Source organism: Ictidomys tridecemlineatus, chromosome 8 (genome assembly GCF_052094955.1).
Source record: "Ictidomys tridecemlineatus isolate mIctTri1 chromosome 8, mIctTri1.hap1, whole genome shotgun sequence".
Lineage (NCBI taxonomy): Eukaryota > Metazoa > Chordata > Mammalia > Rodentia > Sciuridae > Ictidomys > Ictidomys tridecemlineatus.
Window position 1 is genome coordinate 44,927,795 of NC_135484.1, and position 288,358 is coordinate 45,216,152.

General features: G+C 36.2%; 2 protein-coding genes across 5 annotated transcripts; one reads left to right on the forward strand and one right to left on the reverse strand.

Moving 5' to 3' along the window:
• Positions 1 to 39,994: 39,994 nt before the first annotated feature.
• Ros1 (ROS proto-oncogene 1, receptor tyrosine kinase) lies at positions 39,995 to 165,291 on the forward strand. Of its 3 annotated transcripts, none has more exons than XM_078019335.1 (44): positions 39,995 to 40,662; positions 47,579 to 47,623; positions 50,273 to 50,332; positions 52,025 to 52,051; positions 57,556 to 57,616; positions 61,051 to 61,199; positions 62,247 to 62,385; positions 68,983 to 69,184; positions 69,824 to 69,900; positions 71,379 to 71,501; positions 71,951 to 72,135; positions 72,893 to 72,990; positions 76,170 to 76,666; positions 77,955 to 78,167; positions 78,912 to 79,022; positions 79,973 to 80,151; positions 82,105 to 82,296; positions 85,624 to 85,724; positions 98,491 to 98,708; positions 98,986 to 99,146; positions 99,517 to 99,661; positions 101,826 to 102,088; positions 104,284 to 104,347; positions 104,645 to 104,847; positions 106,806 to 107,008; positions 107,874 to 108,160; positions 110,830 to 111,009; positions 122,941 to 123,143; positions 124,476 to 124,620; positions 125,379 to 125,611; positions 125,698 to 125,874; positions 131,847 to 132,015; positions 132,918 to 133,035; positions 135,763 to 135,953; positions 137,605 to 137,688; positions 140,902 to 141,037; positions 142,340 to 142,502; positions 144,131 to 144,195; positions 145,580 to 145,709; positions 151,392 to 151,489; positions 151,734 to 151,937; positions 153,026 to 153,160; positions 158,807 to 158,970; positions 164,437 to 165,291. In XM_078019335.1, exons 1-44 carry the CDS (start codon positions 40,540 to 40,542, stop codon positions 164,745 to 164,747), a joined length of 7,032 nt encoding a protein of 2,343 aa, XP_077875461.1. In that variant the 5' UTR covers positions 39,995 to 40,539; the 3' UTR covers positions 164,748 to 165,291. The 3 variants fall into 3 exon arrangements, with proteins under 3 accessions (XP_077875461.1, XP_077875462.1, XP_077875463.1); XM_078019336.1 differs by having other exon boundaries at positions 98,494 to 98,708; XM_078019337.1 differs by having other exon boundaries at positions 98,494 to 98,708; positions 110,833 to 111,009.
• A 10,769-nt stretch (positions 165,292 to 176,060) lies between these two features.
• On the reverse strand, positions 176,061 to 184,045 carry Vgll2 (vestigial like family member 2). 2 transcript variants are annotated; one of them, XM_005336085.5, is made up of 4 exons: positions 183,771 to 184,045; positions 181,103 to 181,412; positions 178,531 to 179,052; positions 176,061 to 177,166 (listed from the first exon to the last, which is right to left on the reverse strand). In XM_005336085.5, exons 1-4 carry the CDS (start codon positions 183,849 to 183,851, stop codon positions 177,126 to 177,128), a joined length of 954 nt encoding a protein of 317 aa, XP_005336142.2. In that variant the 5' UTR covers positions 183,852 to 184,045; the 3' UTR covers positions 176,061 to 177,125. The 2 variants fall into 2 exon arrangements, with proteins under 2 accessions (XP_005336142.2, XP_005336141.2); XM_005336084.5 differs by lacking the exon at positions 176,061 to 177,166 and having other exon boundaries at positions 177,791 to 179,052.
• Between the last annotated feature and the right edge of the window lie 104,313 nt (positions 184,046 to 288,358).

A 288,358-nucleotide genomic window follows, 5' to 3' on the forward strand; every position in this document is an offset into this window, starting at 1 on the left:
CCGAAGATTCAGACCGAGCAGTGACACGGTTTGATTCACTGGGTTGTGACTGACAAAGGCTTGGGAAGGCATCTTGGAAGAGTGAATTACAAGCCCATTACTGATTAGTTGAATGGGGTAGTAACAGTGTAAATGGACGAGGGGCGATTAAATACTCATTTTAAGGACTCTGATTTCCCTAAACTTCTGGTGGTCTCTCAGCACTTCCCCACTGCGCAAATTCGTAAACTTTGCACCGCCCGGTGGTGTGCTGGGGTGGTTACACCTGGAGCGCAGGGAGCGGGTGTACTGTGGGAGGGAGGAGAGGAAGCAGCAGCCTCTCCAAGGCCAAGTGTTGGTCTATCACGTGATCTGTGGATAACACCGAGGATCTGCTTTCACACGTCCTGTTCTTTTTGCCTGTTTTTATTTTTTAACTTTTAAAATTGAAAATGAGAATTGTCTTTGGGACTTTGCTTTCCCAGGGGCAGCGACCTTAGAGGGGGAAACAAACAACAAAACCTTGTCCTTTAGAAATGAAACCCAATCAAGTGTTGAATCCTGGGTCAGCCACTGACTGGAATTTGATTTTTTGGGCCTCAGTTTTATTGGGGAATCTACTTAACTCTCCTGATGGTTGCAGATGAAATAAGTATGTATTTAAAGTTCTAGCATGTGAAGGAGGTACATTAATAGTAGGCTTAATAATGTTTAAATTGAAAATAAATTTATTTCCTTGAAAATAATGGTCTTTGAATGTCCTTGTGTGCAACATAAATACACCATAAAAAGACACCTTGGGGCATGAAATCCCTTCCTAACTCCAGCTTTTTATTTTCTTATTTCTCTTCATTCTTTTTTTAAGAAAGTGAGTTTGGACAACTGCTGCCAGACTCTAACAGGTTTGGCCCTGTGAGATATGTAGGAAGCAAAGACAATGGGAAGCATTGTTTACTAGGGAGGAATTCATAGAGTGCAGCAGGTGGGCTCCCAGGGATGACCTTTCCCATTTCAGCCAATATCTTGATAGGAACGGCCTTATCTTGCTACACCAAAATCCTGAGTCAGATAAGGGGAGAGATTTAGGATCTGGTAATAATGAGGAAACAAAAAGCCAGCTGGATCCTATTGCATTTCATATACTATTCTTTCCTCGAAATATAAAAGAAAATTTTTAGTTAAGAAAATCATAGTTGGGGCTGGGGATGTGGCTCAAGCGGTAGCGCGCTCGCCTGGCATGCGTGCGGCCCGGGTTCGATCCTTAGCACCACATACCAACAAAAGATGTTGTGTCCGCCAAGAACTAAAAAATAAATATTAAAAAAATTCTCTCTCTCTCTCCTCTCTCTCCTCTCTCACTCTCTCTTAAAAAAAAAAGAAAATCATAGTAAAAGAAAAAACGTGAAGATACAATATATGATCAATTCTATTTCTGTATATAATAAAATAAACAAAGCTTATTAAATTAATATACATAATTCACATAGATTTTTGCTAAGCTTTGTGACTTTTAATCTTGAGAAGATTCCATTTTGAGTTTTTAAAATAATGCATTTGGGAACCTCTAAGCCAAGTTCTAGTAAGAAAAAAATAATTTATTTCAATCTATCCACAAACATCTCACTAAGATGCAAAACTTCCCTAGGGAAAAAATCTTTTATAAAGCTATTTCATATTTAATCCTTTCACCACTTATCATCTATTCTTTATTTTGCATAGCTCTTTACAATTTATGCTTATATTTTTGCTAGCTCTTCTGTAAAGATAAGAACTGGTCAGGGCCTGCCTTATTTTATATATAAAATATGTGCTCTATCTTGCTTAAGATAACAAAGTAAGATATGGTAAGATACAATTCAAGCAGAACTGTAAATGTAGTATGATTCTAAAATAGTTAGAAAGCTTCAAAACAGTTTGTGGTTCAATTTGATGACCTTGTCAATTTTATCCTCAACATTTAGTAACTCTGATTTTGACTCCATGAAAAAGAGATCTGAGATATAAAATTGAAACTCTTACGGTTATCTACTTTCTGAGTACTCTCCTCTTTCCCATTCAATTTAGTGCATATGTTTTAAACATTTTCTATTTGCAAAAAAAAAAAAAAAAACCATGGTGAAGATATAATGAAAAGAAATGCAATTAACATCCCTCTTATTTATGATCTAATAATAGAAATCAAAGAAAATTAATTATATAGGTTGATAAGTCAAATGATAGGAAATGTTCAGGATGCTATGAGATCACAGAGGAAGGGCATATAAATCTGGACTTTTAAAGTATGGGAGGGTCCAGGAGGGAATAAGACAGTAACTAGAAGAAAAATAATGTTTGTCAGATGATTGAACTTGTGAGAAAACTCAGAAATAGAGGTCACAGGGTGTTTATAAAGATTGGAACATTAATTCATCAGTGAGCTTGAGTCTGAACCATTGTGAGAGGCAGGAGTAGGATCTGAGACCGCTGGGAAGAGAGAAAGTGAAGGAACTTATTCAAATGTCCATTTTAAAGAAATCACTCTAGTTGCAGTTTGGGTAATAGATTGGAAAGGGAGGTAGGAGATCAATTAGGAGTCTGTCACAATTCTCCAGACTGAAGATGATAGAACCTAGATCACTTACACTCAAAGGGGGTCCCCAGACCAGCAGTCTCTGCATCCCCTAGGAGCTTGCTAGAAAGGAATACTCATGTCTCCAACCCTACTTGACCTTTGATCACAATCTGTTTTTTTTTTTTTTTTTTGTACCAGGGATTGAAACAGGGGTGCTTAACCACTGAGCCACATCCCCAATCCTTTTTTGTATTTCGTTTAGAGATAAGGTCTTGCTGAGTTAGTTGCTAAGGGCCTTGCTAAGTTTTTCTTTTTTAATATCTTTATTTTTATTTATTTATTTTTATGCGGTGCTGAGGATCAAACCCAGTGCTTCACACTTGCAAGGCAAGTGCTCTACTACTGAGTTACAAACCCAGTCCCCTTGCTAAATTTTGAGTCTGGTCTTGAACTTGCTATCCTCCTGCCTTAGCCTCCCAAGCTGCAGAGATTACAAGTGTACACCACTGTACTCAGCCAGAATCTGCATTTTTTAAAAAATTATTATTTTTTAGTTATAGGTGGATACAATACCTTTATTTTATTTATTTCTATATGGTGCTGAGAATTGAACCCAGTGCTTCACACATGCTAGTTAAGCACTCTACCACTGAGCCCCAGCTCCAACCCTGAGAATCTGCATTTTTAATATGAACACAGATCAGTATAAAGCCATGGTCATATCTGAGAGACAAAGTATAGAGAAATAAGACATGGGCTGGGGATGTGGCTCAAGCGGTAGCGCGCTCGCCTGGCATGTGTGCAGCCCGGATTCGATCCCCAGCACCACATACAAACAAAGATATTGTGTCCGCCGGGAACTAAAAAATAAATATTAGAATTCTCTCTCTCTCTCTCTCTCTCTCTCTCTCCCCCCTCACTCTCTCTTAACAAACAAACAAACAAAACATGTTTAATCTTAGGGTATAGGCAGGGGGAGAGAAGAAGGTTTAAATTCTAAATGCAACACTGAAACTAATTTGAATCATCTACATTATTTCCTCATCTTGAACTTCCTATTGATTTTTAAAAAACTTTTATTGCTGGTGTTCATCAAGTAACTATGTCATCTAAGCTCCAGAAAGGATTCTTCTTAAATGCTGTAGCTCATTGTGTCAAGGTATTATCCTCTAATCCTCTCTTTTGTGGCCCAGAAACTTGATTTATGTCAATGTGTATGATTTGGGCATACTGCTCTGTGATCAATTTACACACACAAGTATATAAACTGGTGTTAATGTCAATTAAGAATTAACAGTGAGAACAGTAAACATTCTCCTTAGCCTGAAAACAACGTTGGAAGCTAGAATCAATCTCAGCATTTATTAGATGAACATGAAAGAAAAGCAAGGCCAATTATTTGAGTGGTTCTGATATTCGAAGGTAAAAAATAAGAGAATCCTTCTCACTGGATCCTTCCCACTCCTCACCTTCGTTAAAGAAAAAATTATTTTGACATTTGTAAACATGGAATCCAGACTTTATGCAGGGCTATTGTAATAGGTGTTAAGGCTAGGGGCACAGGTAAGAGCTCAGTTCTTCAAAAACAGTCAGGAATTTCCAACCAATGGGCAGAGTGAGAGGATCAGGGATGCAAAATTAATTAGATGAGGCAACTACATAACTACATAACATAACATCAATATGTTACTTCGCCACATAGGTTTTCCAGCTTTTAGTGTATTCTATAAATAGCCCAGTGAGAAAATACCTACTCTTGGGAACACGATTTGGAAACAGTTGTCCTAGAGTAGTCATTAAGAACTAACTCAGATTACATACATGAAAGTTCTTCAAATACTATGTTTTGAAATGGCACAAAACTTATTTACTGAACCTATTGTTTTCCAAATGTATTTGAGATTTTGTTTTTGGATGGTGTGGAAAGAAAGTGGGTAAATATATGTCCCCCCCGCCCCCGCAAGTATACTCAGTGAACAGAGATGAATGAGGGTGGGATGGCTTTATCTTTTTGACTTCCCATTACCAACTCCAATGGCTTGTTTCTGCTGTCTCTAACTCTGAGTGAGACTGAGATGGAGGAGAGTTTGGAATGTTTAGTAGAGCAGCTAGAGGAGAGCTCCAGGCTTTGCTGTCTTCAATGTTCCCATTTCTAGTTCTTGAGACTCAGGATTTCACCACGCCCTGGGTCATTGGCCTGGGTGAGGAGGGAGGGAGTAGAACTTGGAAAGGCTTACTTCCCTCTGGCAGGCAGAGCCAGGGTCCTTATAACTCTGAGAAATCTTCCCATAATTATGCATGTTTATTGCAGCACAACTATCATTTGGAACCCCCAAGATAAAGCAGAAGAACCCTTCATTTCACCCACAGGGGCAGCAAATGATTAAGACCAGGGGCCAGGTCTCAGGAGGGTCAGCTAAAAGTTTCAGGTACCGTTCCCTTTTTGCTCTGGCCCCTCCATCTGAACCCAGAAAGAAGTAGGAAGAGGTGGAGAAGCAGCCCGGGAAGCAAGTGGTCAACAGGGAGAGGACAGAAGTAGGAATGCCATATGTGGGGTGAGGGGCTTTAGGGTGCAAAACTGAGTCTCTCAAACACTTGAGGCCAAGCTTGACCTTCAAACCTTTAGGCTGTGACCAGTGAGAGATTAAAACCAATGGTTTTGAGCTGGGGAGGTTGGTTGAGAGGAGGGGATAGAAGAACAAAGCAGCCCACAGTACATCCTTACCCCAGTACCCAACTGGCATAAGCTCATGTAATATATGGCACAGGGAAGGCCCTAGACAAGGAGTCAGAGAACTAGGATCTAGGCCTGGCTCCACGTACTGTTACCTGGTATAAATCCCTCTTCCACTTTGTTCTTCAGTTTATTCACTTATTTTTATATTTTTAAAAATATTTATTTTTTAGTTGTATTTGTATATAATACCTTAATTTTTATTTATTTTTATGTGGTGCTGAGGATTGAACCCAGGGTCTCGCATCTGCTAGGCATGCGCTCTACTGCTGAGCCACAACCTCAGCCCCAGTTTATTCATTTATGCAGAAAAGAGACTGGACTGGAAAATCCACAATACTTCCTGCTTGCCCATTTGAGATGCTATCCTGATGCTCACTTGAACCTCTGGGGAAGAAGAGGCAATCTCTTGGGGTCTCTGGAAAGCATTACTGGAATTTTAAAACATTAAACCAAACAGAAAGAACAACAAAAAAAGCTTCTTGGGATGAAGTGTTCCAGTGCCCTGGCTTCCCACTCTGACAGTCTGATATTCAGATCTAAGGACTGAAGTTACCCCAGAACAGGTATCTGTTGTGGATTGGGTAGGAAAACTCCCAGGGAAATACCCAGGAATGCTTTGCAGTGTTTGCAGTAGGGAAGTTATAGTGCACAGTACAAATGAGTGATTGCCATGCACAAGACTCTCTGGTGGGAGTTTTTGGTAAGGAGGGAGGTCCTGTACATGAAGGACAGGGAGTATGCAGGAACTGTACATTCTCCTCACTGTTGCTGTGAGCCTAAAACTGCTTTAAAAGTAAATTTTACTGATTAAAAAAAAAAAAGAGCAATCATGCATTTTTCTAAAGTCTTTTACCTCCTACTTTCATAAATTGTATCCCAAGAAAGGTCCTTGTTTTGTAAATATGTGAAGAATTGAATCTTGACATGTTTGGAAAAAGACGCTTTTCAAAGAGGATTTCCTCTACCATCTTCTCTGAAAACCTTAATGTTTCTGTCATAGAACTTGAAATGAACATGCCTCTAGGTCAAATTGAGGTAATCATAGGTCAGAAGAAAATTAAGAAAAATCTTGAAATCAAGAAGTTGAATAATTTGGGCTGGGGATGTGGCTCAAGCATTCTCACCTGGCATGCGTGCGGCCTGGGTTCGATCCTCAGCACCACATACAGACAAAGATGTTGTGTCCGCCGAAAACTAAAAAATAAATACTAAAATTCTCTCTCTTTAAAAAAAAATTCTGAAGTGTTTTATCCAGAAAATCCTCTTGGTTAATAGATCTTTTCTTAGAATAGAGAATGTAGGATTAGGAAATCTAGAGTACCTCATCCTTGGTGAGCAGAAGTTCCATCGGAAGCCAGGATATCTATTTCTACCTTCCCTCTCCTTGCCCCCCTTTTTTCTTACCACTCTGTTTTTCTATCTTCTCAAACTTAACCAAATAAGATCTTTAATCCTACAGTTTGACAGACTGTGTTAAAATATGAAATAAATAGTTAATCTTCCACCCTGTTTCTACCTGTCCCTCTTTGCAGTTCTAAAGGATCTTCCATCCTTATTTTATGAACCATGTTACAAAGCTTTTCCCATTTTTTGGGGGGGGTACCAGGAATTGAACCAAAGGGCACTTAACCATTGAATCACATCTCCAGCCCCTTTTTATTTTTTTATTTTGAGACAGGGTCTCACTATGTTGCTTAGGGCCTTGCTAAATTGCTGAGGCTGGCTTCAAACCTGTGATCCTCCTGCCTCAGCCCCCTGAGTTGCTAGGATCTCTGGCATGTGCTACCTACCATGCCTGGAAGCTTTTTCATTTTTATATTCCATAAATCTCTTTGAAATGTTAATGAAACACATCTTAATAGACATTTACTTTTTAAGAAGCTATTGAATAGAAGCAGCATTAATCTAATCTTATTTCCTAAACCAAGGTTTTCTGTTCCACTTGATTGTGAACCCAGTTTGCATTTGTTCCTCAGTCTTCTCTGTGAGGTGGGACACACTTCACTCTCCTCCCAACTAACAATGGGACTTGGAATTATTTACCATTCATCAGATTTGGGTCCTGATGGCTCATCCCATCTCTAAAACCACAATCTCAAGTCTCCTTTTCCCTCAGTTACTAACTATATCTGGGATTCAGAGAGCAAATTTAGGATGTCTGAAATCACTAAACCCTCCCTGGAGGCCAAGCTGATCCTGATTTTCATTGGAAAAGTAAGTCCAGTTGATTTCTAATTAGAGACACAACAGAGCACCATTAAAATAACAAAGCACATTATAAAATGTCACAATGTTGAAAATTGTTGAGACCAAGCTAAAGGTCAAGATAGGCCTTAGGAATAGGATGGGAATCTCCAGAGACAAATAAACAAAACCACCTACTTTGGAAACGGAGTCTACTCACTCATAGAGTATGGTATGTTTTCCTGCTATGCTTTAAATGTCAGTGCTCAAAGAATAAAAGTACAAGAGTGGAAATGATAGGTTGTGGAACTGAAATTTTGTTGGGATCTCAAGTACTCTTACACAGTGTATTAGGCTGCTTCTGCTAGTGGACAAGATTGATGAGATCATCTTAGAACAGCCTTTTCCTTTCTATCTGCCCACCTCTTATGACCTGAAGTTTATTTTCCCCTTTGTTCTTTTGTATGTATTATCACAGAAATTTCATAATCCTCTTAATCCACTCCACAGAAAATTTGCTCTAGAAATTTACTATGTGATCTATGATCAAAATACATTATATAGAAGGAAGCTAGAGGCTGGGATTGTGGCTCAGAGGGAGAGCACTCACCTCCCATGTGTGAGGCACTGGGTTCAATCCTCAGCCCCATATAAAAATAGAAAAAGATAGAAAAAAGCTATTGGATTTCTTTCTGCAAAGATGGAGTAGACATTTTTTTTCTTTTCTTTCCACTAGGTACACTTAAAAAATTCAGAACATTAGAGTGTTGTATAACAAACATAAGAAGACTTTGGAAGAAAAAGAGAGAGCAGACTGCTTAGAGATATTTGGGACCTGAGGAATGACACAGTAGTGACTTCCCTGGGTTTTCTTCTTGCTTTACATATCACAGAAGTAGAGCTGAAAAAGACTGTAACCAGCAAACACCAATGGATACAATCAAACAAGAACAAAACCAAATAACAAGAAAGAACAAAAGCTTATTCTCTCTAGTCAAAGGCCAGAAAAGGGTCAGCAGAGCAAAGCAAAAAGCTTTTAACTAGTAACTAGTCTAATCCAACCAAGGACCAGAGGCAAAGCTGTGGCCCTGTTCTCATTCATATCATCAAAGAACCCTGCCTAGAGAAAGAGAGCTAAAACAGAAGGATTAAATAAAATCCAGAGTCTCATAGCATAATAGAAAAATGTCCAGGTTTCAGTCAGTCATACCAAGAACCCGAAAACCTGAAACTGAATAAAAAAAAAAATCACACAAAGATTATAAGTTAGCTATGATCAAAATACTTCAAGGAACAGATGAAAACACTTGAAACAACAGTAGCAACCAAATAGAAAGCCTTAGCAATAAAATAAAGCGCATAAAGAAGAATCAATTAGAATTTTTAAAACTAAAAAATGCTATAACAGAAATTAAAAACTCAGTGGATAAGCTGAACAGCAGAATGTGAGAGAATAAGAACTGTGAACTGGAATAGAACAATGGAAATTGCCTTATCTGAAAAACAGAGAGAAAAATAAGCAAATATACAAAACTGAACAAAGATCATTAGCACAGCTTCCAGGACCTGTGGGACTATTACAAAAGGTCTGAAACTAGTGCCTTGGGAGTGCTAGGAGAGGAAAGAAAGATCATGGCTGAAAGGATACTTGAAGGAATACTGTCTGGAGCTTCCAAATTTAGTAAGAGACAAAAACAATCAAACCAAACCAAACCACAACAGAAAAACACTACAGTTTGAAATGATGAACAAACCCCAGGCAGGATAAACCCAAAGAAATACATGGCAAGAACATTATAATAAAACCTCTTAAAACTGAAGGAAAAAAAAAAACACCCTGAAAAGCAATCAGAGAAAGACAACACCTGAATACAGGGAGAAAATGATTAAAATGTCACCAGATTTCTCACCAGAAATCATGGAAGCACAAGGAAGTTGCAAGAGTGGTACCTCAAGAAAAGTCAACCTGGAATCCTATACCCAGAGAAAATGCCTTTCAAGAATGAGAGACAACACATTCTTAGAAGAAAGAAAGAGGGATTTTTCTCTAGCAGATTTGTGTAAAAGAAGAGCTAAAGATATTCTCTAATCAGAAAGGAAACAACGACAAAAAAAGAAACTTTGTAATATTAGGAAGGAAAAAAAGGATAGAGTATCCGAAATTATGGGCAAATAAAATAAACTTTCCTTCTTATTTGGGATGTTTTAAATTATGCTTTGGGGCTAGGGTTGTAGCTCAGTGGTAGAGCACTCACCTCGAATGTGTGTGAGACCCTGGGTTCAATCCTCAGTGCCACATAAAAATAAATAAATAAAATACAGATATTGTGTCCATGTAAAACTTAAAAAATATTTTTTAAAAATAAATTATGTTTAATGATTGAAGCAAAAATTATAATACTGTATAATGTGGTTAAAATGTTTGTAGAACTAATGTATAAGAAAATTCTATTGTTAATGGGATAACTAAAGGCTAGTAAGATTTCTATACTTTAATTGAAAGAAAAAATACTGGCAGCAATAAACTATAATTAAGATCTCTATGTCCAATTAGGCAGAGGGACATGAAGGGAGGGGAAGGGATATGGGGGTAGGAAGGACAGTAGAATGAATCAGACATTATTACCCTATGTACATAATGCTTAGGTATAAACTGTCAAAACATGTCCATGGCTTTATGTGACCGGTGTGATTCTACAACATGTACCGTCAGAAGAATGAGAAGTTATATACCATTTACTTATGATGTATCAAAACGCATTCTACTGTCATGTATAAGTAGTTAGAACAAATAAAAAAGATCTATATATCCATATCTATCTCTTCATTACATATCTACCTAAAGGATCTAATAAAAAAGGCTTGTAGCTGGATGTGATGGTGCACACCTATAATATCAGCTACTTGGGAGGCTAGGACAGAGGATCACAAATTCAAAGCCAGCCTGGGAAACTTAGCAAGACCTTGTCTCAAAGTATGAAGTTAAAAGGAATGGGAATGTAACTAAGTGACAGAGGGTCCTTGGGTTCAATCCCCAGTGTTACAAAACAAACAAAATTTTAAAAAATGTAAAACATTATATAAAGAGATATTCAAAAACACTTAGATGAAAGCAAATAGAACTCTAAAATATGTTCAAGAAATGCATAGAAAGTCAAGAAAAAGAAAAAACTATGCAAACCGGAGAAAACAGAAAAACCATAATGGCAGACTTAAATGTATTTCACAAGCTCAGCTTGTTCTGTCAATAAGAAAATTCCTTCAAATATAAAAATTGAGGCAGGTTGAAAGTAAAAGAATGTAAAAAATATACCATGCAAATACCAAAGAGTAATGGGAGTGGCTATATTGTCTGATAAAATGACTTCAAGGCAAAAAAAATTATCAGAGAAGGACATGATAAAGAAATCAGGCCAATCTGTCAGAAAGACATAGCAGTCCTAAATGTATAAATACCAACAACAGAGTTATAAAATTTATGAGAAAAAACTGATAGGAAAAGTAGAAAATACATAATTATGATTAGAGACTTATGTCTCATTAATTGATGGAACATTTAAGCAGGAAATCAGAAATTACACATAACTCAACCAGACCATGTGTACAGCACTTCACCCTAAAAAAGCAGAATATACATTCTTTTCGATCATCTGTAGTACATATACTATATGCCAGGCCATAAAATAAACTTAAACCAACTTAAAATTATTGAATTCATATAGTATGTTCTTTTATTAGAGTGGAATCCGACTAGACATTAATAACAAAAAACTTCAAGGATTTAGGAAAAGAAGAGCAACCTAAAACTTGGTATGATTGTTTGGCACTATATACTAGTGGTAAACATGTAGATATCAAAAGCAAAAGTACCATATCAGTTAAAATCACTCAGAAATAAAATGCTTAGGTATAAAGCTATCAAAACATGTCCAGGGCTTAAATGCTTATAACTAGAACTCTGTAGATAGAAACCAAAGAAGATCTAAATAACTGTTGAGTTATACTTTATCGAGAAATCTCAACCTGGCAAAGGTGTCAAGTATTTTGAAACTGATATATAAGTTTAAAGCAATTCCTATAAAAATCCCAACAATATTTTTATAAATATAGATAGGATTACCTAAAAATTTACATAGAAAGCAAAGGAGCTAGAATAGTTAACACACTTTTTTTAAAAAAGTTGAATTAAGCGGGGAAAATAGTTTTTTCTCACATCAAGACTTAATGAACAGTTATAGTCATCAAGATTGTTTGGTACTACAGGAGAAACAGGTACATAGACCAAGGGACATAACATAAAACCTAGAAATACACCTATACTAATACACCAACTTACTGTTAAAAAACTAAAAAGCAAAAGCATTTCAACAAAGGAAAGATAGACTTTTTGGCAAATGATGCTGAAGCAGCTGGGCATCCACCATCAGAGAAAGAAGTGGGACAAGGAGAAGAAGAAGACAAAAAAGAGAAGAATCCATGTTTCATTTAAAAAATGGTTCAAGTATATTATGGTGTTAAATGTAAAATTTCAATTTATGGAATTTCAGGACAAAAAAGAGCAAACTTCAGAATGTGGGGCTGGATAGAAAGTTTCTAGTTTGTGGATCTCAAAAGGCACAATACAAAGAGGTCACATTGGTAAATTAGAGTAACTTTATTTAAAAACCTTTTACTCTGCCAAGAATCCTGCTAAGAGGATGAAAAGATGTTATAGAAAGGAAAAATATGTGTGAACACATATCTGACAAAGGACTAGTTTCTAGAATGTATAAATAATTTTTTTTATTCAACAGTTAAAAGACAGTCACATTACAGAATAGGCAAAACCCCAAGAAGTAGTTATACAGAAGATGCTATATGGATAATAAATAAGCACATGAGATGTTCAGCTCCATTAACCATTAAGGAAATTCAAGTTAAAATGACAGAGTTAGCAGCCCTAGTTATCACAACAGCTAAAATAAAAATGGCAACAACACCAAATACTGGTAAAGACATGGAGAAACTGGATCACTTATACAATGCTGGTGGGATGATATGATGTATAGCCAATCTGGAAAAGAGTTTGGAGATTTATTGAAATACCAGACTTTCAACTAGTACATAAACTACATAATAGCAATGACATTCATGGGTAATTACTCCGGAAACAGGAATACTTATGTTCATATATAAAAAAAGTACACAAATGTTTATATCAGTTTTATTCACAATGACCAAAATCTAGAAACAACTCAGATGTCTTTCTATGAGTGAATGGTTAAACAAACGGAGCACTATATCCCTATCATGAGATACTCTTCAGCAAAAAATAAAAAATTTAAAAAAAGGCACAAACTACTTATATACACAACATTTTGAATGAAAATCCAGTTTCATTTAAGATTACCCTGAGTGAAAAAAGCCAATGCTGAAAGGCAATGCCTGTATGATTCCATTTCTATGACACTCTCAGAAGGATACAATTATAGAAACAGAGAACACATTAGTGGTTGCCAAGAGTTAAGGAGAGGAGTTGTAGTAGTAAGACGAGGCTATAAAAGAGCAACATACGGGATCCTCATGATCATGTAGATGCTTTTTTTTTAATTTAATTTTTTTATTGGTTGTTCACAACATTACAAAGCTCTTGACATATCATATTTCATACATTAGATTCAAGTGGGTTATGAACTCCCAATTTTTACCCCAAATGCAGACTGCAGAATCACGTCGGTTACACATCCACAATTTTACATAATGCCCTATTAGTAACTGTTGTATTCTGCTACCTTTCCTATCCTTTATATCTTGTCGGTTTTAATGTCCATAACCTGGTTGTGACTTTGCTGCATAGTTTTGATGATGGTACCTGTGGGGGAACTTAGGCCAACAGCACACCAGCTCACTACCCATTATTTCAATGTATGTGAATCCAAAATGATCTTAAATTAAAAAGTTAAAAAAAAAAGCTGCTGAGAATATATACTGCACTGGAAGGACCATAGCAAAGCAAGGCTCTAATGGAAGACCTTGTAACTTCCTTCCGTATTTATCTGCAGATGCTAAATTAGCCTGGGCCTTTGCCCTTTGATTTGGGTTTGGCTTGATTTAAACTTGACTTGATTTGTGAGTTTTTCCGCTCAGGTATGGACAACTCTCTTCTCTCTTCTCATTTTTCTCTCTCTTCTCATTTTTCATTCTACTATCTAGGGCAATTTTATGCATATTCACTGAAGGAGTTAGATGAAGATATTCTTATTCAACTTCCATTCAGTAGTTACCAAGTCTATTTATCCACAAAACCCTGAGACTAAAACAAAACAAACTTTCCTACTGAAAGCAAAGGTATTATTTTTATATAGATAAAATATGTCATATATATCTTTTATTAAGTTTGTAAATAAACTCATCATACAGTTTGATTGTATGGGAAACATAAACCTGCCAGGCATGGTGGCTATAATCCCAATGTCTCAGGAGGCTGAGGCAGGAGGATTGCTAGTTCAAAGCCAGCCTCAGCAACTTAGCGAGGCCGGCAGCAACTTAGTGAGACCCTATTTCAAAATAAAAAAGGCTGAGGTTGAGGCTCAGTAGATCAGCACCCCTGGGTTCAATCCTTGGTACCACTCCAGAACAAAAAACAAACAAACAAACAAACCAAAAAACCCCATGAGTAGCCTGTCCTAAAATATCACCAGAAAAAAAAAATGCAGACTCAATTAGGTGTCAGAAATAACAAAAGTAAAACAACAAGGCAACCTAATTTAAAAATATTTTTTGCAAAAAATTAAGGATTTGTATTTTGCAAAGAACACAATGGACAAAAGGTTTAGATAGATGAAAGATTAGGAAAAGATATTTATAACTACTAAATATACAAAGGACAAATATTGGGAATATGTGCATATCCAAAAATCCCCCCAATACAGAAAATTTTGCAAAAAAAAAAAAAAAAGTGGGCAAAGGATATTATAATCATTCCCAGAACCCCAAATGTCTAGCAAGCATATAAAGAGCTGTCCAAACTTGTAGTAATCAGATAAATGTGAACAAAATGCAATGAAATACCAGCTTCTATCCATGAGAATGGTCAAAATAGAAAGACATACTAAATTGAGCGGGGTTTTGGGGTAACAGGAACTCTCCTGCTCTGCTGGAGGGAATGTAGACTTGTACAGTCATCCTGGATGATGATCTGGCTATCCTTAATCAAACTAGGTAGATATATCGCTATGACCTTGCCATGACTTTAATGGGACACACACAAGAGGTGGAGATATTGGGATATCTGTCATTTACAAAGAGCACAAGAAATGTAAAGGTACATCTTGAGGCAGTATATATTGTTAGAAGCAATGAACTTGTATGTATAACAGCACAGATAGACCTTACCAACACGGTCTAGAGTAAAAAAAAAAGTAAGACCCAGAATGAATCCTGTGTAGGTAAATTTACATTAAGTGTTAAATTATACACTCAAACATCAATGATTTTTTTCCAAGCTGCACGATGCATAAAAATTCAAGAAAACTTATGAATCACATTATAGCTGTTGCCTATAATGGGAAAGGGAACAGGGATGATACATAAATAGTGTGTTAATAATGTAAATAAATAATAGAAGACTTTAAATGGATTCTTGATGATATTATGACATGAAATTGATATAGTTAGCTCAGCCCTGGTGCCTAAGGTAATTAAAAGAAGAAGCGATAAAGTCAGGGAAGGCTGGTTATATGGAATTGAAAGCCAAACAGACTTAATGTAAAAATCAACTAAGAGGTTTTGGTAAATTTGGAAAGATACACAAAGCATGAACAGCTGAGTACCTTCTATTTCTTTGGGGAAAAAGCCTCCACTGTGTGGGATGGCTTAGGTTCAGGGCTCCTAGAATTGGAAGGGCAAATTTTCCCCTATGTAATTTAATTGGTAGGCCCGACTGGGTCCCATATTTCCAATGAGTTATTAGTGGCTTCCATTCTTTATCACTCAATTGCTTACCATTGGATGAATAAAGAAGATGCTGTGTATTGGGAGTAATTCTTGGTATGCAGCTTCCATAGTCTTGCTGATAACTTAAACTGTGTTGTTATAATTTGGCAACTAGTTTCCCTACTGTCTTACCCATCTGGATCAAGTACAGCCTGGACTTGAACAAAATCAGCCTACTGAGGTGAGGAGTGAATGTCTTGTTCTGGCTGCCAGAGAGGAGTGAAGAAGTTGAGCTTCTTATCAGAGCCTGTTGACTAGGGTTTGTGTGTAAAATTACGTTTACAGATCAGACTTGCTTATCAGGCTTTTGCTGGATGCTTTTAATTATTACTATGTAACCAGGGTGTGGGATACTAGAAAAATGAAAAGGGGGTTGTGGGCAGGCTGGGAACACAGGCAGCAAAAGAGATAGCAAGGGAACCAAATAACATTTAAGAAACTTAATAATCATAGAAGTACCTCCTACAATGCAATGGCTGATGTCCCTAACCTCAGGACAAAGGTAATTTTTTATTCAATATATTTTGCTCATTAAGGGAGATAATATCAAGTACATTTTCAATACAGTATAACTTTAAAAAATATCTGAAATGGTTAACTTCAGCTTTTTGAGAAATGAGTAATGTACAACACTTTATTACCTAGTCTTATTAATAAATGAAGTATGACTTGGTATTACTATTTTAAAATAATTATGCTTATATAAAGTCTACTTTTATGTTCATTTAAAAATGTACACCTTATCCTTCTCTGTGGTTATCTAGGTATTAAAGCCATTATTATAGATTCTGTACACTTTCAAGATCTTTTCTAAAACCAGTTAAATGTGTTTTAAACAAGGAAGTGTCTTCAACTGAATAATTATATTGAATGCCCCCTTGCTTTATAGAATGCTGTGAATTTGCATTATGTGTGTTTTATTTTAAGCAATTGTAGACTTTGATCAGAAGAAACATAGTTAAATATTAATCTGTAATAAATTTATATTACATATATATGTTGCAGAATTTCTTTCCAGTCTCAGAATAATAATAATACCTTTTAACTTTTAATTTCTTCAATTCTAGTTGGAGGAAAACCTTGGCTTGCATTAATGTTTCTGATATCATTAAAAGCACATATCTTTCAGTGTGTTAGAAACACAAACCTGATCTCTGCAAATGTCATAGTCACTCATGCTGACTCGGAAGAAATCAATATGAACATGAGTAGACATCATTATAGTACAGAGTAGAAATCTGCTGGGAATTATTTACCTATCCCATAAACTCCAGAAACAGAACATAAAATTTTTAAAAAATTATTATTTTTACTTAAAATGCAATATGTGATTACTGTGAAACAATGAGACATTTCAGAAGTAAAGAACAGAGTCTTGTTTAATTGACTTTCTTTCACTCTACCCAGATAATATTTGTTACATTTCATGTGAACTCCCCCAGAGCTTCCAAAACTGACCTTTAATTTTTGTTACAGGAACACTACTAGTTGAATATAATTATTACATAACCATGACTATCTTGCCCATCACATAGATACAATTTTTAAATGCTGGTAAAATTTGGTTTAATGTATATAAAGTTATAATAAGGACTTTGAGGAATCATTTTGTTAGACAGGACTCACTGCAAAGTCCATTCTTTGGCACAAGAAAAGCTGGTTAGGCCTGTTTTTCTTGGATCCTACAATCTCCCTGGCTCAGTCCAGTTTTACCCAAAATGTTTACATACTCACTTGCTTCTGGACTATTTGTATATATTTTACTTTTAATAAATCTAGGACAAAATTAATTTTCTATCTTTTTTTCTTTGTAGGAAAAACGTCAGCTTGTACTGGAATGCAGTTTAAACTTTTATGAAAACAATAGCTGCCTCTGACCAATCAAGAAATACCTTTTGGATGGTTATGATGAGGTCTTTGGATCTTCAATAGATACAAAAACTGAAAAATTTGTCATTTCATGATTTTAATTACTGTAACCCACTCTTGGCTTATCAGTAGGATTGAATAAGTAGAAGAGTAATTAAATAAGTGGATAAAAGTACTTATTAAGCAAATGGATAAACAAGTGGCTCTAATAAGAATGTTGCAAAATTTTCTTATCAATAACAAAAAACACAAATTAACTCACTCATTTGTTGCTTACTTGTTGTTGTTGTTATTATTATTATTTTGTGTGTGTGTGTGTGTTTGGGTGGGTACTGGGGATTGACAGAGGTGCTTAACCACTGAGCCACATCCCAGCCCTTTTGAATATCTTATTTAGAGACAGGGTCTCACTGAGTTGTTTAGGGCCTGGCTAAGTTGCTGAGGTTGGCTTTGAATTTAAGATCCTCCTACCTCAGACTCCTGAGCCTCTGGGATTACCACTGTACTCGGCTTTGTACTTTCAATCCTCTAATCATCCATCTATTCATCCATTCATCTATCTACCCACCTATCTCTTCAAAAAGTACTTTTTTGAATACCCTTTCTTGGTATGGCCCTATGGAGGATATTAAACAAACAAACAAACATAGAAAAAATATCAGTGACATTACCAAGAAGCTAAACACGCATGCATTAGAATTACAATGAAAAATTGCAATGAAAATTACAGACACAGATGACTAAGCTTCATAACAATGCCAATGAGTCAGAGGATGGTGGGAGGAATATTTGAACTACACTGTGATCCCTCAGATTCAGCTTCAAACTTCAAACTTCTCAGAAAGTCCATAATTCAGTTTCATTATTTTTATCAGTGCTCAGCATTACTCTTAAAACTATCAAATGCATCTGTGATGCTGATTTTTTAGATCTTTCTGCAATGCTTTAAAAATTTCATCTTCTTTGCCTTAAAAATCATTATTATTTTTCTTTTTCCCCATATTTTTATTGATGCACTATAATTGTACATAATGATGTAATTCATTGGTACACATTCATACATGTACACAATATAACAATATAATTTGGCCAAGGTCATTTCCCTAAATCTGCCTGAAAAATTATAAATTTGTAGAAATTTCAAACAGAAATGAATAAAGCAGTAAAGAGCCTTGAAATAGGACAGGTGATGGAAGAATGAGAGTCAAGGATATCTGTAATAAAAATCAATTTTGATAGAGGACAAGTGTTCTGCATCAGTACTTCTAGGGCTGGAGCTTCAGCTCTACAGCTTTCTAACTTTTGAGGTAGGACCAGTGTCACTACCATGCTGTGTCTTGGGGTGGTCTTCCAGGTATTTCCCATGCAGGATGCTGTCCTTTCTACTGTGTTGAGCCCCAGGACTGATGGATGCAGCACTGAATAGGTCTTTGAGCTTTCCAATCTCACCTTCCTCATCTGCATGTGTGCATGAAACCACTTTGCACGTTGCAAGGATTAGGCATCCAGTCCAACAGTAAGGAGTTTGATAAGTGGTCACTATTATGATTGCTTACCATCAGGCAGTTCTAGTTTGAACTTCAGGGCCTCTCTGGCAGCAACCTAGATTCTCAGAGATGAGCACAGCAGGTCCAATAATTGCTCCTGGTGACAAATCATCATATGCTTGGAAAGCCTGTATTGCATTCCAATGCAACAGCAGCAGGAAGTTATCTGAATTCTGTCACAAGGTGAGCAACCATCCCTAAAAGAAACATCAAAGACAGAGTTCTTAGAAGCAATGTGCATATCAGATGAGTGCTCCTACTGCTTATCCTATTAAATAGGAAATCATAGGAGCTATTGAAAAGCTCTAAGTGGAAATTGACTGGCCTCCTGAGGAAGAGAAAGTAATTGTGTCAAATAATTATGGCAGATCACTTTACACCTGTCAGGCAATAGTATTTAGAGAGTGTATTAGTCTATTTAATCCATACTAATAGAGCAACTTTCTCACACCTAAGATATACATTTTGTGCCTCAAAGTTTCTCCGCAGTCCTAGAGGGCACTCATTAATATTAGAAACAAAAACGTCTTAGTCCAATCCAATTAGAATTATTCAGCACTGTTGAGAGAAATGTAGAAGCAGGCATTTTGAATACTAAAATGAAAGTTCATAGAACAGGGTAGAGAATTTAAACACGTGCAACTTTATTTTCTCCTCTTTTAGATTTTTATTGCCTACATGTTTGAATTTCAGCAATGCTATCATAAATGCCTAGTCAACATGGGCAAATGAAACACAGGCAACTAAGATTAAGACTGAAGATTACTGGAAGAAAACAGATCACACATAAAGAGTCCTTAAAGATCAGATTGCTTTTTAATTCATTACATTGTGATCTGACATTACAAAGGAAGAAAATGTGAATATATGCCAGTAGGCTTATAGTCAGTCTGTGTTGGTTTTTCTTTTGCTAATTATCTTTACTCAGCCTTTTAGTCTATAGTGCCTCATTATTAACAGAAGGTGAAAGCTGGTCTGGTGCACAAGTCAGAAACCTTAACAGAAGCTATTTCTTAAAGGTTTCAATGTTGTTTTTCAGTTGTGAAAAGGGACATATACATATATAAAATAAAAATTAGTCTTGCAAATGCTGATATCTGTTAAGAATGTTGTAGAAACAGGTCCAGCATTCAATGAGTGATTGAAGTAGGATATTTTTTAGTTTAAGAACTCTAACATACTCATGTATTGAGACGGGGAGTAAAGCATACTGAAGTAATTTACTCCTAAAAATCAAGTATTGAAGCTAGTGAATGGTTAACTTAAAAACAAAGACTCAAGATTATCCTTATAATGTCCCTGATACTCACCTGAATTTCAATATCCTTTCTTAAATAAAAGGCAAGAGGTGAAGTTACAGTACACGAAATGGCAAATACATGTGTAATACCAGAAAAGGCAACCTGCGTTTTTGTGGGTATTTTTTTTTTTTTGGTGGAAATAAGGCTGAAAATATTAAATTTTGTGATTTCGAAGGCTTCTAGAATTCTATAATTCTGTCAAAGGCAATGAAAAACAAAAGACCATCTATAAAAGGTCTGAATCGATAGCCATTTAACTCTTTGGTCCATTTTATACTTCTTGTGTTGAGCATGTGGTTTGGAGATAACAATAGAGAGTTCTGTGTGTGTTTGTTTACCATCATTGATGTTTACCAACCATTGATCTTGCAGATAGTTGATTGGCTTTATCTGTTTTCCCATAAAATCACACACAGTTCAAGCAAAAGGTGGGATTTATTAATTTTGCACTTCCTTTAATTCTATTTGGGTTTGTGGTATGTTGCACTGCCACCCTGTGGATATGAGGTCTTTCAGCTTTTACCTAGCCCTATCTTTTTTCCCCTTGAAACATTTTTTTTAAAAATCAGTGCCTTATAATTGTACATAATATTGGGATACATAATGCCATATTTGTACATACCCATGAACTATCAATCACATTCCCCAATACTTCTTCTTTCCCTTCCCTTTTCCCTCTCCTGATCCATTTGCTCTACTCTACTGATCTCCCTATTATTATTATTATTACATTATAATCATATATAAAAATGGGATTCACTGTGATGTAATCATACGTGCACACAGCATAATTTGTTGGATTCCATTTCCTAGTATTTATTTCCCTATGTCCTCTCCTCTCTGATCCTCCTCCCCTCCTCCCCTTTGTTTACTCCTTTTATTTCACAACTAGTACCCTGCCTAAAAAGTATGCAAGACAAATAGCTTTAGCTATTATAACTTCAAAATGAGTACATGTGAAAATTCTAGGTATCGTTCATTATGTAAGAATTAAAAGAAGAGTTGTTTTCTCTTAAATGAAAGTGTATCACATGACAGTTACTACATAAGGCAGTTTCTTTAAATAGAAGTTCATCAGAGAACACAAAACTCATCCCAAGAAGTGGATTTTCTAGAATTACCTTCTGAATTCAGTCCCAGTTCAAGAATGATTAACTGTCTTTTTTTTTTTTTTTTTTTTTTGCCTGGGACCAAAAGTGTTCCTAGGACTCAGGATTTGCACAGAGATTTTATCGTTATTTGTTTCTAGTAATTTGTGACGGACTTATGGGAGATCACAGGAATTTTTTTTAGGCTAAAAGGAGAATCTGATGAATCAAAAATAAATGGATGTATTGTTATTGGCAACACTATGTATTATAGCCCCCAAAGTAGAATCAACCCAATTATTTCCCAACTGTTGTGTAGATAAATAAAATATGGCATATTCATACAGTAGAATATTATTAAGCAACAAATTAGAATGAAGTTCCGACATGTACAAACATGTTGATAAACCTTGACAACGTTATACTACGAGAAAAAAAACAGACACAAAAGACCACGTGTTATATGATTTATTGATTTGAAATGTCTAGAATAAGTAAATCCATAGAGACAAACAATAGGTTAATGGTTGCCAGTTTCTGGAGGGAGGGGAATGTGGAGTGATCTTTAATGGATAGGGGTTTCTTTTCAGGTCATGAGAATATTCTGGAATTAGGTAGTGGTGTTGGTTGTACAGTTCTGTAAATATACTAAAATCCACTGAATATCGCACTTTAAATAGGTGAATTGTGTGTGTGTGAATTATATCTTAATAAAGGTATTTAAAAATAATATGTAACAACAAATCTTATCATCATTTACAACTATAATGTACCAATAAAAAATGTGGAAAGGAGAAAATGAGCAGATCCTTGATGTTATGCTCTCACTGTAGCAGAGAAGGTGATGAGTAGGAAGGTAATATATGAAAAGCTAATTTACATGTCAAAGTTTCTATGATTAACTCCTTTCAGTTCTACAAACTATAGAATCAATTGACTTGGAAATGGTTCAAGAGTGTAAGGAAGCCATCCATTTAGGGTGCAACCTTAACTTGTATAGAAATCTAAATTTAATGTCAGATGCATCTGGGTTTTGACTCCTGGCTCAATCACATAATTGCTAAAGCCTCAGTTCCCTCATCTGTAAAATGATTTTGATAGTAGTGTTCACTGATTTGAATTGCTAGAAGAAAGGAGGGGTCTTGCAGAATTTCATGGCTGTTTGTCATTCATATCCTGCTTTTCTTTTATTATTGGGGTTGTTTTGTCTCGTTGCCAGGCACTGACCAAGGGCTGACTCTGGGTGAAGGAGGAAAGGCTTCTCTGCTCAGGCCCTGCTTCAACTTTGTCCTTTGGAAGGTGGCTCTGGTCTGGCTGTGCTGAAAGCTTCTCAGAGCTGCCACCAGAGGAGTCCTGTGGGGTTATAAATGCCTGGGGGAGTTTGGGCATTTCTGGAGAGAAGTTCCTGGGTGAGATGACCAGGTGCAATCCTTACTGGCAGATTGCACCTGGAAGAGCTTTCTGCCTCAGGATCTCTGAGGGTGGGGCTTTATTGCCCAAACCTCAGGCAATTCTCCAGGTAGACAGTAGATAGGGCGTGATGTTCTCAAGAACCTTCTTCCTGAAGGACCCGATTTTTTCTTGTTACATCTTTTATTCTCCCTTCATCTTTGTTTTCTTCTTATCAGTCACTGGATACCATTTTATTTTATTTTATCCTATATTTTCAATGCAGTTTTTTTTAAAATTTTTTTAAAATTTTTTTTTAGTGTTACTTTTAGTACAAAGCATAGGCATTTAGCAAAGGTTTTTACAGATTTCTTGACAAACTGTTTTGGTTGCCTTCTCATTCCTGGTTTTCTTTATATCACCAAATCACCTTTTTAACTTTCCTTGGGCTTCATGAGCCAGGAAGCCAGCACCTCTAAGGCACTGATTATGTGGCCTGACACAGGACGTGCCTGATGAATGCTGGCTTGTGGTGAGTAAATCATTTGATTTATAACAATGACACTTTGAGATATGGAACAGAATTCCATGTACTGTTTGTCACGTCCCCTATCACTGTCTTTTACCATTTACCTAAATATTCCCTTCATTCAAAATCTCTGAGGTGGGGAATCTGCAAAAATACAACTGAATGTCTCAAAAATGCCTTAGCATGGTCTCAACTCAGATACCTGACTCTACTCATCACCACACATTTCGTATGCTGTGCTTGAACCAGAGGAGTCCTGTGGGGTTATAAATGCTAGGGGAGTTTGGGCATTTCTGGAGAGGAGTTCCTGGAAGAAATGACCAAAAAGTTTTACATGGTTAAGTCAGTTCCAGCAGGGGAAATGAAAAAAAGCTCTGGCCACCACTGATCATGCTCATGCTGATGGGGAATGGTGGGGATGGCAGTGCAAAATCAAATATGGTCCTGATTCCCCCCTCCACAGGTCAGAAGGAAATCATGCAGAACCCACCTGCAAGGGGATCAGAGAACTCAAGGGATGAGTGAGCTTATTCTTACAGAAGAAAGAAGAAAATTCAGCAGAATAGAAATTGACCTAAGATCAAAGCAGCCCAGGAAACCTGCTGAACTTGTATTTCCAATAGAACCTGTTGGGAGAATTTGCTATTGTATTTAACTGAAAAATCTCCTTGAAAACAAATTACTATTGTATTTGACTTTAAAAAAAAATCTCTCTGAAACCCAATAAAATAAGAAAATTAGTATAACTCAAGGAAATTCTTTTAATTGTAGTTGACAATAGTAGCTAATCTCCTCTCTTACACACAGTCTAAAACTACAGGGAATGACTTTTAAAATTTAATAAGTATTTATTGAATACATATTAGGATGACTCATGAAATTGACTATTTTTAGGTCAAGATATTTGAATGTCACTGTTTTGTAGTAAATATTTCAGTGATAATTCAGGGCAAATATAAATGCAACTAAGAAAAGCACACCAATAACTAGGGTGGTTGCTTTGTGTCATAACCCACACTACAAAATGTTGCACATTTTGGCCAAAGTAGTCGGAGGAGTAAGCAGTGAAACCTCCCATATTCTCAGGAAATTGGCAGACTATTGTGAAATACACCTTTAAACAGATAATTAAAGAGAGAGCAATCTGAAAATAATCGTAAGGGTTCCAGATATAAGTAAAAGAAACATAGGAGGAGCCATGGGACCATATATTGAAGAAGCCAGGCCTAGTCTTGAGGGTCAGAGAGGGGACCCCTGGAGAAGGTGTGGGAGAGATAGGTAGAAGGAGCCATATGGAGAGGGAGAGGGTGGGGCCTTCTGGTGGTGGAGATTGGTGGGAGCTGGCCTTTCTGGGAGGGAAGGAACCAGAGAGGTCCTAGCTGGTTGGGGTAACACAGGAGGAGAGCAGAGGGGGAGAAGCTGAGCATGTAGCTGGGAAGGATTTTGTGAACTGCATCAACTTTAAGGATTTCAGAGAGTTCTAAGGGAAATAGGAAGGCACCAAGTGTTTTAAGTTAGTGAGCAATTGGTGTATTGGAAAAAAAGATGAAAGTAGAGATTCATTATGGAGAGGGGGTGGTGATAAAGATACCCCGGTTGTCTTGTAACTTGAAGACCAGCTGTTAAGAAATGTTATTTTGCAGAGGGAGTGGTTTGTGAAGTAACGCCATCGAGCCATTAAGTGTGGAGATTCCTTATTGGTTGACTGCTGTATCTAGTTTATGTTAATTAAGATAAGCTGTGTGGAATGTATATATACCCCTCCTGTCCTACAATAAACGGCTCCCACTCCTGCTGTATCAATGTACACAAGTTGCTCGTCACACCCCCCCCCCCCGTTATTTTCCTGCAGCCAGACATCGGCAAAGAAAGCCCCTCAAAAAAAAATTGAGCACTGTTTTGTAGTAAATATTTCAGTGATAATTCAGGGCAAATATAAATGCAACTAAGAAAAGCACACCAATAACTAGGGTGGTTGCTTTGTGTCATAACCCACACTACATAATACTCCAACGTAAAGCCATTGTGGTGGTGGAGAGCGCAGGGAGGCTGAGTAAGACCGTTTAATATCTGGAACAAATCTTACGAGTATATAAAGACACCGTGCTCCTGAGATTTAATTAGGCCTATCCTGCACGTGTTAGTGAAATACATAACCAGGAAAAAATATAGACTTTTTATTTTGATTTTTTGATATTGAAACATTTACCATTTGATATCTATCTAGTCAACATTACAAAACGTTTTTGGAGCACCTTTGGCCTGCAGGGTGCTGGGCTTCATCTGTTGTCATCAACATTTGATATTCTTGCTTTTGTTATAGTGTATCAATTTAGATGTTTCTGACTAAGAATCAGAATAAGAAACGGAAAATGTCTTCAACCATACAAATATTATCTCACTTAAATATGGACGGAAGTAGATAGGCCTGATTTTATTTTTTAATTGATTTTTACATTAAAACATGCATGGAATAAAATGCTAAATTTGCATGAATTTTAAAGCCACATTGGAGACAAGAAGAAACTCAAAGCCCAAGTCCAGAGAGCATCAGCCCCACTTAACTCTTAATTCTCCCCTGCTGTCAGGGTTTTCACAGGGAAAAGACTTAGACACTTAGGGCCCAGTGATCCTGGGAACATAGTGGTCTTCAAGATTAGAGCTCATGACTGAGGTCTAGTTTTTTTTTCATACATGCTAAAGTGATTTAGTAGGATAAATTTTTCAGAATTCTAGAGATCAGGCAATAATAGTGTAATGATTTAAACTACATCCCCAGTCATAGATCTTATCTGTTTGAGAAATATCTAGTGTGATATAAATATTTATTTAAGGAATGTTACAATTACAACCGATAATAATAGGCTTAAAATATTCCCATTACCTCCAATAATTTGATTAAAATTCTAAAACTGAGATATGATTAGTCATAGCATCAACTGTAATAAAATTTACTATGGTACAAGGATTATTTCTCTCCTATACCTGATTATATGTTTGTTTGCTTGTTGGTTTGGGTGGGTAGGTATTTCTAAATTTAAATTGATAAATATAAATAAAACACACTATTTCAGTGATCTATTCCAGACCAGAGAGATGAACGATGTGCTGAAGACCCACTTACAATATTACCTGGATTAAGGCAATTTAATGTTGATGTTAAGGATAAAGTTACAGATTTTGGAATCTGTGTGTTTCAGTCCCATTTTCCTACCTTCTATCTGTATGAGTCTGAGAAACCTTAAAACCTCCTCAGCTTCAATTTTCTCTATTGCAAACTGAATCTGCTAACAACTATTTGAGTCTTAAGAGTAAACCATTTTCCAATAAATACCACATAAGCAGTGCTTGTAGGTGTGAGGTAAGAGAATACACTGCAGGTCTGCTTCAAAACAGCTGTGAACTCTCGGCAGAGGCCATCAGAATCATTCTTAGTTGAGTGTATATTTCAAACAGGGGTTAAACTTTGATGTATTATATAAAAATTAAAACAGCATATCTTCAAAAGTTTTATTGCAGACTCTTTTCTCCATAATGACAATCTTTTAAAATAGGAACCCTGATAGATGCCCCCAAAGCAGTTTACTTCCTATTCATAAAGCAGGTAATGGGCATGTAAGCTCCTGTCCCTGGTGATAGGGCGGCTCATTGCCCTGCACCGCGGACTGTGCCTTCACCCACTAATGCTCTGTTGCCTGTGGTTGAACCAATCAGCTTCTCCAAGGACAGTCTTTGAAATGGCAAAGTAAATATTGCATTGTTCTATCCTAGAGGGTTTCACAATCATTTTGCATGGTGAATTTTTTTTCGGACTAAAGGATACAATTGGAAACTTTGAAATATATGTTGCAATATTTGCAAATGCAGATATTTTCTAAAGTTGAAGCCCTGGTTGCCTAGTTCTTTATCTTCTATGAGTTTAAACAGTACTTTCTAGCATTATAACAACAATACAAACTTCTAAAATAAAAACACTTTGCTCTCATGCAGACCTTTACTTCTAAGTGGTCGAAGTGCTCTCAGTAAAGTTATGTAAGAGAGACTGAGAAATCTTTTTTTTTTTTTTTTTACTAATTTTAATTTTTAAACTTGTTCCTTTTAGATGTACATGACAGTAGAGTATATTTTGATATATCATACATATGCAGAGTATAACATCTTAATTAAGATCCCATTCATGTGGATGTTCCACTGTGGTGTGTGTTCATATATGAACATAGGAAAGTTATGTCAGATTCATTTCACTGTCATTCCCATTCTTCTCCCCACTCCTTTCCCTTTATTCTATCCTTTGTCTAATATGATGAACTTCTATTCTTCCCCTCTTCCCTTGTTGTGTGTTAGCATCCACATATCAGAGAGAACATTTGACCATTGGTCTTTTTGGGATTTTTTTCACTTAGCATGATGGTCTCCAGATTTACCAGCAAAAGTTATAAAGTCATTCTTTTTGGCTGAATAATATTCCATTGTATATAGATATCACATTTTCTTTATCCATTCATCTGTTGAAGGGCACCTAGGTAGGTTCCATAGCTAAGCTGTTGTGAATTGAGCTGCTATAAGCATTGATGTACTGTGTCACTGTAGTATGCTGATTTTAAGTCTATTGGATATATACTGAGGAGTGGGATAACTGGTCAAATGGTGGTCCTATTCTAAGTTTTCTAGGGAATCTCCATACTGCTTTCCAGAATGGTTGTATCAACTTGCTGTCCTATAAGCAATGTATGAGTGAACCTTTTTCTTCACAGCCTCACCAACATTTATTGTTACTTATATTCCTTTTTAAAAAAATATTTTTAGTTGTAGATGGACACAATACTTTTATTTATTTATACGTGTGTGGTGCTGAGGATTGAACCTAATGCCTCACACATGCCAGGCAAGGGCTCTATCACTGAGGTACAACTGAGCCCCTTGTTATTTGTGTTCTTGATAATTGCCATTCTTACTGGAGTGAGATGGAATACCAGTGTAGTTTTAATTTGCATTTCTGTAATTGCTAGAGATGTTGAACGTTTTTTCACATGTTTATTGACCAATTGTATTTTTTGTTCTGTGGAGTGTCTGTTCAGTTCCTTTGCCCTTTTATCGATTAGGTTAATTTTTTTTGGTGTTAAGGTTTTTTTAAAATTTAAATTTAAATATCCTGGAGATTAATGCTCTATCTGAGGTGCAGGTGGCAAAGATTCTTTCCCATTCCCTCTTCATGCTCTTGATTGTTTCCTTTGCTGTGTTTAGTTTGATACCGTCCCATTTACTGATTATTTATTTTACTTCTTGTGCTTTAGGAGTATTTATTTTACTTCCTGTGCTTTAAGAGTCTTGTTGAGGAAGTCAGTTCATAAGCCAACGTGATGGAGTTGGTTCCATTGGTCTTCATGTCTGTTTTTGTGCTAATACCATGCTGGTTTTGTTACTATAGCTCTGTAGTATAATTTAAGTCTGGTATTGTGATGCCTCCTGATTTACTTTTCTTGTTAAGGATTGCATTGGCTATTGTAAGGTTTAGATATGGTGTCCCCAAAAGCTCATGTGTAAGACAATGCAAGAAAGTTCAGAGAAATGGTTAGGTTGTAAGAGTCTTAACCCAATCGGTGAATTAATCCTCTGAGTGGGATTAACTGAATGGTAATTGGAGTGGTAGAGTATGGCTGAAGGAGGTGGAAATTGGGGTATGGCTTTGTTGTATATATTTGTACCTGGCAAGTAGAGATCTCTCTCTCTCTTTGCTTGCTGGTCATCATATAAGCTGCTTCCCTATGCCATATTTTGCCACCATGTTGGTCAGCCTCACCTTGAGTCCTGAGGAATGGAGCCTGCTATCTATGGACTGAGAGCTCTAAATCATGAGCCCCCAAATAAACATTTCCTCCTTTACACTTGTTCTGGTCAGGTACTTTTGTCACAGTGGTGAAAAGTCTGACTAAAATAGCTATTCTGGGCCTCTTATGCCTCCAAATGTATTTCATGACTGCCTTTTCTATTTCTATGAAGAACATCATTGAAATTTTTATGGGAATTGCACTGAATCTGTATAGTGCTTTTGGTAGTATGGCCATATTGACAATATTAATTCTGCTTATCCGAGAATATGGAAGATCTTTCCATCTTCTAAGATATTCGATTTCTTTCTTTAATGTTCTGCAGTTTTCATTATAGAGATCTCTCACCTCTTATTAGATTGATTCCCAGGTTTTTTTTTTCCTCTCTCTTTTTTTTGAGGGTATCATGATTGGGATAGTTTCCCTAATTTCTCTTTGGCAGATTTATCATTGGTGTATAGGGATGAAATTTATTTATGAGTGTTAATCTTATATCCTGCTACTTTGCTGAATTCATTTATGAGTTCTAGAAGTTTGGGGTGGAGTTTTTTTGGGTATTCTAAATATAGGATTGTGTCACTAGAAAGTAGGGATGTTTGAGCTATTTTTTTTCCCTATTTGTATCCCTTTAATTTCTTTCACCTAATGGCTTTGGCTAGAGTTGAATAGAAGTGGTAAAAGAGGTCATCCCTCTATTATTCCAGATTTTAACGAGAATGATTTAAATTTTTCTCCATTTAGAATGATATTGGCCTTCAGTTTAGCTATATAGCTTTTATAATGTTGAGGTTTGTTCCTACCATCCCTAGTTTTTCTCATGTGTTGAACTTGATACTATATTTTGTAAAATGCTTTTTCTGCATCTATTGAGATAGTCATGTGACTCATGTCTTTAAGTATATTGATGTAGTGAATTATATTTATTGATTTTTCGTATGTTGAACAAACCTTGTTTTACTAGGATGAAACCCACTTGATCATGGTGCACTATCTTTATAATATGTTTCTATGTTATTTGCCTGTATTTTATTAAGAACTTTTGCATTTATGTTCATTAGGGATATTTATCTGAAGTTTTCTTTCCTTGAGTATTTTTGGTTTTGGTATCAGGGTGATACTAGAATAAGTTTGGAAGGGTTCCCTCCTTTTCTATTTCATGGAATAATTTGAGGTGTATTGGTGTTTATTCTTTGAAAGTCTGGTAGAACTTGGCTGGGAATCCATCTGGACCTGTGCTTTTCTTTCTTGGTAGGCTTTTGATGGCATCTTCAATTTCATTGCTTGAAACTGATCTGTTTAAATTTTCTGTGTCCTCCTGTTTCAATTTGTGTAGGTCATGTGTCTCTAGAAATTTGTCAATGCCTTTGTGATTTTTTAATTTTATCAGAGTATAGATTTTTAAAGTAGTTTCTGCTTATTTTCAATATTTCAATAGTGTCTGTAGTAATATTTCCTTTTTCATTGTGAATTCTAGTAATTTGAGTTTTCTTTCTTTTTCATTCTTAGATTGGCTCTTAGTTTTATTGATTTTATTTTATTATTTTCAAAAAAACAACTTTTTTCATTTAAAAAAATTTTTTGTTTCAATTTCATTGATTTTGGATCTGATTTTAATTATTTTCTGTCTTCTACTTCTTGTAGTGTTGATTTCTTTTTCTTTTTCTAGGGCTTTGAGATATATTAATAGCTTATTTATTTGGTTACTTTCTATTCTTTTAAATAATGTGTTCAGTGCAATGAACTCTCCTCTCAGAACTGTCTTTGTAGTGTCCCAGATATTTTGATAAGGTGTGTCATGATTCTCATTTACCTCTAAATAATTTTGAATTACATTCCTGACTTCTGCTACTATCCATTAGTCATTCAATAGTGTATTATTTCATTCCCAGGTGTAATAGAGTAGCTTCTATTTTTTAATTTTATCATTGATTTCTAATTTCATTCCATTATGATCTCATAGAATGCAAAGTATTATCTCTATTTTTTTGTTGTTTCCAAGAGTAGCTTTGTGGTGTACGATATGGTCTGTTTTACAAAATGATTCATGTGCTGCTGAGAAATATATTTAGTCACTGATAGATGAAATATTCTATATGTGTCTGTTAAGTCTAAATTATAAATTATATTTCTTACAATTCTATAGCTTCTTTATTTCTATAGCTTATTTACTTAGTTTTTATTTGGAGGGATAAAAACTAAATTAATTTTAGTTATGGTGAAAGAGGTGTTAAAGTCACCCAGTATTATTGTGTTGTGGTCTATTTGATTCTTGAAATTGAGAAGGGTCTGTTTGATGTACATTGATGGTCCATTGTTTGGGACATAAATATTTATGATTGTTATATCTTGTTGATGTATAATTCCCTTAAGCAATATAAAATTACCTTCTTTGTCATCTTTTGATTAACATTGGCTTGAAGTCCACTTTATCTGTTATGAGGATAGAAACCCATGATTGTTTATGAGATTCATGAGAATGATGTTTTTTCCCATCCTGTTATAACCCTTCAGTCTGTTAATATCTTTGTATATAAGATGAGTCCCTTGGAGACAGCACATTGTTTGGTCTTTTTTTTTAATCCAACCTGCCAGTCTATGTCTTTTGATTAATGAGTTTAGGCCATTTACATTCAATGTTCTTATTGAGAAATGATTTTTACTCCCTGAAATCTTGACTTATTTCTGGTTTTTAATTTGAATTAGTTTCTCCTTTGATGTGTCATCTTCTAGTGTAGTTCCTCCCTTTTCTGGTTTTCTCTTTTATTTTTCATTTTTCTGCAGGAAATATTTTATTGAGTATGTTTTGTAGAATAGGCTTTCTATTTGTGAATTCTTTTGACTTTTGTTTATCATGGAAGGTTTTTATTTCATTGTCAATTCTGAAGCTTAATGTTGCTGGGGATAGTATTCTTGACTGACAGTCATTTTCTTTCAGAGCTTGGTATATATTATTCCAAGACCTCATAGTTTTTAGGGTCTGGTTTGCAAAATCAGCTGAGATCAAGATTAATTTCCCTCTAAATGTTACTTCTTGTTTTTCACTGGCAGCCTTTAAAATCCTATCCTTATTTTGTATGTTAGGCATTTTCATAATAAGGTGACTTGGTGTGGGTTTGTTGTAATTTTGTATATTTGGGGTCCTCTAAGCCTTCTGAATTTGATTTTCCATTTCATTCTTAAGATTTGGAAATTTTTCTGATATTATTTCAATGAAAAGGTTGTGCATTTGTTTAGTTTATATGCCTGAGCCTTCATCTACTTCAATAAATCTTATATTTTGTCTTTTCATGCTATCTCATATTTCTTGAAAGTTCTGTTCATGGTCTCTTGACATCTTTTCTCCATGGTCAACTTCATATTCATGATTATATATTTTGTCTTCATTGCCTGAAACTCTGTCTTCTTAGTGTTCTAGTCTAATAGTGATGTTTTCCATTGACTTTTAAAAAAAATATATATATTTTTAGTTGCTGATGGACCTTTATTTTTATTTATTTATATGGGGTGCTGAGAATCGAACCCAGTGTCTCACACATGCCAGGCAAGTGTGCTACAGCCCCAACCCCTCCATTGACTTTCAATTTAGTTTATTGATTCCTTCATTTCAAGGATATTTGTTTGATTTTTTTTTTTAGAATCTCTCTTTACTGAAGTGATTTTTCATTTCCTGTATTTTCTCTCCAATTTCACTCCTTATGTCCACCTTTCTGTCACAGATCTATTTAACTGTACATTCTGAACTCTTTTTCTGACATTTCTTCCACTGTAGTGGTGATGGATTCTGTTATTGAAGTTTGTTTTGTTTGGGTCTATTTTTTCTCTTGCTTTTTTATTTTGTTTGTGGATCTACCAATCTAACAGTATGGATCTGAGGTAGCAGAGTTTTTGCCCTATGGATGTAGAGTGTCCCTGAAGGTTTCCAATACCTCACAGCTGAGGGGGAGACAAATAATAACAACCAATGCAAACAATGTACAACATTAAACCAGATAGATGGTTTCTGCTATGATATCTATGATGTTAGTGGCCAATGGTCACAATATACAGAAATGAAGTGATCAGTTATTACCCATATTAAAAATGATACATTTGCAAAAGGGTTTACAATTTCAAATGATGAATAGGGAAAGAATAAAAGACATGTATTTTATGATGATTTTGAAGGAGGAGGAAAGAAAATAGAAGTAAAAAAATTAAAGGTAGAGTGAAAGAGAGCATAATAGAGATTGGCTGTTAGCAGAAGAAAAGAGAGAAAGAGAATCAAGGGAAGTAGATAAGTGAGAGAAAAAAATACATAAGATTTTTTTAAAAATTAAAATAAAGGTCTGGGGATGTGGCTCAAGTGGTAGTGCACTTGCCTGGCATGCGTGCAGCCCGGGTTTGATCCTTAGCACCATATACAAACAAAGATGTTGTGTCTGCCGAAAACTAAAAAATAAATATTAAAAATTCTCTTTTTCTCTTTTAAAAAAAATTAAAAGTAAAAATATAAATAAAATAAAAGTAAAAGGATACAAAACAATACTAAAATATACTGACTTAACATTCCAGCCCTGAAATACTGAGCCATGAAAATGAAGTGACTGCAACAAATGCTAGAAATGAGGGGAAAAAAAGAGACAAATATGTATATGTATAAATGTCCATGAACCATCAGGTCATATTTGAACAGAAAAAAAGGGGGGAAAAAAAGGTCTCCATGTAAAATTAAAGAATTGTTTCCACTGGAGTTCAAAAAATTCTTGGCCTCCATTCAGCAGGTTAGGTGGGATGGGCTGGAATGTGAAGTGGCTCCACCCTCAGGGTTGATAGAGTGTGAGTAGAGATCCAGTAGGTGGAGTTCCTGGAGGCAAGGTTTAGGCCTAAGGCTCCAGATTCTTTGTTGAATGGCAACTGGTCTGAAGATTTTAATTCAGTACACCTCCAGGGCCCAGGAGTTGCTAGTCCATGCTGGGGTTCCACTCATGTGGTGGAGGAGCCAATCAATCCTTAGTGCCCTCCATTACCCAGAGACCCTGCATTTCCTGGTTCTCAGGTTCAGTCTCCAAATTCAATCACTCCTGCCCTTTTAAATTCCTACTGGATGGGTCTCTCCCATTTAGTCCTGTGAGCCACCAAACTCAAGGGGGAACAGGGGCCTGAGTGAGTTTCCACAACTTGTGTAAATCCCTCTTCACATTTCTCCTGTTCACTTAGGTACTCTCTGTGTCTTGTAGTGAGGGTTTGCAAGGAATTGACTCCCCTAGTTGCAGGCCTCTGCACCATGGCTACAAAATTACTCTTCCTCTGTCTTCTGCAGGTTACCATGAGATATGTAGCTTCTTTTCTGCACAAGGATATTGTGTAGCACATCATTCAGGTTAATTCAGCAGTATCTTTGATCTTTGATCTCTTCATATCCAGACAAACCATAAGACCCTTAAAAATTCAGATTCCTTTAATTCCTTTATCTCTCCACTCTGCTCACGGAGGGACTGCTTTGGTGGATGCCGGTGGCAGTGGCAATGGCGATGGGGATTTCTTCCTTATTTTATTGTATCCAATGTCCTAAGTCCCCAATCTGTTTGAATGTCTAGTATTAATTCCCAGTAAAGACACCCTCCCCTGTTTTTTTCACCCACCCTGCTGAGAAGCTGTCTATCTACTTTCTTGGTTTTATGTCATGGAGAAGCCAGGAAAGTGACATCCTCTATTCTGCCATCTTGAAACCCTATATATCAAGAGATCTTTTTATTAAATATAAATAACTAAAGAAAACACTGTTAAGTTTTTCTTTCTTTTAGCAATTAAAAGAGCAGGGCTGTGAGGGATTTATAGGAATAAAATGCATTGAATCCTTAATGCCACGTTCTACCTCAAAACTCTCCACATATTAAAGTTCTAGAACTTCACTTTACACTCAAATTAGTTTTTAAGCAAAGAAATCTGAAAGATTCCCATTCTTTTCATTCCTAGATGAACTTTGATTTATACTTGGAAGGAAAATTTTTTTAGTCTGAAGTCTATTAAAAATTAATTGGTTTTGTGCTCAGACTAATTAGTCTTAAATGGTAAACGGGCATAAGGGATATAATTAGTAGGGTTTCCTTTTGTATTTTCCTTTTCCCCTTTTATTGTTTTCATGCTGTCTGTAATAAGGTCAATGTTGAAGTTTCCTCCAGCTTAATAATGATAATGATGATTATGAGTTTCTTAAAGTGCATGACTTAATTAAAAGATGAGTTCTAGGGTTTGCTTCTCATGGGTCAATTTCCTCCACACTGACTGCTCCCATCTCTTATTGAGTTCCCTGCCTTTGCAAGTGCCATCATTGTTCTCTCTGTCTCCTTTGCCCATCAGCTAGTTTAGGAAGCTGCCTTCTATTTTCTGTGCATCTGGTTGTGCCTAGAATGAAGATTTGAAACAGTAGCAATTCTGGCCCAAGGAATTGGGGTTGGGTGGATGGGTCTGTAAGATGAAAGTGTGCTGTGGTGGGATACTGTGGGATTCCCTGGCCTCAGTGCCTCAGATTGTTCTAACAGTGTTAGATACAAAGACTGGGCATTCTTGAAGGAAAAGGATAGAAAAAAAAATGGATTTTAGATTCTCATTTCTCTATTCTGGAGGCTAGGAGAGGTAACATCTCAGGAGCCTGCTTTTACTTTTAGAAACCTTTTATTTTTAGTCCTAAAGTAGTTTTTACTTCAGGGCTAACTTTAGGTAAAATGCTTAAGTGGTCATCCAATTTTTGGAAATATCTTCCATTAAGACACAATGTCATATACGACCAGTGGAACTCCATATCATGCACAACTGCAAAAATGGGATTCTAATTAGAATAAGTTATGCTCCATGTATGTATTATAACATGTTACAATACACTCTACTGTCATGTGCATCTAAAAAAAACAAATTAAAAAAACAAAACACAATGTCTTTTAAACATTATTATTTTAGAAGTAAGTATACTTCTTAAAAGAGCAACCACTTAAATACTTTAGGTTTTTAGGACTTTAGGTTTCTGAAAAACCTCTAGACTTGGAAGTGTCATGGAAAAATGCCCTGAATGACAGCAACAACATGATGATAATAGTAACAAAAGTCCTTTAAGAATTCAGAAGTAAATATTTAGAAGAGAGAGAGAGAAAAAAAAAAAGCCAAATTATATCTTGACATTATTATTTTTATTCTCTTATTATAATAAGTAAAAGGCATTTGGTGATATATCCCCTTCCATTTTTAAATCACAGCAAAGTAATGCAAAGAAAAAGAATGTCAAGCACCCTACCTTTGCATTTCAACCACCAAGGTCCTAGCCTAAAATAAAAATTTAATTTGAGACTAATATAGCAGGAACAAATTGCACAGCAGAAACTAAATTTAATTTCTGGTTTTCACTTCTGTTCCTGTTGGCTGGGACCTTTTGAGTTTCAAAAGTCAGTTATCTAATACTTTTGTCTTTTGCATTCTGTAGCATAATCCCTTTCCCAAGGCACGAGGATGAGATGCATTGGGTCAAAGGAACTTAACTGGGGACAGTGCTTCATAGATTGATGTCAAAACATATTTCATCAGAGAAACAATGATAGCCCTGGTGATGCTCAGTGCATCTTGGCTAATTTCAAGGTTCAGCTTATGTACTGTGATACACTCTGACCACACTTGCAGTAAAATTTGATGGCAGAAGTGTATGCTTGAGTAAGAATTTTCTTGCATGGCACATTCATAGGTCCTGAATGTTGACGTGACCCTCCTCTAGCCTAATAGTAAAATGGTAGTGGATCCATGTTTGGGGCTCTTTTTGATGACTCTACAATTTCACTTCCCTCGAATTATATGATATTGTCAAAAGAGCAACTGAGTTTGACTACACAGGTACTGTATATTTTCAATAAATATAACTTCAGAACTGATAAATATATCTGATGATATCAAATTATTTCCATTCGTAACTTAATGTGAAGATCATTCCAATGAAGAAGGATCAGAACATGGAGAACATTTGAACAACTTCTGTCATAATGCTACCTGAGTCCATCTATGAACCCAGGTCATTGTTTCAGAATGTGATCTCTTAATTACAGAGATTATCTTATGGGAAATTTGATTTATTGTAGGGGATTAAACAGCAGTTTCAGTCCTGTTTTGGGGATAAAATTTTATTGTTTGTAGCTAAGATTTTGTTCAAAGATACTTTGGAGGAATTTTCTTGACCTGAGCTTTTTGGGTATTTAGGGTATCCTATTTTAACATGAGATGAATTGGCAGGATTGTGAATTCTCTTTTTTTTTTTAAATGCTAGAATAGACTGTTTTTAAAATTATTGTTTTAAAAATTTTTTTGAGTCTGTAATATGTGTTCAGAGTACAAAATTCAGACATTACAAATGGGTAGTCAGGAAATAATTTTTTTTTCTTTCTCCCTTGAGAAGACAACTGTGGTTGCCTCTGACTATGACCCTCCCATCCATGTGGTTTACTATACAGGCAATCCTCATTTTGCTTGGTAGCGCAGGACCATAAAAATAACTATGTAATCTGAAAACGTGCAAAGTGATCTTAATAATGACTGGGAAAAATTACACTTGTTTCTTACCCTCCTGTTCTCATCCTGCAACTTAATCCAAGGAGATCTTCTTTTTTATGCTTTTACAAATTGTCAAATTTCTTTCTAAGTTAAGATCAATATTAGATATTTTATCTTCTGTGTTTTCAGATATTCCGAAATATCTCCAAGAGATTTATTAATGTGGTTTTTTTTTTTTTTTGCCAGCATGACTTCCTCTGGGATATATTTTTCATCACAATGTCTTTCTTCATTTATGTCTGTAATTTACCCTCACTTATTTCCTTCGGCTGCAGGTCTAAAGTCTCAAATGCAGCAATATCGTTATTCTTATGGTGCTATCATTTGTATCTTAATTTTCCCCAAAGCCCATGGGTTCAAAGTTTGTTCTCCAGAGAAGTGCTGTAGGAGGTGGTGGAGTCTTTAAATGGTTGGGCTTAGTGGAAAGTCATTGGGAGGGTACCCTCAAGAGGAAAAATGGGACCCCAGCCCCTTCCTCTTTTTCATTTACTCCTTGTCTATGAGGTAAGCAGCTTTGCTCCACCACATGCTCCTGCCATGATGTCTGCCACCCCACCAAGAGACTAAAAGCAGTGGTCCACTTGATCATGGACTGGAACCTCCAAGACTGTAGGCCAAAATAAACTTTCCTCTTCATCAGTTGATTATCTCAGGTATTTATTATAATAACAGAAAGTTAACACACATGGTCAATGATTGATAATTCTCTAATTTTGTTTACATTTGATTCAAATTCCATTTTTTTTCACTCTGCTGTATTTAATCTTTTTTTTGAAAATTCATTTTTTTCAATTACCTATTTTTCAAAATTTCATTTTGAAAAATGTCATATGGATTTACCACTGAGGGGCAAAGAGACAACACAACTACATGCCTTGCTGCATGTGCATAAAGGGAATATCAGGTGTGCAATGACCTTTCACTGATAGACGGATATAAGTAATTCTGCAGCTAATGTACTTGAACACATTTCACCCCACACAAATGCAAATTTATGTGCTGGTTAAATCCCCAAAACCAGCACAAATGCAAACCAGCATAAATGAAAAATCTTGAACTTGGAAGGATATTTCTTTTTCCCATCTCACCAATAAAGTTAGAACAAAGAAATGAGATAAAAGAATGCATGTAAGTTTTCAGTGGATCATATTTGGTGCTCCATTTTGTCAATGAAGTAAAAGTTACAAATGTTGCTTGTGCTAAAAGGGCAATAGGCACCAATAATCCAACACAGTGGCACTTGCCTGTAATCCCAGTGGTTTAGGAGGTTGAGGCAAGAGGATTTCAAGTTCAAAGCCAGCCTCAGCAACTTAGTGAAGCCCTAAGCAACTTAGCAAGGCCTTATCTCAAAATAAAAAATGAATGCTGGGGATATAGTTCAGTGGTTAATGCCCCTGAGTTCAATCTCTTGTACCAAAACAAACAAACAAACAAAAAACACACCAAAAGAACATAGTGAAGAAGAAAATAAATTAAAAAATTTTTTAGTTGTTGATGGACATTTATTTTACTCATTTATTTATAAGTGGTGTTGAGAATCGAACCCAGTGTCTCACACATGCTAGGCAAGTGCTCTATCACTGAGCCACAAGCCCAACCCCAAGAAGATAAATTTTATTGGAATGATAAAATTTTTTGTTATGCAAGATACCTTTTCTCTGATTTAAAAGCGTATTTTGTAGAAAGATGGTCAGATTCCTCCAACCAAGATATTGAGTATATATCTTATATATATAAGATATATATATATATATATATATATATATATATATATATAATCTCCTTATATTCCTGAAAATGCAAAAAATGAACAAAGAGTAGGTGAACAATAGAGAATTTTATCAAGAAAATAAGTTTTATGGGGTCAGTTGGGGTTGGTTTCTATTTAGGTTTATGTTGCATACAATCTGTCAGCATTTAGTGAAGATGTTTGGCTCAAAAAAAAAAACCTCATGCATGGGTTACAATGAGAACCTCATACCCCTAAAACAAGGTTAATTATATTTGCTAGAATTTATTTAATAAAACAAAGACATTTATTTGACACTTCAGATTATCATTAAAAAAGAACATTATCACAAAAATATCTGGTCTTGAAGAATTCCCACTCCACAATCTAAAAAAATAGCCATCCAGGATCCCTTCTGCACCTTGTAGATGTCAAATTCTTTGTTTTAGAATTTGACTTAACTTTATCTTGATGCCAGGCTAACTGAAATTCTGCATATTACTTCCTCTTCAGGGCAGCTACACTTGTACATATCTGAGGTCTCTCTGGTGGCTGGTTTCTGTCTCAATAGGCCTGATAAGAGTGTTTTAGTTAATATGTAGTAAAGTTCTGCAAGTGTTCTAACAAACTTCCTTGTCTATAACTCACCCTCAGAGAATTCGTCTATTAATTTCAACTTTGTTTGCTCTTTAATTTTAAAACAAGTATTTGGTTTCGAGGTGTTCTGTTTTCCCTTTCTCTTGCAATACTTGGCTTAGATGCTTCTATTTTTTTAAAAAATAATTATTAAAATAGTGTTACTGTTTGCTAAAGCTGAGGTGGCCAAAACCCAATTTCCTGCATAACTGAACCAACCTCAGAGAAGTAAAGTGGTAGATGATCCATGGGAGCCTTCTACTTTCAGACTGTGCAAGTGTCACAAGCTTGCCAACACGCAATTTACGTTTTCTGCTTTGTTTACTTTCCATGAGAAGCGCTAAGGTCTAACCTTTTAGTTGGTGAGTGACTTTCATTATAGGAGTAAAAGGAAGCTAAGTCATGAAATAACTGTTATGTGATTGTTACAAGCTATCTAGGATTCAAAGGTCTCAACTATAAGGTCGAAATATTATTTCAAAAAGGCAAAGATACTCGATCGTTGTAAAACAACAACAACAAAAAATCCACTAGCCATTCTTTCAATTGAAGTGATGAAGCCTAAAGAATTCATATAGCAAAATGGAGAAAATCAGAAGACCAGCCATCTAAAAATTCTCTACTGGTGAAGTGATGAAGAACATTCACTGGCTTATCCTGAAATTTGTCAATTTTGTGACTCTTGGCTGCATATGGATTTCTGTGGTGCAGTGTACAGTTTTAAACAGCTGCCTGAAGTCGTGTGTATCCAGCCTGGTAAGTTTCAACAATCACAGATTTGTCTTTACAGGGACGGGAATATGAATTCCACTTGTTACAATTGATAGAACAGTTTTCTTTTTATGAGAACTTTTCTCATGAGAAGTGGTAACAAGGAAAGGTAGGGTTTTTTTTTCCCCCCCTCCCTGAACTAAGTCAGGAGTGTTCATGATTGTAGAAGATAAGTCAGGTAATTTTGTTTCTTTGTCTTCTGGTTATAGATTTTAGGGGGGAGTGGTAGTGTGGGGATTGGGAAAAGGAGGCTTAAGTAGATGCTTAATTTTGCATACTTTAAAAATATTTCATTTAATTGATCACAATATGATTCATATTTGTCTTAAATATGAAGGAGTTTGGCCACAGTGTAAATCTTCTAATTCTGCAGTAACAGTAATATTTGTATCATGGGTGGATCACAGTACAGGGAACCGGATGACAGAAGCAGATGCAGATGCCATGTAAAACACTTCACTTCAAAAGAAAAAAATTATTTGTAAATTCTCTTATTTCTGGCTGTGCATAAGTAATTTTTAATTAATGAATTTTTTCATATAGAAATTTGTTTTCTTATTTCTTGTTTTTTACACCTTCTATACTTTCTGCATATGTTGTATCATATTTTTCACTTGCAATTTAGTTGTGCCTTAAACAATCATGGGATCATCTTTAAAAATCAAGTATTTGCTGGCTAAAGAAAAATGTACTTTCCTATCTAAAGACCAAGGAAATAATATGAGAGCTTACATATGACACATTGTCACATATTTAAAAATAATGAAGTACCAAATATGTTCATCACTATTATGCTAACATTAGAGATAGAAATCAGTGGCAGATTAAAAAAGAAACTCGCGTTACACACTTTTAGTTTGATTTAAATTATAGTTTAAAATACTACTTAAGCTTACTATAGATAATAGCATTTTAAAAATAGATTCATGTTTTATAGAAATCTTTGCTGAAGATCTCATTGCCTTTAATGTTGAATATTGACTTCAGTTTTTTATAATGGTAATCCAAACTTAAAAATGGAAGCCTGGCTGGGCTGGGGATGTAGCTCAGTGATACAGCGTTTCACTAGCAGGTACAAGGTCCTAGCTTTGATTCTAGTACTGCAAAACAACAATAAACAACAACAAAAACAAAGAAAACACCAGAAGCATGGAACTATTAATTGTTTTATCTCTAAAATGATTTTCTGGTTATAATAAGATTATGTATATGTTGTAAAATATTTTTAAGGTAAAGAAATGGAGAAGGGGGAAGAACCATATAATCACACTACTATTAACTTCTAATTATATTTTCTTTTAGTGTTTTCTCCCAAATATATCCTCAAATATATATTTACATACAATTCTACACCCAGTTGTGCACCAGGCCTTTTCATTTCACATTGTATTATGAGTTTCTCCCTAAACCCTGAGTATCACTCTAATTTGTTAATTTCCCTGCTATTGGATCGAATTGTGATTCTTTAGCACTGCGGGCTCCATATTTGGTTTGGATTAGTTGTATTTATTCTTGTCTTTCTGTGTGGGCTGCTTGGGTCAGGTTTTGGCTATGAGAGTGGACAGCTTGTTCCTTTATTGAGCTGCCTTCCGCTCCCCACCTACAGGAATGGCACAGCTGATGAGGTGGGGGACAGCAGGAGAGACACAGCCTGCCAATTTGACCAGAGACTGTGATAAGAATAATCTGATCAGGGCCGCCCACCCAGGACTTGGAGGGGTGAATGTGAGCATAGCCCTGGATCAGGGCAGAGGCTGTGTGGCTTATTATGTCCTGGGCCATCCTCTTAACATGGATGTTTGCTGTAAGATCATCCTTGATTTCACTGAGTGATTCTTGATATTGAAGCATTTTTTGATTGAATGAAGAGACAGTCTTGAACAAGAGGATGTTAGAATTGCTGGGCAAGGGGCTGGGGTTGTGGCTCAGCGGTAGAACGCTCACCTAGCATAGGCAAGGCGCCGAGTTCAATCCTCAGCACCACATAAAATGCACAAGTCTGAGTTCTGGTGCTCGAAGATGGGTGTTCACATTATTTAAGGGAGCTATACGTGTTAGTTGAGTATATTAACTGGCAAGTATGCTTGAATTCCATATGCCATCTGCAGCAGAATAAATAAGTAATGTTCTTCAGAAAACCAGTATGGGAGATTCTTGATAAAAAAGAAAATAATAAACAAAATTGATGGTCACATAATTTGAGGAAGTGCATTTTGTTCCACCCTTTTAGTAGATCTGTAGGGCACAGTATAAAGGATTTGTTTAATCACAATTTTCTAACCTTTGGCAATACAATCCTTTTTTTGAGTGATAAATCCCAGCAACTGAGAAACTAATGTTGAGAAGTATTCAGTTGGAAGTATCAGTTCAATCCAATAAAATTTCCTGGGTATCTATGTGTAGTCAGCTCTGTGGTAAGCCCACTTGGGATTATAAAAAGATTGTGCAATTTCTGCCCTATTGGAAGTTACGGCATGTTAAGATATTAAGGCTTCCAACACTAGACAGCTAAAAGCTACTACAAATAGGTTATATTGTAGGTTTTAAAATATTGGAGGATGATGATAATAACTTTTTTTATTTTCTTCTAAAATTCCAAAGGAATCTTCCAAAATCAACTGAGAGATTATTAGGAACCATAGGACACAGAGAGTTGTCTGGTTTAAAAAAATCATGTACAAATATCATTATCTTTCTTGTACATCAAAATGTAAAATTAAAACAGTGTAATGGAACAAAACCACAATCCAAAACTTCTATCAAGTGTCCAGAAATTAGTACAGTTTATATTGATATAAAAATAGACTGGGTCATAAAATGGAATATATTCCAGAAATAAGTCCATTTCTTATAAGGGAGTGTGGAATATGATAAAGATGAGAATTCAAGCCAAGAAGGCACCATCTATTTTTAATAAAAAATAAATACCTACATTACTATCAGATTCAAATAAATTCTAGGAAGTAATTACGCAAAGGATGTGATTGAAATACACACAGACAAATAACAAATAAAAACCTCACTTGTCCCATTAAAATATTAGAAGAAAATAGGGCTGAATGTTTCTATAATTTTGGAATGGGAATGCTTTGAAAAGCCTGATTTAAAAAATCCAGTCTCCCTAAATGATCAATAAAGTTGACTATTTAAATTCAAACTATTAGACAATAAACAGAATACAATACAAACAAAGGCAAAAAGTGAAAAAAAAGAGCCTGACATGGTGGCATTCATCTGTAATCCCAGTGGCTCAGGAGGCTGAGTAAGGCAGAAGGATCACAAGTTCAAGGCCAACCTCAGCAACTTAGCAAGGCCTAAGCAACTTAACAAGACCCTGTCTCAAAATAAAAAATAAAAAGGGCTGAGGATGTGGCTAAGTGGTTAAGTGTCCCTGGGTTCAATCCCTGGCACTGGTATTAAAAAAAAAAAAGGATGAAAAAAATATATTACATAAATTATTACAAATACAGTTTATTTATTATTATTATACATAAAATTTTACCAATCTCAAAATACATAAAAACTGTGTAAAATAAGTTCAGAACTTGAATAACTTCTTCAAAAAGGAAGAGGTATGGATAGTTAAAAATAGATAATCAAAATTCTCAGAATTGCAATGTAAAAATGAATTTTTACTTCCTCTATCTGGTTGGCAAAGATAAAATCATTTACATTTGGCAAAGGTATGAGAAGGCTGGCATTTACATTTACTATTGGTTGGGATGTACATTGATAAATATCTAGAAAATAGTGGTATGGGTTAACTAATACAAAATCGAAAGGGAAAATACACCTTCAACCCTGAATCTCAAGAGATTTATCTAAGGGGATTATTGCATAACTAACCAACGATATGTATGCAAAGGGCTCTTTATAGCAGGTTTGCACATAATATTAATAACAGGATTCTAAGGCCTGCTCTGTACAATAATAATTAACACATTGTTTAATCAAATTTTCACAGAACCTTATGAATAATATATAATCCTATTCGTGTGTCAGATGAGAACACTCAGTTTAAAATTTCATATTGAGAGCAAGTATAATATGTGGGATGAAAAATGCAGATCATTCTGCTCTGTTCTGTTTATTAGGGTAGGAATCAAAGAATGAGATTATTTTCAACTGAGGTGGGCAGAACAGAAATGCTTGTGCCAATAAGTGGATGTTAAGTTAAAAGGGTCTGAGATGTGGGCCTGAGTTTATCTCTTTGAGACAGATAATTGGAGCTATTGGAACTAAGGTAAATTGCTGGGAGATCCTAAGGTCCAAAGAGAGAAATATGAATTTGGTGCTAGGAGGGCTTGTACATTCATGAGAAGCACAGGCTTTGAAGGCGATCTACCAGCCCTTTTCAAATCCTTACTCTGGCAGTTTACTAAACCCCTCTGTGCCACAGCTATAAAATGGGACTAATTCTAGCATCCACCTTATAGGGTTGTTGAAATGGCTGAGTAAGATTTAGTGTAAAACTCCTATAAAACTTTCTGACACTAGAATAATTCAATAAATGTTTGCTATGATGATTATGAGGAGAAGGATGGAAAATGAGTGGAAAATAGGGAAGATGTTGACAAAACATGTTCCTTTGAAAATTCATACACCTAACTCATGAAGATACCTTTTCCAATACTGCCTCCATTCAGCCCATTAAATTTAATCTCCATAAGTACCAGAAAAACTCATTACTGTTACGATGTGACTTTATGTTCGCCAAGAAATATCTCTGTTGTTTTATTGTTTAAAACTCAACTCAAAGACTATTCATCATCTACTTTTTTGCTTTCATGAACTAATGTATATTTTGAAAGGGACTGGAAAAAAATTTAATTAGGAACTCATTGTCTTTCAATTGAGTTTATATAATTGAGATTGATTCATATAAAGGGGTATCAAAACTTTGTTTTGAACAAATTTGTGGAAGCAAGGTATTATTAAACACTTGGTTAAAAAATTAATCATTTAGTCCTTTCTAAAAACAAAATTTTGTTATTATTTAGGTCTTATGAAAATAGAAAGTATATAAGCAAACTGCTTCTTTTCCCCAAAATATAAGTGGTTAGGGAATAGAGTTTAGAGGAATCTTATTCACGTATCAAATGAGAGGGGAAAAAAGACAACCTTTATTTTTTCTGGTTTCTGTGTCTGATTACTTTTGAATTTAACCCACACAATGCTAGGCCATGGAACAATGCTTCCAAGGGCTTTCTGGAGCATTATGAAGTGGGAGACCACCTGAATTCATGGATTTATTCCTTCCTCAGGTATTTATTGACGATCTGTTGTCCCTCGTGCACTGTTCTTGGCATTGGGGATAAAGTGAGAGCAAAATGGATTGAAAGGAGGAGAGTATTCAGTGAATTTAGTGATGGAATGTCTTCTATCGTTCCTTTGAACAACACAGGCTGTTCTGAGGCCTCATCAGATACTTAAGCCACCTCCAGAACCTCCTTGGGGTTTTCTGTCATCTCCTGTGACATATCTTGTTTGTAGTACTGGGTCAGCCAAGGACAGATGCCATGTACCTTGCTGGATTAATCACTTCTCCAATTCAGTGGTTCATATCATCAAAGCTTTAAGAGGAGGCTCTAATAGGTACCAACTAGAATTACTAGAAATATTTACTTAGGTTGCCTCTGTCTCTGATTCTAAGTGAATCAGTGGAGCATATGATTGATTTTATGATTGAAAATTAGTCCGTTTCCATGTGACACTATTCAGGTATTATCTCATTATCATAGGCCCAGTACAGCCATCCTTTGCCAATTTTCTTTTTAAAATTTTCTTTTTAATTTTTTAAAATTTTTTATTATTGGTTGTTCAAAACATTACAAAGCTCTTGACATATCATATTTCATACATTTGATTCAAGTGGGTTATGAACTCTCAATTTTCCCCCATACATAGATTGCAGAATCACATCGGTTACACATCCACGTTTTTACATATTGCCATACTAGTGTCTGTTGTATTCTGCTGCCTTTCCTATCCTCTACTATCCCCCCTCCCCTCCCCTCCCTTCTTCTCTCTCTACCCCATCTACTGTAATTCATTTCTCCCCCTTGTTTTTTTCCCTTTCCCCTCACTTCCTCTTATATGTAATTTTGTATAACCATGAGGGTCTCCTTCCATTTCCATGCAATTTCCCTTCTCTCTCCCTTTCCCTCCCACCTCTCATCCCTGTTTAATATTAATCTTCTTCTCATGCTCTTCCTCCCTGCTCTGTTCTTTGTTGCTCTCCTTATATCAAAGATGACATTTGGCATTTGTTTTTTAGGGATTGGCTAGCTTCACTTAGTATAATCTGCTCTAGTGCCATCCATTTCCCTGCTTTGCCAATTTTCTATTGATGAAGGACTCCATTCAAATAATGACCAGAAAAGGATGAGAAATTTGGAGACCCTCCCCTTTATTGCCTATTCCTTTTATTTTGTCCCATTGAAACTTCTCTTATTAAAAATTAAAAATGGTGAGAAATAAACATAACTTGTATGACATTATGAATTTGTATTTTTTCTGCTTTTTAATGAGTAATTGCAAAAAAGAAAAATCTGAGAATAATTCATCTGACTTGATTTAATGACTAACCCTCCGAATTACTTGAGTCTCTATGAGACTCTCTTCATCATCTTTCACCACTCCTTAGAGTCACACTCACTCCCACCCTGGTAGTTCCTGCAGAACACTTAGGCATTCTATCTATAAATTGTAGAAGCATTTTGTCTAGTTTCATGATGGATTTAATGACTTGGAAACATTTGTTTTCTCTATTTACAGTTAGAAAACAATGAGGAGGCAATACGATTCCAGAATGGTTTTTTTTTTTTTAATAAAAAAAGGTGCAGTTAGTTATGCTGAGCCCAATTGATACTGGTATTTACCACCTCCTTCTCTATTTCAGGCAAGGCAGCTTGACATTGGCACACCATACAACCTGAGTGAACCAGTGAGTAACTGCTTCCCTTGTCAAGAGCTTCACCCTGTTTGTGTTAATATAACAGGAACAACGATCAGGTTTTGTGACAATAAGGATAATTACTAAATAAAATCTCATTTATCTGTCAGTTTTAGTCTGCTTTCTCACTGCTGTGACTAAAAGGATCTGAGCAGCACAGTTATACAGGAGAAAAAGTTTATTTGACGGCTTGGGAGGTCTTAGTCCATAGAAGGCTGCCTCCATTTCTTGAGGCTTAAAGTGAGGCTGAACATCATGGTAGGAGAGTGTGACAGAGGCAAGCAGCTCACATCAGAAAGAAGAGACTCTACTTGCCAGATACAAATATATACCCCAAAGCCACTCCCCAATTCCCACCTCCTCCAGCCACACCATAAAGACTTCAGTTACCACTCACTTAATACCTACCAGGGGATTAACTCACTGATTGGGTTAAGGCTCTCACAACCCAGTCATTTCTTCTTTGAACTTTCTTGCATTGTCTCACACGTGAGCTTTTGGAGGACACCTTGTATCCAAACCATTAACAATATCCCTGCTAAAAAGTGATCAATGGAAATAGTGAGGAGTCTGGATTATGGAGTATTTTTAAAAAAATGAAGTGTGTTAAGATGGAAAAAGCACTGGAGTAACCCAAGATTGTGATTTTTGATTCTGCGTAGCTGCATGGTTTTGGATAATTTGCTTACTATTTCTAAGACTTAGTTTTTCTATGTATTGTTTATGAGGGTTGGGCTAGACAATCTTCAATGTTTCTTCTAAAATTACATTTTATAGGAAAAGGGTGTGTGGGGGGACAGGAATGTGGTGGAGGGAAACAGCTTACATCATGGTGATCAGAAAACAGAGAAAGACTCCACTCACCAGATACAAAAGTATACGCCAAAGCCATGCCCCTTTCCCACCTCCTTCAGCCACACCCTAATACTTTAGTTACCACTCAGTTAATACCTACCAGGGGATTAACTCTCCGATTGTGTTAAGGTACTCACAACCCAATCATTTATCCTCTGAACCTTCTTGCACTGTCTCACACGTGAGCTTTTGGGGGACACCTCATCCAAATCATAACATAAACAAATGTTTAGTGATTCAAAGCACTGGTCTGAAGCAGGCACTGAGTTATGTAGCAGAGATTTACGGAATAAACAGTCTCTTTTTAAGAGGATTCTCAACCTTTTGAGACATATATAAAACCATGGCCAGACAGCATCTGAGAACCAAAATAGTGATGTATTGTATGGGTGTGAGTAGATGGGTGTTAAAGGATTACATACAAGGAAAAATAAAAAAGAAAAAAGAAAAAGTCTCTGTAGTTCCCTGTAAGACCTTTAAACTGAAATTAGAAAGAGGAAGAGATTTTTAGAAGTTGAAGGAAAGGCATATCAGTTAAAGGGCTTTTTTTTTTTTTTTCAAGGAACAAAAGTGCAAAACAGCCTAACTTGTTCAGAACAGTAAAAGTTTTTCAGTTTGTTTGAAAAAATGCAATGTGTATGGAATGGGAGGGATGTGGAAGAGGAAAACTGGCAAGTTAGGTGAGGCCAGGTCATGAAGGGTGCTGTATATCATTCTTGGTAACTTGACCTTAATCCAGAAAATAATGGAGAGACAGAATTCAAGGTAAGCAAAGGTTGTGACCAGGTTTGGTTTTAAAAAGATCACTCGTAACTAGGGAAAAAAGTTCATGAGGCTGTTGGCAAGTGGTGAAGGGCAAAGCAGAAAATCAGGGCAGTGAGTGAGGAACCTGGATGGATTTCAGTTAATGACTAGATGCGTCAGTAGGACTTGGTGATGGCTTGTCTATGAGGATGGGGGATAGTGCATGAGAGGAGAAGGAGCACTGATTCCTGGCTCAAACAACTCATTAAATTGGGGCCATGTTACAAGAAACACAGGAGAAAGAGAAGAGATGAGGGTGGAAAACAAGGAAATTAATGTTTCATATGCTCATTTGAGGTGTTTGCAGGGACTCAAGTAGAAATGTCCAAAGAGCAAGTGGATATGTGGATCTGGAGTTAGAGAAGAGCAGTTATTAATTTGGGGGTTATCCACATGTGACTTGTGGAAGGAATGACCAATATAGTCACAGGCACAGAAAGAGCAAGTAAGAAGAATTGTACCAACTCAGCCCAATAGGAGGTCAGGGCAGCTGTGGGAGGATGTTTGCAGGGCAGCTGTGGAAGACAAGCCAGCAAGTAGGCAGCTGACTTCCCAAATGGTCTACCTACTAAGTTTTAGCATGTCACCTTTTGCTTGTGTCCCTAGTGTTGCGTTTCCCTTGTTAAGTGAGAATGGCCTGTGGACCCAGGATGTATTTGATGCCATGCTTCCCTGGACTCCACCTGTTGCCAGTGGACAGTATGTTCTGGAAAGTTGGGTGCTTCCTGGGTCAGGGCCTGGCCAGGGTTTAACTCCCCTCGGCAACCTGCTGCCCTGCAGGGAACCACATTAAGCCCTAGTCTGTCTATAGATATGACAGCTCTAATTAGAATCCAAAAGGTCCTGATCCTTTGGAGGCCTCAACCTCTTAGTAGCTTTGTTTCCAAAACATGGGAGATACTTTTTGTTACTATGCATTTCCAGATGACAAGAAAAAGTCACATTTCTTCAGTCATTATCATCTGTTATTGTCTCTTGCAGTGCATCCAAGGATGTCATTTTTGGAACTCTGTAGAACAGGAAAACTGTGCTTTAAAGTGTGTAAGTATTAGCTATCTTTTAATTTTGATATTGATGTCTCCCTTTAGAGAAAAGTTGTCTAAGAGGATTCCCATTTGCATTCCCATTTCCAGCTAGTTTTCTTAACCCTAAAGAAAAAGCATGACAGCCTGAGTAATAAGTAGTAATGGGAAAAAAGCTGAGATCAGCATTATAAATGTATCATCCAAGGAAGGTTGATGCAAACCAGGGATGCCCAAATGCTTCACTATAAAGACATTTTGGTAGAATGTTAGGTATTTATTAAATTTTCTATCCCTGTGCTTCTCAAGGTTTAATGTACAAGATTCTAGTATACTGGAATACTAAAAGGTATTTAGTATACAGTATACTAAAAGGCAGATTCTGATTCAGTAGATCAGGGGTGGGGCCTGAGATTCTGCACTTGTATCAAGTTTCTAGGTGATGAGACACTAGTGGTCCCCAAACCACATTTTGGATAGGAAGGCACTAGATCATGTTCAAAATTTCTTTGTAGAAAACATGGTAGCCTAGCAATCTAATCCAGAGGTCACAAACACTCCACTTCATTTAAGAAATTGATCTCAGAGACTTTATTTTTCATTTGACTTGGATTTGTCATTTAGTGTGTAACTTAATTAAGGCACTTAACTCCTTCATTCTTTACTTTTCTCACAGGTAGATTAGGATAAAAATACAATCTTTCTTCTAAGGATGATTACTGACACATTAAAAGTATTCTGATATCATGAATAGGAATTTTGTCATTTGTTTAGGTGTTCATGTCAGAGGTTAAATCAGTATGAATCATAATAATGTTGGGTAATACTAATATTATTTTATATTAATGAGTAGATTATGGCAGCAAAGTTTAAACAAGGACACTAAACTCTTTATATATATATATATATATATATATATATATATATATATATATATATATATATATATTCCTTACAGTTTTTCTTATTTAGTGTGTCCTTGAAGACTTCTGTTACAGGAATTATTTTGCCCATCCCCATATTTGTAGCTGTGGGCCTCTTATAGTGGAAGTGATTAAAAAGAGGAGCATTTTTCCTCTGGACTTGGTAACTGCCATACACTTCTCACAAATTGCAACTTATGTAATTATTTGTCTAGGTGTATGTTTAATATTTTTTCTCCAGTATATAAGCTTGATCAGGGGAGGACAGTTTTCAGACTGTATTCTCTGAACTCACTACTACAAAGTAGCTGTTCCATCATCAATACTTGCCAAATGAATGAATGGGAAGTGCCATTTGTTGCCAGGCAACAATTCAAAAAGCAAAGTTATTGATGGAGCAGTCGGTCTGAGCATAAGAACCTGCTGGCCTTTGCTATCCAGAGCTATGGGTGATGATTTTCATTTCAGTTTATTCCCCTTAGACCTCTGTAGACACTCATTCATTCCCTAATTTGTTCACAGATTCTCTCTTAATTGACTGGGATTTTCTTGCAGACATCATACTCTTCCATTTTTACTAATTATGCAGATAACATGATTTTTAGAGCCATGCATACAATGACCTGCCTGGACAGAAGGTCCAGCTCTGGGATCCTTTTTGGTTTTTGTTGGTTATTAATGGTGGGACAAGAAATTAATTTGAAAGAAATGTTTAGCTAAGCATCATTAAAATTATTTACAACTTTAAGAGTTTTAAGTACTTTTTCTTTCATTTTTTTTCTATGCAGAATGATACCTATGCCACCATTTGTGAGGTGAGTTGACAATAACATATGAAAAAAGATGTCATCAAACCTCATGTTTTTATCTCCAGTCTTTAAACAGCTATTAATCTTATTGGAAATGTTATTACTGTGGGTATAAAAATGAAGGTATAATTCTATTTTGGGGAACAAATATTTGTTGTGTTTTGCGTATACATGTACATATATAATACTGTATATATGCGTGAATATATGTGTATATGTACATTCATATATATGAATATGTATATACACTATTCTATATATTCTATATGTATGCTATGTCAGAGTATATATATAAAATATATAGTACATATATATTATATATACCACAACAAACATTTGTTGTGTTTCATGTATGTACATAATATATGTACATAATATACATAAAACATAATATATAATATACATAAAACACACAATATATATGTATCAGTATCTGAAGGTGATTGAGGCGGTTCTGGGAAACTTTGTAGATTCCAAAATTCTTAGATGCGTAAGTCCAGATGGTATAGTATTTTCACATAACCAGTTTATATACAGTTTAAATCATCTTTAGATTACTTCCAATACCTAATACAATGTGAATGCTGTGTAAATAACTGTTACACTAGATTGCTTAGGGAATAAAGACAAGGAAAAATAGCTATACAAGTTTAGTCAGGATTAAGTTTTTAAGAAAAATATTTGCAGATGTGGAACTTACCAATACAGAGGGCTAACTGTATATTATTGTACTGTGGTTTGAAAATGTATAATTCCTGGAGTCTGGGTAGAGGGCAAGGGTATTGGGACTGGCAGGGGAGGGGAGAATGGAAGGGCACGCCCAGAGGTATCTCTGCCAATGGTGTTTTCTTCCCCTAAACATATGGTGTGCCACCATGAAATTCACCACATTGAAAGAGAACCTTGCAATTGCAGATTTATTATTTAACATAATCCTTTGCCTACACTTTGAAACACAATTTTTCTCTCTGCTGTGATAGTGAGTGACTTCACATTGGCTTGGGCTTCCATGCAGGTCTCTGTTGTCCTCTGGGCTCTTCTCTCCTGCACTTGATTTTCTCCTCTTCTAAGAGACCTTAGGATTTTGATCTCTTTCTACTGAGTCTTCTTCAGCTAAACTTATCTGCCCTGGATTCCATCACCTCAGAATTAGGTTACTTGACAATAGGTGATAAGAAGTAGCAGTATTATTTCTCACTTCAAAACCTTGTTATGTTCTATTTAAATGTCCTGGTAACCAGAGAAGAGGACTGTCATATCCTGCCTGGGGAGGGGGTAGAAATTATCATCTCTATCTAGTAAAGCAGAAAATTCCCTTTTAACAGAGGACAAAACAAGAATAAAAAATATTTAATTGGAACATTTTCTCAAATTGCCCTTGAGAGTGGGTAGAGGTGGCAGCTGGTTAAGAAGAAATAAAATGGGTGGGGAATTTGCCCCATAAATAGACAATTAAAGATCTTTCCTGATTGAGTTTTTAAAAAGCAAGCTTCCTGAGGAACTTTTATGTGATTAAAGAAAAATCATTTGCAAAGAACAGTCCCTAAGGAGATTGTGCCGGGGGGGTGAGGAAAACCAGGGAGAAAGAACATCTCTCAGGCAACAAAGCTGCCCAGGATTGTGTGGCCTGAGTTACCAGTTCCTCGTTAATCATTATACTGCTCAATTGTCTGTACTTACAGATAGTAATCTTTCTATTGGTTTTATGACTAATATAATCTGTTTATACTTTATATTTTACACTTAAAAATATTACAATTTAAATAGAGTAGGACTGAAGAGAAAGGCATACATGTAATATAGATAGATATATTTGAACTCAGTGTTTCATGCTTTGGACAATCATCCTCTTTCATCACTAATGTTTCCACCTAGGAAGCTTGAAATTTTTGCAATTCATGTTTCTTGGAGGAACATCAAGTCTTGGCTTGAAGGTCACTTCACAGTCCTTCCTGATCATCCTCATGGAAGAAGCCTCCTACCTGTCTAACCATGCCCCATATTTTGACTTGCTTTATTTTTTCTTCATAGCATTTTTCATTTTCTTAACTTAAAAAAAAAACTTGTCACTTTTTTTTTTTTTAAATATGTCTTGGTTATTATCTGTCTTTTCCTGAGAATGTAAGTTCCACAAAGGCAGAGGGAACTTACCTATCTTGTGCACTGATATATTTTTAGGCCTAAAACAGAGCACATAAAAGATACTTCACTATATATATATATATAATATACACACACACACACACACATATATATATATATATATGAATATTTATTTTTCTAATTTGTTATACATGATGGCAGAATGCAATTCATTTCATATTACACATGTGGAGCACAATTGTTCAAGTCATTGATTGTACACAAAGTATTTCCACATCATTTGTGTCTTCATACATGTACTTAGGGTAATGATGACTATCTAAAATTTCTCCATTCCTTCCATGCCCTGCCATCACCATTATGAGTCAACATCTTCTATCAAAGAAAACATTTGGCTTTTAGTTTTTTGGGATTGGCTTGATTCACTTAGCATTATATTCTCCAATTTTATCCATTTACCTGCAAATACCATGATTTTATTCTCTTTTAATGCTGAGTAATGTTCTATTGTGTATATATACCAAAATTTCCCTATCCATTCATCTACTGAAAGGCATCTAGATTGGCTCCATATTTTAGCTATTGTGAATAGTGCTGCTATAAACATTGCTATGACTGTGTCCCTGTAGTGTGCTGTTTTTAACTCCTTTGGATATGAACCGAGGAGTGGGATAGCTGGGTCAAATGGTGGTTCCACTCCAAGTTTTCCAAGGAATCTCCATACTGCTTTCCAGATTGCACCAATTTACAGTCCCACCAGCAATGTATGAGTCTGCCTTTTTCCCCACATCCTCACCAACACTTTTAGTTGTTTGTATTCTTAATAGCTGCCATTCTGACTGGAGTGAGATGAAATCTTAGAGTAGTTTTGATTTGCATTTCTCTAATTGCTAGAGATGTTGAACATTTTTTCATATGTTTGTTGATTGATTGTATATCATTTTCTGAGAAGTGTCTGTTCAGGTCCTTGGCCCATTTGTTGATTGGGTTATTTGTTTTTTTGGTGTTAAGGTTTTTGAGTGCTTTATATATCCTAGAGATTAGTGCTCTATCTGATGTGCTTGTGGTAAAGATTTGTTCCTATTCTGTAGTCTATCTATTCACCTCACTGATTGTTTCTTTTGCTGAGAAGAAGCTTTTTAGTTTGAATCCATCCTATTTATTGATTCTTGGTTTTAATTCTTACACTATAAGAGTCTTATTAAGGAAGTTGGGGCCTAATCTGACATGATGGAGATTTGGGCCTACTTTTTCTTTCCATTTGGGGCAACGTCTCTGGTTTTATTCCTAGGTCCTTGATCCACTTTGAGTTGAGTTTTGTGCATGGTGAGAGATAGGAATGCCTTTTTCACCACTTCTGTTTAACATAGTTCTTGAAACTCTAGGCAGAGCAATCAAACAGATGAAAAAAATTAAAGGGATATGGATAGGAAAAGAAGAAATCAAATTATGAATTCAGCAAAGTAACTGGATGCAAAATCAACACCAATACTTAACTCTTCTTAAAGGAATGAATGCTTTAGGGAAACAATGCTACAATTCTTACGGGGAGTGGGGGTGTGTCTTCCTGTGTGACAGAAGTTAGAAAAGGTACCTGGCAGCCTGGGAAACCAAGGGTGGAGCAAAAGGGAAACTCAAATACTATGGAAAAAATGGAAGTGGGAATGGGAATTGAGACAGCAGACTGATATAGCCCCGGGCAGAGTAAACAGTGGGAAGGCAGCTCAAAAACCAGGAGTGTGCTGTATTAATGTTTCATCTGGGGGCCTACAGATCAGATGCTATAAATTGCTTAGATCCAACTCTCTAGATTTTCTCTAGACAACTTGAGTTTAAGAACACTGGATAGTCTCATTTGAAGTCTAATGCTGGATTGCCTCCATGAACTGAGAGGTGGGGGAAGGGAAGGCTAGTTGATAGCTTTGCCTCCTCTTGAGATAACATTTAAACTCTCAGATGGATGAAAAATTTACTATATGTTTCCCCTGTAAAAAATAGGGCCACCATTTTCCCTGATTGTCAGGATTAGCCATATTTCTAAATAATCTATATTTCAATTTCTCTCTTTTTTCTTCCTTGGTTTTCTTTATTAGAAAAGAAAACCTCATGTTATGTAATACTTTTTGTTGTTTCTTTTCTGTAGTTAATGGGTTGTTTTGAATGTGTTTTACTGAAATTTGCAAACAGCATGTGAAAGTACACTAAACTTTTAAGTTAAATTATCCTGAGCCCAAACTAAGGTATTTAAATTAATCCTTAACTAAGCAAACCTGGGCTTATCAGACTCCACTTCCTTTCAGTGCACAAATCAAACATTGAAAAGTTAGTATTTACAAGTTACAGCCCTTCTTTTCAGGGTAAATATAATGTGCCACAGTTTCCACTATCAGCATGAGAAACAATAGCCTGTTGTCCTAGGAATAATTATAAATTCAAGGCAAGCAGGAAGATTGATCATGATTGCATTGTGCTTTTATGATGTGTGCTCTTTCTCCAAGTTCTTTTTCTTTTTTCTGTAGTTAATGTTAATGCATCTGTTAAAAGTTGCAGATTTGGGTTCTTTCATCGGATCCATACTCTGTTTTTGATTAATGAGATAAGGTGTTAATCATCATTATGTAGTAGATCTTAAAATTTAACATTAGTATTAAGCTATCCATTAAAATCTTCAGCAATTATAAAATTTTTATATAGATTTTAGTTTTTAATTTTTCCAAGGAGAACATGGACAACCTGAGAAATAGGCAATCTATAAGCATCATTTTAGGCTAGAATTTTAGGTTTCTAGTTCATACAACTTTGACCAGGGTGGCATACATATAATTGCATTGTCAGGCTTAGTGCTTTTTCAAACTGTAGGGTAGGATCCATTAGAGGGTCATAAAATCAATTCAGCAAATCAAGAGTCACATTAAACACTGAAACAGAATAAAATGGAATAGAATTGAATATATAAGAACACTTACAGGTATAGGGTTTCTTTTGGGGTTGATTTAAATGTTTTAAAATTATGTTGTGTTAGTGATTGCACAACTCTGTAAATAACACTAAAAGCCACTGAAACTATGCTCTTAATGGGTGAGTTTTATGGTATGTGAAATATCTCAATAAAACTGCTAAAATGGGGAAAGCAAGTTAGTTTTAAGAATTCTTTCAGTGTGTATATGTATCCTAGGTTGTTTTGTTAAATGATTTTTTATTTTTAATTTTTTATTATTATTTTTACTGTGGAATATGTTCAAAAACAGTCTGAAAGGACTGATCTAATTTCACTAGCAAGAGGGAACTTTATTACAGTTGAAATAGTTGCTATAAAGATACACAGGTCTTCAGATTTTAAATTCGAAATTTATTAGCAAAACCAGCACAAAGGCTGTACTGAATTGTGTCCTACCTGTCTTCCATAGAGAGAGTTCTGTGAAGTCGGTTGCAGTAGTGCAGAAGGTGCATATGAAGAGGAAGTACTGGGTAAGAAAATGCACTTGACCATTATTTCATATCTATACCAATTAGTGACTTGCTCTTATCAAAGTATAGTGAAAAGCTTCTTAAAATATCAAGACTTCTACATCTCAGTAGCATCAAAAATATATTTATAGAGAAAATTAAATTATTTCAAAAGTTGAGAACATTCTGAGACTTAGCAAGATTCTTCTTCCAGACATAGTGGGAAATGTGGCACATGACTTATGTTTAGGACCAGATTTTGCCCTCATGATCAGTATACATAGTCCCTTCTGTCTTAGTGAGGGAGCAATGTATATTCTGAGCAGATTTGATTTAGAAAATGCCATAGTTTTAGTATCTAAAAGTATAGGATTATTTATTTAATGTGCATTATATTATTCTGCTAACAGTTATTCAGTTGAGTACCCAATATGTGCAGGGCTCCCCTAAAAGCCACTAGGAATTTGTGAAATGTATAGAAGCCATACTTCTCAGTGTTAGATTTTGAGTAAGTAGAAAATTTGGGTGTACATCATCTCTCTCTGCTTGCTGTCAAAGTAGGCTGAGTGTTTGTGAGTGGCTTTGCCGTAATGTGTTAAATCTCCCTTGGTTTCTGAAGGGCTAATGCTTTGATAAGTCATAGCCTGGATGTTAGCAGTTATCTTTTATAAAAATCACTGGGGTCTCCTCCCACTGAGAGACAGTTCCCTCCATTGTGGGGGATGCTTGGCTCTTCCATATGTTGAAGCCCTTGTTTCACTGATTTCTTCCTTACATTTTGGCTGATGGAAATCAAAAGGATGTTGTCACCTTGATGTCCTCATTTAGTGTCCCACCAAACCAAAAAAAAAAAAAAACCCCAAAAAACAAAACACCCCACTTTAATTTTTCTGTGGAGAGACAGTGAATACATTAAAATATGTTTTTCCTTCTGTGTTGTGAAAGTTAGCTGTAGGTCAAATTTATATTTTTGTGGTTTTAAAACTGTATGTTGAAATGCCCCGGGGCATCACAGGGGCCTCTGTGAGGAGCCTTAGGGTATATTCAGACACAGGGGAAATGTAAGGATGGTCTACATCTGTTTGGACACTGATGGATCTGTTGATTAGGGAAAGTTCATGACATAAACAACACATCACACTGAAGTCCTTTCTATGACGTTATCTCTTTGCAATGCTGGGGTTTTTGGTGATTTCTGGAGTAACAAGCAAGTACCACAGGAAACTCAACATGAAACAGGAAATAAGGATGGAGATACCTAATCAGATTATAAGACTAGAGAAGCTGTGTAGTGCCCAAGGGGCACATAGATGTATTATTACGAAGTAGTTTTTATTGAAGGATGAAATAAATATATGATTTTGTCCTTCAATATATGTATTATTTTTAAAGCATCTATTAAGCTGTTAGACATACACATTTATTGTTAATACTACTTAATAAATGGAACTATCAGGTAGTTATTTGATCCAAAGAGTCTAAAAAAACTACTGTGATGCTAAGAATTCCCGACATGAGAAAGCTGGAACCTTTGATTTACACCTTTTTCTTACATTCTAAAATTATATTACCAATTTAATTATCTAATTCCATTAGAATACAAGTATAATCAATGCTTTATTTAATTTCTCATGGGCTGTTGATCAATTTCTATGCGTGACTAACAAAGGAAATGTATCAAATGTAAATAAAAGCATTTAAGATTATAGACTGTGTCATTAGTTTGTTATGATGACCTAAGACTATGCATCTAAGACTCTGTCTCTAGCATATCACAATTTTAGATACTTTCTCATTTGGGGGAAAATAGCTAACAATCCATCAAAATAGCAATAGCTATTTTTTTTAGCTATTTTTTATTAAGTATTTATGAGCCAGGTACTATTGTCATTAATTTATAAATATTAGCTCCTTTAGTCTTCAGATGAATAAATACTATAAATAACCTCATTTAACAGATGAGAAAATCAAAGAGTAATGTTTAAACACGTTCTTGGGGGCCTAACGCTAGTGAGAGACATAGCAGGTATTACAACCCCGTTCTGACTGCAGTCATGCTGTTATGACTTCCACTTGATGAAAGTAGTGTGTAACAGCCCAGCTTTGCTTTTTCATTTGAATCACTCTTGCCTTGGTATTTTAGAATAAACTTTCCTTCCCTCTGATTTTTCGTATGTCTCACAAAACTTTGACACGTTATGTCTCTATTTAGCTGTGAAATTAAATTATACTTACATAACTCTGGTTCCTCTACCCTGTTTGTGATTTCTGATGCTTCCCAGTTTTCCTTCTTTGTCTGCTGATAACTCCATTACTGAAATCCTCTTCAAGATATCTGTAGCACCTGCCAATCCTTGGTATTCAGTGTTTGACCATTACCGGCTTGGGGGTGAGGAGTGTGCTTTGCTTATACAGCTTTCATATCCCCCAAATGAACCACAAGTAGATGAAGCAGGAGAGAAGGGTTATGCTAGACCTTTTTGTGAACTGGCCCCTCAGATGAAAATGTCTTTAAGTTTTTTTGATTGGAGAGTATGGACTTTAATTAGTCTATATCCATTTCCTGTAGGGATAAGAATAATCTTTTCAAAGAAAGATTGTTAGTCTCAGGATTTGTATTTAAGAATTTTAAACTCCTTACCAAACCTACCAGGCTTTCTCAAACAAAGTAGTGATTTTTTTTTTCTATAACAAAGTTGAAGTGGGAAATTCATCACAATTTTGGATAAATTAAAAAAAAAAAGTAAAGTAAAAGAATTTCATCCCCGGACTGGGTTTGTGGCTCAGTGGTAGAGCACTTGCCTGACATGTGTGAGGCCCTGGGTTCGATCCTCAGCACCACATATAAATAAATAAAGTAAAAAGTCCATTGGCAACTAAAAAAAAAAAATATGTGTGTGTATGTATATATATATTGCATCCCAGTGGAACATGCCATGCAGGAATCTAACCCCTGGTACAGTGCCTGGCAAGTTGCATCCAATAAATATGTCCCACATATTGTAATTTGTCTAAATGTTTAGAAATCATGAAATGTTTTATAATGCAAAACAGTGGGATGTAGAGTCCTTTTCCATAAATGCAGTAACTCTGTATACATAAAAATTTTGTTGACAAGATCCATAGTAACAGCAAAATTATAGTATAAAATTTAAAAACTGCCTTGGGGAATATATTCTTGGCAACAGATGGTTCTGCTGTGCCATGACATGCTTTTGGTACCTCCCATTCTTGTTACTAAGAAAGTGGTAAAATAAGAGAAAACTGGACAGTCTCAGAACACTCCAAGTTGCCTTTTAAAAGAAGGGAAGACTGTCTTGAAAATGTATACCACTTATTGTTCAGGTGAGTGACTGGAGCAGGAGAATGCTGATAACACTGGATTAAACATTCCTATATTCTTCTGCTTTGATAGACAGGAATATATGGTGAGTGAAACTTTGTTTTCTCCTCAGAAAATACAGACCTTCCTACAGCACCCTTCGCTTCTTCCATTGGAAACCATAGTGTGACATTACGATGGAAATCTGCTAACATTTCTGGAGTAAAATACATCATTCAGTGGAAATATGAACAACTTCCAGGAAGCTGGACCTACACTGAGGTATGCAAAACTGCCTTTGTATCTAAATAAAAACTCCCAAATTATTCAAGTGCCAACATATTACATCTAATTATAGTAGTTCCCCTTCCATCTGTAAATTTTATTTATGAAGTTTAAGTTATCTGCAGTCAATGATGTTCCAAAAATATTACATGAAAAATTTCAGATATAAAGAATTGTTTGGTTTTAAATTGCACATCATTCTGAGTAGCATGATGAAATTTTATGGATTCCTGTTCTGTTCCCCTGGGAAGTAAGCCATCCCTTTGTTCAGTATATACCCATCTGTTATACCTTTAGTAGTAGCTGCCTAGGTTACCAGATGAACTCTCACAGTGTTTATATTACAGTGTTTGTATATGGGGTTTGGTACTCTCTGAGGTTTTAGGTATATTCTGTGGTCTTGAAATGTAGTCTCCCCATGAATAAGGGGAGATTACATATAGGCGCTAATGCATTCTAGAAAAGATTTAAGCATAAGTGGTTGGAGTAGATGAGCTTCAACTTTGGCTACTCTGTAAACCCTTTATTTTATGAGGAATATATAATGTTGACCACATGTTAAATTCCTTCAGCCCAGAATCACATAAGCAATTATTTCATTGGTCATTATCGGACCATGCCTCCTAAATGACTATATCTAGGATCAGGGCAAGAGAAAGATTTTCACAGGCACTTGTTTCAATTTACAAATGCTGTCTATCATAACCATTCAAAACTGTCTTTTTTTTATAAAAACATGGGAAAGTTCAGAAAAAATAGTTCCATGACACCAAGTATAATAATACATAAATATTTATGTAAATTGTTGAAGAAAGTGCCAAATAATTGAATCTATATTCTCAGAAGAGTATTTCTGTGTGAATTTGCAGATTGGTTCTAAGTTCAGTTCTAAGCTCCAGCCCTCTGTTTCATCCCATCTGGCAGGATCTAGGTGCCCCAATATCCAAAAGACCATCCAACTTCTACAAATTAACCTGTTCTTTTGAGTCACATTGTAGGGTGGTGATATAATAAATGCTGATTATTGATCTCTCATGGATCTAGGCTGTGTCCAAGCTCTCTTATGAGGTGGAGTCCCTGCATCCTTTCACTGAATATATTTTTCGAGTGGTTTGGATCTTCACAGCCCAGCTGCAGTTGTATTCTCCCCCAAGTCCCAGTTACAGGACACATCCTTATGGAGGTATGACACACACACATTGTTTGTGGAATAAGGACATTATTCTGAAGCTTTGGTTTAGTTTGTTTTTATTTTGAGTAATAAAAGAAATCTATTCCTTTGTTAATTCTGTTCAACAATTGAGTTCCTATGTGCCAAGTAATGCTCAAAATGACTTTGGATCAGAACATTGACCCCTGATCTGATAGGACTAACAGTTTGGTATAAGACCAATATTTTCTGTAATATACAATAAATAAGATGAAGATATTATAAAACAGCATGGTACTGTGTGCTATCATAAAATAAACATTTGACCAGAGTTTATGCTTTAGAAGATTAGAAACGTGGGATTGGGAGATGGGAGGCTGTTCCAGTATTAAATAAGGTAGTAAGAAGAAGGCTCATTGAGTTGGGGGTGGGAGGGTTAAATTTGGACAAAGGAGTCCAGGGAGTCAGTCAGGAAGACACGTTAGATACACAGAAATCCAGGCAGGAAATGGCCATACAGAGGCTTTAGGACAAGGGCATCCCTGGCTATTTCAAAGGACAGCCAAGCACCCAGCATGGCTGGATGAAAGTGAAGAAGGTGCAGGAATAACAGATAAGGTCACAGAGTTGGAGGGGTAGAATATCAGCTTCAGAGACCTTTGTAAAGACTGTGGAAGAAGATTGCTGTTGGTTTTTGAACAGAGGAGTGATATGATCTGAAGTGACCTCTCTTACATTTTGAAAGGCAGTATGGAGAATGGACAGTTGGGGTAGGTAGAAGCAGGCAGACCTGGTAGGTGGCTGTTACAGTGGCCCATGGGGTGTTAAGAAGTGTTTGGTTTTATATTCATGTCTTGAGATATGTTTTAGTCTTTCTGTTACTTAGATTATAGTATTTTGGGGGGCTATGTAGCAATTATATCTGCAAAGATTAAGCTCCTTGCTTGTTTTTTTTCCCCCATCAGAAGCTGGTCATTTGGGTACTATAATTTTAATGTCATCAGAGGAAGATCAGGTATTCTTTTCATTCATTCTACACATTTTCTTCAAACACCTATTACATATCAGCTATTGTTCTAGGAACCAAAGAAGCTGAAGTCCAAATACTTGAAGGATTTACAATCCAGCTACTGGAGAAGGCAGAGAAGTAATTAAGCAAACGTATTTACTGACTTTGTGAGAGAATTCAATAAGTAGCATCCTTTTTCCTGATTTCTGAACTAATGAAAGATAATGCATATATGTCTGTGGGTGGGTGCAGGAATATCATCATTATTTCTGATAAAGTCTAAGTTGGATGATGTAGCTTAGCATAAAAAAAGTGGGATGAATTGCTAACAACCTGCTTAGACCCAGCTTAGACTTAAGAAGGGAAAGTTTGACTGTGCAAAGCTGACTAATTGCTGCCTCTTGTTGATTTTGTTAGACAGGAAAGGATAAAGAAACTAAAATACTTTTTCAAGATCTCTGAACTTGCTGGGTGTAGTGGTGCATGCCTGTAATCCCAGCAGCTCAGGAGGCTGATGCAGGAGGATCACAGGTTCAAAGCCAGCTTCAGCAAAAGTGAGGCACTAAGCAACTCAGTTAGACCCTGTCTCTAAATAAATACAAAATAGGGCTGGAGATGTGGCTCAGTGGTGGAGTGCCCCTGAGTTCAATCCCTGGTATCAAAAAGAAAAAAAAATCTCTGAATTATTGCCTCTACCTGACAGAAAATTATGGTGCAATGGCTGTTACCAATGAATAGGAACTCGTGTTTCTCTGTAAGGAGAACTAGTGTGGGTAAGAGACAGGAGTATTTACACAAGATTCAAATAGGTATGGCAGGAGGAATAAGGAAATATCTCAATAACCAATACAGTATAATTTTGCATAGGAATAAGGGCTAAAAAGAAAAATAATATAGGATAAGTGATAAAGAATGTCTGAGGAGGAGACCTAGTTTGGATGAAAAGCTAGTCAGGGAAGGCCTCTCTGGGAATGACATTTATTCAGGCTTTACAAGAGGCAAGAAGCTATGCAGATACCCAGGAACGAGTTTCCCAGCAAGAAGGAAGAGCAAGGACCAAGGAGCAGTGTTGGCAATGAGCTGAGTTTATTTGAGAAATGACTGACGAGGCCCGAAGGCAGTGGATAAGATGGAGGGAAGGAGATGAGATACAACAGGGTAGTCAGAGGCCTGGTCACATGGGGCCGCATAGTCTGTCATAAAGAATGTAGCTTTTATTCTAAATGTGACAGCAAGTCTTTGGAGAGTGTTAAACTAGGGGATTAGGATTGATTCAAGTTTTAAAATTTTCATTCTGGCAGTTGCATGGAGACTGGTAGGTGGAGATAGGCCAAGGGAAGGAGGGAACAGTCCAAGCAAATCATGATGATGGCTCTGACTAGGGTGGTCATGATGGAGGTGGTGGAAAAATTTGCCATATATTTTGAAGATAGAGCTGATGGAGTTGAAGAAGGGATTTGGCGAGGAGGATGGAGGATCAATCTCCATAACTTAGAGTTTTTCTGAACACCTGGGTGTTGCCATTTACTGATGAAACTTTGAAACTACTGATGAAGTTTTGAGATGTAACTTAATTCCCTGCTTCTCCCAGCAGGTGAGACTGGAGTTTCTCTCTTCTGCTCCAAGGTGGGGTCTGAGTAAGGTGCAGGCCTCTGTGGCTGAGAAGTGTTGCAGCTCTTAATGGTGGGCTATTCTCTCCAGGGTTGCAGCAGACCCCAGGAGCTCATCATCAAATCCTTCTTTCAGGGTTGTTGTGTTGTGAATTCCAAGAATGAAATCCACAGACCAGGATGAGTTAGTGTAAGAGTAGAATTTGTTGAAGAATAGAAACAGGAAGAGAACTCAAGAGCAGTTTTTTCCCCCTTGAGTGTGCTAGTCTAGGGGTTTATATAGCACTTGAGCCACTGCTATGGGTCCCAACTTAAGCTAATTTGGGTTTGGAAAATTATTAATGCTATTGGTCAATTCTTGAATCCCAACTTTCATTCAGGTCTGCCCCACTTCCATTTTTTACACTCAGGAAGGGGGAGGTTGAGGTCCTGGTGATCTGTTTGCAGGCCCTGGCTATAGAGGTGCAAGGAGTGGGCTTTTCCAGGAGAGGTACCATGCCCAGGCCTAGTCACCGAAGGGTGACAAGTCAGTGTACCTTGGTTCCCAGTGCCTCAGGATCAGCATACCTGCCTGGCAGGTTCCACATGAGCACAAGTGGTGCTTGCTGCCTGTGTTCCAACCCACCAAGGTTGCCACTCTGCTGCTTCATGACTCTGGGGCCGCTTCCTAGCTTGGATCAGAAGGCCGGATGCATGCTTAGCAGCCTGAGAGCCATGTGGCTTAGATGGAGGGAAGACTGGTGCGGGGGCAGCTTTTCTAGGGAAAATCAAATGCCTGTTTTGACCAAGTAAAATTTGAGACGCCTACCAGACATTCAAATGGAGTTGCCAAAGATGCAATTAAATGTATGAACTTGGAACTCAGCGGGTAGGTTAGAGATATCCAAAATACCAATGTATCCTTCATGCACATATAGATGTGATTTCAAACCATGGGCCTGGAGGTTATAGGCTAAGAATAAATATATGTTGAAAAGAGGAGAGGGCCAATTGTTAATCCTGGAGCATCCCCATATTTGGCAACAAAGTAAAGAAGAGGAAGACCAAAGCCAGTAAGGAGGAAGAAACTCTGGAGCTCATGGTCTCATAGCTAAGTGATGAAGTGTTTCAGAAATGAGGGTTATTAATGACACAGTTTCATTATCTCTGGAAAGTAACCAAACTTATCTTTTCTGCCTGATTACAGCTTCACTATTTTTCCCAACTTTCTTTAGAATATTGCTCTGTCAAAATGTAGTTTAACTAAACTGTTCTCTTTGGAGTGCTCCTATGTTCTTAAAGCAACACTAGTTCTTTTTTTTAAATTTCTTTTTTTAGTTGTACATAACACAATACCTTGATTTATTTATTTATGTGTTGCTGAGGGTGGAACCCAGTGCCTCACACATGCAAGGCAAGCACTCTACCGTTGAGCCACAACCCCAGCCCCAACTAGTTCTAAATAAATGCTGCTGTTGTCACATTTAAAATATATTTATGGGGTATCTATATGTGCATAGATCTGATCTGTCTTTAAGTAGCTTACTCTCTTACAGGGGAGATCAAGCACATGCTTAAATGACCCTGAAATAAAATAACTCTTAATAAAAATAATTTTAATCAGAAGCACTGACAAATTCCTGTGGAAGTTCAGAGGAGGGAGATATTTCTAGAACAAAATATCAAAGAAATTTTTCTGGAAGAGGTTTTCATTTGTTGATTTGAACATTAGGTGATACCCAGCTGACTATATGAGTAGAGTTATAGAGATTGAATTCTAAGGCATCAGGGGGAAAAGTGAGTATTCCATCTGCTTGAACCATAGGATACAGGAAGAGAAACAGAGTAACAGTGGGAAAGAGACTAAGTCCAGATTAGAAAACATTGAATGGAAAGCTTTATTTAGAAAGCAGCTGGGGGTTATGGAAGGCTTTAAAGCAGAGGAGTAATTGCTTTATATGGTCTTTAAAAAAGAATTTTGGCAACTATATAGAATGAATTGAGGGGATAAGGGGGATTGGAAAGTTAGACAACTGGGAGACTATTCTAATATTTTTAACATTTCATCAAAGACAAGTTTAAAGAAACAGTATGTATATGGGTGTATTTTTTTACTTCTGTTTTTGAAGATCTGACTTCTCTACCAGGGAAGGGATTCCAGCCTTGAAGCCCTGCAGTGAGCAATGCTAGGGCACACACTTAGGGAGACTTGTTTGATACATTAGAGTTAGCTGAGGCAGCTCAGGAAGACTTGTTTCAGGATGCATGGGCACCCTGCCTCTCAGTCCCAGAAATATGACTGTGTCCAGAGAGCCTCAAGTGGAGCTTGGTCTTGGATTTCCGCAGAGCTGGGCAGCTGATGAAATTGGTTGAGGCATCCCTGCCTTCCTTGATGAGAGCCCTGTTCTTGCTACTAAGTCTCAGGGTTTGTGTGGCTGCTGTGCTGATTATTCTCTGACCATCTCTGCTTAGAACATTAGACATTGGTCTAGGGCCATGTTTGTAAAGTTCCAGATCAGAATGTAATACGTGGATTCTTCCCTGCTCCAAGCAATGCCTCATGTACTCCAACATTGCTGAAACATTTTCTAGAGTTGGAGAGTTACCATGGTTCAGGACTCATGGCTGGTCAAGCTAAAGTAATGAAGAAGACCAATTTCGCTTTCCATTTCTCGGCCTTTCTTTTGGAAACGATAACCCATGTTCCCTCCAAGTCTTCCACACCTGGTGTGGATCTTTTCCATGCAGAGCATCTCATGTTTAAGATTCTCCCTCACTTTTCTCACCACATCAAAACTTAGAAACTTATCTGTTCTGAGTTCTTTGTCTTCTAGACCTATTCTCTTACAGCTATGAGAATTGTGTGATTTTTAGATTGTGTTTGCCTTTAACTGGGGCATTTTAGGAGACAATTCCTTAACTAAGAGGATGGTGGTTAGACAAGGAATGCCACCCTTTTTGGGGGGATTTGTTGTGGAGGCATTTGAACTATTACACATCATGCCATGTTGGTGGCATTTAATTTGCCTGAAGTGGAGCAGATCATATCTGGGCATAATGACCCTAATGGGGTTCTTTTTGACAGTTTGATTCTAATTCAGTGGGAGATGATTCCTTCTTTCCTGTTCACAAATGTGAATGAATACATAGAGTCACAGAGTGTTATGAAGATATTTGTGAATGAATGTTTAATCATCTAATTCGTGCTTTTATTCTTGGCAAGGGTGGGGGCACTGTGTGGCCAAGTCACCTGGTTTCTCAGGGACTTTGAGGGGATAAAGAAGATATTGTCTGGATCACCAGAGCTGATGGCCACAAGAGTGAAGTAGACTGGTCCAGTTCTGGCCTATCTGAATCCACATCTTCAGCTGAAACCAGTGTGACTACAGCAACAGGAGTGAAAGATCCCAGGACCTTTTTTTTTTTTTTTTTTTTCCAATTCACGTTAATCATTGACTCTAGTTTGTTCAGGTTCTCTTCTCCTTCTTAACTTGGTTCCATCCTGGATTCAATACATTTAGGTCTCTAGAGAGTTTTGACAACCCTTTTGCTAGAATATTTATTCTATTTGTATACTTTAAAATTTAATTTTATGTCATACATTAGAAGTGAAGAAAATAACATTTGAAGGAGTCTTTTGGTAAACATTAATATTTAATTGGTGTGATTTAGTGATCCAGAGTTGCAGATCATGGTTTCTTACCATATTCTATCACATATTTTGAGTATTTGCCAAAATATTTTATTTCTGGCTGGGCCTTCTGGTGCATGCCTGTAATTCCAGTGACTCAGGAGGCTGAAGTGGGAGGATTGCAAGTTCAAGGCCAGCCGGGGTGATTCAGTGAGACACTATTTTAGAAGAAAGAGTAAAAAGGGCTTGTACCACATTGGTAGAGAGCTCCTGGGTTCTATCTTCAGTACCATAAAAAAAATTCTGTTAACTTTTCAAAAACTGAGATTTTTTTCCTGTACTATTTTAAGATCATAAACCCTGTACATTTCCATTTTTCATTATGTCATTATTTCTTCTAGTTCCTGAAACTGCTCCATTCATTAAGAATATTGAAAGTTCAAGTCCGGATACTGTGGAAGTCAGCTGGGCTCCACCCCAATTCCCAGGTGGACCTATTTTGGGTTATAACTTAAGGTTGATCAGCAAAAACCAAAAACTAGATTCAGGAACACAGAGAACCAGTTTCCAGTTTTACTCTACTTTACCAAATACCACCTACAGGTAAGATTTCAGTGGACTGATGCAAGGGAAAATGTAGGCAACATGGCTGCAAGCATAATTATTTTTTTAAAATAACTAACATAGTTTAAATATATTTTGAGAAGTGTCACTAACTCCATGCTGTTGGGTTCCAGTCTTGGGAACTTCTATGCTTATACGATCACATAATCCTCAGCAAAAATATTTTCAAGTGCTTCTATTTTATTTAGAGGATCCATATAAGTTTAAGCTAATAAAAACATCATAAATACCACAAATGACATTTCTTCATTAGATCCAACATGAACAAAGTAAGGAGGAAAAATTCTGGTAATTGTATTTTTATTTACCATTGGGGATTATTTTGTCATTGTTAGCTTCTGTGGCATTTACTAAGGGATCTTTAAATTAGAGGAAGAATGGGGGTTATGCAGATAGTAGAGTTCAGCTTTGACCTCAATGACCCTGAACTCTTCTGTGGGAAATGCAAACAAGGATGTGATTGATGGTCATTTTAGTGCTGAGCAGTGACACTAAGTAACTAGATATATGCATTGCCACACAGTCCTTTAAATAGAAATGTTATTGCTTCTTCTATTTTTATCTCATGTTCACACCATGCCATGTGAAACACATCTCTCCAAATTGTTTTTGGAATAGGTTTTCTATTGCAGCAGTAAATGAAGTTGGTGAAGGGCCAGAAGCAGAATCTAGTATTACCACATCATCCCTAGCAGGTATGGCCCAGGGTCGCACTTTTGTTACATAGAAGTGAAAGGTGACAAAGGTAGGTTCAGAATTCAGTGGTATTGAGTCCTCTGGTATACCTCAAGATGCCTCCTCTTCTGCCCAAATGTATGTCAATTTTGGGTACTTTAAACTTTTGATTTTAAGTGGTTAAGTACTTGACAAATAGAATTAAGTGGTTAAATTGGAAGTTTTCATGTTAGAAGTTAAGAACTTAAAAAACAGAATTTAAAATTTTAAGAATAAAAAAAAGTCTCAAATGCTTAGTTTCAATTGAAATCACAAGGATTGTGAGTTATTTTTACACACCTAAGGGATGCATATAGCCTTATTTCCTTACTCCCTACATTATGTGCTGTTATTGGAGTCCTATCAGACATCTTATTTCTGCAGTCTTCATAAGTTTTTAATTATATCTGGAGTTTGATAATTTATATTTTGCCATTTTGAATATTTAATCTACCAAATCATCTTTTCTATTGTTTTGCAGCAACAAAATAAAAGGATAGCTTTTTGGCTTTAATATTTTAATCATGGCCCTGAGTGGTTAAATTCTTACTGTATTATGCCTATATGAGCAAAATAATAAATGAAAATGCTTTCTAAGAAGCATTAGACATTTGGGGCCAGTATTAGTAAAAGGGTTTGGAACAACAGTCTAGGACTTATAATTCTAGGAGTCTGCTGTTTTCACCAGAACTCCATTTGTTCACTTGACCGCCCCTTACCCTCATCTGCACATGCCTATGCCAGAGCGTATTGAATGTCATCTATCACCAGCCTTTAGTTTTTTTTGGCTGTTCCTAGACTCTAGGAAAGGAGAGGTATTTTTGTTATGCAAGAAGCATGTCCAAAGGGCATGTTAAATATAGATCTGTGTTAAGGTTGTTATGTGATTATTGCAATACATCATTAATTGGCCTAAAAGTGTTCATCAGCCATGGACGGCGCGTTGGTCTTTCTTGCCTCAAAGGGAGGGATATTGAAGACAACATAGATACAACCAATGTCTGTCTATGTGTGTGTGTGTGTGTGTGTGTGTGTGTGTGTGTGTGTGTGTGTGTTATGCACCAACCTGTTTTGGCTGTGAATGGACTACTTCTGCCAACCAATGCTCCTGTCTGGGGCCAGTGAGTGGAGCTCCTATTGGGGCAAGGATGTTGGGAATGGTAACACCTCATGTGATATAATTTTGGGGGTACTTCAGGGCACACACACACAAGACCTGCTTGGCTGCCACAGTGCTTCTTACCTCTAACCATGGAATAATGTGGATTATACCATAGATGAAATGCCCCAGTGCCTTCAGAGAATATTGGGGCTCTTTTAAGCATGATTTCCCTTTGCTTTGAATGGTAGTGTTGATATATATATATATATATATATATATATATATATATATATATATATATATATATTAGTGTGCATTTATTTGGTTTGTTTACCTAAAAATTATATTGCTTTTCAGTTCAAGAAGAGGAACAGTGGCTCTTTTTATCCAGAAAAACTTCTCTAAGAAAGAGATCTTTAAAGCACTTAGTAGATGAAGCACATTGCCTTTGGTCAGATGCTATACACCATAATATTACAGGTCAGTATCAGGAAGAAATGTTTCCTTAAGGTGAAAAGAAAGACTTGAAATTTCTAGAGGAAATGCTTCTAGAATGGAGGAATATTAAAAATATATTTTTGGGTCTGGAGGAGCACTCAGTGATAGAACATGTGCTTAGCATGAAGGAGCCCGGGCTTCTTTCTCCAGTACCCAAACCAAAAACAACACCACAAACAAACATAATAAAAAACAAAATACAAAAAATAAAATAAAACAAAAAAACCCCATTTTTAATTTTTTTTAGTATATACTCTTCTAAGTTCTTATAATCTATTCTATACACATAAGAATAATTTACAATAACATTTTCTTCTAAAATAGAATCTGATTACTTTATTAAACATTAAAGAAATAAATATCATGTAAACTCTTTTTTTTTGTCCTGGTTGTTATGTAATAATGGGCATGTATTTGTGTGGCTCTTTTAGGAATATCAGTTAATGTCCACCAGCAAGTTGTTTATTTCTCGGAAGGAGCTCTTATTTGGGTGAAGGAAGCTGCCAACATGTCTGATGTGTCTGACCTGAGAATTTTTTATAGAGGTTCAGGATTAATTTCTTCCATCTCTATAGACTGGCTCTACCAGAGAATATATTTCATCATGGATGGACTGGTAAGTCTCAGAATTTAAAGTGAATAACGTAGATATATACTGATACACATATCTTGGTATATTTAAAAGTAAACACAATTCCCTCATCCAATGCATACTTATTTGGTACTTACTTAGGACATTAAAGTAGCAATCAATCCTAAATCTGGTCTGAAAGAGTATCTAGCCTTTACCTAGTACTAGTCATGCCATACTAATAGAACATTTTAATTTATGATTTTCCAGAGTTGTGAGTTAATACTAATGATAATTTATCCATGATAAGATAGTGGCAGTACTGGTAATTATCATTAGATAAAACTATCCATCAGGATCAAAGTCAGTTGGAGGCATTTTTAATTATATTATAACCCAGGGCAACTTTAGTAGGCCTCTGAAAATAAGTAGTACTAAAGCATTAGAGAAGATATAATCTTGATGTGTTTCAAGTTATATTTCTTTGGAAGGTACAGGCTTGTCACAACAAGCCAAGAATATCACTATGCTTGGAAGCACATAAGCTTGGATATGGTTTACACCTTAAAAATAGTTTGGTGTCTCACAAGCCTGGAAAATAGGTACTTGTATTTCACTGTTACCAATAGAATATGAACTCATTAGGATATAGGATATAGAACTGGATTTTAAGGGCTTCTTTTATTTTGTAAAGTGTTTAGTGAGTAGCACAATTCCAAGCGTAGAACAGGGACTCAGAAAATACTTGTTGGCCAGATTGAGGACAGACATTAATCCTACTGATATATTTTTGGTTCTATAGGTATGTGTCTGTGATTTAGAAAACTGCTCAAACTTTGAGGAAATTACCCCACCATCTATTATTGCACCTCAAAAAATTGTGGCTGACTCTTACAATGGGTAAGGTTTAGTATATGATTTCTTATCCATTGGCAAAAATCTTCATGGATCTTACTTGGTAATGGAATACTGCTGCTCTATGGCACTGGGTGAGCCAGTCTACACATCTTATTTTAGATAAGTTTGATTACATTTCCAGGTAAATTTTTCATTTATAGATCCAGGAGAACATTTCTTTCAAACTTTATTGACTCCTTTTCTACTTCTGAAATATGGGTATATGTAAAGACCTTTGGTCTGGGGCTCAGAGTCCTGGATTGTAATTCTTGATTTCTGTTTTAGTCACCTATTTTTTTTTTCTGATGCTGTGACTAAAAGATCTGATCAGAACAATTTTAGAGGAGGAAAGTTTTATTTGGGGCCTCACAGTTTCAGAGGTCTCAATCTATAGACAATAGGCTCCATTCCTCGGGGCTCAAGGTGAAGCTGAACATCATGGCTGAGAAGTGTAACAGAGGGAACCAGCTCACATGATGATCAGGAAGCAGAGAGAGAGGTCTTCACTTGGCAGTTACAGATACCCCCAAACCACACCCCAATTCCCACCTCTCCAGCCAATTACCACTCAGTTAATCCCTATTAGGGGATTAATTCACTGATCGGGTTAAGACTCTTACAACCCCATCCTCTAAACTTTCTTGCATTGTCTCACACGTGAGCTTTTGGGGAATATCTCATCCAAACCATAACAATTTGTCTATGATGGGACTCAGTATCTCATTGTATTCACTGTGAATGTATTTTGTGAACTCCAAATGAACACAAGTGTGAAAAATGAAAACACAGATTGTTATTTTGGGGTTATTTTTTCTTAAGTATATCCAGATAACCAGATTAGTAACTAATAAGCCAGGTAAATGTGGATATGATTAAACATTATTTTTTTTCTGTGGGAATAAAATTGTTTTCATTTTGAATGAAAAAATATAGCCCATAACATATATTTTACACAAACTAAAATTTTTTGAAAAAGATTGTTTGGGCTGGGAATATAGCTCAGTTGGCAGAGTGCTTGCCTTGCATACACAAGGCCCTGGGTTCAATACCCAGCACCACAATAAAAAAAGGATTGATTTTTATTGCTTTAACATCAAACTTTTCTATTCATATTCTCTTAAGATTTATTAAAGATTCATTTTTGACTTTAGGTTTGAATGAATCACTGAATTTTAAAGAGTATTTTAAAAAACACTCTGATATAGGGCAAGTTCTTTGAATTCTCTAGATCTTATTTTTCTCATTTGTAAAAGTTTAAAAACCTATGAAATCTAACATTGTTGGCAGTTACACAAAATGTTTCATTCTGAGGATAATGAATTTCACTAAGTCAATTCTTAAATGCAATATATATTGGTAGCTCTTTTTTTCCAATTAGGATAGAATTGATTTATGCTTAGATTTTGAAATGTGACTATAAATGATCATGATAACTGCAATTTATACAAATTTGTTTATACTTGTGTTTCTAAGTATACTACTTCCAATAATTCTGTTTATCCTTGTTCAACCCTATGAGATAGGTACTTTTATGAAATAAAGGAATTGAAGTACAAGTTGATTTAGTAATTGTCCAAGGTCACACAGCTATTTTGTGATGGAACCAATTTGGGGCCTTGTCTTCTCATCTCTTTATACCATATGAGAGAATTTCTGTAAAAATCAGCATGTAACTTTTAGCCATAATTTGCATTGAATCTTCTATAGGACACCTGATGTATGAAGCAGTTTTCTCTCCTGGTATTAACAATATTTTTTTATGCTGTTATTTCTGTACCATTGAATTATTCCCTAGTTGAGTTATAAACCTTTGCCCATCTCCCCTCCCTGGTTCCCTTTGCCTCCTGCCTCTGCTTTTTCTCCTCCTACCTCTGTCCTATTTCTCCCACTCCCCAGCTCTTCTCCTTCCTTCCTTCTCTTTTCCTTCTGAAGTTGAGATCAGAGTTCAAGATCCACACTCTTTCCTGCTTCAATACAGGAATTGTTCATTTGGGGGGGGCAGGTATTCAGGGATTGAACTCAGGACACTCAACCACTGAGCCACATCCCCAGCCCTATTTTGTATTTTATTTATTCAGGGTCTCACTGAGTTGCTTAGTGTCTCACTGTTGCAGTAGCTGGCTTTGAATTTGTGATCCTCTAGCCTCAGCCTCCAGAGCCGCTAGGAGCTGGGATTATAGGTGTGCACCACTGTTCCCAGTGGAATTGTTTTGTCTTTATTCCACAGATCTTTTCCCTTACCTACTCTGGAATTCCTCTAAATTTTTTTTTTTTTTTTTTGGGAAAAAAAGCAGAAAGTTAAGAGCCATGCATTTGGCCTGCTATGAGGCTTCCCTTGAGAAAAAGAATGATCTCAAAAGGCAGTTTATATCTCAGGGTGTTACTCTATCATATCAATAAAGAATAGGAACAGGGGAATAAGAGCGAACTGAGCAATGACAAGGAAAATGGTCTTGACAGTTGTGATGGAGGTTGGAATGCTGCCAGTGCACGGGGCTGTGATAAGAAGAAGTTACCAACCACAAGTGCACTTTCATTAGCCTCTGTCTTCATGGTCACAAATTCAAAATAAGTTATTTAGTGATTTAGTGCCAATTTAGTGCCAATCAGTGATTTTACATTTTAGTTAAAATTTCACTTACACATTTGATGATCAGTGAAATATTTTGGTGGTGTGTTTTCTTTTTCATTATTGAAAGATGACCTGCCTGCTACCATGACGTCTGTCTCCAAATTGTGTGTTTTCTTTAAAGTTTTGCTTTCTTCCATTTATCATTTACAATGTATAAAAAATTAACTGATAATTACACTTAATTCACACAAAAATTTTGTGTATTTTGGAGGAAAATGTTTTATAGTAAGTAACATATTTATCCATGTAATTTTTATATAACATGCTCTCCTTTGAAGGATCTTTTCTGTTCTTCAATTTCATGATACCTTAAAAAACACTTATAACAATTAAAAGATGAAGTATTACAAGTAATGCTGAAATTTTGCAAACTTAAATGAATAGAGCATATCTTTAGAAATGACCTTTACCCTTTTGTACCTCTGGGGCTCTGTACTTAGTGATTCCAGAGATACATGATTCTGATTATACAAAAGGTTAAAGCAATTAGCTGAGGAGGTTGCTTGTCACCTTGCACTGAATCACACCAGCCTCTTTGTTCCCATGTCAGGTATGTCTTTTATCTCCTGAGAGATGGCCTTTACAGAGTTGACCTCCCTGAGCCACCTGGCAGGGATGCTAAAGCTGTGCACATCGTGGCGAGTAGTACCTTGAAAGACTTTGCCGTCAAGCCACAGTCCAAGAGAATCATTTACTTCAACGACACTGCCCAAGTCTTCATGTCAACATTTCTGGATGGCTCGGCTTCCCATCTTGTCCTACCTCAGGTCCCCTTTGATGATGTGAAGAGCTTTGCTTGTGAAAACAATGACTTCCTTGTCACTGATGGCAAGGCCATTTTCCAACAGGACACACTCTCTTTTAATGAGTTCATTGTGGGATGTGACCTAAGTCATATAGAAGAATTTGGGTTTGGTAACTTGGTTATCTTTGGCTCTTCTGCGCAGCCGCACCCTCTACCAGGCCGTCCGCAGGAGATCTCTGTGCTATTTGGCTCTCACCAAGCCCTTGTTCAATGGAAGCCTCCTGCCCTCGCCATAGGAGCCAGTGAGTACACTGTCCACTGGGTGGCTACTGGCCTTATTGGAAGGAGAGGAGGCTTGAATTGCTTGGGATTCAATTTTGAGAGCCCACATATTGTTTGTCACTGCTACTTAGCTAAGAAAAGGTGATTGTACGTTTGTTCTGCATTTATTACTTTTCCAATAGGATGATCTCTATAATTCCCAGGTGGATCCTAACAGAACAATTTGGTCATTTATTGACCGTCTACTAGGAGCTACACTCTGATACCCTGGTCAGAGTGAATTTACTAGCCAAGAGGATAGAAGACTGGGGTTGAGATCTTGCATAAATTTGAGCAAGTCTCTGAAACTCTTTGAACTTGTAGCATGTGGGTAAACAGGAAAGCTCTTGAGCCAGTCTGATTCAAATCCTGATCTTGCTAGCAGAATGACTCTGGGCAATTACTTAACCACTTTGTGACTTAGTTTCTATAACTAGAAAATGAGACTTTTAATGATATCTTTTAATGGGACTGCCAGACAGATTAAATTAAGAGACAGAAGGAGAACACTTAGAACTGTATCTAGCACAGAGTTCAGCAAACTTTTTACTAAAGGAAGAGCCAGATGGTAAGTAATTTGAGTTTTGTGGGTCAAGTGGTCTCTGTCACAGTTACTCAGCTATTCCTGTGATGTGAAAACAGTCATAGATATTATGTAAAGAAATAACCGAGGCTATGTTTTAGTACAATTTTATTTACAGAAATGGGTAATGGGTTTGATTTGACCTATGGGCTATATAGTTTGCCAACCCTGGTCCACTAAGCAGTAAAACTTAGCAAACATTGGCTATGTTTTTACTTTAAGACAAAGTTAATTATTACTGTGTGCTGCATATCTCCAAAATGGTTGAGAATCAATGAGTAATTTCCCCCCATATTGATTGAGCTTCTTGGAGGTACTATGCAAACATAGAAATTATATTGAAGACTCATCAATAGACATTTTTATTAACAGCCTGATTACATCCGGTAGTGTTATAGAGAATGCTTCTGCAATCCTACGAGGCCAACAATATAGCTCTGACTGAGGGACAGTTTTACTAATGGGAATGATGGCCCCGTCTGTAGAGCAAAGTGAGTGGCTTGGAAGGAATGAGCACTGTCCCAGTCTTTTTGTCATATTGATGTTGATGTTTAGATGAGTAATGGGCATTACTGCCTAATTATTCCTCATTCGAGATGAAGCTGTTGAGGAACTTACTGACAATTCTTGGTTTGCCCTTATTGTTGTCATCCTGGTCAATGACATTGTTGAACTCTTTTTATTAGGCCCTTCTGCATGGCAGAACTGGACGTATGAGGTGAAAGTATCATCACAAGACCTTCATGAGGTCACTCACATTTTCTCAAACATAAGTGGGACCATGCTCAATGTGCCCAGGCTGCAGAGTGCTACAAAATACAAGGTTTATGTGAGAGCAAGTTCTCCCAAGGGACCAGGCCCCTGGTCAGAACCCTCGGTGGGTACTACCCTGGTGCCAGGTGAGAGTCTGTTTTGGATACAGGAAGTGATTCTGACAAAAAGAGTCTTAGCCCAAGAGTCCTTTAAAATTCTGTGCCCCTAATATGTTGAAATAAATTAGAATGAAGATGGGTCAACTCTTGAGGATTCACACACACTCACATACATACCTGAGATCAGGAAAGAAAGCAAAACAGAGTGAAATTTGTGCTTCTAGCTTGCTGTTTTAAACTTTACAAGATATATTTGAGGAAACAGAATAATTTTCTTTTTTCATGAGTTTCCTCTTTCTCATGGCTTACTAAGCCATAGCGTCTCTGAACTCTGCAGGTCTTTAAGGGAGAAGTTTAGGGGATGTCAATTATGTCAAATTCTATCTTCTTAGCTGAAAGAAATGGAAGGCTAACTGTATCACTTTTATTGCTGTTGTTATCACAATTACTTCTGGGCACTTGGAATGGAACCATTTAGATAGTAGCCACAGTCCAAAACTCTGCCATGACCATGACACTATCATAGAGGCAACATTGCCACACAAATTTATTCACATTCAATTTCAAATCTTTATGTAAAAATCAGAAGGTATGTTTAATATGATAGATAAATAACTCTATAAAGAATATAGAATTACTGATGTTCCTCCATAGTATTTTTAAAAATACTGATCATTCTTTTACTTTATAAAAGAAATATTATAAGATATTTACCTTAGAAAACATGGTTTCTGTGATATTTCTTTCTTTTCTTTTTATTTCATCAAATAGCTACTGAACCACCATTCATCATGGCTGTGAAAGAAGATAGGCTTTGGAGTAAACCTTTAAATAATTTTGGCCCAGGAGAGTTCTTATCCTCTGACATAGGAAATGTGTCAGGTAAATACCCTTGTTTATGTAGATGACAAGTTTATCCTCACATGGCTTCCTAAGTGATTCAATGAGTGAAAAGAATTGTGGTTTTGCTACTAGGTCAATAGTGAAAAGAAAAAAATATTGACGGGGTGATACTGCCAGGGATATTGTGTTCACAAAATGTGAGGTTATTTATTGATGTATAACCAGTTCAGGAAGTCTTTGATATATTGCTCTTGTATTTTAATCAATAAATGTCACCTCATAGGAACAGCCTATTTCCACTCCGACAGCTATTCTTAAATTAATATGCTATGTGCATCCTGTAGGACTGCAGCAAGGAACTGCTGGGTAGAGTTCTCAATAAGGTTTAAGAAAGAATTTGTGGACAAAGATGATTATTAAGTAAAGAATGGGGAGTTTTGACTAGGAGAAAAATAACTCATCATCCTAAGGTGATATAACATTTATTTTGCCTTCTATAATTACCTAATTATTTAATCAAATGGCTTGGCTATTAAAAGCACAACAATGTTTCTTACTAACATGGGATCTGGATTTAGGAGGTAGAGTGGTGCTAATGGAAAGGATGATACTTTGGAGTTGGTTGGAATCTGGGCTTCCTTTCTTTTTAGCTGTGAGGATTCAGACAGAAGAGTTAATCTCGCCGTATCTCATATTTGCCATCTTAAACATGGGAGTCATTCCTACTTCATAGCTTTGTTTTAGGACATGTAAAATTCCTGGGACAATATATGGCATAAAGGGGATGCTCAATGAATATTAGCTCCTCTGCCCAGTTCTAGGGGTTGAGATTCTTAGTTTACATTATTGAAATATTCTTGACAGATCTCTGACATTCTAGTGCTTTAAAATTATACTGCAGTGTCTGTGTGATTTGTTGACTCACCTGATTTTTTTTTTTTGGTATAGATGAGAAATAACTGCTAATGATTTTTTGTCTTTGTTTGGAGACATGGATTGGTATAACAACAGCCTTTACTACAGTGATGTGAAAGGTGACGTTTATGTGCGGCTGCTGAATGGGACGGTTATCTCTGAGAATTATCACATACCCAACATTGCAGGAGCAGGTGCTTTAGCTTTTGAGTGGCTGGGTCACTTTCTCTACTGGGCTGGAAAGACATACGTGGTACGTTAAAACCTGGCATCCTTGGTGCTCTAATAAATGCCTACCCACTTTAGTGACTAGCATTTTTTTTTAAACTCTTTTTCCTTCTCAGGTACCACCTCTGCTACCATTTATGTGATATTTGTCTCTATACCTGCTCAATCTTAAAGTGCATTTATGTGTAAAGTGCATTCAGGCAAGCTGAAAGGAGTTGAGAGGGGTTTTTCAGAGAATGCTTTCTAAAACAGTTTAGTTTAAAAATAATTTTGAAGAAAGTGGAAGAGTAGAGATAAGAACAGATATTGGTGTACTAGTTATATATTTTTATTAGTATCTTAAAATATATACAATAAAATGCTTACTTGAGGATCAGTATCTTGGCAGTAACATAGCAGACTCCAAAGACTGATTAAAGGAAACTAGTGAAAAGACTATTCTTAAAAGTGTAGATGAGGATAGATAAAGTGAATAAGGATTAGCAAATCATCCCCTGGGCTAATTGTGGGGAGATATAACCCCAGGTGTGAAGAAGGGGAAGAACTTGGAGAGGTCTATAGCTGTAGGAAAGTTGCTGACATGAACTATGTCTTTAGACATAGAAAACCAGCCACTATCAAGCTGCATAGTCTGGCAAGGAGTGAGCTGGGGGCATTAGTGTCCAACTGTCTTTCCTCCTGCCTGCTGATCTGCTATTTCCATTGGCCAAACCTCACTAGAATCCAGAGAATAAGATATAGCAGATTACATAGTCCATTGATGTCAGCCCCTGGGGACACAGAGGAGGGTGGAGAGGTATGGAGAATAGACCTGCAGTAAAATGAAAATATTCAGCACATGTTTGCAGTTACTTTAGAAAAAGGATGATGCCCAATGAGGAGAACACTGGCCTGACAGATCAAAAATATGGGACTGAAATTGTTTTCTAATTATGAGGGTTCTTATTGTCCATTCATTAATTTGTTCAACAATCATTTATATATTACCATTGTGTTGATAGTCTTGGGAGTAGGCACAGTAGGAAATATAAATTCAATAGTAGAAATGTCCCTGCTCTTAAAAAAGAAAAACAGCTTGAAGAGCTACCATTCACATACCATAAAATTCATCCTTTTATTGAGTAAAATTCAGGGGTTTTTACTATGTTTGGCATTGTGTGACCATTGCCACTTGTCCTAGCTCTTTTGAAGAGATGATATATATATAAAATAATAAAAGAAACATAAAAAGTGTATATTTAGAGGGAAATTCACAGGTGCCAGACATAAGCAAGCTGGATAGAGTTGAGAGGGGTTATTCACAGAATGCTTTCCAAAACAATTGAGTTTAAAAATAGTTTTGAAGGAGTGGAAGAGTAGATATAAAAACTGTTTTCTAGTATTTGCTCTATCTCTTTTGAAATGGCTTAACTCCAGGGAAGATGATTGCTCAACTTTGTTTAACTCAGTTTACTTGCAAGGAAAAAATATATATATGAAAAAAATTCTCATATACTTAATGTGAAGATTACAGGAGAAAATTTCTTAAAGATAAAAGTGAATCTACAGTGCCTGTCATATAATAGTTACTCATGAACAGTAGTAATTAATATCAGGAAGAGAGGAGTAAGGAAAGAGGTCATTTATCAGGATGTACACATCTTTTTCAGGGATCCAATCAAATCTGTTCTTATACCTAAGTGTTTTGATTGGATGTGTAATTGGGAATACAGAATATTTTGATTCAAAATAAATTTATTTCCCTTAACTTTAGAGACACGAAAGGAAATAAGATCCATGAAGGCAGGATTTGTGTGTGTTTTTTATTATGTTTCCAAGGCTTAACACATAACCCAGCATGCAGTGTTGATAAATATTTGTGGTTGAATAAATAAAGGGATGGATGAATGGGACAATTTGACAATGATTACAATAAGTTATTAAAAAATATTGAAGTCACTTAAAAATCATTAACTGACTATACTATTATGTTTTGTAGATACAAAGACAGTCAATGTTGACTGGTCACACAGACATTGTGACTCATGTGAAACTACTGGTGAATGACATGGTGGTGGATTCGGTTGGTGGCTATCTCTATTGGACCACGCTATACTCTGTTGAAAGCACCAGACTAAATGGGGAAAGTTCCCTTATATTACAGGCACAGCCTTGGTTTTCTGGGAAAAAGGTAACAAGTTAAAAATAAGATCTGATCATTTAATATTAATGGTAGTGTTCTATAGTTATAACACTGTTTCTGCTTATTGTGAGTAGCTGAGGTACAATCCTAAAGGAAATACTACCATAGTAAGATTTTGGTGTAAACAAAAATTTCATTGGTGTTATTTGATGTCACAATTGATTATACAAATTCAAATATAGTATGGAGAGTTTTGTAGTTTTTTTTTTTTTATCTTGAATGGACCCATGTTCAATATCTTCTTAACTTTTTGGTGTTTTTATCATCTTAATGACTTTGAGTATTTTAGAGCTTCTTAGTGGTGATTAGGTATTTTGTTGTTTTTAATCAATTTTGAGTAGTAACAGTGTGACTCCAAGGCAAATTATTTGATTTCTCTATATATGTTTCTTAATGTGAAAAATGGAACTATTATTATTTTATCTCTTAGAATTATTTTAAAGATTAAATAAGATAATCCATGTGTTGTAGTGGGATAGTCTCAGGCACATAGTAAATGCCCAATGTGAAGCTCTTAATATTGTAATGCAACCTGAAAAATACACCAGATAAAGGAATATTTCAAAAATAGATGTTACTTTTATATCCTAAACTTCTAGAAGTAAAACTTACTTTTTAAAAAATCTATTTTGCTAACCCCTAGGTATCTATTTAAATTTCTGAATCTCATTTTTTTTTAATCAAGAAAGTAGTATATGTCCACTATAGAAAATTTGGAAATTACAAAAAAAAATTAAGAACTAAAACATTTGTACCATTTTTATTTAATACGATCCCTTAAATTTTTCTTATTTTTGACTTTTTTGTAGAGACTTATAAGAAGATATATAAGATCATTAAAAATATACATATATATGAGCAGACTATTGAGTCAAATGATCCCCAATTCCATAGGATAGATAAGCTACAATTCCTAGAATATTTAAAGATATCTAATTTGTATATACAGATTATAGCAGATATTTTAAAGAGACAGAAATGTATACACCATATCTGAAGATTGATCAATCTAGTCAACTAATTGAAAGGTCCCTTAATTCTGTTTTTGAGACACTTGAGTCTGAATGCAAAAATACACACACACACACACACACACACACACACACACATTCATGTTTTATGTAATTGCGAAGGAAAAGCACTTTTGTTTTTGCAAAATCCTATTTAGGATAATATTTTAAGAGTATCTTGTCTCCTCTCCCAGGTCCGGAGTGACCGTGGGGATGTTTCCATAAATGAAATTAAATTTCTTAACATATTGGGAAAATGCATCTTTAAATTCCCACTCCGACCCCCTCCCTCTAGGCTGGTGCGCATTGTGACTGCTTTATAAATCTGTGTTCTGCTTCTATGGTTTGATGTCTGACCATCTGCTCCATGAATGCTAGAGGATATTTTGAAGCAACACCTTTTGCACCCAGCAAAGCTTTCCATCTCTCTGCCCTTCCTTTGTGTCACTCAGATTTATCACTTGGACACAAGATACTTTCTTCCAGCAAATATAAGGAAATAGAGTCAGCCAATTATTAATAGAAAAACTATTATCTGTATGATGAAAAAGGAAAATGAAATAAGAGATTCATCTAAAGTGAAAAAGATACTTCTTACTACATCCGATGAGTTCAACTTTTAGTGTAGAATACATTTTACCATGGGGTTAAATTTCAGCATAAAGGTTTTAGTTTAGATCAAAGAGTTTGTTTTCAAGGTATGGATGTCACTAGACATAATGATGGCTACCAAAGATTTATGGAATAGCTCTGACTCTGTTTAAATATGGGGCTGCTGATGGATACAGAGGAATGGCAATGGCCCAACACCTGAATTTATTTATGGTTTGAATACTTTGCAAGTCCCTAACAAACGGACTTATAGAACTTTTTTTTTTTTTGAGATGGAGAGTTAATTTGTAATTTAGAAAACTCTGCATGTCATAAATAACTAAACAAGATTAGCTTGACTTCACTTTAACTGAGAAAAATAAATCCATAAATCACTTTTAGAATGAAGCAAGGACATGATTCAACTCCCTAAAGGCTGGTAACTGCCAGAATAGACTTTTACCTTTTGGGTAGGCTTAATTCATTTGAAGATAGAATGCTGTGATTTATATGACAATTGAAGGGTTGTTGTAGTCAAGTGCCTTATGACTTTCTTTGTAGCATGGTAACCTGACGAGAGTATTTTTAGTTATTGAATTCCTTATTGTATTTATTTTTCACTGATTCATTATTTTTGTTTAAAGGCTGTTGTTAACTTTCTGAAGATGCAATCATCCGTTTTAATTCCTTCTGCTACCTCTCAGTCTCTGGGTCTTTTATAGGGGCCTTCACTACCCTGAGGTCAGGCTCCTGGTAATCTCAGTTTATTTGAAAAATATCTGTGAAGCCAAAGAACAACAACAGCAATGGAAAAGGAGGCCATTTTGATAGTAACTTTTATTGTCTGTACCCTATTTCACAGGGGAAGTAATCTTTCCTCTGGTCTCATCTAGGCAACTGACATAAGATTAAGATACAGATTATAACAAGAAGAATATAGTAGTAAGAAGTGGTTTTCAGATGTCTTCTAGAAGTGGCACTTCACATGCACATGATCATCTAATTATAACACATAAACACCCTTAGTGTATTATTCTTGCCAAGTACATCAGGATGTTTTTGGTTGTAATTAATAGAAAAATACAACTTAAAATGGTTTAAACCTTTGGTTGTCACCCTTGGTTGCACATTGGAATTACCTGAGGAGTTTTAAAGCATAATGGAAACTGGATTTCATCCCCAGGAATCATAATTTAATAGGATTCAGCCTGAGAATAGGTTTTAAAAATATTCCACGGATGATTCTGATGTGCAGCACTGTTTGAGAACAGCTGGTTTAAGCAATAACAAAAGTCATTGCCTCATGTGGCCAAAAAGTCCAAAGTTATGGCTAGTTTTAGACAAGGCTTGACGCAGGATCAAAGTTTCAAATTCAGGAGGTCGGGAGCGTGGTTGAGAATTTGTTTTTGTACCAGTTTCCAGATGATATAACTACTGCTGGTCTGAGAATCATACTTTGATAACAACTGGAGCTTAAATATATAAAGGTGAATAACAGATACTTCCTGCTTCTTTGAGAATTTTAGAAAACCACCACTTACATTCAAATACAATAGCAAGAAGAATAATCATATAAATTTTATATTCAACAAAAGTGGAAATCATTCAATTTCTTATTACAAAGATGTTAAAGAGAAATCTAAAATTGAAGTGTGATCACAAAATTATACTTCAAATGTGTGTGGCTCAATTTCTTACTTTATTTTCTATGTAGGTAATTGCTCTAACTTTAGACCTCAGTGATGGACTCCTATATTGGTTGGTTCAGGACAATCAATGTATTCACCTGTACACGGCTATTCTTCGAGGACAAGGGTAAGAAGTGTCCCTCAAAGACAATAATTGAAAAGAAAATGATGACTTGAGCCTTAGTGACAAACTATACTATATGAGAATTCTTGCATTCATTTGACAAGTATTTACAAATTATCCACTGTGTTGCAGGCATCGTGTATTTTGAGGAAAGATAGGTTTATAAATAACTTTTTACTGTACGATATTGTAAGTGCTCGGATGGGTTATGAGACACTGAGGAGAATATGAATCAAGAGCCCAGGAAATGTATAAATGCATGTTCTGCTTATTAACAAAGAGGACTGCACATTATTCAGTACAGGCAGAAATCATATTGTGATATTCCAAATAAAATCTGAAGAGTGGAGAGAACCACATAAATAACTTCTTGATTTGTGTCCTCAAACTAAGCAACTCTACTAAGATAACTCTTCTTGGCATCTCTGAATCTTCTATATTAGTAGTGTTTTTTTCCTATATAATTTTTTTTACATATTTTTTAAAAATTGGGCATAATATATATTTACATTCTGATCTTAAATATTCTATTATACCAGTTTTAATGGAAGTATTTTAAAACATGCAACATGTCCGTCATCACAGAAAGTTCCTTGTGCCCCTTATCAGTGAATCCTCCTGCCCTCACTGAATACATACATTTTTGTATCTGTCTTCTTTTACTTGACATATTATTTTTGTTTGTAATTTATCAATGTTGTTTTGTATATTAGTATTTTCTTTTAATGACTGAGTAGTAATCCACTGCATGAACATACCATGATTTACTTATCTATTACTCTCTTAATGAACACTTGGATTGCTTACTAAATTTGGTTTTCATGTACAAAACTGTATGAATAGTGCTATAAAAGGCTTTTTATGGATGCATACTTGGATAAATACTTTGGAGTGAAATTAATGAAAGATAAGGCAGATGTATGTTTATAGTCTTAAGAATTTGCCAATTTTTAAAAGTGTTTGTACTATATTTATATAGTTCATTGTCTTGACTACCTCACCAAGTTGCTGAGGCTTGCTTTGAACTTGAGATTCTCCTGCCACAGCCTCTTGAGCGACTGAGATTGCAGGTGTGTGCCACCATGCCTGGCTTCCAACTTTATTATTTCCTAATATTTTTATTTTGGCTATTCTCAATCTTTTGCCTTTCTAAATAAACTTTAAAATCATTTAGAATAAAGCCTTATAAAACTTTGAATCTCTTTTCTGTTGAGGGAAAATGGATATCTTAAAATAAGTGAGTCTTCCAATCAATGAAAATGGTATCTCTACATTTAATTTAGATTTTATTTTATTTATCTTAATAGTGTTTTATAGTTTTCAGTGTATAAATTTTAAATATCTTTCATTAAATTAATTCCTAAGTATCTGTTTTTTGAAGATTTATATATTATATTTTAAATATTCCATTTTCTAAATGTTCATTATTAGTCTGAATAAACACAATTGATTTTTTGTATATTGGCTTTACATTTTGATGCATTGTAAACTCATTTATATGTTTTATTCATTTTCTTATGAAATACTTCACTAAAGCATTGTTATTGTCATATAATAAGAGTTAGGGAACATTTCTTTCTCTTCATTTTTTTTCTGAAAGTGTTTGTATAAAATTGATATTCAATACGGGGTAAAGTTGGGAGTTCATAACCCACTTGAATCAAACTGTGAAAGATGATGTATTAAGAACTGTGTAATGTTTTGAACGACCAACAATAAAAAAAAATCAGTATACTATAAAAAAAATTGATATTCAGTCTTCCTTAGCATTCACCAGTGAATTCATTTGGTCCTGGAATTATCTTTATAGAAAATTGTTTGATTATAAATTCAGTTATTTTAAGTATTTGGAATAGTTAGGTTTTTATTTCTTCTTTTGTAATTTCTTTTTCCATGGATTTGTAAACTTTGTGTGGGTTGGCTAATAGCATCTTCTCATTATTGTAATACCTATGGTATCTGTAGTAATATCCTTTATTGGTACATTTTATTGATCATTCCTGCCAAGTGTATATTAAATTTAATCTTTTCAAAGAATTGGCTTTTGGTAGTGTTAATTTTCTCTATTTTCTATTTCACTAATTTCCAATCTTACATTTAAAAATTTGTTCTGGGTGTAATTTCTTCTTCTTTTCCTAACATTTTAAGGCAAAAGAAAAAGTCATCATTTTCATATCATTCCACTCCTCAATATTTCAATATTGATATGATAGCTTCAGTATTTTAAATTATAAGTTTCTTTTGAGGACTATATTATTTGTATACTATAAATTTCACTGTCATTCAGTTTAAAGTATTTTCCTTATTTTAAATTTTTATTTGTTCTTTTCAGCTATACATGACAGTAGAGTGAATTTTGACATATCAAACATACATAGTATAATATCCTGGTTTTTTTGGTTGTGAATGATGTGGAGTTATACTGGTCATGTATTCATAAATGAACATAAGAAAGTTTAGGTCTGATTCATTCTACTATCTTTCCCATTCTCATCTCCCCTCCCTTCCCCGGATTCCCCCTGTCTAATCCGGTGAACCTTCTCTCCTTTTTCTTCTGTGAAGGCCTGTTCAGTTCCTTGGCCCATTGAGTGATTGGGTTATTTGGTTTCTTTGGTGTTAAGTTTTTTGAGTTCTTTGTACATCTGGAGATTAGTGCTCCACCTGATTAAATCTTTGCAGGTGGCAAAGTTTTTTCCTCCATTCTGTAGGTTCTCTCTTCACACACTTGTTTTCTTTGCTGTGAAGCTTTTTAGTTTGATTCTTTCCCATTTCTTGATTATTTATTTTATTTTATTATGTATTTTACTTCTTGCATTTTAGGAGTCTTATTGAGGAAGTCATTTCCTAAGCTGACATGATGCAGTGTTGACCCTATGTTTCTTTTAGTAGGCACAGGTTCATTTTGAGTTCAGGGTGAGAGATAAGGGTTCAATTTCATTCTGTTTAATATAAATTTTCAGTTTTCCCCAGCATCATTTGTTGAAGAGGCTGTCTTTTATCCAATGTATGTTTCTGTTGCCTTTGTCTAGTATGAGATTACTGTATTTATGTTGGTTTGTCTCTACATCTTCTGTTTCATTGGTCTTCATGTTTGTTTTGGTACCAATACCACACTGTTTTTGTTGCTATAGCTCTGTAGTATAATTTAAGTTCTGGTATTGTGATGCCTCTTACTTTGCTTTTCTCGCTGAGGATTGCATTGGCTATTCTGGACCTCTTACATTTCCAAATAAATTTCATGACCACCTTTTCTATTTCTATGAAGAATATGACTGGTATTTTGATGGAAATTGCATTGAATCTGAATAGCATTTTAAAAAAATATTTTTTAGTTGTCAATGGACCTTCGTTTTATTTTTTTTACCACTGAATGACAACCCCAGCCCTGAATAGTGCTTTTGGTAGTATGGCCATTTTGATAATATTTATTCTGTCTATCCAAGAACGTGGGAGATCTTTTCAAATTCTAGGTCATCTTCAATTTCTTTCTTTAGAGTTTTATAGTTTTCATTTTAGAGATCTTTTATCTCTTTTGTTAAATTGATTCCCAAATATTTTAATTTTTTCGATGCTATTGTGAATGGAATATTTTCCTTAATTTCTATTTTAGTTGATTAATCATTGATATATAGGAACACAATTAATTTATGGGTGTTAATTTTATATCCTGATACTTTGCCGAATTAATTTATGAGTTCTAGAAGTTCTCTGGAGGATTTTTTTTGAATTTTCTAAATATAGAATTATGTCATGGGCCAATAGAGATAGTTTTCTTCTTTTTCTATTCATCTTCCTTTAACTTCTTTCTTCTTTTAATTGCTCTGGTTAGATTTTCAGTACGATATTGAATACAAGTGGTGAAGGAAGACATCCTTTCTTGTTCCAGTTTTTAGAGGGAATGCTTTCAATTTTTCTCCATTTAAAATGATGTTAGCCTTAGATTTAGCAGAGATAGCTTTTACAATTTTGAGGTATGTTCCTATTATCTCTAGTTTTTTTAGTGTTTTGAGCATGAAGGGGTGCTGTATTTTGTTTAATGTTTTTTTTCTTCTGCATCATTGAGATAATCATGCAATTCTTGTCTTTAAGTCTATTGATATGATGAATTATGTCTATTGATTTCCATATGTTGAACCAACCTTGCATCCTTGGGATAAACCCCACTTGATCATGATTCCCTATGTTTTAAGTATGTTTTTATACGTGATTTGCCAGTAACTTATTAAGAATTTTTGCATCTGTGTTCCTTGGGGATATTGTTCTGAAATTGTCTTTCCTTGATTGTCTTTGGTTTTGTATTAGAATGATATGAACTTCATAGAATGCATTTGGAAGGGTTTCCTCTTTTCTATTTCATGGAATAATTTGAGGAAGATTGGTATTAGCTCATCTTTGAAGGTCTAGTAGAACTTGACTGAGAATTCATTTGGTTCTGAGCTTTTCTTTCTTGGTAGGTTTTTTTTTTTTAGTTGTGGGTGGACACAATACCTTTATTTCACCTTTACATGGTGCTGAGGATCGAACCCAGTGCCTCATGCATGCTAGGCAAGTGCTCTACCTCTGAGCCACAACTCGAGCCCCTCTTGGTAGGTTTTTGATGGCATTTTCAATTTCATTGCTTGAAATTGATCTGTTTAAGTTTTCTATGTCTTTCTGTTTCAATTTGGATAGGTCATATGTCTCTAGAAATTTATCGATGTCTTCAAGATTTTCTATTTTTTTAGAATATAAATTTTCAAAATAGTTTCTGATTATTGTCTGTATTTCTGTAGTGTCTGTTGTAATATTTCCTTTTTCACTGATAATTTTAGTAATTTAAGTTTTCTCTTTCTCTTCATTAGCTTGGCTAAATATTTATCAATTTTGTTTATTTTTCGAAGAATCAATTTTTTTGTCTGTTTTGTTGATTTTTTTGGTTGGTTTCTTTCATTTCAGTTTTATTGATTTCAGCTCTGATTTTAATTATTTTCTGTCTTCTATTGCTTTAGGTATTGATGTGTTCTTTTTCTAGGGCTTTACAACATATTGTTAGGTTATTTATTTGTTGACTTTTTATTCTTTTAATAAATGAGCTCAATGCAATGAGCTTTCCTCTTAGCACTGCCTTCATAATGTCCCAGAGATTTTTACATGTTGTATTGCTATTTTAATTTACCTCTCAGGATTTTTTTATTACATTTCTGATTTCTTCTGCTATCCATTGGTTATTCAATAGCTTATCATTTAGGCTCCAGGTATTACGAGTAGCTTATATTTTTTATTTCATTATTGATTTTTAGTTTCATTCCATTATGATCCAATAGAATGCAAGGTATTATCTCTGTTTTTTTTTTTTTTTTTTTTTTTTGCTAAGAGTTGCTTTGTAGCCTAAGAGATGGTCTATTTTAAAGAAGTATCCAGGTGATGCTGAGAAGAAAGTATATTCAGTCATTGATAGATGAAATATGCTATATATGTCTGTTAAGTCTAAATTATTAATTGTATATTTTTTTTAGTTTCATACATTCTTTATTTAGTTTTTGTTTGGAGGATCTAACCAGTGGTGAGAAAGGTGTGTTAAAGTCACCTAGTATTGTGTTGTGGTCTATTTGATTCTTGAAATTGAGAATGGTTTGTTTGTTGTACATAGATGGTCCATTGTTTGGTGCATAAATATTTGTGACTGTCATAACTTGTTGAGGTATAATTCCCTTAAGCAGTATGAAATGTCCTCTTTTGTCCCTTCTAATTAACTTTGGCTTGAAGTTCACTTTATTTGATAATAATACAGATACCCTTCGTTGTTTACAGGATTCATGAGAATGACTTGGTTTTTTTTTCCCCCCCATCTTTTTACCTTCAGTTTGTGGATGTCTTTGTCTATAAGGTGAGTCTTTTGTAGGAAGCATATTCTTGGATCTTGTTTTTTAATCCAATCCACCAGTCTGTGTCTTTCAATTGGTGAGTTTAGGCCATTTACATTCAATGTTATTATTGAGATATGAATTTTATTCCCTGTCATTTTGATTTATTTCTAGTTTTTAGTTTGAATTATTTTCTCCTTTGATTGACTTTTCTTCTAGTGTAGTTCCTCCTTTTGATGGTTTTCATTTTTATTTTTCATTTCTTCTTGAATATGTTTTGTAGAGCAGGCTTTCTCATTGTGAATTCTTTCAACTTTCTTTTTTTGTGTGGAAAGTTTTTATTTCATTGTCAATTCTGAAGCTTAATGTTGCTGGGTATAGTATTTGTGACTGGCAACCATTTTCTTTCAGAACTTTATATATATTAATCCAAGACTTTCTAGCTTTGACTGTCTGGGCTGAGAAATCAGCTGAGATCCTGATTGGTTTCTCTCTTGTTTGTCTCTGGAATCCTTTAAAATTCTATCCTTATTTTGTGTTTGTGGGCATTTTCATAATAGTGTGCCTTGGTGTGGGTCTGTTGTAATTTTGTACATTTGGTGTCCTGTAAGCCTCCTGTACCTGATTCCATTTTATTCTTCAGATTTGGGAAATTTTCTGATATTATTTCATTGAAAAGATTATGCATTTGTTTGGTTTGTATCTTTGGGGCTTCATCTACTCCAATAAATTTTATATTTAGTCTTTTCATGCTATCCAATATTTCTTAGAAGTTCTGTTTATGGTCTCTTAACATCTTTTATCCATGGTCAACTTTATTTTCAAGATTATATATTTTGTCTTCATTGCCTAAACTGTGTCTTCCAAGTGGTCTAGTCTGTTGGTGACATTTTCCTTGATTTTTAATTTGATATATTAAGTCTTTCATTTAAAGGATTTCTGCTTCAGTCCGGCTGCAGCAAAATAACTGGGGGGTGATGAACAACTTGTGTACCTTGATACAGCAGGAGTGGGAGCTGTTTATTGTAGGACAGGAGGGGTATTTATACATTCCACACAGCTTATCTTAATTAACATAAACTAGATACAGCAGTCAACCAATAAGGAATCTCCACACTTAATGGCTCACTGGCGTTACTTCACAAACCACTCCCTCTGACATTTTGTCAGGCGCCATCCTGACTTATTTACAGACTCTAACAGATTTCAGCTTGATTTTTTTTTTTCAGAATCTCTATCTCTTTATTGAAGTGATGTTTCACTTTCTGTATTTTGTCTCTAATATCAATCCTTACATTGTCCTTTACCTCACAGATTATTTTAACTATGTACATTTTAAAGTCCTTCTCTGACATTTTTTTCCACTGTGATGGTGATGGATTCTGTTTTTGAAGTATCTTGTTTTGTTTGAGGCTATTTTTTTCCTTGCTTTTTCATGTTGTTTTTGTGTCTATCCATCTAATGGTATGGAACTGATGCACTAGAGTTTGGACTTATATTGTCCCTGAAGGTTTCCAGTACCTCACTGTTTAGGGGAAGACAAATAATAATAACCAATGCAAACATTATATAGCATTAAACCAAATAGTTCCTGCTATGATATCTACAATGGTCACAATAAACAGAAATGGTATGATCAGTTATTGCCTATAGTAAAAACAATAAGTTTGCAAATTTATAATTTCAAGTGGTTGACTGGGAGATAACAGAAGTGATGATAACAGAAGTGATGATTATGAGAATAGAGTAGAGAGGATAGAAGTAGAAAAATAAAGGAAGAGTGAAAGAGAACAATAGAGATTGCCTGTTAACAGAAGAAAAGTTAGAAAGAGATTAAATAAAAACAGATAAATGAGAGAAAAATATATGAAATAAAAATTTTAAAAATTAAAAATAAAATATACAAAAATACAAAACAAAACTGAAATATTCTAATCAAACTTCCTGGTCTTCAAAAACATGATCCATGAAAAATAACTGGTTTCAAAAATGCTAGAAATAAGAAAAGAAACAAAAAACAAATATAAATATGTATTGATGTTCATGAACCATTAAGGTCACAATGAAGCAGAGAAAAGAAAAATGAAGAAAAAAAATCTCTTAAGCTAAAATGAAAAATAAATAAATAAATAAATAAATAAAAAGTTAAAGAATTGTTTCCATTGGAGTTCAAAATATTCTCAGTTTCCCTTCTCATCAGTTAAGTGGGGTTGCTGGAGTATGATGCTTGTTCCATCCTCAAGGTAGGGTTGCTAGTGTGAGAGAGGTAATGCTGTAAACAGAACTCTTGGAGGGGGGTTTAAGGCTTAGGTAGGCTCTAGGTTCTTGCTGGATGCCAGTCAATGTGGAGATTTTTATATCAGTGCACCTCCAGGGCCCAGTATTTTCCAGTCTGGTACCTCCAGCCACAGCAGTGGCTATTGGTGCTGGAGATTTCTTCCTTATTTTACTATATCCAACCTCCTTAGTCATAAATCTGCTTTGACTTTCCAGTACTAAATTCCAGTAAAGTACCCCCCCCCTTTTTTTTATTCACCCACCTTGCTGAGAAGTTGTCTGTCTGCTTTCTTGGTTTCACACCATGGAGCATCCAAGAAAGGAACCTCATCTATTCTTACTATCTTGAACCCTCCCCAGTTCAAAGTATTTTCTAATGTTCCTTTTTTTTTTTTTTTTTTTTTACTCATAGGTTTTAGAAAAAAATGTATGTTGTTTAATTTTGGAGTATTTGTAATTTTAAGAATATTATTTATGTTAATTTTTATTTAACACCATTGTGACCAAAAAACATGTTCTGTTTAATTTTAATCCTTTTACATTTATTGAAGTATTTTATGTACTAGCATGTGATATATTATGCTGAATATTCTATGTGAACTAGAGAAGAATGTTTTCTTTGCTTTACTTTCTGCAGTGGTCTATAAATGTCAAGTAGGTGAAGTTCATTAATAGTGTCATTAAAATATTTTTATCTGTCTGTATTATCTATCACTGAGAAAGAGGTGTTAAAGTCTTGCACTGTGGTTCTAGATTTGCCTATGGTTTGCTTAGTTCATGTATCCAGGTGCTTTGTATTTAGTATGTACAGTATCAATTTTCTTTTTATTACTGTAAGCTAAACTTATTCATTTATGGAAATATTCTGCATCATAAAGACTACTTTGTCTGATATTAATATAGCCTGGTCAGCTTTCCTTAAAGACTATGTGATACATCTCTTTTCATTCCTTTACTTTTAATCTATTTGTGTCTTTAAATTTGAAGTGTATGAATTGTAAATAGCATATAGTGTTTTGCTTTTTATGCAGTGTTATAATTTCTGCCTTTTAATTGGGTGTTTGGTTCATTTACATTTAATATAATGATTAATATGTTTGGATTTAAGCCTACTGTGTTGAAGTTTGACTTTCATTTGTACCTTCTGCTCTTTGTTTCTTTGTTCCTATATTTCTGCTTCTTTTGTGGATATATAAATACTCTAAAACTATCTCCTGTAGTGAAATTTTAATCATGTCTTTATTTTCACATTGTGTTAGAATTAAAATGCACATTTTTAGCATTTTTACATTATGAATCTTCAACTTATTAAGTGAATATTCAAAAATTTTATTCATGAATAATTTGGAAACTTTATGACTATATATATTCAATTATTATCCTCCCACATTTTGTGTTTTTAGTATCATATATTTTAATCCTATGCATACTATAAAATACATATACTTTTGTTATTTTAGCTTAAACAGTCAACTTTTTAACTTTACCTGAATAGCTACACATTTGGAATTAAAATATAACACATAAAACATTTAGAGGGAAAATTTAGGGATGATTTTTTTTTTCATAGATAAAGATGCTGATGTCTAGGACATTCATACATTTGCCTGATGTCACATGGTTAATTAGAGGGATGGTCAGGAAGGGAGTAAAGATGATCAGCTGTTATCCATCACATCTGCACTTGTGAATTTTAATGGAGTTTCCCTTCAAATTGCTCTTCCCCCTCCTATGTACAACCATTCCCTTTAGTTTATAAAAGAATAAACCTATAAATAGTGTAACAACATTTCTGACTTAGAAGTTGAAAAGGGTGCACTTGTCATGAGAGTTCAGATATATTTAGCTATGTCAGGGCAGATTATACTGCTTCAGAGGAGCCTACATCTTTGCTATTCCCTCTGACTGAACTGTTCCCCCAGCCTAATTCCCCTAGGTAGTTCATGTTCGGTCTGCACGACTTGGCTCAAACATTGTTTCCTAAGGGAGGCTTTCTCTGACTGTCCAGGCCCAGTTAGATCTCCTTGTTAAGGAACTCACTTTAATTTTTCTCTTACAATCCATTCAATGATGTAGTTATTTGAAAATTATTAGCCTATTCATCAGGGCTGAATATTCTATAAATGCAGCGATTGTATTTGTCTTATTTACCACTGTATTCCTAATGGCTAATATAGAACTAAATACACACAACATTTATTGAATGAACCAACTCTCAGTAGAATACTTGCCTCATACATCTTATGCTTTATGGAAGGCTTTATGGTGCAAATGCTATGTTGTGATTTTATTTTTAGCTAAGTTTTGATTCAAGTTAACTTGGTAAGGAATGAAGCATTTGGGGTACTGACCTCCTGAAAGTAAGGTAATTGTGTTGAAGTTATGCAGAACTCTAGATATTAAGAATTTTGGGGGCTAACCCAGATGTGTAGGAGAATTTCACATGAGGGAGGAGTCTTCACCTGGAAGTAAGGAACAATCCAAGTCAGTGAACTAAGGGATTTGGTCTTGTCCTGCAGGAAAATTCTCTATCCTAGCGACTGTTTTAACAATGTTGAAACATAACAAAACCTGAGAGCCAGGCTGACTAAACACCTTCCCCCTGAAGGCTGCAGCAGCCCTGTGGGTGGTCCAGAAGCTTTCTCAGACCAAGTGCATACTGCTTGGTGAGTGTTCTTCCACCTGGAATTCGGTTTTGTATATCTCTTCTAGAAGGTCAACAAAATAAAATGCAAAATTGGACAAAGGGGTGCAAATCCAAAGCCTTCACACCTCTGTAGGATTGGAAAAATAGTGTCTTGCCAGAAAAAGGACCATAGGAATGATATTGTGAATATACATCTTCATCATAAGATTCACAGTTCCCAGCTATGATGTTCCAAGGTAATTTTGTTTTCTCAAGGATAAATTGTGAAATTCTCAAAAAAGTTAAAAAATTATTTTGATTTCAAATGCCATATTTTATAATTTTGTAGAGGAGAATGTCAACACTTTAAAATGATTTACACAATCATTTTTTAAAAATCAATTCACCACTCCCAAACACTGAGAATCTCTGAGATAGTTTACATGGAATACTAGGCAACAGGCATAAGTTTATAAACAACCATACAGATTTTTAAAGTAGAAGTCATTATTAATTTCTCTCTCATTGAGAAGAAAATCTACAAACAAGTTGAACAATAGTCTCTTTGAATTCCTTATTTGGAAAAGGAGTGTTTTGACTAAACCATAGAAGCCGATAACCATCACTGAAGAAACAGATATTTGTGAACAGGAAAAAATGTTCACAAAACAGAAGGATCACACGGGCTAATGAGTGACAAGTAAATAAGATGACTAAGAGTAGGGGAGAGGTCTGAATCAATGAGCAGAAGCCATTCAGTGGACAGTGCCTTCTGAATTGGTTTTCACTGTTCATCTTGTTGGGCATGTCTGTTCATGATGGGGTGGTGAGGGTCATAGAATTGTTTTAATCTGTCTTTTTATTTCTTGAGAAAGTCATGATAAAATGAGATCACTTTCTTCCATATATAGATTTTTTGGTATTATTATATCTACATTTTATACATGGTCAAATGAGAGTTTAAATTATTTGCCTGAAGTTGCATATCTAATAATTGGTTGAACTGGGGATTCCACACAGTTCTGTTTGGCTTTGAAGTATTGGCTACACTGCAAATTTGTTAATCCACAGTGGGACATGGTATATTCAGGAATGGGTATAATCATGAGGGCATGTAGGCCACTCCTGCTTGGTGTCATGTGAACCAGATTAGATATGAAGTGGTTTCTTGAGCGAAGCTGATGGATAGACAGGAAGAATGACCACACAGGGTCTTGGCAAAGTTTGTGACATGCAGAGCTATTCTATGTCTGTATGGCCTGGAGTTCCCATGGCTACCACAGTCAGGAACTGTCATTCTTGTCAATTCTGGATAAATTCCTGAAAATTCTTGGTCTTTGGTAATCTCCTTTTTTTTTTTTCTTTACAAATCTCTCAGACATAATAGGCTTTCCTTTGTTTTCTTTTAGGTAAAATTATAGCTGAAATCTAGCTTGTACTATCTATAGCACTGGTCTATTGCATTGTTCTTGTTTGGTCTCAAAACCCTCTGCCTCACATCTGTCAGTGCTTTTTGAGCCTTTTGTACAGATGGCAAGTTTATCCTTGATGCATTGGTTTTCACTGGTTCCACTTTTTTTTTTTAAATCAGTATTTTCTAGTTCTATCAGTACCTTGCCTCGTGTCTTTCTTTTGTTAATGCAAATGTTGTAGGAGTACATGGAATAAACCAAATATGTGATCTCTGTGATAATAAAGTTATGGGAATTCAAGTTGCACCTTTGATGTAGAGTATCACCAAAATCACAAGCATTTGTCAAAGGCTGCAACTGTGTAAATGATCCTGCTAATGCAATATCACATTAACAAGAAAAAACCTAGAAAAATTGGCTTATGTCTGTTACTTTAAGAAAAATGCAAAAAATCTCTTTAATAGGGAAGTAAGAGTAATGCCAATTATTGTTGCAAACTATGTCCCCTATATTTTCCTATACACATGTATTTATCACTTATTTTCATGAGTACTTGCATGTACCAGCTCTTCCTCTACTGCAGATGCATGCACTAATTTGCATTGTTTCAGCAGGACTGAGGATGTCATCATCACAGAATTTGCCGCCTGGAGTACTTCTGAAATTTCCCAGAATGCACTCATGTACTATAGTGGTCGACTCTTCTGGATCAATGGCTTTAGGATTATCACAGCTCAGGAAATAGGTCAGAGAACCAGTGTGTCTGTTTCAGAGCCAGCTAAATTTAATCAGTTCACAATTATTCAGACATCTCTCAAGCCTCTGCCAGGTACTTTATTTTATTATATCTGTGTACCCTTTATTCCCATACCTTCTGTTAAATGAACATTTAGGTATGAGTTAATTTCTGTTGGGTTATTTGTAGTCTGTTTAATTTGAATCCAAATTTTTCAGTCTAAGTCACAAAAAAGATAGTTTTCAGATATATTAAAGAAAAAATTTTGTTTTAGTTCTAATGAATAGTAATTTCTATTGATTTTCTATGATTCTATATAGATTGATCATCTTAAGTCCTTTCTCCCTTCCTTTCTTTCTCCATCCCAAAGGGAACTTTTCCTCTACCCCTAAGGTTATCCCAGATTCTGTTCAAGAGTCTTCATTTAGGATTGAAGGAAATGCTTCAAATTTTCAAATCTTATGGGAAGCACCTCCTCCTTTGGATTGGGGCATCGTCTTCTACAGTGTGGAATTCAGTGCTCATTCAAAGGTATGTTGTTGGTTCTAGTAAGTTCAATTTTCCAAACAGTCTGTACCATCAGCATCAGCCCCTATACAAACCCATATGTACTTTGTCAATTAAGCCCATTTCCTGTTACTTCCATAGCATTTGGTTATTGGGGTTATTCCTGAGAGCATTGGTTTATAGCCATTCTCTGCTCATTTTGTGTTAACTGTTATGTTGGATACACTTTAACTGGAATATATAGTAAAATATAGGATTTACTAAAATGAACATTTCCAAAATTGCAAGTGTTGACTTCACATGTCAACTGAAGTTTTGAGATTTTAGTTAATTAGGAATGAAAAATTTTCTAATTCTTCCCCTGAGAAAATGTTTTTTGTGTGTTTTATTTTAGTTCCTGGCTAGTGAACAACTTCCTTTACCTGTATTTACTGTGGAAGGGCTGGAGCCTTATGCCTTATTTAATCTTTCAGTCACTCCTTATACCTACTGGGGAAAGGGCCTCAAAACATCTCTATTACTTCGAGCACCTGAAACAGGTATAGGGGTAAAAATCTCTCTTTAAAAAAAAGGCAGAATCTCAGTTCCCATTGTTTGGAATGGGTAGTTAATAATATTTTAAAATAACTTTCAGTTTTGTAGATATATTCAGATTCACTACCCTTCAAATAAATTTTTGGAGATTAGAGTAGCATTATTAAATAAATCTGTATAGTTTATTCCAGAAGAAGTAAATTTCAAAGATTTCTTAAAGACTGTTTCACCTTGTTGTAGTGATGCACAAGATGTAAAATCACAAATAGTTTCAGGCAATTTCTGAAAATTTTCCTTAGGAAAATGAACATTTAAAAGTTCATTTAAAATGAACATTTAAAAGATAATTTCTTGGAAGGCAGGTGTTCATAAACATGGTAACTCAGAATATTTTATGGGTGAATAACTTATACCTAAATATTATGTTTTTTGTCTTTTGCAAATGTATCCAAAAGAATACTAGCCATATCTTTGCATGTATATATCACTTTATAAAGTGTATAAAGCACATTCATATGTATCATTCCTTTATTAAAAGTTTATTATATAACCATTATGTGTCAGAAAGATCATTTCATCTGATCCTCACACAGCTCTAAGGTGCATAGGACAGGTGTTATAGATTATTCTATAATCTATATGAAATGGAAGCCTAGTAATTGCCCATGGGAGGGGCTGGGATCTAATTCAGAATTTATATTCCAAATTCAGCACGTCTCCATTCAATCACTTTTGCAAATGTTGGCAAATAATAATTTCATATTAATTTAATTTACATATACTTCCTAACCTAGGACCTGGCAGGTGGCAAGAGCTCAATAAACATAGATATACATTAACCATTGCATTTTTTTACTGTTACAATTCATTCAACAATATTTATCCATGAGTCTCAGAACAGAAACATTGTGCACCTTGGACTTGTTCTTGTCTTGGAATATCAAATTTGGTGGCACTGTTCTGTGGAAATAAACTTCATTGCATCCATCAAGGGATTCCATAGCGGGACAGGCTCAACATCTGCTGGATGTTGGGGGCAATAAAAAAGAAGATAGAATTTGATTCTCACCTTCAGGATATTTACAGTGTAGCAACACATTATTCAAATTGACCAACGTTATTAAGGACTTACTTGTGCCAGTCCTACACCAGATTTGGTGGAGAGTTGACAAGGAATAAGAAAAGATGCTTTCTCTGACAGAGCTCATAAGATGGTGTAGAGATAAACACATGCACTGCTAGCATAATAGCAATAGAACAGTGAAAACTGAGTAGAAATGTTGTAAGTGAGTAGACGACATTGTGAAACCTTCATGCATTTCAAGTTGTCTCAGATATTTTTAGAAGAGGTAGAAGGACATGGACTGATATGACCATGAAAGGTCTTTGGGTATCGGAAACTTTAGCTGGGTTCTGAGAGATGGAGAAAGAAGAGGCCCCCCATATGAGAAACACAGTATGGCTGGGGTTGATGGTGTTAGTGGTGAACATTAAGGAGCAATGCCATTGGAATCGGGGCAGATGTGGAAACTCGTGGAGGAGTCTTGAGAAAGAAGGGGATGTCTATGGTAGAAGGACTTAGAAATCAGGCAGAGGAATTTCTCTTGATTAAAGAACTCAGAGATTGAACTGCTTGGTTTGCTTCTAGCAACCAGGTCATATCCTTGGGATGTTATCAGCTTTCTCCAAAACTTCCTGCCTCCTAGGGAGTTTACGGTGAGAGGATCCCTAATATACTGTATTTTATACCCTGAGCTGGCTGAAGACTGTTTAAAGTTACTGTCTCCCTTTCTGATGACTGACTTTTCTACCTCCAGCTAAATTGCTCTATGAGGATGAGAGTGAGTGTTGTATTTTGTAAGGAGAACCAGTCATTTTCGATCTACACAGGGCACAGATGAGAAAAAAATATGCTTTAGTGGTAGTAGGAGGGATTTGAGTTGGACACAGGAAGCTGTTCCTGTTAGTAAGACTTGCTGAAACATCAGGATATATTCCTGAAGAAATCTATAGAATTTTCTCTCCTGAAGATCTTTAAGAATGAGAGACATGTACCTCAACTACCTGAGAAGAGAAATACTTTACTGCTAAGATATGCATACCCTGATTATGAGTGGTTAAAGCCTTATATTCTTTTCTGCCCTATCTATCTATGCCTCTGTTTTTCAGTTCCATCAGCACCAGAGAACCCCAGAATATTTATATTACCAAGTGGAAAACACCTCAATAAGAATGAAGTTGTGATAGAATTTAGGTGGAATAAACCTAAGCATGAAAATGGTGTGTTAACAAGATTTGAAATTTTTTATCATATATCCAACCAAAGTGACTTGAACAATACATTTAAACAATGGATTGCCGTCAATGTCATTCCTTCAGTGATGTCCTTTCGACTGGAGGGCATGAGTCCTGGGTACATTGTTGCTTTCCAGGTACTAAAATATGGGAGTCTTACCTAGTGCCACAGAGGGTTAATATATACAAATGTACCATTATAAATCATACAGATGTTAATATGCAGAGCATAAGTTGAGAATTCCTACTCTTTAATAACTTGAAGTGCACTGTGATCAGAGGGGTCAAGTGGGCAGCAAAAATGTACAGGAAGGAGAAAACAGCTTGGGTAAAGAACATCTCAGCAACTTTCTGGCATTAAGGGTACTTTTCAGATTCAGAATAAAGCAATATTTGTCAATGGTACCATGATTGTATTCTTATATTCTTAATCTCATTTGATCTCATATGGTGAAGAAAAACCCCATGAATACCAATTATCAAAGTTGCATGACTAGGAGGTGATATACCATAATTCAACTCATAGACTCCTTTATAACCACATCAAAACACCCCTGTGAACCATCTAGATGCCCTGACTTGGTAAATGTCAATAAAAATAAAAGCTGAGGTTCTGCATGGTTGGTATCTCACAGTTACCACTTGTCTATTGACAGAGCAGAAGAAGAACATCAGTTAAGAAAAAAAATCTATTGTCATTGCATTTTGATAATTTAAATATTTAATATGAAATAACTTTTCACTTATGATAGGAGTCTTGATGATTTTCATATCATTAATTACTATACTTGTGACAATTATACATATTTGGAGTTAATTTCCATTTCTTTTTTGGAGAAATGATGTTTTCAAGATTTGAGTTTCCTATGGATTTTTTTCTTTTAATAAAATTCTAATTTAATAATTATTTTGATAATTAGGCTTACATATACTAATAAAAATATTAAAGATAATTCATATTATTTAATTTATTCTAGTTAAATAAATATTCTGGCTAAGTATATCTGTCTATATGTAGGCAGTTTCAAATTTCAGTCACCATAAAACATGCAAAGTGATATGTATGCATGGATATGAATGAGTTCCATTTAACACTGTTCTGTGTAAAAAGTTAAGACTGCTATATACAAATGTACCATTATAAATCATACAGATGTTAATATGCAGAGCATAATAAAGTGTATTTAATGCTAGACATATAATAAAGGCAATTCAAAGTTCTGTGATTGAGATAGCACATATACAAGTTTTGAAAATGGTGATGATTTGTTACTCAATAAAAATTTGACTGTCAGGATGTGGAGTGAAACAATGGAAAGAAAATTATGCAAACTTTGGACGATTTGTTTGTTATGCCTCTTTTTACATTTTTCATTATTAGATGAATTACTTTAATTATAATCCAGGTCCAGTTTCTACTCCTAGTAGTTGTAAGGATCAAAAAAGAAAATAGCTGGGCATGGTGGTGCATGCCTATTATCCCAGCAGCTGTGGAGGCTGAGGCAGGAGGATCACAAGTTCAAAGCCAGTATCAGCAACTTACTGGGGCCCTAAGCAACTCAGTGAGATCCTGTCTCTAAATAAAAATATAAAAAAGGGGTGAGGATGTTGTCCTGGGTTCAATTCCTGGTATTCAATATCCCCCTCAAAAGAGATAATATATATGAAAATGGTTTGAAATGCATAATTATTTTTTTAATATAAGTTTAATTGTTTTCTTTTATAAGTATCCTTTTAAAAATATAGTAAATTTAGTTATATGATACTTTTAGCTATTGAATTTAAGATAAGTAGAAATTTATCACAATTTGTATAGTTTTATTTCTGTTGTGTTCTATGTAACCTAATCTTGGAATTAGCTGAGATCTCTTAGTTATTTTATAAAGTCCAAATGACAAGAAAAGATTGTACATATTCAAGGTGTATAATGTGATGATTTGATATGTGTCTATGTTGTGTAATGACGATCAGAATCATATTGATCTACACATCCATCGCCACCCATGCTGTACATTAAATTTGCAGATGTTTTCAGAAATTAGTTTTTCTTTTTCTTTCTTTGCAATAGAAATTATGCTATTTTTTGAACTTTTCTATACCCCCAAACAAAACAAGACAAAAAACTAAGAAATAAAAAACCCAGCAACGTAAGTATGGGACCATATATTTATTTATTGCCATATACTTAGGCTTAAGCAGCTATTTAAAATTATTGATATCATGTATCAGGAGTGAAAATAAGACATTCAATAATTTGTCAGCCTCAGAAGTTATTTATTCCCACAGACAACACTATTGAATGTATCCATTTGTTTCCTTTTCTTTCCTTTAGGTTCGAGTTTTCACATCTAAAGGACCTGGACCATTTTCTGACATAGTAAAGTCTTATACATCAGGTATTTGTTATCTAAATCTGTGTAACAATTTAAAGCACCCTTACCCCATGGATATCTTTAGAGATATGAACAGCAATTCTGAAGTTGAGGTGAAATAAAATAATCAATTTTCTCATCACCAAAATATCTTTGAAGAATCTAGGGTTAGAAGGCTTAAAAGTTTTCATTGAAACTATTAGATGAACCCAAAAGAGGCCAGTGGATTTAAAAACCGCCCGATACTGGCTCAAGAGACTTTGCTGATCTGATTTTCTCATACATGATTTTCTCATACATCTATTTGTTTTTCATTTTCAGAAATCAACCCATTTCCTTACCTCATAACTCTTCTTGGCAATAAGCTAGTGCTTTTAGATATGGATCAAAATCAAGTTGTGTGGACATTTTCAGCAGAAGGAAACATCAGTGCCGTAGGCTACACAGCCGATAACGAGATGGGTTATTATGTTCAAGGAGACTCACTCTTCCTCCTGAATTTGCAGAATCGTTCCAGCTCTGAAGTACATTGCTCTGTAATTCTTTTGAAATGAAGGAAGTGGACTATTTACATATCATATTACCTTATAATTAAAATAAATGGCCAGTGGTTGAGCTCCTAGGATTAGAGTGACTGAAAAGGACAGATACTGTATAATTATTTAGCTACAAAGACTATAGATTTGGGCAAATGTCATTCAGGATTAATTTTTGGTTACTGTGTTTAAGGTGTTATGTTAGAATCTGAGGACAGAGAAGTGTGTTAGCTTTCTGAAACGGGAACAAATACTTAAGGTAATCAACTGATAAAGTCAAAAGACCTATTTTGGCTCACGTTTTGGATATTTCAGTCCATGGTCATTTGCCCTCTCCACAACATTCCCCTCCAAACCCCTGCTTTTGGACCTGTGGTGAGGCAGCACATCATGTTGGAGTGTATGTGGTAGATCAAAGTCAGCTCACCTCCTGGCCAAAAGAAGTAATGAGGAAGAGACTAGGGTCCCACAGTCCCTTTTGAGAGCATGCTCTCCCAGTGACCTAAAGACCTGCTACTAGTCCCCTTTTCTTTCATAAAGATTCCATTAGTTCCCAATGGCACTGTGAATTGGGACCAAGTCTTTAATGCATGGGTTTTTGGGTGACATTCCAGATCCAAACTATAGGGAGGGATTAAAAAAATTACAGGCTTTGCTCCTAACAAAACTGGTCTAGTATTAGTCTGACATCAGGAAGCCATTGCTACACAGTAATTAAGAGGGCAAGTTTTGGGATCTGACTAGCCGGAATTTATTTCTGGTTCCCTTCTGTGACTAACAACAAGTTATTTAACTTCTGTGATTAAATAGTGCTTCATCATAGGGTTCCCATGAAGATTAAATGAGAGAATCTATTAAAACACAGCACAATGCCTGGAATGTGGTAGGCATTCACTAAATAATTAGCTAATATAGAAATCAGACTAGTGTAACTGGTAGGTTGTGATCAGAATATACAAGCATCACAGAAATGAGCGTCAATCCAGGCTGAGGTGGTGGTGGTGGTGTGGGTAGAATGGAAAAACATGTTGGGCACAAGGAAGATGAGCCAAGGGAAGGTAGAGAAAAGCAGAGAGAGAAGCAAGTGCCAAGGCATTCCAAGGAGCATGCTCAGGAGCTACAAATAGAAGGAACATGCAGGTAGGGGGTGACAGTGGAGGGAAAGTAAACAGGCGGCAAAGCTGGAGAGGCAGGCAGGAGTCCAAGCATTATGAACCTCCTTTACCGTGCTAAAGAGTCTGGTATCAAGCTGGCAGCCAGCAAGAAGCCATCAAAGAAATTTCATGGGTCATAAACTTGGTCGAGTTATATTTTAGAAAGACCTCTTTGTCAGCAGTGTATGTCATGACTTGGAGAGGTAAAACTGAGACAATTAGGAAGGAATCTCAGAAATCCAGGCAGGAAATGTTGGGCTTGAGTTAGCCAGGCAGTGAATTGAGAAAGGTGGAGACACATTTGGGAGATATTTAAAGTAAGATTAGTTCACTGTGTATAGATTTGTGAGGGAAAAAAAAAAAGTGAAGGGGAACCACGTTTGTCCTATTTGGTTCCTCGGGTGAATATTGGAAATCCATAAATATATAAAGGGCAAGAGAAAAGGAGATTTTGGGGTATGGCAATAAATTCTGTTTTATGTGGTCATCCATGTAGAGGTGTTCAGTAGGTAGTTTGATATTTGAATTGGTAAGGGATCTTGGCTGAAAATGTGAATTTTTAGCATTGGTCTGTGGATAGTAGTTGAAGTCAAGATAGTTGAAATTACCTAGGAAAAATACACAATATAAGAGGATGGCTCATGTTACAATGCTACACAATCCAGAATTATTGAGACTTTGGATGACAAAGGAGAAGTGCAGTAAATAAGTGATATGGATAATTACAGAAAAGACTTCATATTAAAAAAATTAACAATATCTTTTTGGCTGTGTTCTTTACCTAACTTTAAGCTTTTCCGAGATGCACTGGTTTCTGATATCACAGTTATCACAATTGACTGGATTTCAAGACATCTCTACTTTGTGAAAGAATCACAAGATGGAATCCAAATATTTGATGTGGATCTTGAACACAAGGTGAAGTATCCCAGGGAGCTGAAGATTTGCAAAAGGAATTCAACAATAATTTCTTTTTCTGTATCTCCTCTTTTAAGGTATGTTATCCTATCTTTTTCTGTTGTGATGAAACCAATGTCAACATATTTAATGTAATGTTTTTTGGCTTAATATTAGAAAACGAGATGTTTAGCATTCTTTGTTCACTATATTAACTTAGAGTCCATAATTTTGCATATGAGCTCATAACCACAAATATGTAATTTTTATCCATACAGAAAACTTGACTAACCTAAAATTAGGCTAATTACCAGGAGGAAACCAATAGTAGAATTTTGTACTAATGGATCTAATAATATCATAAGTTGGTAAGGACAAAAAGAGGACTGAGACAGTGATAGATGATAAGGAACAGGTGTACAACAGGTGTTGCATAGCAAAAGCTACCCTGGGCTCAGCCATCTTGGCTTAATTAATGTCTTCATCAAATGAATTTTAAGGTCTCTACTAAGCAACTGAATAGCAATTTACCAGGCTGGAAAGACATATTTTTATTTGTTCCCTAATAAGTTTAGGCTCTTCTGAAACCAGATTGTTCACCAGGATACTTGTGTTAAGAATAGGAACAAATGAAGAAAATAATGGAGATGGGTATAATTAAACATTAGAAAATTTACAGCCATTAATGATATGTAAGTCACTTAGACTATAAGTATCTAAGTTAATTATGCACCAAGGCTTTAGTTGTAAATACACTAGTTGAAAAATCATTAGAAAATGGTATGAGTTGGACTTCTTGTGTCTTCCCCAGCTCATAACATTATTAGACTCTTGGACATGCTCTCTCCTAAGGCTGCATTTGTCCTCCAATTATACAAATGGTTGATCTTCATTAGAATCTACTACTTGAAATGATATACTTTGCTTATTAAGTTGGAGGGACTTTTTTTTTCCCCTCTGTAGTCGCTTGTATTGGACAGAAGTTTCCGATTTGGGCTCTCAGATGTTCTACTACAGTATTATCAATCACACCTTGCACCGCATTCTGCAACCCGCAGCCACAAACAAACAAAATGGAAGAAGTCAATGTTCCTGTAATGTGACTGAATTTGAGTTAAGTGGAGTGATGACTATTGATACCTCTAAACTAGAAAAGCCACGAATATACTTTGCTAAAGGGCAAGAGATCTGGGCCATGGATCTGGAAGGATGTCAGTGTTGGAGGATTGTCATGGTTCCTGCCATCCTTGGTAATATGCTTACGTGTGCACATAGATCTTCACCAGTAGCAGGAACTCTTCCTGTCCCATTAAGAAGGGCTTGAATTCCACATATACTTAAAGGAATATGCTTATGGTATTTGCTCTGGATTATGCCAACTGTTGTAGAATTCAAATCAAGTTGTATACAGGCAAATTGTATGTAGACGTTCACATAATTTTCTAAATCAGTGTTTTAAAAAGATCTGTAATTAACAATAGACTTAAAATTTAACAAACTTAACTATATATTCTAAGCATGCTACTAAATGCATGCCCCATTTAATCTTCTAATTCTTAGGTGAGGTAGGAACTGGTATCTTCATTTTACAGATGAGAAAACTTAGGCTGAGAAAGGAAGTTCCAGGGTCACAGTTAATAGAGAAGTCAAAACAGGGCCAACAGAGATGGTCTTACCAGCACCCTACTCTATTTCCCCTTTGATTCCACTTTCAGTATGAGTCGGTCAATATGCAGCATCTATCTATTGAAAATTCAGACTTACAGAGGAAATGTTTGAAAGTCTAAAATGATTTGGGAAGTCTCCTAATTAGGAGTAACTCCATCAGAAAAAAATAGACTCTAGCCCATATGCTGTTAACAGTCTTCTCTTCATTGTCCAATATAGAAATCACAGGTGACATGTGATGATTTAAATTTAAATGAATTAAAATTTAAGAAATTAACTATTTACTCTCTTAGTTCTACTACCCACATTTCAAGTGCTTCAAAAGCCAGAAATGGTTAGTGGTCACTCTACTGGACAATGTGGGCATAAAACCTTTCCATTGTCACCGGAAAGTTCTCTTGGATAATACTGGAATATAAAGTTAAGTTTTGACATTAAAAACGTGTGTGTGTGGTGGGTGTTGTTATTGTACATTTGGTTTTATAGACATGTCTCCTGGAGTCTTTTAGAAACAATTCTATATACTCTCGGTAGGATTAAAAGTAGAGATGATGTTTTGAATTTCTCCTCTTGTCTCTGTTTTTTGTGACAGACTCTTTCTTTGATCAAAGGAGTTACACTACTTTGAGCACTTTTTTTCCCACACCTCTACCTTGACCTTACATGTCCGTAGTTTAGCAAGTCCACCTTTAGCAAAAATCCTACCAAATTAGTTTAGAGAAAACCCTACTCTTGATATCTGATCAAGTTCTTCATCCCTACTCTTGATATATAGGCCCGGCTGATCTTTAGCAAGAATCCTGTTAGGCTAGTGTATCAAAAATCGTCTTACCCTTGATATCTCCTCAGTAATTTTCCACCCACTAACTCTCTCGTTCTAGTTGGCTATAAATCCCTACCTATCTTTGTTGTATTGCAACATCTGTCTTCTCTATTACAATATTGTGCTAGTCTTAAAAATGTGTTTCTTATTTTAATAGGTGTCAGAAAAATCTTTTCTCTAAAATCAGATACACGAGGATTATCCAGTGAGCCCTTATGGTATAGATAAAGAACAGTCTTTCGTAAATTCACGATTAGAATCCATAATCCTAAAATTAGAAAATTAGATGCCTTTAGAGATTATTTAGCTGTCATGTTGAAAGAAAGCCCCTCCATAAAAAAAAAAAAAACCTTTACTGAACACAGGTTTATAAAATAATTACTACTTTATAAGAAAATCTATTTTGGAACAATTCTGAAATTAGATTTTTTTCTTGATATTTAGCCAAAATCTTTTCTCCATTTCTTCACTGATTTTAATCTATAAATTTATAAAAAAATAAATTAGTCACTTTTTACTTGATTGCCATTTAACTATGTAGAGATGGTGTCATAGTCCATTCTAAACATTTTCTTTAGAAGAAAAATGTATGTATCTATAACTACTCTTCAGTGACGTAGCTTCTAGGACTTTCTTTGCCTTAGTTATCTTCTTGTTGTTTAACTCCAGTTAATTAAATGTCACCCCCATAATAATATGTTGTCCTTTTAACATGTCCCGATCAGTGCAGGGGGACTCTGACTTCCTAGGTCTTTTTACTGAAGATAAAAGTAGCATCAAATCTTTGAGTTTTCTACTGTTTAAAAAACTGATAATTTTTTTTTCACATAAACTGTTAGTAAACCAGTTTTCCTTTATTTGTTAATTTATAGGGTTTATTTTAAACTTGAATTTGGGATTTTATGTTTGTTTCTACTACATTTCAATTCATTTCCTGATGCTGTTGTGATACTTTAGAATTTCAAGGTAGTAACTGAACCTGCTGGTGACAGTGATAATTGTGTATTATCTGCAAATATCTTTAATATGTTTATCATGCATTCATTTCAAACTATGGATAAAAACATTGAGTAAAGCACTGAGCCTGGGGCCTATTACTGTTACAGATTGCTATTGTTCGACTTGGTGTAGCATAAATGGTTTTAAATCCTGGCTCTGATCTTAATTAACTATGGCCCTGAGTATATTATTTAAGTCCTACAAATCTCAGTATACATTTTCACAAAATGAAGCTGATAATAATAGCATTTACCTTATTTATTGACTTTATGTGGAGCTAAAATGAGAGAATACGTCATTTAGCCAAGTAGTATAAAAGTATTTTTTTTAATATTGAGAAATAGAAAGACTCAAAACTTAGCACTTAACAGGAAAAGTTGAGAGTAGAAAACTAAAGAGGTATGATTTGTTTTTTATGTTTTTATTCAGCAGAAAAGACACTGGCTAGCCTAACTGTGGGTGGGGAATTTATATATTGGATCATCACAACAAAAGAAAACACCCAGATTTATCAAGCAAAGAAAAGAACTGGGGCCATCCTCTCCCAGGTGGAGGCCGGAAGGAGTAAATGCATCTTGGCTTACAGTTCAGTTATGCAGCCTTTTCCAGGTAAGAAAGTCACAATCAGCTTGTCCCCTCCTCTAAGGACTGTCCTTCTAGTCACTTTGTTATGCTGTCAACTGTGTTCCAAACCTATCAGTCTTTAGGTTTGCCCTGGTCACAAATTACCTCTGTGTGTTTGCACAGCTTGGGTTGCAGAGTCAACTTTAGATGTGGGAAACCTCTGACTTGAATTGTCTCTGTTTTTTTCTCTTTTCAGTCACAAAATTTCTCTTATTTCTGTCTTTTTTCTACTTTACTGATATTTTCAGCTTCCCAGTGGTGTGTAAAAGCATTTCATAAAGTCCCAGTTATTTTTCAAGGTAAAGTGCTATATTTGTTGTAGTATGATGTAGTATGCATTATATATTGAAGTGTTATGTGCTAATATGTTGGGGTAATATATAGTGCCATTTAATATGTGTAAATTGGTGTTGCCATTTTTACTTAAGTTCTTCTCTCTCTCTTTTTCTCTCTTCTCCTCCCTTTTTTCTTTCTCTCCTTTGCTGTTCTGCTAGGAATTAAATCCAGGGCCTCATGCATGGTAGGCAAGTGCTCTACCATTGAGCTGTAACCTCAACTTTTTATCTTTTTTTTTAAGTTGTCACTGATGAAATTTTTAGTGTGTTCCTCTAGTCCTGCTTTTCCCATGACCTCTTTGAATTTATGGAATTATTTTTAGGAATGTATGTATCATATTAAAGCAGAACTAAATATTTTCTACTGGGAGTAAAAGTAAACTTTAAAGAAGCTGAAAACCAACAAACAGAAACAAAAACTGCATTGCATCATCTCCGGTGACATTCAAATCTCAAGCAATTTGAGTTTTTTTTTTTTTTTAATCAAATTCTCCTCGCCATTAAGGTTCAGGTGTCTTTCTCAATTAAACATTAATCTCTCTTAGAGAGTAACAAAAATGAATGAAATAACTTCCAGTGCTTAAATATATTGTTTTAAAATATGTAAGTTGAAAAATGTAAGAATTAATAAACAGGCTTACTTCATATTTTGGTGAAATAATTCACTTTTCACTATAAGAATACTAAGAGATTTAAAATGTTTATGGGACTTATGGTTTCTGATCCAGCATTTTAGAAGCTTGAAAGGTACCATTCTTCCCTAATAGTGAGTAAAAAGACTCCCACCTTAGAAGTCCATTGATCTGGTCTGTCTGAATAAAACTCCAATCAATAGTACTTCCTATTCCATTCTACCTTATACTGGTGAAAAGGGAAGCTGAAAGCCATTTCAACCAGTTTCAGTAAGTAAAAAGAAAATGGAAGACTCAACTATTTTTAGATCTATAAGAAAAATGAGGTCTCATCCCCTCAAACTGGAAAGAAAGATGGTAAAAGTAGAGAACTGCAATTTACTGGAGGAAAAAATCCAAAAGCAAAAAACCTTGTGGGAACTAGTGCCAAGGGTAAGGAATTCTGAACTAGAACTGATGAATTGCTAGATACTTCATGGATTACTCTGAGAGTTAAAAACTCCAGGGGCATTTAGTTGGGGGAGCTCCCACACTTATTCTGAGTTTTCTCTCTAGGAACTTGACCTGGTTCTCACAGTGAAGATCTTAGCACATCTCCTTGTGTTGCCAGCAGGAGGGAAAAGGAATTGTTTCAAAATACACTAGAGCATTCTATTCTTCTTAACAAGCTTGGCTCTTAAGAGAAACTATTTAGCCACAGTCTAACATTCTGGGTTTTTATCAGAATATAATTTACCTTGGAAAATGGAAGTACTCAATTCAGCCACTCTAGCCATGCAATTTCATTTAAGAGTATGGACTAAGAAGAACTCGTAAAGTCCACAGTCTAGAGGCACCAAATCAAAGTCTGAAACCTAATCTAGGACATTGAAAAGCCTTCTCTACTCCCTCAAAAATCACATTACTAAAAGTCTACTTATAGCAATTTATTTTACACAGTACATCAAGTCTTACTATCAAGAAAAAAAATTAAAAGGCATAAAATACAGATTGAAGATACAGTGAGAGTCAGAATGAAACTCAGATGGCAGGGATGTTGGAATTATCAGACTGTGAATTTAAAAAGCTATAATTAAAATGCTAACAGTTTTAATGAACAAAATAGTCAGTTACAAGAGCAGATGGTCATTGTAAACAAAAAGATGGAAATTTTAAGAAAAAAAAAAGAAATGCCAGAGATAAAAATAAAAATACTGTAACAGAAGTGAAGAATGTCTTTGAAGGGCTTATTAATTGACTGGACAGGGTGCTGAGGAAAGAAACTCTGAGCTTGAAGAGCTCTCAATAGAAACCCTCAAAACAGAGCCGTTCAAGAGGGCAGATCAGAGGAAGACTGCATTTCCAGTTGCTCTGTGGTTTGGAATTCAAGCAGTGGGGATAGTGTTTCTCATCAAGGTGGGTGAAAGAGGGAATTCAATGAAATTCAATATCAGACAGATTTAGAAACTCACAAATTCAGATGCATTACATGAAGAACAAGAAAGTGTACATCAGAGACAAACCAATTGAGGCAGCAGAGGCAATGCTGGTTCACCAGAGGGGAGGAGCAATATAAACAGAGAGAAACACAATAGACAAACCTAGTTCAGAAAAATATGTAGATCAGAAAATCAGCTTGCACTTAGCTGATCCAGAGGCCGCATGGTTAAGTGTTTGTGAAGTTCTCTGTGTTTCTTAACTGGAAAGTGGAGAGCTGAGGCAGGAGCATCCTGAGGAGGCCACACTGCAGCTTGCTGCTGCAGAAACCTGGGAGTTACTAGCAAATATACTGTCCTGAGAAGCTCCTGTGATGGGGCCTCGGGTCTGCCTAGCAGAACATGATTAAAACAGGGACATAGATTGTACTTGGGGTGGGGGTGGGAATTCAAGGCAGAAAAATAGAGGGGAGTACAACCTGCTTTTCCTCGAGTCTGGTGGCTGTTATGACCAGCTGAAGAGGATCTAGAAACGGAACAAGCCAGTGTGAATACACTCCTGGTGTAAGCCTGAGAAAGTTGTATTCTTGGGCAGCAGGGTGTGTTAAGACCTGTGGAGAGTTGTCTCCCCTGCCCTGTGAGTGGAATTCTTGGAGGTTCCTGAGATTCAGACTCTGAGCAGAGATCTTCATCTCCTTTTCCTTAGGGGTGTGTTGATCTAATCTCTCCAGAGCAGCTCTCACTCAATAAAGTCCCTAAAGCCTGAGTTGAGGTAAGCCTCAGCCACCAGAATTCCCATCTTAGAACTCCCCAGCAATCCCACCAGGGGAGTCCATTGATCTGGTCTGTCTTGACAAAACTCCAAGCAATAGTACTTCCCATTCCATTCTTACCCTGGTGAGAAGGGGAAGCTGAAAGCTATTTCAACCAATTTCAGTTTTTAGGCTCCAACACAAAGAGAGGAAGAAATCAACACTCTCTGGCCCTTGTGCTTCCCCTTCCTTAGTGCATAACCCAAGAAGAAATGGAAAGAAGGACAATTGGGTACAAGCAGTGACCATCCATCCTTGTTAATACCTCAGTGAAGACATTTCTTTCATTTTTCTTTAAAAATATTTATTTTTCTTTTCTTTTCCCTACTGTTGCTCGTGTGTGTGTATGTGTGTGTGTGTGTGTGTGTGTGTGTGTGTGTTGCTGTGCTACTTGGTTTGTAGATATATATACCTATATGTATTTTTAATTTTTTTCCTCATTTTTAGCATTTTTTAAATGTTATTTTTCCTTGTCTTTTGAGGGTTATGGCTTTTTGTTTTCTTATTTTTGTTTTGCTTTGTTTTTGTTTGTCTCTCTTTCTCTCTGTTCTTCTCTTGCTGACAGTAGAATTCTCTTATTTTTGCTTCCTCTTTCTTTTTACTTTGTTCTAGTTTTCCTCTTCCTTCTAATTTATGTCCACCACTTGCTACATCTCTTCTGTATTCTCTCAGTTTACATTTGAACATTCTAAACTTTCTTTTACCTTCCCATAACATTTTCTTTTCTTTTAATAAACAGTATTTTTACCTTTTAGAATTATTTGATTTATATAACTCCTGCCCCCACTATTCATGTGGATGCATTTATTAGTACTATGCATCACATAGTTGACACTTGTTGTTTACTTTAAGGCCAGATTATTTCATAGCTATTTATTATTTTTGCTATTGGCAATTGCTGACCTTACTATTTCTGTTTTTGTGGTAATTAATGTTATAGATGTAGGCACGGGACATTTTTACTTGTTTGCTTTGGTTGTTGCTAGTGTTTGTTTTCCCCTGTATCTTGAAGTTCTGGGAATCTACAGAGACACTACAAATTCACAGAGTAGAGATTCTACTGCTGAAATAAATTCAGTCAAGTGACAATGCACCTTACCCCACACACAAATTAACCACACTCAGACTTCACTGATAGTTTAATACAAAGAATAAACAGGACAAAAAACCCAGACTAACAGTCAGGCCCCAAGTAGGTTCTACTTGTGGCCATTCAATCCTATAGCAAAAACAGAATTAACAAAAAGATCTGGATGACACATGCATGAGGGGTTTTAATCTAGATCATTTTAGAATACTTTTGCAAAAGAAGATTATGTCCTAAAAAAGCATACACACAAGAGTGAAAGAGAACGCCATCTCAACAGATACCTAAAACCCAATAAAGGAATACAAGAAAGATGAAAAAACAAGATAGCATGACACCTCCCAAAAGTTCATAGTTCACCAACAATTGACTCCAAATTTATTGAAGTGGATAAAAGATCAGATAATTAATTCAGATGAATTATTATAAAAATGATCAGTGATGTCCAAGAGCACACAGAGAACAACTGAATGAATTAAGGAGTCAGTTCAGGATTTAAAAGATAAATTCAATAAGGAGATATAGATATTTAAAAAGAACCAAACAGAGACTTTGGAGATGAAAGGCATAATAAATCAAATTAAGTGTTCAGTTGAAAGTCTCTTTAGTAGACTAGACCATGCTGAAGACACAAGTTCTTGGAGCAGGTCTTGAACATTCGGGCAGTACTAAAGAAAAGAAAATAATTGAAGAGTGTTGTGAGATGCAGGCTAAGGCAGAGATAATCTCTTCAGGGAAATAATAAAATTTCTAAACCTTGGTAATGAAGTGGACATATAGATACAGATGCATTTAGAACTCCAAATAGACAAAATAAAATAAAAAAAAAACACTACACGACACATTATAACTAAAATGCCTCACAAACAGACAAGGATAGAATTTTTAAAAGCCTCAAGAGAAAAATGTCAGTTCACTTTTAGAAACAAGACAATCAAAATCACTTTTGATTTCTCAGCACAAACTCTAAAATCTAGTAGGATAGGAATAATGTGTTCCAAACCCCTAAAGAACTCAACATTGTTATAACCATCAAAGCTGTCCTTCAAAATCAAAGATGGAATAAAAATCTTCCAAGATAAACAGAAACTAAAAGAATGCATGACTCCTAACCAGCACTACAGAAAATAACATAAATACTTTGCACAGAAGGAAAAAACAACAAACAACCAAACCCAGAACTCACAAATCAACATATCTCATTTGAAGAGTAACTAGGAAAATGAGAAACAGGACCAATTTAAACATTAGAAGTAAATAAAAATTGTAGAAATTAATACATATTTCTCTATAAAAACCTTGAATGTAAATGCTTTTACCTCTCTAATTAAAAGACAGGATGGCAGAATGGATTTTAAAAAAGAAGATCTTACCATATGTTGTTTGCAACACTAAGAGAGCCACAGGCTGAAAATGAAAAGATGGAAATTAACATATCATGTGAATAGAGTCCCAAAACAAGCAGGAACAGTTTCTCACATGTCTAGCAACACATACTTCAAGCCAAAATTAATTAGAAGAGAAAGAAAGAAGGTCACTTTATACTGGTGGAGAGAACAATCTATTAAAAAGATATAAAGATAGTAAATATTTATGCCCCACACTTTGGTACGCCTGATTATACAAAACACACACTATTTTTATTAAAGACTCAAATAGACCCCGGTAAAATAGTACGGGTAATGTTAGCACACTTCTCTCATGAATAGACAGGTCTTTCAGACATAAACTCAGTAAAGACTCTTCAGGTCTAAATATATATATATATATAAAATAAATCAATTTGGCTTAATAGACATTTATAGAACATTTCATCCCCAAACAGCCAAATATACATTCTTTTCAGCTACTCGTGGAACCTTCTCCAAAACAGACCATATTTTAGGCCACAAAGCAACTCTTAACAAATAAAAAAATTGATATCATACCCTGTGTCTTATCTGATCATAATGGAATAAAAATAGAAATCAACACACAGACAGACAGACAGACAGACAGACAGACAGACACACACACACACACACACACAAAGTACAGAAACTGTATAAACACATGGATATTTACCAATGCATTTTTGAATAATGAATGATGAATAGGTCAGTTTCCTAAGAAAACATAACAATCCTTAATGTATATATGTCAAAAATCCATATGACAAAAACTGATAGAATCACAAAGGAAGATAGATAACCTAATATTAAAGTTGCAGACATCAATCTTCATCTATTAGAAATGAATGGATCCAGGAAGAAAATCAGCAAATATAGATTTAAATATAGCAACACCATCAATTAATTGGATATAATGGACATTTATTGACTACATTCAACAGCAGCAGAATATACATTCTTTTCAAACTCACATTCAATATTCATCAAGATCAAACACACTCTCGAGTATAAAACATACTTTTGACAAATTTAAAAGAACAGAAATCACACAATATCTATTCTCATACTATAAGGGAATTAAGCTAGAAATCAATAACAGAGTGATGGTTGGAGATTAAAAAATGCATTTCTAAATAATGTACAAGCCAAAGAAGAAATCTCAAGGGAAATGCTGAAATGTTTTCAACTAAATGAAAATAAAAACACAACCTACACAAAATTTGTGAGAATCAGGAAAAAGCTGTGCTTAGTGGAAAATTTGTAGGATCAAATGTCTATTTTAGAGAAGAAAAGAGATTTGGAAAAACAATAGCTTTCCAACTTAAGAAACTAGGAAGAGAAAATTTAATCCAAAATAAGTAGGAGAAACAAAATAAAAAGAATTAGAGCAGAAAACAAGAAATAAATACAATAAATCCATTAAATCAAAAGTCAATATTTCAGGAAAATAAAATGATTGATAAATCTCTAACCAGGCTAAGAAAAAGAGAGGACCCAACTTACTAATATCAGAAATAAATGAGGGAGGAAACATTATTATAGATCCTTTTAATGCTAAAAGGATAACTAAGGAATATTATGCAGGACTATGCCCACAAATTTAATAACCTAGATGAAATGGACCAATTCCTTTAAAGACACAATCTGCCGAAACACACAGGAAGAAACAGACAATTTGAATAGGATTATATCTCTTAAAGAGGCTGAATCAATAATAACTGAAAACAGAAGCACCAGACCCAGTTAGTTTCAACAGTGAATTCTACCAAACATTTAAGAAAGAAGTTAAAAAAAATAAAATAAAATACAAAAATAAAAGAAAAAGAAGTTATACCATTCTCCACTATTTATTTCAAAAGATAGAAACGGAGAATTCTTTCATGTATATTATAGAATGAGTTTATTATATGAAGTCAGCATTATCCTCACACTAAAACCAGACAAAAGAAAACTTCAAATAAATCTCTCTCTTGAATATTAATGGAAAATCCTCAACAAAGTGTTAGAAAATTAACTCTAATGATATATAAAACAATCATATGACACAAATAGGATTTATCCCATTTATTCAAATCTGATATTTGAAAATCATTTAATGCAATCTACCACGTCAACAGGCTTAAGAAGAAAAATCACACAATCATATTAATAATTGCAGAAAAAGCCTTTTGTAAAAATCCAACACTAATTCATGATTAAAAACTCTTAGTAAGCCTAGAATAAAGAGGGAAATTTCTTTCTTTATTTGAGGAAGAGTATCTATCTATCTATCTATCTACAAAAACTTGCAACTAACATTATACTTAATGTAGGAGACTAGAAGCTTTTTGAATAAGATCTGGAACAAGACAATGATGTCCCCTCTTGCTCCTTCTTTTCAACCCAGCATGCAATAAAACAAGAAAACAAAATAAAAACTAAACTGATTAGAAAGGAAAAAATAATTCTGACAAGATCACCTATGCAGAAAATCTGAAAGATTTGGTTAAAAAAAAGTTTCAAGAATTAGTATGTGATTTTATGAAGTTTGCAGGACATTAGATGAAAATACAAGTTTTGTTTTCCTCTGCAGCAAACAAGTGAAATTTGAAATTAAAAGCATTACTATTTACATTAACATACCCCAAAATGAAATACTTGGGTACAAATATAACAAAATATATATAAGAGATACATGAAGAAAACTATTAAACTTTGATAAAAGTAATCAAAGGAGGATTAAAGAAATGTTAGAGATATTCTTTGTTCATATCCTGCAAGACTCAATGTTGTCAAGATGGCACATCTTCCAATTTGGTCCATAGATTCAATGCAATCCCATTAAAATTCCATCCATTTATTTTGTGGATAGATAAACTGAATCTAAAGCTTATTTGGTATGGTAAAAGACCTGGACTAGCAACAATAATGAAGGGGAAGAATATAGTTGAAAGACTGACACTACTCAACTTCAAGTCTTTCTATAAAGCTAAAGTAATCAAGACACTGTGGTATTGGTGCAAGAATAGGCAAATAAATCAGGAACGGAGAACCCAGATAATAGACACACATAAATACGATCAAGTGATTTTTGACAAGAGGCAAAAGCAATGCAGTGGAGAACTGATGGTCTTTTAAACAAACTGCTAGAACAACTGGATTTCCACAAGCAAAAAGATGACTGTGGACATAAACTTTATACCCTTCATGAAAATTAACTCAGAATAGATCACAGACCTTAAGGTAAAATATTTAGAGCTAAAAAGAAATGAGCTATGAAGTTATGAAAAGACATGAAGAAAAGCTATATACATAGAAATGAAAGAAGTCAATCTGGAAAGCTACATAGTGTATGATAACAACTGTATGACATTCTGGAAAAGTAAAAACTATAGCAACAGTAATAACATCAATGCTGGCTAGGGTTGAGGGAGGAAGAGATAGACAGTACAGAGGATTTTTAGGACAATAAAACTACTATCTACCCATGGTATCTCTAATGGGGGAGGCTGTGCATGTGTGGGGACATATACTGGGAAGTCTTTGTACTTTCTTTGCAATCATACAGTGAACCTAAAACTGCACTCAATAATAAAGTCTCTTTTAAAAAGTACACGTGATATCTGTTTGAAGTTGCCACACACACACACACACACACACACACACAAACACACACACCCCTACACTTAAACAGTCTTAAATGTAACATGAATTTTTATTACTAGGACTCATTAAAATAAGATTAATATAATGATGTATTATTTTCTTTGAAAAAAAAAGCATCAACTTTATTTGCTACTTTCCTGGTACATAATTAAGGGTACTTTATCTCCATCTGCTGGAAATTTTAAGCAATTACCAGTTCCTTTGCTCCTTTTGAGCTTGAGGCATTTCATATCTTCAAAATGTGTGGGAATAAAAAAGCAGAAGAGCAGATGCGGTGGTGCATGCCTATAATCCCAGCATCTCAGTAGACTGAGACAGGAGGATTTGAGTTCAAAGCCAGCTTCAGCTATGGTGCGGTGCTTAGCAACTCAGTGAGACCCTGTCTCTAAATAAAATATAAAATAGGGCTGGGGATGTGGTTCAGTGGTTGAGTGCCCCTGAATTCAATCCCTGTTACAAAGAAAATGAACAGGAATTACTTGTTTTCTGGTCCTGAATGACATTTACAACACTTCAGTATGTACCACCATGTTTTAAAACAAAAAATTTTAAATGACAAAAATAGCCATCACCTTTGAAACATTATTACTCTTGTGGCTAACATGAGTGTCCCATTCCCCATTTAGACCAGAAATCAGCACAAATGAATAAATACTATTGTATAAATATTAATTGAATTGGACAATGGATCATTTTGTAACTTTTATAAAGTTATCTTTCTTTGAATCCCCATGCCTTCCAATTGTTCTCAAAGTTAAGTTCACAGAGTTCTTACATATTCCCTATTCCTGGAAATTTTTGAGATAGTTTTAACTTTACAATCTCTTTTCTGTATTTTGGGAGTTGTATTTGAAATCCCCAGATCAGGCTAGCATTAGTTCCTCTGGTTTTTAATAGCTTATAATGAAGGTAATAATAACTACCATTTATTAAAAATCCTCACAATGTTTAGGGATAAAGCAATATATAAGTATCTATGGAATAGATAATTACCCATTTACAGAATAGCTAGAGTATCCTTCCCAAGGTCAAAAAGTTAGGAAGTGAAGGAGCAGGCTTGATCAAGTCATTGGCACTTAAACACTCCCCTCATCCCCCTCATTTTCTTGTTGAATGTAAAGGATGCATTTTATATTTTGATAACACAAATTCATAGATATTGGCAGCATTTATTAAGTACCTAAAATATGCCAAGCACCCAAAGATAAATTACATACAATTTTAGTCCAAGAAACATCACATTCTAGTGGTCAAGAAATAAAACACCAAAAGGAAAAGCAAAACAAACTAAATGTGGTTAGTTCTATGGTGGAAGAATATAAGGGGTGTGGTGGCAACAGAAGAGAGAGACTCTCAACTGAATGAGGGTACAGTCAGCGTTTCCCAGGAGAGATGATGTAGGAACTGAGCCCAAAGTAAGGGTTCCTAGGTGGGGAAGTTCCTTCCAAACTGAGGAGACAGCCAATGTGAAGGGCTCTCTGGGTGGAAGTTCAGCACTGATCCATACTCTTTATAATGTGATTGGGTTGAAGAATGACTTTGCATAATCAGATATAGGGTAGGACAGAGGTCAGGAGCCAGATTGCAAAGTGCCATGGATCATTAGTCAAACAGCTAACTCTTTATATAAAATCTTATTTGGAGTTATTTGCATTTGTGTTGTCTTTGATCACACTGTATTTTTAGGTGGCATTTTATGTCTTAATCAAAATTTACATATTAATCAAAGTGGCTGGATTAGAAACTGCATTCAGCTGCAAGTTATGAAAACATGATTTTTTTTTTTTTTTTTTGGTGGTGCTGGGGATTGAACTCAGGGCTTTGTGCATGTGAGGCAAGCACTCTACCAACTGAATTATATCCCCAGCTGGAAACATGATATTTTTAGGCTTCTACTGAGTTTGCAATGGAGTTGTGCCACTGCACTGGTCAAGAGCATATCATTCCCATTCCCACTGTAGTCGCCATGAATGGTTCTTCCCAGAGTTATGCAGGATATAGCTTGTTCGGTTGTATGTGGTGTTCAGGCAGCAATGCTATCAAGCACCTGGACTTCTGTCTTTCCACAGATTTCTTTAGCATGACTTTTAGTCAGTTCTTACAAAATAGCTGTTGCTCCTCTAGGTATCATATCTGCATCCCGGACAGGGAGAAGGGCACGGGCATGTAACAGCATGCTTACTCTTTATTGTGACGGAGATAACTGCTGCTCTGGATGACCCATAGAGCAGACGCCCATCTTCCATCTGAAGGATTAGAGTGTGCCAGGGCTTGCCCAGGCTGCTACTGAGATTCAGAAACTGAGTTTTCCCTCTGGGCATGCCACCTTAAACAACTTTTTATGAGTGAGTTTCAAGAAAAGGAGGATGATATTGGGTAGAATCTAGCAGTATTTGCCATACACAGTATTGAGATGGAGCTTTTTAAAATTTCTTCAAAGAGAACATTATTTCCAAAGCACTTTCATGCTTATCCTTCCTAACAAAAATAATGTATATTCTACAAATTTCTTTCTAACCTTTGATATTACCCTTAATGCTAAATAAGTCTGCTGTTTCTCTTCTACATATATTTCATCTTTGTTTTCTTTTTATTTTAGATAAAGCATTTCTGTCTATAGCTTCAGATATTTCAGGACCAACTATACTTAATGCCACTAACACCAGTCTCACAATCAGATTACCTCCAGCCAAGACAAATCTTACTTGGTATGGCATCACCAGTCCTACACCGACATACCTGGTTTACTATACAGAAGTTAATGGCAGGAAAAAGAGCTCTGACCTGGTGTATAAAATACTGGTAAGATTAGAGCTAGTGGTTTTGGGCTTTGTACAAGAAGCCTTTTTAAAATTTAAAACTATTAGCTATGGTGAAGCATATCTCATATACAACTTCTTACAGTTGATGATTCATCAAAACAATGTATTGTCTGGGAATAAGTTAGATTACTTGGAAATGTGTTAATTCTGGCCAGCTGATGGATTTTCATAGTAATAGTTTCCTGAGAGTCCTGAAAAATGGGGTTTGCTCCTTCCCTGATTATTCACCCCTAGAGAGTAACAGAGACTTGATTTTGTGGTCTACACAGCAGATTGAAGATTGAGGAGTAACAAATGAATTGGACAGAAAGAATATTGCCATATATGCTTCTTTTCCCTAGCATTTATCTAATATAAACTTGTACTTAATATTTATGTCTATATATCCTACATATTGTGAAATGCAGTGATCTGAGGAATTATGTCTGTTTTTAAATTACCATTGTATCCTTTTAGCAGTTGCATAAGAGTTGGCACTGTGCAGACATTTGGTAAATATTTATTGAATGAATGAATTGATAGGCAATATTTATTCCATCATTGGCATTAGTGTTTCAATAGTTCTAGTGATGACATTATACATACCCAATATGTATAATTGCTTCGTGCTTGGCTTGATTTAACCAGTTGGAGAGGTCAAAGTAATCCTCTTCTATTGGACATTCAAAACTGTCTGCTCGGCCATTCATACACGATTCTTTGTTACTTTTATTGTTTTGTGTTCTAATCATTTTTTAAAAAAACATTTCTAAAGTTGTTTCAGAAAGAGATTGAATCATTTGGCTGATCAAAATTGGTCTTTGAACAGATTTCCTTTATTAGAGTTAGTCTTATTGTCTTCACTTTGACTAAGATGGGTTCTCAATCTTGGCTTTACCTCACACAATTCTATCAGGATATCTGTGGGTGAAACACAGTATAGTATTTTCTTAAAATTTCTTATATGATTCCAAAGCACAATCAAAATTGAGAATCATTAAAGGATGTCTTTTTACCCTCTTAAAATTTATTTTTAAGAATGATTAGATGATACAGTTTTATATTTTACTATATTCACTTGTATTCCTCCTGCTGAATTTCTAATGTCATACTTATGAAATAGTTTCCTATGTGAAATGAGTTGTTTCACAAAATGACAATCACTTGGCATTTATTTGTGGAGATATTAACTCAGGTCTTTGTAGACTGGGATGTGGCATTATGAACAATCCAGAATTTAAAATAAATCAGCCTTTTTACCTTTGTGTAAATAATTTCTGCTTGTTTATATAAAATATAAGAATCAGATATTGATTTTTGAATTAATTTTCAGGAGTCTCAGGAGAGTATAGCTGTTATTGAAAATTTACAACCATTTTCAACATATACGATACATACAGCTGTAAGGAATTATTATTTGGATCCTTTAGAACATTTACCTCTGGGGAAAAAAATTTCAGGAAAAACTAAAAGTGGAGGTGAGTGTGGGTTTCTATAGGTGAGTTGTGAACTTGTGTGGGTTTCTAGAGTGAAATTTTATAATGTATATGTTTATGTTTTTCTTGATCTAAGTGCCAACCAATAATTATTATGTGAGCCTTTTTAAGTTTAATAAGGAAAATGAATTTGTAGAAAATGTTTTGATAACTTGGCCCTTATTTTAAACACAGAAGAAGATGATAACCCATCAAAATGGAAAGCAGTCAGGAGGTGAAACATCAAAATCAATAGTGCTCCACAAAGAAACTCATTCTTTGGTCTCACCACACAGTGTCGCTCTCTTTCCATGTACTCATAGCTCTCTGTACACATGAGACAGGAAAACCAAGACTTCTTTTCAATGTGTATTGCACTGAGCCCACTGAGATTTAAAATCACGTAACATCTCTACCTTAAAGACAAAAAGTCTATAATCCAAAAACGTGTTCTAAGAGGTGATGATCATTTTTTTTCCCAGATATTCTGATGATTTTCACACAAAAGTCATTCAAATTGGGTAATTTATGAAGGGTCCTATCCTTGAGCTGGAGTCAGGTAAAGTTGTAGTCATTTGGAGAAAGAGACAAGAGGCTTAGGCAGCCTGCTAACTTACCATTGTGTAATAGACTGACTTTCCTTCTGGACACTGTTAGTCATTCTGCTCCCGTGACAGGATCCTCAACCAAGACTTCCTCTCTTCTTTGCACCTTTCCATGCTGTTGCAACATCCCTTATCCTTCATTGCTATTTATTTCAGTGCCAGAGGCAGTTTGGCTCATTAACACAACCGTGCTGTCAGACACCAGCCTCCTTGTGTCTTGGAGAGAATCTCACAAGCCAAATGGACCTGAAGAGTCAGTCCGCTATCAACTGGAAATCTCAAATCTGGCCCTAATTCCTAAGACTCCTCTAAGACAAAGTGAATATCCAAATGCCAGGCTTGCTCTCCTTGTCACTACACTGTCTGGTGGACAACAATATGTGTTAAAGGTACAGAGTGTATGGGGCACTTTTTATTGCCATTTTACAGCACAAAATTTTGAAAAGCAGCTGTATTTCTTTTCTTTTTAATAAAGGTTCTGGCCTGCCATTCCAAGGAAATGTGGTGTGCTGAAAGTCATTCTGTCACTGTCAAAATGTTCGACACACCAGAGAAACCTTATGCCTTGGTCCCAGAAAACACCAGTTTGCAGTTAGATTGGAAGGCTCCACCTGATGTTAGCCTCGTTAGATTTTGGTTTGAACTCCAGAAGGTAGACTTTTAATTTAAATTTTTATGTAAATCTCATAACAATACACTAAGAATAGATGATTGCACTTTTATAATTTCTACTTGTTATTTTCACTATCCTATATTTATGTGTCTGTTTGCATAAATACAGGACTATGTATGTGTGCGAATTTGTAAAGATTGGTTGAGAATATTTGTTAAGTAGGACCTTGAAAGAAGATTAGCCCCAGCAGCTTGGGAGGCTAAGGCAGGAGGATCGCAAGTTCAAAGCCTCAGCAACTTACTGAGTCCCTAAGCAATTTAGTGAGACCCTGTCTCAAAGTAAAAAGTAAAAATAAAAAAGACACTGCCTCAAAATTTTAAAAAGCCAGTTGTAAGTGCCCCTCAGTTCAAACCTCGGTATAAAACAAAGCAAAACAAACAAATCCCCCAAACCATAACACGTAGTCCTGGCTTATTTCTTTAAATATTATTTCTTCACAATTTTATGAAATAGAATAAATTATAAGGATTTTTCATGTGTTCAGAGGATTTTCCTGTATAAATTAATAGTATATTTGATAATATTCATTCGTTCAGGTCTGGCATTTAAAGCATACTAATTTCTGATAGAAAGAGTTCCTAGGAAAGTAATTTACTCTTAAAAAGTTTGATTCAAAAGGTATATATTACAATTTAGTAATTTCATAATGTTTTTTCTTAGTTTTGATGTTATCCGAATGGTTATCTGCTTTAACAACTTGGTGGTTTCTTTAGAAATAAAAGAAAGGAAAAAACAAAACCCCAAAACTTGTTTAGAAATGTCCTTTAAACCATTGGAGGGCTTTTCACACAGGGGAGAAGTAAAATATAAAGCCAGTTTATTCCAAACTAGTTTGATGTTGGCTCATAAACTTTAAATGGTTCTTTATACAGACTCTTCATGCTTTAACCAATATAAAAATGCCTGTTGAATTTTAAAGCATCAACTAATCTGATTGATTTATTTCTAAGGAAGGTTCACATTGATATTTATAGTGATATACTAAGAATTGATTATTCAATTTTTTAAATTGTTACTTTTCTTTTTCACTATAATATGTTTATATATATACATATATGTCTATATATGCATGCATATTTGTAAAGATTGGTTAAGAATATTTTGTTCAATTGTAACTTAAAAGCAAATCAGTATAGTCACTAGTTCTTTAAAAACAAGTTGTTACCCAGGATCTTTTTAAAGTTTACTATATAAAATATTTCTATGATTTTGTACTTTTTAGATAAAACTATGAAAATATAGAACAATACTGAACCTTAAGTTGATAAAACCAAAGGCCATAGTTTAATAGGATTTTTTCCCGTTTGAACATGTTTCCATTGAACATGTTGGCCTTGAAATGTAGTAAGGTTGGAGAAATTGTAGGACTATTGTACCCTTTTTTTCTTTTTGGACATCTCTTTAAGTAGCTTACTGCAGTTGAGTCTAAAGTCAAGGGAAGGGATGTAAAGTTCATTTTCTAGTTTAAACAAATTAAATCTAAAAGGACTTTGAAAATATTGATGCTCTAGCTTCTCATTTTACTGATAAGAACATGGAGACCCAGACGCATGCTATGCTAAGCCAGATATTACTAACCAGATATAGGAGTGTCTCAGAGCTAACTCATCCCTACAGCAGTCCTGCTTGGGTAATGTCCTTGGATTGAACTATTAATCATTAAGTCACCCATCCCATTCAAATCTGGGAAAAAGAACAGCAGACAAGGACCTCCTGGGTCCAGTCCTCATGACTTTCAGGCAATGATTTTTTTTTAAAAATTAAATTGGTACATTATAATTATATATAATAGTGAGATTCATTATGTCATATTCATATGTACACATAATTTGCTCAATCTCTTTCCCCAGTATATTCCCTTTCCCTCTCTACCTCTCCCTGATCTACTTGCTCTAGTCTACTGACCTCCCTTTTATTGTTATTATTATTATTATCTTAATTAGTGCATTATGATTATCTATCTATGTGGAACTCATCATGCAATCTATACATGGACATAACCTAATTTGGTGGATTTTGCTTTCCAGTCCTTCCTATGTCCTTTCCTCCCTTCTGCTTGATTTTCTTCCTCAATATTATTGGTTTTCCTTCCATTTTCATGAGATCCTCCCCTCCATTTTTTAAAAATACTTTTTTCTCTGTCTCTAACTTTTGCATTGGAAAGAAATATTTCAATTTTTTTAAACATCAGAAATTTATTAGTTGCTCAAAACATTACACTGATCTTGACATATCATATATCATCTATTTGTTTCAAATGGGGTATTTCAAATTTTTAATTTACGAGTTAGCCTTATTTTACTTAACACGATGTTTTCCAGTTCCATCCATTTACTAGCAAATGACAATTTCCTTCTTTCTTATAGCTGAGTAAAACTCCTTTGTGTGTATATACCAGATTTTATTTATCCATTTGTCTGTTTACAGCCACCTAGACTGGTATCATAACTTGGGGATTATGAATTGTGCTGCTATAAACATTGGTATGCACATCTTACTATAGTATGCTGATTTTAGTTCTTTTGGATAAATACCAATGAATGGGATAGTTGGGTCATATGGTAGTTCCATCTCTCCTCTTTTGAGAAATCGCCATATAAAATGTTCCAAAGTGGTTGTACAGTTTAAAGTCCCACAATGTATAAGTTTACCTTTTTGCCCCTGTTCTTTTTTTTTTTTTTTTTTTTTTGCGGGGGGGCGGAGGTGGGGGTGGGCAGGTGAGTAGTGGTGATTGAACTCAGGGGCACTTGGCCATGTTTTTGCCCATGTTCTTGACAGCACCTATTGTTTTTTGTTTTCTTAATGGTTGCCATTCTAATTGGGAGAAAAATCTCAATGTTGTTTTGATTCACATTTCTCTGATCACCAAGAATATTGAACATTTTTTCATATATTTGTTGATCATTTGTATTTTTTTGAGAAATGTCTGCTTAGTTCATCTGCCCATTTTTTTTTGATTGGGTTTTTTTTGTATTAAGTTTTTATAGTTCTTTATATACTCTGGATATTAATCTCCTGTCAGAAGAGTAGCTGGCAAAGATTTTCTCCTAATTCTGTAGGTTAAATTGTATTCTTTGCTGTGTAGAAGCTTTTTAAGTTGAAGCCATTCCACTTATTGATTCTTGGTTTTATTTCCCCATAAAATACCAATGAAATTCTTCACAGAACTAGAAAAAAAGTCATTAAGTTCATATGGAAGAATAAAAGATTCAGAATAGACAAGACAATACCGAGAAATAATAGTGATATTGGTGACATCCTATAATACTTGATCTCAAATTATACTACAGAGCTACCGTAACAATAACAGCATTGTATTGGCATGGAAACAGGCATGAAGACCAGTGGAATGGAAGACACATAGACTAGTCTACATAGATATAGTCATCTGATCCTTGACAAAGTTGCCAGAAACATGTTGGAGAAAATATAGCTTTTTAAACAAATATTATAGTATTTTAAACAAATACTATAAAACAAGTATAAAAATATATTTATTCTTTATTTTTTAATTTTTATATATATAGAAAGAAAAAGTATTTAAACAAATTCTATAGTGTTGGGAAAACTGGATATTCATATGTACAAAAATTAATCTAGATTCCTGTTTCTTACCTTGCACAAAACTCAAAAGTACATTAAAGAACTAGAACCCTAAAACTGCTAGAAGAAAACAAAGGGTCAAAACTCCAATATATTGTTGAGGGTACTGACTTCCTTAAAAAGACTCCTAAAGCTCAAGAAACAAAACCAAGAATCAAGAAATGCTTTTCTTTTTATATTTTCTATTTTCACACTTTCTCAACAGATTTCTTGTAGACCATTTAGAAAATCATGAATCTGAAAATGCAGGATACTGTCACTTTTACATGTATGACCATCTCTAGTGAAGCATGAATGGATGAGTACAGTGGTTCTGAGAGGGCTGATGAGTGACCTCTAGTCAGAAAGCTCTTGTCTTTTTTGAGCAACTTGAACCTTCCTCATAATGACAGGACAGCTAGGAATGATTTCAGAATTCTGAAACTCTGAGGGGTGAGTGGTGAGAGAGATGGATGTCTTCATAATTAATAAGTTTGCTTTACAAAAGAAAGAGGAAAAACATGATAAACTTTGTCTTTTCTGTCACAATTTGTTGTCTGAAAATGGAGCAATTTAGAACACAAGGTTAAGTTTCTATCTAGATCTTGAATTACATAGATTTTAATTTTTAAAAAATCCAATAACAATATAAGAAAAAAACCACAAGTGTGCCAAAGAGGAAAGGATGTCTTCAATTTAAGATTACGAAGGAACTAGTCCTTTTAATTTGATAATTTTTTTTCATAGAAATCCATTAAAAATGTTTTTCTCATCAGTACAGACAAATGTCTATGAGAATCAAAAAATTCTGAAGTGCCAGTCTCTGAGATATTATATCCTACAACCTCCCAAACACTGCCCAAATAACTTGAAAATCTCTTTGGGATAGCCTTCATTCTTGCACTTGTTGGTTTCTTGACAAGTGGAAGGTTCTGACTCCCTTGTGAGTTTCTGGGAGAGTCGACAGCACTTCTCAGAGTTGATGGCCTGCCCATAGCATTTAGTGCTGTAGGGATGCCAACACACTGCCATTTTCCAGAAAATGCCCTCAAGCAATCACCTCCCGTATGTTGCAGGAGTTCTGAGAATTTCTGGATGGTGTGTAATGTTGGATCATCTAGTGTAGTTATTTCTACACCAGATCATTAAGGAGGCAAGGCCAAAATACTCTAATATTTTTTAGCTAGGAATTTCTCTCTTAATCTCTCTTTTTCTTACATGCATGCACACACATACATACACTTTCAGTACAGAGTAAATGTTGCATATTCAGTGCATCTATTTCATTAGGCATTCATACATTTATGAATTTAATGCAGGCAATGTCCCTAACATCAGCATTTCTCAATTTGCATTCTGTTTCCTTTCCCCCCATTTCTTTGTAACATGATGGTCTACTTCCCAAGGTGCAATAGAGAATGTTCCTATTTAATTGAAAACTAATGTGAAATGTGCATCTGATGAAATGATGTGACCTTCTGAGTACTAAATGAAAAAGGAGATGCAAAGTAAAGTTTATTTATGGAAACTGACCTTCTTAGGAAACTCTACTAGGAAAAATACACCAAGAACCCTTGACAATATGCCACATCCTTGGTCTCCTATTTGTACAACTGAAATAAATCACCCATTTTCAAATAATGACTTTAAGAATCCAAATACACAGCTTTTAAAAAAAGTATCATAGAGAAATAAGTTTCAGATAGCTTTAATTAGAGAACCAGTAACTAAAGCAGTATTAAAGCAACATTTCCTATATTTAACTTTTAACCTTGCTACTTAGTAGCTGCCTGATGGTGGGAAAAACTTTCCTTTTTGTAAAGATTTACCCTTCCTATGTATAAATATAAAGGATACTGGTCACATGTTTGAAGAGGGTGGTAGGAGGGAAAACCCTAAATGTTTTAATTTGTTAATCACTATGGACTTCTTCAAAGAATTGAAATAAGTGGAATTTATTATTTTGAAATGAACTAATCCCTAGAATTGAAGTTATCTTTGTTCTTTCATTGCTCCTCAGCTGTGATTTTGTGTTCTCAGCCATCTGATTTAATTTAGGTGTCCACTTTTAGGGATAATGGAAAAATCTCAGCTCAGAATGTTCCCCAAGATATATATACTTAAGTTTACATGTCTCACCTTGGCTTTATCTAAGAATTGTCATTCAGGTCATTTAGAGCTTGTCATGAGAAAAAAAAATGGCTATAGGTGGTGAGAATAATGTTTGGAATCAAACATTCATAAAGAAGCTGTGGTTCTTTAGTAGAAAGTAAACTTTGAGTTCTAATCACTTGCCACAGGACTATACATTTCTATGTTTAAGATTTTCTTAAAGAAACAAAAATGTTAGTTGAGACTTCTTTTTCTAGTGGAGATACAATGAGTTTTACCATGTCGAAGCTTCATGCAGCAAAGGTCCTGCTTATGTCTGTAACATCACAGATCTGCAACCTCATACTTCCTATGATGTCCGAGTAGTGGTGGTTTATATGACAGGAGAAAACAGCACCTCACTTCCAGAGAACTTCAAGACAAAAGGTGAGTATTAACTGACTTGGCACTCAGAAAGTCTACAAGGAGCTGGGAATGGTGGTGCACACCTGTAATCTGGATTGCAAGTTCAAACCCAGCCTCAGCAACTTAGCGAGGCCATAAGCAACTCAGTGAGACCCTGTTTCTAATAAAAATATTAAGAAGGGCTGGGGATGTGGCTCAGTGATTTAGCGACCCTAGGTTCAATCCCTGGTACAAAAAAAGAAAAGCCTACAAGTTCTCAAATCTTTTTCATTTCTTATTCACCAATCTTAGAGGTTGAAATCTTTGCTTTACAAAGAGTATATTACTATTGCTAGAACCTAAGTGAAGAAATTGAAAAGTCAGGAGTCTTTAAAGGCAGTAACAAGATAACACTGCCCTGGTCTTGTAAGATCCTGAGTAGAGCAAAATTATTTCTCCTTTTAGCATACTGATTTCCTGACCAACTATGATATCTTTCAGGGAGAACTAAATCAAGAAAAAACGTAACTAAGTGTTCAACAAATACTTATTAAACAAATTCTATATTCCAGATGCTAAAGAAATGGAAAAAAATCTAAAGTCTATTAAACTAATTAGTATTTAAAAAGATATACCATAAATCCCAATCAATCGCTATGAGAGTAGAGGGAAAATGCTCCAAAACTTATGATTTTTTTTAAAGTTTGCATTTATCACTTATTTTGTGTCAAGCTAGGTTACACTGTTAATATTATAACTAATACATATAATCCATCACTAACAAAACTTCTGATACTCATTTGAAAAAATCTATTTATATCAGAAAACTTCTGAATATTTCCTAAATATATTTATTTTTCCTCAGAATATTTTATAGAAAGATATCAATGCAGACTAGTTTATTCTTCTAACATATTAATCAACATGTTCTTTTTTCCCCAAAGCTGGAGTCCCAAGTAAACCAGGCGTTCCCAAATTATTAGAGGGAAGTAAAGATTCAATACAGTGGGAAAAAGCTGAAGATAATGGAAGTAGACTTATGTACTATATCCTTGAGATCAGGTATGTCTGTTTGCAAAAGTGCTTTATAAACTACAAAGCGCTAAGCAGTTAACTATTAGGTGACCAAAAGTAATAATATTTATGAAATTATATTTATATACAAACACAAAATATCTTCAGTTTAAGGACCTTGGATCCATTGTTATGTTCTTTGCTCAATTCCTAGAGGTCACCCATAGTATTCTAATCATAAGGCCTATCATATCATTCTCAGAAATCTAAAACTTCTCAATAATCCTTACAGAAATTATTCAATCATAGGCTCAAGCAACTGATATTTACTTAATATCTATTCTGCTTAAGAAACTAAGCTGATGTTTGATGTTAAATGATGGTAGGTATATAAATTCTTGATAATTTGTTTTGGCAAGATAGAACACTCTCTAACGAGAACTGTTCATGAGCTAGGTATTTTTCAGAATGTAAAATTAGAGGAGGGGCTGAAATGGTCTGAGGCCAATAATCACCCAGGCTTCTTATCCATTGTGAAAATGACAGTTTATAGTGTGTTCCCAGGGACTGAAAATGTGCTGTCCATGAAAACCAGCAGCTGATGTGCACATGAAACCTCAGACCTAGCCAGTACCAGGAGCTCAGCAAACCATAACTGGCTCAGCAGGACGGTTTTCATGCCAACTTGAAGGGAGAATTCCAAATTCCAAAGACACTCCCCTCACGGGACTATGAAACCATCTTTTAAGAAGCTCCAAGGACAAAAGTCACTTCCATAATTATAGTTCTGGCGACTCAAGCTTAGATCTATTTTTGCATCATCTTGCTCTGGCATTCCCATAACTTCAAAAAGTTTTCCTGCTTATGTTAGAGAATTTACTTGGCCATATCTCTAGTTGAAACCTCTGTGAAAGTTCTGTTACTATTTTCCATGCACAGTGAAATACATTCTGACCTGCAGAATTGTCACAGTGGCCTGTATGTTTATCAACCAGTCCACACTATGGTTCCTGATGGGATTTCTTTACTATGGTCCCCTCAGCAACACCTTTAGTGCACGATTTCATCTGAACAGTTTGTATGCTCCTTGTCCCAGCTTTCCATTATGAATACATGGACTCCAGGATGAATTGTAACTTCAGTATCTTTAAGTTAGTTTTTCAGTCAGGACACCCTAGTTAGACCGTGTGCTTGCTGATGGTATAGTGGTTGTGCAAAGTGTATAAACTTGGTTGCTGAACAGGCTTTTAGTTTCCTAGGACTACCAGGACTATCATAACAAAGTAACACCAACTAATTGGCTTAACATAACCAAAAATGTACTGTTATGATTCTGGAGTATGGAAGTCTGGAATCTAGACATCAGAAGGAACATGCTCCCTTTGAAGGCTCTAAGAAAAACTCCTCCTTTGCCTCCTCGCTTCTTGTAGTTGGCAGAAATCCTTGGTGTTACTTGGTTTGTAGATGTATCACTCCATTCTCTGACTCCTTCATTACACGATGTTGTGTGTGTGTATGTGTGTATGTGTGTATGTGTGTCTGTATCCAAATTTTCCTCTTCTAATAAGGGCACTAGTCATTGAATAAGGACTTGGCCTCATTCAGTATGATCTCATCTTGACTTAATTATATCTGTTAAAAACCCTTTTTTCCCCAAACAACATCAAATTCACAGGCTGTGGATGAACATGGATTGGGGGGAAACATTATTCAATCCAGTACATAGGCAATGTTTAAATCCTTGCTCATTTTCTGTTTTAGAACTTTGTTTTTGCCACTTATTAAATTTCTAGGGACTTGTTTCTTTTGGATCAAAGTTGTTTAAAGAATAAATTTGCCAGTGCTTAACAAGAGACTTCACTAAGTGTATAAAAGCACTTTGTCATAATACTTTACTCAGGAAGGTCCTGAGGATACCCTGCTCCTGTAAACAGATGTGACCAACTTCACTTCCCTGATGCTCTTGATGTTTTTGTCCATTCCTTGTCCTGTCTGAGGCTCAGTCCTCCATATCCTGTTGTTCTTTCAGAACAGCTCAATTATCAGAAGAAGAAATGGCTTCTACTACATACCCCTAAGATCGAGCAGCTTAGTATCACATCTTAAAACTGTTAGGATCTGAAATTTTCTTCATTGTCAGAGAAGATGTAAGATCTTGAGCTTGCCTTCCGATGATTTCATTTAAAGTCATTCTAGTTTCATCTTTTGAACTTAGAACTTGTGCTCTTTTTCTGTTTCAATGTGGATTGGCTTTGAGGTAGAGTATAGACTAATAGAAAAGGAAGCAAGGACCCTTGGAATCTCAGATACAACAACTTTGGTGACTGAAATATCGCACCTTCCTTATTAATTTATAGTGTGTATTTTATCCAGATATAGCATAAGTGATTTTCCCAATATCATAAGAAACTAAAAATTAAGAATAATTGAAACTTTACTATTAAAATTATGAAATAATTGTTGTATGTGTTTAAATGCTGAAGAAATTTTACACATTTTAAACAGCAAGAAAAGATTTGCTCTCTTTCTCTTGTCTACTGATTATTCAAAACTTTTTGGATGGACTGAGTTGCTTGGCTCCTCTATGAGTAGGGTAACTTTGTAAACCATGCTGAGTTCTACCGCCATACCATGTGGGAGAAATGAGATCCAGGGTAAAGTGTACAATGAAACTCTCTGGAGTTCTGCATTAAAATGATATCTGAGTAACCAGAAATAACACATATATTATCATGTTTATATTCTGTGTTTACTATTTTAGTGTTTCTTTTGCAGGGAGAACACTTCAAATGATTCAAAAAACCAGAATTTAAGGTGGAAGATGGTATTTAATGGATCCTGCAGTAGCCTTTGCACATGGAAGTCCAAAAATCTGAAAGGAACTTTTCAATTTAGAGTAGTAGCTGCAAATAGTCTTGGATTTGGTGAATACAGTGGAATCAGTGAGAATATTATACTAGTTGGAGGTATGTCACCATATTTACCTACACACTAGCTTACTACATAAAAGTTCAGTGATAAAGATATGTGCATCCTTAACTTTAGTACCAGATATGGTGATTGCATAACTTATGCACTTATTGTTGAACTATTCAATTCATCTGACGTGGTCTTCCTATATAAAACATCATTATCACTATGTCATTTTACTCTTCAATAATAACCAAATACTCCTTAATGACTACCACATGAACTCCTGGGTAGGCTTCCAAGGCATCCACAATGTGGTCTTTAACTACTCAGTCTTTTATCCTGTTCCTGGCACTCCCATCTTACATGCAATAATCCTAGAACCACTTTTTGGGGGGTTTCTTTTCTAATACTTACCTCTTGTACTGTGTGCCTTATTTTAGTTTCCAATACTTTAACTTTCTAATCACTTTGGCTGGAAGTCTCAGTAGCATATTTAATCTTTTCCTCTGTGCAGTCACCAGGTTCTGTTGATTTTACCATCTTGATTTCTTTCTGCTGAGTTTGTATTTTCCAATTTTCATGTTGGGTGATTTAAGGTATTCTTTCTAGCTTGGCTTTTGGCTTAAACATGCTGCTGACAGTACTCTAGCTGAAGCACAGTCTAGCTCACTTAACCCTCTTAAATGTACCAAAATGGTTTTTTATTTGCTGCCACTACAAACTTCTATGTGGCATATTAAGTCTTCCATGACTTATCTTCCAATTGTAGTTAATTTTTTCCATGATTTAATCCTGTGCTGTAGCTTTACTAGACTAATTAGAAAATCTTTTGTCACTAGGTCTTTGGCCTTGTGTCTTCTTTAGCCTAGAAGGTTGGACGCCACCCTCCTACCATGTACTGGAATTGCTTTTCTTTAATTTTCTGCCAATTGAAATTCTCTTCATCCTTGAAAACCTGACTTAAAAGAATCCATCATGATGTGTGACTGACACTCCTTAGGCAAAATCAATGATTTCATTTTGTGCACACCTTTCATATAAAACTTTATCCTTATTTGTATTATGGTTAGTTATCTATATAAGATCTTAGCAAACATTTCCTGAAAAGAACCAAATATAGCCAATATTTTTGACCTTGCAAACTATATTTGCTTTCTATAGCATACCTTTTTAAAAGTAATACTTTAAAATTATAAAAACCATTCTTAACTCATGGGAAAACCAAAATAAGGCTGTAGCCAGATTTGTCCCACAGACTGTTGTGTGCCAAACTCTCGTTTACATGTCATCTCTTCTATGCAACTGAAAATCCCTAAGAGAAGACACCATGTTTTCACGTTTGCTCTCCTCAGCTTAATATCCATGAAATTAGATGTACATGAATAAAAAAATAATAATCCCAACTATATAATATATAAAGACTGAGACTTCTTTGTCTCGAATTCATTAAAAAGATCATACGTGTTTCTTTTGTCACCTTAAAATAGCAAGTTGGGTGAGTGTATTTCAGTTGGGTGTTGGGACTTTTATTTTGATTTTCCATGGTGTGTATACTCTCACCATAGATGATTTCAAACTACCAACTGGCTTACAAAAATCAAGTAGAAACTATCTCTGGCTAATCACTCTGTAGGTAGTTGGGTCAGATTGGGACAATTTGTTTTATTCTGTGAATTAATTTATTTTTCTCATTTATTTCATTAGATGGTTTTTGGATACCAGAAGCAAGTTTTGTACTTATCACTGTGGTTGGAGTATTTCTGGTTGTTACAATCCCATTGACATTTGGTAAGTGTCAGAGATTTTAAAACTAGGTAACAAACTATTGTTTGTTTGATTTTGTACTGATTGATTTATCTTGCAATTTATCTAACCTCCTGCATGAGACATTACCTGATTAAATATATTCATATAATTCAATGTTATCCTTGGCCATCGTTTTATAATGAATAATTTCTGTGAATTTTTTTAAATCAAGGGATGTATTAGTAAGTTTTCTGTTACTCTAGAGCTTTATTTCAGCTCACAGTTTTGGAGGTTTCAGTCCATTAATGACTGGCCCTGTTTCTTTGGGTGTGTGGCACACATCATGGCAATACATGACCAAGCAAGGCCCTTACCTCATGGCTAGGAATGAATGAGGGGAAGAGGAAGGTGATGTGGTCCATTTTCCCCTTAAAGAGAATGCCCTCAGTGATCTGATGACCTCTCCTTAGGCCCCACCTCTTGATGTTTCCACCACATCCTGACAGTGTCCAGGTGGGGACTAAGCATTGAACACATGAACTTTCAGGGACATTCCAGGTCCAAACCATAGCAAGGGTAACTATTTTATGAAAAATATATCTGGGTATACACTTCATGGTGTACTTTAGATAAAACTATTTTCAAGGTCACCATCTTCTAGCTTTCTTTAAAGCAGTATTTGCTTCTGGTTGGCTATAACGAGTGTTTTGTGGCTTTCATATTGAAATAAATAAAAGAAAAATAACTCTGGGTACAAAAAGAGTGTAGGATTAGTTAGGAGGCCAGTGACAATTTTTGGTCAGGATAGTTTTGGTCTCCAGGCAGACAGCCTGGTTTGGAATGAGCAGGGCCTCTTTCTCAGGAGATCCATTTCTGGCTTGTAGGATCCATGCTCACTTTCAGATGTCTGGCTGGCTTATTTCAAAACCCTGCTTAATTGTAAATGACTAGGAAAGCAGAAGAAGTAGTGTAGGTAGATAGTGAGTTAGCTACTTCCCATTATTCATTTTAAGTGGATGTGCTAGTCTTAAAATACCCCACCCTCTTTTAAGATTTAGTTCAGTGATGAGACAATAGAGTAGCAACCCCAACACAGACAGTCAGATATAGGGCCCTTAGGGTGATCCTAGTGATCATATGTTCTGATTTTTCCTGTTATTTCATTGTAAATATCAATAGCACTCTCTTTCAGTTCTCAAAATGTCTTGTTGGTTTGGGTTCTAACATATATGGTCCCATTCTCTGTTGCTGACAAGCTGGAACATTGTGAGGAAAGCATAATGCCAGAAAAGGAACTCAAGCACATTATCAAGAACCTGTAGCTTATTTTGTTATAAATAAGAGAAATTTGAAGGGAAAGTTAGAAGCATAAAGCAGATTCTCTAAGGATGAAGAAAGCCAATGTTTCGTTCAGTGTTCTAAATCTCTATTCTTTCTCTAAACTGACTGGGAGTCACAAGGTATCAGAGAGCACTTTGAACTTGAATCGAGATTTCATTTCAAAGATTCCACTCAGACAATATGAGAAACTCCTTCAGCAAAGTGGGAAAGCTAAAAATTTCAGCTGACACTGCTAGGATTTTAACCTGTGGTTCCAGGGAGTCTAAGTATTGCACAGCTGATGTTTGTGCCACTAAGCCGGCCCCTCCACAGTTACACATATGACTGCAGTATATTTGGCAGTTGGCATATAGGCTTGACTGCTTGTCTGCTTTCGTGCTAGAAAGGATATTACATGAAGAACCCTTCATCTGACCTTTGTTTGCCTGCTTGTACATCACCATTGTTTAAACCCATGACTCTAGTGGATGAACATGAGATAATTTCAGACAACCTATTGTGTGCTTTCAAGACATTCTATGGATCTCTGACTTTCTCAGGACTTAAAGGTCTTTATTCTGTTTGGAACTCATGGTTTTTTGAATGTAGCTAAGCTAATCCAGTTTTTGCTTTCATTAGCAGTGCATGTGGTTTTGCTAGTAGTGTGTGAATGCATGAAAAAAGGCTGAGTTATTAAAATGGTGAGAAGTAGCAATTCTTTTAAAATTTGTATTGTGCTGAGGGTTCTCATTGGTCATACTTATAAACTTGAAAGAATGGTTTAAAAATAAGCATTGACAGCCTTTGAGTTGGTGAGTGGTTTTATCTAATGTGCAACATTAGCCTTATGCTTAAGCATAGAAAGGAAATAAAAAGCTGTAAAAATACAATTACTGACCTTAGAACTTGCCCTTTAATGAGGGTGGTAAGACATACCAGTATGAAAAGAGCACTACCTGTGTTAAATAACATAAAATGTACAAGACAGTGATACAATTGGTCTTTGAAATTCAGAGATGAGAGAGCCACAGAGTTTGCAGGGGTCTCAGATGATGTCACCAAAAATGTAGGGCTTACCCTGGGTCTTTAAAAATATAGAAAGCACATGAAAAACATCTCAGGGTTGAAAAACTGCAGTAGCAAAGGTACTTGCAACTTTTCCCTTTATAGTGCCTCCAGAGGAATTTCATGTGAATAAAACTCTAACCCTCTTGGATATAGAAACTACTATGAAATGAAGTCCATATTTTAACTATCATCTCCCAAAGCATCTTTGCAGTTTTCAACTTCTGAGTCAAAATTACACTGTAGATTGGAGATCTACAATTGCATTTTAATCTTTGAAAAATAAAGTTTATATTATATCTGCTTATGTTATAAAAAGACAATATAAATTACTCATGATTCCAAAATGAAAGGGAAAACCTGCTAATGTTTAGTGGCTTTTATTCCAGTTATTTTTCCATATATTTGAATATTCATATATAAACAACAATAGATTTAATAATTTTGCATTCTGTCATTATATTGAAAGCATTTTTTAGTGTGCCATTGTATTGAAAGCATTCCCTCAGGTCTACTAAATGGAATATGTCTGGAGTCAGAAATGAATGTTTCACTAATAGTTATTATGCAAGTATGTTTTGATTTATTTTGGGTCATTTTGAGAAATAAATTCTAATATTAAGATGCTTCAATTTATTTATAATAATATGTTAAGCTTTACTCAGAGAAGTGAGATAAAAGTGATGTATATAACTTGTATATTTTTAGGACATTTTATCTGGATTTAATACTGTGGGCACATTTTTTTAATCAAGTTCTATTATTTTGTGGATTATGCTCTTATACACAAGCATTTAAAGTGTATTAGCATGTCCTTAAGGAAAAAGGAAGCAATATTTTATTTTTTAAATTCTTTTTTTTGCTTTAAAGTGTGGCACAGAAAGTTCAAGAATCCAAAAACTTCCAAGGAAGGCCTGACAGTTCTCCTAAACGAAGACAAGGAGTTGGCAGAGCTGCGAGGCCTGGCAGCTGGGGTGGGACTGGCTAACGCCTGCTATGCAATACAGTACGTAGCATGGGCATTCTTTATGGAGCTCCAATGCAAAGAGTGGGTGACAATATGCCCCTTATTCTGGCATAATTATTGATAACTTTCTCTTCCAGTCTCTGATGTGACCAGAGATGATTGGCAAATTATGTGGTTATCCTATAAAATAAATACAGAAAAGTCCATTGCTTTTCAGTGTTTTATCATGTAGTTAAAGATTAAATGAAAGAAGAAAATACCACATTGAAGAGAGTAGATGGTAACGTGGTTGGTTCCATTGGAGATAGAATTTGAGATGAAAGGAAATACCCAGCATCTCATATTAAGCCCATTTCAGAAGTGGCATGGTGATTGCCTCAAAATCTCTGTAAAACAGATGAGTTTTGATCTTCTTTTGTTATTATAATTGAGAAAAATACTTAAGTGTTTCTTTGCATGTTTCTTTGTATTATAGTGTATACTAAAAGGAATGGTACTGGTATGTTCTTATGTCTTGCTTCTAGAAATTTATAATTCATGACATAAAAACAAAGAGTTTAAAGTAGATACAGAGGTAACCAGATATTTGGAACTGACTTTTCTTTGACAAAATACTCAGCATATCTGATATTCAAGATTTTCTATTAAATCCCAAAGTTACCAGGGATTGAATACAAGGGAGCTTAACCACTGAACCACATATCAACTGTTTTTTTATATTTTGTTTAGAGACAGGATCTCACTGAGTTGCTTAGGGTCTCACTAAGATGTCGAGGCTGGCTTTGAACTCAAAATTCTCCTGCCTTAGCCTCCCAAACCACTGGAATTACAGGCGTGTGCCAATTGCACCCTGCAAACCCAAAGCTTTAATCTAGAGACTCCATCTCATGATAGTCCAAGTGAGGAGACTGGCTTTCTAAATTAACCTGTTAGATGGTGATGGGGTTGATTTTTTTTTGATCATAGTAAATTCCATTTTACAAAACATATCAGGTATATGAAACTGTTGAAATGAAAACGCATAGACTCAGATGCATCTATTGCTAATTTCTAATCATTTTTCACACAAATTAGCAACCTGAAGAAGTTCATAGCCGCTAACTTTGATAAAACTAGTTTAAAAAAAAATCTCAAAGCAACATATACACATGCATGTTTCTGTTGAAGTGAAGATGCCTGGATGCAAAGCTACTTGCTCTCTGTAAAAGGTGGTGGAATCGAGAAGTATTAATAGGAGCACAGAATTTCATACACTATATATCACATGGAACCGACAATGCTGCCATGCCCTGAGATTGTTCTTTCTCTCTCAAACACAAACTTTAAGCTGTTATTTTACAGTACTCTTCCGACCCAAGAGGAGATTGAAAATCTTCCTGCTTTCCCTCGGGAGAAACTGACCCTGCGCCTCTTGTTGGGAAGTGGAGCCTTTGGAGAAGTGTATGAAGGGACAGCTGTAGACATCTTAGGAGATGGAAGTGGAGAAATCAAAGTGGCAGTGAAGGTAACGTGGCTCTCTGGATTTCTTGACTAGTTAGGTCACCATATTTATATGGGTTGGCATGGATAGGACTTTAATAAAAGTTGAATACTTTTAGCTAAAAAGAGGACCAAGAGTAGGGTGAATGTAGTTAGCAATAGTGTATATGTATCTCTCAAAATAGAAGAGAGGATTTTTTAAATGTACTCACTAATAAATGATGAAAGTCTTTGGTTTGATCATTAACCTATGTATACATAAATCAAAACATCACATTGTACATCTCAATATGTACAAGTATGTCAATTAAAAATAAAAATAACTTAAAAATTGACTGATAGAATGTAGAAGCCTATCCATAGCTACAGAAGTCACTATCCTCCCATCCCTCCCAATTCCCAGATAGATTGTATAATCAACAGAAAATCTCCAGGGTTTACATGACCTCTAAGGTTGTTAGCTGAGACCTGGGGAACGTTGTTTTTTTTTTTTTTTTTCCCATCAATCATTCTAAATGAAAACTGGAATTACAAAATACATTCTCAAAGAATCAGAGCAGGGTCAACAAGTGTTTTCTCAAATAAACAGGTAGTAAATATTTAGGCTTGCGGACCACACAGTCTCCGTCTCAACTCTTCAACTCTGCTATTGCAGCTCTAAAGCAGCCACAGTGTATATGTTCTATTTAGTGTGGCTGTGTTCCAGTAAAACTTTATTTATGAATATTGAAATTTGTATTATGTGATTGTTTGTCATGGTGTGCTTGATGTGTTTTTAAGGAAGCACTGGGTACACTCTCGTATTTTTGTAAAACTTTCTTTTGGTAGAGGGATAATGAAACTGTGAATGCAATTGTGCACCATCATGATCACAGCTTATTAGGAATTTATTGCTTTGAGGGTAACCTGTGCAACCAGAAACATGGCAAAATTCTCTCCACTTCTAAATAATATGCTTTAAAAATACTTTTACTTAATCAAGTCTCAATTGGTTTAAACAAATGTTTATTGTTCTCACATAATGAGATGACTGCTGGTTTTGGTGTAGTCCTATGTCCTATAAGAGCCAGTATCTCTGAAAAGAACCTGGCATCACATCTTCATTCAGTCCAGGGAAAAGGGAGTAAAATGGTGCTAGATATATATGTTCAGGAATGCAAATGTTTTCCACAAGCCTCTCTCCTGCTCAGCAGTTTTTTCTTGGGTCCAGAACTGAACTAAAACTTATTTACAAGGAAGGCTAGAGAATTTCAGAACAGATTTTCATGAGTAACTTACATCAACTACCTAAGACTTGGCACCTTGTCCCTAAAAAATAAATTTGGGTATTGTTAGCAAAGAAATCAGGGAAATACATATTGAGTAGAAAATTTTGAAAAGTAAGATATTGACCTGTTAAATGCTAAAATTGGTTTCTTTTTAAAATTCCCATCCTTTGGAGAAAAGTTTTATAAATATTACTAGATCTTTTATCTAGTGTATTTTCTTATATTAGCAATAAGAGGAGGTTTACAGGTCACACTCACATGCTGCATCTGTAGTCTATTTACAGCTTTCAGGGTGAAGACTGAAAAACAAAACCCTCTCCACTAACCCTCTGAGCTCACAGGATGGCTGCTGTACTGATTACTGACTTGTTTTTCTGTTGCACAGACCTTGAAGAAGGGCTCCACAGACCAGGAGAAAATTGAATTCCTGAAGGAAGCACATCTGATGAGGTATCAGGGTAGCTCCAAAATAATTTTCTCTTATTGATGTGAGTAGGAAGCTTTTGTCTCTGTGCATTGGATTTTTAACAGGCAAAATGACTGGATATAACAAATTTTGCTCAAAGCAAACATGACTGAAAAGTTTGAGAGGAAATATGTCTGTACTAATAAATATTCTGTGGAGGCCAGTCAGCTGAGCCAGGGTACAGGCAGCCCTTAGGCAAAAGGTTCTCCTTTCTTTTATCTTTGATAAGAGGGATACTTTGCAAGTGAATTCTGAAGCTGTTCAACTTTAAACACATCTGTGTTCTAAAATATGTGATAATGGGTGAAGTAGACCCTGTAAGGGAGAGTTCTCTTAAGCATTATTTGATATCCCTGTCTAGTAAACCTGTCTGCAAAGTTTCAATCAGTTTATGGCCATAATATATACTCAAGGACATCATTTAAAATGTTTTATACATAATAGTGGAGTTCATTTCATTGTGACATATTCATGTTTGTACATAACATGATTCCCTCCTTGCCTCTGCCTTACTAGTTTCCCTTCTACTTATATATACACAATGTATATATAATAAATACCTTAATTATTATATTATAGTTATATATAAATTTTAGATATGTTGTGATTTATTCATACATGCATATAGCATAATTTATTTTCATTTCTGTTCCTTCTCATTCCCCGCCTTATCCTCAATCCCCTAACGCTGTTCTACTGATCTCACTTCTGTTTTATCAAGAACATCTTAAAATGAAGACTCAAGGAAGCAGTTCAGGGAATCCTTGACTGTGAGTCCCAGATGGTAGGCTGGGCTTATGTTGATGTCTTAAGAAACCAGTAGAGCAGCCCAAACCTGTAGACTTGAGTTGTTTCTCTAAAAGGGAAAGAATATATTTCACACTTGTGATGACCAAAAATATCACCAAAGATTCCAAACAGCTTTTGAAGAAGGCTATTAGTCAAATTGCTTTCTTTTCTATAACAAATGGGGTTGTGGTTCAGTGGTGGAGCACTTGCCTAGCATGTGTGAGGCACTAGGTTCAATTCTCAGCACTGCCTATGAATAAATGAATAAAATAAAGGTCCATCAACAACTAAAAACGATATTTAAAAAGAAATATTTAAAAATTTTTAATATAAATGCTATTTCTTCTAAAATCCCACCCTATTCTATCCACATACATTGGCCACTAGGGGTTGCCACGTTACCTCCATAAGGCACATACACAGACCAGTAGTTGGAAAAGGAAGCTTGCACCTATTAAAGAAAGTAAGTCAGGGATTCTGAAGGAAACTATGGATAAAGAATTTGTCTATTTCATAAGGAGTCTCAGCTAGGTCTCCTGTTGCTGTCATGCCCTTAGTCTTTGTCTTTCCACCTTTTAGCAAGTTTAATCATCCCAACATTCTGAAGCAGCTTGGAGTTTGTCTGCTGAATGAACCCCAGTACATTATCCTGGAACTGATGGAAGGAGGTGACCTTTTAACCTATTTGCGTAAAGCCCGGATGACAACGGTAGGCCGAAGGGTCCACACCATTGATTTCCTTGTGCCAATGCCTATAACTTCCCATTAATTTTTATTTCAACAGGTTGTAGTTTTGGCTGGAGGCAGAACCTTACAAGATTTCCATGATAACCTTTAGCATTAGATTAGGACAATTTGAGCCTTTGTTTAGTATTTAATGAGAAAATAAGTCCCTCATGGTCAGAATTGTGTTTTTTTTCTGGAACACAGAGATTGTGTGCAGTTGGAATGGCCTATCTCTTTACCTTATCTATATGCCTGTCTGTCCCATATTATATTTCCAGTCCTGAAGTCTTTATTAAATTCTAAACCCTTAGGTCAGATCTATTGACTTAGATCTACCTAGGTTGACAGATCACTTTGGATTTTATTAGGCATCTTGAACTTGCTTTGGCCAATACAAACCTTTTGATTTCTATTCCTCTCCTGCCCCATCCATCCAGTTCCTTGCCTTCTTTCCCCCTACATCCACGCTCTCAACTCCTGTCAGCTCTACAGTTCTGCCTCGGATCTGTCTTCTCTTTTTCAGTGTGAACTCTAGAGATACTGTGGATTAGTGGACAGAGTCAGGAGGTGATCACCTGTGGGAATCTACTTTATGTTTCAGTTGAGAAAACATGTGAGACAAGATATTAGAGTTTAAATCTGTAGATTTAAAACATTTGGATATTTTCCTATCAAATATATTATATTATATGACTAAAAAATTAAAATGTATGATAGGAGCCCTGTACTGCCTGACTTTCCCACCGCCCAGGCCTGCACGTATCTTCTGGTGTTTTAATTCCACATCCTTGAAGACTCTGCTTACACTGACGCACATTGATCCTGGGAAAAAAATCTATCCATGAAAGATGAAACTTTAACTTATACTTCCTCCTATATCTGCCCAACCCTACCAGCATTAGACACAGAAAAACTTTGCTTTTCCCATCCTCCAACTATTGTCACATTTTGCAGATACATCAGTATTCCATCTTTGCATTATTGCAAACTTTAACTATTATATGCAACTCAGTTACTCAAATGCTGGGATTTTGATTCCATCCCTCCCACCCCATCCCTGCTTGGGTTATTTTATTAAATGCCTCTTATTTATTTATTTATTTATTTATTTATTTATTTATTTCCTTTGCTTTGCTTGCTATTAGTTAAGCTCGCTGCTAGGATTACATCACTTTTCTCACTATGGCTAGTCCATCAGGTGATCCAGCTGTTTAGTTTTTCCTGGGTCCCTCCTTCCTGAGGCCATATAGGTGCTTGTCCTTCAAACTGGCTGCACATCTGCTATCCCAGAGATTTCCTTCAGATGTATTCTGGTCATGGATCTCAATTCTTTTTATGCTAGACCTTTTACCCTCTATCTCATGACTTCTTTGTTTTTGTTTTAGGAAAGAGCAAGAATGAGGAAGCGTGCATGTGAGGCAAAATTTTGGTTTTTTGTCCCCCCTTTTTTTGAGAAAATATCGTCGTTTATTCTTCCCTCACACTTGATTGATAATTTGGTTAGATTCTATGTTGAAAAATCCTCTTATTCCCAAATAAAAACCATCTTTGTTTTCTAGCTTCTTCAACTGCCACTAGGAAATCTTATGCTGTTCTGATTCCTGATTCCTGGTGATCTGCTTTTTGCCCCTCTTTTTGGAAAATTTTAGTGAAATTTTGTGTGTGGTATACTCTTTTCTGGACAATGACTGAAAAATCAATCCCTTCCTTTTTTAATATTATTTTTTGATAATAAATACAGTTCTTAGTTCCTCTATTTCCTAGTTACAGAAATCTTCTTAGTTGGACAGGGGGCTACTTTGTTTCAGATTCTCTTACTTTTGGCTATTTTCTGTTATTTTTTATCTCTTATTCTTTTTCTCTCCATTCTGATAGATTTCCTAGACTTTATCCCTTAAAATTTTTATAGAATAAAGTTTCTGTTACCATATTTCAACTTTTCACAAACTTATACTTTGCATTTTAAAATAAGATTCTATTTTTTCTCATAGATTCAAAATTTTGTCCTATATTTCTTGGGATACTAATCCTTTTTTAAAAAGTTAATTTGCTTCCAATTCTTGATTTCATTTTTTCTCTTTGTTTTGAAATCTGTTTTCGATGTGAGAAGGTTTTCTCAAAATGTTTGTTGATTTCTTTTTCCTGGTGCTGGGGATCAAACTCAGGTTTTTGCATATGGAGGCAGGAGCTCTACTACCGAGCCACACCTACAATTCTTGTTTGGTGAGTCTTGGCTGGTCTTTATATTTAATATGAGGCCCAAGAAGCTGACTGGGACCTGTGTGTGTAAAGAAGTTTCCTTCTGGTTGTTGAGCAGGCCCCTGATGCTCCCATCTGAATCTCTTCCCTAGTGTATGTTGGTTTCAACAGAAAGGGATTTGCTGGTCTTTTTTCCCTGGGTAATAAAACCCTGATGTTTTAGCTCAGGAAGTCAAAAGGGGATTGGAGGTCTCAAAGCTCAGTGAGGACTCTCACTTAATTTTATTCTTCATTGTCAGCCAGTGCTTTAATATGGTTATTATTATTATTATTATTTATCTTAGAGTTCTTCTGATTTAGATTTTTATTTTCTTCTTCTTCTTCTGCAGAGAAAAGATGCCTGCCATGCTAGGATGTCTGGGATCTAGTTAACTCTGAAAGAACTAAATATTCACCTTGCTTTCTGTCCTGACCCTTATCCCTGCATTCAGAAATACCTGCCACCTCCATTCTGGAGCTTTTATGGGGTTGTATCATGAAAAACCAAGTCAATTGTGTATTCTCCGTCTGCTGGAAGTCAGCTGTCCCCAATCTTGGCTCCCTTATGTAACCATTCCTCCATCTGCTTTCCGTCTTCCAAAATGTTTTATCTGTTATATCTATTCACCTGACCTGTTTGTCCTTGTGAGTTTCCAAAATACATGCCCCCCCACCGCCATCATCATTTTAGTATTAGGGAGAAAGTAGAACTAAAGATGCACACATTCAAAGAATGTTTATTTGTATGTTTTACTTTGGTGACATGGGGGGAGAGAATGAAGATGGACCAAAAGAATATAGATCTACTTTTTAAAAATATTACCTATTGACCCAAGATCCCAATGGTTATAATGGCTGATTTTCAACTATATTCCAAATCTTTTGCTGCTTTTCTCACGGGTTACCTGTGGGCTGACCAGGAAGTTTCCAGGGCTTCATCTCACTCACTGCCACCAGAGAGGACAGGATGCTGTTAGGTTCTGTGTGCCCATGAGGGAATACCCAGACATGATGTCCCCCCTCAGGTTGATGCATTCTAGACTAGCCACCTCTACACAGGGATGCTCAGAAACACATTCTAGAAGAACCAGTACAAGTTACCTCCTTGTCCTGCTTCCACACTGGTTAATAAGGATTGACTGCAACTAGGTCTAGAAACTTCGATTTGGGGAACTCAGTTTCTTCATCCATAAACTGAAATATTGAATCAAAAGCTTTCTAAGGTTCTTTTTGGCTTTGATGTTCTAGGATTGGATTAAGATAAAAAAGAAAAACTATCAAAATAATACAAATATACAGTAATAAATGTGTGTTGTCTTCAAGAGCAATTTCATTTGTTTAATGTCTGTTGGTATTTATTGTATGACAGTGAAAGATGTGGTTCTTTGTCTCAAGGAACTTGCCACTTGGTAGGGATGGCTGTCATAGGTCACATATCAATTACCCTCAAGTAGACCCATTAGGAAGGACCCATTAAAGTGGGGTGGAGAATATATTGCTGAAGAGGAAAGAGAGGTGATTCCTAACTAAGAAAAGCAAGGAAGGTGTCTTGGTGGAGGTCATGTGTTTGGGATACAGCTAAGGTAGGAGATATAAATGGTTACATTATATCTTCTCCTGAGTGATTAAGGCTTTGAATAGGGATGGGATCTGGTGAAGGTTTAATACATCTGAAGGGTTTAGCAAGACACAGCAGGCAGGAGATGCGGGCAGCATCTAAAGTCCAGGGGGCCCAACATAGAATGATGAGGTGTCCCCATCAGGGATAAGAGGAGGTGATAATAGCCATAGATCCAAGCAGGCAGGCAGGCAGGCAGCATTATGGAAATCTCGTCCGCAGTACAAGGAACAGGGCAGTATCATTAGACTGAAGTTCAGGAGCAGGATTCTAAATCAAGAGAGTCTTCATGAGTAGAGTAGATTTTACCAAGATCAAACAGAGTTCCCCTTCACACACAGGAACCAGTCAAGCAGTCAGGATGCTCAGGAGACAACTAAATTTAGGCCACGAGATAGTCATCTAGTGGACCTGAGCAAGGTTGGAGGCGGGATGATTCTTGGTGTAAGGTCAGATCCTAGCTAATCCACCCTCGGTGTAGTTGTGTGGGGCTATGGCAACACTAAATCCCAGAATAGTAGGATTATCACTAGTTTCAGGGCAAGATTTGAGATTGTTAGAGAAGGCTCAGAGAGCAGCGCTTAAAAGCACCTCTGCATGAGGAATTGAGGGATTTGGAGGTTGGGAGTCATTTGAGATGCTCATTAAAGGATGTTGATGGAAATCAAGAACAAGGAGATCATCCCAAGGGGGAAAAATATCATAGGAGAAAAAAAAAGAAGAGAGGTTGAGAAATTCAGAGAAATTATAAGCAACAACATGTATCCCAGAATGATTGAAGCAAAAGATGGTAAGAGGAAGTAAAATGAACATATAGAGAGGCTGGTGAAGTCTGGGGCTGCCACAGGCAGGGGGTGGGGTGGGGAGGTACTCAGGAATTTATAATGGATTTTACAGGAAGTGGCACAACAAGGTGATCTAATGGAAGTATAAGAAGCTGAAGAGATGGGAAGTTTTTCAATGCATCAGATTAGGGATGAAAAAAGCCCAAACCAGGTAATTGCAGGAAAATGAAAAGGCACAGACAATGTATGATCATTCCTTCAGGAAGGAACTTTGATTTTTTTTCCATGTGCTGTGAATAAAATTTTTCACTGACTTTTTTCACCTGGAAATCATTGCAACCAGTACTGGCTCCAGTTTATATTTGCGCTGGATTCCTCCTCCTCCTCCTCCTCCTCCTCTTCCTTCTCCTCCTCTCCTTCTCCTTCTTCTTCTTCCAAGAGTGTTACTAACAATTTTTATGAGACTCATATGAGGAACTAGTTCATAGTCTTAATTGATATGTTAGAGTGCCAGGGCCAATAATTAAAACAAGTAGAATTGGTCAAATATTATTACTACTCATGAGAGCAGCTACTGTTTATCAAGTACCTGCTGTGTCCCAACAATATTACAGATTTTATTTTTATTTTTTTAAGGTCAGAATTACTATGCCCATTTTACATATGAGAAAGTTACTTGGTTAATTAAGCAATTTAAGCAAGTTCACACAACTAGTTAATAACAGAACTAGTTTTCAAACGTTGGTCTGTCTGATCTTATAGTGTGAGATCTTTCCAATAAAGATACCACATCAGCTCTCCTTATTATAAATATAGTCTTTCATTTGTGTATGTTTCAATAGAAAGCATATAAAACATTTTTCTCTTATTTGAATTATTGTAAACATAACTAGAAATTCCTTCAGGACATCATATACAAATGTGTATGTGAATGTATATGTATGTGTCCAAATAGTCACACTTATATGTGTATATTTTGTGCAAATTGGGAAAGTACTAATAATTTTTCCTTAATTTCTTACAGCTTCATGGTCCTTTACTCAACTTGGTTGACCTGGTAGATGTGTGTGTAGATATTTCAAAAGGCTGTGTCTACTTGGAGCAGATGCACTTCATTCACAGGTATAGACTCTATTAAAGAGGAATATATTGTTTAAAGGGTTATTATGAACCCTTTAAACAATATTACCGTACAACTACAGGTACCATATTACCTATAGTTTGGACACGTCACACAAAGTAGTTAACACATTTTCATTCCTTCAAAACAGCAATATTTCTGTAAGAAGTCTTTCTTCTATTCTACCTACAAGTGTTACTCATCTGTTTTCCGGAACTTTATTATTAAATATAATTTGTCTCATAGGGATCTGGCAGCTCGGAATTGCCTTGTGTCTGTCAAAGACTATACCAGTCCTTCGCGGATAGTAAAGATTGGGGACTTTGGACTTGCAAGGGACATCTATAAAAATGATTATTATAGAAAGAGAGGGGAAGGCCTGCTCCCAGTTCGGTGGATGGCTCCAGAAAGTTTGATGGATGGAATCTTCACTACTCAGTCTGATGTATGGTGAGCCTAATGGGACACAGAGAAACACAGGCAGAAACATCAAACATCAAACATCAGAGTCAGAAAGGATCTTTAAAGAACATCTAGTCCCATTTTTCTTTTAAATGTGAGAAAACAGAAGACCAGAGAGGTTAAGCGATTTTCTTCAAGCTCATGTGAAAGCTGGTTGTCAAGATGCAACTATTCCTGGGTCTCTGCCACTTACATTCCTCTCCCAATCAGTTTTGATCCTTTATTTTACAATTGTATATTAAAGAGAGAGATTTACTTCAAGTGTTTTATTACTTTCCACAGGCATTTAAATATATGACAAATACAAATTGGTGCTTATGAATTAATACCCAAATATGTGCCCAAAAGTCTGCTATTTTGAGTTTCTTGGTGATTGATTCACAGGTAGACTTTAAATCATAGATGGCAAAAAGATTAGGATATTGGGGAGGTTTGGACATATTTTTATTATTTGAATAAGATTCCTCATTTTTGCTACTTGACTTCCAACTTTTGATTAGAGTTGCTTAAATGTAAAGATTTGTCCAGTGACTGTTAAGTTGAGCTGGCCCTAGGCAAAATTGTGGTTGAGATAAAATGGATTCTTTCTATGTTTACCAGTATTCTATCCCCCTCAAATGTGAGAAATAGTGAAGTGCTGTCTTGTTTACGCACATGAGTGTCCAATACTGATTATCTAAAGCCATGTGCAGTGGAATCCATAATAAAGTTTTAGCTGGGGGAGGAACAGCGTGCAAGCATGTATGCACACACACGCATCTGTGTGTGCATGTGTACATGCATGCATGAGTGTGTGTATGTGTGCATGTGCATCTGTGTGCATTTGTCTCTGTGTGTGCATGTGCCCTCACTAAGTTTTCCTATTACTTTTGAAGTATTGTTCCATATGCAGTGTACTGTGCTACATTTTCTTAAGTTCTAACTTTTTTCAAGTCTCCTATTTGCCTGTTATGAGGCCAATAATGTCAACCACAAAAGTAGGCCCCATAGTCACAGGAATAATTTATGTTGAAGAAGCTATTGTAAACCTGATATCTCTAATAAGTATAATTAAAGCCAACCCTTTATATCTTTAGGTCTTTTGGAGTTCTGATTTGGGAGATTTTAACTCTTGGTCACCAGCCTTATCCAGCTCATTCCAACCTTGATGTTTTAAACTATGTGCAAACAGGAGGGAGACTGGAACCACCAAGAAATTGTCCTGATGATCTGTAAGTTAATTATATTAACACAAGCATCCCCCAAACAAAAATGTATATTATCTTAGGCCTCATTGATATGGCATTTTAAAATAAAAACTGGAATTTATATATTTGTGTATGCCACATAATCTGTGGATTGATTGTGACACTTAATTTACTAAACACATTATAGTTTCTTCTTATTTATATATGCATGTGACAGCTCACTCAGAAACAAACATTTGGGCAGTAGAGTTTATTTATACTCCTGTCAAGTTAATTCTAACAAATAGACATAGCTTTGTGTGTATGAATAAGTATGTTTGTCTGTGTGTACATGAATTTGTTAATTTTATTTTGGGAGATGTGATTTGGATAATATCTTAATTAAAAGGCCCTATTTAATAAGAATATACTGTTTCAAAGTCATATTGCCTTTGTTAATCTAACTGATAGTTTTCCATGGGAAATAGCATTACTAAAAATTATACATATTGTGATCTGTTTATGAACTTAACACAAAATGACTAAATATTAGTGACTCTATCAAATTGATCCTCACCACTATAGAATTCTGATAGTGATCCCCAGAAGAGAGAGTAATTTTTGTCTCAATCTGAGTGAAAACAAATTGCTAGGTTATTATGCTTGGATACTCATTTGCCTCCTGTGAAGAACCTCAGAAGAAATATCAAGTCTTGACACTTTACCTAAGAGGTTCTGAAAGAACAAATGACCAAATATCTCAATTATATACACAATACCAAGCCGAGGATTGTGTGGAGTACAAATGTCTTTATACTAGCACCACAGCTCTTCTGCATCTTGGAATGTATTTTGAATGAAAAGACACACACGGTGCAGTTGGGTGACCAGCCAGCATGTAATAAAGTGCTAAACTGTGTGGTACAGACAAGTGCAAAAGGAATTAGCAGTATGCGGATGCACACCATGGTTGTACTGCCTTGACTATGCAGTGTTATTTAGAGGATTATTCAGCTCTGAGCCAACAGATGATTAAGAGCTGGGCACCTTGATTGGTGTTCTACTGGTGAATGTTTCTGCAATACTACTCATTTCTAATTTAGCTCTTACAACTTCTGGAATATTTTTTAAAGAGATGAGATATGTACACACTTGATCAGATTTGGTAACAGTGCCTAAAAAAAAGTTATTTATGAGCCTTTGGGGGAGAGATGGGGAAAATCTGCAAATTAGAGATAAGAAATCATTCAAAAATTTAAAAAATTTCACCTACAGCTTAAGGAAAAAACCGCAGCATACCTGAATATGAAATGAAGTTTAAGTAACCATTAATCTATTTTGCATTCTAACACTTCTCTCAAGCACTGAGAAATGTCCCCCAAAATTTCAATTGCAGAGTTTTCCTTATGCTCTTAAATTTTTATTGGTATGTCCCCCTGAGGAGCGGGTAATGTGCCTCTTCATAATTATACAATATTTTTGTACAGGCACGTTAGTAATAGATACTGAATCATAAATTTTGACCGATTTATTTAATTATTTTGTTTGGGGAGAATGGAGATGAATAACAAATTGCTGATTTGCACTGTGGAAAAATATAGGTCTGACAAATTTTGTTCCATCCAAAGGTATGCACAAATGCAACTAGAAGGAGGAGGAAGAAGTGCTACAAAAATGCTAGGAAAGTATTCCTGATAAGAGTGGGAAAAGATAATATTCTATCTGGTGTTCTCTTGAATAATTCATTGGTTGAATACATTATTATCCTAATTTTTATGAAAATCCAGTTTCCTTGAAACCCAGATTTTTCACTAGGGGGTGTTAAAGTTCATTTCTACATTATTAATTAAAAAAAAAAAGGGGAGCAATGCTCCAAGACTTCCACGTGCTGCATGACTCTGCAGAGCTCCAGGAAGGGTTAAGATCCACTGCCAACCTGCAAAACAAGCTGTGCTAGGAAATGGAGCTCTTGGTGATGCCATTCAATCTGGTCAAGGCCTTAAGTTGTCATGATAAAGATTAACTACTCTCTTTAGAGTACAGAGGGAACTGATTTTTATTTGAAGCAGTCCTCTGAGATCACAGGCCCAGCTTAGAGGTTGAAAGTCTGCACTGAGCCACGCTGCACCTTCTTCTATTCACTGCTTAAATTCTCAGCACCTGGATGCACTCTGGGTCAGGTGAGCCCATAGAGGGCTATGCTGTTTTAGCTATTAGTGGAATGCAGGATTCAGAGCATTCCTGCCCCTCTCTCCATAGGCTCAGATGTGTGGAGGGGGGAAAGCCCAGCCATCAGTCTTCTCTTCAGCTTTAGTTTGCACAACAACTACACCAGTCTGAGAAGAAACAGGATCAAAGGGCAGTCTACCTCAAGTGAGAGCTCTTGGGGGTTCTATGACAGATGTGTCACAGCAGCAGGAGTCTCACCCTCTTCTTTTCATTCCTGAAAAAATATGTACAACTGTATCTTGGGTCTCTCCAAGACTGAGTATAATGAGTAAGGGATTTTTGAAATCTGTATTTTTTGAGCTTTGTTTAAATACCTGCCCCCTTAACGCTAAAAGATGCTATGGAGTTTTCCTTTGTTCAACGTCCATGGCTTCATGAACTCTAGGACTCTAATAAGTATAGAGATTAATATTGAACACAGCTAATGAGTCCTGTCCTATTTTAAAAAATAAAAATCAAGGCAAAGAGGAACAAAGAGTTCATACAGTGAGTAGAGGAATTTGAAGCTGGATACTTAGACAAACAAGATACTTCAAGCATAAATGCATATTTTTGTAGAACAGTGCAGCCAAATCATGTAAATGTTAATGAACTTGAAGGACCAGCAAGTTTATTTAGACTATTATCTGAGTAATATCTTTGATTATTTATAACTGTAATTAGTGCAGTGTATAAAGCATGATACTGAACAATGACACGTGCACTTTTCTGATGGACAATCCCCCTATGCCACAGCTATAGAAACTGTAAGTTTACTGAAAAAGGCAAGAAATTCTGTTCTTGGTATTTTGAAATTCTTAAAAGTCTCTCTATTTTATTCCATTGCCAGTTTATTGCTATTTGAAAGCACAGGTTGTATTCTTGACTTTTAGATGATTTATATTTAATATAGCTCCTCTTTTCTTATTCTTCATTTGTCCCTGGATGGTGGAACTGAAAAGTTTTATATACTAACAGAGCATGTGTTTTGCCATCAAGAAGTTATTTTAAAAAAGGTGTAAAATTTTTTAAAAAGTAATGATTGGATTCAATGTAAATTAAAACCTCCAAAGATGAAAAACAGTAGGAATAACTGCTTAAATGTATTACTAGATGAAACAAAAGGCAGAACTTTTCAAGGGTACAGTGAATGTATAGATGAGAAGTAGGTGACTAAGTGTCAGCCATGAGGATGACTTCTTTGTCCTCACCCTCCTCCTCCCCTTCCTCGCTTCCTTCTCCCTTCCTTCCCCTTCCTTACTTACTTTCTCCCTTCCTTCTCCTTCCTTCCTCCCTCCCTCCCTCCCTCCCTCCCTTCCTTCCTTCCTTCCTCCTTTCCTTCCTTCCTTCCTTCCTTCCTCTTGGTCTACTGAACATATGGAAACTTTTGTGGAATGAAGCAGGTTATAAATAAGTACTATAAGTAAAACCTTCATCACTTAAATATGTCAAGTCTTGAGAGATTTTATCTGTACCTTGGTGATATCTTTGAAACATAATCACATTTATTCTCAGATATGCTTCTGGTGGATAATTACAATGCTTTTCTTCCTCCTCATAAATCTCAACACAACACTGAGATTAGACATCAACCTTCTTCTTTTAACTGTTTAAGTTCCATGATTTGATATTAGTTTTTATATCTTTCGTCAAAATCTAATAATCCTCCATTGTGATCTGTGTATCATTCTTATTTCTAAGTGGCAAGGGTTATAAAGAAAAATGCAACTTATTAGGATGTGTTTCAGTTATTTTTCAGCTATGACTCTAATTTTGTAAAAATGGAGCCAAGTTTTGTATTCTTCTGATCAGATTATAAATTATGTGTGATACATATGAAAAGTCATCAGATCAATATACAAAACAAACAAACAAAAAAACCCCCCAAACCCAAAACCCAATGTTTATATTTCCCTATCATACCCTGATATGCTAACTCTGACCTGAGGTGCTTATCAAGAAGTGAAGTAAGTGGAAGTGGAGTTCATATGCCACATTATAGGAGATTGAAGATTATAATCCTAAAATAGATACTAGTTATTTTAGACTCAATACCTATGATGATTTCTGGGTCATTGTCACCTGGTGATTGAGTATAATCTTGTTTTAGTTCCATTAATTACTTTAAATCAAACCATCACTCTTTTTCTTCTAGCCTTCCTTAATAGCTTCCAATTGGTCCCTCTACAACCCACTGTCTCTCTGTCAGCTAGAGAAATCCTTGGAAAATGTAAAAAGCATGCCTTCTTTAAGACCTTCAACAGCTTCTCATTGTAGTGACATAAAATCCAGTTCCTTGCCTGGTTTGGGAGACCTGCATGATCTCACCTTTCTCTTCTGATCTCATCTCATTCTCTCCCTTCAATGACTGTACTTCAGTAACACTGGCTTTCTTTCAGGTTCTGATTGTGCCAAGCTCTTTCCAAATTTAGGACTTTACACATGCTTTTCCCTCTTCTAGTGTGCTTTCCTATCCACACCCTATTCCCATGACTAGCATCTTATTTTCCTACAAAGTTCTTGGGTTTAAATGTCATATCTTTAGAGAAACCTTCTGTGAGCAACTTACCCAAAATGCTCCATCTCTATTAGAACTCATGTTTATTTTCTTAAGTGCTTTTTAAAAGAAGTTAACATAATTTGAACAATTTATTTTTCTTCCAGTATGGAAGAACTAACATTTCTTGTCTCTGCCCCAATCTGCTTCCTAGCTCCAGAAAAAAAAATTAGAGCAGGTATTTGACAATTTTTGTAAATTTAGTAGACTTGAAAACCAAGTTTTGGAGAAGGAGAGAATTATTTAAAATCCTTTAGTTCTTTGTTGTGTATTAAGTACCAGGTGTGAATGACAACTGTATATAAGAACAGTCTAATAAAAAAGAGAAATCAATAGAAACCTCACTACTTACAAGTTCTGCGGAAATGTAGAAAGAAGACAACTTCATAGATAGCCTTGGGAGGGTGAAGGTATTGGGTAAATAGGTTCTCAGTCCTCTTCAGGCTTCAGACAAATCAGGTGAGCAACCCCAAAGGCATAGAGCAACTGCCCACTGTTTTCCAGTTTGGAAGGAGCATAAGAGGTCACTGAGCAGGGGACCCCCTACTTTTTCAGGGGGAGACCTACCATTATTAAGAAGGTAGAATGTTATGTCCAGATGGAAACAGTCTAACTTGCACTTCTAAATTTCCTTTTTCCCCTATGTCCTGTTAAGATTTTGTTGACAGAGATTCTTCCATCTATTTGTTTGGATTAATAACTATTAAGATAATGTCAGTTTTTTTTTAAAGAAAGGTGTTATCTATTAAAGATAGTATTGTAAGCGACTCATAAATATGAATCCAAAGTTTTTGTTTGTTCGCTTAAATAAGTTATGAAAACCTGGAAATAACTCAAAGTTTTTCACTTCTAAAATGATCTTACCTGGGTTACCAATAATGATATCCAATCATCATTTATTTTTCTGTATTTATCCACATATTCAGGTGGAATTTAATGACCCAATGCTGGGCTCAAGAATCCGAGGAAAGACCTACTTTCCAGAAAATTCAAGACCAGCTTCAGTTATTCAGAAATTTTTCCTTAAGTAGTATTTCTCAGTGCAGAGAAGAGGCAAACTCCAGTGGAGTCCTAAATGAAGGCTTTGAAGGTAAGTTTGAGTTTTCAAGTATTTTATAGTTTTTTTCCCCAATGAGAACTGATCAAGATTAAATAGAATGTACACAGAAGAAATTTTAGGGTAGGTAAGAAATAATATACTGTCACCGTGGTCATCACAATTAAGTGATGATGATGAAATAATTTTCCTCCTTGAAAATTATTTTGTTTTGTAGACTATTTTTTTTAAAAAAATAGTGCTATGGTCCCTGGATTTATATTGTAAGATAATTTTAGAGAAAGAATTAACATGCTAGGCTATGCTTTCATGAGATCTGTTCACCTCCTCCTCCCTGCCTTAGACTAGTTTGGACCTCAAGTGCAGAGTTGGGTTAATTATAGTCTCTCCATTTATGGCACATTATTATCACTGGCCTATGTGGGGCTTCTCTCTTATTTTGTTTATTTGTTCAGTCCCTTTGTCCCCATATTCCTCTCCTGTTCTATTTCCTTCCCTTCCCCAGCCAGGCAACCATTCTAATTACTTTAATGAATATCTTTTTATTTGTATGTTTTCCTGCAAAATGTGTATTGTTTGGTATGTGTTCCTGTGAGGGACTAAGAAAGATGGCGGGCCTGTAGAGAGAAGGCAGAAAGGGAAGAGGAAAGCCACAGGGGAGCATTGTCATGGAAACCCAAAGGAGAAGGGCTCTTGAAGAAAGATTAAACAAATGCTGCACAGACAGTCAGCTTTCCAGAGGGATGTATGGATTTTTACAGTTGACTTACATTTCATTTTAAAACTCAACTCTTTGGTCATGGAATCCTTTCCTTCCAGTATGTAAACCACATTTTATAAAAATCACAGAGACCGCCGCAATGGACCTGAGGGTTTATCTGTATCTTAGACTCTATCAGAAATTTCCATAGACTCTTGGAGGTCTGGGGTGAAATCGTTTTACCATGCTCTATCCCTTAGTTGATCTATGAAGCTGAGAAAGGTAACAAGTGATTTACTGAAGATACAGAACAAAATCTGTTTTGCGAAAGTATTTTAATTGCAATCTTAGTTAATTTTATTTTAGCACTTTTATGTTCCACTCACTATGCTATGTAGATTCACTTCTTAAATACTCCAATAGCTGTATGGAGTGTTATAATCAGTCTTACAGATGGTGAAAATGAGGTTTAGCAACTCTCCCATGATTACACTGCTGAGATGGGGCCAGAGTTTGGTTCCATTTTTGGGTCTTTGATCTCAGCCATCACATATAGCTGTGGCTGTGGTAAGGAAATTGCCCACATATTCCCCTATGATGTTATCAATAGTGTGCTGCACAGCGAGATGTAATAAAATGACTTCTTACTCCAGGGCCTGTGGGAAGAGATACACTATTTTGTCCTGGTCATACCAAGTTTATTTAGGTGCCCATCTGTTGGCAGTAAGAATTAAAATTCTAGGGCTGGGGTTGTGGCTCAGTGGTAGAGCTCCTGCCTGACATGTGTGAGGCACTGGGTTCTATTCTCAGCACCACATAAAAAAAATTAATTAAGTAAATAAAGGCATTGTGTCCATCTACAACTAAAACATTAAAAAAGAATTAAAATTCTAAATGTTATTCATAAAAGTATAGAAGCTGACATAAATATTCAGAATAATGATATAGGAAGAGTTTAACAGGGAATATAATTCAGCTATGATAACTTAAGAAAGAAACAAGCAGTTCTGGGCCATGAGGGAAGTGTAAGTTTAGTAAAAGTGCAACAATCATTCTGTTATTTGCAATGGATGTAAATCCTGAAAACCAATAAAGAAAAGAGGTATGAAAAATACTAAAAATTTGATAATTGAGAGAATGATGGAACAAGAGAATCAGGAAAGACAAAGAAAGTACAATGAAAGAGTTTGCAATCTTTTAAGGATGGGAATAGTGGAACAGTTCCTGCAAGGTGAATCTGAACTTAATTGCTTTTTTTAAAAAGAAAAATATGTTAGTAACGCTGCTTTATTGATAGTTGAGTATATTTAACAAAGCAATAAGGTGTCTGTTTTCATTGTTATTGTGGAAATATGTAAGAAGATAAGAAAGCCATTGGAGGTTTTTTTGTTTTTTGTTTTGTTTTGTTTTTTAATAAAACACCCTAGGATTACAGGAAGACATGCCTATCCTATGGTCCTACTGACCTAATGGGGTAGAGAGGGGATAGAGAGAGAAGATTAGTAACATATCTGGGCATCTAGTAAAAATATCCCAGTGACTTCATCCAAACATTTGTGTAAACATCACCTCATCAGTCCCAGAGAGTTCCACAGGAAACAAATCTAAATGCTCCTCTGCTGTTCTAAACATAGCCAGTCAGCCGGCATATGTCTCGTCTGTAAATACCCTGTCTTACTCGGAAGGCTTTATTTTAATATTTCCCTCTTAAAGAGGTTACTGAGCACACATTGTATTTTTCAGGGTATCTGCCTTTAGGTCTGACCTGTGGGCTATTAAATAATTTCTAGGTAAAAATAAACAAAACAATCTGCTCCCATTACCACAGTCTCTCAGAAGCTTTTTATGCAACAAGAAGATGTATTAATTGCTGAAAGCTTGCCAGGGTCAAGTTACTAAATATTGCTCTAAGTGCTAGGAACCAATGAAGTAGTTAGCTAATGTTTTTTTTTTTTCTCTGACGTGGCAGCAAAATTTGCCCCCCCAAAAATATTTATCTCATATAAAACATTATTTCTCAAAACCTCAACAAGCAAAAAAAAATTAAAATCATATTTTGGTACAAGTTTTCCAATGTAATATTTAAAGGTTTAAAGGTATGACATTGATGTAGCTGGTGGGAAGACCTATATTATAGATGTAAGTATTTGTTGAAATTCTAAACTTTCCTTTAGCCTAATTTCTTTAAGCCCTTAAAAAAAAAATCCTAGTTTTCCTAATCATGGGTCATCAAACTACTCAAATATCTTATTTCTTCCTAACATTTTAAAATATTTTCTATTGCTACCAGCACACCTAGCAAGTTATTCTTGCGAGTTTCTCAATGACTACTAGTACATGTTGGAAATAATCATAACAGCTGGGTCCTTCCACAGGTTTCCAGCATGGATTGGCATCTGATGAAATTTTTCTATGGGGGAGATATTTTACAACACTGTCCGACTACTTATGAGGTTTGAAATGATTTTTCAGATGATTCATGTGATCCATGATGATTTTGAACAAAATGAGATGATGCCCAAGGGCCCCATTTGTAGCTTGGCCATCTTGTTCTTCAGCAATAGGGGGGATTTGCAAAAGAAATATATACCTTATGATATAGAGTGGGGATATAATTTGTATCCTCTTATAATACAATCAGTTTTGTAGTTTAGGTGTGGAACATGATAAATAGGTAGATCCATTAAATTCCCTAAACAGGTATAATACCCCTTACTCCTTTGAAATAATTTTATTTTTTCTCCTATATCAACTTAAATCCATTCCAAATAACCCAAACCTGGGTGCACATGGGGGCTATGTGCACAAGGTAAGCAGGCCAGCACGCCTCACCCAATAAGGGCACACATTGGAATGCCCTTCCTGCTCGAAGGGTGATGAGGAGAAAGGGAAGGGCTATCATCTGTCTACTGAAACGTTTCTGATTTTTAAAATGATACTTTATGAAAAGACAGCAATGCTTCTGATTATAAATTTCTCATCCAGGTAGGAATACCCAGAGAGTGGAAAGCACTGCATAAACAAGCAAGCAAGCAAGCAAGCAAACAAACAAACAAACAAACAAAAACAAGCAGTTCTCAGAGTTAATGTTTCTATATTGATGTTTATATTGCATAAGTATCATTTTGATTCCTTATAATTTTGTGATATGGCTCAGAATCTCTGTAGTTAGGTTTCTATGGGACCTCTTATTTCCTTATGTGAGGAGGTCACCTTTAACCCATTTTGTCCCATAGTCTCATCTGGGGCATGCCTACGAAGACGTAAATTGGCAATAAGTATACTACTGTGGTAATTCTGAGACAGTAATTGAGTATTTATCATGTTCACAGAATTGAAAATGTATGACATAAGTAGATAAAAGCAAAGCAATATGAGCATAATTGTGAAGAAGGCCAGTCACCCTCTCACTGCCCATTTTCCTGCTGACAGCCACTCCTCCTCGCCCTTGGGTGTCCAGTCTTTGTGCTTCCAAGGACTTCTGCAGGGCACACTGCCCACATGGCTCCTCCTCACACAGCATGGCAACTCTACCCACCCTGCTGGGAGGACACAGACTCATTCCAGCAGAGTGAACTTTGGCAAATTATTTAACTCCTCTATGCCTCATTTTCCTCATCTGTTCATTGGGGTCAATTCTAAAACCTAATTAATAGGAGAACAATTAGTGAACATACGTATATAGTTAGAATCGAGTCTGGCATGTAGTAAGTGCTCTAAAAGAGCTCACAGAATCAGTAGTAATCCTAACAGTTACTAATGTTTCATGTCATTGACCTTCTCCCTTGACCCTGTGATCAAAATTTGCTAGGTTTATATATGTTCCCTTTGAGGGTCATAAGCATGCCAGTTTTACATGCCAATTAGCATTAATAGTTTCATATGATATTTAACCCAGGGGGATGACTGAGGAGGACCAGCCACATTAGCTGCCTGGCTGTTCTTCAATCCATACCAGCCTGTTCCTGCCTTTGGACCCTTGTTCTTCCCTTTCTCTCTCCTTGGATGATCCTTTAAGATAGGCAAATGGTGAATTCTCGTACTTAATTTGTGTCTCGGCTAGAATTTCACTTCATGAAAGAGCACTTTGCTGATGCCCCATCTCAAATAGCAGCCTCTTTCCACTACCATAATTCTCTTGCCCCCTACTCTGCCAAATTGTCCTCTATCATGCTTCTCGACACCTGACATAGAATCAGCTGTCTGGCAGTTCATTGTCTGCCTCTCCCCATTAAAATGTAAACTCCGAAGAGCAGCAACTTTGTATCATGAGTACCTAGAATATAGCCTGACCTGTATAGGCATTCAGTGCATATTATCTTAAGAAGTAATTAAATTGCTAAATCTAAAGGAATAAAGCTTTTTTTTTTTTTTTTTTTTTTAGGAATAAAGCTTTTAAGGTAGTTTTTTGGCTGCTATGGCAGGATGAAAGATAAGTATTTTAGACAAAGAGCTATCTGGGAGCCACCTAATTTCTGGCACAAAGACCATGACCTGTTCCATTTGTTAAGGCGGAGTTAATTGCCTCTGCACCCTCACTGTATTTACTATAGACTCTTATTTAAGTGCTCATCACCTTCTATAGTAATATAGCTGCTTCCTTACTAGGACTGGTGCAACCTCCAGGGCCAGGAGAATGTCTTGTTTATGTTTGTCATCCCAGCACTTAATGGTCCTCATAAATGTTTGCTAAACAGATCTATAGAGTTGGTGTTGTCATAATTCTCATACAACCTGTGTATTATTACAAATAAAGCAAATTGAGTAGGTGCTAGAATAACGTTCTTGCTTCTTCACAGGTGAAGATGGCAATATAATTAGTTTGAATTCAGATGACGTTATGCCAGTTGCTTTAATGGAAACCAAGAACCAAGAAGGGTTAAACTATATGGTCCTTGCCACAGAAAGCAGTCAAGGTGCAGAAAATTCAGAGGGTCCTTTCTGCCCCAAGGAATCTGAATCTTGTAGTCTGAGGAAAGAAGAGAAGGAACCACATGCAGACAAAGATTTCTGCCAAGAAAAACAAGTGGCTTACTGCCCTCCTGGCAAGCTGGAAGGCCTGAACTATGCCTGTCTCGCTCACAGTGGATATGGAGATGGGTCTGATTAATTGTGCTGCCTGGGAAATCAGAGTTGAGAGAAACACACCCACTGAGTGGTTACAGAAAGAAAAGAATGGTAGATGTGGTGGCGGGCTGACTCTAATTTAATACTGAAAGTTCCTTAGTTCTAGTCTGGGTTCTGAGAGCCTTTTTGGTTTCATTTGCTGCAATCCCCATACCAACAGCCTAATTCCTAATCCATAATTCCTTCAGTGGAATTATGGGGTGAATAACCATGTGTGTGGAAAGCCCAGGAAGAGACATTAAGTCTGGAAACAAAAACACTGCTGTCCTCTCCCATGCAGTCCTTGAAGATATCACCTACCCTTCATCCTGGGCTGCAATTAAAAAATTTTGAGACAGAAATAGGTCAGTTCAGGGACCTGAAGGAAGAAGCACACTGCGGGGCCCACTCAGTTACAGACTGTCTCAAAGAGAACTGAGGAAATGATTACTGATGTCTACACATACAGGAGGAGCCAGCACCGGTGATACAAGAATCATTTGGAAAGCTATCACTCCAATAAACTATCTTTAATCATGACTATAAAATTTTTGTGTTTTTGTATTTTGGAAGCTTAAAAGAGTAGCTTCAGACATACTGAAAACAGGACCATGAAGATCTTTGAGTCTTAAAGATGTATACAGTAAAAACGTTCTGATTATGACATTTACTAAAAACTACTGTAGAAGAGGACCATGTGTCTGCTTTCACCTTGGATAATTAATCTTTTAATTTGCCTGCCACCTGAGAACATGAAGAGATGGCTGGCTGAATGTGAGCACAGGGAAGTGAATTCAGAATTCTAGGGGAACAACCTCTAAGTTAAGGTCCAGGATTTACTGTTATTTGCAACATCTGATACTCCTCTGATGATGGCAAGATGTTTTCTTTCAGCTCTGGGGATCCTCTGATGGGCATCTGTCATTCTTTGGGCTAGCCTAGGAAATGAAGTCCCTTCTTTCATCAAGGAATTGCTTCACCTTTACTGTGCTGTTGGGAGCTGTGCTCTATTTGCTCTCTTGGCACCTCTTTCAGGAAGAAGGCAGGCATGAGCACTGGTCCTTATGCCCAGACCCCACCACTCAGGCTTCTCCTAAGATCTAACCCTGTAAAGAAACAAGAACCAGAACAAGTATTCCCAGCAATGGTAGCAAGTACACTTGGTCTGACTCCTAGCACAGAGGTGGCAGTGCTGTGGGAGGTGGCCTCCAATGTCCATGGCCAGCAGAGTCAGCAGAGTGACTCTACTCTGGCAGCTTGTAGCCAGGCTGGACTGGACTCATTCTGCTGTCTACTCTTTGCCATTGCTCCTTGCTCCCTTGCCTTTAAGCCTGGTTCTGAAGCCTGCCCAAGACTCAGCAAGTTACCCCATTTTACCCCTTATTTAAGTGCATCTCACCTTCTATAGATAGAGATTATATTCTAGTATGCTGTTTAGGGGAGTAGACTTTACAACAAACAAATATCCTCAGCATTTGGTAGTGTTGTGGAGTTCTAGATGTTTAAAGTTTCAGTCAAGGGAGATCTGTTGAAAAACCTGGGATCCCGAAAAACAGAATGGGGGTATGTGGGTGGATGTCTGCATTCAGCAGGTTTTTGTTGCTGTGACCAAAATACCCTAACAGAGCAACTTAGAGGAGGCAAATTTCATTTGGGATCATGTTTTCAGAAGTCTCAGTCCAGGTTCTGCTGACTCCATTGTTCTGGGCCCAAGATGAGGCAGAAAACATTGTGGTGGGAGGGTGTGATGAAGGAAAGCTGCTCTGCTCATGGTGGCCAGGAAGCAGAAAGAGTAGAGAAAGAGCTGTAGGTAAGATGAACCCTTCCAGGGTATGCCTACAGAGATTCACTTCCTCCTGACATTTCTTCCTTTCCTACAGTTTCCATCCAATTAGTCTATTCAAACTAAGATGGACCAATAATCATGGCTCTTGTAATCTGATCATTTCACTTTGGATATTCCTGCATTAACATAGGAACTTTGGGAGAATACCTAATATCCAAACTGTAACAATGTTCCAAGAATTTTGACTCAGTAGACCCTTCTGATCCCTCAGAGCATGTACAATAAGAGCGAGCACTTTGTAGAGGAAGTAACCAGAGAGGCCTCTTCTGAAACAGAAAACATACGTTGCACCCCTCTCCCCTCCTGACTGCCAAGTCAATATCTAGAATTAAATTCCAGCATATCTTAAGGATTTTCTGAGTCTGATAAAGAAGGAAAGAGTTAATATCCCAAAGTAGCTCCAAGCATTAGCTAAAATGCACTGGCAGAAGCCAGGTACAATTGAAATTACATTTTGAAGGTGCCTGAACTATGAGATGAGAAGGTAAGGTTAAATAAGCAAGAATTCATTCAAATGAGTGAGACTTTTCTGGAATGTGAGATTTAACCTACGTGGAAAAGACCCATGGAGTCTAAGTAAATTTGTGGCTAGAGTGGCCTTGGATGTCTGGTGACAATGAATGTTGATTCCATTCCCCCCTAAGAAGTTACAGGAAGGAATAAAATGGTTGAGGAAGTGGGAATGCTGATATGGGCATGTTATGTGAGGCCAGAAGACCCCCTCCCCTATTCACCAAAGTCATAAGGACTAAGTTGATGCGAGGGCATCTCTAAGCATCACTAAAAAGTTAGCAATGGTTACTTGCCATAGCTGGTCCCAGAGCTGGGCTTATAAACACTCATGGGCATGATGAAAGATTGAAATAATGAAGACAAGATAGCGTCAGTTGATCACCAGAAGCCAGGGGACCTCCTATGCACCATAATGGGAGGCATCCAAAAGCACTTGTCCATAAAGAGTTGTGAAGATGGTTAATAAATCCCTTTGTTCCTAGGGAAGAATAAACGGGAAGCCAGTCTTGAGCATCCATGGTTAGTAGAAGGCTATTAGAATTCTCTAGAGAAACAGAACCAAAACTTGGGTGGATAGATAGATAGGTAGCTATATTAGATAGATGATAGAAGATATGAAATTCTTTAGGGGAACTGGCTCCCCAAATTATGTATTATGTGAAGACCCAGGTGCAAGCTGAAGAACTAAGGAAACTGGTAGCATGCTTCAGTTCAAGTCCCAAATCCTCAGACCCAGAAGAGCCAATGATGTAACCAATTCCAAGGCCAAAAGCTTGGGAAATTGGTGAGGTGAGGATAGGGGGTTTGGTGTTATAAGACCCAGAGTCTAAAGACTAGATAGATAGATAGATAGATAGATAGATAGATAGATAGATAGATAGATAGATAGACAGACAAGAGAGAGAAACAGGAGAGAGAGAGAGAGAGAGAGAGAGAGAGAGAGAGAGAGAGAGAGAGAGAGAGAGAGAGAGCGCAGGAACTCTCCTACCTTTCTTCTTTCTTTTTGTTCTATCTGAGCTCTTAGTTGACTAGATGATGGCTACCACACTGAGTGAGGGCAGATCTTCCTTACTCTGTCCACTAATTCAAAGACAAATCTCTTTCAGAAACACCCTTGCAGACATACCCAATAATGCTTTACCATCTGGTTTCTCTTGAGTCAAGTTGCCACCTAAAATTAGCCACCCAAAGGAAAAAATGGAGGGGCAGGGGGCTCACATACTCATTCAAAGAAAAATCATGAGCCTTATTCAATTCCTAGATTTGAGCTTGTTTTCAGAGCGGCAACCCATTTACTATAGAACAGGTTCTAGGTCGAAGGACATTGAAATGCCATTGCAGGTGTACTGTAATGAGGATACCGAGACACTTCAGACTGTTGGATACAGGATCTGAGCGGACACTGGGAGTCAGAGACCTATAGTATCATCATCACCCCTCTCTCAGAGGGGTTTGTGGGGCTAAAGTCTAACTTACAATGCATCCACTGGGTCCACAGCCCCACCCAGTGGTCATTTCTCTGCTCCTTAAATGTACAATTGGGATCTCCATACTTTATGGTTGCAGTAGCCCTCTCACCAGGTTCTTGCCCTGTGGGGAAGGTCAAAAGATACCACAGTGGAAGGTCAAGTGAAGCTCTGAAACCGCCTCTCTCCTTTCCCTACCTCAGCCCAAATAATAAAGAAAAATCAACATCAAGTTCCTGAAGAAACTAGAAGAATGCTGGAGAATGACTGAAAAGTGACAAGTTAAACCAAATATTAGCCCCAACGACAGTTGCTAGGTCAGTCTAGAACATGTATGTTGCTAGAACGTCTTCTTAAAGGATCCACACTATTGATGAAACAAATTCTACTGAGAAAAGAATTTTAGGTTTTGCTACAGGAACCCAAAGGACCAAGACAAATGTGTAAATAGAAACCAAATTAGAGTGGAAACACGAGAAAATAAAAATGTACTTGAAAAGAGCTAGGTGATGACTCATTTAAGGTGTTTGGCCATTTGAAGAGAATAAGGGACTGGGAGGTACCTTGGTGTAGAGTGCTTGCCTAGCATTCACAGGTTCCATACCCAGCACTGAAAAAAGTATGTATGTGGGTGAGAGGAAACAAGGATGTGAGGTCCAGGGAGGATTTTTTTGGCCTTGTTTTTGCTGTTTTATTCTCATATATTACAGTCTCTTTTCTCTTAATGGGAATGATCCAATGGGGAGGAAAAAACAATAATGCAAAAAGAAGAAAAGGTAACTGTTGAAGTGATGTCCTTGAGCAGAACACAGAGATTGACACTCAGGATACAAGCATGGGAAAATGATATTTGACACTAATTGGCTCCTACTAAATGCGACAGAATCTCTCTCCACTCATTTTAATACTGGGATTTTCTTTATTGAGCAGGCTTCCAGAAGACTTTCTTTTTTTAACTTGTACTTTAAACCTTAGATCAACACATATTTTTTAATTTATTTGTATATAACTGAATAAAATATTTTAATGCACTAGTTTGTGTTTTCACAGTAATTGGTGGTACCTGCTCATGGTGGCTAACACTAAATGCGGGATAAAAAAAAAAATCTTATGTCAATGAGTGAAGAAAAAAAAACTTTAGGACTACAGCAGCCTGTGAAGTCCTGAATTACAGAGGTTGGCTTTATACAAGTGTCAAGCAGCATTAGGTATAGGTGCTGAGAGTTCTCATACAGGTGAGATCATTTACTGTGATCTGGTATAGAGACAAAGCTTCAGAGAAGTGGCAGAACTTAAGCTAGACTTGGTAATATCTAGGTAGTGTAACATTGGGCTAGATCTTATCTGATGGTAAGTTTATATCCTCTTGAAAACTGAGAAGACAGCTCTTACTTCTTTTAGAGCATTGATACAGACATAAAGGAGAAGAAAGGCCAAGAAGCAGATCATGCAAACCATTTTCTTTTCTTTATAAGAAAAGCATTTTCTTTTTCTTATAAGAAGAATAAAGGGTGTGAACTGAGTTCAAGTTAGAAATCTCTCTGATGAATGAGGTGACACAAATTAAATATGCACCCCAAAATAACACGAAAAATGTATTCAGAGCTTTATGACCTGAAAAACCATACACTGTTAAACTGTATAGCTTTTTAAATAGTCAATGTCTTGCGTTTGCTGCTGTCCTGCAACACAGGATGATTCAGCTATACCAACTGGTTAATGTAGGTGCAGATGGTGGCTGTGGAGTGTTGTTTATTTTTCTTTTTTACTTTCCATACATTTTTGTATCTCTGTGTGTGTGTGTGTGGGGGTGGGGGGAGATGGCAGTATCCCATAAGGAATTTTTAAAAATTTCAGTCCCATTCACAATATCACCATTCTTTAAACATCAAATGACTAAACTTCTCAAGTTTTCATGCAAAATCTTGATGTCCACCATTACCATTTTTGTTTATTAACTAAATAATTTGGAATGGGTAACTACAAGATCATGAATAATTTTCTATCTAATTCCAATTGAAAGCAAATTCATAGTTGTTTTCCCTCAGGGTTTGGACTTAATTCCCTAGATCCTTTTCTTACTCCTTTAAAAAAGTGTGAGTGAAGAATTTTTTTTTTTTAAGGAAGCTTTTGAACAAGGAAGAACAAACATCTTAACCTCTGTTCTCTGTGTTTCTTACCAAAATCAGTCTGTCAACACCCTTCTGTCAGTTTCTGATAGTAGAGAAGAAACTCCCTGAGGTAAAGAATGAAATTTCACACGCCATAAAGCAAGGTGGAACAATTGTGATAATATAGCACTTTTACGCAGTGCTTCCAGAGATATCAAGAAATTCCATAAAACAGCAGGTACAAATGTGAAAAAAAAGTCATAAAATGCTATGGAAAAAATATCCAGTTGCTTTCTGGAATAGATGACACATTGAGCAAAATGTACTAGAAGAAGAAAAAGGAAACAGGATTGTACATAGTAAAAGTAAATAGCAATAACAACAACAAAACATAAACATTGGTTTGGTTTTTTTTTCATCTTATTTATAAACACTACCATTATTGGCTGATAATACATTTGCCAAAAAATGAGGGCAAGGCTGTTGTTTGAGAATTAGCAATAAAAGAAAGGAGTCTGTGACATTCTCACCAATGATCAAATCATAATTGTTGTTTCTATCAAATGTGTGTTGAGAATTTAAAAAGCCTTAAATTTTTTTCTCTCCTTAGTGAAAATAAATTTTGTTTAAAGTATTCTAAAGAAGCTTCCAAATTATAAGGTAAATAGTATACTTGCCTAAATGTAAATACAAGCAGAGATCAAAGTATGAATTTCAAAAAATTAATGGGGGCAAATTTTTCTGAACAGAAACTGCATCAGTAAAGTGGTACAAATTGTGATTAGAAATCAAAATTTTTAAGTTCTTTTGTTTTCCAAAGTTTAGTTTACCTTTAATGTAAATTTCTTTAATGTAATGATAATTGATTAACTTGTGCATTTTTTTTATAGGAAATGAAAATGATGAGAGGAAGGATAGTTTGAGCTTTCCACTTAGACATTTTGAAACGTTGGGATTTAAGTAGAACTGGAGCTTACTAAGAGATTTTAAGAACAAAACAAAGGAATGGGAAACATGCAGCTTCTGTTTATCTAGTGCAACAATTGAATTCCAGTAAAGCAGAGGAAATTTGGATATCTTAGTTAGAAGAGATTAGCTTTTCAAGAGTAGATTGAAAAACTCAGAGAAATACTGTCATTGAGAAATACTATCATTTGAGACCTGACACTCCATTGTAGAAAAACTTTTCTCTTTTTGAGTTAACTTGTTTCTTTTTAAAGTAAAAGATTCCAGATGAAGGGTAACATGTTTTAATGAAAGTCATAATTATTCTAGTAAATTCAATATATATTTCTCTAAAGACTAAACATTAAACTTTCAGCAAAATATTTTATTCTTTTTCCTGCAAGAAGGTTTGTCTCTCTCTTAAAGTCAACTTGGATTAGCACAATCACCTCTGCTGTCAGTGCCACTCAGCCTGGATGCAAGTTTGGAGGTCATGGCTGGAAACAACTGGGAGTTGTTCTAGGAGGCTGCCTTGCCTTTTTAGGTTATGAGGGTCTCTCTGTGTTTAGGATAACATGATTGACAACTCCACTCTAGCTCCAATTAGCACCCTATAATTTATTAGCTTCTGCTTTCAGATTATGCGCTAACTTCACAAATATTTCAACCACGGAAACAGAAGCTATCGAGTGTCTCTTTCCTGATCCAGCCCTCTGGGGCTGGAGTGAAATACAAGGAAAGAGCGGTACAGTTGGTCTGTCAAGTGAGAATAATCATTTGTGTCTGTGCCTGTCTGAGGGCATGATGTTTCTAATTTCTCTTTAGCCTTGCATGTATGTGTGTGTGTGTGTGTGTGTGTGTGTGTGTGTGTGTGTGTGAGAGAGAGAGAGAGAGAGAGAGAGAGAGAGAGAGAGATTGATTTGGGATAAACAGAATTTATTTTGAAGATACTGTTTTTGTATTATTAGATTCACATTTATTTATGGATAATCGGGAAGAGTTCAGAAAATATGAAACTTGCTTAACTCTGTTGCTTGTGTAAATGTCATGCCTTCAATTACCTACAAATGGCAAGTGTAATAATGGCACTGTTCTTAGGATATTTATTTCTTTTCTCCAGATTTTAGGAGTATATAATAAATTCTAAAACTCTAATAAGGAAAAATGGAATACAGGGAAAAGTCCTTAACAAACACAATCACAATATAAGTTATTTGCATGCAAATTATCAATAAAGCAGTTTTATAAAAAAATCTTGTTTTTCAATTTATTTTTAAACACTTTCAAATATCTTCCTATTTCTCTCCTGTGCTTTGACATCATTATATGAATTACATTAAAATACAACTTATGGAAGTGGCATTGATATGCAAAGAAGTTTACCTAAGTTATATATTTTTTTAATCTCCAATTCACTAAGCACTTAAAAATGTGTTTCTTTGTTTTCTTGGATAGCACACATATGGGTGCTTGTGTAGAAATGCAAGCTTTGTGATTCTAATCAAGGAAGTTAAAGTTATCTTGATTCACCAGATGCAAGAGGGCACAGAAAATACAGTACTACTCAAAACAAGTGGGCAGAACAGCTTTCAGTTCGTCTGAATCCCAGCACCATCACTTCTACTCTGCCTCCCACCTAGGCCCCAATCAATCTTTTTTTTTTTTAAAGTGTACATGATAGATTGCATTCACATGTTCTTTTTTTTCTTTTAAGAGAGAGAATTTTAACATTTATTTTTTTAGTTTTCGGCAGACACAACATCTTTGTTTGTATGTAGTGCTGAGGATCGAACCTGGGCAGCACGCATGCCAGGCGAGTGTGCTACCGCTTGAGCCACATCCCCAGCCCCCCCAATCAATCTTAAGGCAGTGCTAGAATTTGCCACGCATTGAAATAGAACTTCAAAGGGGAAATGAGACGGGGATAGCAAGTCCTTTTCAACTAAAGGAATAGAACAGATAGAATTCCCTGTAGCTGGCTGATGAGTTCTCAGCCAGAGGGCAATGGGCAAGAGGATTACTTCGTGGTGGAGAGACGTCTCTCCCCTTTTCATCACCTCTTCCTTGGCTTAGGCCAAGTGCAAAAGGAAAGCTGTGGGTGAGGCAGACACCAGGGCCAAGTAATATGATTACAGGAATCTAATCTTTTTCTCAGACCCTCAACATCATGCTTTTCTAATGTCATACCTCATTTCCTCAAATGTCCTTTATTCAGCTACTAGAATCTTTAAATCTTCATGGTTTCACTAATATTAGCAAAGCAGATATGGGAGTTCATAATTTATATGATTTGGTGGGTGGGCCTAGAGCATATCAGCTAGGACCACTGATGCCAAAGTTGTCTTCAATGTTTTTATTACACAGAACCAAATCTTAGATCTAGATCATCTTGCATTTCTACTTTAAGAAGGATAAAACAGCAAAATGCTGCACTTCAAGGGTCATCCCTGCCAAATCTCTGGAGCCTGGGCTGGCTCAGCAGTCTGAACGGTGTGTTCAAGGCTACCCCAAAGGCCAGTTCCAGTGAATGAGTCTCCTCACCCGCAATCTGATATTCAGGTCAGATGCAGCTTAGGAGAAGTTTTGGTAATCAGAACCTTGTGGCTGGGAAAATGCTCCCTGAGGATTGTGACTACAGACCTTGTGAATGCTAACACTGGTGGAAGCAGGTAAAGAGCCTCTTCCAGTGGGGAATACTAGGAAGAGATGCCTAGCAGAGTACACTGCTATGCTTTCTTCTTCTATGACATTTATTAGTAGGTTCTGAAAATCACACGGGGACTTAATCCATCTTATTTATGCCTTAATATGCCAGTGATCCATGCCAATGGAACATGGATTAAAAAAAATCCACAGAGAAGTCCAAAGTTAATTTTAGTAATTGCTTCAATGTCCAAATCTCAGGATAAATCTTACAGGGCTTGGTTAGGTTGGGTGTGAAGAACTTCAGAGCAGTGTAGGCTGTTAAATACTGAAATGAATTAATAAAAGAAGCAGCAATAATTCCCTCCTGGAGAAGAAGAGAGAACTGCATCCGACTGACTGGTCTAATGGTAATGCCATCTTATGAAGGATTTTGAACAATGTCCAGTAATAGCTCCTTTGAGACCTGGGATCTTGTGAATGCCAGTATTTTCTTCCCTGCCTCTTTCCCCTTTCTTTATACATCTGTCGTGGAGAAGAAAAAAAGTTAAAAGTTGAATAGCAAAGTGAGAAATTATGACCGGACAATTACATTGCAGGGGTAACTTGGAAGTGTCTGCACTTGGAGTCTGGGTTTGTATGTTGGTTCTGCCACTTACAAGCTTTATGACTGGGTAAATTATTCTTCCTCTGAATGCCTCAGTTTTCTCATGGTAAGGAGATCATAATAATAAATGGCACATAAAAATGTGAGGATTAAATCTATTCATAAAGTCTTTAGATCATTGCCTGGCCCATGATAAATAATTAACATTAGTTATTATTATTATCAGATCTGGAGAGCTTAATCATATAGGACCTTTCATCTGAGCAAAACCAACAATATTCTTTTAATGATCATATTTACTTCACAGGTTCCCCAAAAATAAAAAAAGAAGATGGGTAACTCTGCCAAATTCATGCTTTGAGTAAGGTCCTTTAACTGCTTCCAACTCTTTGAGATTATGATCCAAGATAAATGATATTTGCCTCTCACATTACAATGAAGGTCAAGATTTGGTACTGAGGACTGAACCCAGGGGTACTCTACTACTGAGCTATATCCCCAGTCCTTTTTTATTTTTTACTTTAAGATGGGATCTCACTAAATTGCCCAGGCTGGCCTTGAACTTGCCATCCTCCCACTTTAGCTTCCTAAGTAGCTGGGTTTACAGGTGTGCACCACCATGCCTGGCTTCTCCTGGGCCCTTTAGTAAAAGAACACAAATAACTTTAGCATCAATAGGGGGGAAAAGACATGAATCTATCTATCTGTCTGTCTGTCTGTCTTTTCCCCTAGCAAGAGCTTTGGTCACTTAGCTTACTTTGTTAAAATATAAAATAACCAATATTTGAAAAACACTTTCAACTGATGACACCACTGTTGTAGAGGATAGAATTTAGACAGTAACAGCAATTCCCTTCTGGAAAATAAAATATCTATATCTGACTGAATGGTCTACTTATAGTGCTCTGTGTACAGCCTCTGCATCTAACTTCCCGAATACTAACAGGATAAGTCCTGTGCTTCCACAGACCATGATTTCCTCACCTGTAAAACAGAGGTGGGAAAGATACCTAACTGCCAATTTCTGATTTGCTGTGAAGTGGAAAGGGATTAACAGATTTCAGAATATAGCAAACACTTTCAAAAATGTGGTGTGTGTGTGTGTGTGTGCTCATGATATTGCTGACATTAGATTATACTACTATAAATTATTTTATTCTAAAGGAAAACTAAGATTTATTTTTATGAAACAAGACAGTGAACTTGTAGTAAATAGACATCTTTAATGTTTGTTTCTTCTTCCTTATCTCCTTCACCTTTACCCACACACAGACCCTTTCCCCTGTTCCAATACAAAAGTGACCAATCACAACCTTGGAGACTGAGAAAAATATTCTAGATGTTGTTTACTCCATAGATGTTTTTTTTTCCCCCTAGTGGTGGGTGATTTCTTGTTCCTTTCCATGGAGACAGTTGGAATCTTTTATTGCATCTTTCATCTGGAGGACAAAGGGAGGGACAGGATTTGTGGGAGAGAAGGCAGAGCAGGGTTCTTCTTTCATTGTAAAATGTTCCTTGTAAAAAAGATGATATATACATATATATATATAATATATCCAGTGCAATTGTTCTGCCAAACACTGGGAAGTGCCACCTTGGTCGATGTATTTCTGGAGTTTTAAACAGTTGTCCTACAACAGCTGCATTTTAGTAAGACTTGGGCAGGTGGCTCCAGATCAGCCACTTGCCACTCACATTCAGACTGAGGCTTCCATGTTCACAGTCCAAAGGAAAAAGTGTCTTTCTGTCTGGAGTGGGTGTTGTGGGAAGGAGATGGGCAGGAAAGAAGCTGGAGGCTGAGTCTTGAAGAAGGAAGAATTGGCTTCTTTTTACTTCTCTACTACAGTCTTTGTTGCAGATTTTAATGACATTTTTAAACCTGAGGATGTTGACATCAGTAGTGTATTGATCACACTGCCTAATGAAATAATTCACAACAGCATAAAAAATATTTTTCCCATTCCATGAAAGCTTATGGTGTCATATCACCTGACTAAACAATCTCACCAGATATTTCCAGTGATTTGGCCAAAATCATTGAAAATAATTCAGAGTCTCTGGATCTGCTCTTTTGGAAGAGATTAACTTTAGATGAGATTTCTATAAATGTGCCTTTTAATTTTCTCAATACATGGAGAAGTTTGAAGTCTCTGCCTTCCCCCATGTCCTCATCCACGAAGTGAGAGGCACAGATGCTGAGCCTCCATGGCTGGTCAGAAAGGAAAGGGAGGGGAAACCCTGGGTCAGCAGATCAGCTCAGAAGGGATGCACCACAGAGGGAATAACGAGGAGCTGCAAACCAAGATCAGAAGCTGTTACAAACCCACTCCATTTCAGCTCTGAGTCATCAATTGCACTATGCAGAGACCTACAGGGAAGAAGTTGGGCTCTAAAACCAGTACAGATCCTTGCTTTTGTCCTGAGGCTGTAAACCTGAAAACAGAGAAGATAAAAGAGAGAAAGAGAAGGTGGGGAAGAGAGAGGGAGGAAAAGAAAAAAGGAAGGTGGGAATGGGGGGGGGAAGGAGAAGGAGGGAGAGAGAGAGAGGGAGGGAGGGAGAGAGAGAAAGAAAGGAAAAACAAAAAGAGAGGGAGAGAGAAGGAAGGGGGAGGGAAGGCACAAGATATTTAAGAAAAGAGAAAAACAAAACACCACTGTTTTATTGTGAAAGTCACAGACTTCATCTAAAGGGGGAAAGGGTAAATGGTGAATGAAAGTAAAATCAAAGCAAACAGAAAAGTAAATCTTCACCTGAGTGGAGAAGACTACAAGCTAGTTGTTTCACTTTTAATATAACATTTTTTTCCATTTGTTCTAAAAATAAAAAAAGCAAAAAAAAAATCCTCATTTATACCTTTCAAATTAAGTCAGAGATTTAGCATCTCAGCATTATCGTTAAAATCACAGTCTGTAAGTTTTACATTTTAAGATTCCTATTTAATTTGGCAATTAAGCTGATCTAAGAATCACATGACTGTCACTAGGAGAGCCCCAAGCAAGTCATACAGTATTTTAAACTACACTCTCAGCAGGTACTCTAGATCAGCGCTGTCCAATAGGAATACAGTGGGAGCCAGAGGCATAATCCTAAATTTTCTAGCAGCCACATTTTTAAAAAAAAGTAAAAAAGAAACAAGTAAGAATTTTAATAGTATGTTTTATTTAACCCAATATATTTAATATGCAACGTTTTGAACATATTTGAACATGCAAAATCAATATAAAAATATTAACGAGGTGAATTTTACATTATTTTTTAGCACAATGTTTTTGAAACCCCAGTGTGTATTATGTACTGACAGCACATCTTAATTTGCCCTAGTCACACATACTAAGTGCTCAGTAGTCACACTGTGGCTAGTGGCTACAATTCTGAACAGCGCAGAGCTAGAACCTTTGCACCAGATTTTATTTAAAAAGAAAAGAGGGGAGGGAGTCTTCTGTAATATTTTATAGCCAGGTTAGGGCAGGATCCTATTTTCTAACCCAGCCCACATCGATGGCACAGGGTTCTGTATCAGCCCAAACACAATCCATGCAGATTCTGACCACAGAGTCCCGGAGTCTCCCAAGACTAAAGGGGTCTAAGGCTTAGCCCAGGGTCGGGTACAGCGCTGGAGGGGCTCCGGAGAGGCTACACTCCCTCCTCCGCTTACCTGAGTCCACGCTGAGGCCCAGGCTCTGGGTCACATCCCCCGAAGGGCTCACGAAGGGCCCCCCGGGCGCGGTCCACGCGCCTCCGGCTGGCTCGCCCTTTGCGGAGAGCTCACAAGGTGGGCTGCCGGGTGCGGGTGCCGGAGCTGTTGCAAGACGAGCCGGGCGCCCGGAGGAGGCGGGCATCAGCAAAGGACCATAGCGAGGGTCGAAGTGCGGCGCGTAGACTTCATGCACAGTGGCGGGTCGCGGGTAGGCAGCGGCCTGGGCGCCAAGGGCGCCGCCCAGCGCATACGGGTGGTGGGGATGTGCGTGGTGCGGGTGCGCGTGGTGCCATGCCTCGGCTGCGCCCTGGTGCAGGTGGCTGTGCAGCGCCGCGGGAGAGTAGGGGTCTGCGGTGGCGAAGGGTAGCTCAGAGTGAGCCGCGGCCAGAGGACTGCCCAGAGGTGCGGGTACTGGTGCCTGGTACGCGCTGTTCCAGAAGGAGGCGGGAAAGCTGCGCTGGTTCATCGGGAAGGAGCTGTCTGCTGGCGGGGGAGGCGGAAAGGAGGAAACACAGGACCAGGTCACTGCCGCTCTACGGGAACGCTAACCCACACTGCCTTTTGAACTGAACAGCCCGGCTGGGTAAGGGCGGGAAAGCTGCAGCTGGGTGTGTGTGAGAGGTGGACCGGTAGCATCTGTCTCCGAGCTGCACCTTTACAAGGACGCAGCCGGTAAAAAGGAGGTCCCGGCACCCAGAAATCACCACAGCTGCTGGATTCCTTCGATTTTGCAGAAGCCTTAATGCAGAAACCGGACAGTGGAAGAGAGGAAGAACGGAGAGGTCCCTTCTGCCTGCACAAGTTTTGGGGAACAGGAAGCTTTACCCCACTTCCCCGCCCGAGCTGCCTGGGCAGCCTCAGGGCAGACGCGACTTTCCTTTCTCTGTCCTCAGGCTCTCCTCAAGCTACGACCCGTCCTCCAGTTGGCCGCCTAGCGATCTCACTACCTCCTCTCGCCTTTCAGTCTTTCTTATTCCAGAAATTGTGCCCCTCCAAGGTCTCTGATAGACTCGCAGTTCATCAACATATTTCGAAGTCTTGCTATTATTAGTTTTCTTTTTAGAAACCTTATTTCAAATATTTTTTTCACCAAAAACTCAAGCAAAAGGGTAAAACAGATATATTAAAGGAGCTGTTGTATTATTTGCAAAGAGGGACATTAAGGGACAGGTTTTTAAATCCTAAATCTCAATAAACAAATTGTCTGCATCAAAATAAGGACGTCAGGAATAATAATAACAACAATAATAGTAATAGTCATTTTATCTGTTAATCCCTAATGCATGGTAGCATTTTAAGGGAACAGCGATTAAATTAATTTTTTTTTTTTTTTTTGCTTTTAGTAGGAAAGGAAAGACATACATTTAATTCAAAGCCCCATCCTCTGGGGGAAGCCATCTGTACTAAATACAAGAGAATTTCAAATTACTTGAAATGTATGCTAAATGGCAAACAGTCTTCCCCTTAAAATATTCAGGTAATTGGAGAATAATAATAATAATAATAATAAAGTCCTGTATTTAAACTATTTTGGGGGGTCTTGTCTAAGGACAAGATTTATGCAAACTGCTAGACTCTTAGGGAAAAAACGGTGGGTGGGTGGGGAAAGGGAGCATCCTCATCTCCTCCAAAATGACAATTATTTTTAAACAATAAAGTCCTCATTTCTCAACTTGGTACACATCAAAAACTAAGCTCAGTGAGCAAGTTTATTAAATGTTTTCTCCTACCTTTGTCTTATTGTGAATAAAAGGAAGCTGAAATTTCAGAATAGAAGAGAGATTTGGTTGACTTAAGTAATCATTGTCTCAGACTAAAGTGGTGCTTTATGGGGAGGGAAGAAAAATCTTTAAGAGGAGATGTGTTGGGAAAACCACTACATTTGCTATTGAAAAGACATTTTCTGCTTAAAGATTTCCTAAGTAATGGAAACATGGCAAAAGGCATAGGTTGGTTTTAGGGCATGTTCTCCAGCAGATGTTGCTTGCAGAAGGAGTCCAGGACTTCTGGGCAAATTTTCTTTTTTTTTTTTGAAAAAAAATTGAAATTGGAAAAATGCCCATTAAGTTGTTGGTAAAGTTCCTGTGCCACTGAGTTTGGGAGGGTGTTGGAAAACTCAAATTTACATACATTCTAATGTTCCAGTCTTAAAGCCTTCTCTGATGATGGTTAGGATGGCAAGTGTTATTCTAATTTTAGAGACTATTAAATAGTGACCTCCAAAAGGTTAAGAGACTTGCCCAAGGTCATAATGCTAGGAAGTGGTAGAGCCAACACATGAATCCAGACCTTTGAATTCCAAGGCTTGTGTTTATTTCCAGGTCATTGCTCTGCTCTGCTTCTTTAAGAAGAAATATTATACCCAAGCCCTTTCTCCTCATCATTGTTCTTACTACTCTCCTCAAATGCCCTCTTTGCCACTTCTTTGACATCTAGTGTTCTTTCAGCTGCAAATCTTGGGCTCCTGTAGGTGAACCTCAAGTTGAGAGAGCCTTCCATCTATTCTTCCCAGTAGGACCCCCAAACTCACCTCTCCAGGGACCAGAGCTCCTTGGTGCTTTGCTGCTGGTACAGCTCGGGGAGTAGCTGCTAGGCTGGCTCAGGGCCCTACTGAAATGTTCATCCACCACGGAGCTGATGTCCCCCTGGAAATAGGTGAAGAGGACGCAGCGGGAGTTGATGTACTCTGCCTCTGGTGGGCGCTCTTTCTCTGGGCTGCCTTCCTCCTCTTTTATGCTGGCTGGGGTTTGGCTAGAAAATGAGGAGCTGCCACTGCCACTGCTGCTGGGGCTGGCGTTGCACTCTTGGGCTTCCTGCATTTTGGAGTAATAGGCTAGCTTCTGGAGAGAGGGAGAGAGAGAGAGAGAGAGAGAGAGAGAGAGAGAGAGAGAGAGAGAGAGAGAGAGAGAGAGAGAATGAATATGAATATGAATGAATGTCAGTTTCAAAACAGATGGTAAATTGGGTTCAGACTGAACTCCCTCATCCAAATCCCTAAGGTATCCATGGGAAAAGTGGCATCTGTGTGTGTGTTTGCCTTGTGCCCTTCACATAAAACCTGCAATAGGACAAGGTCAGCAGGACTTGCAACCTGCACCCTAGCAAGGGTGGGCTTCTTTAGAGGAAGGCTGTCTTCCTTGGTACCTCTGCCTCCTTGAGTTACTACTGGGTTGCAAGGAAATCTCTAATATGTGAGGATGATAGTTCCAGAAAGTGCTCAAAAAGTCAGGTTATGAGCTGAGTTTGACCTCAGAGCCCCAAACACACATTTTAAAAATCAGCCTCCAAGGATAAAGAGTACTTAAATCCAGGTAGGGCCTGACTGTTGCCTGCTTGAGAATCCAAAATAGAAGCACAAGATATAAATTAAAATTAAACATCCTCATACTTTAAAAATTTTTTTTTTTGGAAAAAAAAAACCCAAAATACAAAATACACTACCCACAACCGGGAATGTGAAAGAAGAACTGCCAGGAAGTGAGAAAGAGTTTAAGTTAGTAACAAATGGGGTAAATGTGAGATGAAATTGTGATTGGGGAAATATATGGATCATTTTAATAAATGCAAGTTGATATGTGTTTAGTTACCCATAAATTATCAATTTAAAAGTCTATTTCCATTTTTAAACAGATCTTTTAAGTGAAGAAAAAGCAGTGCTCTATGAATATTTCCACCCTTAGTATTTCATGAAAAGGAGCAATAAGAAGAAGGTTAACATCATGATTTGAGGTTGGGTAAATCATGAGGTCTGACAGTGAGTTTATAAAACCAAGTGCAGCTGCTGAGAACATTTTCTTAGAAATGAGCAATGGCCTGAATATAGTGTTAAAGCATTCTGCAGGCAGAGATGGCCTTGGGGCGCGGGGTGTTAAGCCATAGGAAAAATGAACAGAGATCTTAGTGCAATAGATTGGTTCAGGGTCCAGGAGGAGAAAGGGCCAGACAGAAAACCAACCTACCTCTCTCCACCTTACAATAGTTCTGTCCTGAGAACGAGTGCATCTCAGAGGTTGAAGCAAAAAACAAATTTCAGTTATTTAGCAATGTTGCCACTTCCTAAAGGCCATTTTTCCACCTGGCTTTCAGTGACGTTTTGAGGATTCCTAAAGTTAGCATTGCAACTACAAACTCCAGATTGGAAATTTGAAAGAGGGAAGGATGCGGGAAGAAAACTAGGAACAAAACCTACCCAATTTATCATTCATTAGTCCATTTCAAAGTAGACATTCTGAACTCAAAACTGATGAAAACGGTGACTGGATCATTATAGTGTATTTCCCAAAGTGGAAGCCCAGGAACACAATTTCCAACCTGGTTTGGGCCCCAGGTGTGTGCTTTTGTTCTTTTCTCACAGTATCCTAGGTTTCTGCTAGATCAGCTGAGGAGATGAAGGAATCATTGACTAGATACAGCCCAAGGAAAAGAAAAATTGGTGGAATTAAATGAAACTTGAAGAGTTTGCAGGACCGGGGTTAAGTGGTCTTTTAAGTGAGTTTGTTGAAGCCTAGACTGCCTGATTCAGCTACCCAGACTTAAGAAATGGGAAGTATTATCTATGAAGCTCGATCAGTCACGCGCACCCTAATGATATTCTCTAGAACCTAGCAAAGCGAAGATTAGGAAACCAACGCCTTCTTTGCGGTTCTGGAATTAATTGGCCCAACTGTCTGAGAATTAAACTGGAAGAAATTATTCCTGAGATAAGTAAGCTTACATAGAAAATAATGCAAGGGGTCTTTGCATCTCAGACCTAAAGACAGAGACTGGTCTTTGCTTTTGATTTTGTTGCCATTCTCACCTTCAGGACCAAAGTTTGGTGTTCCCCGCTTAAGCTCTGCCTGAAGCCCCCCCCCCCCCCCCCCCCCCGCACTGCACTAAGAGTCCTAAGTCCGACAGACTAAGAAAATCTAGCCCGGGATCCTCCTCTCATTATTCACAGGAAGACTCGGGTGCACACAAGCAAGGCTTAGCTGTCTTCCCAAGAGAGCGAACGGGCGAGCTAAAGGGGTTAGCTAAGTGAACAGCCAACTGGGTGGCAGCGCGGGCAGTCCCCACATCCCGGCGGCGCCAGGGGCTAGCCTGAAACCCTGGACACCCGGAACACTTCGGACCTTGGGGAACCAGCGGTATTCGGAAGATCGGAGGAGGGGAGTCATCAATTTTCCAAGTTTGAGTCCAGACCTTAAGGAGAAACGTACCTGGTGATAGGGGGTGTAGGCGGCTGCGAAGTAAGGCTGCGGAGGACCATAGACTTGGTACATAACATCCAGACAGCTCATGGCTCCCCGCCGCGGAGACGGTTAAATGATTTTTCATGAACTCTGGTTCGGCGGAGCTCAAGGATGCTGCATGGGCGGCGCTTGGGCCTGAGCTCCGGAGTCATCGGCGGCGGAGCGAGGGCCGGCTCGCTCAGCGACTCGGGATCCAGCTGGCTCGCTCCCCTCCCACTCCTGCAATTTTAGCCGGGGCTGCGCTCCCGGACAGAGCGCCTGGGCTCCCGCTAGTGGGCATTTAAACCCCACGTCCCGCGGACGTGCTGACGCCACACCCCGGTCTCGGAGGGGGAGGGATGGTGGGGGGCGGGGACCTGGGGCCCAATGGATAACAAGGGCAATCAGCCTAAGGGGCCACCGGCGTGTTTCTCAGAACTCCTTGCAGCAAGCGTGAGGCCAAGGGTGCCAGAGACTGCGAGATCCCGAACTTGGGGCCCGAAGCTTTGCACCGCTAGTAGGGCTTTCCTAGCCTAAAAGGAGTTGGGTGGGTGGGGGAAGGGGAGGAAACGAGTGGGGTGAGAGGGTGACAGGGACTACCGGAGAGAGAAAGAAAGAGAAAGAATATGAATCGCGCTCCTACAGAGAAAGAGTAATTGAGACTCTTACATTCAAAGAGAACGAAAGTCCGGGAAAATTCTGGTGGGAGAGGCTGATCCTCACATTGGAGGACTGAGTGTGTGGGTGGGGGAGTGGCAAGGTGCAGCAGATTCTCTGCTCCAGGCTCCGGGTGATGTGTGTTTCCCTGGAATTCCTAGGGGATCTGGGTCTTCGCAAACGGAATATTGAACAAGTCCAGGGACTCCTCCCGGACACAGAGGAGTTCCCACTTCGGGGAAGTGGTAGTGGCTGACTCCAGTTACCGCTTCATCTGCTCCACCTTCTTTGCGCCTCCTCCAACCCGCTCCTCCGAACTGAACTCCCCAGTTGCACTTTCTAGGGTTGCTCCCTTCTGTCCCTCTAAAGTTGAATCCCCCACTTTCCCTTTCCCTAACCCGCTAGTTCCGCATAGATCACGCATGATCTCTGGCTGCACCTGGTTCGAGAAGCTTTCGAGGAGTCTCTTAGGGGACCTTATTCAGCCTCCGAACACCTGGCTTTGCAGGCGGTGACCTCCTCAACCCGCGTCTTTTAACATCTACATAATTTTTTGGGGGGGACATGGACCCGTTGAATTTAAGGGGTATCCTAGAAACTGCAGACACTCCAGAAAGGACTTCTGCTGCTTCTTCGACTGGTATTGACAAAAGCTGCGATGTTGTTTCATTTTAGAGAGGTGAAAGTATGCACTACCAATTGTTAAGCCTTCCCCGGGCGGTTGTGTCTTTGGCCAGGAGAACTCAGCAGACTCGGACCTCCTACCTGCAAATATCTCCACCTCCCCAACTATCCTCTTTGCAGCCTCCTGGGGAAGAGAATGTAAAAGTGGAATTTCTGTCTGAAGAGTTTAGGAATGAATTGAGACTTGGCTGTTTCCGTGGTAAGGTGGCGGGAAAAAGGTTACTGGAATGTGGCGGGCCAGATTTAGGTTGTGGCACAGAGTTGGGAATATTGAGAGCCCAACCCCAATAAAGAAGCAGTAAGGATAGACCAAAGAGAACCGCATTATTTACTCCTCTGTCTAAATTCAACAAAAAGTCTCCCAGATTCTCAGCTGTAAACAAGCAAACAAATACATTCTTGAAGAAACTTGTGTTTAAAAAGTGAATATTTTATTTCCATTTTTAAAAATCAAATCATTTTATTGTGTGGCTTGGAGGAAAGGACTGAAAAAGCTCTGAGGAAGACAAGGAGTTCTGACGTCCTCAGCTGAGTCTCGGGGTCGCTGAAAGTAGAAAGTGAATATTTTAAGTCAAATCTTTCCAGATGGAATTTTTGGTTTGCCTTATTTATAAGTGAACAATGACTCCATGTCTACAATTGGTTTCTTAGATGGTGAGCGTCCTGAGCGATTGGAGTTTAATTAACTACAATATAATTTATTTTTAATGAAAATTAAAACTTGAAGACAATGCCCTAGTGCAGTTTTACCCAAACCTCTTTTTTAGTTGCTGGGCTGACGGGTGGTTGAGCTTCCCCACCCCTACGATTTCGGTCAGTCTAGGTGCGCAGGTGGCACAGAACTTCCCTTCCACCTCAACCCTTCACGCCAGTGCCTGGAGAAGCAAAACCGTCAATCTGTGTCAAAAGCTAACCATTGACAGAAGGGCCACTGTACACCCCTCTGGATGAGAGAGGTAGAGAGTGCGGGCCCTTGTCTTGCTCCACACAGCTTTGCACTCTTGCTGCCCAGGCAGGGACCGCTCTGTCCAGTCCCGGCCCTGGTTTGGTCTCGGGTTGGGTGCCTTAAGATGGATCTAAGGACACCTCAGAAGCCCAGGTGCCATGCAGTCACTGAGCCCACTAGCAACGACCAGTCTGGGAGACTCCCGCGAGTGTCGCACTGCATTCGCTCAGTTCGGGCGGTGCATCCTTAAACACAGAAGTTCCAATTGCGAAGCGCGCTCTTTTCCGCTCTGCCTGGCCTCACCAGCGTGGACCGCGGACGCAACGTTGCGCTGGAAAAGTGGAGTGAGAAGCAATGGACCGCACATCTTAGCAATTGCTTGGAAACTGCTCCTGTCTACGCTAACCTTCCCTGTATGGCTCATCATTATTCCCCCCTCCCTGCCCCTTTGTCCATCCAAAGAAAACCACCACAACCTCTTAGATTTCGTCAAAGCACTGTTAAACATTAATTATTTTCGAAAAGAGAGATTGAGCAAATTTTGTACGAAGAAAATGAAGCGAATATGATTCTCTTTGCCCAAGCCTCCTTTCTGTTCACATTTCCCAATCTTCTCTTATTTGCAACTGTTTTTCAACATCTAGTTGAAGTGAAGGGATGTTATGATGTCATTCAAGTTGAAAGGGACACAGGGAATTGGGTCAGTGTGTGTAAATTTAGGCAGGAAAATATTCCTTACCCCCCAAATCCAAAGTGAAGGAAGAATAAACATCTCGGAGTTTTAAAAACAGGTCCCAAAGACTGGAGCATATTCATTCTTTTTTTCCTATATGCAAAGCTGTCATTTACATGAGGGTTGTATTTCCCAACCTAAGAGCTCCTCATGTTTCTATGATGACACAGAAAGGTAACAACTAAATTTAAACACATTCCCAGACATTCAACCACCAAGTCATTAACACCATCCAAGAAATCATATTTTGATTCAGAACCTAAGATTACAAGTGGAACATAGAGAAAAATTCTCTCTTCCCTCAATCTCTTCAGTGCCTCTCTTCATTTCCATAAAAAAGCCTGCCAAGCAGTTAAAATGTCCCAGGATTTGGGTCCTAGGAACAAATGGATCAACACGGGAAGAGAAAGAAACTATTACCAATTGTTAATCTTTTAATCTTCCTAATTGGGTAGAGGGAGCATTAAACTTATTTTAGAAACAAACTCCACTCTAAGATTCATGACAAGTTGTTGAATTGTCAGGAGGGAGTCACATGAAAATAAAATTAGTTCCACTACTCTAGCTGTAGTCTGCAATTTTAGCAATATCTAAAATTGTGAAAATCAATAACCTTTATTAAAGTTAAGAAATAAAATTAATCTTGAGTGAATATATGTTTGAAGGTAGCATTATATATAGCCTTGTTTCCTCTTCAGAAAGATTTGCCTCTTCTTTTTTTATAAACTAGCTGATTTCTTTACCTCTGAATTTTTTCTGTTACCTGTGTCATCATATTCTGAAAACTGCAAAGGAAGGACACATGAATAGAATTAATTTGGAGGACTGACTTCCAGCCAGCCCAGGCCCTCAATTGTCCATGGTTTATTTGGATCATGAAAGTTGGCATTTTGTGCTGCCTTATTCTGCCAACCAAAGGGGATGAACACAATGGTAATCTCATAGATTTTCCTCCCTAAACCCATCCTTGCCTGTTTAACTGAGGAGAAATGTGTTTGGATTTAGGAGAGCAGCTGAAAAGATTTTTGTGGATTCAAGCTGTTAATAATATTAGTTGAAAACATTTGTGCAAAAGCTAGTGTTTTCAGGCATGGTATGTTACATAGGAATAGTACTCTTGGCAATGGAGAATCTAAATAGGGGTTTTATTTTAAAGAAAAGAGTGGGGGTGGGGAGAAACCCATGTACTCTCTGTAACCTCATTAAACAGTTAAAAAAAAAGGAAAAAGAGGGTTTGGTTGTTTTCATACAAAATTATCATCCAAGGTTAGTTCAAATGAATAGGTGAGACTATAATTTATTGACATTTGATTATTGTTAAATAAGTTAAATTTTGCCTTCTCCACAATTTTAACAGTTTTTATGTTATATGCAAGTCAACTTAAGCTTTGGTAAGACAGTCACAACTTTCTGAATTGATTTTTCTTCTGAATTCATGTCGATGTCAAAGCTCATTTCTAAGACCGAGAAAAATGCTATATTTATCTTTCAGAAATGAGTCATTTTAAATGAGTTTCTAGGGATTAGTTTATGCAAAGATATGATTACACAAATTTAACTCCTATAACTCAAAACTTTAAAAATGATAGCTTATAAATAACATAAGGGGCAATTGAAATAGATATGTATCAAACATTTTGTCTTTTTTAAAAAAGGAAAAATTAGAAAGAAATTTACAATCTATAAAACTTAAGTCAGAGAGCATGTGCAAGTATTTATTAATAGGACATTCTTCATATCTGTTATGCATTGAAAAGTCACCCTAATTGCTTTTAATTTCTGACCCTATTACATTTTTTTTCCTTTAAAGACACATGGTCTGGAAATAGCCTAGAAAATAACACATCTGTGAAACTCCATTTATAAAATACAGGAATATAGAGCAATTTGTAGATTCAGAAGGTGGAAGCAGACTGAAGGATTTAAACTGTTGACTTAGATATTTGACAGTATTGGTGTTGATCCAGTCCCAAACTTCTGTTTATAAACTTCATTTCAGCAGAATGCTAAAGGGATTAAAAGGAGACCACAGCAATAACAGACAGAAGGTGAAGATATCCCTCTGAGTGTGATGACCTGTCACATGCTTCAAGAGGTCTTGAAACAGCTTCTTAGAAACTCTGGTAGGAAGCTTCTCTTGGCATGCATGAAAGAATTTTTAGCACCTACTGCTACACTGGCATTGTCTGTCTTTAATTCCTTTGGTTATTGTAACTGATTTTTAAATAAATGTTATGATGATATAAATAAATTAAGTTTAGTGATGCCTTCAATATGTCATGTAGTATGAGGTTTTGATGCATCAGTAAACTTAACCTATTAGACAGCAAAGCAGACTATATTTTAAATTTTTGTTCCTGACCTCATACTATAAATATGATACATCATATTTTAAGGTAAAAGTCCAGTTGTTGACTAAAAAATTCAAACCTCACCAGTTGTTATTATTCTTTCATCTTTCTTTATTAGAGGCACGAATTGGTCAATTTTTAACTCAATTCAATCCATGGCATTTTCTGAAATTTTAATAAAATTGGAATGTAAACATTTAAAAGCAATATATCATTTTATATGCTTCCTGCAGAGTATTGCCAAGTGAATCAAAATGAAAATTTGGCAGATGTTCTGATAATTTGGAATGAAAACAAGATAACCATGACCACATTAAAAAAAAAAATCAAAGTGAAAAATACAGTTTGCAAAGTAGGTTTTTACTAAAGAAAACTTTTTTTTTCTTATTAGCAAACTAATGATTATTCTTCTAAGCATAGCTAATTATTTCTCTGAACACCTATGTTCAGAATGAGGCCATGACCTTAGTAATGTCTTTTGGTATTTGTGAATATTTTAAGATAGTGATTCTGAAATGCTTCAAAATGACCACATATTTTTACCCCTCTTAGCTTTCTTTTTCCCTGTTCATAACCAGTGGCAAATAGATTTGAAGCTCTAACCTGCATCAACCCCTGTATATAGCTTTCCTTCTGGGGGAGTGGCTATTGCAAGGCAGTGCCCTTTATTATGTTTGGTAAAACAGGCTTTCAATAATGTTATTTAATAACTCCAGTACTTAATAACTATGGATAGAAAAATAGGCTATCTCTGTGCATTTCAAATGAAGCACTAAAAAGATGGAAAGATTGAAGATATGTGAGTCAGTAAGATAGGAGAAATAAGTTCAATAGATTGATTGTACATCATGGTGGCTATAATTAATAATAAGCTGGATACTTGAAAATTGCCAATAGAATAGATTTAAAGTGTTCTTAGCACACACACAAACGAAAGTCACAAGTAGGTGAACAATACACATGTTAAATAGCTGGGTTTAGCCATTCCACTGTGTGTGTGTGTGTGTGTGTGTGTGTGTGTGTGTTTGTATATATATATACATGTTGTATATATAAATGTATGAAATTTTATTAGTAAATTAAAAACAATAAAATGAAGACTAAATTGAAACAACCAAACTAACAAGTTAAAGAGAAATAAGGATCCTTTAACCTGACCCACAAACCTGAAAGCTATGGAGAGTTACCTCAGCAGAAAGAAAATCCCAATAGGAGGTGACAAAAAGAAGACATGTCAAAGCACATGTTGTCAACTAGTTATGTAGGCAAGTAGCCGGACAACTGGAGAGAACCTCCAGGATGTGAAAGGGGAGGGTAAGGGGGGGAGTGCCTGCTGCGATCGCCACCTTTCAAACACACCAAGCAGCAGAGCTGCTCCCTGGGTGCCCATCACTCTAAAGGTCACATATTTTGGGAACTCAGCCCATTGGTCTCATTTCATGGGACATTGCCTTGCCTTCTCTGGGAAAGCAAGACAGTTCCAATCTGATGAAATGATCTTAGCTACTTTCTCAAAGATGGAGGAGGCTGGGAGTAACATGGGAAGACTGATGGACTAGATACCAAGACACAAGGCTCTGAGTCATGGTGTGAAATGGGGTCACTCACTCAGCTTTCAGTTTATTCATCTGTTCAATGAAGAAACAGGACTAGATTATCTCTCAAGACATTTATGGCATCAGTCTCTGAAACTGGAACAAATTCACATTTGATTTGAAAGCAGTGTGTAATGTTTATAAACATTTTTAATATGAGTATAGGTACTTCCACTGTAAGATCCTTCTTGAAGAACAGCATGTTACAAACTTTACTTAAAAAGCAGTAATTCTGGGTTTCAGATTCTCGAGGGTGAGGTGTGGCTGTGAAAGCTGGAGATCTTTTAGAATTCCAAGGAAATGTAATTGCCTGTCTTAAGACTTTGTCTTCCAATCATCTGGTGAGTGAAGTTGCGGTCTCTGGTACCCAGTATTGGAAGCAGAATTACCCATTATATTTGTTTTCTGTAGGCCTAAATTAACATGAGTGACTCATATCTAGTGTCTGCTCCTTGAGAAATAAAAGTCCAACCTTTCTGAAATCTTGTTAGCCTGGGAACAGAAGGTTCACAATCTTTTATTTGGAAAATCTGAAACTTCCAAATGAGAACTTTTCATCTTTTTATCACATGATATAATTACTGCATATTTTGATGTGCAATGATATATAACTTAGTTAATAGAGATAATGCATTTACTGGAATTGTTAATTAAAATACCCTGTTTGGGAATCAAGTGCCCTTAAATTCACCTGCTCAGAGTAGCTGAGTATTTGGATGAAGCTTCTGCTGAAAGAAAATGAGCAAAAATACACACTACCTTAGAGTTCTCAGTTAGAAATGTTGTTACTTTGTTTATCCTAAAATATATTTGAAGTCCCAGGGCTGGGAACATAGCTCAGTTGGCAGAGTGCTTGCCTCACATGTACAAGGCCCTGGGTTCAATCTCCATCATCACAAAAAGAAAAAAAGAATTTTTTTTAATCAATTAAAAAATAAAAAAAGAAAGAAATCCTTTCCTGTGGAGCTGAGAGGAGTTTACTAATAGTCTTGCTCTTCTGCTTTGAAACTATAGAAGTCATAAATGAAATATAGAAAAGGAGAACTAATAAACATGACTGGATCCCAAAATAAGATAAACTTTCCAAGAAAAGAAAAGAAATTAAAAAGAACTTAAAGCACTGATCAGAGCTGGTGCCCTGGGTTTGCTGGGCTCTGTCTGGTCTGAAAGTTGCCAATCAGACTCTTGGCTCCTGCTGGGTAACTGGGCCAACTGAGGTTGGCCTCACTTCCTAAAACCAAGGCTTGTTCTGGGCCTCTTATGCCCACAAAGGAGGTTGAAAAGATGTTGTTGACATGTTGCTGTGGCTATATGTTTATTAAAGTTCTTGCCCTGGCTAGGCAACAGGAAAAAAAGCATAGCCTCGTGACCAAGAACTGTGCCACATGGCTCTCTGACAATGCGCCTGGACTTGGATTGTCCCTGCTATCAAAGTGGGGTAGGAGCTCTGAGCCACACACATAAGATTAGGTTGTGGGATAAGATATGTGCATGTGGTGGTGGGAGGGGCAGGTGGAGGCAAGTGGAAAAGTAATAGCAGGGAGGGTGAGGGAGGAAATATTTATAGACTTAAATACATTACTGTTTAGTTAGAACTCATGTGAGGTAAGTCTACCTCCCTTTTTCTTTGGGGACATTAAAACAATTTTTTATTAAGGTATAATTTACATACAAAAAAGTTTGCCTTTGCAGTGTATAGTTATTAGCTTTGACAAATGCATGCAGGATTATATTCCCATCACAATCAAGATATAAAACAGTTTTATCTATTTATCTATTCAAATTTCTTTGTAGTCACCTCTTGCCCCCCTCATTCCCAATTTTCCCTTGTAGTTTTGCATTTTTCAGAATGCCTTATAAATGGAATTATACAGTATGCAGATTTTCTTGATGTAGTTTTCTTCATTTAGCAAAATAAGCATATGAGTGAGATTCATCCAAGCTGTGTGAATTAATAGTTTGTTCTTTTTTACTGCTAAGTTGTAGTTCATTGTATCAATGTACCATAATTTACTTACTATTTACCTGTTGAAGAACAGTTGGGAGATTTCCAGGTTTTGTATTTTCCCTTTTTATTTTATATAAAATAAAGAAGTAAGCCACCGTATATCATGAGTAAAATTACTGCACATGCTATTTCCCAGCCACAGTCTCCTTAGGTCCAAATGTGAGCTGCCTTCGGATATGGTGCTAAGCCTTTCTCCTTGTACTTTCCTTTGGTTTGCCCATTAAGTTCTAGAATTGCTGGGTTATGTTGCACTTGAAAATGCTTTTTCAAACCTTTCCACACATTTTCAATATCAGTAATCCTCCTTTTATGGAAGCATGTCTTTATCTCAGAAATCAGGTTGAAATAATATATTCCACAGTGTGGATATTTGATCAGTTTCTGTGCTTCCCATTTACATGAGAGGGGACCATGTCTCCTGTGCTTGCTGCAATAACCCTGAGATCTGGCACAATACAGAGCTCACACTAGCTCCCAATACATATCTGTGGATTATATCAAATCCTTACACTATAACTCTATGCAGATGATTTCCCTTTGTGCATTTCTGAACCAATATCTCTTCAACATCTCAAGGTTATTTATTTATTTACTTTTCTTCTAACTGCCTATCTGTGTATATTTTTCTGAAGAAATACCTGTCATCCCTCTATGACTAATTAATACTTTCTCTCATCTTATTATTACCTTTCCATCCACTCTAATTTCTTTGGTATCTTGACATACTCTCTTTTCTCTCTGTTCCTCCAATTACTGCTTGCCTTCATTCTAGAAACACTTGCTGTCCCACAATCTAGAAGTCATCAGTCCATATTACTGCCCTCCCTCCCATCTCAAATAGCAAGGCATGGTCGAAGTTTAAAAGAACCTAGGCATGTTGGTGGGAGGCACAGGAGACACAGGAGGAACAGTCAATGAAGTGATCTGAGAGGCAGCGTGTGGAGGATAAAGGGGAGATGAAGACCTGGAGAGACAGACTGGCTGTGCAATCCGTCAGCTTCAAACAGCTCCGAAGAAAGAAAAATCTGAGACCTCAGCCTCATGTTATTCTCTTATGTAAAACCATGTTCGTTTTGAACATTTGTGGAGGCCAAGATGAGAGGGTAAATGGAAACCCACACCAGTTAAAAAATTGAGATAACAAACTGATACCTAGAATAGGTTCTATCTTCCTACTTTGAAAATAAACTTTTAAACAACAACAAAAAAAAATGCATGTGAAGCTGTATTTATGTGATAAAATAAAGAAATGAATTTAATTATTATTGAAGATGTTTTAGGGATTTTGTTGATGAGCTGGTAATGTATGAATGAGTAACAATATAGTAAAATATGATAAAACATGTATTTTTCTTGCCTGTATTTTAGCAAAATTCCTAGTTATATTTTATGAAGGTTTCTGCAAATGTTTTCTACTAACAATAATGTCAACTAAACATCTGTCCTTGAATCATTGTAGTTCTTTGATAATTTTTATTAATTTCAGTTTAGAGAAACTTTGGTATGCCAAGGCAATAGGAAGTGGAATTGCCAGTAGGTTCTTAAAGGGATAATTAGATTTGGAAAGAACCATGAATTCTATGAATCATATTTATACATTGTTATGGGTTAGCATATTGAGAAATTACTATTATTACAGAAAATATTACCAAGTCTTTTAATTTCACTATATAACTTGCTAGCACTTTTATTCACCATCTTTAAAAGCAGTATCTAGCTGGGTGGTGCACACCTATAATCCCAGCAGCTCAGGAGGTTGAGACAGGAAGATGTCGATTTCAAAGCCATCCTCAGCAATTTAGCATGGCCCTAAGCAGTTCATTGAGACATTGTCTCTAAATAAAATACCAAAAAAAAAAAAAAAAAAAAAGGTTGGAGATATGTTTCAGTGATTAAGGCCCCTGGGTTCAATCCCAGTACCAAAAAAAAGCAGTATCTAGATTGTATACAGTATTTAAATTCTTTTTCTCATAAAATTTTAATTTAAATATACTCTAAAAAATTTTAAAAAGCACTATATTTGATCTACTATAGCCAGAAAATAATATAAATGAATTGTTTCAGAATTTTTTTGTATTTGAATCCTCAACTTTATAGTCACATGAACCTCTCCTATATTTTATTTTTCTTATACTCTATTGGATGTTATTGTTGTAGCATAGTTTGTATTTCTTAATTTAAAATTGTTTTTAAATTTTAAAAATGTAAATATTTTAAAAGGCAAAACTACTGAAGTTATATCTTTTGGCAAGTTTGCTAATATTACTCATAGTAAGCAACAACTCATACTAATAAATGTGGCTAGCAGAAGTTCAAAATTAATTTTATTTCCTGCCAATGTCTATGAATCACTCTTTGAGGATCTTCTGTGGTTTGGCTAATCTCCTCATGCATCTCATATCTCGACTAAATTAAATTTAATTGCTTTAACAACTTTAGTCAGAATTCTTGTCATGAATTTTGAGAGTTGCTTTAAAGTCACCTTTGATATGTTTCATCAAGATGATTAGCAGATCCAGAAAATGTTTTATGTAATTGTTAAATGGTTCTCCCAAGTCATTATGACCTGCAAAGCTGAGGCCATGTCTCCTAGTAACAAATTCAAAGTATGCATTGTACTTGGCAGAAAGAATACTTTCAGATTTTCAACTAAAATTTGGCTCATATACCTTTTTCTTTGCCATCAACATTAATGTCATTATCTTAGAAGACTTTTTAAACTGATATATAAAATTGAAAGCTGTCTTTTAATTCTTCACGTAACAACCAATAAAATACCAATTGTGATATTCTTGGTTTCTTCTCCAGTAGTTTAACAATACATGAAATCAATTCCAATTTTCCCACAGGGCTTTTGTCCCTGGCACAATATAATTGGGTTATGTAAACTTGCTTTTTCTAATCATAGCTAAGGTAATTTTATTTTATTTTTGATTTTATGGCAGGTTTTAATATTATATACTCATAGTTTTCACTATAGAAAAAATGTCAAAGCATAAAAAGATGAAAATGAGAGATATACACACATAATATGGTCTTTATAAATACAAGAAAATGTTCATAGTAACTTCCTATGAGGACTAAGAATGAAGATCAGCCTTTGATATTTTTATCCTAAGCACATATAAATTTTTCACTAAAAATCTTGCTTTTGGGCTGGGGTCATGGCTCAGAGGTAGAGAGCTTGCCTAGCATGTGTGAGGCACTGGGTTCGATTCTCAGTACCACATATAAATAAATAAAATGAAGGTCTATCAACAACTAAAAAATTACCAAAAAAATCATGCTTTTAAGTAAAGAAAACTGTAATAGAGGAAGCAGCTATTTTTTAGTGATCAAATCTTACTTCCTGCATTTACTTTTTGTTTTTGAATGGGATAAGTGTCATAAATATTTCTTTTTTCAGTTGACTTTTTATGGATGCATTATAGTTATACATAACAGTGGGAGTCATGCTATATTCATACAGGAATTATTTTGATTAATTTCATTCCCCAGTAACTTTCCTTTCTCTCCCTGCTTTCCTTTATTACTCATTAAACAAGTAATCTTACTTTGAATTTGTTACACTAGACAGTAATCGTTTACTTCATTAACTTCATTTTTCATCTGTCTTAAATATTCAGGTATTCTAGCATTGCATGTTAAAATCTTTTATATTAAATCCAGACCTCTTCCATTGTTTTCTGTATATATTATATGAATAGTTCTTACATCTGTCTAAATAATGTTCACATAATATTATTCTATTAATAACATTACACCAATATTCCATACTGTCATTTAATTCCTTTGTCAACTCCATTGCTTAGATATTCATTGATATGGTTGCTTTATCAGTTCTAGAAATTGCATGTGTGCTGTTTAGTGAGTGCAGGTGATATCTTGTGTTCTTTCAATAAAGAACCTAAGTGTTTCCCGTCAAAAATAGCTTCAGTGAAGAAAGCTGATCTTGAAGGCTGATGTGAGACACAAAACAGCAATACCTTGAACTTTGTTATTCCCCTGCATGGAATGTTCCTATTCTCCTCCTCATCACAACTTATTTCCTCACTTGATTCAAACCCCTGTCCAAATGGTTCCTCACAACAGCTGTTAATGAAGCTCAGTATCAAACAGAATCCTTTCCCTGTCATTTTCTATTCCCTTATTCTCCTTTCTTTTTCCATATAGCATACATGACTCCTTGTTCACTGTGTGTCTCCTCCACTAGAACGTATGCCCCAGGAGGACAGAGACCCTGCCTGTTTTGCTCACCATTATATCTCTAGTATCTAGAACAGGTACTCGCCTCTAATAGGTTCTTAAATATTTATAGAGGGAATGTACTTTCTATTCTAAACCTTTTTTTTGGCTTATTAATAAAATAATTTTTTTTGCTCCAATCTAAAGGTCTTTTATTACTTGTTATTTTCTTAAATACTCTACAGCAGTGTTTTGACATCATCTGACCACCAGAATCAACATCATTTATTGGGAATGTAAATTCTTGGGCTTCATCCTAGATCTGTAGAATCATAAGGTGGGGCCCAGTAATCCATTCTCACAAACCCTTTAGGTGATTCTGAGGCATGATACATTTTGAGAACCATTGTCTAAGTACTATAGGAGTTGGTATTGTGAATTGCATTCTTAATTTTATAGTCTCAATGTGACTTGTATTTAATATACATTGAATGTTAGAATTCTCTTTCACTTTTTTTTGGATGATATTGATCAGACAGTACACTAGAACTCTCCCTGAGGCTATTCAAAAATCAAACATGGGCCTGAGGATATAGCTCAGAGGTAGAATTAACATACATAGGTCCCTAGGTTTGATCCCCAGAAATCAACACAACCATACATAAAAAACAAACCACAAACAATAAACAAACACCATGATGACAATATTTGATTATACTTAAAAGAGTAAATTAGAATAATAATCTCCTATTTGCTCCCTTTTTTTGAATTTTCACACATATGTATTATTTTTATTAAAAATAAATTGCAAAAAAGCAACACATATACATTAAAGGGTAAAATCACATAAAAAGCAAAAGCATCACAGAGATAGTTGTAATACTATCCTGAAATAGTTCTATTTGTTCCTTTAAAAGAAAATAAATAATGCAATTGTTTCAATTCTTTTTTTTCAGTATATTTTGTTGCCATAGTAAAAGACTACCAATTTCAAGGCTATGATTCTATATTTATCCTTGTTTTTTTTTTCCTTACTCTTTCCTCTTTTTTTTAATTTTAGTTTCTGAAACTTGAGAAGAAAATGGATTTGAGGTTGGGAGAAAAGTCTGTTTTGGGATCACATTATGGAAAGAGCCAAAGTTCACTGTTAATCTGGTAGACAGAATAATTAGCACTTAGTGAAATTTCCTTTGTTATACATCCTTCATGGTCTCAGATCTCTGATCTTTCTGACCCTTATCTGAAAAAGATAAATGATTGCTATTATTCCTTCTTAACTGGTGTGATTTGTGGGTTATTTTTGTGGTTTGTCACATATTCTAGGGTTTGTTTGCTACAGGTACTCTGAAGGCCTGTAAAAGTTTGTCCAAGTTTCAATCCAAATCTCTTAATTGGTGTGGAAAGTCAAAAGACCAAAAAGACTGTATTCAAAATAATGAGATACTGGTTGGCCATGCTGTTTTACTATATTTAATTTAAGCTAAAAATGGAGTGCTTTTTTCCTTACATTTTTTGAAGGGGAGGTAAAAAACTTTCAGAATCATAAATTCCATTTTTTCCTAAAAAGAGAAAAATGATATTCATAAAGATGACTCCTGAGGAAGGAAAACTAAAAACATGACATTTATTGGAAGCTTTCAATAATTTGTGCATACTCTGCCATATCTAAAGATTTTTTTTCCTGTATGAATTCTACTCTTAAATGTTAATAGTTGTTTTCTATGGACTAGTAAAATGGAGTTATATTATTTTTAAAAACTCTCTTTCTTACACACAAGCACAAATTCTATTTTGCTTATCTTCTCAACATCAATCAACTGACTTGCTTGTCTCCTTTCAGTTCTAAAGGATTTGAGATCTCAAATGAGAAGGGATGTTCTTCACAAAGGGACTGAGATTACTCAGAGACTTCAGGTCTTTGATGTGCTAAGTAGGAAGATTACAATTTTTTTAGACACAAATATACACACTGATGCATGAATTTGACTTCCTTCATGGAAGTGATACATGACAAAACCATCCCCAAACTTCCCAGGCTTCACTTTGTCCTTCCTTCTGGATCACAGCTGACTGGATTAGTTGAATGTGGAAAGGGCTGATGTAATGTGAGCCATGGGTATGGAAAGAGTCCTGGACTTGGAAACATAACATCTGGGGTCAAGTCCCACCTTGGCCTGTTTGCTCTGCTACCTGGGACTGATCATAGCTCTTTTGACTTTCCACATGTTCATCACAAAAATCAGAATGACAGCATGTTATTCTTATTTCCCAGGGTTTCAGATGAAGTTGTGTTATGTGGAAAACATTTGAAAATGCAATGCATGGTTCATAAGATTTTACTAGTATTATTTTCACTTAAAAACCATACAAGTTTTAAGAGACATGAAAAGAGAGGTGAGGGGCAACTCTAAAAGTTACCAATATAGCCTGAACACAGAGAATTGGGGTAATGTTGAGAGTGATTAAAGAAGCACTGAATAATTGCTTATCTGATCACATCTCACTTTGTCTAAATGACCTTTACTGGCTCTTCCCTCAGCATCCTAAATTAATTTCAAGATAATGAGGAAACATTGAATGTCTTCCTGGACTGCCAGGAAGTAATAGGGTATCCCTATTACTCTCGCAAAGACCATGTTGTGCAAGGCTGTTGAAACCTTGAACTTCCCTAGAGAAGGAATGGGGAAAGTGGCTGCACATTGAAAAATGCAAGGCATCTGGAAAGAGTGCCCAGAGGATGTAATGTGCCTCGGTGACCAACTGGCTGACTGTATCCTGTTCTCTCATTCTTTTATTCCCCCCAGACACCCTTGGTTTCTTTTCCAGCCCTGAGTAGTAATGGCTTCTTCATCTGGCACAGCCACTAAAGAGAGAGAGCGTGAGGGCCTTCCCAGGCCACATTGGTCATGGCCTGTTTCTATTGGCCAGAAGAGATGATAGACGAGCAGCAGATGCTGCTGTCAGCCTAGCTCCATTGCTCTGTCTCCAGAGATTATTGGTACTCATTAGAGGACAGTCAGCTGCTCACTAGAGAAGCTCCAGAATCAATATGGGTTCTATATCCAGGAATATTAGAGCTCTCAGAAGATAATAGCTACTCAGTTCTGTAGAACTGTAGTATCCACAATGTTATCACCTCAAAACTTGAGGTTAAGTATGCTCCCCAAAGACTGTACTCTCAGAAAGGTAGTTTGTCAAGTTCTCTGATCTTCTCACTCCAGAATCTCTGAACGAGTCTACTACCAACCAGTGGGATGGTAGCTTCTACATATTCACTTTCTTCTTACTACTTGCACTCCATTTCACATATTTAATGAATGCAGTAATCCTAAGGCATGCCTTGGATGTACCAGTTTGTGCAACACCAGTTGTAGTGTTTTCTTGGCTCCAGGATGCCTGGGGAAACCCTTTCCATTCTGCCTTTTTCTAGCCTTCACAAGAGTTTTATTCAGGAACCAAGGCAGGCCTAATCACTGATTTGTGCACACATTTATAATATCCCTGCAGTTCTAAGATTAAGTTTGAACTCTAGACATAGTTGGGTATAGATGGGAACTGGGATGGGCCTGTTCTTGTATGAATGAGACACTGCTAGATTCAGTTCATGGTAAGTGCACAAGATGCCAGCACTGGATGTGGGCTCTACTGAACAGCTGAATGGTGTCTGATGCATTGCAGTCAAAGATCTTTTTAAGCTGAAGGTGGAGCCTGGGACTCACGGAGGGTGGCAGCTGCTGCCATCCATCATTCTTTCCTTGGCCAATGAGAAGAGTGCAGGACCTGTCCGTGGGTAGCATAGGCTAACTGCTGACTGAAAAGTGAGGAAATTGTTACTGAGGCTTGCCAGAGAAAGCCCTGCAAAGTCATGATGGAATACATGAAGGTGTCAGTCTTTTGTTAGGTCAAATACTTTCAGATTTAGAAATATTATGTGTATTTACAGTGTCATCACATACCAATTTCTTAACATTTTCTGATTGTGTGGTTTAGAGTCAGTGTGTTATTTTGGGCAAATTGGTATAGCTCGTAGTGCTGCCTAAATATACCTTTAATGTTGAAAATTTCAAATAAGAAACAAATTATTAGAAATTAAGCTAGATGAGAAAAAAAGAATTAATTAACCCATTAATGACCATGAACAGGCTAAGAATATTTTAAAAAATGGCATAGCAATAAAATCTTTAATTTTTTTCTTTTTAGCAATGACCTCTCTGAAATGTAAAGGTGAATAGGAAAAAAGAAGTGTCATGATTTTCAGAGCTTGTCTTCTTTCCCAAGTCTTCCTTTGGTCTCATGAATACATGAAATATATGAGAAACTTTTGATGAAAATTTTAATGAGAACAATATTTTTTGCTTACAAAACTGGCAAACATTTTAAAAACAGTAACACTTTGAGGTTTTAGAGTGTGATAAAATGGTGGGAGTAAATTGACAAGAGTTTCATGTAGAATAGTTCAGTAGTAAGTATAAAAATCCTTAAAAATATTTAGCACTACCCTTGTACATAGATATTGACTATTAGTGACAGTATCTACCTCTTCCCCTAATCCAGGATTAAAAACAGAAGCCTGTTCTTCAAAGAATTTAAACACTCTACATGTGAAAATTTAGGGTTTTAAGTGGGAATTAGTTCTCCAGAGTAAATCTACTTTTGTTTTGACATTCAGGATGAAAGTATGCAGACTGCCTTGCATGGACTCCTCCAGAGCACCACAAAATAAGCCCTTCAGAGTTGTCCAAAGTTTTGGAGTGGGAACTGTGTTCTGAGGCACTCCATTATTGCTGAATCTTTGGATGCAGAATGCCACTAAAGCTGCAAGACATGAAATGGTGAAAGGATTGCCAGCACCAAAGAGAAGTTAAATCCGTTGTAAGGCAAAATGGATGGTAGAGAATGCTATATTAGTACAATACTCACGGATAGCAATGAAGATGATAGAATATCAAAGTAATAGAGTATAGGTGGTAGCACTTAACCATCAGAAACAAGATGGGTGCAGTTATTGTAATGAACAAGTTCAGACTGGCAACTAGAGGGAGTTGACCTGCAGAAAGCTAGAGATATGGTTAATAAAACACCTTGTTCCTTAGAGCAAGATATTTGGGCAGTCACCAAAGTGCTGCTCAATTTATGCGAGAACAATAAATCAAAACTGAATTATTGGGAGGAAGAGAAAGTGCTCCAATAAAAAATCTTAAAATTCTTTGCCCCATCTTCTGGCCATGATTCAGATTTCAGGGTGAGACTCATTAGATTGAAGGAAAGGTCAGGCCTTCGGGAGAAAGACACAGCAAGTGGTTTCTCAGTCTTTCCTCAAAGGGACCCATGGCCATTTACTCATGTATCTCTATACTAAAAAAATAGATGTGTATATTTTGGACATAGATTCCAAGGTGACATTGACACTAAAGGCCTAGAAGTACCATCATGGATCCCCTATTAGAGTGGAGTTCAAATAATGATCACAGTTCCATGAGATAGAATTGGGGTGCATATACAATTGTGAAATTTCTTCTTGACCTTGGAGTGAAGACTCCATCATAGAAAAACCAGCTAAGTAGAAACTTCTGGATTAGATGGAAATTAAAAACAAGCTTGGATCCAAGAGTAACATCAGAGATTATTGGCTCTTAAAAGGTCAAGGAGTGGTGGTACCCATTATATCCTCATTAATTTATCAGCCTCGTTTCTACAAAGATCAGGAAGATTATGAAAGATAACAGTCAATTACCTAAAATTTCACTAGTTAGTGGGGCCCTGATTGCAGCAGCACTTTCAACTGTGATGCCTTTGCTAAATCAGATAATCATTCTCAGGAACATGGAATGTGGTCATTGATTTGGTGAATGTGAACTTTTTCGTGCCTAGGATAAAAAAGGACAACAGTATGAATTTATGGTCTAGCTCCATAGACTGTATCAAGTAACTCTCTATTCTCTGTTGTAACCCTTGACCATCTACGAATTTCTCAGAACATCATACTGGTTCACAGCATTAGTGATATCTGGTTAATTTAGGCCCTGTGATCTATCATTGGCAATATACTGACAGCTTTAGCAAGAAACTTCTACCTCAGAGAGTGGGTGGCAATAAACACCATGAAGGCTTAGGGGTATACTATATTATTGAACAATTTAGGAGTCTAGAGTCTGGGGCATGCTGGGAATCCCTTCCAAGGTAAGGGATTATTGCATTTTATTTCTTCCACCTTTAAAAAGGAAAGACAATGTCTTGAATTTCTTTTAGGATCTCAAGATGGCAATAATGCTCCAAATCATATATTGGTAACACAAAATGTTGTCCAATTTGAATGGGGCCTAGAGAAGAAAAGCATTTTTAGCAGGTCCAGACAATAGTGCAGGAAGTTCTGCTTCTCGGGACATATGATTTGGCAGACCCTATATCATTAGATGCATATGTAGTAAGAAAAGATGCAAGTATGGTTTGAATGTGTCCTCCAAATTTCTTAGGTTGGAATCTTAATCCCTGGTGCAGCAGCGTTGGCAGGTGGAGCCTAGTGGGAGGTGTTTAGGTCATATCTCTGATTGCATGAATGGATTGATGCTGCTCTAAAAATGTCTTGTGGATGTGGGTTCTCCTTCTTTTCTCTTCTTTGCCCTGGGGGACACAGAATGTTCCTCCGTTCTGGAGGATGTAGCATTCAAGGTGCCATCTTGGAAGCAGAAAAACCTTAATTTGTTGGCATCTTGATCTTGCATTTCCCAGCTGACAAACTGAGAGAATAAATACTAATTGTTTCTGGATTACCTAGCTTATTCTGTTATAAAGAAGCAAAATGGATCAAGCCACACATCATGTGCAATTTATGGCAAACCTCAATAGGAGAATCACAACCCAAACCCAGAGCATTCTGAACTAAGACCATGCCATCTACAGTGGAGAATCATACATCTTTTGAAAATAACTTCTGATGTGCTGCTAAGGCCTGATAAAGAGAAGAACTTGACCATGGAATATTAAATGTCTATGTGGGATTTGGTGCTTATGCTCACTGTTGGGAGTTGGGGACGTGAGTGAGTGTTTCACAGGTAGAGAATGCTATATTAGTACAATACTCACTGATAGCAATGAAGATGGTAGACTATCAAAGTAATAGATGGTGGTGGAATTGTACCTTACCCAGGAGGAAATTAAGGAAGAGCCAGAGAAGCCAATTGACCTCGAGAAGATGTTTCTGCTGCAGCAGCAGCAGTAGCAGCAGGTATTTACCATCAATAAGAACTGCTGCCACCAAATGGATGAGTTCTCCCATGGAAACATACCTGCCAGAGAGCTCCAGATTTACCCTTGGATGAATGCCACCTGAGAAAATTGGTTTAGTAAAAGAAGTTTCCCCAAAGCTAGAAGAAAGAGAACACACTTCAATTTTTTAATAGTTTTTATGGATCTTAAAAGACTTGGCTATGAAATTAGCAGTGCCATGTCTGACAGAAAGGGTACTGATGATTACATGACATTGCGGTCACAGAAATTCCAAACAGGCGAATATTTGCACGTAGTGATTACCCCTTCAAATCGGGCACCATCTCCTTCTGGGTGTACGAGATTCTATTAAGTTCTATTTGCTATATCTCAAATTTATTTTTTAGCCAGTTATGTAAAATAGACTTACATACTCTTTTTCCTATCCTGATCTTTGCCATTAAGCTTTTAAATTCGAAACAAATTGTAATGCATCTATTTAGAAGTTAGATATGGATGTACAATGGGTATAAATAGTAATAGAAAGTCTGTATGTTTCAAGTCTGCATCCAGGAAGGTGCTGTTAGCATTCTCTGTAAAACTGTACTGTTAAATATGCATACAGTTAGCCTGAGTGTGAAAGTCAATGGAGGCAATAGAACAAGGTTTCATTTGATGTGATGAAAGGTATTTTAAGGCCCTAAGTTGCAGAACAAGAAAACCATGTGAGTGTATGAAATTTAGCCTAAGTCTGTGATATAGACTGGAGCATGCAGCTAGAAAAAAGGCCTGTGAGGTTGAGGCAGCAGAGGCTTTTGGAATGGCATGAGCTGAGCTATTGGCCAGCCTCTGTCTGGGTACAAGCACATAGGTCAGGGAAGAAACCAATGACATGGTAAGGGATTGTTTTTGAACACCTTTCCACTGGAAAAAACAGAAGTTCATCTTGTTTATAATAACCTCATATTTTGTATGTGAGTTTGATTTTCCTGCCCACAGGATCTCAGTGAATACTACCCTTTATGATCCCTCATAATATCTAAGGGGCCCCAGAGACTCATTCTTCAACAGAAGAGGGACAGTAGGGAAGCACTGGACCTATCATGTATTGCACCAGAAGTTGCTAGCTTAGAGAGAATACCTTGTGAGGACCTGCATCATTTCCAAGAACTAGGTATGTATCTCAATAGTTGGGTATTTTATGGCGCTTTGTCTCCAGTAAGTAGAATATATGGATGATGAAAATAAGAGTGAGTTTTCTTAGCATGAGTCCTAGGGACCCAGTTGTGGAGTTTGTTTCCTGTCCCCACAATTCTGAACTCAGTGGGTTTGAGGGTCCTATTCCCAGAGGAGTTATCTTAACCTGATTGTGTAGCTGTAACCAAAATAACATGGTAATTTATTAAGAAGAGTAATTTATTTTCTATAGTTCTGGAGTCTAGAAAGCCAACATCAAGGCACTGGCAAGTTTGTTGTCTGGGGAGGATCCTGTCTCTGCTTACCAGATGGCACCTTGACCCGTGGGTTTTCCAGAGGCGGGGAATGCTGTGTCCTCACGTGACTGGACAAAAAAGGATGAACACCATCTGCTAAGTCCTTTTGTAATGGCAGGAAAATTTCTGTTGTTTAAGTTACTTACTCTGTGATGTTTCATTATGGTAGCCTTAGTAGACTAATATAATCATTGTGTATGTTACAAAGTACATTCTCTTCTTGTAAAAGTGAATTAACTTTTTTTTTTTTTTTAAAGAGAGAGGGAGGGAGGGAGGGAGAGAGAGAGAGGATTTTAATATTTATTTTTTAGTTTTTGGTGGATACAACATCTTTGTTGGTATGTGGTGCTGAGGATTGAACCTGGTCCGCACGCATGCCAGGCGAGCGCGCTACCACTTGAGCCACATCCCCAGCCTGTAAAAGTGAATTAACTTTTAAGCAAACAAATGTAAGTGTGAGATAAGAAGTGTTTTTGTCTCAAAATTAAGTTAAATACTTTAAAAATGCTTTATTAAATTATGTCATTTGCAAGAAAATGGATGGAACTAGAGACCATTATGTTAAGTGAAGTAAGTCAAACTTAGAAGGTCAAAAGTCATATGTGATCTCTCATATGCAGAAGCTAAAGGGGGAAAAGGCAAAGTAAAGTGAAGGTGAAGCCCAAGAAAATCTAAGGGAAAAGTAAGGATAATCAAAGGGATAAGTAGAAGAAAGGGACCAAGGGATGGGATGTGAGAATGGAACTGGAAAATGCTGGGGTGTGATATTGGTCGAATTATATTGTTATATCTTGTGCATGTATAAATACATAACAACAAGTACCATCAATATGTACAACTATAGTGCACCAATAAAAATATGGAAAAAAATAAAAATGCTTTGTTAAAGCCAAGTCATTACAAGTTTTGGTTAGGTTTGGGAAGGCAGTATTAAAAGATGGGAAGAAAACAAAAAACAATACAGAACAAATTTCCACATAGTTTGTGAAACTTTGTAAGTGGCTTAAACGCCTCATCCCACTTTATAGACACAAAGACTGGAAATCATAGACTAGGCCTCCTAATTGTGGTTGATGCATAATAGGTCACATGGTATTTAAGTTGGTAGCTTTGTCTGTAATATAAGGAATGACCTCAGTCACACATCAATGGCCTGTATGTCTCATCTATGATAATTCTCTGTGCTAACTGGCTTTTCCAATTAACTGACCAATAACTGGTCCAAGAGCTTCTACTCTATGGAAAGTTATAATGGTAATTATCAAAATAACAACAATAACTATCTTCTCCAGGAGGTCAGACTGGGGGGCAGGAGGCAGAAAATGTGGAATTTGTTTTATATTTAATATGACTGTGCAATATAGACTGTTTTGGTTTGTATATGCAAGAATTATATTTATAACAAACACACAAATTAATAAGTAAAATCTCTATAGCTCCTTATTTCATGTGATTCCATGTTTAATAAGTGCAGTGTGTGTTGGAGATCAGGCTCAAGAGTCAGGCTGCTTGCATTTGAATCCTGACTTTACCATTTTCTTATAATGTGAGCTTGAACAGTTTATGTAACTTCTCTTTGCCAACCATTGTCTGCCAAAATGGAAATAACAATAGAACAAACCTGATAGACTGGTGAAAATTAAATGAGATACTGTTGGAATAAAGTTTTTTATCTTGGGGTTAGGTACATAATAAGAAACTGGTATATCTTAGCTGTTATTATTTTAGGAAATTTAACAAAACTTCCTAGGTAAATTTATACAAGTTGCTTATTAAAGTATAATTTTGATAATAAAATCCCGAGACAACTTGAATGTCTAGAAATAGAGAAATGTTTAAATAAATTGTTGTATTTATAAGATGGCATGTCAGTCAGCTGTTAAAAAATCTTTCTTCTTAGGAATATTCATTCACATGAGAAAATTCTGATTGTATAATCTTAAGTGAAAAAGATATACAATGATTTATCTATACCTATATCTATTTCTTTATTTATATCCTCAGTTACAAATCTCTATATATTCACATATCTATGTCTACATATATACCCCAATTATATGTAGCTATTATATGTAATTTAAAATATACTTAGTTATGTATAATTATTGGAAATACATAGATATAAAAAATCCAAACTTTATAAAAGAAAAAAATCTAGTTATTTGTAAAAGAATAAAAGGAAATTACCAAAATGTTAATGTTGGTTGAGGTTATAGATGATTTTTACTGTCCTTTTCCATGGGCTTTTTCCTCAGTGAAATTAGGGCTTGTTTGAAGAAAATAGCCCTAAAATGGAACCTTATCCACTGCAGCCATGGTCACATCTCAAGCCCTGCTGGAGTCCTGCTGCTGCCCACTGCATCTGAGTAACTGGAGGAAACATCTGAGAGATGAAGGGAGTGGGGGGGAGCGGGGGAGGATCAAGGTAGGGATGATGACTGATGCTCTTCAGGGTAGCAATACATCAGCAGGAATAATTACAACACAAGGAGATGTGGAATCCAGTATGCAAGAATACTATCTCTGCAGAGAGTTTATAGGGTTTGGTGAGAAATAAGGAGTGGGAGGAGGTGAATAGAAAGCATGCACCTAGATGCATGGTTTAGGGGATCAGATATATCCCACAATCTCTAGTGTTCCTTTCAAAATATCAACTAGGTATCCTTTGCCTCTGCTTCATCCTTCAGATTCTTCTGTGTGGCCCAACTCTCTTTCCCTTACAGGACACACACACATCTTTCAATACTGCCTGCCTCGTCCAGCCCACGCTTGCCAGCCCTCCTTTAATCCCTGCCTTCCAGCACCCTGCACACTCAGCGCTCCACACATTCCATGGGGTCAGTACCCAGCTTCCAGGGCTCTTTCATCATTGGAAGACCAGACCGTTGTTGCTAAGCAGAGTATACAGGGCACAACTGTGGCCAACTGTCTAACCCAAGCTCATTCACGGTATTTCTCAGTTTGCATGGATTATGAGTGGGGGAAGCAATGATTTTTTCCAGCTTACTACAGAAGCTGATGTGTCTGGATGACCTCTTATGAAAATGATAGTTATGTTTTATGACCTTAATTTTACACAAACCTCAGGAAGCAAACATTTATCGAGTTTATTATTTACAGAAGAATGATTAACTCTGCAGGATAGGAGGAAGTCACAAGGGCATAGATAGCATTGAACTTGGTTAGTGCACATGTTTGGATTGGGACAGGTTTTTCCTTATGTGCCAGTTTTTGTTCTACTAAATCAAATGACCTGATGTAAAATCTGATTTTGATACCTGGAAGTCACTTGAAATCAAATAGAAGAAAAATTAAATCTGGCTTCACTTTATAAGTGCTGTGATATGTGGTCAATTGCTTTGTTTCTCTGAGTTTCAATGTCTCCATTTGTAAAATGGAAGTAATGGCAGTTATTGTGATTATAAATGAGAATATGTTTGTGAAAGGGCTTCTCCGTGTGTACTACAAGATAAATGTGAGTGCCTCCGCCACCAATAAGTTTCTATTACATGACATGAATGTATAGTAGAACTTCTTTTTAATCTTGAAAAATGACTAATTGTTCAGTATTCATTTCTTAAAAAAGAATATCACAAGGATCAGTGCAATGAGAATGGAACTTTCTATTCTAAATTAATTTCTGACATTCTTAAACTGATAGTAACTGAATGTCATTGAGTATGAAAAGCTAGCCCAAGACATCATTAAATGATTCAATAGATCGTTTTCTAAGTTTTTACGTGTATGACCAAATACAATATATTCCAACAAAATCAATTTCCAAGACCATAATGGTTAAATGAATAGGAAAGATCAGTTTTAAAATACCAAGCGTGATGTCTTTGTCATAATAGACATTCAATACATTTTTGTTGAATTATGAATGCACAGTGATTTACAGAAGGAAGGCTGGGACTCCGTTTCCCTGTGTGCAGCCTAGGGATGTTCATGGTAGAAGGATTCTCAACTTCTCTGTGGCAGGTAACAGAAGAGCCTTTAGAAATCTTTCTCCTGTGGCTGATGGGCTGTTGACATTTATTGGATGCTGCCTGGGTGCTAATCACCTCACTCATTTACATCCTTATCTTTCATTTCTCTCAACTATGCCTCCCCATGGGCTATTCCTGAACTGAATGAGGGAGATATCTCCACAGCTTAGGAAACACACATACTTTCCAAGGACTTTTAGGCAAATTTACAACAATGAAGTTGAGAGAGGGAGGGTAGACAGTGTAGCTTGGGGTAAAATAATGAAAAACTAAACCAAATCAAATCAGCTTGAACACTGTGAGATTGAAACCTTGACTGGGGTGATAGGAAAAGAGTATTTACAGAATACCAACCATTCACCTAGGATTTAAAAAGAGTTTATGGCAGTGGTATCTTCCCTTTTAGAATGTGGGTGCCTTTATCTTAGTCTTTTTTCATTTTCATTGAGGTATAATTGACAAAAACTCTGTGTGTGTGTGTGTGTGTGTATGTGTGTGTGTGTATTTTTCTTTTAAATCTTTTTTCCCACATTTTAGTTGGTCCATTATTTTTGTACATGCTAATGGGATTTGTTGTTACATATTTGTACATGCACACAATACATAATATAGCAATATCTTTTGGCCAGTATCACTCTCTAGAACTTTCCCCCTCCCTCTCTGCCTTCCACATCTTCATCTCTTTCCTCTACTGATCTCCCTTTGATTTTCATGAGATCCTCCTACATCTTTCTTTTCCTTTTCTTCTCTAGGTTCCATGTGAGAGAAAACATTGACCCATAACTTTCTGAGTTTGACTTATTTCGCTTAATACAATGGTCTCTAGTTCCATCCATTTTCCTGCAAATGCTATAATTTCATTTTTCTTTCTGGCTGAATAAAACTCCAATGTGTATATATACAAAAGTTTTTTTATTCATTCATCTGTTGATGGACACCTGGACTGATCTCATAGTTTGGCTAGTGTGAATTGTGCTGCTATAAACATGCTATACATTTATCACTATAGTATGATGACTTTAATTCTTCAGGATAAATACCAAGGAGTTGTATAGCTGGGTTATATTGTGGTTCTGTGCCTTTTGAGGAAACTCCACACTGATTTTCATAGTGGTTGTGCTAATTAAAATCCCACCAACTGTGTAAAAGTGTTCCTTTTTGTCCACATCCTTCCCAGCATTTATTACTGTTTCTATTCTTAATGACTGTCATTATGACTGGCATGAGATGAGATCTCACTGTAGCTAAAACTGTATATATTTAAGGAGTACCACTTGACAAGATCACCAAAATCAAATTAATTAACATATTCATCACCCCACAGAGGTACCATTTTCTCTGTCTTGGTGTGTGGTGAGAACACTTGAGGGTCCACCTTCTTAGCATATTTGCAGTATTCAATATAGTCTTGTTAATACTGTCACCATGCTGTACATTAATTAGATCCCTGAACTTGTTCATCTTATAAATACAAACAAAATAAATATAGATAAGCCTGAAAACTTTGGAGGGTGTAGGATAGAAAGGAGAACATGCTGCACAAATTTGATACTACTTTTTCACCCTAAAGCTTTTCACAGATCTGTCACCACATTCTGAGGTGTCCTCCTTGAGCTGAGAAGTGGCATGCAGTGGGTGAGCTCAGGGCTTTCGGCTGACTCTGGTCTACCTACTATGTGACCCTGGGTAACTAGATTCCAAGGCTTACAGCTGCCTTCGTTGCAACATGAGGAGACCGTCCCCCCTAGAGGTTTGGGGATTAGAAACAAGGTTTTTAAAGTTCCCACCATACAGTTGTACACAACATACTGTGGTATTTCTTGAATTTACTATTTCCCCTAAGTCCAGTCCTTTAAAAATCACTTTTTTAGTCTATTGGCTTGTATCTGTGCTAGTCATTCTATCTGATTAATAGACACCAGAGTGAATTTTCTATAAAACAAAATTAGTATCCTATCTCCACTTCAAAATATTTTCTGTGTAAAGAATATCATGAACTCTTTCTTAAGACATTCAAAGAACTTTAAAATCTGTCCTTAGACTGACTACATTAAAGACTCCTTCCTACCTGGCATTCTCCATGCCCAAATTTAACTTGATGTAGAAGCAGCTTGCTCAGTAAGTTATTACAAAGTAAAAATGTATACATGGATGCTGCATTAAATTAGATGCAGGAATTACTAAAATTCTTTAGAGTTTGGAATTTCTGGCTTTGAAAACTATTGCAATATTGCAAAGTAAATATCCACAGAACCACTGCTCTGAAGGATCCCTATGTTTGGTTTAATGCTCTGCTATGGATTTCTTGAAATTCTTTTTTTTTTCCTTCTTGAAGTTCTCAATGACTTCATCTTTGGACTTGTTTTTATAAACAATGTCACAGGAAATAATTGAGTGTGGCATGAGTGGTGGAGGCACTCAAGGCAGCAAACTATATATGTGTGATCTCAGATCTATGGCAATGAACACCTGGGTTGGTGGCCTGGTCTCCTGGCACACATGTCTGGGACCTTCTGGGAGCTGTGGGAGCAATGGGATGACTAAGGCTGGAACGTAGACCCAGATTGGCAGTGGAAATTGTAGTGATACAAACAGAACAGCAGCACTGACGGTAGTGACCACAGCCTTGGGAGGAGAAGAGCTTTGCATGAGGTTACTGCTGAGGACTGTGGTAGAAAGTGGGTTTACTGACCAATCCTTAGAGCCAATTCTTGTGCATCTGAACAAATATGAACTCTCTAGCTTGAGTGCAGGGTCAGGAAGTATGCAGATCAGGCATTAGACATTCCCAGTAAATTATTGCAAAGAGAAAATGTACACATGGATATCAAATTTCAGGAAATTATTAGAATTCTTTGAAAACTTTTGAATTTCTATTTTTGAAAACTACTGCAATATTGCAAAGTAAACATGTACAATTTAGAAATAAAATTAAATTTAAAAATCATCACATTTGACAGAATAGGATGCCATTTTCATCTGAAACTGTGCATGAACCATAAATTAGGAAGACAATTTTAAAAGTAATTTTTCCACAGAGATGGAATCTGCAAACAGATACTCTGAATCATATACAAAGCATTAAGCTGATTTCAGTTTCTTGTAAACTTCTATGAGTTTTAAAAAATGTCTGAAGAAACATAAAAGTGTCATTGTATAAATTTATAATTAAAATTAAAATCAGATTTGTGTGGAATTGATTTGTATGAAAGATCAAGTCTTTAAAAAGTTATTCTGCAAGAATCATCAGCTCTAGATGTACTAAAATTTGTTGTTCAATAATTTATCACAAACGTATCCCAATCTTGTATGACCTGCAAAATACCGTTAATAATTCTATCAGGTTTGCATCATAGGAAAGATCATTCTGAGAATTTAAAATTATCAAAAATTATTTGTTATTTTGCATTTGCCATGAGCAGTTGATGTTGTTTTTAATTATGTTGTTGGAAAATGAAGTCCCTAAATTTGTCATTGTTTTTACCTGATAAATTAATTTATTAAAAAGTTGGAGAGGGAGGGGGCATGTACTGGGGAATGATATTGACCAAATTATGTTGTTTTTTAATATGCAGGTACATATATGTAACAATAAATCCTACCAATATGTACAGCTATAATGCACCAATAAAAATGAGGAAAAAAAAGAAAAGCCAGAAAAATTACATAATCAATGAAGAATCATATTAACAAAATAAATTTTATGTATTACATAAAATCATGCCACGAAAAATGTATTTTTTGCAAGTTACCAGTTTATGTTGTTTGTCATACACCACTATTACTCCATTTATTGTTTTTAAAAAGAAAAAAAACTTATAGATCAGTTCCTTTAACTGAAGTTTCCTCCTACTCTTTGAAGTATGGGCTCTACATTTTAATTTTGTACATGGTCCTATAAATTTCAGAGCTGCCCTATCCAGCTCCTTCGCCATCTCTCATCTCTTCTACATAGGCATAAGATACACACTTCTTTCTTCCATTTCAACATTCCTTTACTTATGTTGTATCTTCTGCTTAGAATGCCCTTTCTTGGCTCCTCACCTATAAAAATCCTACCCACCCTTTCATACTCAACTTCACCCATAAAAATACTAGGACATCCTTATAGCACTTAGCCTACACATTCATCATGGTTCATTTTGTGCTATCATTAACTACTTGTATGTCTCTCTTTTTTGCCAGAATCTGATCTCATTGAGCATAAGGACCTCTAATTTTTTTCTCCCCCAGGAGGATATTCTTTTTTTAAAAAATTTATTTATTTATTCTAATTTGTTATATATGACAGCAGAATGCATTTCAATTCATGCTACATATATAGGGCACAATTTTTCATGTCTTTGGTTGTACACAAAGGACTTTGCTTCTTTAACAGCTGCCATTCCTCACTACCTAAGACCACAATTTCCGTATTTTATGGAAGTTTCATGAATGTATATTGAGAATAAATGCAAAGTATTGAGAAAATCAGTTAACAAAATCAATACTGAAGAAATGTATTTACTTTGGCTGAGGCATCCATCAGTGTGTCTTTGTTAGTCTGGTTGACTCTGCAAGTGTTCCTGACCTCTTATTACTTTAATTCTGGAGAATGACACAGAACCGAAGACCACAGGGAAAGTAGAAGTTAGCCTGATGAAATGGAACAGGGGAGAAAAGCACAGTATCAAAAGCAGGAAGGATGCCAAGAGCGAAGGCCCAGAAGCAAGAGGGAACACAGTGACTGAAGGGGCTTTCCTCATTCAGGTGCTTTGTTGTTCAAAGAGGAGAAGGAATGTGGAATTTGCTGCTCTTTCCTCCCAGGGCCATCAAATAAGCTTTTAGGGTCCATCTCTACATCAATAAGAATGTCGTAAGATATTTCGGTCAAATTCTTAACACAATGCTTAGAACTTTACTAAAGTTTACATCATTTGATAAGTCCTTGGTTTGACATTATTGGTCCACTGAATTAATTAGTCTGTACAGCCAATGTTCTTTTTGGGTATATCACGGATGAGCATGAGTTAGGTCCAGATTCAGAGACTGTGTCCCTACCCTTGTTGTCTAGGTCATAGCAGGAAACTGATAAGAAGGAAAGATGATGCCAAACCCATTTCTACCACCACTGAGGTCTTAAAATCAAAGCCTTTTACATACAAAGAGGAACCCAGGTCTGGTTGTCTCCATCTGGAGTGAAGATCATTATCCCCTGGGTGAAACAGAATTAACATTTTTCTGAGAGTTCCCTTGGGATAAAATATTTTATTAGAATTCAGAACTTTAATAACATCTTAAAATATTAAACCAGTCTTATGATACATGTTGATTCTTTGATTTGAGCAACCCTAGGTAACAAATATCTAAGAATTTTACCCTGTTTGAGGTTGCAGGCCCATTCTGTCTTTTCTGATCTTTGAAACCGTTTCATTCTTATATGTTTCTTTCTTAAGTTTCCTGAGGAGTCAGTTACAGAGAACAAACAAATTTGTAAATATGCTATTTTTATTTTGTCTCTATAGACTCTTCACATATAGAAAGTGTAGATGAGATAGGACATGAAGATCTCATAAAATTGAGGAGACATGAACATACAGTAAAATTTAGATTTCTACAAAATACCCGATGTGTTTATAAGCTGACAGATAATTTTCTCAGCAAATATACTTCTTTTTTTTTTTTTTTTAAGAGAGAGCGAGAGAGAGAGGGACAGAGAGAGAGAGAGAGAGAGAGAGAGAGAGAGAGAGAGAGAGAGAGAGAGAGAGAGAGAATTTTAACATTTATTTATTCTTAGTTCTCGGCGGACACAACATCTTTGTTGGTATGTGGTGCTGCTGACGATCGAACCCGGGCCGCGCACATGCTAGGCGAGCGCGCTACCGCTTGAGCCACATCCCCAGCCCCAGCAAATATACTTCTATTACTAATTATAACCAGGAGAAGAAGAGACAATAGTGAGTGGGATATACACACACACACACACACACACACACACACACACACACACTTTCTCGAATGGGAAGGTGAGGAAAGAATGGAAGAGGAATAAGGAATTCATTTCTACAGTAAAAAAAAAAAAAAAGAAGTACCGTGTATTATATGCTAAGTACATCAAAGAACTTTAAAGATGTGTCCTATGAAATTTTAGAAGTTATTAATGAAATAGTATAGCAAGATGAACACATTAAAATATTTTTTGGACCATTCCAGACATCATGGTCCAAGTTGGCATGTCAAGTCTCGTAGGTCATGCACTGCACTTTTAACTGTAGCTCAGATTGCTGGGAGACACATCCTCCTTGTTAGTTTCAGGTGACAGCTCACTGTACAGAAGAGATCCACTTCTAGAGAAAGAGAGAAGAAGGAGAGGAAGATTTAGCACTGCATTTTCGCAGGACAAGAAATTCCACCCTAGCTCCAATGTGTGTTGGCCTGTGGCCTGGGATCTTGTTAAACACATGACCGTCACTCTCCTACCTATTTCTAGCCTGGATTTGGAGCTTGGTGGCTAAGCAAACCCCAGTTGGAGCTAAAATTAGGCAGTCAAATTATGACAAGATGTATTTGTCTTCAACAAAGAAGAGTCTATTTAAGAGAGAGTGGATCTATCCACAGGTCAATGTAAGTCACATGTATCTTCACGTGTACCTTAGCAAATTGTTTCTATTATGCGGAAACTGGATTAAAATAGACCAACTATTTTATACATGTGAATGGCCATGTATAGATGTAGGAAAGTATAAGGAGTAGAAGCAATTTAACAAACTTTTGATATGGACTATGAAAAGTAGAGCAAACAGATAAAACCATATCTTTTAGGGGAATTCAATTTTACATTATAAAGGTGTTAAAGTTTGGATATTTTGTGTATCATAGAGGGAATGAGTTTGATGTGGGAGAGTCAAGACACACCCTTTATTTGACAAACATCTCATAATAGAGGACTGTCATCAAAACTACAGCAGAACAGAAACGATTTCTTACGTTGTGTAATATACCTTTAACAATACTTTTATGTGTAATTTTTCAAGCATCTTACTAACTCTCTGGCAGCTCACAATGGGCACAGTATTACAGGGGAATCACAAATCAAATTCTTCTCTCCCATTAAGGAGTATAGGATCTATAGGAAGAGGCAATTAATAAATGGCAAAAATTAAAGAACAACAAAAAATTCAACTACAGTTTGAAATGATTGTACAAGAGATATTTGGCCTTCTGTAGAGCAATTTAGAAGAAAGTTATAGCTTCCAATTTCAGTGATTATGGAAGAGAGTTCCCCAAGTGTGGAGAGGGAGATTGATGCACAGTGATGTAAAGAAAACAAGGAGTCTAAAAGTTTAAGAGGGCTGAAGGAGATGGAGGTTTTTTTTTAATGGAAACTTATATAGGAAAGTAGTTGTAGTCACATAGAACATGTCTATGGCAGGCATATAGCTGTTTCCTTGAGAAATGAAGCTGTTCTAAGTCTAGAAAAAGCCTGAAGACACAGAGCTCATCAGTACCCAAGCAGGGACTCAAGCCTGGGCAACTAGACTCTGGTGTTCACTCTTTTCATCACCTAATACTTAAAAACAGGACAAAGCACAAACTAAAACAAAAGCAGCCAAATAATGATTTCCCTCTCCTTCAAATATAATCACTTCAAATAAAGAAACCCCACTGTCTCGTAATGATAGTTGATTTCTTCCCACTCAGCCAATGCTGGGACCCTCCCCTTCTCTCCTGATAACTCCAGACCTCAGGCACTAGGTTCTAGCACTAGCACTAGGTTTCAGAATGGGCACCTTCCATAGGTGCCAACATTTCTGTTCCACTGGATTTTTTGGCTGGAGATACATTCTGTCTGCAAGAATTATTTCAATATTTGAGTATTTAGAGAATTTAATTCATGCTTGGTAGTGAGCACCAAGGACAGAAGACATTTAAATATGATGGGCTTACAACATCAGGTTTCAAAATTTTGGTGTTTCTATTTACATACACGAGGAAATGTAAGGCAGGAAATTGAACAAGGTTTTACTGAGCATCTCTCATTATTCAACATTTCATAGTTTGATGATGTATCTATACTGAAGAAAAAGATGTTTATTTTATTCAATGGCTTTGCTAAGGTTGCAGTGACCTTGCTGTTGAAAATGACCTGGACATTTCTATCCTGACTTTTTATTTCATCTTTCAGCAGTGCTCAACTGATGATAAGCCTTGCTTTTTGAAATGTTCTCTTCCATTGGCTGCTATATCCTCCTACTTTGACTCCTTTCTCTTCGTTTCTATGAGGTCAGGGACCATGTCATCTTGAGCACTGTGGCATATCAGTGCTAAGCACAATTCCCAACTCACAATGAATGAACATTTGTTCTACTAACTCCAAGTGAGACTCAACTAGTTATGCTGTCAAAAAATTATTTTATATGAGCTTTGAGAGAAACTTGTAATGGCATATGTGTTATTTTAAGCAAATCTAATAAAACCATTCAAGTAAGGTCTAATTCTCTCTGCTGATCTTGCACATTTGCTGTCACAGTATCAACACTCATTCAGACTATGAATGAGCACCTGTGTACACTAAGCTTTATTCTAGATATTGGGGATACAGAAGTAGAACTGGAAGACTCTTCAGGTAGGTTTTATCTCTGATTTCATGGGATTTCCATGGGGCAAGAGCAAGGCCCCTTCTCAAAGAAGTAGCTACTATTTTTTTAAAATCTCCATATCATAGATGAAGAAACAAGATTTAGAAAACATTAAGTAGTTTGTTCAGTATCATGTATTTATCAAATGTCAAAGCCAGGCGTTGACTGGAGAGCCTTTCATTTCACCACCAGCTGTGCTACCACCATTCGTGTTTGGCATCTTCTATGCCCTTGGGACCAGGGCCCTTGGATGACCTTGGCTCTCTATGCCACTGAGGTGTATTGTGCCCCCAAATTGCCTCTCACTCCCTACAACGTCCTCCTCTGACCTCAGAGTTTCCATTCCTTTACTGTGTTGGTTCTCAACTAGGAATTTTAGAGAAAAACGAATCTGATTAATTGAATTCTTACAAAGTAGTGACTGTTGTTGCCTTGGAAAGGTATTTTTATTTTTTTTTTAAAAAAGAAATCTTATTTAGGATGCATTCAGCATTTCAGAGTTTTCCTGAAGTGTTTTTGATATTTATAGTCATTTAAACCTCACTATCTGTAAGACATTTTGAATATCATTTTTATAACTCAGGAAACTGATGCTCAAAGAAGCTCATGTTGGTAATCCACAGAAACTTATTGGCAGAATGAAAAGCAAATCATCCCAGTGTTCAGGAGTGGATTTCAGGAGTTTGGTGTGCTCTATGGGTTTGGACTGCAATCCTACTGGGTTCAATTCCCTTTTACCATAGATTGCCTTCCCCTCCCTCAGGCCCATTTCTTCACTAGCTGCCCATTTTCTCCATTGACTGTTTCTGCTGCCATAGAAAGCTCTCCCACCGCCCCCCCCATCTCCACCATCTTTGTTATCCTTTTAAAACTAGGGTTTTTTTAATTCAAGACCTTGCTCAAGCCCCGGAAGGGCTCTTCCAACCACTGTTGATAAACTAGAGTCCATCAGACAGGTCAGTGCCCTTGACAAACAGATCAGTAAATTATTCTAAATATCACTTCCAATTATTTTTGCTATCTCTTCCCCACCCTTCTCTTTTATTACACTCTTCACTTTGACTGCATACCATACTGACCAACACCTGGTTACATGGAATGAAGTTTTTTTCATGCGTCATTGATTTCAGTTTTCAGTTTTGGTATGCATTTACTTTATTAAATACTATTGAGAACACCAAAGAAACTTTTATTTATCTATTTATTTTATTATTATTATTATTTAATATCTTTATTTTTTTTCATTTATTTTTATGTGGTGCTGAGGATCGAACCCAGGGCCTTGCATGTGCTAGGTGAATGCTTTACTTCTGACCCACAACCCCAGCCCCAAGAATTTTTATTTGTGTTGTTATATCTATTGATATTTATCATACTAGACATAAATATTGAAAAAGTTGGAATATTCACTTACTATCTTCTTAAAAATAATAAATCCCTTATATGCTGACATAAATCATGTACTTTTGTCAAATATAACTTGATTTTCCAGATGGAAATTATTTCAGTGAGAAGAATGGCATTGCTTTACATTTTTCTAACTCTCTTTAAAATTTGGCTTAACAAAGGGCAGTAAGATCATTATACCTGTTTCTGTATTTAATCTATGCCACTATCACATGTCATTACTTCCTAGAAAGCTCCACTGTTCAATCATATTAGAGTAAGAATGAAAAGGACAATTATCTTAGTAAAATTAAGAAAATAGTTTTTACTTCACAGAGTTCCCTGAAGTGGTTTCAGAGAACCTTAGGATTCCCAGAAGCACATTTTGAGAACCTTGTTCATATTATACTCTTCTTACTTCTCCCCTAGTATAGGGCTCCAGATAAATGTTCAATTTAAACTTATTTACTCATAGAAATTGAAATGGTTAATTCTTCTGCTTGTGATTTTGTTTCGTTATTCTTGTACATAAAAACATACAGAAACCCATCAATTTCCATCCACTTCAGAAGTACAGTGGTTTACTCTGTGAAGCAGTTAATGTGTGTGTGGGTGTTTGTGTGTGTGTGTGTGTGTGTTGGGGGGGGCAGGGATGAGAAGAATACTTACATTACACTGTGCCATGCCAGGAGAAAGCTGGGGTTGCAGAGCCTAAGAGATTGCAGAGGAGGATGGATTTGGGGCAGTGTTTGCTGGATTAATATAAAATACGTTCAGTCAATATGATACTAAGGCTCAGGATCATGGACTAAGTTGGTAAGATCTTATGAGTCATGACTTACTTGAAAGGTAGAGTTATTTTCCCTTCAATCACTTTTAAATCTCAAGTTGGTTTGCTATTAGGGTACCTTCATATTTTGTATGGCTGGATGTAGTGTCTAAAAAGACAGGATATCAGGTAACAGGTATTCCTGAACTCCCTTACAAATGGCTTTTGCAGAAGGGCTATGAATCGGATCATTTGGTGAGAGAATCCTGTTATGATTATGTAATTCCAGGTTTCAATGGGAAAGCTCTTCCCTCTAGGAAGTCCTTCAACATGGACTTCTAACAAGCCAGATGAGAGGCTTGCTAACCGGATATGTGGATTTGGAGAGGTTCTCTAAATTCCTATAAATAGGAATGAAAAGCTCTGTAGTATTTTATGGAGTATGTGACAACTTTAAGTCATGGATTTGTGTTAGTTACACCATTTGTAGGGAAGGCATGCAAATGTAAAGACCCTTCTTAGCATTTCAAAAAGTTTGTGAAAGTGCCAACTGACTTCCCAAAGCTCCAGGACTGTTAATTTAGAAAAACATAAGAGAAATCTATACAGGAAAACTGAGGCTCCAACAATGTTTGCATGAAGTCTATGGTCAGTCCTTCTTCAGAGTCAAAGGAGTGACCATAACTTGTTGGCTAAAAATTAGACTTAAGCAATGGGAAGGGAGGAGTGTCAAACACTGATGGAACTCCTAAGGATTTATGTGTCAAAGAATTTTCCTGGTAAGGAGGCATGTTTAGCCTTTTATAAAGGAACTAGAAAGCAGGTGAGTTTCTCTTCTGAGTCATAGCCTTGTGTTGCTCAATTTGGGCATGACCTTGCCACTTGAGAAGGTGAACCACTCGGCCTCTTTTCTGAAGTCAGCTGTAAACACTAGAGGTGTCCTGACCAAGGGGAAATGAGACTTAAAGCTGGCTAAGAAGATGGAGAAAGAATAAAAAGGCTTTGTGAACATCTTGCAACTTTGTTTATGTCATTTTTTCTTGGTCGGGAAGCTCAACTGGAAAAACAAAACAAAACCGAAAGGATAATTTAATTCACACCAAGACCCTTGAAAAATACAAAATTTATGAATCACTCAATCATGCTAGTGTACATTTTACTATATTGACCCTTGTACATCTTACTCTATTAACCTAATTGTGTGTTGGTATTATCTGGATAGACCCTTAGGATTTTAAGTATCTTCAGCTGATTTTTTTTCCAGCAGACTTTCTTAAAGGATTTAAGTTCAATATTCCGTGAAAATATTTTCTTCATATTGTACAAAAATAGAAATTTCACTATTCTTTAAAGAAGCCAAAGGGAAGACCCCATTCTGGTTCGAGATGTCTCAAGGAATTTCTGAAATGTGTTCTATGAGTCATTAACCAATTGGAACAAATAGAAAATATGTGTAGAAAATGAAACAACCCTCCCCCAAATCAAACAATGAAGGACAGCTGCTGACAGGGAGCTCGGATTAACAAAGGAGCAAGTGTATGAAATGCACTGGTATTTGCCCAGACCCTGAGTTTCTCTTCAGTTTTTCAGGCTGGCAGTGGTGACAGAGCCATCTGTCCTATCATTTTGCCCTCTGTAGTTAGCCATCAATTTTCCACAAGGGCTCTCCGTGACAGCTTCCTCACACTGACCGTACTTGGACACGGGGTGTATGACACGCTTTCAAAGAGTAGCTTCCAGGATTCAAGGCTTTTGACGTGGAGTCTATGGAGAAAGAGAGGGAGAGAGGTTTCTAGAGAAGCCAAAGGGAGAAGAACAACAGAAAGACACTGAGTTGCTTGGGGAAACTGCTATTTTTACTTGTGTCACATTTTGCCTTGAAATCTTACCCTGTAACTCTTGATCCAAATAGTAAACAATAGAACAGTTGTCTGAGTAAATAGAGAGGAGATGTTACCAGCTTATTCCTGAAAGCCAAAGAAAGAACAAATGCATAAATTGTCCCAAATCTTAGTTGAGATGATTTTTTTTTTAACTCACTGCCCAGTGGGTCTTCTCTTCTCTTTCTTTCTCCTCTGCAGCTGTTCTACCCTCACTAGAAATAATATGCATAAAAAGAGTATTCTACAAATATGCCTCAAAAATTGTCATGCTGTTTTCCTCCTGTGTGCACGGATAGTAGCCAGGGCTCAGGCTTGACTTTTAGAGCTCTAGGTTTCATGAGGTAAAATTTCAAGGATACACTTAAATATAATCTCCTCGAAATCTTCTTCTGATAAAAGAGCATGAGGTCATTGTGAATATTCCTGGAAAACCAACATTCCTTTTTAGGGCATATTCCATAGCCTGCTTGACATGGTTTTGGGTTGTTCTGGAATGTTATCATTTCCCGACTGCTTGTATTCAGTGAGCTACTTTTTTTGTCAAAGAAAAATTTTTTTTTGGTAGAAAATGTAGAATCATGGCTAAGGAATTGTATTTTTCCCTGTGTGTGCTGTAGAAGGTAAAACTTTGTATATCTAATATCATTTGCAAATGTCTTCTTATGTCTCAGGTTAGAAATTAGGCCAAATAATAATCTGGGGAAGGAGTTTATTAGTCAACATTCTTGATTCTAGCTTAAAGAAAAGGTAGCTTCGGACAACATTTTAGTATAATATAAGTCAACTTCAGAGGTCATAGAGGAGAAAATGGATAGATGTATGAATATTAGAAAGTCATATAAACAAAAGTCAGATAAGAAGAAAATACAACACAATAAAAATAAAAAAAAGAATTACCAGAACAGAAGAAAATACCAGAATTGGCAAAAAAAAAAAAATATATATATATATATGATCAGACAAGTCACAAAAGAATACTAAAAGTCAAATATGTATATGAAAACATATTTAACCTCAAATTAGAGAAATTCCAATAAAAGGATAAATTTTTCATGTTGTTTGACAGGTATTAAATATATATCCATTATTGCAGAGGGTCTGGAAAAACAACAAAATTGTGTTATAAGGACCTTCTCTGATCTAAATGTTCAAAAACATACCAATGTACAAGAAAATGTTTAAGATAATTAGAGAAATTTTAAATATGGACTGCATATTGGATGGGATTAGGAGATTCTTAATTTTGTTAGATGTATAGGTTGTGGGGATGAGAAGAGACTTTCATATCAGTTAGAGTTGCCAAATAAAGTGGTTAAAGATGGAAATGGTAGATGATCTAGAATTTCCTTTAAAATGTTCCAGAATAAAAACATGTGATAGATGAAACAGGATTGATAAAATGGTGATAATAGTTGAAAATAGATAATGAGGGTATGTAAGTTTATATATTATTCTTTCTACATTTGGAATAAAATGGTAATCTTTTCTCTAGCAATTTAAAAAAATATTTTTAGATATTGATGGACCTTTATTTTATTCATTTATTTATGCACAGTATGGAGAATCAAACCCAGTGTCTCACACCTGCTAGGCAAGTGTTCTACCACTGAGACACAACTCCAGCCCCTTCTCTAGGAATTTTTAAAAAGTGCATTTGATTGAGGTCTTGAGGAGGAAAAATAACAGAAAGAAAAAACAAAAGGGAAAATCTATACCTATCTACCTGTTATCTATATCCTATCTATCATCTATCTAGCTATCATATCATATTCTATCATTTATCTTTCTCCTCTTCCTTCTTCCTCTTCTTCATCTAATAACTCTGTAATTATATAAAAAAACATAATATTAGCTAGTACCTCTATATAGTGTAGAAGGATAAGGGAAGGTAAACCACTTACTTTATTTCATCTCTTTACCATATTTCTGCCCCTTGATTTTCCCCTCTCTCCCCCCTCCCTCTTTCTCTCCTTTTTCTGATCGGTGCCCCTTTCCTACTTCTTTTCTCTCTTTCTCTCTTCCCCTTTCTCTGTTGAGTTGGTAATTTTCTCCACTTCATTCTCTTTTTAGTTCTTTAGATCTTATTAGTTCTGACTTTGTATTTTATTTTTCTTCTTCTTGTTATAGCCCCTAATATTTTGGCATACATTTAGAAATTTATATCTAACATCAATTCATTTCTATATATTCTTTATAAGCAAGGAAATTGTATAATGCATCTCCATTCCTGTCTTACATTTTGCAGTCTTCTAGAATTTTAAAAATGTATCCTAATAATTTTATTAAATATTGTTCATCAACCATTAGTTAGACTCACATGATTGATTTGTATCTTTGCTCACTGCATTTTGTTTTTAAAACCACATCATTCTCTATTTTCCCCCAGGAAAAGGTTTCTGATATAATGAATTCTTTAATTCTTACATCTGGAATGATTTTTGCCCTTGGTACTTAATTCTACTTTTGCTGGGTATAGGATTATAGGTTAAATAACAGTTTTCCCCTCAGGTCTTCAAAATATCATTCTATTGTCTTCTAGCATATATTGTAACTCTTTAAAAGTCTCATACAAATTGGAAACCTTTTTCTTTTTAAATAACATTTTCCCTTTTTCTGGAAACCTATATAATTTTCTCTTTATATATTTTCTTTATAAATTTTCTCTTTAAATATCTCTTGATATTTTGAAATTTAACAATGATGTGCCCAGGTATAAATTATTTTATTCGTTATGACTGGCATTGATGGAGCCATTCAAATTGCAGACGTATGCTTTTCTACAGTTTTGAAGTTTTCTTTGATTAAAATCTATATTTTCTCTTTTTCTTTGTGAAATGCCTGTCAACATATGTACAGGTAATGAAACTTCTGAATGTATCTTTGAAGGTTTTTTTTCTTTTCATTTTACATCTCTTTGTCTTTTGCACAATATTCTGGGGAAATTACCTTGTTTGATGGACCAGCTTGCTGATTTGCTTTTCATTTTTAGTTACTCTGCAGTCAACTCACATGCTGAATTGTTCTTTCTTCTTGAGCTGAGACATTCATCTTCTCTGTCCATCTTCTTGAGCTCCGTTGGACAGTGGATCTCCTAGTTCTTGGGTTTTCAAACTCTGAATTACACTTCCAACTTTCCTGGTTCTACACCTGAGTTGTAGATAACAATCAGATTTTAAATTTCCAAGCTTTCTGGTAATTTCTTTTTCAAGGATGCCTTATTCTTTTTAAAAAATACTTTTATTGTTGTTGTTTAGTGTGTGTGTGTGTGTGTGTGTGTGTGTGTGTGTGTGTGTGTGTGTAGTTATGGGGATTGAACCCAGGGCTTCACGCATGCTAGGCAAGAGTTTTACCACTGGGTACCTCCCCAGCCCAAGAATGCCTTACTCTTTAAGAGTACTCTGAGAATGTCAATTCCATTTATTTTAAATTACTTTTATTCTGTTTTATTTAAAACCTACTACAATACCTTTCCCCTTGATTATTAGTCCTTTCTGTTTTCTTCAGAAACTTGGTTTTTCTTGGTTGTGTGCTCAACTTTGTATTTGAAAAAGTCTTATTCATGAATAAATTCTTATTTAGGGAGTCTAGTTCTATGCAAAAAAAGAGACTTATGGGTACAACTAGATGTTGTTCTAGGAGTACATGTAGTCCTTAAGTGAGGAATTTTCTCATTTTAACTGTTAGAGCTTACCATACTTGTCTGGGCTAAGTTTACAAACTTACCCTTTTTTAAAAAAATTTGTTCTTTGTAGTTATACATGACAGTAGACTGTATTTTGGCAAATTACACATACATAGAATATAACTTATTCTATTTATGATCCCACACTTTTGTGGTTGTACATGATACAGATTTACTGGGGTGGTATGTTCAAATACAAGGCTAGGAAAGTTATGTCCAATTAATTCTACTGTCTTTCCTATTCCCTCCCCCTCCCATCCCTTTATCTAATCCAATGGATTTCTATTATTCCCCTCCCCAACCTCTCTTGATTTGAGTTAACATCCACAAATCAGAGAGAACATTCAGACTTTGGTTTTGGGGAATAGATTTAACTTACTTTGATATTTCCCAGTTTTATCCATTTACTGACAAGTACCATTATTTCATTCTTCTTTATGGCTGAGTAATATTCCATTGTGTATTCTTTATCCATTCATCTGTGGAAGGACAGCTAGGTTGACAAACTTACTCTTATTTGAAATTTCAAAGATAAACCTTTAATACTTTATAGATCATTATAAGAAGGTTAATTTTATGTGTCAACTTGACTGAGCTATGGAATCCCCAGATAGCTGATAAAGTATTTCTGGGCATGTCTCAGAAATAAGAGTGTTTCTGGAAGAGTTTAGCATTTAAATCAGTAGACTGAGTGAAGAAGATCCACACTTACCAGTGTAGGTGAGTATCATCCAGTCTATCAAGAGCCCAAAAGGTGAGGTGGAGAAAGGGTGAATTCTGTCTTTCTCTTCTTGAGCTGGGACATTTATCTTTTTCTGCCCTTGGACAGTGAAGCTTCTGGTTCTTGGACTTTCAAACTCTGACTGTATTATACCACTAGCTTTCCTGATTTTATAGTATACAGAAGGAAGGTCATGGGACTTATGAGCCTCTGTAATCACTTGTGCCAATTCCTATAATATATCTTTTCATATAATTATATGTATTCCATGGGTTGTATTCCTCTGGAGAACCTTGATTAATACAATTTCTTTGTATCAAAGCCGAAATATTTTGAAGAATGCAATATAAATGTTTTGCTGAAATAACTGATTCCTCACTGCTGAATCTGAGCAACCTGCCTTTGATTGCTACAACCCAAAGGGTTAGAGTGGGATTACTTCCCAGAGGCTGTTGTGACAACTTAGAATGCTCATCATCTAACAAAATTTTTAGAGGAATAGATACGTGAAAATAAGAAAATATACTATAATTTATGAGAGATACAAGAAAATGTCTTATATTTGAAGAGAGAATATTTTCATATACCAGAAAATAATAAGGTAGGTTTGTAAATGAGAGTCAATCTACCATACTCTTAAAACAAACACTTCTTTGAAAGATGAAATTACTTTTTTCCCCCTGTACTGGGGCACTATACCACTGAGCTACATTCCCAGTCCATTTTCTTATTTTCTATTTTATTTTGTGACAGAGTCTTGCTAAGTTGCTGAGGCTGGCCTTGAACTTGAGATCCTCCTGCCTCAGCCCCCTGAATAGCTGAGATGACAGGCAGGCACCACCAGGTCCAGCCACTCAGTTCTTAATAGAAAGACTCTCAGAGAGTATTCTAAAACATGACTGTAGAAGGAAGCAGATGGGACTATGACAGGTGCATTTTTCCCCCCACACAAAGTGAGCAGCAGATGTGTAATCATTTCTATGTAATTGATGTGATAGCAATTTTACATAGAAACAGACACAAATATAATCTTCAAACATTGTAAACACAGTTTTTTTTCTTTAATCTGAAGAAGATCTGAAATACATCACTATTGTTTATTTAGCTGATAGCTACTGGGGTAGAGATGATCATAATCATTTACTAACTAGGAGATTTGCGGCTGAGACTAAAATAGCTCTTTGCCAAAACATACACAATGGATTAGAAAAGTCTCATAGATGACTTGGATTTTACATAAATGGTTTTCATTATTCTCTGCACTTGATTGATTCATCCTTTTATTCATCTAACTACCATACTGAGCCCCTGAATTGAAAGTTTTACTTTAGCATATCTTGATATGAGATGTAAAAGTACTTTCACAGAACTTTCCTTGAAAGTATAACGTTAAATTAAATAGTTAAACAAACTTTTAACTGTAGGACTTTTCAGACACTTTACCTTTTAGTATGCTATATAATTTATTCAGCATACTATTCACTTACACATAGTATGAGAAGTTTGAAAAATTCAACATACTATTCACACTGTAATATTAATAATGTGTGAATAGTATGATGAATTTTTCAAATTTATTTTAACATGAAATTTTTTTTTTCTTCCCCAAGGAACATCTTATGCATAAATACTCTGTGGAACATAGGCATCACTGGTTTGCTTGAGAATTATTTTCTTCTTTTCTATCTTGTGCAATGCGCTTTACTTTTTTCTTGTTGGTAACTTCAGTAATAAAATGGAAGAAATTAAGACATGCTCTCCTCTATCAAATAAACCTGATACTGGTGCATGGAAATTCCATAGAGATGGTTGTGAAGGTAATAATGTATCTCTAATTACCAAAAAAACTTGTCTTTTTCTTTGGTGGCCACACGGGGGAGCTAAAAAGAGACAAAGGTTTCAGTTTCTTTAATGACACATTTGATCAACATGATCAACATGGGATCATATTTATTTTTAAATAAAGGCATAAATAGTTGATAAAATCATTGTGTTTTAAAAACCATGAACCTAAACACAAAGTCTAGGGTAGTTTTTACCTCTGACTGAGGAGACCGAAGAGTCAATTTATTTTATTGGTGCATATTAATTATATAAAATAATGGGTTTCATTGTATCATATTCATGCATATATTAAAACATAATTTGATCAATTTTACTTTACATGAGTAATTTCATGGCAGTTTTTATGTTTTTAAAGTTCATTTCAAAAAGTCTGGTACTGATATTAGTTAATGGAGATGAAAGCCACCAGAAGAACATTACATTGCTGCAAAACTCAGGTTTTGTTTTTTTTTTTGGTGTGTGTGTGTGTGTGTGTGTGTGTGTTTTGTGTCTTACCAGTGTACAGAGGTTAAGGAGGTATAAACTTTCAGAAGAAAGTCTTTTGTACATTTAACCGAGAATGCTTAGAATTTGTGTTTCAACCTGATGGGGGAATCAGTTAATATTTTTAAATATTTTATTATGTAACATTTTATGTATGTTAATGAATGTAATGTATCTGTACAAAACTAGGCACAGTATGAAATAATGTTAAAATTTTAATCCCTAGTACAGGCACTACAACATTCCCAGGACTCCCTGAGGTAGAAGTGTGCCTTTTCTAATTTCCTTCTCCCAGACAGAAAAACAACATGGTATTTTTTTCCCCCTCATATGTGGAAACTAAAGGGAAAAAACAAGAAAATAAAAAAGGAAGACATGGAAGTAGAAGGAAGAGAGGAGGAAGTATATCAGCTGGAGGAGGAGGGGAGTGGAGAGAAATTTGGGAGTAAAATTATCAAATTATGTTTTAATGTATGCATGAATATGCCACAGTGAAACCCATCATTTCATATAATTAATATGCTCCAATAAAATAAATTGACTCTTTTCTGTCTCCTCCTTCAACCAGAGGTAAAAACTACCCTAGACGTTGTGTTTAGGTTCAGGGTTTTTAAAACATAATAGTTTTATCAACTAAATATGCCTTTATTTAAAAATACTTTAAAATGTCTTATTGTTTTTGAGTTTTATGATTTTTTTTCCTTTTTCTTTTTTCAATACTGTGATTGAACGCAGGGACCCCTTACCACTGAGCTACTCCCCAGCCTTTAAAGTTTTTTTTTTTTTTTTTTTTTTAAATTTTGAGACAGGTTCTCACTAACTTGCTGAGGGTTTTACTTGCTGAGGCTGGCCTTGAACTTTCAATCCTGCTGCCTCAGCCTCCCCAGTCGCTGAGATCAAAGCACACCACATGGTTTTCAGTTAGAGATCAAAGCATACCACATGGTTTTCAGTTAGTCTTTTGAGTTCTTTTTACTCATAACCTGTTTCTGAAATTAAGCCAAATTGTATGTGAAGCCATAGTTCATTTTCACTGCTGTGTAACATTCCAATTTTTTGTCTGTGTCACAAATTGTTCATTTATTCTTTTATGTATACTTGGATTTTCCTTTTGTCCTTACAAATACAAGGTCATACAAGGTCTTAGAGGCAAATTCAAAAGGAGTTTCTCTAAGTGTTAATCCCTTGGAATAGGGAAGATGCATGTGCTTGTATTAAAAAAAAATCCCAGTGTTATTTCAAACTTTGTACCATGAGTGAATAAGAACTTGTGTTGTTTTATGGCCTTGCCAACACTTGATTTTTTTTTCACATTTTTAGTTTTTACCAATTGAATGGGTTAAAAAAATCTTATAACATTGAAGCTGTTTTCATTTTTTAAATTTCTATTGAAAATATTATGTTATGACCTTTGCCCATATTTTCTTTTTGAACTAGTTGTATTCATTTGAAATTTTAGAAGTATGTTTTATATTTTATTTATAAATATTTGGTTGGTCATATATATGTCCTACCTTCTGACCCTTTTCAGGGTGTATTTTGATACAAGGATCTTAATTTTAATTTTTGAATTTATCACTTTTTTCTTAATAAGCTTTGAGCTTTTTTGTACTCTGTTTTTGAAAAACCATTCTCTACCTGGATATCATAAAGTTGTTCTCCAAAAATTTCTTCTAAATGTGTAGGAATTTTCTCTCTCACACTTTTTACTTTAAGAAAATCTGGAATTGTTTTTTGTGTAGAAAATGAGGCAGTTTGATATATTTTAAAATATCCTTTATCAATTATCACATTAGCATTTGAATAGCTTACCCTTATTTGTTATGTTACCAGCTCTTGTTAATAAACTCTCCTTGATTTTTATAATTTGCAAGTTGTCTTATTTTGTTAGTCTATTATGATATTTCTGTTGTTCTTTTCCAATAATAATACTTTTTCATTTTTCTTATCTCCATGTACTTCACGTAGTACCTCTGGTACTATAATGAACATAAACAATATCAGTAGGTTTCTTTTTACATTCTTTTTTTTTTTAATATTTTTTTTAAAAGAGAGAGTGAGAGAGGAGAGAGAGAGAGGAGAGAGAGAATTTTTAATATTTATTTTTTAGTTCTCGGCGGACACAACATCTTTGTTGGTATGTGGTGCTGAGGATCGAACCCGGGCCGCACGCATGCCAGGCGAGCGCGGTACCGCTTGAGCCACATCCCCAGCCCCTCTTTTTACATTCTTTATTAAACATAATATTACCAATATTTAATCATCATGATTGGATTTTTAAAGGTTAATCTTTTGAAAGATTGAATTATTTCCATCCTCTTCAAGTTTGGTTAGAAATTTTATCAAGAACAGAGGCTGAATTTTATGAAGTCCATTTTCTGCTTCTATTGAGATGATCATAGATATTATTCTCATTTATTTAGTTAACATGGTAAATTATACCAATAGAGTCACTACATTTGACTTAATAATATTCTAAATATTTTATTCTGTATTAAATTTTTATTGATGCCTATTAATTATACAGAATAGTGGGATTCTCTGTGACACATTCTGTATATAGAGAAAAACATAATTTGATCAATTTCACCCCCCAGTATTGCTCCCATTCGCTTTTCCTCCCTCTCCTGATCCCTTTCTTCTAGTATATAATTTAAAGTATTCAACAGTTTTTTGGCTTAGAATTGCTTTGGCTATTCTGAATCTTTTACTCTTCCAAATGAATTTTAAGACTTTTTTTATAGTTTTGTGAAGAATATCATTAATATTTTGATGAGGATTGCTTTAAATCTGTGTATTGCTTTTGGTACTATAACCATTTTCTCAATATTAATTCAGCATATCCATGAACATAAAAGTATTTCTATCTTCTAGTGTCTTCTTCAAATCCTTTCTTTAGTATTATTTAGTTTTCTTTGTAAAGGTCTTTCATTTCCTTCATTGGATTTACTCCTAGATTTTTTTTAGTCTATTTGCAAATGGGATTATTTTCCTAATTTTGTCTCAGCAGATTCGTTATTAGAGTATAGGGAAGCTATTGATTTTTATATGTTGATTTTGTAACCTGCTACTTTGCTGAATTTGTTTATTAGTCTAGCCATCTTCTAGTGGAGTTTTTTTTTTTTGATCTTCTAAATATAGGATCATGTCATCTGCAAACTGATGATCCAACTTATTCCTTTTCTATTTTTGTCTCTTTTTTCCTTCTCTTTCCTAATTGTTCTGACTAGAATTTCTAGTACTATATTGAATAGGAGAAGTGAGAGTAGACATCTTTATCTTGTTCCAGATTTTAAAAGAAATGTTTTCACTTTTTCCCCATTCATTACGATATTACCTTTGGGTTTGTCATATATAACCTTTGTGATGTTAAGATAAAATCTTGAATTCCTAGTTTCTTCAGTGTTTTTGTCATGAATGGGTACTGAATCTTATTGAAGGTTTTCTCTACATCTATTGAGATGATGTGATTTTTTTTCCTTAATTCTATTTAGTGATGAACTACATTTATTGATTTGCATATGTTAAGCCATCCTTGCATTCCTGGCATAAAACCAACTTGGCAATGATGTACAATCTTGTTAATATATTGTTGAATATAATTTCCTGATATTTTATTAAGGATTTTTGCATCTATGTTCATCAGGGATATTGGTCTGTAGTTTTCTTTTTTTGATGTGTTCTTATCTGATTTTGATATGAGGTTGATACTGGTTTCATAGAGTGAATTTAGAAGTGTTCCATCCCTTTTTATTTCATAGAATAATTTGAGAAATATTGGCTTTAGTTCTTTTTTAAAGATCTGGTAGAATTCAGTTGAGAATCCATCTAGTCCTGAGCTTTTCTTTTTGTGGAATGCTTTTATCTCAGTGCTATTATTGTTCTGTTTAGGTTTTCTATGTCCTCTTGACACAATTTTGACAAGTCATATGTGTCTAGAAATGTGTCTCTTTCCTTTAGGCTTCTCAATGTATTGGAGTATAAATTTCCAAAATAGTTCCTAGTGATCCTCTAGATGTCTGTGAGGACTATAATAATATATTCTTTTTCATGTCTCTTTTCAATAATTTTTGTCTTCTCTCTTTTTCTTTTGGTTATTTTGTCTAAGAGTTTATCCATCTTGATTATCTTTTGAAAGAACTAACTCATTTTATCCATCTTATGTATTATTTTTTTCTTCGTTTAGTTGACTTAGGCTCTGATCTTAATTATTTCCTTCCCTTAACTGATTCTAGAAGTCACTTATTCTTGTTTTTCAAGGGTCTTGATATGAAGCATTTGGTTGTTAACTTGGGATTTTTCTTTTTTTTTTTTTTTCTTACATATAGCTATAAACCTTCCTCTGAGAATTTTCTTCAGAGTGTCCCAGAGGTTCTGGTGTGTTGCATCATTATTATCAGAGATTCTCAGAATTTTAAAATTTCTTTTCTGATTTCTTCTACCACCCGTTAATTATTCAAAAGTGTATTCTTCAGTCTTCATGTTTTTAATTAAATCTCTATATTTTTAATTAAATCTCTATATATTTAATTAAATCTCTATATTTTTTCATTCCACTATAATCAGATACTATAAGAAATTGTGTACTTGTTTTGCATTTGCTAAGAGTTGTTTCTTGGTCTAAAATATGATCTATTTTGGAGAAGGTACTATGAGCAACAAAGAAAAAAGTGAACTTGACTATTGTTGGATGAAATATTCTGTTGATGTCTGTTGAGTTCCTTTGATTTACAATAATTTGGGGGTCTGAAGAATCTTTACTGAGCTTAGTTTTGGAAGACCTATCTATTGATGAGAGAGGTGTGTTGAAATCATCCAGTATTATGATACTGGGATCTGTCTGAGTCTTTAAGTCAAGTAGTGTCTGTTTTCTGTAATTAGGAGCACGAATGTTTGGGGCATAGATATTTGCTATCTTAATAGCTTCCTTAATTATTCCCTTTGTCAGTATAAAGTGCTTTCTTTGTCTCTTCTGATTTTGTTTTGAATTCTGCTTTTCAGAAATGAGAGTTGCTATTCCTTCTGTTTTGGGGCTTCCTTTACAAGGTATATCAATTTCCATTCTTTCTGCTTGCCTGAAGGTGAGTCTCTTGCAAACACTGAGTGGGGTCTTACTCTTTAATACATTCAGCCAGCCTATTTTTAAAAATATTTTGTATTTGTAGATGGACTCCAAACCTTTATTTCTTTATCTTTTTGTGGTCCTGAGGATTGAACCCAGTATCTCACCCATGCTAGGCTAGTGCTCTACCACTGAGCCACAACCCCAGCCCCCCAGCCTATGTTTTTCAATTGAAGAGTTGAGACCATTTACATTCAGTGCTACTATAAAGAGATAGTTATTAATTCCTGCCATTTTGATTTATTAATTATGTTTAATTTGATCCTGTTTCACATTTGCTTAGCTACTCTTCAAATGAGAGTTGTTCTTTTGTTATTTCTGAGGTCTGTTTTTGATTTCTTCCATGTGAAGTATTTCTTAAATATTTAATGTAGTACTGGCTTAGTAGTCATTGATTCTTTTAATTTCTGCTTATCATGGGAGGTTTTATTTCTTGTTTGATTCTGAAGTATAACTTTGCTGGGTTTAGCAATTTTGTTTTGACATTTTTTTTTGCTAGATTTTAGAGTTTTTTTTTTTTTTTTGAGAAATCAGAAACAATAATTAACTTACATCTAAATGTGACCTGATGTTTTTCTCTTGACGTTTTAAAAATTCTATCCTTATTCTGATTGTTAGGTGTTTTCATTATAATGTGTCATTGGGAAGTGCACTTTTGATCTTGTTAACTGAAGTTCTGAATGCCTCCTGTATCTGGATGTGCATTTCATTTTCAAGGTTAGCAAATTTTACTGTCATTATTTTCCTCATGAGGTTATCTATGCCAGAAGCCTGGATATCACAACTCTCTTGGCTTCCAGTGATTCTTACATTTGGTTTCTTAATGTTGTTCCAGAGTTCTTGTATATTCTGATTGAGGACATTTATTTTCTTTTCTTTAATACTATCTGCATGTTCAAGGTCAGCCACTTTGCCTTCCGTTTCTGAGATTCTGTCTTCAGCATGGTCTACACTATTGGAGAGACTCTGAATATTTTATTTGATTTATTGGATCTTTCGTTTCAAATATTTCTGTTTGGTTCTTTTGAAATTTCTCTATCTCCTTATTGAATTTGCCATTCATATTCTGAACTGACTTCCTTAACTCATTCCGTTGTTTTTCTGTGTTCTTTTGAAATTCATGAATCTTTTTATATTCATTCTTTTGAATTCTTTATCTAGTATTATTTCATCCTGTTCAATATCTTATCAGTTACTGGTGAATTATGAGTTTTAGGAGGTGTAATATTACCTTATTCTTTCATTTTTCTTGTATTCCTGTGTTGAGTTTTGTGCATCTACTGAGATGGATTTCTCTTCCACACCCATGGTGGGGCTGCTACAGAGTCCTAAGTAAGAAGTTCTAGTGACTAAAGCTTCTAATTTGGTTGAATTTTTAAAAATATAATTTTATTTGAAAAGTTACATATATATCTCAATATGTTTAATAAAATATAAATACTTATGTTAACTATAGTGGGGGAAAGAACACGATTCTTCTATATAACTTCAGATAATTTGCATTTTATAAAATACACTATTTATGCAAATATTAATTTTTAATTTTCTCATGGTATATTAATAGATCTGTAGAGTCTTTTTTATTTTTTATTTTAATTTGTTCTAATTTGTTATGTATGACAGCACAATGCATTACAATTCATATTACACAAATAGAGTACAAATTTTCATATCTCTGGTTATACACAAAGTAGAGTTATACCATTTGTATTTTCATACATGTACTTAGGGTAATGATGTCCATCTCATTCACCATCTCTTTTACACCCCTTTTCCCCTCCCTCCCCTTTACTCTACCTAGAGTTCATCTAATCTTCTCATGCTCCCCCTCCCAACCCCACTATGAATCGACCTCCTTATATCAGAGAAAACATTCGGCATTTGGTTTTGGGGGATTGGCTAACTTCACTTAGCATTATATTCTCCAACTCCATCCATTTACCTGCAAATGCCATGATTTTATTCTCTTTCATTGCTGAATAATATTCCATTGTGTGTGTGTGTGTGTGTGTGTGTGTGTGTGTATATATCACATTTTCTTTATCCATTCATCTACTGAAGGGCATGTAGGTTAGTTCCACAGTTTAGCTATTATGGATTGTGCTGCAATAAACATTGATATGGCTGTGTCCCTGTAGTATGCTGTTTTAAAGTCCTTTGGGTATACACCAAGGAGTGGGATAGCTGGGTCAAAAGGCAGTTTCATTCCAAGTATTCCAAGGAATCTCCATACTGCTTTCCATATTGGCTGCACCATTTTGCAGTCCCACCAGCAATGTATAAGTGTGCCTTTTCCCCCACATTCTTGCCAACACTTAGCATTGTCTGTATTCTTAATAGCTGCCATTCTGACTAGAATGCGATGAAATCTTAGAGTAATTTTGATTTGTATTTCTCTAATAGCTAGAGATATTGAACATTTTTTCATATATTTGTTGATTGATTGTATATCCTCTTCTGAGAAGTGTCTGTTAACTTCCTTGACCCATTTATTGATTGGGTTACTTGTTTTTTTCTTGTTTAGATTTTTAAGTTCTTTTTCTATGCTAGAGATTAGTGCTCTATCTGATGTGCATGTGGTAAAAATTTGCTTCTAAAATATAGTTTTCTATTCACCTCACTGATAGTTTCTTTTGCTGAGAAGCTTGTTAGTTGGAATCCATCCCATTTATTGATTCTTAATTTTAATTTAGATTTGTAGAGTCTTAAATTCATTATTACTTTTTCTTTTTCATATTAAAAAGTTTGTTTGATTTTCTTTTTCAAAGACCAAACTGATGGGAGAAGAAACAATACATTTACATATTCCCTTACAAAGGAAAATCCTATGGGACTGATATTGCACATTTATCAGGGAGCAGAAGCATGTAGAAGAAGTGAAGCTCAGTACTACTTTATTTGATAATGAAATGTTTGCTGAATGATGAATGGGCTTATTCAATCAATCCAACAAATACTTTCAGAGCCATTCCTACATAGCAATAGATAATATCTGAGATACTGGGATCATAGCAGTAGATAAAAACAGACAAATATCCCAGTTCTTAAGGCACTTGTATGCTATTGAGTGAATTTGGTTGATGAATGAATGAGCAAATACTACAACATTCTTTTGTGGTTGTGTCATAAATTCTTGCGGTCTTAAGTTATTTGAATGAAATATTTGAAATTTTTAATTCACCATATGCTTTGTGTGTTTGACTGCCTTTTTTTTTTCTTTTTGGCCACTTTTTGGAATGATTCTATTCTAGAAATCCCCATGTGTCTGCATGGCAACAACCAGCAGCTTATTACATCCATACACTGGGGGCACAGGGAACATGTTTCTGGGATAAGTGAATAGTGAATGATTTTTCACTTCTGTCAGAGAGATCAAATTAACAGCGGAGCTGCTAATCTGCCTATTTGCAAAAATAGACAGAAATGTGCACAAATATAAACATAAAAGGGGACTCCCATAATTTGCATAGCTCTCATGTTCATCTATCAGTCACACTAAATGCCTGTAAGCTGTGAGGATGGACGTGAATGTGCTGCAGGCTGGGGAATTGCTATTTTATCTTCCTATGAGATACTTTATTATCACCATTAATTGATTAAACATTTTCAACACTCCCTTAGTAAACTAGTCAGGTCATCTATTTCTACCTTGGGCTTCTGTTTATGGCTGGAGTGTGCCAAGCATCCAGACTAAATGAAAATATACCCTCCAGGAACCATGCACGGCATCTCTCATAACAAGCTGCAGCACCTCTCTGAAGCACGGCTGCTATGCCGCGGGGAATCCCGAGAATCTTTCTTAACTCACTGTTCCTGGGAGCCTCTAGCTGGAATGGAAAGTGAGTGGTGGGAGAGGAATCTTGTGTGTGGATGATTGTCATACTTGCTGCTATGGTTTTGAGGGAAAAGGAGCGGTGGTTCAAGGAACAGATTGGGTATCCCTGGAACAGGGGAGATTTGTGGGAGCAATCTTGGCAGCGTGACTTCCAGACAACTCTCTAAGATTTCCCGTCTTGAGCTTCCCAAATTCTGTGGATCAGAGGAGGGTACTAGTACCCCAGCAGTATTGGCCTTACCCTTATGACATTCTCTACCAGTTCTAAATAAGACAAAGGATTCCTGATTATTTCTCCATTTCAAAGATAGCTCCAGAGCCTGAGAAGGACAGTGTTGGGGGTGGGGAGGGGAAGAGTTTTGCTAAATGGAAAGTGTTGAGATGATTCAAAGGGCTGGTGCTGACAGAGCAGGGGTGGCTTGACCTTCTGTGGGAGCCATATCGGCAGCCTCCTCCTGGTTGTTATTTTGGGTGCTGGAAAGCTTGCCTGCCCAGAAATATCCATCCCTGCCATCTTGCCAGGTTGTGTAATTCCCACCACCAGAGCTATCCTCTCGTGAAAGCATTGTGTCTCTAGGAGGTCCAGGTTATAGTTCAGACACCGTCCTTAATGTCACACATTTAACCCATAATTATCCATTAGTCTGCAGCTTGGCAGCAGAGAATAGCTGCCAGCTGTTGGTAACCCAACACGGCTTTGCTAAGAGAAGCTTTTTGACAGCCTCTTCACATAAGTGGGGGAAATGGGTGCCGCAAAGCTCTGGATCAGGAGTGTTGGGGTTTCCATAATGGAGACAACTGCTAGAGTGAAGGGATCCCTTCTCCCTCCTCTTAGGGCAAGGTTTGACTAGACTTTGGATTCTAAGAGGAATGTGGAAATGCAAATAGAATCAAAGACATGCAACTAGGTTCAGGGGTGAAGGATCCAATGTGAAATTAGGGGATACCTGGGTTACAACCTTAACCGCACCCACCTTTAAGAGAAGACGTCACCTGTCTACCCAGTTTGATTTGAGATCTGCTCTAAATATCCTGTCACAGGTCAATAAAGGTGCTGGAGGTTCTCATTGTAACTACTCTTTCGAATAGGAAGCATCTGTTAAAAAGGAAAATTGTTGGAAGGAATAACCAGGCATTTATTTTTTGAATTAGCGAGTCTCACATGATAGTCTGAGGGAAAGCGTGGAAGCCTGGTATGCTGCAGCTGTGAATGAGAAAAACATTCTTCACACAATGCTGGAACTACTACTGGTACCCAACACCCTGTCCTAGGGGGTGAGCCAACTTCCTACTAAGTGTGGTTAGAGGGTCACATGCTCTCTTTACAAAACTAAATTCTTAGGATAGTATTCATGGTTGCTTTTCTCTTCTTCCGGCTTGGCTTCTCTTCTTTCTTGCTCTTAGTTGCTCTCTGCATTCCCTGTAGGGTGTGGAAGGCAGACTCACAAGTGCCCCTCGGCTTCCCTCCCTTTTCACTGGTGACTCACTGCATGACCCAGAGCCTGGCTGGACACACTGGTGCAGAAAGCTGTCCCTTCCTCAGAATATACTTCTATGAAATGGCCATATCCCTGTGCCTCATGGGAAAGCCCTTCTGACAGTATGGTGATTTAAAAGCAGCATGTCAGAAGTAGTTCTGTTGGTGGACCTGTCCAAAAGGGAACAACCGTGCAACCGTGGGTCACCTACAGAGAGAAGGTAGAAAGCAGGTTTGGCCAGTGAGTAAACAGAGACCTGCAAAAAAAAAAAAAAAAAAAGAAACAGGAGAATGGAGATTCTGAAATCAAGGAATGTCAGAAAGTACAATGAGAGAGCAAGTAGAATGAGATGTGAAAAGAAGTCAGAGACTTCAGATAGTAGCTATGCTACCTTGAAAAAGTTCCTTAATGTCTGTCTTTGAGTCTTAATTTTATTTTTTTATAAATGACAGGAGTCAATGACAGTATCTGCTTCACAAGGCATAACAAAAAAATAAATATTTTATAAAAAAATGATTGGCACTGTGATTTCTGGTTCACAGTAGGTGCTCAAACATATCAGTTATCGTGTAGTTACTGGAAACATCTTTAGTATAGTGGTGGATTGAGTATGAACTGGAAATTAGGAAGGAAACTGGTTGGTAGAGGAGATAGAACTATGGGATTGATTTACATTTTAATGAGGTTGAGGTAAGAATTTTTTAAGATGAAGGAAACTTGAGTATGAGTGTATGTTTGAAGAAAATAGACAACAGAATAATGAGACACATGATATTCAAACAAAAACGGGAATAATCAGGTTGTTGAAGGACGTATGGTTGTGAGCTTAACAGCAAGAATCACTTTCAAAAAGGAGCCAGAATACCTCTTGTTTTCAAAGAAAGAAAGGGTGCTATATAAGGATGGGTAAATAGTGAATGAGTTTGATATGGTGGAAACAGAGGACATAGCAGAGAGAGAGAAACAGAGGGAGAAAGAGAAGTTAGTTTTATGGAATAGTTGTTTCATGTGATTGTGGAGTCTGACAAGTCCAAAATCTGCGGAAGACTCAGACAACGGTTGATGTTGTGGCTGAATCTGAAGGCAGTCTTCTGGCAGAATTTCTGGTGGATGGAGGTCAGTCTCATTGTATTGAGGTCTTCAACTGATTGGACAAGGCCCAACCACATTACTGAGGGTGATCTGTTTTACTTAAAGTCTAAAGGTTTGAAGGTTCATCTCAATTAAAAAATAACATCACAGAAACATCACAGGAATAATGTTTGAATAAATATCTAGGAAACTTGGCCCATCAAGTTGACATAAAATTAACTAACACACCTGATAATTCCTCTTTCTAGACCTTTATCATGGGCTTTTTGTGTCAAAAAAGAAATAAGACTTTCCAGTGTGGGGAATGGCTATTCTTTCTGCCATATCAATTTAAATTTTTCTATTTCCCTTAACACCTTTATCATCTGACTCTTGCCCCTTCCCTGTGGTCCAAATCCATCTCTTTAGCTTTTTATTTATTTATAAAAACACTGGGCCTCACTGTCTTCATAGTTCTGCCTCTGTGGATTCTTATCAGGCTGATTCTGAAAATGACCCCTGGCACGGGGCCCTGCATGGTATGGCTAGCAATATGAAGTGTGTTGGTCTCCACTGTTCTGGACCTGGGCTTATGAAAGACTGGGCTTGAAGGTGAAAAGCTTTTTATCTTGTTATCAGTCCATTGAGTCATTTACTCCCTGCCTGAAGCTGTAAATGTGACAGTGTTACTAACAGCTTGAGCCAACTTTGATTTATTGGTGAAATTAAATTCTATACTTCCACAATGATGTCAGTACTTCCTGGGTCTTAAAACAAAACAAAACAAAACACAACGAAGCAGAGCAGCAACTGCAAGCTTAACCTGTTAATCCATAAGTTGTCCAGGGCCAGTTGCTCTCTAGATGTCATGAGACCAGTGCCCATTCCTCTTTGGTGAACATAAAAAAGAACCTTCTTAAATTCCCAGTGCAGTCCAGACATTAAAATAAAATTCTAAATACTCTCTCAAAACACTTTGGGGAATTCTTGCAGTTTGTATTTCTGAGTGTCTGTTAATGACAGGATTGTGACTAAAGCCAGTGACAGAATGTTTTTAACTAAGAATATAAATGCTTGAGGCACACTTAATCATTATTGCTATTAAACTGGCAAATTCGATTGATCTGCTGAATAAGATGAAGATGACAGTCTGTTAGCAAGATAAGGATCAATAAAGTACATTAGCATTTCTCTGTAAAATAATTTCTGTCGTTCTCAGACTGAAGAGAGCGTGCCTTCTTGTCTCCTTTAGGTAAGGCCAGCTGTCAAAAAGCCATTATGCAGTTAAATAAAATGAAATTCATATAATCCCAACATCCATCGAAAAAACACTGAAATGGCCCTGGGGAAGAGACTTGTGTAGTTGATTTTAGCCAAGGACACAATGACCCCGCCTGTAAGTGGAACTAATGAGGAAACAGGACTGTGAAATCTGAGCTCCGGTACTCTGCAGAAAACTTACGTTTCTACTCATAAAATAAAATGGGACTTATAACAAGTAAACCTTCATATAAATCTACTATTTTTTTCTGTACATGTGGAATGTGACTCTGATAGTCAGCATTTTGGTTTTTTATTTTGATTGAAATTGAACAGCTTGTTTAGATCAAGGGCCTATTGGACGTTCTAGGAGACTGAGATAAATTGACTAACTTAGTATAGGCAACACCGTTAAAGAAATATAATTTTAATATGAAGACTTTTGAATAAAGCTTCTGGTGGTAATTTGGAAAAAGACTTTTGATGGGTACTAGGCATATGGATGAAAAATTCCATTTAGTTCTGTATGTGTGTGACTTTACTTCTGATTGAGCAGCCAAAGAACAACCAAGGGGGTCTTTGATTACTTAGAGACAGTTTCTGGACACAGGAAGATGTTTCGTCCATCAGTGGTTGAATAGGATGTTGTCATGCATCTCAAATCATTTCAAACATATTCTTAAAATCCCAGGAAACTATAATTATTACAGGGTGATTTAGATAAAAAGTTCTATGAGAAAAAGAACACCTATTTTTAAGAAATCTGATGAAAATATAGTAAATACCAGAGTGGAAAAAAATGAGGTAGAAGTCGAATCCAGAATAAATGGAACAAACTATTGAATAGGATTCTGCCTTTCATTTGAGAAAATCTGTGTTCTGTCTGGATGATCTGACCCAGATTTCTTCATTATCTTCTTTTTTTTTTAGAGAGAGAGAGAGAGAGAGAGAGAGAGAGAGAGAGAGAGAGAGAGAGAGGGAATTTTTTAATATTTATTTCTTAGTTTTCGGTGGACACAACATCTTTGTTTGTCTGTGGTGCTGAGGATTGAACCCCGGCTGCATGCATGCCAGGCGAGCGTGCTACCACTTGAGCCACACCCCCCCTCCCCATTTTTTTGGAAATATTTATTTCTTAGTTGTAGTTGGACACAATACCTTTATTTTATTTATTTATTGTTATGTGGTGCTGGGGATGGAACAGGCTAGGGCCTTGCACATGCTAGGTGAGTGCTCTACCCCTGAGCCACAACCCCAGCCCCTTCCTCATTGCCTTATAATCATTGTTTCATGACAAAGGCAATTAAAAAATTTTGTTCCTGGTATATATATGATTGTACCTGGAAAGAAAGCCATTTCAAAAATTGAAATGGATAGACTTTGTTTACACTATTTTTTTTGCTTCATTTTTTAGAAATTTTAGCATGAGATAGAATTGAACCAGAATTTAAAACTGTAAGTTTAATATTTCACAAGAGCAATAAGGAGAATATAGCTCATAGGACAAAATCCGGGACAGTGGAGGCACACAACATACATTGTTCTCTATCACAGAGCATGGTTTGTATTGTACAGAGGAGCATGTGTGTAATCTGCAAATACTACATACAGAATTTTTTCAAATGACATCTGATGAGCTACTTCAACTCTTGTAATTAAAAGAGTGTGGGATAAGTTTCTCTTTATTTGAATTAGAAAAGCAAAAGCTTTTTTGAAAATTCCCTGTAGAATTCAGGTTTGTGTCACATGGCTACCACTCCTTGGCTGTATGATAGATGAGGCCAGTGAGTGTTCCATAGGACAAATGGCCCCACAGGAGAATCAGGGCTATGTTAACAAAAAGGAAGGCAGGAAGCATAGGGGAGTGTGGCCCACATTATTTACAATGACAGAGCAGTTGCTGGCCAATCTTGAAAACCTTTATTGTAAAAGTGAGTCTGTCTACTCGTGCTCTCTTGCTCTTCTGTCTTCCACTTTGGGATGAATGAAACAAAAGCCCTCCCAGGTTGTGGGTTCCTCCAAGGTGGACTTCCCAACCTCCAGAATCATAAGAAACAAATCTGTTCTTTATAAATCAGATCTCAGGTATTCTGTTATAGCAGCACAAAATGTACTAAACTTGCATCAAGAAGTGAGGCTGGTGCTATAACACCTAAATATGGAAGTAACTTTGGAGCTGGGTAATGAGTAAAGGTTGAAAGACTCTAGAGGAGTAAGCTAGGGGGAAAAAAAGAACTAGAAAAGAATCTAGAGGAGCAGGCTGCACAAAACCTAGAAAAGAATCTAAAGGAGTGAGCTAGAAAAAAAAGCCTAGATTTCTGTGAATGGAATATTAAAGGTAAATCTAGTGAGGGCTCCAAATTATTTCTTAAACTGAGGTATAATTTGAGGCACACAACTTAAAGTGAACTTTTAAAGCGTACAATTAAGTGAATTTTCATGGACACACCTTTGAGACCATCACCACAATCAAGATGGACATTTCTATCACCTCCAAAAGGTCTCTCATACATTTTTGCAGTCTCTCTCTTCTCTTAGTCACCAGCCTAAGACTCTATTAATATGTGTTAGTTGGAATTTTTTTTAGATAAAAATGCATATCATAAGTACTTATTTTTTGGGTTCAGTTTTTTCCAGTTAGCAAAACTCAACATTTATCAATTACATCAATAGTTCTTTATTATTGCTAGGTAGTAATTCCCTTGTGTGGCTATACTGCATACTTTTATTCATTAATTTGTTGATGGACATTTTTTCCTCTCAGTGTAATGGATTGAATCATGCCCTCCCACAACAAATATGTCCAAATTCTAACCCCCAGTACCTGACCTTATTTGTAAATAGAGTTTTGCAGATATAATCCATTAACATGAGGTCATACTGGATCAGGATGGGCTCTATCCAGACATTGGTGTCCTGATAAGAAGACTGACAGAGACATATAAAAAGGTCACCTGATGATGGAGGTATAGATTGGAGCAATGCCACTCCAAACCGAGGAGTGCTAAAAATTGTACAGAAACCACCAGAAACTAGGGCAGAGGCACAGAATAGATTCTCCCCTAGACATAAGTGTTTGTGTGGGAACCAAACTGCAAACACTTATGTTTCAGATTTCCAAAGCCTCCTGAACCCTGAGAGAAAAGTATTTTTGTTGTTCTAAGCCCTCCAGTTGGTATAAATTTGTTACGGTATCTTTAGAATACATACTAAGTTTTGGGCAATTTGAATATAGCTGTTCTGACTGTTCACATAACATGTTTATGTGAATATATGTTATCATTGCTTATGAATAAATATCTAGAAGTGGTGTAGATGGGACAAATGTTTAACTTTTCAAGAAACTGAAAAAAGGATTCCAAGAGTGGTTGTTCCATTATACACTTCCCCCAAAAGACTATGACAATTCTAATTTTCCTATCTCATTGCTGAAATGTAATATTGTCAATATTTTAAATTTTATCCATTCTAATATATATCTAGTGGTATCCCTTAGTGTATTTTGTAACTTACATTTGTGTGATTTGTATTTCCCTAGTGCCTATTAGTCTTTTACATATATTTTTCTCAGTACAAATTTTATGTGAGGTTTATCTTATTATTTTATGTGAAAACCCTTTGTTATTATACAAAAGAATACAAATGCATTCTTTTCATTTTGGTTTTTGATTTTTTATTTGTGTCATTTTTGAAGAGAGCCTTAAATTCTGATGAAATAAAACTCATCAATTTTTCTTTTGTATATTATACTTTTGTGGCTTTTATAAAAAAAATTAAAGTGCACTTATGCCCCCCATGGCTGATATTTGCTTCACTTTTTTTTTTTAAACCTGTGTTCCATAAACCTACTTCCATGTATTGGCATGCACAATAAGTGTTCATTTTAATGTCGTAACTCATTGTAATATTTCAAAGATATTTCAAGCCAATTAAAGATCTAGATTTAAACTAAATCCAATAACTCAATTAAAGTGACAATTAAGATTACTAAGATCCCATAAGCTTTGCATCGTCCTACTGGTGGGCACTTACAATTCTGGTGTTCATTGACCTACCCGCATCTGTCCACTGCTGGTCTGTGTTAGTATTGCATCTCTTCTTTGCTCTAAGGGAGAGGTGAAGACAAGGATAAGGAATGTGGGTCAGGAGTGGTGATGAATAGCCAAGGACTTTTTATTCCTACACCACAGCACTGGAGGGAGGCAGGTGCAATTTTAATGTAACTTTGTCTGCCGTGGTCAGCACAAAGCACTTTCCATTTAAATAGTCTTCTTTTGGCTATAAGAAATGCTATTTTAGGTGATAAGGAAAGCATTATTTTAAAATTCTTCTATATGATGGTGTGAAGGGTGGAGGGATGATTTAATTCCAAATCATGGGAGAGGAGAAAATATAGTGCTGAAGCCTAGACATGTTTCCTACATTGAATGTCCATTTGACTCATATTGATGTATAGTTAGATTTAAAGCATATTAATTCTTTAATATGGTTACCCTACAGAAATGGTAAAAATCTTAAGTAACCATAAAGCTTAAAAAAGGAATATGACATAATTAAATGTATTCATAATGTTTAAGTTTATATCACAAGCAAAACATTCACTGATTGTCTTACAATTTTCAGCCCTTTCTACAATTGTTCAGTCCTTTCTTCCTCCTTTTCAAATTCCCTGGCCCTCCTTGAAGCTGGGCTAAAGGACTAAGTGACAAAACTGGGAAGAGGTGTTAAAGAGTTTACATTTTGTGGACATAAAAGAATAGCAAATGTGGCGGAGCTGGGAATTAGGGAAATTGCTGCCTTGTGGAATTCCAGAAGGATTTAGTCAATTTGATTTTGTGTTCGACTCCCAGTAATGGGAGACATTCCAAGTCCACTGCTTTTTGTGGATCAAATGTATTGTTTTTTGGCCACCCAGCTGGGTGGCTGGAATTTGGTCGGAATGAGAAATTGTCTCCCAAAGAGTTTTGAGTGCCTGGAGAAGAGAAGAATGCTCCCACTGGAGTTTGTACGATAGAGACGTTGTGGAGAAATGTTAGAGGAGAGTAGAGACACCTGCTCCATGCTCTGGGGAAGAATGTCATGCTTCCAGGAAAAGGATGCCTTATGTGACTTGGCGTTGAGAAGTTTCTGAGCAACTGAAATGGGAATCAAATTGGGAAAAAGGAAGCATCTTGTGCCTCAGCAGCACCATACCTCAGAGTCTTGAAATGCAACTGCAACAACCAAGAGAACACTTGTAGGTAATTGATTGCTGGTCTTCTGTGCTACCTATGCTCTTCTACAATTCCTATTCTTCCTTTCAACATGTATTCCCTGAGAATATACTTCATGAGTGTTGCAGGCATCAGGGTGCAGCAATAAATCACACACATTGTTTCCCCTTAAGGAGCTCACATTCTAGGTGGCAAAGACAGGCCCATGAACAGTCTTGGTCAAACAGTGATAAATATTATGGAGGAAAAAAATTGTAGGGTTAAAGGGGTAGAAAGGAAGTTTTGGGGGGATACCTTTTGCTATGCAACAACTTTTCCACCATTAAATTTACATAGCCTCCCCCACAAAGTAAGTGGGACAGGTATCATCCTCCTGGTTTTATTGACTGGAATTCTGAGGATCTAAATGGTGGCATCTCCAAAGGCCTAAATGCAGTGATCTTATTGGGTGGTGGTATAACCTTTAGGAGTGGGGCTTTGTGGAAGAAAGTTAGGTCACTGGAGATATGTCCTTGAAGGGAATGTTGGGACCCCAACCCACCTCCCTCTTTGCTTCCAGAATACCATAAGGTGCAAACTGTATTCCTTTGCCAAGTGCTCCTACCACCATGATATGCTGTGCTGCCCCAGGTCCAAAGCAATTTGTGTTGAGTGACCACAGGCTGAAATCTCTGAACCTGAAAGGCAAAATAAGCTATTACTTCTTTAAACATGATTTTCTTAGTTTTATTTTTTATCATGATATTCTGAAAAAGCTAACATACCTACTTTTTGAAAACTTTTACTATTATGGCATGATTCTGAGCACTGTTTTTTAAAAATTCAAAGACTTGATTCAGAATTTTACTTGTAAATATCTTCTTGCTTATAATGAATTTATTATATTATTTGCTAATATTCCAAGCTGAAAAATGTAATTAAGGTAAAGTCTACTATAAAAATAGTGGTTATGAATATACATTTCACATGGTAATCCTAATGTTTATGGACTAGATTATTTATGGAATAGTTTCTTGGAAAGTCTGATTAACTTAAAGTATTTTCCTCTTTTCACTATGGATATATTATTATTTTTGGTATGAGATTTCTGTGTATGATTTGTTCTAAGCTGTTAGTCCATATTGTGAGGGTTATTCTTCAAACCACAAATCTACCTAGAGATCGTGCTACCCTGCAAGTGAATGCATGAGTGAGATTCTCTGCAGGGGCCTGCCATAATCTCTTGTTCCATTTCACATGTAACCCTCTGCCCTACAGACCACACTAAAGTGGCAGCATCAGTGTTTATAGTAATATTTGTGAACTTTAATTTATTTATCATTTATGAATTAAAATAAATAGAAATACAAATGTTGATATTTTGTCTCTGCACTCAAAGCCCCCTGCATGCACCTCATCTCCTTTGGTGACTGCTGGGTTTGAGCAATGACTGTGGAGTTTGATGGGCTTTTTAACTTCTCCAGGTCCTGCTGCATTTGTCCTGTGATTCTGAGCACATTTCTTAATATTTTGGAGGGGGGGATCCCAGAGATCATCAATACACAGAGTTAAGACACATTATTCTTCTGAATTTCACTCTTTAAAAGGCCTGTGTTGCTTGTATTTGCAAAGGCTACAGAGGTAGAAAAGATGTCTTCAAAAGAGAGTTGCTGTATCTCTTAGCTTCTTTCCAATAAATACCTAGAAGAGCATGATTATCCCTCCTTCCATCTATTCCTTTCTCTCTGTAACAAACAAGGACTACATTTTTATGACTCTTGCCACCTTCAAGATTGTATTCATTTTGTTGTCAAACTTTTTTTTGGAAGCCTTCTAGATAAATACATTGTATTCAGTGTGTCTGTCTATCTGTCTACCATCTATCACCTCTTTTGTATGCGTGTGTGTATGTGTGTGTGTGTGTGTGTGTGTGTGTGTGTGTATGCATTGTGATGGAGGCTACTAGATCAATTTGAACATTATAAATATAAATTACTAATGAAAATATTGCTTTATGTAGCACTTGGAATGTAGAATTAGAAAGAAATAAAAGAAATTTGATGGGATTATTTATACAGAACTTGCAGTGGGGGAATAAAAAGCCAGTGGAATGATTTCATTTTTTTCTCAGAAGGAAAAGCAATGGTTCCCTGATACTTCCTACTCACTTTTTATAACTTTGTTATTTGCTGTGCTTGCATGCTTGAGGGTAGTTGCTCTCTACCTTTAGCTGCATCAGAATATTTGGATGTGAAAACACGGATAGCTGTACCCCACCCTCAGAGTTCCCAACATAGCAGATCTGGGTGGATCCTGAGATTTTGTATTCCTCACGAGTTCCAAAGTGATGCTGATGCTACTAGTTCACCTTAAGAAACTTGAGAACCATCACTTGAAGGTAAAGGCTAATAGGAAATGGATGAATAGTTTCAAAGCCTTTAGGTTGGAAGCCAGAATTTATTTTAGCTGATGGGTAAGGAGTCACCTTGCTTTTCTGGATGAGGACTGCCTATGCCAAATATTGCCACCACTGGCAGGCTCTTTCAGATGCTTAACATGACTTTGAGAGAAGTGTCACCATCAAATTTCCCTTTGAGAGACTGACAGACATATCACATCCATAAACCTGAGGCAATTATTTAGAGGGTCTCTTTTGTTCCCTGTTTTGAAGTTGCAGAGTAGTTCATGCTGAATTGTCATATTGTTCTTAGTTTATATCTGATATATGTTTCATGCTTTTTAAATTGCTTTTTTAAAAAATGTACTTCTTGTTAGGAGAATGAGCTTTATGTTTGATTGTTAGAAACCATTATTGTAATAATAGCCCAGAGTACCTAGAACCTTTATTACTTAATTCTTCTAATCACTTGATTTTATCATTATGCTGATAGTTTTAACACTACAAGGTCCCATTTACTTACACTGAGGATACAAATTGTAAATCTGTAAGGTGAAGACATATGACAAGTAACGTCAGCATCAATAAAAAAGTTATATGATGTTGATAATATTTTTTAAATGCCACATCTAATACTTGGGCTCACTTAGTACTAGAGTCAGCCTTAGTTATTCTAACTTTGCCAATTAAATGACCTGCCATGCAGAAGATACTGCCTCTCAAATGTCACCTAAAGTCGACTTGCTGAAAATGAGCCACTAGCAATTAGAACTCAACCTTGAAAACCAAGTTCTTTTTTTTTTTCTAACCAATGTTGTTATTATGGAAGACTGTGTGGGGTGCTATAATCTCTGCTGTAAATATTCTGTCAGTTACAATGAGAGGTGCCACTCTGGCCATGAAATCCTTCAAATTGCTTGCAGCTGTTCCTCCTGTTCTCACCTTGCATTACAAAATGGCCACTGAGAACAAAAGGCTAACTGTGTTCATGTCCTGGAAGGGTTAAGTGCTGATGTTTTGACATCTGCTGGAATCTTATCATACTAGATTTTATTACTGCTCCAAATTGTGTACCTCTCCTGGTATGCACACCCTTTGCCATGTATCTTTCAGTGTTCCCTGACTATGAGAGGAGTCTCTGCATTGTAATTTGGCATGTGGTTGGTTTAGGTCAGTAGAATGAGGTAAAAGTGAGAGTGTAACAATTCTAAGCCTAGGCTTCAACAGCCCTTTTTGTGTTTCCGCCAGTCGTCTTGGACCTCCCATCACCATGTGAAGGACGTATTTGGATTTAGCCTGCTTGTCTCAGAAAGAAACCAAGGGATACATGGACTATAGCATTCCTTCTACATTGTACAGTCCAAATGCAGCTCAAAGAAGAACACTTATTTAATCCTCAGATGGACAAGCAAGCCAAGCCCAGATCAGCTGATTCCAAGCTGACTCTTAGATATAGGGGTAAGCATAGCTGCAAGCAACAGAGGTACCAGCTAAGCCATGCAGTCAATCTCTGGCCAATCCATGGATCCATAATCTATAATAATAATTAGTGTTTTAAGTCATTGAGTTTTGAGGTGATTTGTTATACAGCGGTAGTTAATGAATACACTATTGATGCCAGAAAGATCACTGGAATATGACAAAAAAGAAAATAAAGACTGATTGTGTGGACAATTAAAAGCACCATGTGCCAAATTTCTACATAAAAGATATTTCAGTAGTTAAAAAAAATGCATTTTCAAGAAAGGAAGAAAAGGGAAAAAAATTAGAGAAGCCACATTCAAATATGTGAGAATGTACTGAAGGTTATACATCTCACTGGAGTAAATATATACAAAACAAAGGCTAATGACTAAAATGTTAGAGAGAAAAAGTACTCTAGGAACTAGAAACCATAAATGTTAAAAATTTTACGTTTTTTGCAATATACCTTTAAATAGTAGCTCAGTTATTAACCCAATGTTTTCAAATTTCTAGACATTAAATGGTCATAAAATGATTATGATTGGAGACATTTTTCTCAAATAAAAAAATTAATCTTAAATTCGTGACATTCAAGCCAAATTGAATGGGACTCTGGTAAAAGATGTTTATATAAATAAGTCCCTTGGAAATGCTTGAGTTCCTTTTTTAATGTGGACAATGATAAAAAAACAAACTAATGGCATCAATATAACAAAAAAGTAGCTATTTATGTGGTTCCTTCTTAATTTGTAGTGTACTTTTTTCTTTCTTTCTTTCTTCTTTTTTTTTTTTTTGTGCTGAGGATCAAATCCAGGGATGTTTAATCACTGAGCCATATCCCCAACCCTTTTTTAAAAATATTTTATTTAGAGACAGGTCTCACTGAGTTGCTAAGTGCCCCACTAAATTGCTGAGGCTGGCTTTGAACTTGTGATTCTCCTGCCTCAGCCTCCTGAGCTGCTAGGATGACAGGCATATGCCACCATACCCGGCTGTAGTACTTTAACATATATTATTCACAACAATATTTTTGAGGGAATTGCTATCCTTATTTTACAAATAAAGTATCTAAAATCACAGAATTTAAGTGATTTGGATCTAATTCTATAATTCTAGTTTGAATTATAGAAATTCAAATTGAAGTATCACCATTTTGATAAAATGAGAGCATTTTATAAAGCCCCCAAATAACATACATTAGAAATGGTTAGGACTTTTAGGAAAATCCTTAGTATTATTGTTCTGAGAAGCTAAGAATTTATTATATATGTAGAGTGCTATAGTGCGTAAATTTTGAACATTTAAATCTGTATTGTTTGGTTTTGGTACTTAGTCACATGTTGCATTTTAAATGTATGTCATGTATGTTTCTTATCTGCCTGTTTGATTATCCCACTGTCATATTCCCCAACTGCTGTGGATGGAAACAGACAGGAAATGGGTGATAAAGATCCTCTTTTAGGAATGTTAATTTTCTTTTTTTTTTTCCTTAGGAGGAGTATTTTATAGGCTATCTGGGCCATAAGAGGTAGGAAATAAGTATTTGTTAAATGACTATACTTAGCTATGGTAAGGGCATTTTGCTGCTGGTAATAAATCAATTCATATGATTAAAAAATAGAGTGCTATTACATTAGGTGTCTCACATATCATCTTTGTCTTTTCTTACAACAATATAATATAGTAGTAAGCTTTCATTTTCCTATATCCAGATATTTCTCTGTCTTCATCTCTGTAACAGTGAGGAATATAATGAACTGCAAAAGTCACTTTTTAGTGAGTTCATTTATTACTGAGCCTGCAGCTGACATTGCAGATGCATGATAGAGATTATAGTTTTGAATCTAAGTTTGTGATTGTTTCCACCATCTTCTATTTTTCAAGTCCCAGAGCTTAAATTTCTTCATGTCTGTTCACAAACATGCATTTTGATGAAACTCATGATTTTCTAAAATACTTGTTTGCCCATCATTCTTCAGAGATTTTCCAATAGCTGAGTGTTTTGGACAAACCTCTGCTCCTTCCCTCTACCTTAGCATCTCACCCTTCCTGATTTAGCCCAGTGTCTGGGATGGTGTGGATGTGTAAAAGAAGAGAGCAACACTTGAAGAATCTAACATCAGATGACTTCACCAAGAAACCAAATTGGTGTACACATTTGCTGACCTAGACTTGGATGTGAAATATTTGATGATGTGCAGTTATTTCAGTGACTTCCTCCTTGAGTTTCCTTGGTCTATCCACCAAAGTATCTCTTGTGATGTCACAAAAGGGTCAATCAAGAAGTGACTGGGACCTCTGTGATTGTAACCCGAGCTAGTGTATGAGTAATAATTGGATTCTTGCAAAAAAGGAAAAATGAGAGCTCAGGTATCCCTGATTTCAACCAAGATTTTCAATTCAACTTGTTAAAAAAAAAGAAAAAGCCAACTAAATAGAACTAAGTTTAGTTAGTTTAGTCCCAAACCACTAAACACAAATTAGCATGAGAATAAAGTGTCCATATTTTTATTCTTGCGTTGCAATCACCCAGAAAATTATTAATAATAATTTCCCAAAGGTGTCCTGGCCAGGTGTAGCCCTTTTGCCTACAACCCGTTTCCCTCTTGATGTCATGCTGTCTCCTCTTTGGCATTTTACTAGATCTTGTGGGGCTCTGCCAAGGGCACCAGACAGCCTTTCTGTCAGGAGTTTTTCCAGGCTAACAGCCAAAAAAGTGGCTTGGAGTTGTCCAGAACCTCCTTAACTGTTCTTTTCAGCTCTGATCACTTATGATAGAAGCAGGAGGGTACAGGACACAATGGCTTATGTCATTGGGTAGTTTGCCTACTGTTTATTAATAGATAACATATATAGAAATCTATAAGAAGATTGTGGGCTGTCAATACCAGCGTGCAAATTGTAAAAATAATGAGAATAATGGTAATGAGAAATATTTGCTAAGCTGATCTGTCCTTGTCACAAAAAGGAAAAAATCCTGTAGATGTGCCAGTGTGAAAGCTCCAATGGCAACCAGTAATCAGCCTGCTATTTGAGTCTCTAGGATCATTGTGGTTTTCCCATGGTGTGAAGTCGGCCTGACTTGCATTGTAACACAGATATCACACTGGAACTCTCAGACCCACAACAGAAAGCTGAGCTGCCTATCAGTAAGCAATATTTTTTAAATCTTGGAGCCTTTTGATTATGATGTCATCTGGTTCCTTAGCTCAGGTTGCATCCTAGCTGATATTCTTTCCATCCAGAGCAGCAGTGTGGCCCTTTGGAAAGGCCTTGAGACTTTCACTCTATTTTATACTTATAAATAGACTTCTTCTCAATCTAAACCAATTTAAGATTAGATAACCCTTTATTAGCTTGAAATAGTACCATAAATTGGAACATGAAATAAGTTCTGATGAGACTAAACCAAGTTTACACAATTTTTTTTGGGGGGGGGCAGTGCTAGGGATCGAACCCAGGGCTTTGTGAATTTGCAAAGCATCAGCTCTACCACTGAGCTACCCCTCATCACCAATACAAATATTAAGAGATTCACATATTGACTTGATTCCATTTAAAAATATTAGCTGGATAAGTGATTTTTATTTTCAATTATTTTCATTTAACTCTTGAACTAATTTCTTATGGTTTCCATTTTATATCATTTCTTTTAGGGAGACTGGGAGCTCATGATCTATTGTATCCTGTGGGATTATTCGGTTTAAACTGACTTGTTTTGTTTATTCATAGGGTATCTGAAATTGGTAGTTTAGATGGCAAAGCATTGTTCCAAAATCTATAAGTAGCCTCAGAATGAATACCAGACCTCATTTTTCCATAAGTTACTTGCATTCTGTTACGTTCAACTGGGTAGAGACAGAGTGCCTTCAGCAAGATGAGCCATTGCTTTATTTTTAAAGCTCGCTTATGTCAACGCTTTCTATCCATGACTAGGTTAGCCACCATTATTCAGGGGTGAGATCAGAGTCCTTTTCTTTCCTAGAGCTGCTTGCCATTTTCTCAACACCTGCCTTGCAAGTGACAGCTCTGTGGGTGTCCTCATAAATTACAAATCATGTGCCTTCGTCCTGATGCCTTGGGACAGGCACAAAGTTAGAAACTGTCCTGTAACTTTAGAACTGTAGCTGCAGGATGGGACAGCTGAGTAGAGAACAGAGATGCGCATCAGCAGGGGTCCTGTTAAGACTCTATCAGGCTGCTTGCCTGATGCTGGTGGACAATTTGTACCACTGGAAACTGAGTCGATGTTGTAAAATGGAAAGCGATAAGCAGCCTGCAGGAGGAATGGACAGATGCTTCTAAAAAGGGGAGGATTTTTTTTTTTCCCTTTTAAGGCAATCTCCAGGACTGTGATCATGTATGTTTTAGTCAGCATTTTTTCACTTCTGTGACCAAAATACTTCACAAGAACAATTTTAGAGGAGGAAAAGTTTATCTGGGGGCTCACAGTTTCAGAGGTCTAAGTCTGTGGACAGCTGGCTCCATTGCTTGGAGCTCAAGGTGAGACTGAGTATCTGGACAGAAGAAAGTGAGAGAGAAAAGTGGCTCAAGACATCACATGGGGAAGCTGAGAGACTCTACCTACCAGATACAAAATATATACCTCAAAGTCACACTCCCAATGACCCACCTCCTTCAACCACACCCGACCTGCCTTCAGTTACCACTCATGTAATCCCTATCAGGGGATTAATTCACTGATGGGTTAAGGCTCTCATGTTCCAATCATTTCACCTCTAAGCCTTCTTGAATTGTATCAAGCATGAGTTTTGGAGGGACGTCTCATGTATAACAGTAACAATCTGGTAACACTAAGCTCCCATACAGCATCTTCAATTTGCTTAAAAGCTTTTATTGACTTTGTTACTAACAATGACTTGCTGATATCTGAATGGGAAAGATTTTTAATTCTGTTTTTTTCTAAAAAAGATTTTTCTTTTTAAGGATTTTTATAATCAAGTTTGAAATAAACATAGGAACAACCAATGTAAATGTATAAAATGAGTAGCTTTCTTTCATATCAACTGCACAAGATATGTAGTGTGATATCTTTTTATGATATCCTAATAAGTATACATGGTATATTAGTTAGCTATGGCTGTGTAACAAATCATCCCCTTAGAATTAAAGACTGTTATGGTTTTATAGGAGGTATCCTCCAACACTCTTGTATTAATGCAGAAATATTGAGAGGTAAAATGATTAGATGATGAGAGCTGTTACTGAATCAGTCCATTCTACTATGGACTGACAAAGATGTAACTGTTGGCAGGTGGAGTATGGCTGGAAGAGGTGGTTCACTGAGGGCAAGCCCTGGGTGTGTGTTTTTTTCTGTGCCTTCTTCTATAATCCACTCGCTTCCTGAGTAAGTTTCAACTCCTGGGCCCTTTCCCCAATGGTGTGCTACCTCATCTCGGGTCCGGAGCAATGAAATTGTTCATCTATGGACTAAGACCTCTGACACTGTGAGCCCCCAAATAAGTTTTCCCTCCTCTAAGTTGTTCTTCTCAAGTATTTTGGTCACAGTGACACAAAAGCTGACTAAAACAGTGACTTAAGGCACCATTTGTTATTACTCACAAGTGTCCAGTCCTGATGAGCAGTTCTGCTAGTCTGAACTCACCTGGGAGTCTATGGTCCAGTAGAGCTCTTGCCTAGCATGGGTGAGGCCCTGTGTTTGACCTCCAACACTGTGAAAACAAAAACAAACAAACAACTGAGTCTGTAGTCAGCCCTAGGTCCACTAGCCAGAATCTGGGCCGCATTCTTTCACTATTTGTGACTTCATCTGGATAAGTGGGCAGCCCAGGCTCTGTTCCATATATCATCTTCTAGCAAGCCATCTTACATATACGGTCATGGTGGAAGCACAGGAAATGAGGCAAATTAGAAGTGTACAAAAGTTCTTTAAAGTCTCTGCTTATGTCAGGTTTACTACTGTATCATTGGCTGATGCAAATCATATGGCAAATTCCAGAGGAGAACATCAATGAATGTGGACATGAAAAATTGAGTCATACATACAATGAATTTTCCACAAATGGCAAGAAGTATCAGTTTTCCGTCTGCAAATTTGTCATTCAAAATGTTTCTAAGGTTAATTTTGGGATGAAAACAATACCAATAATCTAATATAAATAATAAGGGGAAATACTTTGCTCTTCATAAACACTGATGAATTTTTTAAAAAGTTTACTTTTAGATAGACTGGGATATTTGGCAGCAGTGTGAAAGACCTCTTCCTATTCCCTCTACTTCTCAAAACCTGTTAGATGCTATTCTTCTAATGAGAATAAGTTTATTTGAATATTAGACTAAGACACAAAGGTCATGACTTTGAAATTCCTTGGATGTGTTACAACAGCATATCCTGTTAGTTCTGGTTTTAAATACGAAAAAAATTAGAAAGAGGATTAGGAGCCCCTGTTTTCTCTCCTGTACCTAAAATATGTGTTTTTCAGGGGTCAAGGTTGTAGTTGACCTGTACTGATATTTAATAGCATATTTATAGGATAAATTAGGTGCTTCACTAATGCTATACAGAGCAAGAAAAAACTAATCAAGTTTCCTGACATATGGATTTTACCAGGTGTCTAGTTTGGTAATGATGATCCAGGATTTTCTCTTTTGCCTCCTGCTGGAGTGGAACTAAGACTCAGGGCCACCCAGGCAGGCAGGCACTATGTTCTGATTTAAATGCAAACTTCATTTTCTCCAAAACAGCAAAATCACTCATGGCCTTGAGGAGGTACACCTACCCTGTTCTCCTAGCATAATAGGGACATTCTAAAAATATATAGTGATGTCTTCCTTTTTTTCTTCCTTCTGTACTTCTTCCTTTCTTCCTGTATACCAGCCCTCAGGGCCACACTCTGCTCTCCTCAGGGCCACACTCTGTCCTAGGAACCTGAAAGCTAGATCACAGATTAGTGTTCTCAATGTGTAAGCAACAACAACCAGACTCACCTGGGAACTTGCTATAAATGCAAATGAGAAGACTCCTGCTTTGTACCCACTGAGTCTGAAATTTTGGGGGTAGCATCCAGTGATGTGTTTTAACAAACCCTGACGGTGAGTCGAATGCATGTTAACTCTGAGAACCACTCAATGGAGCTCCTGTAGCTGTGTTAGCCCATATAGTACACTATTAGACACACATGGCTATTAAACTTAATTTTTTTTGTGGTCCTGGGATTGAACCCAGGGCCTTTCATATGCTAAGAAAGTGCTCTGCCACTGAACTATATCTCCAGTCCTCTTAAAACAATTATTTTGAGGTGGTCTTACTAAGTTGCCTATGTTGGCCTTGAACTTAAATTTAAACAACTTAAAATCCAGTGTTTTAACCACACTACCTTTATTTCAAGTTCTCACTAACTTCATGAGGCTGGCCATTGCTGCATGGGGTGGCATAAACATGGAGAACTTCATGTTTGTCATATTGAGACAGGAAGCCTTGACAAGTGAATCTGGGCAAATAACTTCTAGAATGTTCTGATTGAATCTCTGTTGTTTGCCTCTCACTCGCCAGTTAGTACTCAGATGATGCTTTACCAGTTAGTACTCAGATGATGCTTTACCATGAAATGTTCTCAATATCCTCACAGAAGAGAATAAACCCCCAGAGAAGTTTGAGTATTGCCATGATGGTGTTGAAGACGTTGATCTGGAATAAGTCCTGACTTCAGAGAGATCCCAGGTTGAACAACAGAACATTCTGCAATTAATTTTTGTTGGTCTTAGGCTAATCAGGTCTTACAACGCTTTTTTGTTTTTAAATAATACTTTTAATGAAAAAAAGTGAAGCACTAAGCAACTCAGTGAGACCCTGTCTTTAAATAAGATACAAAATGTAGCTCAGTGGCTGAGTGCTCCTGAGTTAAACCCCTAGTTTAAAAAAAGCCTAAAATTAAATACAAACTGAGGAAAATAAGGGTCAGGGCATCACTGGTAATATACAGAACTGGTCTTTATCAACGAACATGCTCTGCCCCTAGAGTTGTAGACCTGAACAATATGTGCCTATCAGAATTGTACATTGTTAAGGATTAACTAGAACACCAACTATAGTCAAAGGGAGAAAACAATCCAAAAAATATAGAGTTATTAAAGAATTTTTCCTAGATAGAAGACTTAAGAGTCTAGCCTTTGATTACCCAGCTTGGGGAAAACAGTCTCTCCAGTGTAATTTCTTCTAAAATTCAGGTCTGATCATATCACCTAACCCAGTCAAACAATTTAACAACATCCTGACTGAGTATAGCTTCATACTCTTTTCTCTCCTAATCTAATTCACTATCTATTTCTGCTCCTTCTGATGAATCATACCCATAATCCCATGGCCTGGCCATTTCTTTCCAAACCTTCTTGTCATGTATTTTGTATTGTGCCTACTATCTGGAATACTCATTTCCAATTTTCTCTCAAAACTTTCATCCTCCAGTGCCTGTACCAGATTGTTCAGGAAGCCTCTCATTTTACTATGCAAAATTGATCCTACTTATTTCTGATCCTCCAATATTCCTTTGAGTATATGCCTTTTAGCAATTATATTCTTTTGCATTTGTGCATATACTGGTCCTCACTATTTGTGAACTTGTTAAGGGATGGGTCACTTTAGTCATACTTAGTACCTACTTTAGGTCTTGGAACATAACAGGAGCACATTAATATTTGAAAAGATGATAATTAAAATATCAATTCCCAACTACATTCAACATTAAGTGTATTTATATATATACATAAATACACATAAAATATATAAATACATATATATGTATATATATATTAACATTGTAATACTTTAAAATATTTTATTGGGAAATGATGTTTCATGCTTTTAGGTGAAATATTATGAAAATAAATATTATGCCTAATTTTCTTTGTGTACCAGTTGCAAAGTATCTTGTATAATATGGATGCTTGTATCAGTTAACTATTGTTTCATAGCAAAACACTCCTGAATTTAGTGGTTTATAATCTCAAATTCAGAAAAGTGAATCCTATATTCAGTATAATAATATCTACCATATAGAGTCTCTGTGAGAACAATGTGAAATAAATAATGTAATGGATAGTCCTTGGCACAAAGTCATTTTCAACGTTCATTTGTTTCTGTTTTCTACCCTTCTCTTGTCTTTAGACTTCAGTGTTATAACCTTAGTTTTTCACTATCTAACCATGTTGTATGTGGCTACTGAGAAATATTGCAGTGGCAGAACAGATGTATTTCAGAGATGAATCAATGGAAACATAGAGAAGCAGTGTCACCTTGAAATGTCTTAAGAAAATTGGCATATTGTGTCACATCAGTGAAAAGTACAATTTGTCATTATTACATATTGCAGTCTTTGCCAGGAGTTGTGGGCACAATCTGGTCTCACGTGCTTTGTTTTTTGTGAAGACGTTGCTTGGTAACTTTTGTGAAGGGAAAATGGACAAGAAAGCAATCTGAGGCATTTCTAACTCAGGTCAGTGCCATTATATGTTTGGTATGAGATTGGGAATTTCTACTCAAGGTCAATGGGCTCAATATTTTTTCTTAGTTTCCACTTTTTTTTTTTTTCTGTAACATACAATTTAAACTTGAAACTTTACCCACTGAGTGAGTTTAAATCATCCTAAGTTTAGTTTGGGCATCTTACTGTTATTTAGTTTCTTGAAATTATTTGAAACATAATAGATGCGCAAAATGTGTGAGTATTGATTGCTCATAGTCTAAAATCTATTACAGAAAGTCTAATTAATGAAAGATCTCATCTGAAAGTCAAAAGTATTATGGTGTTTTATTTATGAAAGGATATTAGTCATCCATTTATTGAGTACTTTTTAAGTGTCAAATACTATGCTGGGCATTGGGTGTACTAAAGTACAAGAAAAGTCTCTTATCGTACAGGTCAGTGAAGAGTATTGAGGTGATGAACCAGAAAACCCTAACTCGTGTTAAGTTGAGTCCTAGAAAATCTCAGGTGTCATTATTGCTTAATGTCCTCTCTTTATGTATTCAATCTCCACCACAGGCCTGAAGTCAGCTAACAATTATTTTTCAATGGGAGAATGATTAGTTGAATGACTAGGAGAATGATTATCAAAAGGATGTGTGGCTTTATTTCATAATCCTAATTACTGTTATTACCTATGGACTGGCCAAGCTTACGTTTCATTGCTATTCTTATGTTTTGTGTTGTAAGAGTTAAGACCTAACAAAGATAGAATCTAGGACTCCCTTGACTTTTGTTTTGGAATGTCAAGTACTTGGATGAACCATCGCACCATGATGACACAAAATGAGACAGGCAATTTTTCAAACGGTAAACTAAGATTGGGAGAATGTGAAAATGGAAAAACTGTACATGTCTACTATTGGAACCATATGATAATTTGCTGACTCAATCATTTTGTGATATTTGTAATGCTTAGCATATTCTTCCCTCTCTCAACATTACAGACACACAAAAAAATCTACTCACCCTTTCAGAGTTTCTCAAATTTTCCTTTCTAACCCTATATCTTTTCTAAAATAAAATAAGGAAGGAGTCAATCCTACTATCTAATGGGACTCTCTAGTCAACTAAGCTCCTAGAGAGCACAGATTGCATCTCGCATGTCTTTGTACTTCCCACAATGGGGAGGCACAGTTCCCACCAAGTTCTCCCATCCACTCTCAAAGGCCCCCAGTCTTGGTTTCTAGGACTCAACTCAATGAGAAGATGACAACCTAGATGACAGAATCCAAGAAAATCTGCCCAGTGTATGAGCATAAGTTTTTCCTTCAAAAATTTCTTTCCTAGAGCAACTAAGAATAGAGCAGGGAGGAAGAGCAGGAAGAAAAGATTAACATTAAACAGAGACATGAAGTGGGAGGGAAAGGGAGAGAAAAAGGGAATTGCATGGAAATGGAGGGAGACCCTCATTGTTATATAAAATTACATATAAGAGATTGTGAGGGGAATGGGAAAATAAACAAGGAGAGAAATGAATTACAGTAGATAGGGTAGAGAGAGAAGATGGGAGGGGAGGGGAGGGGGGATAGTAGAGGATAGGAAAGGTAGCAGAATACAACAGTCACTAATATGGCAGTATGTAAAAATGTGGATGTGTAACTGATATGATTCTGCAATCTGTGTTTGGGGTAAAAATGGGAGTTCATAACTCACTTGAAGCTTATGTATGAAATATGATATGTCAAGAGCTTTGTAATGTTTTGAACAACCAATAAAAAAAATAAAGTAAAAGGCAGAGTAAAAAAGTAAAAAAAAAATTTCTTTCCTATTTCCACAATCATTTATGCTTTTTAGTGGATTTGTAGATATTTGTAGTCTTGTTCACCTCTTCTAACTAAATTTTAGTCTCACTAAATTCACACACAAAACTGAAATGTTTAAGAGTCAATGTAAGGTGTAAATCAGAAACCAACAAAGGAGGATAACATTCTGGTGTCTTAGGCAAGTTCCTGTAAAAGCAAATCCTGAGGCAGAGAAGTAAATGGAAGCAGCTTAGTTCAGAGAATGCCAGTTGAGGAGCGGCAAAGAGAGATAGGGCAGGGAAAGAAGACTATAAACAGTGTATTACTGAACAGTGACTGGGTAACTAGGACTTAATCTTCCTAGGTATTTTGGGAAATTAGGTTGAACTTCCTTCAGAGTTATTCCTCCTTCAAAGGAAGAAGTTGAGGGATTTATTCTTCAGTTCTTATTAGTCATTGGTTAAGGGTTGCTACTGAAGGTACCAACTCTGGTAATGGTTGTTAGAAAGTGCACAGACATCAAGTTGCAGTATAATATTGTTAATCTATACTTGAACCGTAAACAATGGGCACCTGCTAGATGTCCTAGTAATGAAGAAGCTATCCATGCACTTAAGATAAATGACATACTTTGGGACTATTTTTATAGTTTGTGCATACTTTAATTTGGAGAGAATAAACACATTCTATTCCCGGAGGATTACAGGTTACCAAACATTTTCATATTGGATGAAGTTTGTGAGCATTTGTGCACATAGATGCGTAATATGCATGTATATACATGTATATTTGTGTATCATGTATATATACATGTGAATTTGTATGTGTCTTCAAGATTAAAGATGAACTTGCAGTGCATAAAAGGAAATTTTAAGAAGAATCAAAGAAGTTAAGGTAATTTTGGTGGATTTTTTTCCCCTTGAAAATCCAATAAAGTTAGCAAAATTTCCTTTATCTCACTAATGGCCAGTATCTTTCAGACTAACCTCAGGCAATTATTGAAAATGTAGACAACTTTGTTTTAGCTCAGCTGTTCCATTACCTGTAAGGATTAGCACTCTAACAAATGTATTTTGCTTGCAAAAATACTTCTTAAAGGGTCTTGAAAAGCATGGCTTTTGATGCCAAAAACATACATTGGAGAAAAGATAACCTCTTCAACAAATGGTGCTGGGAACACTGGAAATCGATATGCAACAAAATGAAATTAAACCTCTATCTCTCACCATGCACAAAACTTAACTCAAAATGGATCAAGATCCTATGAATTAAACCAGAGACCCAGCATCTAACAGAAGAAAAAGTAAACCCAAATCTCCATGATATTGGATTAGGCCCCTACTTCCTTAATAAGACTCCTATAGCACAAGAATTAAAATCAAGAATTAATAAATGGGATGGATTCAAACTAAAAAGCTTCTTCTCAGCAAAAGAAATAATCAGTGAGGTGAATAGAGAACCTACAGCTTGGGAGCAAGTTTTTACCACTTGCACATAAGATGGAACACTAATCTCTAAGGTATAAAAAGAACTCAAAAAAACTAAACACCAAAATAATCAAATAATTCAATCAATAAATGTGCCAAGGAACTGATAGACACTTCGCAGAAGGTGATATACAACCAATCAACACATATATGAAAAAATGTTCAATATCTCTAGCAATTAGAGAAACGCAAATCAAAACTACTCTAAGATTTCATCTCACTCCAGTCAGAATGGCAGCTATTAAGAATACAAACAACAATAAGTGTTGTCAAGGATGTGGGGGGAAAGGTACACTCATACATTGCTTGTGGGACAGCAAAATGGTGCAGCCAATATGGAAAGCAGTATGGAGAGTCCTTGGAAAACTTGGAATGAAACCACCTTTTGACCCAGCTATCCCACTCCTTGATCTATACCCAAAGGACTTTAAAACAGCATACTATAGGGACACAGCCTCATCAATGTTTATAGCAGCACAATTCACAATAGCTAAACTGTGGAACCAAACTACATGCCCTTCAGTAGACGAATGGATAAAGAAAATGTGGTATATATACACAATGAAATATTATTGAGCATTAACATAGAATAAAATCATGGTATTTGCAGGTAAATGGATGAAGTTGGAGAATATAATACTAAGTGAAGTTAACCAATCCCCCAAAACCAAATGCCAAATGTTTTCTGTGATATAAGGAGGTTGATTCATAGTGGGGTTGGGAGGGGGAGCATGGGGAGGTTAGATGAATTCTAGATAGGATAAAGGGGAAGGAGGGGAAGGGAGGGGGAAGGAGGGGAAGAGAGGGAGAAGGAGGGGAAGGGAGAGGAAAAGGAATGTACAAGAAATGGTGGAATGAGATGGACATCATTATCCTAAGTACATGTATGAAAATACAAATGGTATAATTCTACTTTGTGTACAACCAGAGATATGAAAAATTGTGCTCTATATTTGTAATATGGATTGTAATGCATTCTGCTATCCTATATAATAAGTTAGAATAAAATTTTTTAAAAAAATATGGCCTTTAACATATTTATTATTTTAATTATATGTTTAAATATTTTAAATGGATTTACTATGTCATGGTTTGAAAGTCTCAACACTTGCAAACAAAACTGTTAGAATCACAATTTTTATTGATAACACTGTCACAATTTTATTTTCATCAAAATGCAAACAAATTGCAAAACATTTAGAAGTTATTTTCTTAGGGATAGAAGTGTTTTTAGGATTTTGTTGTTGTTGTTGTTTTGTTGTAATTTCATGTTCTTTTACAATAAGGTAGAGAATTCCTCTATAAAATAAAACCCCTCTCCTGCCAGAGTAGGTAAAAGATATTTGGATATTTGATTGTTTGGATAGGCAAGGGACAGGACTAAGTAAAATGCTAACTATTTAACAAAATCCTGCAGTTTTCAACTCATTGTGGCACATTCCACTGTTTCTAAGGCTCCAATTCCCGTACCTTTGCTAGGGCTATATTCCATCTGCATTTCACTCTCAGCCCATCAGTTGTTCTCTGCTGCGCTGAGGCAATGGCCTCTTGTGTGCCCAATTCCTCCTTTTCCAAATGGTGTTTCCATCTTTTAACTATTCATATTTGTGAGTTAGTTTCTTAAACCTTTTATTATTCTAGTGGAGTTTGAGAGTGGACACACACACACACACACACACACACACACACACACACACGTATTGCCTTAGTCAGGGACTCTTCCAATGGTCCCAAGTTAATGATAGTGACAGGGACTTCTTTCATCTCCACGATCCACTGAACACAAATACTGGGATGATTATGATTTAAAGTAGCTTTCATTTTTCCCTCTCATTCTCAAAAAATTGAATACCATATTTGAATTGCTGGCCTTCTGCCTGATTTTTTTTTATTTTTTAGTTGTTGATTCTATTCATTTATTTATATGCAGTGCTGAGAATTGAACCCAGTGCCTCACACATATGAGGCAAGCACCCTTCCACTAAGCCACAACCCAGCTCCTTTCTGCCTGATTTTTAACTATCTCTGTATGTTTTCTATACAAATACAGATTCATCTTGGGGCTATTTTTTCTATATGGCTCAGGGCTAAGTGGTCTCCTACTTTCTCACTAGGTAGAAGAGACAACATGGTGAGTTTACTAAAATTTAAAGAAAAAAATTGTTTCTCTTTTCACTGTGCTTGAAATATTGGCAAATAATAAACTATGGTTTAAGCTATAATTAGATAGGGTCAGGGACAATTAGAGAGGGACACCCTTCTCACATAAGGGACACCCATTTCTCCTCCAATTTTCAGCACTGTACGTTGCATAGGAAAGATCAGTCTGTAAAAATTAAAAAAAAGTATCTAATTTCTGGAAGAAAGAGCTATTTCTAGTACATTTCATGTCACAGTGAGATATAGGAATAGGAGTGCAATGAAGAATTCACCCAGAAAAAAAGCAGAGGCCTTGAGCCAGCATGCACATCCTTTCATTGAGCCAGCTGCTCAGGAAACATCAGCTTGAGATATGTCCAAATACATCAATTTGGTCTCGAATTCTGAGCTTAAATTCACCAAGCATTATTGAATGTCACTGAAGTTCCCAGAGACTAAAGAGGCACCAACCTCTGTGTCGTCTATAAGCCTTCCTGTAAGGAAACCATTATTCTCTACTCAATTAACTGCTAAGGAGACAGAAAACTATGTGCCCAGGAGAGAAAACCTTCCTTTGTGGGCTAATCAAAATCCAATGGCTTCTGAAAAGGGCTTGAAAAAATCATTAATTAGGAAGGATGCCTAAATTTGGCATTCAAGGAAATGGTGTACAAGTCTGACAATAAAGACACAAAGAATGAAGTCTACAGATCACAAGGCTGCCCAGACTATTCCTGACTTACCCGGCAAGACTTCTGAGTTCCATCTGGATCTCTAATTATTGGTTAACTGTAGATCTGATGGTGGATTTCTGAGAATCTATTTATAAATTTATTTCTCTCATGTGTTTTTCATTCCCTCCAAAGAACAATGCACCAAATCAGAAATGGGGAATAGATGTACAGTTAATGTATTAAGCTATTAGAAGTAAAAAATCTGGAAAGAGAGAAGAAGCATGAGATGTATGCTCTCTCAACAACCATTTGGAAATGACCTTTGACCTTCACCCTGGGCAATAGAAGATGATCATTGTATTATCTAAATAAAAGGAGGACATCATGTCCTTGAAACATCCCTTTCTGTTTCCAAAAAAACTTGCCAAGTAAAGGGAATAATGAAAGCGGATCTGAGCTCTGGCATCCAGATGCATATTATCATGAAGGACACTGTCTTTCAGTTATGCTGGGAATTAGGAAAAGTGTTATCTGTAAAAAGCTACTTTCTTGCACATACATCAGGACAGCTGCTTCTTGGGAATGCTGATCAAACAAAGAGAAAAGCAAGCCAATGCTGATGATGTCACTGCTTCTGTAACCTAACACCTGAAACCCCTCTCCCTACTATAACTGGGCTGGATCAGAGCATTAGAGAGGGAAATGATCATGCAGATGGCTACCTTGGACAAGGTGTGGAGAGGGATAGGAGGGACTACTTTTTGGTGAGGTAGGTATCAGAGGCACTATGTGCAGGAGAGGTACACTTCTCCATTTTGTCACCACTGGACTCTCTGGTGAAGCACCTATGCAGCCTGTTTCCTCTGGCCCTCCCCAGGAAGCATTTCTCAATTAACCTTATATTTCATATCCTATCTCTAGATGTCTTCCTTAGGTTTTGGCAACCTCTCCCACTGCCTTAGTACAACTGGGCAGTAGACAATATAATCCTCAATGTCATTTGCACAAATGATCAAAATGTTACTGATGTCTTATGTCAAAAATCATTCTGGCTAACCACAGATGTGGAAAGGTGGAAAGGAATGTAAGTGTTGAATGTGAAGAGTGTGATAGGATCAAATTGTTCTGAATGCTTAAGAAGCTTATCTTGGATTCTTTGTTTTGCCCGTGTTTACAAAGTAGCTGGGAGGAACAAAGTGTTCATCTAATCTATAAAGTGATGGGGTTCAGTAAAGTTTAATTACAATTTTGGTTTTTCATGCATGTTTTAAATTTCATAGACTATTTCCTGAACACAAGAGACTGTCCAACTACCCTACTTGACAAATGTTATGGTTTAAATATGAGAGGTCTTCTAAAAGCTCATTTGTGTTGGGCACATGCTTATATTCCCAGCCACTGGGGAGGCTGAGACAGGAGAATCTCATGTCCAAAGCCAGTCTCAGCAATGGCGAGGGGTTAAGCAACTCAGTGAGATACTGTCTCTAAATAAAATACAAAATAGGGCTGGGGATGTGGTTCAGTAGTTGAGTGCTCCTGAGTTCAATCCTCAGTACCCCACAAAAATAAAAATAAAAAGCTCATATGTGAGACAATGCAAGGAAGCATAGAGGTGAAATGATTGAGTTTTATTCTAAGAATCTTATCTTAATCAGTGCATTAATCCACCAACAGGGATTAACTGGGTGGTAACTGTAGGCAGATGAGGTGTGACTGGAGGAGGTGAGTCATTAGGGGCATGATTTGGGGGTTTATACTTTCTCTGTAGCAAAGGGGACTGTCTCTGTTTGCTGATTGTCATGTCCTGAGCTGCTTTCCTCTATTGCACCATTCTGCCATGGCGTTTTGCCTTACCTTGAGCCTAAAGCAATGAAGTTGGTCATCTATGGAAAGAGACCTCTGAAAATAGGAGCTCCAAAGAAACTTTTCCTTCTCTAAACTTGTTCTTGTCAGATCTTCTGGTCACAGAAGTGAAAAGCTGAGTTAGACAACATATGAAATAAAGAATTAGGTGGAACTTCTTATATTATTACAACTAAGTGTCAGTTATAAAGAAAAATAGTGGATTTAATGATAGCTATTTTTGATCATTTAAAAATGTTAATTTGTATTTTTTATTGGGAGTTCACATTGTGAAGTTATTAGAAAGACTTCGGGTGAATAAAACTTCACTGCTTTTAATATATATATATATATATACCTTTATTTTATTCATTTATTTATATGCCGTGTCTCACATATGCTAGGTAAGTGCTCTGACACTAGGCCACAACTCCAGCCCAAAACTTGACTGCCTTAATAAAGAAACCAACACTATCTTAGTAGTATAAGTTGATAGTTTCTTTACTTTTCATGTGAAAATTTAGGGAGGGTAATCAATATTGGTGGATCTTTCTGCTCTATATGGTTCTTCGGGGATCAAGTTTCTCCTCATTTTATTTTCCTGTCATCCTTTATAGTATCATTTGTGAGTCACAACAAAGTTACCTTTACTTCATCTGGCAGTTGCAGCTGGCAAAAGGAGGGCTTCCAGTTTTCCCAAGAAGCCAGGTTTAAGCGTCATACTACTTCCACTTTTGGCAAGACATTAGTCCCATAGCCAAGGTTGCCTGCAGAGGAGAATGGGAAACCGTGGCTTAGAACACTGTCAAAACCTTGTTCTGTTAAGGGCCACAGAACAAATATTTTACCCTTTGGGCACTAGACTCAACGCTCATTGTAAAGCGAAAGCAGTCACAGACAATAGTAAAAAACAATGAACACAGATGTTTTAATAAACTTGATTTACAAAATACACAGTCAGCCTGCCAACCTCTGACCCAGACTGTCACATGCACAACTCCAAGCCTTTTAGGATGGAAGAAGGTGAGAGAGATCTGTTTGAAGCTGGTGGCCTCTGCTGCTACAGCAACAGATACTTAAAACCATCTTCATTCATCTTAGGTAAGTAAAAGTTTTTTTTTTTCCATTTCTATATAAGGAGCCATACCAGGTTAATATTTGATTTGTGAGTCACCTTTTAGACTAGTTAGAAAAAGGAGTAGGGGAAAAAAGCAGTCATGCTATTTAATAAGGCACAAAACCTTCACTTTCTGTTTCTTCAAACTAAACTGAGTTTGGAATTGGAGAATAATTTTATTGTCATGAGGTTCTCTAGGTTTTCTTATGGTAAAAAGTAACTTATGGGGTTGGGATCGTGGCTCAGCAGTAGAGTGCTCACCTAGCACGGGTGAGACCCCGGTTCGATCCTCAGCACCACATAAAAATAAAGACATTCTGTTGTGTCCATCTACACCTAAAAAATAAATATTAAAAAAGTAACATTTTTGGTTTAATTTTAATATTTTCTTTGTCTTGTTTATTAAAAATTCTAATAACTTTTATTAGGTTTTTAATAAAAATTGTAATATTGCCTGCAGTGGATAAATCTAAAGTCTATAATATTTCTCAGTCTCCCAAAATAGGTATTTTACATATCAAAAGTGGTAGTGATAGGTTGGCCACAAAATTTGATGCCCTTCCATCCAGTAGTGAGATGTACCTTCCCTCCCCAGCTTAATAACCGAATACACCAGAAGCAGTGCTTCCAGTGTTTCCAGGACCAGACCTTAAGAAATCAGTGGCTTCCATTTCTTGCCTCCTGGTACATGCCCTCTGGAATTGCTAATTCACTGTGTAAGGAGTTTGACGACACTGGGCCCAACCATGTGCAGGAGGCTAGTGTAGCTGCTTCAGTTGACAATCCCAGCTGAAGCCAGCTTTCCAGGATCCCTGATACAGATCTCCACACTCCAGGTCAGCCAATCAGACAGCTGAACTCTACCCAGTAACTGCAGTCAAAGCCACATGGAGCAGAAAAATAGGCTAGCTAAACCCTACTCAAATTCCTGACCCACAAAAATTATGAGATATAATAAAATGGTTGTTGTTTTACACTGCTGAGTTTTAGAGTAATTTGTTATGCAGCAATAGATATGCAGAAAAGAAAAATAAAAGGAAAGATAATCTCCCTTTGTTTAATTGTTAAACCTTTGATGCTAACATTAGGTTTTATTAATAATTTTTAAATCATACTACTATGATCCTTGAAATGTGCTTTCATGGTGACAATATGACCTAAAATATTCCATAAAGAAAGAAAACTGCTTCCCTGGGGATAAAAATGCTTTTGAATAATTTTTTTAAAAAAATGTAACATTCAATAGAAGATAGAAGATTCCTAGATGAAGATTTATATAGCTCAAAATGAAAATCTACTAAGAGACTAGAATATCTTAGTGACAAGAGAAAAAAAAATGTAAGGTGTTTGCAAGGTGGTGGTGGTGGTGGTGGAGAGTTTTGTGAAAGGTCCAAGAGCTTTGTAGGCACACAGACCCAAGGTCACAATCCATACAGTGGTTGGGTGACCCAGGGCAAGTTACTTATCTTCCCTGAGCTTGGGTTTCCTGAGCTATAAAATGGGGATAAAACTGCCTTCCTCATAGGGTTACTGTGGGGATTAAGAGAGATAATGTATACAAAGCACTCAGCAAAACACCTGCCATGGGGTAAGGTACTTAATGAATAGCTGTTTCCTTCTCTTTTTCAGCAAGAAAGTTAAAAAAAAAAAAAAGGAGGAAACACTGGCAATTTGGCAATTTGTATACAAAGGGTAGCTCTGCACAGAAAAACTTGTCAGTACATTATGAAAAGCTCCAATTTCTTGATGTATGACTATCCTGAATATGGGCAAATAAAAAAGGAAAGAAGAGTCTGAGAAGCAAATTTATTTTTGCTTATGTGGCAGGATTTTGAGAAGGGAAAAACAAATCTTCATTTTATTCTGGAGAAAGCTATGTTTTCCAAATTTATATAACTTGTGTCTTCAATTCTAGCAAAGATGATATCAAATGTTAGCTTAGATTTGACAAAATGGCAGAACAGTAATATGTAATGAAATCATTGAGTACTGGCTGCCCAGCAATAGTTTCTAAAAAATACTCACAACTTAAAAATGTTTTTTTTCAATACTCATGTATATTGTCAGCCAGATTGTTGAAAATTATTCTTGTCTATGTGGTTACCTCATTATTTAAAAATTCTATTATATGTAACGATAACTTGGAATTATGGCCATGAAAAGTCAACTTTAAACCTTGCTTTTACAGTTTTACTTAGAGCAATAACAAAGCAGAAGAAGAATATGAGATGCTTTTGTTTAATCATTTCTCAGCAGTTAAGCTTAAACCAGTAGTTAGCTCTTCCATTTTCCTGGGAAATTATGATTTAATTAAACTTACTTATTTTCAGGAAACACAATTCATTATGTTAATGTACTTTTAAATATATATTTAAAAAATATTTCTTTTTAAATATATATCTTATTTCTCATTTGTTTTCATCTTGCTCCAAAAAAGAAGAAAAAGGATACATAAAATAGAAGATTACAGAAAATTAAGATTAATGTGAATAAAAAAGAACAAACAAGTATAGGAACATAAAATGAAGCCAGAATAGCCACCATCACAAAAAGCATGGTCTTTCCCCAGTATCACCAGGGATTGGCTCCAGGACCCCTGTGATGCCCAAATCCACAGATATGCCAGTTCTTTCTATAAAATGGCATAGAATTTGCATATCACTTTTGCATATCTTCCTGTTCAATTTAAACCATCTCTAGGTTCTTTATAATATCCAAAGCAATGGAATGCTATGTAAATAGTTGTTTATAGAATAATGACAGAAAAAAAGTGTCTATGTTTAGAACATCCAATCTCTGGCTGGTCAAAACTGTTCATGTGGAACCCATGAATATGGAAAGCTGACTATATACAAGAATTTGTGTACTTGCCACTATTGACACAATATTGATGTTATGAACTATCAATAAGAAAATTTGAGTCAGTGTCCAGGTATTTAGGGGAAGCCCAATTATTGCTAATACTAAAACCAAGAAGAAATTTCTTCCTATGGTCCTCACAAGGGGGAGAGCATATAGTGTGTTCTTGTTTAATAATATCATTACATGAAAATGATTTCATAAATTCTGAAAAAAATCACAGTCATATTTTCTGTTCTGGTTTGGGGGGCTAGAAAATATCAGCAATTTATATGCAATCAGATTGGTTTTTCCAGACCCCACAAAACCAGCCAGCCTGAGACAGAAAGGATAGCTCAGCTGGCTGGGTCAAAGGCTAACAACCAACCAACTCATTACCACTATTATCATGCTCCTATCACAGGGAAAATCAGTGGGTTTACTTCTGCTCTTCCACATATATTTCTTGGATCTTCATCAAGTCTTTTACCTAAGAGAATTACCTTTATGCAAGTTTAGTTTTAATTCCTCACTTATGTGCAGTTTTCTCTAACCCATCCACCTTTTCTGCCCCTTCCTGGTAAAATCCATCGACCTGTTTGTTCCCAATGTTCCTGCAGTAGTTTGCCCCTAGAGCCAGTACAGCATGGACAGTATTTCAAAGTTGTGTAGCGTATCTCTATTTCCCTTCAAATACATGATTGCTTATTTTCTGAAGGCAGGAACTGTTTCTTTTTTTCATTTCTTATTCCATGTTCCTTTTCCAACACAAAACACTGTCAAGATTCTAGAACATTACCTAACCCAGAGTAGACATGTATTCTATTCCTTTTCTGGGTTGTTCTTATTGTGCAGTTCAGCTTGATCAAATGCATCAATAGAAGTATTGAAATGAGAAAAGCACAGAGGAGTGACTAAGTCTGCATACTGTGATCCTGGGGAGAGTCCCATTCCCTGGATATTGGAGAATTTTATTTAAAACTCTACTGTGGCTTATGTTTGCAAGGTAGTGTGAATAAATCTCTGCTTTTTTTATAAAAAGAAACTACATGGCTATTTATTCCATGTCCTCCTCCCAAATCTGGTTGATTTCAGTGAGCATGACAGACTTTTTACTTTCAGCTTTTTTTTAACTTTATGACTTGGTTAACACACTGAGCAAAGCCATTAATAAAAATCAAAAGCCCGTGGAAGCTTTGCTAATCTACTCCCCTCTTAACTGGCAGGTGTATGGAGGCTGCTTGTGTGCAAGCAAAGCTTCAGACACAGCGGATGTTTCCTTTCAATGCAGGGAATATGTTGGGCTTTAGTCTTGTCTGTTGAAAGGAGATGAAAAGAAGCCTAAAAACACTTATGGAAAGGGAACAGACTGACAGAATAGCTGAGAAGTCACAAAAGGAAGATGTCAGTGAGGAGCACCCCTGACTATTTGCGAAGCAGTTTCTAAGCAACTTTTAATGGAAGGTCAGACATAAGCAAGATAAAGGGAGGAAGAAACAACATTATTTCACACAATAAAGTGACTGTGAATGCTGCCAGTTAAAGGGAAAAATAGACTGGTCAGTCTAGGCACTTATTGATGTGTGTGTGCTTTTTCTCTCTGTGTGAATACAAATGAAAATCTTTCATAAAAGAGCCTATCAAATTTGAGCAAGTGTAATAATCCTGACAATGTGAATAATTATGATTAAATATAATATGATTAAAAAGGCTTTCTGTAAGACACAGCAGGATTTGCCACTAAGTTTCAATGCCTTTATCTCCCACCATTCTAATCCATAGGTATTTCATTAATTTTTATTGCATAAATGTCTCATGTGTTCCTTTTCTGGTTTGGACACTATGCTAGAACCATAGAGAGGAAAGAGTCCCAGGGTCTGGATCCCAGACATTCGGACACCAGCCCAGCTCAGCATTTGTGATTACAGGAGTGTGAGAAGCACCACAGGGTCCCCAGGGGTAGAAGGCAAGACCAGAGCAAATCTAGAATTGGCTTTCTCAGCATTTTTTTGTTTTCTTCATTTAGACAATTTTGGAAATTTTTTTTATGTCACTGAAGCAATATAAAATTGCTTTTCTACTTTGGATAGGGCATAGGGGAGGGGGTAAGGGAGGGTACAAGGAAAAATGGTGGAATGAGAAGGACATCATTACCCTAGGTACATGTATGAAGACATGATGGTGTGACTCTACTTTGTGTACAACCAGGTAAATGAACAATTGTGTTCCATTGTATACTATGAATTGAGAAGCATTCTGCTGTCATGTATAACAAATCAGAATCAATCAATCAATCAATCAATAAATCAATCACAGCAAACTTTGAGGAAAAAAAAAGAAAATTGCCTTTCTCTTCAATTTGTCTATGGAGAAGAGAGTGTTATATGGGTGCTCACGAATTCTTCATCAGTGAAATTTGCATAAAGTCATTAAAGATGTCCGAACTGCCAAACTTAATGGCTTTTCTTTTCATCTATTTGATGTGGACTTTTATTTATCTGACACAGTTCACCATTACCTTGAGGCACCCTCCTTTTGGTTGCAATGGTGCTAGATTTTCTAAGTGCTGCTCAGACCTCTCACCAGCTGTGAATCAGTCACAAACACATGTTCCTGTTTCCCATTCAAGTCACTTTCTTTCCTTCTCTTCCCTTTTATAGTCCCTTTCTAGTAACTTAATGTTTTCTCAGGCTTTGAACCTTAATGCTTATATCTCTCAGAACTTTAGTTCTTTCTTCTCATATAGGGTTTAGACCCATATCTATAGATGTCCAGGATAGTTAAACATTGATATTTCATCATCACTTACAATCTTTTATAATCACTTATAAAGCTTTTCTGAAGCAGCAGCAGCCCAAGACAATAAAGTGTGCATAATCCTCCAAAAGATGCATAATCTTCTCCTATTTTGAGAAACCTATTGTACACACAGGAGAAAGGGCTGGGTGGGCCTGGACACTGCCCTTATTGAGGCACATAAAGGTAGGTAGTGCAGAAAGATCAAAAGAGAGTATATGAATTGTGTTTTCTCAAACTATACCCTTGGGAGTAGTGAGGAGTATGGCTCAGTGTCTTTGGTGACTTTGTGTTCCTAAGCAGGAAGCTGAAGTGTATGCAGACGTGAGTAATATTTCCATTTCTTCTTGGAGGCATAACTTTAGTAAATTCTTAGATTTATTCTAGAAAAGATCTGAGGATGAAAAAGAAAGGATTTGTTTTTGGCTTATTCTAGAAAGATGATTTCCTAGGGAGGAATTAAATGCATTCCATAAAGATCATGGAAAATTTACCTGACTATTAAAAGTGAGAAAATAAATATTTGAGGTTCTAGAGGGAAAATATTCATATAGAGTCATGTACTATATAGGATAATATGTGTGGGAAAGAAAGATAAATAATAATGTATAGTATTGCTCTGGACAAAATGGAAAGGATAGCCATCATAATCATGTCTCTAACTGTATTTTAATTCATGGAATATAAATGCAAAGTAAACTCTAAATTTATTAGAAAAGGGCTTTCCAAGGTGATGAATGAATAAAAGAATAAAAAATTAATATTACTATTAAAGATTTTGTAAACTTTTCTATGAGGAACTCCATAAATCCTAATGAATGTGAGATCCTTTGACATAATCAAGCAATAATTTGTTCTTTTAATGGGAAGAAAGTTCTTCCAAGGAACCCCTCCTTAAAGGATAAGCTCAATACTGCATCAAAGGAAAAAAGAACATGCCATATTTGTAAGATTTTGTGATAAAAACTGCTGTCTGTTTCGAAATAATGCTGGTTTATTATTCATGCATTATGACAGAATAGAAAAGACTTTTTCTATGTCTTAATACTAAGTTAGGCTGATATCTAGAGCTCATAATGTTGCCCTGAAGGGGCAGTGACATAAGGAATTAGACTACCTCTCTCCTTTGGGTATATTAACAGGTGTTCCTTAGAGAGCTTGGCTGGGAGTTGCAGAGATTTCCTTTGGGTTTTTCAATTATTACAAGAGCCATGGAAATTGGGAGGCTTGGAACTGGCTAGAAAATTTAAGAATTCCACCATAAACTGAGAACTCAAAGTTATAACAAAAAAAGTTTGAATTTTGATTACTATTTTATTTTATGGGAAATAAACTGATTATCAAATCCTTTTGCTTGCTTCTCCCTTTCAATGTCCTGAAATTTCCATTTCATTGCAATGAGCAATCAAAGTAAGCCCTAGCCCAATTCTAAATTTCAAGGTAGTCTTTGAGAAAGAGTATATCACCAATATGTGATGAAGCAGGAATTAGCTTCTTGAAAGGTGTTTTAGAATTCTTAAATTTGAGAAATATAATATGGAGCTTTGTTTGGGGTAATAGTTTTTGGGGAAAGAATAACAATAAAAACCATAACAAGCAGGTGAGTTGACAGAGTACCCTTGATCAACTGTCATCAAAATGTAGTATCCAGACCAGCAATATCTGCACACCCTGGGAACAGGTTAGAAGTGAAAATTCTATCCCACCCAAGATCTACTGAGTCAGAAATGTCGGTTTGTGTGTATATGTGTATGTGTGAGCAATCTGTTTTAACTAGTCCTCCACATGATTTTTATGACCACTAAGTTTAAGAAACATTGTTCTACATATAGTCTAAATACCCAAAAGTACAGAGTTTATTAGGCAAATTGTTGGATGTTAATGCAATGGCTATCATGTTACTGAAAATGGCAATTTGAAGATGAATTAATATAAAATTTAAAAAGAAACTCAGATTTATCTATAAATTATGAGATAATTAAAATTATGTTTAGCAGAAAAATTGGAATGTCAAACTTATGAAATTGATTATTTAGAGTATTATCTTAGATAATATCTACATGTGGTTATGTTGTATTGCCATTGTTTAGTAGACTTGCCTTTTATTATTGTTAAGGTAATATGTATTGAAAAAGAAAAAAAATATGTCTACTACTAGAAATAACATTTACTTTAAAAATGTACAATCGATAACAAAATTATTTGCTAAAATGAATATTAATTAACAGATGAGCAATATTTTATCAAAATGAAAAGGCCAGTTGCTTCTGGGGCAACTCTTTTATTCTGAAGTAAAAAATATACAGCTTGAGAGAAGCAGAGACTCCTTGCCAATCATCTGCTTTTTTTTCTTTTTTTACACTGTTCCTAAAACACTTCACACTCCTTAAGTTGAAGACCACCTATCCGTAGGGTGCCACAACTGAACATTCCTATTAAAATACTGTATGACATTCAGAGCTTGGAATCCCCACCCCACCCCCTGCTCCCACTTTTTTTTTCTTTTTCTAACCTCTGACTTGCTAAAGAGGAAAAATCCATATATTCTAATTTCATGGAAATAAATGCGAAAACAGAAATGAATATCTAATATTTTACTCCTTATAATCTGTAGATGTGAATGGCATAAGATTTAAAAGTTTACAATGCCTGAGAATTGGGTAATCTGAAAGTTTTACTTAAACAAGGGCCTTTCATCTCAAAATCATCATTTAGAATCTAAATATGGACAAAGACAAAATGCTATAAACTCCTGACCCCTAAGATTTGTTCCAGTTCTAAATGCTTGGTAATTCTATGAGTCTACTGTTATTTCATGGTTAGTCATATTATGCAGCATTAATGTATTTTCTGGAAATACATATATACTGCACAGGAAGATATTACAATAGTTCAAGAGAGTGAGGCCATATTCTACTTAGAGGGGAGGTGACAAGTCTAAGTAAGTAAAACTTGTTTTGTTGTTGAAAGAAATGCTAATCTGTCCACATAGGTCCCTTAGATCCCCATGGAGAATATTCAAAGAAATAAACATTCATAATAAAAAATAGATGAAAATGTCTTCCCTTTTAAAATGTACCTCATCAGATTCAAATTGATTAATATTAGTGAATCGTAGAATGAGGCACACCAGCTTTCTTCTAATCTAGTGGTTTTAGGGGAATGTACCAGGAGTACTTAAGACAATCCATTGAGAAGGTGAAAGAACTTATTAGGCTTAACACTTTACCTAATAAATAAGAAAAAAAAGGGCATTACAAATATTTAACATAGAAGATGACACATACATTCTTCCACAGTCCATATATTAAGTATAAAAGTTATCCTAAATTATGCTAAATTCCATCAATGGAAGGGTTGACCATAGAAATTATTTTCTTAATACTTTAAGAATTTTTTCCTTTGTTTGTTCTTTTAACAAATTTTCATTGAGTTCCAGCTATTTGACACTACATTAAACAAGGATTACTATGTATGTTATTTCCACTTAGAAAACTGGGGCCATGTTTTATCTACCAGGAACCGGAAACAGTAAATTTTTAATATATGCCTTCTAAAGAAAAATATGATCTAACAATGGTGTTTAGTGACATAGAAATTATTTTGTTAAATTATTCACTTGAAGATTATTTTGTTTTAGTCCAGTTAAGTGGATTTAGGGATCATAGTATTGAGTTGTCACTAAATAAAATGGACCAATACTTAAAAAGATCACTGGCCCCTAATTTTAAAAAAGTGATACCGCTAATGCAAGTGCAAGGGAAAAGTGGCAGAGCTGACACCTCTACTCAGCTCTGAAAAGTTCTAACAATCACAAGTACCTGTACTTCCAATGAATTACACTGAGCACAAAAAATACCTGTGAGTAGTTGTGTCACCAAGTATTAAAACTAGATTTTTCAAAAGCAGTGAAACATGCTTAGTCTGATTGTATTGAACAAAAGTTTTCTTAGAAAAACCACTAAAGTAATTTAAAATATTATATATTTCATTTTTAGTTCACTTTTTAAAGCCATTTTTGATATATAATTTGTATTGTGTAAAATTAACTTCATTAAACAGTTTGGTGAATATCTTCATGTAGTAACTACCTTATGTTGCAGAATATTTCCATCAGCTCCAAAAGTTGACTCATGCCTTTTGTGTTTACTGTTTCCACATTCTAGGTGTCTGAAAACATCTGATTTTTTATATAAATGGAATTGTACTAAGTGGCTTTTCGTGGTTTCTTTCATTTAGAATTTAATACTTAAAGGTTTTTTTATATGTTTAGGTAATTATAAATTCACATGGGAATATCAGAATGAGAGAGATGTATGTCTTCTCCAGTTTTCTCCAACATAATGTCTTTGGAAACTATTTTACATTTTTATAACCAGGAAACTGACACGGAAGTATCCAAATACAGAATACTTTCATCACCTTTGGATTCCTCCTGTTGCTTTTTTATACCCATACTCATTTCTTTCAAGTCTTCAACCCCTCAATAATCTGTTCTCTGTTTCTATAATACCTTCTTTGCAATATGTACCCCTTGGAGATTGTCTTTTTTTGCCTTGCATAATTCTCTGGAGATTTATCCACATCCTTGTATGTTTCAATATTTCATTTTTTTCCTATTATATTCCATGGTATATGTGCACAACCACTAGGACAGATAAAATGGGGAAGAAAGGTAATCCTGTTTCCCTTGAGATTAGGGACGGGGAGAATTAGGGAGAGAGGAAGACAAAGAAACATGTCCATTTAAAAAATAAGCTGCAGTGGCAGAGCAGCAGCAAGGGCTATATTCAAAACCTAAAGCGGACCACTGTTACATTTCCCCATTGATAATTTCTACATTCTATATCTATGGAAAAATGCACGATGACATCTCGAAACTGCTCCCTGCTGTAAAAGAGCAAAGTTGGAGGAAGTAACCCGAAGTTCTTTTTCTCTGTCAGGTGGGGCATGGACGTTAAGGGTATTCAGCATCAGAGCAGTCCAGAGGTCCACAATGGCAGATGGCAGGTGAGTGAACAAGGTATACATAAGGCAGAAATTCTGCTAAAACAACAATAAACAAGACAGCAAAGCATTACTTTATAAACAGCACATAAGCAATTAGTATTTCAGACAGCCTTTGAAAACCATGAAGACAGTAATTCATAATCATATCAGTGAAAAACAGATCAATTTTACCCGAGTAGGAGGTTAGAAAGATTTGTAGGTCCATGAGATCAGGCTCAGATTAATTCAGGATAAACTTGCGACTGTATTAGACACTCCCATACAAGAATCTTTCCTTTATAGCACCCAGTTTTACTTATTTTTGGTAGGGCTGACAGAAGTCTACATCTTAAGTTCTATTAAAAAAAATTTTTTTTTCTTTTAAATGTCCATGTAGGATGATGCTACTGTCCTGCAAGGTGTTTAAGATCACTGTTGGGGACAAGTGCAAAGCCTCTGACTCCTTTAGCTTTCCTCTACCAGTGGTGCCATCTTCCAGGATTCATTCAGGTTTTCATTTGTCCCTCCTTAATGATTAATAATGTTGAACATTTTTTTCATGTGCTTAATTATTTTCTGAATATCCTCTTTCATGAACTATCTCTTCATGCCTTTTGTCTATATGCTAATTACAGTGTTTTTAAAACACTGATAAATTTTACATTATATTCTAGTTCATCCTTGTCATATATATGTTTTGCAAATATTTTCTTCCACTCTGCAAATAACTTGTATTTTCATCCCATTAACATGGTTCTTCATAGAGCAAAAAGTTTTATTTTTAATGAAGTCCAATTTATCAGTTTTTCCTTTTGTGGATCATGCTTTTGGTGTCAAATCTAGGAACATCTTACTTAATCCTACATCCTGAATGTTTTCTCCTAGTTTTTCTAAAAGTTTTGTACATTTTACATTTCATTTTTAAATCCATGATCCATTTAAAATCACTTTTTGTGAAAGGAGTGAGAGAGACAAGTCAAGGCTAATTTTTGCTCATGATGTAAAAAGCTTCAGCACCATTTGTTGAGGATTCTCTTTCCTCTGTTGAATTGTTTGTTTTTTTTTTTTTTTTTAGTTTTGTCATAAAGTAGTTGTACTTTTTTGGATCTATTTCTAGACTCTCTGTTCTGTTGATTGATTTATCTGTCTTGCCATTAGTTTCACATTGTTTTGATTATTGTTTATGAAGACTTGAAATGAATAATTTTCTATCAACATTTGTATACAGGACTTTCTGTAAACATGGGTCTACATTTCCCTGGGACAAATGTCCAAGATTGAAAAGTAATTTAGTAAGCTAGTAAGCTCATACAGTAATCCCAAACTAAAAATATAGAGGGACTGATTTCTCCCTCTTTATTCTTCTATTTCAAAATTGTTTTAGCCATTTTAATTTATTTGCCTTTTTATATTAACTTCAGAATAATCTTGTCTTTAGCTGCACACACAAAAATTTTCCTGGGATTTTGATAGGAATTGCACTGAATATTCTTTGTTGAGTCTTCCAATCCATGAACATACTATCTCTCTATATTTATTTAGATCTTTGATTTCTTTTATCAGCACTGTATAGTTTTCAACACATAAATCTTGTATATGTTTTGTTAGATTTATACCTAAATATCTCATTTTTGAGTGATTGCAATTACTATCGCATTTTTAATTTCACTCTCTCCATGTAGAGAATTATTTCTGTATATTAGCAGAGAGCTAATATACAGAAATAATTTTGTATGCTTATCTTGTGAACTTACAGAACTTAATAGTTCAAGGAGGTTTTGTCTTTTATATCTTCTCTTTTTTTTTTCACCTTATAACACTGGCTAGAATTTTCTGCTCTATGTTTAATTGGAGTGATAAAAGAGGACCTCTTTGACTTTTCCCCAGTATTAGTAGGCAAGCATAATCCTTTCAGCAGTAAGGGTAATATTAGCTTCAGGGTTTAAAAAAATACATTTTTCTATATCTTTTTTGGTAAAATATTTTTATCAAGCTAAGGAAAAGTCTCTCTAATTCTATTTTCTCAGAGTGTTTTTAAAATCATACATGGATGTTGAATTTTCTCAAATGATTTTTCCCGTACAAATTAATACAATAAAAAATAAATTAATACAATTCATGTGATTTTTAATAAGCTTTTTAGTATAGTGGGTTATGTTGATTGATTTTTAAATATTTAAGCAGTTTTGCACTCTTGGAATAAATTTCATTTTCTCATGCCGTATAATTTAAAATCCTATTTGTTGTTGTTTTTAAAGGTATTTTTGCTTCTCCATTTATAAGATGTGAAGCAGTTTTCTCTTTTTGAAAACTCTTTGATTTTGAGGTTAGGGTGATGCTATCTTTGTCAACTAAATTGGGAAGTATTCCATCCTCTTCTACTTCTACTGGAAACATTCTCCAGATTTGGCATTAAATTAATTCTTATTTATTGTTTGGTAGACTTCTTCAGTGAAACTCTCTGGGTCTAGAGATTCCTTTTTAGGGAAGTTTTTAAGTTATGACTTCATATTCATCATTTTTCCATTAATAGATTTTGAGCTATTTAAACCTTCTATTGCCTTATTGGACAGTGGTGGAACATTAGAAGTCTCACGAGAGTTCTTCAGTCCTTGGGTCACTGGGTACATACTCTCAAGGCGGATGTGGGACTCCAGTCCCTTACTTTTCTCTCTGGTTAACAGTGTAAGTGGTTTTGATCTGTTCACACTCCTGTCATGACGTGTTTCCTTGACACAGGCCCCAAATGGTGGGGCTAACTGGTCATGGAGTGGGACCTACAAAACTTTCAGCCAAAATAAATCTTTTCCCTTTATAATTAATTATTTTAAGTTTTTTAGTTACAATAACAGAAAGCTAATGTACATTGATTTACCTTCCTTTTGATGTCTCCATTATGACCAGAGAACTAACTCTGAATGGTTACAATTTTTAAAAAATTTATCAAGTTTTTTTTTTTTTAATAACTGAGGATGTTGTCTAACCTGGTCCACATTTGACAGGGACTTGAAATGAGTATTCTGCTGTTTTGGAGTGGAGCGCTCTGTAAATATCTATTAGATTATGGATTGATCCAGTGTTAACATTTTTTTTTTATTTCAGTCCTTGAAAAATAATGCCACTTCCTCTGGCTTCCAAAATTTCTTATGAAAAATTGCTGTTATTTGAACTATTTAGAGGCAAAGTGTTTTTCTATTACTAATTTAAAGATTCTAAAAAGTTTTGTTTACTTTTCAGGTGTTTAATCGTATTATTCCTTGATATGTATTTCTTTGCAATTCCCTGTTTGGGATTATATCAAGTTTTTGAATCTATAGGTTTGACTCTTAAAAATTTTGAAAGTGTTTAGCCATATTTCTTCAAGTAATTTTTTTAGACCCACTCCTTTCTCCTCCTCTTTTATAACTCTGATAGCTTAAATGTTAGATTGTTTGCCATAGTCAGCACCTTAGTAGGGCATTAGGAAATCTATACCCTGGTGAGAGTAGAAGTCTAAACTCTTTACTCAGCCTTTTCCTTTCTTTTCTTTTCTTTTTCTTTTTCTTTTCAGCCTCATTGCTAACATGGGTGGAGAGGGAACCAACAGGTTTTTTGTTTGTTTGTTTGTTTCTAGGTTTTTGTTTTTCCCCTGTGGTGCTTTTCTGGAGTGGAAATTTTATGGTCTAAAATTTTCTGTCTTCCTAAGCTTTTCCTTTCCTGGTCCTTTGGTTAAAGAGAGCAGGTTTTAGTTAATGCAAAATTCTTTTAACAGTCATCCTTGTTGTATTATCTATTGGTAGGCTTGAACCTTTATATTGCTGGATAGAATTCACTGTATAGAGGTATTACAATTTATTTATTCATTCAGTAGTTGATACTCATTGGTTTGCTTTTAGATAATCATGAATAAAACTGTTGTAATCAGTCACATATAGTTATATGTGTGGAAATTATGTTTCCACTTCTCTGGAATAATACCTAGGGGTGAAATTTGTGAGTTGTACAATCAGGGTATATTTAAATTCTTAAGAATCTACCAAACTGTTCTCTGAGGCAGTACATTCTAACAGCAATTTATGTACATTCTAGTTGTTCTGCAATAGCATCTGGTATTATTTCATCAGCATTTGGTACTATTAGTTTTTCTAATTTTAATCATTTTGATAGATGTGTGTGATATTCTAATTGTGTTTTAATTGAATTTTCCTAATAAACAATGATGTTGAACCTTTTTCCATATGATTATATATCATCTATATCTCTTCTTTAATGAATTCTTTTTTTGCTCATTTTTAAAGTTCTATTATATATATATATAATTTTGTTTTGAAATTTCTTTATGCATTCTAAATGTAAACTCTTTATCTGAAACACATTTTGCAAAATACTTTATCTCATTATGTTATCTATTTGTATAAATATGAATAGCACAGAAAGTTCCTCTTTCTTTTTTACCCATACCCCAACCCATTCTTCTGTTCTGTCTTTTTTATTCTTCTGGTAGCTACAATTGACACCAAACAGACTTTCCCATGCCTACCACACTGGACTTTTTATTTTCCTTTATGGTGGGTAGATTAGGTGCCTCCAAAAGTAACGAGAGTGTGTATGTGGGTTGGGGTAGTATTGGTATTATTATATACAATTAATTATTTCAAACAAAATATAAATACTTTTAAATATTTTAGTCATTTGTGATTAAATTATTATAGACATCTGAAGGCAGGGAAATGGTGTGACTAGAGGACTGGTGAGCTCCATCTGGGTCTTTATTCCCAAATTAAATTTCTTCTTTTTGATGAGAACTGACACTCCTCCTCTTATCTCAGTAAGTAATACCATCATGGAACAGTCATAACAGTCAAAAACTTGGGAATTATCCTAGACATTCTTTTTCTCACAAAAACTAGTCATTTATACCTGCCAATCATGCCTTCTAAATATTTCTATGGGTTGATTGCACAGTCTAGCTATTGTGAATTGTGCTGCTATGAACATCCATGTGGCAGCATCCCTGTAGCATGCTCTTTTAAGGTCTTCAGGGAATAGTCCGAGAAGGGCAATAGCTGGGTCAAATGGTGGTTCCATTCCCAGCTTTCCCAGGAATCTCCATACTGCTTTCCAAATTGGCCGCACCAATTTGCAGTCCCACCAACAATGTACAAGTGTACCCTTTTCTCCACATCCTCACCAGCACTTATTGTTGTTTGACTTCATAGTGGCTGCCAATCTTACTGGAGAGAGATGGTATCTTAGGGTGGTTTTGATTTGCATTTCTCTGACTGCTAGAGATGGTGAGCATTTTTTCATGTACTTGTTGATTGATTGTATGTCCTCCTCTGAGAAGTGTCTGTTCAGGTCCTTGGCCCATTTGTTGATTGGGTTATTTGTTATCTTATTGTCTAATTTTTGAGTTCTTTGTATACTCTGGATATTAGGGCTCTATCTGAAGTGTGAGGAGTAAAAATTTGTTCCCAGGATGTAGGCTCCCTATTTACCTCTCTTATTGTTTCTCTTGCTGAGAAAAAACTTTTTAGTTTAAGTAAGTCCCATTTGTTGATTCTTGTTATTAACTCTTGTGCTATGGGTGTCCTATTAAGGAATTTGGAGCCCAACCCCACAATATGTAGATCGGAGCCAACTTTTTCTTCTATCAGACGCAGAGTCTCTGCCCTTCAATAGATGAATGGATAAAAAAAAAATGTGGCACTTATACACCATGGAATATTACGCAGCACTTAAAAATGACAAAATCATGGAATTTGCAGGGAAATGGATGGCACTAGAGCAGATTATGCTTAGTGAAGCTAGCCAATCCCTAAAAAACAAATACCAAATGTCTTCTTTGATATAATGAGAACAACTATGAACAGAGCAGGGAGGAAGAGCAGGAAGAAAAGATTAACATTAAACAGAGACATGAGATGGGAGGGAAAGGAAGAGAAAAGGGAAATTGCATGGAAATGAAGGGAGACCCTCATTGCTATACAAAATTACATATAAGAGGTTGTGAGGGGAATGGGAAAATAAACAAGGAGAGAAATGAATTACAGTAGATGGGGTAGAGAGAGAAGATGTGAGGGAAGGGGAGGGGGGATAGTAGGGGATAGTAAAGGTAGCAGAATACAACAATTACTAATAGGGCATTATGTAAAATTGTGGATGTGTAACCGATGTGATTCTGCAATCTGCATTTGGGGTAAAAATTGGGAGTTCATAACCCACTTCAATCTAATGTATGAAATATGATATGTCAAGAGCTTTGTAATGTTGTGAACAACCAATAAAAAAAAGAAAAAAAAAGAAAAAAGGAAAAAAAATAAATATTTCTATGTAGTTTCTCTCCTCTCTAGCTTTCTACCACTATCATACTAAAGATCTCCTTTATTTATTTCCTCATTCAGTGATTCTCAGTTTTTTTTCTCTCAATTTGTTAAAATGGATTCTTAGTTTCCATCCCTAGAGTTTCTGATTCTTTAGATCTTTATATTTCTATCAAGTTCCTATGTGATGCTGAGGTTACTAGTTCTGGGAATGCATATTAGATCTATTGACCCATGTGATAATAAAAATGGTTTCATAACCTTCCAGAATCACTATCTACCTACTTAATAAATAAATTCCAAGCTTCTTACAATATTTTATTCCATCACTTATTTAAAGAGAATTAAAGTACGGCAGAAATTGTAATCAGTAATACTGAGGATCCAGGAATGAATAAGTGAGCCATTCTTACTACCTCTAAGTGTGTACAATCTAGCAGATAAGCCTTGAGATTGTAGGTGGCAGAAGGGCTGGTTTCATGGCCATGTGGCCTATATAGTTACACAGGGCCCTGTGTTTAGTTAGAATGGTTGAAAGATCTGTGTTGTTCTCTTGAAATTCCTAATAACTTTGAACAAGTACATTTTCATTTTCACTAGGTCTCACAATTATGAACCAGTTCTTGGTGACAGGAAGGCTAGCCCTGAGAAAATTTATTTCAGCCTTTGCTACTGCACACAGATTCTGACTAGGACTTTCATTTCAGTGCCTCATCCCAACTTTCTCTGATTATGAAGCATCATTAAACTTAGCTGACCTGGTTTTATAAGAACAAAGTCTTTTACTAGGTGATGATGGTGATAAAAATTCTGGACAGTGGTTCTGACTGTGAAAGCAAAAATTGTAGCCTCCAAAAGTCTAGTTGGGGATACCACTTAACAGTAGGTTTTCTATAGAATTTTCCCCAACTTAGTGGAAAATCATGAATCTTTGCTATATTCTTCCCATTAAGAACTTTATAGCATGTCCTACACCACACAGTAGTGGAACCAGAAAGTCACTTTATATTTAGAGCTGAAAGAACTCATAAATGTCAGTAGTTTATCATACCCAGTCCCTATCCACGACTAGATTCTAAATGGGACTGGTGAGGTGAAAGACCTTCCACCAAATAACCTCATCTTCAGGAATCATCTTTCTACTCTTGAGTCATCTATAATTTATTTTGAACTCATAAAGTCATAAAACCTGAGAATGTCATCAAAACTGGTGATGTGCTTCCTACAAAACTTATCTTTAGGCCTTTATGAGAGCAAGCACTGCCAATACCTGTCGGAATCTAGAAGTTGCCACAAAGAGTCACCCTCATGCTTCCTGGGTTTTTATGCTTCAGGGGTCTTGTTTTATAAAATAAATAGTGGGAAATTTCTTCCCATCAAGGATGTGCAAGTGTATGTGTGTGCATGTGTGTGCATGCACGGTATGGTGGGGTTGGGGGTTGGGATATATATGTTTAAGTGCATATTAAAGCCTAATTGTGTGATTTAACATTTGAAAACTTCACATTCCTGCTATGACTTGAGGGAATAAAAAGAGCCTATTATCATTTTCAGGCCAGATGTTTTACTTAACTGAGCCAATCTGATCCCTGCACCTGTCTAGGACCAGCAGTTGCAGGATTAATGTAAGAGGCTGAATTTAAAAATCTGGACAACTGTTAGTGAACAAGCGAATGGTGTGAAAATGAACAGGCTTTCAGCATAAAGGATTTACTGTTTATGACACCAGGCAATGCACATCACTGGCAAGGGAACATGAGCATGTCCTGGTACCTCTCTGTCCATGCCTGCTCATATACATTACCAAGTGACAGTCACAGAGACTTTGAGTGAGTGGAGAAACAGAAGTAGGGGAATGGGGTTGTGGTTGGAGGGAACAGAGACATATTATACCATCCATCTGTGAGACAGCCGTAGGGTTACATGGAATTATATATTATTTCTGGTGGATTATTACAATTACTAAAGGAAGAAAACAGGCTCCACCCCCTTAAAGATTTTTTTAACCACACATTGTCAAGGAAGCAATGACTTGTTACCCAAAAGTATTTGTCTTCAAAAGATGATTTACTTTTCTTATAATTTAGAAG

What these genes read in the sequence shown, in the direction of transcription:
- Ros1 (XM_078019335.1), top strand. Translation starts at nt 40,540, where the DNA reads ATGAAGAACATTCACTGGCTTATCCTGAAATTTGTCAATTTTGTGACT. An exon ending in TACCACATCATCCCTAGCAG is followed by an intron (nt 69,901 to 71,378) that starts GTATGGCCCAGG and finishes ATTGCTTTTCAG; the next exon opens with TTCAAGAAGAGGAACAGTGG. An exon ending in TGCCCTCGCCATAGGAGCCA is followed by an intron (nt 76,667 to 77,954) that starts GTGAGTACACTG and finishes TCTTTTTATTAG; the next exon opens with GCCCTTCTGCATGGCAGAAC.
- Vgll2 (XM_005336084.5), bottom strand. Translation starts at nt 183,851, where the DNA reads ATGAGCTGTCTGGATGTTATGTACCAAGTCTATGGTCCTCCGCAGCCT. An exon ending in CCTACACCCCCTATCACCAG is followed by an intron (nt 181,413 to 183,770) that starts GTACGTTTCTCC and finishes CCCTCTCTCCAG; the next exon opens with AAGCTAGCCTATTACTCCAA. An exon ending in GAGCTCTGGTCCCTGGAGAG is followed by an intron (nt 179,053 to 181,102) that starts GTGAGTTTGGGG and finishes CCCCGCCAGCAG; the next exon opens with ACAGCTCCTTCCCGATGAAC.